Source organism: Salvelinus namaycush, chromosome 32, assembly GCF_016432855.1.
Source record: "Salvelinus namaycush isolate Seneca chromosome 32, SaNama_1.0, whole genome shotgun sequence".
In the NCBI taxonomy this organism is placed as follows: Eukaryota; Metazoa; Chordata; class Actinopteri; order Salmoniformes; family Salmonidae; genus Salvelinus; species Salvelinus namaycush.
In genome coordinates, this window is record NC_052338.1 from 19,303,886 (window position 1) to 19,592,243 (window position 288,358).

General features: G+C 43.9%; 2 protein-coding genes and 1 long non-coding RNA gene across 4 annotated transcripts; 2 read left to right on the plus strand and 1 right to left on the minus strand.

Moving 5' to 3' along the window:
* The first annotated feature begins 9,321 nt into the window (after nucleotides 1-9,321).
* LOC120027455 (adenylate cyclase type 2-like) lies at nucleotides 9,322-91,672 on the plus strand. Its single transcript, XM_038972394.1, has 25 exons — nucleotides 9,322-10,073; nucleotides 33,335-33,532; nucleotides 40,874-41,035; nucleotides 42,672-42,821; nucleotides 46,028-46,185; nucleotides 48,708-48,819; nucleotides 49,913-50,040; nucleotides 50,505-50,663; nucleotides 50,813-50,945; nucleotides 51,162-51,338; nucleotides 51,433-51,473; nucleotides 52,119-52,199; nucleotides 54,108-54,177; nucleotides 54,395-54,492; nucleotides 57,370-57,454; nucleotides 59,603-59,743; nucleotides 59,951-60,067; nucleotides 70,154-70,338; nucleotides 77,531-77,615; nucleotides 83,153-83,311; nucleotides 84,262-84,408; nucleotides 89,956-90,063; nucleotides 90,388-90,502; nucleotides 90,705-90,829; nucleotides 91,177-91,672. Exons 1-25 carry the CDS (start codon nucleotides 9,801-9,803, stop codon nucleotides 91,327-91,329), a joined length of 3,360 nt encoding a protein of 1,119 aa, XP_038828322.1. The 5' UTR covers nucleotides 9,322-9,800; the 3' UTR covers nucleotides 91,330-91,672.
* Nucleotides 91,673-121,842: 30,170 nt separating this feature from the next.
* LOC120026857 (triple functional domain protein-like) lies at nucleotides 121,843-238,297 on the plus strand. Its single transcript, XM_038971573.1, has 61 exons — nucleotides 121,843-122,189; nucleotides 132,405-132,455; nucleotides 158,205-158,279; nucleotides 161,821-161,935; nucleotides 175,323-175,515; nucleotides 178,669-178,773; nucleotides 178,929-179,125; nucleotides 179,251-179,464; nucleotides 183,223-183,345; nucleotides 183,874-184,065; nucleotides 188,368-188,499; nucleotides 188,832-189,062; nucleotides 190,469-190,591; nucleotides 191,540-191,731; nucleotides 191,870-192,039; nucleotides 195,043-195,217; nucleotides 196,133-196,328; nucleotides 196,442-196,608; nucleotides 196,799-196,918; nucleotides 197,225-197,416; nucleotides 197,702-197,851; nucleotides 198,007-198,121; nucleotides 198,210-198,325; nucleotides 198,701-198,823; nucleotides 199,343-199,540; nucleotides 200,379-200,494; nucleotides 200,876-200,942; nucleotides 201,367-201,476; nucleotides 201,684-201,753; nucleotides 201,941-202,030; nucleotides 202,124-202,216; nucleotides 202,549-202,660; nucleotides 204,362-204,552; nucleotides 204,762-204,863; nucleotides 207,313-207,458; nucleotides 208,389-208,488; nucleotides 208,882-209,125; nucleotides 209,467-209,577; nucleotides 216,403-216,596; nucleotides 216,767-216,937; nucleotides 220,984-221,079; nucleotides 221,186-221,334; nucleotides 221,726-221,792; nucleotides 221,908-222,011; nucleotides 222,144-222,213; nucleotides 223,647-223,829; nucleotides 223,967-224,017; nucleotides 224,128-224,205; nucleotides 225,026-225,214; nucleotides 225,381-225,561; nucleotides 225,699-226,025; nucleotides 226,146-226,729; nucleotides 228,855-229,102; nucleotides 229,273-229,408; nucleotides 229,689-229,716; nucleotides 230,007-230,169; nucleotides 234,272-234,393; nucleotides 234,542-234,620; nucleotides 234,704-234,904; nucleotides 234,994-235,132; nucleotides 235,327-238,297. The coding sequence occupies exons 1-61, from the start codon at nucleotides 122,120-122,122 to the stop codon at nucleotides 235,897-235,899; spliced, it is 9,420 nt and encodes a 3,139-aa protein (XP_038827501.1). The 5' UTR covers nucleotides 121,843-122,119; the 3' UTR covers nucleotides 235,900-238,297.
* Nucleotides 238,298-272,932: 34,635 nt separating this feature from the next.
* On the minus strand, nucleotides 272,933-280,790 carry LOC120027427. Of its 2 annotated transcripts, none has more exons than XR_005473301.1 (4): nucleotides 280,278-280,790; nucleotides 274,522-274,680; nucleotides 274,261-274,331; nucleotides 272,933-273,741 (listed from the first exon to the last, which is right to left on the minus strand). It is a non-coding gene; the product is annotated as an uncharacterized LOC120027427 (long non-coding RNA). The 2 variants fall into 2 exon arrangements; XR_005473302.1 differs by lacking the exon at nucleotides 280,278-280,790 and adding an exon at nucleotides 274,833-275,208.
* Nucleotides 280,791-288,358: the final 7,568 nt, after the last annotated feature.

The following is a 288,358-nucleotide window of genomic DNA, read 5'->3' on the forward strand; positions in this document are numbered from 1 at the left end:
ACACACACACACACACACACACACACACACACACACACACACACACACTGTACCTATCAGATAGTGAACACATTGAAGAAACTAAGTACAGAAGTGTATGAGTCAACAGGAGAGAACAGAAAAGAAGAACTTTCACACATTTACCAGGGTCACTGAGTTCACTGCTTTAAAACATTGCCAATTTCACGAAAATAGCCTTCATTTTAGATCCCAGTCACAATGTGTACAACAGTGTATTGGAATGTTCTTAGAATACATTAGAATACATTTCAAACACATTTAGAGTCACAGTAAATCTCCCAGTAAACTCAACTCATATAGCCATTGATTTAGAAGAATCGTACTTATTAAATCTAGCTTCAAATCATGGTTAATAAAGGAATTTTGCTCAAATGGAATGTCATTCATAGAGCACACTGCACAACATTTAAAAAATCAAGTGTATCTTTGAAAATGTCATGAAATGCATAATTCAGTTAGTTCACATTTTGTTGGTGGTAATAAGCACGTTGCAGTGTGGCTTTGATATAAAGTGGGACCATAATAACCAATGGTATTTAATTGACGGAGCTATGAAATGAAATCATACAGATTATGTCATAAAAAATGAATGACTAGTCTTGCTTGAGAAAAATAATAAGCAGTTCTAGGGACCAATTGGTGTGACAGCTTTCACACCTCAGATACTGACATGTAGTGGAGAAACGCGAGGAAAAGGAGAGAGGAAAAGGAAAGAGGAAATGAGAAAGAGAAACAGAAAAAATGGAGAGAGCGTAAAAGAAGCGGAGAGGGAGATAGATACGGAGAGAGAGGGAGGGAGAGAGGGAGGGAAAGAGAAAGATAAAAACCGGAAGAGAGGGATGGAGGTAGGGAGGTTGAGAGACAGAGAGTGAAAGCTGCAGACCGGGGGAGAGAGAGTGAGGGAAGGAGGGAGGGGTGGGAGAGAGAGAGAGAAAGATGCAGACTTGGAAGGAGAGAGGGAGGGAGGGAGAAAGATCCAGACAGAGAGAGAGAGTGTGGCACGGGACATTGTGTTAGATGAGTCACGACATCCTGGGGATCCCTCTCTCTTTCATTCTACACTCATTCTCTTATTCTTTACTCTCTCTCTCTCTTTATCAATTTACATGTTCTTATGTTTAAATCTCGCTCTTTTTCTCATCCCTCATCCTCTCTCTCAACTTTCTCTCCCTGATCCTGTACATCTCTCCCTTTCTACTCCTTTTCCTTCCTGTACATCTCTTTGTGTCTCGCTCTCTTCAATCCATTCTCCAGCTGTTATACAGCGTCTCATCCTCTCTGTTCAGTCTTCTTTTTCCAATCTCCCTCACTCCTTCGCTCCCTCACTCCTCTCACATTAGCGCAGCTGTTACCCCCTCCCTTCCCTTTTCTCTTTCTTTTGTCTCCCCCTCTCTATACCTCCCCTATATCTTTCTCTCTCTCTCTGCCTCCCTGTTTGACTCTCTGGTGATACGTTCTCCCCTGTCAGTCTCACTCTGTCTCTTTCACCCCTTGTTCTCTCTTGCCTCCCTTTTTCTGTATCCCTCTCTCTCCATTCGCTCCCACTCTCTCTCTCTCTCTCTCTCTCTCTCTCTCTCTCTCTCGCCTCGAGCCACTTTGACACTTTCCTTCCCTCTCTTCCTCTCCCTTACACTCTTCCGCCGTCACACACTGGCACACACACGCACTCTCTCTCTCTCTCTCTCTCTCTCTCTCTCTCTCTCTCTCTCTCTCTCTCTCTCTCTCTCTCTCTCTCTCTCTCTCTCTCTCTCACTCTCTCACTCTCTCACACACACATACTCTCTCTCATTCTGTCATCATGTTTAGTGTTGCTTCCATGGTTCAATCTGTTCATCATGTTTAGTGTTCTCCATGGTTAGTCTGTCATCATGTTTAGTGTTCTCATGGTTAGTCTGTCATCATGTTTAGTGTTCTCCATGGTTAGCCTGTCATCATGTTTAGTGTTCTCCTGGTTAGTCTGTCATCATGTTTAGTGTTCTCCATGGTTCAGTCTGTCATCAGTTTAGGTATCTCCCTGTTAGTCTGTTCCTCATGTTTAGTGTCTCCATGGTATTCTGTCCTATGTTTAGTGTCTCCATGGTTAATCTGTCATCATGTTTAGTGTTCTCCATGGTTAGTCTGTAACTGTTAGTGTTCTCCATGGTTAGCCTGTCATCATGTTTAGTGTTCTCCATGGTTAGCCTGTCATCATGTTTAGTGTTCTCCATGGTTAGCCTGTCATCATGTTAGTGTTCTCCTGGTTAGTCTGTCATCATGTTTAGTGTTCTCCCTGGTTAGTCTGTCCTCATGTTAGTGATCTCCATGGTTAGCCTGTCATCATGTTTAGTGTTCTCCATGGTTAGTCTGTCATCATGTTTAGTGTTCTCCATGGTTAGTCTGTCATCATGTTTAGTGTTCTCCATGGTTAGTCTGTCATCATGTTTAGTGTTCTCCATGGTTAGCCTGTCATCATGTTTAGTGTACATATAACTTACTTATTTAATATGTGATTTTATTTTATGTTATCCTGCTATTAAAGTGATTTTCTCTAAATGAAAACTGTTAATGGAGGAGGGACCTCCGGAAACTCTTATATCCACTCTCATACTCCACCCCATATATAAAATGTATAACTGATAGTCTCAATCTTCACACCAGATATATTAATAATTATAACTGATAGTCTCACTCTTCACACCATGATATATAAATATTTATCAGTGATAGTCTCACTCTTCACACCATGATATATACTATTTAAATGAATTAGTCTCACTCTTCACACCATGATATATAATATTATAAGTGATAGTCTCACTCTTCACACACCATGCATATATAATATTTATAACTGATAGTCTCACTCTTCACACCATGATATATAATATTTATAAGTGATAGTTCACTCTTCACAACATGATTATTAATATTTTATAAGGATCAGTTCCACTCTCACACCATTATGTTTAGTGTTCTCCATGGTTATCTGTCCTCATGTTAGTGTTCTCCATGGTTAGTCTGTCATCATGTTTAGTGTTCTCCATGGTTAGTCTGTCATTATGTTTAGTGTTCTCCATGGTTAATCTGTCCTTATGTTAGTGTTCTCCCTGGTTAGTCTGTCATCATGTTTAGTGTTCTCCATGGTTAATCTGCCATCATGTTTAGTGTTCTCCATGGTTAGTCTGTCATCATGTTTAGTGTTCTCCATGGTTAGTCTGTCATCATGTTTAGTGTTTCTCCATGGTTAGTCTGTCATCATGTTTAGTGTTCTCCCTGGTTAGTCTGTCATCATGTTCAGTGTTCTCCCTGGTTAGTCTGTCATCATGTTCAGTGTTCTCCCTGGTTAGTCTGTCATCATGTTTAGTGTTCTCCATGGTTAGTCTGTCATCATGTTTAGTGTTCTCCATGGTTAGTCTGTCCTCATGTTTAGTGTTTCTCCATGGTTAGTCTGTCATCATGTTTAGTGTTCTCCCTGGTTAATCTGTCCTCATGTTTAGTGTTCTCCCTGGTTAGTCTGTCATCATGTTCAGTGTTCTCCCTGGTTAGTCTGTCATCATGTTCAGTGTTCTCCCTGGTTAGTCTGTCATCATGTTTAGTGTTCTCCATGGTTAGTCTGTCATCATGTTTAGTGTTCTCCATGGTTAGTCTGTCCTCATGTTTAGTGTTCTCCATGGTTAGTCTGTCATCATGTTTAGTGTTCTCCCTGGTTAATCTGTCCTCATGTTTAGTGTTCTCCCTGGTTAGTCTGTCATCATGTTTAGTGTTCTCCATGGTTAGTCTGTCATTATGTTTAGTGTTCTCCATGGTTAGTCTGTCCTCATGTTTAGTGTTCTCCCTGGTTAGTCTGCCCTCATGTTTAGTGTTCTCCCTGGTTAGTCTGTCCTCATGTTTAGTGTTCTCCATGGTTAGTCTGTCATCATGTTTAGTGTTCTCCCTGGTTAATCTGTCCTCATGTTTAGTGTACTCCATGGTTAGTCTGTCATCATGTTTAGTGTTCTCCATGGTTAGTCTGTCCTCATGTTTAGTGTACTCCATGGTTAGTCTGTCATCATGTTTAGTGTTCTCCATGGTTAGTCTGTCATCATGTTTAGTGTTCTCCATGGTTAGTCTGTCATCATGTTTAGTGTTCTCCATGGTTAGTCTGTCATTATGTTTAGTGTTCTCCATGGTTAATCTGTCCTCATGTTTAGTGTTCTCCATGGTTAGGCTGTCATCATGTTTAGTGTTCTCCATGGTTAGTCTGTCATTATGTTTAGTGTTCTCCATGGTTAATCTGTCCTCATGTTTAGTGTTCTCCATGGTTAGTCTGTCATCATGTTTAGTGTTCTCCATGGTTAATCTGTCCTCGTGTTTAGTGTTCTCCCTGGTTAGTCTGTCATCATGTTCAGTGTTCTCCCTGGTTAGTCTGTCATCATGTTTAGTGTTCTCCATGGTTAATCTGTCCTCATGTTTAGTGTTCTCCCTGGTTAGTCTGTCATCATGTTTAGTGTTCTCCATGGTTAATCTGTCATCATGTTTAGTGTTCTCCATGGTTAGTCTGTCATCATGTTTAGTGTTCTCCATGGTTAGTCTGTCATCATGTTTAGTGTTCTCCATGGTTAGTCTGTCATCATGTTTAGTGTTCTCCCTGGTTCGTCTGTCATCATGTTCAGTGTTCTCCCTGGTTAGTCTGTCATCATGTTCAGTGTTCTCCCTGGTTAGTCTGTCATCATGTTTTGTGTTCTCCATGGTTAGTCTGTCATCATGTTTAGTGTTCTCCATGGTTAGTCTGTCATCATGTTTAGTGTTCTCCCTGGTTAATCTGTCCTCATGTTTAGTGTTCTCCCTGGTTAGTCTGTCATCATGTTTAGTGTTCTCCATGGTTAGTCTGTCCTCATGTTTAGTGTTCTCCATGGTTATTCTGTCCTCATGTTTAGTGTTCTCCATGGTTAGTCTGTCATCATGTTTAGTGTTCTCCCTGGTTAATCTGTCCTCATGTTTAGTGTTCTCCCTGGTTAATCTGTCCTCATGTTTAGTGTACTCCATGGTTAGTCTGTCATCATGTTTAGTGTTCTCCCTGGTTAATCTGTCCTCATGTTTAGTGTACTCCATGGTTAGTCTGTCATCATGTTTAGTGTTCTCCATGGTTATTCTGTCCTCATGTTTAGTGTTCTCCATGGTTAGTCTGTCATCATGTTTAGTGTTCTCCCTGGTTAGTCTGTCATCATGTTTAGTGTTCTCCATGGTTAGCCTGTCATCATGTTTAGTGTTCTCCCTGGTTAGTCTGTCATCATGTTTAGTGTTCTCCATGGTTAGTCTGTCATCATGTTTAGTGTTCTCCCTGATTAGTCTGTCATCATGTTTAGTGTTCTCCATGGTTAGTCTGTCATCATGTTTAGTGTTCTCCCTGGTTAGTCTGTCATCATGTTTAGTGTTCTCCCTGGTTAGTCTGTCGTCATGTTTAGTGTTCTCCATGGTTATTCTGTCATCATGTTTAGTGTTCTCCATGGTTAATCTGTCATCATGTTTAGTGTTCTCCATGGTTAGTCTGTCATCATGTTTAGTGTTCTCCATGGTTAGCCTGTCATCATGTTTAGTGTTCTCCCTGGTTAGTCTGTCGTCATGTTTAGTGTTCTCCATGGTTATTCTGTCATCATGTTTAGTGTTCTCCATGGTTAATCTGTCATCATGTTTAGTGTTCTCCATGGTTAGTCTGTCATCATGTTTAGTGTTCTCCATGGTTAGCCTGTCATCATGTTTAGTGTTCTCCATGGTTAGCCTGTCATCATGTTTAGTGTTCTCCCTGGTTAGTCTGTCATCATGTTTAGTGTTCTCCCTGGTTAGTCTGTCATCATGTTTAGTGTTCTCCCTGGTTAGTCTGTCCTCATGTTTAGTGTTCTCCATGGTTATTCTGTCCTCATGTTTAGTGTTCTCCATGGTTAATCTGTCATCATGTTTAGTGTTCTCCATGGTTAGTCTGTCATCATGTTTAGTGTTCTCCATGGTTAGCCTGTCATCATGTTTAGTGTTCTCCATGGTTAGCCTGTCATCATGTTTAGTGTTCTCCATGGTTAGCCTGTCATCATGTTTAGTGTTCTCCCTGGTTAGTCTGTCATCATGTTTAGTGTTCTCCCTGGTTAGTCTGTCCTCATGTTTAGTGATCTCCATGGTTAGTCTGTCATCATGTTTAGTGTTCTCCATGGTTAGTCTGTCATCATGTTTAGTGTTCTCCATGGTTAGTCTGTCATCATGTTTAGTGTTCTCCATGGTTAGTCTGTCATCATGTTTAGTGTTCTCCATGGTTAGCCTGTCATCATGTTTAGTGTACATTTATATACTTACTTATTTTAATATGTGATTTTATTTTATGTTATCCTGCTATTAAAGTGATTTTCTCTAAATGAAAACTGTTAATGGAGGAGGGACCCTCCGGAACGTCTTATATCCACTCTCATACTCCACCCCATATATAAAATGTATAACTGATAGTCTCACTCTTCACACCATGATATATAATATTTATAACTGATAGTCTCACTCTTCACACCATGATATATAATATTTATAAGTGATAGTCTCACTCTTCACACCATGATATATACTATTTATAACTGATAGTCTCACTCTTCACACCATGATATATAATATTTATAAGTGATAGTCTCACTCTTCACACCATGATATATACTATTTATAACTGATAGTCTCACTCTTCACACCATGATATATAATATTTATAAGTGATAGTCTCACTCTTCACACCATGATATATAATATTTATAAGTGATAGTCTCACTCTTCACACCATGATATATAATATTTTTAACTGATGGTTTCACTCTTCACACCATGATATATAATATTTATAACTGATAGTCTCACTCTTCACACCATGATATATAATATTTATAAGTGATAGTCTCACTCTTCACACCATGATATATAATATTTATAAGTGATAGTCTCACTCTTCACACCATGATATATAATATTTTTAACTGATGGTTTCACTCTTCACACCATGATATATAATATTTATAACTGATAGTCTCACTCTTCACACCATGATATATAATATTTATAACCGATGGGGATACATGCAGCCTGGGTTGGATACTACATTACATGATGATGATTATTTATAGGAATATATTATTCATGTAATACAGTCTCTAACATCTAGTGTGCGTACCAAATGGTATTCTATTCCCTACAAGCGTGTCAGTTAAAAATTGTCTCCAGTTCAAATCAATGGATAAGCTTGGAGGTGGAACTTCTCATATAATGTAAAGGATTATGGATTAAACCAATGGATTTACACCAATTAAATGTAATGGATGCAACACACATAACCTACAATTACAGCAGTTTCCTATGTTCCTGAGCTGACAAATAAAGTGTTGCCAATTAAACACACACACACACACACACACACACACACACACACACACACACACACACACACACACACACACACACACACACACACACACACACACACACACACACACACACACACACACTGTACCTATCAGATAGTGAACACATTGAAGAAACTAAGTACAGAAGTGTATGAGTCAACAGGAGAGAACAGAAAAGAAGAACTTTCACACATTTACCAGGGTCACTGAGTTCACTGCTTTAAAACATTGCCAATTTCACGAAAATAGCCTTCATTTTAGATCCCAGTCACAATGTGTACAACAGTGTATTGGAATGTTCTTAGAATACATTAGAATACATTTCAAACACATTTAGAGTCACAGTAAATCTCCCAGTAAACTCAACTCATATAGCCATTGATTTAGAAGAATCGTACTTATTAAATCTAGCTTCAAATCATGGTTAATAAAGGAATTTTGCTCAAATGGAATGTCATTCATAGAGCACACTGCACAACATTTAAAAAATCAAGTGTATCTTTGAAAATGTCATGAAATGCATAATTCAGTTAGTTCACATTTTGTTGGTGGTAATAAGCACGTTGCAGTGTGGCTTTGATATAAAGTGGGACCATAATAACCAATGGTATTTAATTGACGGAGCTATGAAATGAAATCATACAGATTATGTCATAAAAAATGAATGACTAGTCTTGCTTGAGAAAAATAATAAGCAGTTCTAGGGACCAATTGGTGTGACAGCTTTCACACCTCAGATACTGACATGTAGTGGAGAAACGCGAGGAAAAGGAGAGAGGAAAAGGAAAGAGGAAATGAGAAAGAGAAACAGAAAAAATGGAGAGAGCGTAAAAGAAGCGGAGAGGGAGATAGATACGGAGAGAGAGGGAGGGAGAGAGGGAGGGAAAGAGAAAGATAAAAACCGGAAGAGAGGGATGGAGGTAGGGAGGTTGAGAGACAGAGAGTGAAAGCTGCAGACCGGGGGAGAGAGAGTGAGGGAAGGAGGGAGGGTGGGAGAGAGAGAGAGAAAGATGCAGACTTGGAAGGAGAGAGGGAGGGAGGGAGAAAGATCCAGACAGAGAGAGAGAGTGTGGCACGGGACATTGTGTTAGATGAGTCACGACATCCTGGGGATCCCTCTCTCTTTCATTCTACACTCATTCTCTTATTCTTTACTCTCTCTCTCTCTTTATCAATTTACATGTTCTTATGTTTAAATCTCGCTCTTTTTCTCATCCCTCATCCTCTCTCTCAACTTTCTCTCCCTGATCCTGTACATCTCTCCCTTTCTACTCCTTTTCCTTCCTGTACATCTCTTTGTGTCTCGCTCTCTTCAATCCATTCTCCAGCTGTTATACAGCGTCTCATCCTCTCTGTTCAGTCTTCTTTTTCCAATCTCCCTCACTCCTTCGCTCCCTCACTCCTCTCACATTAGCGCAGCTGTTACCCCCTCCCTTCCCTTTTCTCTTTCTTTTGTCTCCCCCTCTCTATACCTCCCCTATATCTTTCTCTCTCTCTCTGCCTCCCTGTTTGACTCTCTGGTGATACGTTCTCCCCTGTCAGTCTCACTCTGTCTCTTTCACCCCTTGTTCTCTCTTGCCTCCCTTTTTCTGTATCCCTCTCTCTCCATTCGCTCCCACTCTCTCTCTCTCTCTCTCTCTCTCTCTCTCTCTCTCTCGCCTCGAGCCACTTTGACACTTTCCTTCCCTCTCTTCCTCTCCCTTACACTCTTCCGCCGTCACACACTGGCACACACACGCACTCTCTCTCTCTCTCTCTCTCTCTCTCTCTCTCTCTCTCTCTCTCTCTCTCTCTCTCTCTCTCTCTCTCTCTCTCTCTCTCTCTCTCACTCTCTCACACACACACATACTCTCTCTCGCTCTCTCTCTCTCACATACACACAGAGACAGACACACACACACACACAGTTTTTCTGCCTCACACTAACACCCACTCGATCTGTCTCTCTCTCCTTTCTGACGAGGGAACATGTTGCCTAGGAGCAGCAGCAGCAGCAGCAGTGTGCTACACATGGAGAAAACCTCCTCTCTCTGTGTCTGACTATAATAAACCAGGGACAGGAGGAAGAAAGAAGGACCTGTTTCTTTTTTTCTGTCTGGCCAGACTCATTGAGGAAGAGGAGGAGGAGAAGAAAGATAGGAAAAGGATCAGTACGCAGAGGGATTCAGGATTTGATTGTGACTGTGAGTCTGACCAAACTCACAGAGGTGGACTAGCGAGAGGAAGAAGAGGAGGAGGAAGAGGAGGAGGAGAAGAGCCAGGATTTGTTTGTTTATCTGACAAAACTCCCCAAAGAGGAAGAAGAGGAGGAAGAGGAGAGACTACTGTTTGTTGTCCATTTGGGACAAGTGGGGTAGTGGGTTTGGACCGGGACTTGGCACACCCCCCAAAGTCGCTACCATGTGGCAGGAGGCCTTACGGACTCGGGGGCGCTACCTTCTGGAACGTGGGGGAGAGGGGGGAGACGGGGGAGATGCCCTGGGGGATGTGTTTGTGGGTTTTGGGGAGACCCCGACACAGGGACAGGTGTGTGTGGGGGGACAGAAGACCCAGGACTGGCTGTATGAGTCCTACTACCGTATGAGCCAACAACACCCTCTCATTGTGTTCCTACTGCTCATAGTGATGGGAGCATGCCTCGCTCTACTGGCCGTGTTCTTTGCCTCCGGACTGGTGAGTATGTGTGTGTGGAGGGCAGTGTGTGTGTGTGTGTGTGTGTGTGGAGGGCAGTGTGTGTGTGTGTGTGTGTGTGTGTGTGTGTGTGTGTGTGTGTGTGTGTGTGTGTGTGTGTGTGTGTGTGTGTGTGTGTGTGTGTGTGTGTGTGTGTGTGTGTGTGTGTGTGTGTGTGTGTGTGTGGTGTTATACAATACAGAGCTCTATTGACTGATTGGAGTGGTGCAGAATGTGACAAGAGGGCTTCTTTCAAGTGCTGTTTCTGCTGTGTGAGTGTTGTTGATTTGATGACACACACACACACACGCACGTACGCACGCACGCACGCACACACACACTTGAAGAGCGCTGCCTATAACTGAAGTGTTTTTTCACTATTGTTTGGGGCGGCAGGTAGCCTAGTGGTTAGAGTGTTGGGCCAGTAGCCGAAAGGTTGCTGGATTGAATCCCCGAGCTGACAAGGTAAAACTCTGTCGTTCTGTTCCCCAGTAGGCCGTCGTTGTAAATAAGAATTTGTTCTTAACTGACTTGCCTAGTTAAATAAATGTATGACAGAGATAGATGAAAAGGGAGAGCGAGTGTAGATAAATAAAGAGAGTGTTGAAAAGAGAGAGCGGAGAGATAGAGACCTGGTCAGACTGTGATTTTCGTTCAGTCCATTGATGTGTTTTTCCTCCGCAGAATATTATAACACCTCTCGCCTCCCACAGTGTAAACACACACACACACCTCGCCTCCGCAGCAGAAAAGTTACAGTATTGCAGCATCAGCAACCAAGCCCGACCAGCCCAAAGCTGTTTCCAGTGTAATAACAGAATACCAATGTATAACTCATGATATCCCTGGATGGATGTGAGCAATAACATATAGTGGGATTCAATGCGGGATTCAACCCTAGGTCTCTCTGGTACTAGAGGGTTGTCAACAGGGTTGACTCCCATGGGAGATTCATCAAGGACCGATACAGTATGTGTGGAGCATGTTTGTTCTGTACTCCAACAATTCTTCTTTACTGCCCCTGAGGAGAATAAACAGCCAAGAGACCACTTTTTGAGTGTCTTGGTCTTGTCTCCGTGTTGGATACATTTGTACGGTCTTCGGACAGTAAGGACAAGTAGTGGGACCATTCGAAGACCAGGGGAAGAAAAAAAACATAATTATCAGCTTCCATTAAATAAGCGCATAAAATCGCATCGCCAGGCCAAATATATACACTATTTTCTTGAAACATTATTACCTGAACAGTCATTATATATATTATAGACATGTTTGCGCAGTGACCAACCTATTGGACCTAGGCCTTTAGGGTGTGACAGGTTCGTGAAAGGACAGCAACGGTAATACCAGCGCACTAGGAAAGTGCACTTTTTGTACAACACAAAGGGCCAGTGGTGTAGTGGTGTAGTGGAGGCTATATGCAGATATACGCCATATACCCACTTTGTTTTCAGTGGGCATTACATATACTCACTTCTTAATCTCCACTGATGCATATCAAAGTAGTGTAGTACACTAGTGAAATCATGCACAAAGTAGCCTACACAATCACAAAGCTCTGAAAAATATTGCTGGCCAACTCGTTTTTTGATGGAGCAGCTCACAAAATAATCTGTAGCCGGTAGGTAGGAAAGACTCAATTTATGATACCTACCAGTAAATACTAACCGAGGCAACAATGGGTATGCAAACCAGTTATTGAAAAAGTTTGGTCCAAAGTCTTGGTTAGTAGGCTATATTTGTGCTGCTTGCATCAGGGGCATAGGCATGAGAGGGCCTGGGTGGACACACCCACCGGGGTGGCAAAACCCAAAAAAGTATACATTATTATTACAAAAAACCACAGTTCCAATCACCAGATGATAATAATGAAAGAACCCTTTCCTGCGGTCAATGAACAAAAGCTCTTTGGCCTCATGGGGGGAATGTTATTCATATCTTTCATCATTTCATCATTAATAACGATGACAAAAATGACAAAAATGTCAAACAGTTTTATTTTATTTGTCTTCTGTGATATATATAAAGTGTAATATTGTGATGCAAAAAAAACATTGAATACATTTCAACTCTATATCTGACATGGTACAGATATTATTTTTTTATTAAGCTCGTAACCATGTGTGTGAGGTGTATACTTTTGTTTCAATGTATACTTTTGTTTCAAAGTAGATTTATTTAAGACTACCAAGAATCACTCTGTGTGACCCTGATTTAACCCACTGCAGTAAAAGGTTTTAACTTGTTATTGAAAGTTATTCTTGAAAGGGCAGAAGCTAAAAAATTAGCAGCAACATCCTTTTCGATAGCACCTGCTGCAGCCGCTGCAAACTAGCCTACAACAATAGATAGCTAGCTAGACCTTGGGAAAACTACTGCTCGCTATTGTGCAGTGTCCTGTTGGCCTTTGAGAAGGCCGAAGTTTTGTCCTAATTCAGATGAATTATGGTTGAATGGCAGATGCCTTCGATCTAGCTTCTGATGGCCTAGCCAATGGCTGATTTAGCTAGAGTAGCTAGATTTATATCCCCAGAAACGACCAAAGAAAAATCCTGATTGGATATTTTTTTTATCTTCAGTATTTTGTACATTATTACAAATTAATAATATCATTATTATTGTTATTATTATTATCTATAATAATAATCTGAAGGCATAGAAGTCCCTCATTGTTCCCCACTGTGTTTGGGTTAGTAAAAATTTGTAGAGTGCCTCTATTTGCCCTCAGCAAGCATTTTGTTCACCATTCTGAATGTCATTGGTTCTTCTGAAATATGAACACAGAAGTACTGGACATTTTGATCTCTTATTATGGTGGCGATTTGACAAAATTACAATCATTGTCTTGAATTGGACTCACATTTCCTGGTCTCAGTCTTGACTTGGTCTTGGACCTCTTGTCCCCTTCAGGTCTCGGTCATCCCCCGTCTTGGTCTTGACTTGGACTCGATTTGCTACTTGAATCGGTCTCGCTTTAGGTGGTCTCGAACACTCCACTGGGAATAAAGTTGTAATATAGGCCTAAAAATCATATAAACCTAGCAGAGGATTGTATCTAAAGTGGCTTACAGTATAATGAATTCATGCATCTTTGTGTATGATTCCAGTGGAACTGAAACCCAAAACCTTGGCATTGCTTGCGCCATTGCGCTTACTAAATGAGAAACACAGAACTTAATATATTCTACTGAATTGAACTCTGCTCTACACTCTCTAAAAGAAGAACTCCAGCCAAACTCATATTATCAGGCTGCCAGAATGCTATTATATCATCAAAGCTAGCTGCTAGTTTCTAGGTGTATCTTTATGCCATTTCTTCTGTCTTCTCTCTCTCCCTGATCCATTTCAGGAACGCTCCAGCAACATTGTGTCAAGGGGTGTACTAGAGGCGAAGTCAGATGCAGGAGAGCAGAGTAATGATAACAGGCGCACTTTTATTTTCGTTCCAAAACGAGAGCACTACATAAATCAAACACGGAACATAACAAAAGTAAGGCGCGTAACAAAACACCACAATAACATGAAACAATTACACACAAATACATGATGGGAAACAGAGGGTTAAATACAAGTAGATTGATTGGGGAAATGAAAACCAGGTGTGTATGAAACAAGACAAATGGAGCGGCGATGGCTAGAAAGCCGGTGACATCAATCGCCAAATGCTGCCCGAACAAGGAGAGGAGCCGACTTCGGCGGAAGTCGTGACAGTACCCCCCCTTAACGTGCGGTTCCAGCGGTGCGCCGACACCGGACTCGAGGACGACCCGGAGGACGAGGCGCAGGGCGATCCGGCCGGCGACGGTGGAACTCCCGCAGCAGTTCAGGATCCAGAACATCTGCAACCGGAACCCAGCACATCTCCTCCGGCCCGTACCCCTCCCACTCCACGAGGTACTGAAGGCCCCCCACCCGACGCCTCGAATCCAGGATGGAACGAACGATGTATGCCGGGGCCCCCTCGATGTCCAAAGGGGGCGGAGGGACCTCCCGCACCTCAGATTCCTGGAGCGGACCAGCCACCACCGGCCTGAGGAGAGACACATGGAACGAGGGGTTAATACGATAATCAGAGGGAAGCTGTAATCTATAACATACCTCGTTCACCCTTCTCAGGACTTTAACTTCATATGGCTGCAATCCCGGTAACGGGATCGATATGACAACAGCCAGTGAAAGGACAGGGCGCCAAATTCAAACAACAGAAATCTCATAATTAAAATTTGTCACGCCCTGGCCTTAGTATTCTTTGTTTTCTTTATGTTTTTTAGTTTGGTCAGGGTGTGACATGGGGAATGTATGTGTTTTGTAGTGTCTAGGGGTGTTGTATGTGTATGGGGCAGAGTAGAGTGTAGTTGTCTAGTTATGTCTATGGCTGCCTAGATTGGTTCTCAATCAGAGACAGCTGTCATTCATTGTCTCTGATTGGGAGCCATATTTAAGGCAGCCATAGGCAGTAGGCTTTTGTGGGTAGTTGTCTATGTTGCATGTGTGCACTTAGTTCAGGTTTAGCTTCACGATCGTTTGTTTTGTTCATTTTGTAAGTGTTTGTTTTTCCTTCATTAAAAGAAGATGTATTTTTCACGCGCTGCGCCTTGGTCCTCTCTCTCTCACGAAGACGATCGTGACAAAATTCCTCAAACAAATTATACCATTTTAAAGGTAATCTTGTTGTTAATCCCAAAGTGTCCGATTTCAAATAGGCTTTTCAGCAAAAGCACCACAAACGATTACGTTAGGTCACCACCAACTCAAAGATAAATTCAGCCATTTTTCCAGCCAAAGAGAGGAGCCACAAATAGCACAAATAGAGATAAAATTAATCACTAACCTTTGATGATCTTCATCAGATGACACTCATAGGACTTCATGTTACGCAATACATGCATGTTTTGTTTGATAAAGTTCATATTTATATAAAAACATCTGAGTTCACATTGGCGCGTTACATTCACTAGTTCCAAAAACATCCAGTGATAGTGCATAGCCACATCGTTTCAACAGAAATACTCAACATAAATGTAGATGATAATACAAGTTATACACATGGAATTATAGATATACCTCTCCTTAATGCAATCTGTGTCAGATTTCAAAAAAACTTTACGGAAAAAGCAAACCATGCAATAATCTGAGACGGAGCTCAGAACAATAGTAAAATTAGCCGCCATGTTGGAGTCAACAGAAACCAGAAAATACATGATAAATGTTTCCTTACCTTTGATGAACTTCATCAGAATGCAGTCCTAGGAATCCCAGGTCCACAATAAATGCTTGATTTGTTCGATAATGTCCGTTATTTATGTCCAATTAGCTACTTTGGTTAGCGCGTTTGGTAAACAATTCCAAAGTCACAAAGCGCGTCCACTATAACGTGAAGAAATGTCCAAAAGTTCCGTAACAGTCAGTAGAAACATGTCAAACGATGTATTGAATCAATCTTAAGAATGTTGTTAACATACATCTTGAATAACGTTCCAACCGGAGAATTACATTGACTTCAGTTGAGCGATGGAACGGAGCTGCCTCTCACCTGAACGCACGTGTTCAATGTGTGGTCACCTCATGGCAGTGGTGAATCATTCCTGTCTCCTTCGGCCCCCCTTCACATTAGAGTCATCAGACAAAGTTCTATTGACTGTTGACATCTAGTGGAAGCCGTAGGAAGTGAAAACTCATCCATATCTCCCTGTAATTTCAATGGGAGCTTGTTTGAAAATCTACCAGCCTCAGAAAAAATATGAGTTCTGTTATACTCACAGACATAATTCAAACAGTTTTAGAAACTTCAGAGTGTTTTCTATCCAATGCTAATAATAATATGCATATATTAGCAACTATGACTGAGGAGCAGGCCGTTTACTCTGGGCACCTCTGTGCACCTTTCATCCAAGCTACTCAATACTGCCCCTGCAGCCATAAGAAGTTAAATGGCCCCACAAACCGCGGACCCAGCTTCCGGTGCGAACACCGGGGTCTCACTGCGGTGATGGTCCACGCTGGTTTTCTGGCGACGCGCGGCTCGCTGGAGATGGACACGGGCGGCCTCCCATGTCTCCTCCGTGCGCCTAAACCAGTCGTCCACCGCAGGAGTCTCGGTCTGACCCTGATGCCACGGTGTCAGAACCGGCTGGTACCCCAATACGCACTGAAAGGGGGAGAGGTTAGTGGAGGAGTGGCGAAGCGAGTTCTGTGCCATCTCAGCCCAGGGCATGAACGCTGCCCACTCCTCCGGACGGTCCTGGGAATAGGACCGCAGAAACCTGCCCCCATCCTGGTTGACTCTCTCTACCTGCCCATTACTCTCGGGGTGAAAACCTGAGGTAAGGCTGATCGAGACCCCCAGACGTTCCATGAACGCCTTCCAAACTCTCGACGTGAACTGGGGACCCCGATCCGATACTATATCCTCAGGCACCCTGTAGTGCCGGAAGACATGAGTAAACAGGGCTTCCGCAGTCTGTAGGGCCGTAGGAAGACCGGGCAGAGGGAGGAAACGACAGGACTTAGAAAAACGATCCACAATGACCAGGATCGTAGTGTTTCCCTGTGAGAGAGGAAGATCTGTTAGGAAATCCACTGACAGATGTGACCAAGGTCGTTATGGAACGGGTAAGGGATGTAACTTACCCTTGGGCAAGGGATGTAACTTACCCTTGGGCAGGTGTCTCGGAGCCTTACACTGGGCACACACCGAGCAGGAGGAGACATAAACCCTCACGTGCTTAGCCAAAGTGGGCCACCAGTACTTCCCAGTCAGACATCGCACCGTCCGACCGATCCCCGGATGACCAGAGGAGGGAGACGTGTGGGCCCAATAGATCAACTGGTCACGGACAGCGGACGGAACGTACATACGCCCAACGGGACACTGGAGGGGGAGCGAGCTCTGTACGCAACGTCTGCATCCAGCTCCCACACGACCGGCGCTACCAGGCAGGAGGCCGGGAGTATGGGATTCTGATCCATGGGCCGCTCCTCTGTGTCATACAGCCGGGACAGTGCGTCTGCCTTCTGATTCTGGGAACCTGGTCTGTAGGATAGGGTAAACACAAAACGGGTAAAGAACATGGCCTACCTTGCCTGATGAGGATTCAGTCTCCTCGCTGCCCGGATGTACTCCAGGTTGCGGTGGTCAGTCCAGATGAGGAAAGGGTGTTTAGCCCCCTCAAGCCAATATCTCCACGCCTTCAACGCTTTAACCACAGCCAACAACTCCCGGTCCCCCACATCATAGTTACGCTCCGCTGGGCTGAGCTTCTTCGTGAAGAAAGCAGAGGGGTGGAGTTTCGGTGGTGTGCCCGAGCGCTGTGTGAGCACGGCTCCTATCCCAGCCTCGGACGTGTCCACCTCCACTATGAATGCCAAAGAGGGATCCGGATGGGCCAGCACGGGAGCCGAAGTAAACAGAGCTCTTAGCTGCCCAAAAGCCCTGTCCGCCTCAGCCGACCACTGCAACCCTACCAGACCCCCCTTCAGCAGTGAGGTAATGGGCGCAGCAACCTGGCCAAAACCCCGGATAAATCTCCGGTAGTAATTGGCAAACCCTAAAAATCGCTGCACCTCCTTTACCGTGGTGGGAGTCGGCTAATTACGCATGGCTGCAATGCGGTCACTCTCCATCTCCACCCCTGATGTGGAAATGCGATACCCTTGGAAGGAGATGACCTGCTGAAAGAACAGGCATTTCTCAGCCTTGACATACAGGTCATGCTCCAACAGTCGTCCAAGTACCTTGCGCACCAAGGACACATGCTCGGCGCGTGTAGCGGAGTATATCAGAATGTCATCGATATACACCACTACACCCTGCCCGTGCTGGTCCCTGAAAATCTCGTCTACAAAGGATTGGAAAACTGATGGAGCATTCATCAACACGTACGGCATGACGAGGTACTCATAATGCCCTGTGGTGGTACTGAACACTGTCTTCCACTCGTCTCCCTCCTGGATACGCACCAGGATACGCACTCCTGAGATCCAGTTTCGTGAAGAAGCGCGCCCCATGCATTGACTCAATCGCCGTGGCAATAAGAGGTAGCGGGTAACTGTACCTCACCATGATTTGATTGAGACCTCTATAGTTAATGCACGGGCGTAAACCTCCATCCTTCTTCTTCACAAAAAAAGAAACTCGAGGAGGCGGGTGAAGTAGAGGGCCTAATGTACCCCTGACGCAGGGATTCAGAGACATATGTATCCATAGCCACCGTCTCCGCTTGCGACAGGGGATACACGTGACTCCTGGAAAGCGCAGCGTCTGCCAGGAGATTTATCGCACAATCCCCCCGTCGATAAGGTGGTAATTGAGTCGCCTTCTTTTTACAGAAGGCGAGAGCCAAATCGGCATTTTCTGGGGGATGTGCACGGTGGAGACCTGTTCTGGACTTTCCACCGTGGTAGCACCAACGGAAACCCCTACACACCTCCCTGAGCACTCTCGCGACCACCCAGTGAGAGCCCTCTGTTGCCAGGAAATAGTGGGGTTATGCAGAGCCAAACAGGGAAGGCCTAGTACCACAGGAAACGCAGGAGAGTCAATGAGGAAGAGACTTCTCTCCTCATGACTCCCCTGCATAACCATGGCCAAGGAGATGGTGGCCTCCCTGATTAGCCTGGACCCTAATGGTCGACTATCTAGAGCGTGTATCGGGAAGGGTCTAACTATAGGAAAAATGGGGATCCCTATAACCTAATGGCTAATGCTCTGTCGATAAAATTCCCAGCTGCGCCTGAATCGACGAGCACCTTATGCTGGGAATGTGGGGAAAACTCAGGGAAACAAACAGGCACAAACAGTTGATCAACAGAGGACTCTGGATGAGTGTGGTGCAAAGTCACCTGGGGTGATGCCAGAGTGCCCTGCCTGTTGCCTCGACTCCCAGAGGAACCAACATGGCACCAACCGGCAGTGTGTCCTCTGCGGCCACAGATGGCGCACGTGATGGCTCCTCCTCCAGTCTCCCTATGAGCAGCCCCTCCTAACTCCATGGGCACCGGAGCGGGGGTGCTGGAAGATGGAACCGACAGAGCCCCCTCTGTGCGTCCGCGGGTGACCAGCAGGCTATCCAACCGGATGGACAAATCCACCAATTGGTCAAAGGAAATGGTGGCATCCCTGCAGGCCAGCTCACGTCGGACGTCCCCTCGTAGGCTGCATCGATAGTGGTCGATGAGGGCCCTGTTGTTCCAGCCTGCTCCGGCAGCTAAGGTCCGGAATTCCAGGGCGAAGTCCTGGGCGCTCCTCGTCCCCTGCCTAAAATGGAAGAGCCTTTCCCCCTGAACTCCTCGAAGTGGTCTGACGCCGTGTCTCCTTCTTTCCACACGGCGTTTGCACACTCCAGCGCTCTACCTGTGAGGCAAGAGATGAGGGCGGCCACTCTCTCCCTTCCCAAGGGAGCTGGGTGCACAGTGGCCAGGTAGAGGTCCAGTTGTAACGAGAATCCCTGGCACTGTGCTGCCGTCCCATCATACTCCCTGGGAAGGGAGAGACGCATCCCACTGGAATTCTCTCTGGATGGAACGGGTGGAGACAACCCCAGTTGTGCTGGTCGAGGAACTGGAGAGACTTCCTGTCTCTCCCAGCGGTCCATGGTCTGGACAACGCGATCCATCATGGCACCAAGATGATGTAACATGGCCGAATGTTCCTGGGCGCGCTTACTCGACACTTCTAACCGGGGTACCTGCTCCTGCTGACTCCATTTGAGGTGTGTAATTGTCACGATCGTCAAAGGGACTGAGAGAGGACCAAGGCGCAGCGCGTGGAAAGTACATCTTCTTTTTTATTTAAAGAAGGAAACAACAAAACAAACCAACAAAACAGACGACCGTGAAGCTATACAAACATAAGTGCTGACACAAAACACTTCGACATAGACAATTCCCCACAAACAGCTAAAGCCTATGGTTGCCTTAAATATGGCTCCCAATCAGAGACAACAATAACCAGCTGTCTCTAATTGAGACCCAATTCAGGCAACCATAGACTTTCCTAGATACCTACACTCAACCATAGACACAGCTAGACTACTATACTAAACATAAACCCAACTACTCTAATAAACCCCCTAAACCTTACAACCACCCTAGACACTACAAAAACACATACATTCCCCATGTCACACCCTGACCTAACTAAAATAATTAAGAAAACAAAGAATACTAAGGCCAGGGCGTGACATAACCCCCCCCTTAAGGTGCGAACTCCGGGCGCACCAGCACATAGTCTAGGGTAGGGTCTGGGTGGGCTTCCGTCCACGGCAGCGGCTCCGGCACTGGTCGTGGTCCCCACCCCAGTCACTACCCGCCTCCGTAGCCTCCTCCAAATGACCACCCGCCAACTTAACCCCACTGGATTAAGGGGCAGCACCGGACTAAGGGGCAGCACCGGACTAAGGGGCAGCACCGGACTAAGGGGCAGCACCGGACTAAGGGGCAGCACCGGACTAAGGGGCAGCACCAGGATAAGGGGCAGCACCAGGATAAGGGGCAGCACCAGGATAAGGGACAGCACCAGGATAAGGGGCAGCACCAGGATAAGGGGCAGCTCCGGACTGAGGGACGGCAGCTCCGGACTGAGGAACGGATCCTGGCTGGATGACGGCTCTGGCGGATCCTGGCTGGACGGCTCTGGCGGATCCTGGCTGGACGGCTCATGGCTGGCTGACGGATCTGGCTGCTCATGGCTGGCTGACGGATCTGGCTGCTCATGGCTGGCTGACGGATCTGGCTGCTCATGGCTGGCTGACGGATCTGGCTGCTCATGGCTGGCTGACGGATCTGGCTGCTCATGGCTGGCTGACGGATCTGGCTGCTCATGGCTGGCTGGCGGCTCTGGCAGATCCTGTCTGGTTGGCGGCTCTGGCAGATCCTGTCTGGTTGGCGGCTCTGGCAGATCCTGTCTGGTTGGCGGCTCTGGCAGATCCTGACTGACGAATGGCTCTAGCGGCTCCTGACTGACTAACGGCTCTGACGGCTCGGGACAGACGGGCGGCTCTGACGGCTCGGGGCAGACGGATGGCTCAGACGGCGCTGGGGAGACGGATGGCTCAGATGGCGCTGGGGAGACGGATGGCTCAGACGGCGCTGGGGAGACGGATGGCTCAGATGGCACTGGGCAGACGGATGGCTCTGGCCGGATGAGGCGCACTGTAGGCCTGGTGCGTGGTGCCGGAACTGGAGGCACCGGGCTAAGGACACGCACCTTCAGGCTAGTGCGGGGAGAAGGAACAGGGCATACTGGACCCTGGGGACGCACATTAGGCCTAGTGCGTGGTGCCGGAACTGGTGGTACCAGGCTGGGGACACGCATCTCAGGGCTAGTACGGGGAGCAGCAACAGGATGCACAGGACTCTGGAGACGCACAGGAGGCTTAGTGCGTGGTGCCGGAATTGGTGGTACCGGGCTGGAGACACGCACCATAGGACGAGTGCGTGGAGGAGGAACAGGGCTCTGGAGACACACTGGAAGCCTGTTACGTGGTGTAGGCACTGGTGGAACTGGACTGGGGCGGGGAGGTGGTGCCGGAAATACCGGACCGTGCAGGCGTACTGGTTCCCTTGAACACCGAGCCTGCCCAACCTTACCTGGTTGAATGCTCCCCGTCGCCCGACCAGTGCGGGGAGGTGGAATAACCCGCACCGGGCTATGTAGGCGAACCGGGGACACCATGCGTAAGGCTGGTGCCATGTATGCCGGCCCGAGGAGACGCACTGGAGACCAGATGCGTTGACATTTTTGCCGTTTTAAAGCTAATTTCCTGCAATTATAATTTTTTTCTCCATTAGATGTAGATACATTTTTACAATTTTAAAGCTAATTTCCAGCAATTCTACACATTTTGTAATGACTAATGCCATGTTAACTGGGGCCCCCTGGAGGTCAGAGACCCTGGGCACATGCCTTTTTTTCCTCGGTCAGTATTCGGCCATGATTACTGCAAGTTTAGATAGCTGGCTAGACTAAATACCAATAAAACAATTGTTAGCTGACATTGCTAATTGCGTGACGCTCAGTGACTGACATAACAAGAAAAAAACTGCTGAAGCACAACCAAATTCCAAAATTGCACCTGGTCTATTCTAATATTCTTACTCTATATAGTAAGTTGAGACCCTGACTGAATCCGTTTTTGGGGGGGACCACTTATGTTGCTTATTCTGGAACCGTCCCTGAGTCCCTCTCTCTGCTCTCGCTCTCCCTCGCCTCTCTCTTTTAATCTCTCTCTGCTTCTCTCTTCTTGATGTTTAAACAGAGCCAAATGGATTAAATGATAATAGTTACCTACATTGGGTGGCTGGAATTCTGTCACAATGCATTACCCCCTGAACTGCATACGGTACACCCACAGTCTGGTGATGTCATATTTTGTCATATGATGTCATACACCACATGACCAAAAGTATGTGGACACCTGCTCGTCGAACATCTCATTCCAAAATAATGGGTTGGTCCCCCCTTTTCTGCTATAACCTCCACTCTTCTGGGAAGGCTTTCCACTAAATGTTGGAACATTGCTGCGGGGACTTCCATTCTGTCACAAGAGCATTAGTGAGGTTGAGCACTGATGTTGGGCGATTAGACCTGGCTCGCAGTCGGCATTCCAATTCATCCCAAAGCTGTTCGATGGCGTTGAGGTCAGGGCTTTGTGAAGGCCAGTCAAGTTCTTTCACACTTTTCAAGTTCTTTCACCCAAACCATTTCTGTGTAGACCTCGCTTTGTGCACGGGGGCATTGTCATTCTGAAACAGGAAAGGGCCTTCCCCAAACTGTTGCCACAAAGTTGGAAGAACAGAATCATCCAGAATGTCATTGTATGCTGTAGCGTTAAGATTTCCCTTCACTGGAACTAAGGGGCCTAGCACGAACCATGAAAAACAGCCCCAGACTAATATTCCTCCTCCACCAAACTTTACAGTTGGCACTATGCATTGGGGCAGGTATCATTTTCCTGGCATCCGCCGAACCCAGATTCATCAGTCGGACTGCTAGACGGTGAAGCGTGATTCATCACTCCAGAGAACCCGTTTCCACCTCTCCGGAGTCCAATGGCAGCAAGCTTTACACGACTCCAACCGAACCTTGGCATTGCGCATAATGATCTTATGGTTGTGTGCGGCTGCTTGGCCATGCAAACCCATTTCATCAAGCTCCCGAGGAACAGTTCTTGTGCTGATATTGCTTCCAGAGGCAGTTTGGAAGCGAGGACAGAAGATGTTTATGCTCTACGCGCTTCAACACTCGACGGCCCCGTTCTGTGAGCTTGTGTGGCCTACCACTTTGCAGCTGAACTGTTGTTGCTCCTAGACATTTCCACTACAAAATAACAGCACCTACAGTTGACTGGGCAGAAATATGACAAACTAACTTGTCGTAAAGGTGGCATCCTATGACGGTGCCACTTTGAAAGTCACTGAGCTCTTCAGTAAGGCCATTCTACAGTCAATGTTTGTCTATGGAGATTGCATGGCTGTGTGCTCGATTTTATACACCTATCAGCAACGGGTGTGGCTGAAATAGCCGAATCCACTAATTTGAAGGGGTGTCCACATACTTTTGTATATATAATATATTTTCCCAGAACTTGGTTATTTATTTCCAGTATGTCATGTTATTAATTGTGATTTTTAAAAATGTATCTCAACTCACACATGCACACACACACATGCACACACACACACACCCGCACACCGTTTTAAATCAATGCAATCTCAGGACTACATGAAAGAACAATCCTCAGGGATATTTGCTCTGAAAATACAAGATAAGCTTCGGTAGGAAATTAGAGACTTCCTGAGATACAGCAGAGGCCGGGTTTCAGGGTAAAAACTTCACAACACACACACATAGGCACGCACAAACGTACACACACACATGTGAACATGTGAGCATGCAGACACACACGCACACACACACAGGGAGGGAGGGTCTGGTTATAGAAAAATCCCAGATCACTTGAATAAGATAAAAGAGCATGTTTTTGTGCCTGACATTTCAGCAGTACTAATGGTGTTTTGGTTAGGCTTCTGTGGTTGTGCTGACCACACATACAACAGAATCCTCTCCAAAACACACACAAACACACACACACACACACGCGCGCACTTGAAGAGCGCTTTAAACACGACTCTTACTGGAGTGCTCTCTCTCTGTTATTTGTGTGTTAGTATGTAGGCTATGTGACAGAGACAGAGAGGAACAGAGAGAGAGAGAGAAAGAAACATCCTGGCATTCGTCTCTGTTTGCTTGTGAAATGTCCAGTTTTTGGAACAGATAGTTAGATTGTTGAACTATGCCTTCTTTTATATTGGAACAGATTTGACTGTTGAACTACTTATTAATGTTGAACTACGGCCTACTGTAATTGTGAAATCCTTGTCTGGACAATTTGTTGTTGTTATTGTTGTTCTTGTTGATGTTGTTGCAACCTCTGTCTATTTCAAGAGCTCCCTGGAGGAGACATTGATCTGTGATAGTCTTCACACACTTGTCTTGACACCTCACACGCACGCACGCATGCATGCACGCACGCACACACACACACACACACACACACACACACACACACACACACACACACACACACACACACAGACTTAACACTCTGACACCTTCACACTTCACACTGTCATGTTGTAACACTTCTAGAATAGAAAGCTCTAGGCTCGACAATGGTGGCTGTTCATTAAACATGACAGAGAGAGAGAGGCGAGAAATGTCTAATAATCTACATCCCATGTTAGATAAATATTCAAGACTTCCAGAAAACATGGAAAGTGCACACAGTGCATTCGGAAAGTGTTCAGACCCCTTGACTTTTTCCACATTTTGTTATGTTACAGCCTTATTCTAAAATGGATTAAATAAATGAAAAGTACTCACCAATCTACACACAATACCCCATAATGACAGAGCAAAAACAGGTTAATAGAATTTTAGCAAATGTATTAAAATTTAATTTAATTTAAGTATTCAGACCCTTTGCCATGAGACTCGAAACTGAGCTCAGGTGCATCCTGTTTCCATTGATCATCCTTGAGATGATTCTACAACTTGATTGAAGTCCGCCTGTAAATTATATTTATTGGACATGATTTGGAAAGGCACAGACCTGTCTATATAAGGTCCCACAGTTGACAGTGCATGTCAGAGCAAAAACCAAGCCAAGAGGTCAAAGGAAATGTCCGTCGAGGCACAGATCTGGGGAGGGGTACCAAAAACTGTCTACAGCATTGAAGGTCCTGAAGAACCGAGTCCTCCATCATTCTTAAATGGAAGAAGTTTCGAACCACCAAGACTCTTCCTAGAGCTGGCCGCCCGGCCAAACTGAGCAATCGGGGGAGAAGGGCCTTGGTCAGGGAGGTGACCAAGAACCCGATGGTCACTCTGACAGAGCTCCAGAGTTTCTCTGTGGAGATGGGAAAACCTTGCAGAAGGCCAACCTTACGGTAGAGGCCTTTACGGTAGAGTGGCCAGAATCCACTCTTCAGTAAAAGGCACACACACACACACACACACACACACACACACACACACACACACACACACACACACACACACACACACACACACACACACACACACACACACACACACACACGTACACACACACACACGTACACACACACACACACGTACACGTACACACACACACGTACACACACACACACACACACACACACACACACACACACACACACACACACACACACACACACACACACACACACACACACACACACACACACACACACACACACACACACAATGCCTTCGGAAAGTATTTAGACCCCTTGACTTTTTCCACATTTTGTTACGTTACAGCATTATTCTAAAATGGATTAAATAAAAAAAATCCTCAACAATCTACACACAATACCCTATAATGTCAAAGTGAAAACGAGTTAAAATATTTAGATTTAGCTTATTTACTTAAGTATTCAGACCCTTTGCTATGAGACTTGAAATTGAGCTCAGGTGCATCCTGTTTCCATTGATTTTCCTTGAGATTTTTCTACAACTTGATTGGAATCCACCTGGAGTGAATTCAGTTGATTGGACATGATTTGGAAAGGCACACACCTCCGTATAAGGTCCCACAGTTGACAATACATTTCAGAGCAAAAACCAATGTAACTTATGTAAATGTGATATTTCAGTTTAAAATGTATTTATTTTTTGTTGCAAAAAACTGTTTTTGCTTTGTCATTATGGGGTATTGTGTGTAGATTGATGAGGGAAAAAAAACATTTAATACATTTTAGAATAAGGCTGTAACGTAACAAAATGTGGAAAAAGTAAAGGGGTCTGAAAACTTTCCGAAGGCACTGTACACACACATGCACACACACACTCACTCCCACCTCACTGACTGACAGTGTTATGTCCCCTCCCTCTTCCCCCTGTATAAAGGTGGAATCAGTCAGTCTGAGGTAAAAGGGAAGTAATTGTTCTTGTAGACAAAACAGTAGAGAACAGCAGCCCGTCACCTCCCCCTCTCCCTTTGTCCTGCCTGGGAAATGGGCTTGAATGGGTTTAAATGGAATTAAATAGCTTTAAATAGCTAACAATTTGAAATGTGCAAATGGCAGGAGTTTTCACCGCGGATAGGCTAAGGGAGAGCACTAAAGTGGGGAAAGAGCAGGACTATTCAGTTATTCAGTTACAGACGGGAAGAGATGAGAAGAGTGTGTGTTTGAGTTGTGTGTGCATGTGTGTTCCTGCGAGCATGTGTGTGTGCCAGTGGCGGTCAGTGCCGTTTATGATGAGGGAGGCCAATTTTCTTTTCATGAGCATGGCCTTATTTCTATTACAGCATGTTGGATGACTGTCATTCATATTCCAATGTAACATCGATAGGTTTAGGCTACTATATCATACTCAAATTTTCCCTAAACCCACCTGCTATAACCTAACCTATGAATGAAAGTTTACAACATAGGTGCACACAGGTCGAGAGAAAAATGACACATGGACAGACAATGACTGTCATTCAATACCACCTTGCACACTCTTTCCTGCATCTAGCCTATCTAGGGTGTAATCATTAGTTCAACAGATGCAAACGAGACTTAATTTTGGACAAATTCAGATTTATATTCCCGTTTTGTTTGCTTCCGTTTAAGAAGCATTTTTCAACAGAATCGGTGTAATGAATAGACCCCTGATCACGCATAAACACAATTCACTTTCATAGCAGCCACGTTGTATTCATTCTCACCTCTATGCAATCTCCTCCTCTGACCTTTTCCCTTAGTTTGTGGACTTCAATGAACAACACATCAGCTGTATGTAACCGAGCGAAAAAACCTTTCCTACCCAAACCACCACACACAGCCTACATCGTTGTCCTCATATTAACTAAAGTAACGTTCCAGTCAATATGGCTAATAGAACTAATACGTTAGTAAACCCGCTACAATCATGCAGTAACGTTACAGTGTAAATTCAGTAAGCAGTTACACCGGCGGGCCCCGGTGGTAATACTTTAATTAAACCAAAAGCTTACCTTGACTTGGAAGAGTTCCAGTGTTGTGTTGGATAGTCATAGCCAGCTAGCTAACATAGCATCCCTCTGTTTGAGCTGGGTGTTTGAGCAACTAAACTAGTCAGCTGCATTTGCTAGCTAAGTAAGTGAAACTGAAAGTGAAAATAAATCACAAAATCTCTCTCTTTCTCTTGCTTCTCCTTCATTTTTGAAGAAATATATTAGTTAAAAACTGTTCAACTATTGTCTCGCTCTCTTTTTGAGTCAGCTACTCACCACATTTTATGCGCTGCAGTGCTAGCTAGCTGTAGCTTATGCTTTCAGTACTAGATTCATTCTCTGATCCTTTGATTGGGTGGACAACATGTCAGTTCATGCTGCAAGAGCTCTGATAGGTTGGAGGACATCCTCCGGAAGTTGTCATAATTACTGTGTAAGTCTATGGAAAGGGGTGATAACTAAGAGCCTCCTAGGTTTTGTATTGAAGTCAATGTACCAAGAAGAGGACGAAAGCTAGCTCTCCTCCTGCTACCCCATGGTGCTACCCTACAGAGTGCTGTTGAGGCTATTCTAGACCTTCATTGCAAAACAGTGTGTTTTAATCAATTATTTGGTGAAGTGAATATATTTAGTATAGTTTTACCTTTTTCCACTGGTGTGTGCATGTGTGACAAAAGGTAAAGTATGACATTATGTTGCTAATCACGCAGTTAGTGAGTCATTGCCATAATTGGTATTTTATACACTTTATGAAATATTCATGAGTGTGGTTTAGTGAGGGAACAAGGATTGATAATAATGGCTGCGACCGGAGGGGTGTGTTTTGTTGTGTTTGTGTGTGTGTGTGTGTGTGTATGTATGTGCACGTGTGTGTGTATGTATGCTTTCTGTGTATGCGTTGTGTTTGTGTGTATGCGCACACACACGTTTGTGAGTGTATATATATATATATATATATATATATATATATATATATATATATAAAGCTCATTGTAATTCTGTCTGGGTGCTTGCTCTCTGTGCTTCTTGGGGTGTCAGTAGCTAGCTAGTAGTCTCCTGGGTTTTGCCTGGCCTAGTCAGACCCTAAATCATAGCACTGCTGCTGAGGCATTACTCTAGCCCCCCTAACAATATGTCCCCCTTGCCTCAGCCTGGCTCTACACACCCTGACTCATACTTATACTGCTACTCCTTAGAATCTTTAAACACCACTGTATTCTAGCAAATAACCATAGAACACCTCTCTATTCTACCATAGAACCATAGAACACCAATGTATTCAACCATAGAACCATAGAACACCACTGTATTCTACCATAGAACCATAAAACACCACTGTATTCTACCATAGAATCATAGAACACCACAAAACATACAAATACAAATCATAGAACTGCAGAAGGATAGAATTTATTCTACTGATGTGTTTTTATCACAGAATCATAATATGGAGGGTCTTCTGATGATATTCTAGGCTCTCATAATGTTCTTATGCAAAATCTACATTTAGAAAATGATGCCGATTTCTGTATCTCTACAATTTATAACCTCAGAGTCAGAAAGGCAGGGTATAAACACAACATGTAAAGAGTTGGTCCAATGTTTCAAGAGCTGAAATAAAAGATCCCAGAACTTTTGCATATGTACCAAAAGCTTATTTCTCTCAAATTTTGTGCAGAAATTTGTTTACATTCCAATTAGTGAGTAACGTTATTTCTCCTGTGCCAAGATAATCCATCCACCTGACAGGTGTGGCATATGAAGAAGCTGATCAATCAATCAAGTTTATTTTATTTATTTTCAAGTTTCAAGTTTATTTTTTTATTTTTTATTATTATTATTATTATATATCTTTTTTTTTTTATTGATTAATTAAACAGCATGATTATTACACAGGTGCACCTTGAATGTTAAATTCTCTACCATAAGGGAAAGGGGGATACCTAGTCAGTTGTACAACTGAATGCATTCAACTGAAATGTGTCTTCCGCATTTAACCCAACCCCTCTGAATCAGAGAGGTGCGGGGGGCTGCCTTAAAATCCGCCTCCGACGTCGTTTTAGAACATTTGGCAGTATGTCCAACTCAATTCCTATGCCCTCCCAGGCCCACCCATGGCTGAGCCCTTGACAAGTCATGTGAAATCCATAGATTAGGGCCTAATGAATTTATTTCAATTGACTGATATCCTTATATGAACTGTAACTCAGTAATATCGTTGAAATTGTTTCATGTTGCATTTATATTTTTGTTAAGTATATTTGATCTGGACCCTGCACTCTCGATGTCAGAGAAGTAGGCCTCGACCTCCACCCAGCCTCTAGCTGTAGCTCTTCCTGCAGTGATATGACCTAGTGGCATCATGGGTTGGAATGTTATTCATGTTAAAAAAATAAAAAAATAAACAGCCAAATATCTGGTGTTTCTATGTGAAACAGTTTTGTTATATTCAGTCTTCTGTGATGTATATACAGTGTAATATTGAGATGTAAACTCAAAATGTAATACATTTGAACTCTATATCTGACATGGTATAGGTGACTTCTGTTTTGTAAGCCCATAACCATGTGTGTGAGGTGTATACTTTTGTTTCAAAGTACATTTGTTTAAGACTACCAAGAAAGACTGTGTGACCCTGATTTAGCCCATTGCAGTAAAAGGCTAATGGACTTCTGCATAATGAATAGACTACCACACTATCAGGCTACCCAATGCCTGTCACTTTTACCTGGGTATTTGTGATGAGAGGGAGTGGACACACATACAAACACACGTACATGTTTGCTCACGTGTGTACACAGAGAGGCAGTCATACACACAGGCACGCACCCACGCAGGCAGGCACACACACACGCACCAGTGGAGGCTCCTCAGAGGAGGAAGGGAAGGACCATCCTCCTCAGCGAATTTTTTTACGTTTTTATATAGTTATCCTTTTTAGATACAACTATACTAAATATATTCACGTCACCAAATAATTGATTAAAACACATTGTTTTGCAATGAAGGTCTACAGTAGCCTCAACAGCACTCAGTAGGGTAGCACCATGGTGCAGCCGGAGGACAGTTAGTTTCCATCCTCCTCGTGGTACATTGACTTCAATACAAAACCTAGGAGGCTCATGGTTCTCACTCCCTTCCATAGACTTACACAGGAATTATGACAACTTCCAGAGGACGTCCTCCAACCTATCAGAGCTCTTGCAGCATGAACTGAGATGTGGTTAACCGAATGATCAAAGGATCAGAGAATGAATCTAGTACTGAAATCATAAGCTACAGCTAGCTACTACTGCAATGCATAAAATGTGGTGAGTAGTTGACTCAAAGAGAGAGAAAGACAATAGTTGAACAGTTTTCAACAAATGCATTTCTTCAAAAATGAAGGAGAGGCAAGAGAGGGAGAGAGAGCGCTAGCTTGTCACGTATAGTCCCTCTCCAGCGCTTGAGGTCGCCAGTCTGCTTATTATTATGCATACCTGTCACCATCGTTACGCGCACCAACGCCTCATCAGACTCAACTGGACTCCATCACCTTCCCGATTCCCTTCCCTGTAAGTGTCACTCATTTAGTTTTTTTCTTTGGCGTTATTGACTCTGTTGGTGTTTCATGTCTGTACGCTTTTCGTGTTTCTTGTTTTGTTCCATGTTTGTTTATTTATTAAATGATTCACTCCTTGTACTTGCTTCCCGACTCCCAGCATACACGTTACAGAATAACGCCTCCCCAAAGGGGAGCATCAGGGAGTGTTATTGTTTTTTGTTTTGTAGGTGACGTTGTCTCCAGGTTTCGCTGGTCTCCAGGTTTATTGCCACCTGGGCTCACAGGTGTAACTGCTAAACTGCTTGCTGTAAACTGTGCTGCATAATTGTAGCGGGTTTATTAACGCGTTAGTTCTAGTAGCTATGCTAACTATTATGGTGTGTTAACTAATATGGTGACAACAATGTAGGCTGTGTGTAGTGGTTAGCAGTTATGATATAAAGTTTGTATTGGAAGGTTTTTTTCACCTGGTCACAGAATAGCGTGTAGATGCGAGAAGGAATTATACAACGAGATCATACTGTTTGTATGTGGCTGCAATGGAAGTGAACTGTGTTTGGGGGTGATCAGGGGTGTGTTCATTCCACCGATTCTGTTAAAATATTTCTTTAACGGAACGAAACGGGGAAAAAAAATATCCCGCATTTGTCTGATAGAAACTCTCATTTTCAACTGTTTTGACTAATGATTACACCCTAGATCAGCTAGATGCAGGTAAGAGTGTGCAAAAGAGTGTCTATCACCTTTTTTCTATCAAATTTTTCTCTACGTTGTAAACTTTCATTCATAGGCTAGGTTGTAGCAACCTCATGATGGGAATAGGGAAAATGTTAGTATCATGTAGTAGCCTAAACCTATCGATGTTATGCTACATTGAGCTGAGTGAAGGGACTATGAATGACAGTCATCCAATATGCTGTAATAGAAATGAGGCCATGCTCATCAACAACAACAAAAACCTCCTCCCTAATCTTAAACGGCACCAACCGCCACTGACACACACACAGGTTATGGCTGGGTGAGGGGTGAGGGAGTCATGTGAACATTAATAGAGTCTGACAGCTAGTGATGATGAGTAGAGCAGTGATGGGTATGAGACATCAAATCAAATGTTATTTGTCACATGCGCCAAATACAACAGGTGTAGACCTTACAGTGAAATGCTTACTTACAAGCCCTTAACCAACAATGCAGTTTTAAGAAAAATAACTAAAAAAATAAAGAAATAAAAGTAACAACTAATTAAAGAGCAGCGGTAAAATAACAATAGCGAGGCTATTCAGGGGGTACTGGTACAGAGTCAATGTGCGGGGGCACCGGTTAGTCGAGGTAATTGAGGTAATATATACATGTAGGTAGAGTTATTAACGTGACTTATGCATAGATAAAAAGAGTAGCAGGAGCGTAAAAGAGGGGGGAGGGCAATGCAAATAGTCTGGGTACACATTTGATTAGACATGGATGCATTACGGAGTATGGAGGAGGGTATGAATGGTATGAACGGAGACCGCGTGTGTGTGTGTGTGTGTGTGTGTGTGTGTGTGTGTGTGTGTGTGTGTGTGTGCGTGTGCGTGTGTGTGTGTTTTTGGTTTTACTTTTTTACTATTTTAGGCTTAGGGGTTAGCTTTAGGGTTAGGATTAGGTTTAGGGGTAGAAGTTAGGTTTAGGGTTAGGATTAGGTTTAGGATTAGGGGTTAGAAAAAATAGGATTTTGAATGGGAATCAATTGTTTGTTCCCCACAAGGATAGTAAAAATGTGTGTGTGTGTGTGTGTGTGTGTGTGTGTGTGTGTGTGTGTGTGTGTGTGTGTGTGTGTGAGAGAGAGAGTGAGAGAGTGTGTGTATGTGTTGGCATGTGCGTTGACAGGTTTTAAATGCTGACAGTGACAGTGTGAGGATAGAAGTGACACAGTAGCACATTCTCTGGGCTCAGACTGCCTGTCTGTCTGTCTCTGTGTGTGTGTGGTGATGAGATGTGTATTCTGCTGGTCTACAATACACCACTTAGCAGATGCTTTTATCCCCAAATATTACAATACAAAGAGTGACTGCATTTTTAGTAGGCTAACCCAAAAGAGAGAGTGAAAGAAAGAGATGCGGTGTGAAGTTGTCTCCTTCATAAATTGAGGAGACAAAAAGCTTCTGTCTTGTTTTTCTCTCCTTTTTCTAAACTCCCTCCCTCCCTCACCTCCCCTCCTCCCTTTCTCCCTCACTTCCCCTCTCTCTCTCCAGAACATGGAGGACCACCTAGCATTCCTGATCACCGTGCCCACCACCCTCTTCCTCTTCCTCTCCATCTTCATCCTGGTCTGCATAGAGTCCGTCTTCAACCGCATGCTCCGCCTCTTCTCCCTCCTTATATGGGCCTGCCTGGTTGCCATGGGTTACCTCTTCATGTTCTCCGGGGGGATCCTCTGTCCTTGGGACCAGGTGAGGTGGGGGGGGGGTGCGCTCGTGCGCGAGCATGTCGGGTGTGCATATTAGGCAGCGTTGTGTGTGTGTGTTTGTGTAGAAGAAGAAAAATATTGTTCATTAATACTTTATTGTCAATTGGTCTTTAAAGGAGAAATCTAGATTTTTTGCTTTTCAACCCAATCCCTTGAGACACACATACAAGAGTTTGGGACCACAGGGTTAGCCACAGTTCATTGCTGCTGGAACTGTTTTTTTTAAGGATTGAGTGCCTTGCTCAAAACCACAGCAGCTGGAGATTCCATCTTTGATTACTGTTTACTACATCAGAACTGGGATTCAAACCGGCGATTGTCCTCTCTAACTTCTAGGCTACCTGCTTTTGTGTGTTTGTGTGTCTGTGTGTGAGTGTGTGTCCTTTACCGTGAGTGTTCCTCATGTGTGATTAAGTGTTAGGCTAAGCCACAGAAGGTGAGAGATCAGGAGACAGATACATTACCTTTCAGGCCCATTCACTTTACTCTCCCCCCTCCTTATCTCCCTCCTTCCTTCCCTCTCTCTTTTCCAATTTACTTTTCATTTGATCTTTTTCCCAGTCCCCCCGCGTCTCTCTGTCTCTCCTTATTTCTAAAATTCTATTTACTTTATATCCCTCTGCCACTTTACCTCATCCTCCCTGGTCTCCTCCCATTTATCCCTCTCTCACCGTCACTCCCCCTCTCCTTCTCCTACCTTCTCTCCATCCCTCCTTCCCCTTCTGTTCCTCTCCTCCCTCCTTCTCTCAACCTTGCACCCCCTTTCCTTTACCTAACTTCTCTCCATCCCTCTCTCACCCTCTGTTTCTCTTCTTCCCTCCCCCTCTCTGCATCCTTCTCTCCAGAGCCTCCTCTTCCTTTTAGCAGACTACTCATGGAGAGTAGTGCTCCGCGTCTGCTAAGGGCCCCCGACCAAAAAACAACTCAGTTGGGTAGTGCATCAGCAGTTTTCCACTTGTTATGTCAGTCCCTCAATTAGCAGAGTTCAGCTAGCATTTTTAGGTTGCTAGGCAAGGTATTCTAGCCAGCTATATAAACCTTATAGTAGGCCTTATCATCACCAAATTACCAACCGGCCACGCAGGGCATGCATTCAGTGGCCCTGACCTACAGGGTGCCTTTTGTTAGTCACTTTTACACATCTATCATATGAACGTGGCATAAATCATAGCAAAATGTGTAAATTGCAGAAAATGTGCTTTAAAACTGCAACACTTTCTCTATACCCCATGGCAAATGTGTAGAATTGCAGGAAATTAACTTTAAAATACAAAGAAAATACAAAAGTGCGTGCACTAAAAGGTTTTTCCCGCGACGTAGGGGGGCCCCCCCAACCAAATCTCGCTTAGGGCCCTCAAAAGGCTAGAGGCGGCACTGCCTCTCTCCCTCCCGCATACCCCTCTCCTTCTCCTAGCTTCTCTCCCTCACTCTTCCATCATCGTGGTGGAGATATTTTTATCCATCTCTCCATCTGTGAGAGCATAATCATACTGCATTATTAAACAACCTATTCTGCTCAATGACTATCTCTCCCTTTCTCTCCTACTACATTCGATTTTTCACATGAAATCATGTGTTTTTTCTGTAAGGGTCTTTCAGCTATTTCCTGTCCTCTTTCCTCTCCCCCCTCTCTCTCTCTCTCTCTCTCTCTTTCTACCCCTCTCTACCTCTCTCTCTTCCTGTCTCCTTCTTACACAGACACTAATCTCATATCATTACTCTTGTGGTTAATTCCACATTCTCAGTAGGCACCTTAAGGAGGAAACGTATTGAAAGGAGAACGAGTGTTCTTATATGACAGGTAGTTCAGGTATAGAATACCACCCAGGTGTCCTGTGAGGATGATGGTAAATGCCTCAGACTAGAATAATGAGAAAAATGGTTCTTTACTGTGAGCCAATCAGCCTAGAGCCAGGAGGAAGTACGCTCTCAACCATACTGATGGAACACACTGAGCTAAATAACACTGTCTGCAACTACTGCTGCGACTACAGTCTGTTCTCAAACAGAGAGAGAGAGAGAGAGTGTGTGGGGAGGGAGAGATGGAAAGAGAGGGGTGTGGGGAGGGAGAGACGGAAAGAGAGAGTGTGTGGAGAGAGAGACGGAAAGAGAGGGGTGTGGGGAGGGAGAGAGAGACGGAAAGAGAGGGGTGTGGAGAGAGAGAGACGGAAAGAGAGGGGTGTGGAGAGAGAGAGACGGAAAGAGAGGGGTGTGGAGAGAGAGAGACGGAAAGAGAGGGGTGTGGGGAGGGAGAGAGAGACGGAAAGAGAGGGGTGTGGAGAGAGAGAGACGGAAAGAGAGGGGTGTGACAGAGAATCTGAAAGTTTAGAACAGGTTATGTTCTGCTTAGTAACAGTCACACACACAATCTGTCACAAACATAAACACACACCCACAGCAGCCCTTTCAGCTGAGGAGTTGGTTGTGTCTGGACCTGATTGAATCTCCCAGGAGAGAGCAGGTATTAGTGGAAGTCAGATTGGACCAGAGCTCCAGACACCTGGTACCATCAAAACAATACAACCCTCCCTCATTCTGACCCAGCTGGTTGGCTTGCGGGAAGGAGAGAGAAGGGGTGGGAGAGAGGAGATGGAGAAAGGGAAAGAGAATGATGGAAGAGAAAACAATATATACACTTAGAAAAGTAGACCATCTAACGTTTGAAAACCAACTGTCAACAGTAAAACAACAACAATAAAACATCCATATCCCTTCTCATATTGCTGTTTGTCTCTAAATGGCCATTTAAGAACAGAAACAATGTCAATATCAGCAGAAATGATAAGCTAGCAGCACCAAAGCTATTTGTTCTTAATTAATGTTTGGGTTGAAGTCAAGGTCAGGGTTGGTGGTAAGAATTGCATCTCTTGTTGGTAAACGGCTGGACAGGATAGTGTCACTGTCACTTTAAACCTCCAAATTCCCTCTCTTTCAACATTTCTCTCTCTCTCTCTCTGTGGGAGAGGTGGAAAAATATTGTTATCAATCAATAATGACAAACTTCCTGGCATTGACAACTTAGATGGAAAGCTACTGAGGATGGTGGCTGACTCTATAGTCACTCCTATCTGTCATATCTTTAATCTGAGCCTAGATGAAAGTCTTTGTCCTCAGGCCTGGAGGGAAGCCAAAGTCATTCCGCTACCCTAGAATGGTAAAGTGGCCTTTACTGGTTCTAACAGCAGACCTATCAGCTTGCTGCCAGCTCTTAGCAAACCATTGGAAAAAAGTGTGTTTGACCAAATACAAAGCAACTTCTCTGTAAACAAATTAACAACAGACTTTTAGTATGCTTATAGAAAAAGGTACTCAACATGTACTGCACTGACACAAATGACTGATGATTGGTTGAAATAAATTGATAATAAGAAGATTGTGGGAGCTGTATTGTTAGATTTCAGTACAGCCTTTGATATTATTGACCATAACCTGTTGTTGAGAAAACGTATGTGTTATGACTTTTCAACCTCTGCCATATCGTGAGTTCAGAGATGTTTCTAATATAACTCAGAGGGTCTTCTTTAATGGAAGCTTCTCTAATTTCAAACATGTAAAGTGTGGTGTACCTCAGGGCAGCTCTCTAGGCCCTCTACTCTTTTCTATTTTTTTTATCATTGACCTGCCACTGGCATTATACAAAGCATGTGTGTCCATGTATGCTGATGATTCAACCATATACGCATCAGCAACCACAGCTAATGAAGTCACTGAAACCCTTAACAAAGATTTGCTGTTTTGGAATGGGTGGCCAGAAATAAACTGATCCTGGCCTCCCGGGTGGCGCAGTGGTCTAAGGCACTGCATCGCAGTGCTAGCTGTGAGTTTCTGGGCTCGAACTCAGAGACTCTGGGTTTGAGCCCAGGCTCTGTTGCAGCCGGCCGCGACCGGGAGGCCCATGGGGTGGAGCACAATTAGCGTCGTCCGGGTTAGGAAGGGTTTGGCCGGCAGGGATATCCTTGTCTCACCGCGCACTAGCGACTCCCGTGGCGGGCCGGGCGCAGTGCATGCTCACCAGGTCGCTAGGTGTACGGTGTTTCCTCCGACACATTGGTGCGGCTGGCTTCTGGGTTGGATGCGCGCTGTGTTAAGAAGCAGTGCAGCTTGGTTGGGTTGCCTCTCCCGAGTCCGTGCGGGAGTTGTAGCGATGAGACAAGACAGTAACGACTAACAATTGGAAACCAGGAAATTGGGGGGGAAAAGGGGGTAAAAATAAATAAATAAATAAAACATTTAAAAAATAAATAAACTGATCCTGAACATCTCTAAAACTAAGAGCATTTTATTTGGTACAAATTATTCCCTAAGTTCTAGACCTCAGGTAAATCTGGTAATGAATGATGTGCCTGTTGAACAAGTTGAGGAGACTTAGCTGGTCATGGTCAAAAAATATAGATTCAATGGTTGTAAAGATGGGGAGAGGTTTGTCCTCAATAAAGAGATGCTCTGCTTTTTTGACACCACACTCCACAAAGCAAGTCCTACAGGCTCTATTTTTATTTTTTCGTGATTATTGTCCAGTCATATGGTCAAGTGCTGCAAAGAAAGACCTAGTTAAGCTGCAGCTGGCCCAGAACAAAGCGATGCGTCTTGCTATTCATTGTAATCAGAAGGCTAATACAGCACCTTGCAGAAGTATTTATCCCCCTTGGCGGTTTTCCTAGTTTTTTGCATTACAACCTGTAATTTAAATGGATTTTTATTTGGATGTAATGGATATAATGGCATAATGGACATTCAGGTAATGGACATACACAAAATAGTTGAAAATGGTGAAGTGAAAGGAAAAAAGTGTAATAACAAAAGTGGTGCGTGCATATGTATTCACCCCTTTTGTTATGAAGCCCCTAAATAAGATCTGGTGCAACCAATTACCTTAAGAAGTCACATAATTAGTTAAATAAAGTCCACCTGTGTGCAATCTAAGTGTCACATGATCTGTCACGATCTCAGTATATATACACCTGTTCTGAAAGGTCCTAGAGTCTGCAACACCACTAAGCAAGGGGCACCACCATGCACCAACCACCAAGCAAGCGACAAAGCCCAGACCTCAATCCAATCTGTGGTATGACTTAAAGATTGCGGTACACCAGTGGAACCCATCCAACTTGAAGGAGCTGGAGCAGTTTTGACTTGAAGAATGGGCAAAAATCCCAGTGGCTAGATGTGCCAATCTTATGGAGACATACCCCAGAGACTTGCAGCTGTAATTGCTGCAAAAGGTGTCTCTACAAAGTATTGACTTTGGGGGGTGAATAGTTAAGCACGCTCAAGTTTTCAGTTTTTTTGTCTTATTTCTTGTTTGTTTCACAATAAAAAATATTTTGCATCTTCAAAGTGGTAGGCATGTTGTGTAAATCAAATGATTGTAAGGCAACAAAACAGGAAAAATGCCAAGGGGGTGAATACTTTCGCAAGCCACTGTATTAATACTATGCATTCCAGTCTGTCTGTCTGCTAAGAGTTGAGGAAAGACTGACTGCGTCACTTCTTGTTTTTATGGAAATTCTAAATTGTTTGCATAGTCAACTTACATACAGCACTGACACACACAGTTACACCCCCAGACATGCCATCGGGGATCTTTTCACAGTCCCCAGGTCCAGAAGAAATCCAAGGAAATGTACAGTATTATACAGAGCCATGAGTGCATGGAACACCCTTCCATCTTATATAGCTCAAGTGAACAGCAAACCTGGTTTCAAAAAACAAATTAAGCAACACCTCACGGCACAACAGTCTCCCCCATTTGACCTACTTGTTGTGTGTATGTACTGACATGTATGTGATAGATGCACACACACACTACATGTTAGTTTTTTTATGTATGTAAATTGTAAGTCTTTTGTCTGTAATGTCTTTTTCGTTATATGTCGGACACCAGTAAGATTAGCTATCGCCATTGGCGTCAGCTAATGGGAATCCTAGTAAATCAAATCAAATCTCTCTGCACAATATCCCTCTATCCCTCTAGTAGTCATAGTGTCTGTCATCTCTCTGTCTTTCCTGAACCCTTACCTTTGAACTACTGTGATATAGACACTCACTGTGACCCTCTGTTGACTTCCTATTCCATTTCCTACTTCCTGTCCCTGTCAGACACCACTTCCTGTTAGTGAGGTCTTGGTTGGTGTACATGGTGCTGCATGGAGTCAGGGCCATGGGTTGTGATGGGTTACGCTCTGAGCCATGACCTCCTTATCTGTTTGTTAAGTTCCTGTGTCCAGCTCCTCCTTTCCTGCTCTGATCCTGGTATGTCAGTAGTGCTATAACTATAACGTGATATGATTTAGGCTGTTATTAACAACTCTGTGCTGCGAAAGGTTCCCCAAACTAATGTTGTATGATGAGTAAACTTGGCTATGGATTTAGCTTGGTAGGCTAATGCACACACGTGATTCATGATTAGGGTTGCAAAATCCTGTTAACTTTCCCAAAATTCAGGGGTTTTACCAAAAATGATGTTTGGAAGATTCCAGGAATCAGCAGGAAATCCGGCATCATGCAACCAGAACTTCTGGAAAACTGGGTATTTTGGGAAAGTTTGCAGAATTGTGTAACCCTAGTCATGATTTATGTAGTAGACCAAACATTTAAGAGTCAGAGAAAAGTTTGTGCTGATGCCTGGTGGAACATAGTGCAGTGACAGAAGTGACTTCTTGGAATGTTCCGTTACTTCCTCTCTCCCAGGATGTCATCATGTAACATGTTAAAGTGTCTCCCTGTAATATTTAATGGGAGAATCTCAATTGGTTTTGCTCTCCTCCATCTTCTGGAAACAGATGCGCTTGTATGAAATTAGACTCTCCTTCTCCACCCACGCGTCTTCAGACAAAGGATGTTTACAGGGGTGGATCCCAAAATAAATGTGTAAAGTGATAAAACAAATGTAGCTAGTTGTGGCAGACATTTTATAGATAAACATTAAGTAGAGTATTGTTTTTAAATGTGTGCATGCGTTTCTCCTTCAAGAAAACAACAGCTGATTCAAAGGGGTGTGGCATATTGTAAAACACTGTGCTAGACGCCGTGAGGATGCTGTTGTGCATCCTCTGTCAAAGTAGGTAGTTGAGGAGTGGAGCAGACTCCTTCGTTTGCCTACTAACGAATTGACAATCCCCTCGACCACTCAACCACTTATTTGGTTTCCGGATCACAGAAGAAAGGAGGATGGAGTAGAGGAGAGGAGAGGACAAACTTTTGTCCAATTAAGAATCTCCCTATGACTTCCTACTTCTTTTCTCCCTTCTTCCTATTCACAGTGTTTGTGGTGTAACATGTTAAAGTTTCCCCCGGTAACATCCTGTGTCTTCCTCTCTCCCAGGTGTCCTTCTTCCTGTTCATAGTGTTTGTGGTCTACACCATGCTGCCGTTCTCCATGAGGGGAGCAGTCCTAGCCAGCATCATCACATGTTTATCACACACAATCACACTCAGTGTGTGTCTAGCGTTTACTGCAGAGGCCTTGGAACCACTGGTGTGGCAGGTAAGGGTACACACATACACACACACATTTAAACATAAACACATACACAGATTCAAAGCACACACTCACACACACCACATACACACACATACATTTTATTTTCATACATTTTTATGATATAACCAATTTTGACAGTTGGCCCATCTACTGGAAATCACTCAGTTCTGCCTCCAGGGCAAGACAATCAACATCAACCTGCTTCTATCCAGCGGCTCTCTCTGTTTGTCCCCCTCTCTCTCTCTTTCTCTCTCTCCTCCCGATCTCTCTCTCTCCCTCTACTCTGTGTGGGCCCTCAGTCCGCTCCTCATTACCAGAGTAGAGCTCTCAGTCTAAATGAATAGCTACTCTGAGAGCTGGGGCTAGAGGCTGAGCCTGTGTGCCAAATAACATCTTATTCTCTACAGGCCCTGGTCAAACGTAATGCACAACATAGGGAATAGAATGCCATCTGGGATGCTGCCGAGGAATAAATGAACTGGGCATAATGTCCTGCTCTATCGAAGCTAGCTAGGTCAGTGAAGCTACAACAGAACGTCAGTATGTCTGTGCTGTTGGTCAATGCTAACAATATTTTCACATAGCCAGAAATAAAAGGCATGGATGTTACCCACAAAGTCTGTGACATAGGTATGCATGCAGGTAGGCTGGCACGTGCACATGCACACACAGGTACACACAACCTCAGCCAATCTCTATCCCTCTCATGGTGCTTGCGTGTGTACACACACACACACACAGTCACACACACAAACACCATGGTTTACCGGAAAAACCCTTAACATGTCTCTGTAAATAAACATGTAATAAACACACTTATTGCCTGGTCTTCTGAAGACCTGTGTCTATTTATTTACAGGGCTTTGATGAGCCTGATGTTGACATAGTGGCACACTACATGAAACAAGATGTGTGTACTAGGGCAGGTTTATGGGGCAATAATGTGTTATTGAGTTGTATAGATGGACATTGGGTTATTAGATTATAGAAGACTTCATCTGCACTGGCGTCAGACACTGAGTTTATCTTTATGAGTCTCCTCTGTGTGTATGTTAGGGGGGGGATTTGTATTTCTCTTGATTGAGTCATTCACATGTGACTCTTTCAGTATTTTATTCAAGTCTCCAATAGCATCTGTGTTCTTCTATACCCCTTCTTTCCCACCAGCTGACCATTGTGAAGTTTCATCATGTCTGTATGAGGCCCATGCATCAGTCAGTTAGGGGGTGTCTGATGTGTGAGGCCACTGTGACTGCACACACAGCGGATGGGATGGATATTTGTATTTTTTTACTTTTTTATTTTACCTTTATTTAGCTAGGCAAGTCAGGAATGGCAATGGTAATGTCTGGGTGTGGGTTTGTTAGGTTGGTTGTCTGGTAAAATGTATTCCGTCTGTAAAATGTATTCAGTCTGTGAATAAGAATTTTCTCCTAGGAGGACTAAGGCTATTCTATCTCCTCTCCTCTCCTCTCCTCTCCTCTCCTCTCCTCTCCTCTCCTCTCCTCTCCTCTCCTCTCCTCTCCTCTCCTCTCCTCTCCTCTCCTCTCCTCTCCTCTCCTCTCCTCTCCTCTCCTCCCCTCTCCTCTCCTCTCCTCTCCTCTCCTCTCCTCTCCTCTCCTCTCCTCTCCTCTATCAGATCCTGGCTAACATCATTATCTTTACGTGTGGTAACCTGGCTGGAGCGTACCATAAGCACCTGATGAACCTGGCCCTCAGACAGACCTACCAGGACACCTGCAACTGCATCAAGTCCCCCATCAAACTGGAGTTTGAGAAACACCAGCAGGTAGGCCTACTTTGCACAGACATAAACGGTATAGACACACACGCATATACACACACGCACATAGAGCGTATAAAGTATTCATTGTGTGTGTGTGTAAAATAGAGCACCAATTGGGTGCCTGAGGCAATTAAAGGATTGAACTTGAATCTGTGTCCTGTTCGTCATTGTGCCTCTAACCGGGTATCCAAGCAATCGTCCCTTATCTAAACCGGCACCTTAGTTTTGGGGTACGCCGGAGCTCCCCGGTGCTGCAGCCAGTCCAGCAAATGCCAGAGCTCTAACCTGCTCAACCTGCAGACTGCCAGTCAGCCCTGCAGCCACTCAGCTGGCACCCCAACCGACACAGCCTGTGTCTCTCCTGGTCAATCTGCTGTTACCAGACCCGACCACCGTCCTGGTCCCAGTGTTCCTGAGGACCATTCCAGCACTGACCTGGGCCTATTTGCAGCACCAGCTCTGGGTCCGATGTCCGGCCCTGTCCTGGACTCACCGGCCGACTCATTTCCAGTCCTAGGTCCGTCATCAAGTCCAGTGCCATCTGCTTACCCAGCTCCAGCTCTGGGTCCACAACCTTCACCACCCCCTGAGGACACAGCACAGCCAGACCCACGACCAGCACTGGGTCTGAGGCTCAATCCTGCCTTCAGGACACAGCACAGCCAGACCCACGACCAGCACTGGATCCACAGCCTGGACCATTTGGGGCCTGCCTCTGGCTCCGGACCGGGATGCACATCTAGCCCCCGTATGAGAGCCTCCACCTAACCAGTGCGCTTGTCCTGTTCTGGCTGAGGATACCTGGCCTGACTTGGTGGGATGGTCTCCTCCACCAGCCTGGACACCTCCAGCAGCATGGCATGACTCAAGCTGGGCAGTCCAGCCTCACAGACACTGTGAGTACCTTGACCCTCACTGCCCGCTCCCTCCATGCCATGGAACGGGTGGCGGCATGGGGCTGCGGGACTCCTGCCTCCTCCAGTGTCTTAAAATCACTGGCCTTCACGAACCGGCAACTGGGGACACAGCCATGCCTGCACAAGAGGGTTTTTTTCTGAGTTAAAAATCTACTTCATACATTTTGGGGCAGCAGTAGAAAAACTTCTCTCAAACCCTCTCTCTGGCCCTGGGACATAGAGACAAACTTTGTAACTTCTTACAGCTGAGGTAGGCTACCAACCCGAAATTTCAGCCTGAGTCAATTGTCCTGCATCAGAAGGCCATTTCACACCTGTGTGTTATCAACCAGGTTGCCAGGGAACAGAGTCAGTCGACCTGGTCAGCCAACCAGTGGTCTAGCCCGGGAGCAGCAGAACCCAACTCTGCCTCTCAACTCTTCAGCTTTTTCCAGGATGGCAGGTTGAGACAACCTCTATATTTAAAATGTTTTATTTAACCTTTATTTAACTCGGCAAGTCAGTTTAGAACAAATTCTTATTTACAATGTCGGCCTACCAAAAGGCAAAAGGCCTCCTGCAGGGAGGCCTGGGATTACATTTTTTAATACAAAAATAAATAACATATAAATATAGGACAAAACACACATCACGACAAGAGAGACAACACAACACTACATAAAGAGAGACCTAAGACAATAACATAGCAAGGCAGCAACACATGACAACACAGCATGTTAGTAACACAACATGACAACAACATAGTAACAACACAACATGGTAGCAGCACAAAACATGGTACAAACATTATTGGGCACAGACAACAGCACAAAGGGCAAGAAGCTAGAGACAACAATACATCACGCAAAGCAGCCACAACTGTCAGTAAGAGTGTTCATGATTGAGTCTTTGAATGAAGAGAGAGAACTGTCCAGTTTGAGTGTTTGTTGCAGCTCGTTCCAGTTGTTAGCTGCAGCGAACTGAAAAGACGAGCGACCCAAGGATGACACACACACACTTGCACCCACACACACAACACACACACACACACACACACACACACACACACACACACACACACACACACACACACACACACACACACACACACACACACACACACACACACACACACACACACACATATATATACACACACTTTGAGCCCATTGCCTAAAACACAGCGGCAAATTAAATCCAGAAGAGGTTTGGGGATAGGATGGAGACTGCAGCGGTTGGTGGCTAAAAATAGACTTTGCTTGTTAACAACCTCTCTTCCTTCGTTCCCTGCCTCCCCCTCCCTCGCTCCCCTCCTCTCCATCTCTTGAAACAATGTCTGATCGATTTAAAAATAATAATTATGCCGCTGTTTTGATGTTTTTTCTGTTTATGACAAAAGCAAAAATCATAAATTCCTTCACTTTGAAATCCAGCCATTATCTCCCTACCGCACGCACGCACTTCCTCACACACACACACACACACACACACACACACACACACACACACACACACACACACACACACACACACACACACACACACACACACACACACACACACACACACACACACACACAGGGTATCTCTGTCCAGCAGACTCACTTTTCTTTCTGCCTCATTATGTCACTACATAGACGTTAAGGTCATCTTAATGTCACTTCATAAAGGCATTATAACAACTGGCTGACTCTTACCTACCACCACATCCTCTGTTGCTCTTAGAAGCTGGAAATAGAGTAACTAAGTGATTTTCTGTTTATAAATCACTTAAAATGACCCGTTGAACTGGTATCCCAGAGGGCAGGCCAGGGTTGAGAAAAGGTTGTTGTCGTACATAGATGAAGACGTATAATCAAGTTCATGACAGCAGAAACTGGAGGAAGCGAGAGGAAAACATCTTCATTAAATTAGATGATCTGCGTTCCTAGAGTTGAGCTGGTACCACATCTAAATGTTTGCTTCCCTTCCCAGCCTGCTGCTGGAGAAATAATTGACCACGTTGTGATGAGTGCTAGTCAGTCTGATTTACACTCACTGCAATCAATGAAAACACACACGCGCCTGCACGCACACACATGCACACACATGGTTAATTGCAGACTGTGAATCAAGTACATTTCCTGCCATTTAAGAGACTGAATACAGGAAATAGCTTTTAGTAACCTTCCATTAATATTACTGTTATTACCCATAGAGAGACCTGGCCCTGAGACAGAGTTATGCACTCAAAAATATCAGGGTACACTGCACACCTAAAGCAGTTCATTTGGACATCACAGTACATATCTCTCTCTCCCTCCCTCTCTCCAGGAGAGGTTATTGTTGTCCCTGCTCCCGGCCCATATCGCCCGTGTGATGAAGGCAGAGATCATTCAGAGGTTACAGGGACCAAGGGACAGGGACTTCGGCCGGGCAGAGGGCACCAACAACTTTCACAACCTCTATGTCCAACGACATACCAACGTCAGGTACACATCTATCTCTTCAATACTCTACTCTACTCTACTCTACTCTACTCTACTCTACTCTACTCTACTCTACTCTACTCTACTCTACCCTATTCTATTCTACTCTACTCCACCTTACTCTACTCTACCCTACTCTACTCTACTCTACTCCACCCTACCCTACTCTTCTCTACCCTACCCTACTCTACTCTACTCTACTCTGCTCTACTCTACCCTACTCTACTCTACTCAGCTCTACTCTACCCTACCCTACTCTACTCTACTCTACCCTGCTCTACTCTACCGTACTCTACTCTACTCTACTCTACTCTCTCTACCCTACTCTACTCTACTCTACTCTACTCTACTCTACTCTACTCTACTCTACTCTACTCTACTCTACTCTACTCTACCGTACTCTACTCTACTCTACTCTACTCTACTCTACTCTACTCTACTCTACTCTACTCTACTCTACTCTACTCTACTCTACTCTACTCTACCGTACTCTACTCTACCCTACTCTACTCTACTCTACTCCACCCTACCCTACTCTTCTCTACCCTACCCTACTCTACTCTACTCTACTCTGCTCTACTCTACCCTACTCTGCTCTACCCTACTCTACTTTACTCTACTCTACTCTACTCTACTCTACTCTGCTCTACTCTACCCTACTCTACTCTACTCTACTCTGCTCTACTCTACCCTACTCTGCTCTACCCTACTCTACTTTACTCTACTCTACTCTACTCTACTCTACACTGCCCTACTCTACCCTACCCGACCCTACTCTACCCTACTCTACTCTACCCTACTCTACTCTACCCTACCCTACCCTGCCCGACCCTACTCTACCCTACTCTACTCTACTCTACTCTACTCTATCCTACTCTACTCTACCCTACCCTACCCGACCATACTCTACTCTAATCGATCCTACTCTACTCTACTCTACCCGACCCTACTCTAATCTACCCTACTCCACCCTACTCTACTCTACCCTACTCTACTCTACTCTACTCTACTCTACTCTACTATACTCTACTCTACCCTACCCTATCCGACCCGACCCTACTCAACCCTACTCTACTTCACTCTACCCTACTCTACCCTACTCTACGCTACCCTACTCTACTCTACCCTACCCTACCTGACCGTACTCTACTCTACTCTACCCTACTCTACTCTACTCTACTCTACCCGACCCGACCCGACCCTACTCTACTCTACTCTACTCTACCCTACCCTACTCTACTCTACCCTACCCGACCCTACTCTACCCTACACTACTCTACTCTACTCTATCCTACTCTACCCGACCCTACCCGACCCTACTCTACCCAACTCTACCCTACTCTACTCTACTCTACTCTACTCTACTCTACTCTACCCTATTCTACTCAACCCTACTCTACACTACTCTACTCTGCCCTACTCTACTCTACCCAACTCTACTCTACTCAACTAACTCTACCCTATTTTTATGTTCTCTCCACTCTTCTCTTCATCCTAGATAGGTCATCTATGCTGTGTCCTGTTTGCGTTATCTGTGTACCTTAGTGTTCTGTAGTGATAGTGATATGCTCAGTTAATCCAGGTCCCAGTCTACTGGATTACATTGGAGATCACTGTTGAACTAGCGAGTCAAGTAGATCCTATATACTATACATACAGTCAATGATCTCCTTCTGTAAACTGAAGAGATCCACTCAACTCCATTCTGTAATCATAAGGCCAGTCAAATCATCGTCTATGTATTGAAGCTCTAATGGGTTGTAGTTAGTAATGCCTTTTCCATCATCGTGGTAGAACTGAGAGAGATGTAGCAATGTCCTCTCTTTGGAGTGGTTCTCACGCGTTTGTGTGTATGCAGAATCCTGTGTCTATGTGTGCGTGAATATTTGTGAAGGGTGTAGAGCTCAGAAGTAATTTACCATTAATAATGTATTTTCAAGGACTGCGAGTGTCTGATTGTATCTCCACTGAAGGAGAATACGTTAATCTACTCCAAACTAATACACTCGGATCAGAGGAATCGTAAGTTGATACTGTACTAAGGTCTCCCTGTATTTTTTTTATCCTGGAAGTCTTCTAAGTCTTAGTGAACCAAATTGGCTTGCTGATTGGTTCTACTGGTCGATGTCAGTGTCCACTGTCCTGTAGTGCTGAAGGTACCTCTGTATTCATTATTCTCCATGCAAGAGCGACTGGCCATCTGGCATTTGCCCAAATGCCAGATGGGCTGGTCAAATTGTCCGGTTTGTCAGAAATTCCAGAGACGACTTCTGCTCCCAGTCCGCCCCTGCCTCTGTGTCTTCTAAGTCTTCTCACCAACAGCTAAATAGTCTTCCTGGTTAGGCCCAGTTCTCTTCAGAGATTCTCCCAGACAGTGGGGAATGGCTGCAATTTAGATGGCTGCTGTCCATCGCTGTCCACGGTGCTGAAATCTCAGATGAGAGGAGGTAGAGGAGGAAAGGAAAAGAATGCTGTTCTTTTGATGTGTTTTAATGTGTATTCATCTCTCTCTCTCTCTGTTTCAGTATTCTGTATGCAGACATCGTAGGGTTCACTAAGCTGGCTGGTGACTGCTCACCCGGAGAACTGGTGCACATGCTCAATGAATTGTTCGGCAAGTTTGACCAGATAGCCAAGGTAACATCACACGCATGCATAAGAATGACACACACACACACACACACACACACACACACACACACACACACACACACACACACACACACACACACACACACACACACACACACACACACACACACACACACACACACACACACACACACACACCTACTAGCACACTCACAGACTAGTACGCTCACAAATGCCCTCAATCACTGTGTATGTGCACCATACTACATAACGGCAGTTGTTCTTGTGCGTAATATTGTACATCCGTGGGAAGTTTTCTCCCTTGCTGATCTCCTGTGTTTTCTCGGATGAAGTGTTGGCTGTTGATTCATGTCAGTACAACTACAGGCCTACACACACGCACACACGCGCACACACACACACACACACACACACAGACAGACAGACACACAGATACACACTGCCTAGCGCCCCAGAAATGTGGTTGTTATATAATATAGACGGAGGAGTTAGGATGCTTGAGCATTGCTGTAAGCAGCCTAACATCTAGTGGGAGTGTGTTTTGGGGCATCAGTGTGTGTGAGAGAGGTCATTAGCACGTGTCGGTGTATGGGTTCACTGGGGATGCACACCAATACAGTTCCTAAGGCTATGCAAAGTTCATGCAAGGTTGATAAAAAGCTTATGGTTATTTGCCTAATCTGTGAACTACAGGAGGAAATAATGCTGCTGAAACAAGAAATGTGAATGACTGTTTTTGTATGGGTTGATACATTTATTTTATGGCAAATTAAGTCTGAGATTTTAAAGTGGAAATGACAAACTTTAGAAGCCTTTTTAAAACCTCAAATACACTACAAGTTTTGAGCAACAAAATAATGATCAAAATAAGGTCCTACATCTGTACAGGTCATCTTTTGATTTAAACTTTTTTTTAAACTTTTTTTTTTTACACAAAGTATGTTTTTTATTCTGATTCTGAAATTCTCTCTCTCTCTTTCTCGCTCTCCCTAATTATCTCTGTCCATCTGTTGCCCCCTCTACCTAATCCTGTCCCTACAACCTCCCTTCTCTCCCCCTCCCTCTCCCTCTCTCTCTCTCTCTCTCTCTCTGCCACCCCCCTCTCTTCTCTCTCCAGGAGAATGAGTGTATGCGTATAAAGATCCTGGGTGATTGTTACTACTGTGTATCAGGCCTACCAGAGTCTCTCCCTCACCACGCACGCAACTGTGTCAAGATGGGACTGGACATGTGTGAGGCCATCAAGTAAAACACCAGCTCTCTGCTTTCACACACACACACACACACACACACACACACACACACACACACACACACACACACACACACACACACACACACACACACACACACACACACAACACAAACAACACAAACACAAATATACATATGCACTACCATACGCACCCATGAAAGTGAACTGTATTTGGGGGTGATCAGGGGTGTATTCATTCCGCTGATTCTGTTAAAACGTTTCTTAAATGGAAGCCAACGGAACAAAAAGGGGATAAATATATATGTGTGAGCTGTAGTGCAAGCACCATGTGAACTAGAGATGATAAGCTAATCCTCTCTACACACAAACACACACACATACACACTACACACTGTCTGCAAACACACACAAACACAAATACACACAAACACATTCTTTTTCACCCCATAGAACAAAACAGCGGTTCATATGAGGTTATACATGTTTACCTCAGGAAGGTGCGTGATGCTACTGGTGTGGATATCAATATGCGAGTCGGGGTGCATTCTGGGAACGTGCTGTGTGGCGTCATCGGCCTCCAGAAGTGGCAGTACGACGTCTGGTCACATGACGTCACTTTAGCCAATCACATGGAGGCAGGGGGCGTGCCAGGGTAAGATCAACCAATAGAGGGTCTGCTCTTTCTTAAAATAGTTCCCAATACATATTTGCATTCACAAACCATTTGGCTTATGATTATTATTCACCGCCCCTATCTTTTCCTCTCTCTTCCTCCCTCTCACTTCTCCTCTCCTCCCCCAGGCGTGTCCATATCTCCTCAGTAACATTGGAGCATCTGAAGGGCTCCTATAAGGTGGAACCAGGGGAGGGACAGAGTAGAGACTTTTACCTGAAGGAACACGGAGTCATCACTTACCTGGTCATCAACCCCAAGGTCAGACATAAGAATGTGGTCCATACGCGGTCGACACACAACCACAGATATAACATACTTTGAAAACTAAAGTTGAAACATTACCAATTTATTGGTTCTATACTACTGTTTATAATGCAGAAATACTACAACAGCTGTTTGCTTGAACTGAGCAATGCATCTTAAAGAATAAAAAGAAACAAGTTTGACTTCTTTCCAACCTGATTGGTTGTCCAGGCTGAGAGGCGGAGCCCTCACCTGTGCGCGCGTTCTCGTTCCTCTTTGGAAGGAGGGAAGATGAGGGCGTCGGTCAGAATGACTCGGTACCTGGAGTCCTGGGGGGCGGCAAAACCTTTTGCTAACCTGCACCATCGAGACAGCATGACCACTGACAACGGCAAAATAAACACTACGGTGAGCACACACATAAACACACGTACATAAACACACACACACAGAGAAACACAGACTTGTGTCCAGCCTCACCTTCTGTGATTGTATGTTTTAGGATGTTCCAATGGGCCAGTATCACTACCAGAGAAGAGAGAGGTGAGACTTAAAGATCAGTCATCTTTCCTTTGCATCAGATTACCAAACTTTACCCCTACAGATCAGTCATCTTTCCTTTACATCAGACCACCAGACTTTACCTCTACAGATCAGTCATCTTTCCTTTACATCAGACCACCAGACTTTACCTCTACAGATCAGTCATCTTTCCTTTACATCAGACCACCAGACTTTACCCCTACAGATCAGTCATCTTTCCTTTACATCAGACCACCAGACTTTACCTCTACAGATCAGTCATCTTTCCTTTACATCAGACCACCAGACTTTACCCCTACAGATCAGTCATCTTTCCTTTACATCAGACCACCAGACTTTACCTCTACAGATCAGTCATCTTTCCTTTACATCAGACCACCAGACTTTACCTCTACAGATCAGTCATCTTTCCTTTACATCAGACCACCAGACTTTACCTCTACAGATCAGTCATCTTTCCTTTACATCAGACCACCAGACTTTACCTCTACAGATCAGTCATCTTTCCTTTACATCAGACCACCAGACTTTACCTCTACAGATCAGTCATCTTTCCTTTACACCAGTCATGTCTTAAGACCACAACACCACAGGATAGATAATGTTCCACATACTCACCGTACTGTGTGCTCGGTGTCCCCTCAGGACCAAATCTCAGAAGAGACGGTTTGAAGAGGAACTGGAAGAGAGGATGATCAGAACCATCGACGGCATCAACTCCCAGAAGTTAGTACTACTACAAACCTGCTTTGTTCTATTTCTAGCACAGTGACAGACATTTTGTGGCACAAAGGATGCATCACCGAGTTGGGTAGGTGCTTCACGTTGGTGGTGGTCGAGGTGAGTTCACCACCGTATTAACTAAAGCTCTTTGAGAGCTTGTGAAAAGTGTGTTGTATAATCATTTGTATGAAGCACTTAGTTCAGTACCTCACCAACAATTATATGACAAGTGGATTTACGTTAAATTCAATTAAATTCAAAATACGTTCTTTATCCCACAAGGGGCAATTATGTAGGCAGGAGTGCAGATACTTAAAAAAAAAACATACAATAACACATGAAACAATCGTTATTAAAAACTTGAAGTGTAATAAGAAAAAAAACATCTCACAAATTGTCACGCCCTGGCCATAGAGAGGCTTTTATTCTCTATTTTGGTTAGGCCAGGGTGTGACTAGGGTGGGAGGAGATCCTGGCGGGAAAGGATCACCTGCCCTGGGAGCAGGTGGAAGCAGCGAGGAAAGCGGAGGCAGCGAGTAAAAGGGCCCAGGATTACACAGGGTCACGGCTGGCACCAAAGACCGGGAGGCCACTCCAAACATTCTTTTTTTTGGGGGGGGGGGGGGGGCTTACGAGCACATTAGCTGAGTCAGGATTCAGACCTGAGCCAACTCCTCGTGCTTACCGTAAGGAGCGTGGTACTGGTCAGGCACCGTGTTATGCGGTAGAGCGCACGGTGTCTCCAGTGCGCGTTCACAGCTCGGTGCGCTACATTCCAGCTCCCCGCATCGGCCGGGCTAGAGTGGGCATCCAGCCAGGACGTATGGTGCCGGCTCAGCGCATCTGGCCGCCATCTGGCCGCCGCATCTGGCCTCTACGGCCCAGGATATCCTGCGCCGGCTCTGCGCACTGTGTCTCCGGTGCGTCTGCACAGCCCAGTGCGTCCTGTGCCAGCGCCCCGCCTTTGCCGGGCGAAGGTAACCATCCAGCCAGGACGGGTTGTGCAGGCTCTATGCTCGAGACCTCCAGTGCGCCTCCACGGCCCAGTGTATCCGGTGCCTGCTCCAAGAACCAGGCCTCCAGTATGTCTCCCCAGCCTGGTAAGCCCTGTGGCAGCTCCACACCCCAGGCTGTCCATACGTCTCCTCACTCCAGTGATGATCCATGGCACGAAGCATCCAGTGATGATCCATGGCACGAAGCCTCCAGTGATGATCCATGGCACGAAGCCTGGCACGGGGCCTGCAGCGAGGGTCCCCAGTCCAGAGGCGCCACCAAAGTGGGAGGAGCCAGAGGTGGAGCGGGGTCTGCGTCCCGCACCGGAGCCGCCACCGAAGTAGATGCCCACCCGGACCCTCCCCTATAGAGTCAGGTTTTGCGGCCGGAGTCCGCACCTTTGGGGGGGGTACAGTCACGCCCTGGCCATAGAGAGGCTTTTATTCTCTATTTTGGTTAAGCTAGGGTGTGACTAGGGTGGGCATTCTAGTTTGTTTATTTCTATGTTTTCTGTTTCTATGTTTTGGCCGGGTATAGTTCCCAATCAGGGACAGCTGTCTATCGTTGTCTCTGATTGGGAATCATACTTAGGCAGCCTGTTTTTCCACCTTAGTTGTGGGTAGTTGTCTGTGTTAGTGGCCTGTATAGCCCTAGTCAGCTTTACGTTCGTTTTTGTTGTTTCTTGTTTTTGTTGGCGACATTCAAAATAAAAAGAAATGTACGCTCACCACGCTGCACCTTGGTCCGGTCATTTCCACACTGACGACGATCTTGACACAAATACTTTGAAATGTGCGAAATGATGGTTGGAAGGGAGGAAGTTCTGAGGTGAACGTGTCTTATTAATTTTCCTGATGGATTGCTAGTGTCTGTGTGAACCGCTGTCTGAGTGTCTCTGTGTTCTCTTCTCTGTAGGCAGTGGCTGAAGTCTGAGGACATCCAGAGGATCTCACTGTTCTTTCACAACAAGACTCTGGAGAAGGAGGTGCTGTAGGACAACAGCACTGCTGTTCAGTCAAACAAAAAATAAACTACAAATGAAAATAACATATGTGCCATTTTCCCACTGCTGCCCCAGACAAACATGCAGTGACTCCATAACAAAACATGATTGCCGTGAAAGTGTTCAGCGTTAGACTGTGAAGTTACAGTAAAAAAAAAAAATGTTTTGACCACCACCATGTGTGTGTTGATTTCCCCAGTATCGAGCCACCACTCTGCCGGCCTTTAAATACTACGTCACCTGTGCCTGTCTCATCTTCTGCTGCATCTTCATAGTGCAGATACTGGTCCTGCCCAAGTAAGTCTGGACCCTACATAGTACACTTCATAGTGCCCTTCACAGTATGGATACAGTACTTGTCCTGTGCATATGTACTCTTCACAGTACCTTTCATATTACCCTTCATGGTACCCACCAATGTTCAGATACTACTTAGCATACAACCTGCATAGTATGGTCTTATAGTAGCCCTCATAGTTGGAATACTAGTCGTGCCAAAAGCCACTGAAGTCAGTGTTCTTTTCTCTATAATAACCCAGAACATTGCAATTACAGTGTGACAAGATGAAATAAATCTTTGATCAATTGAGTCTCACATCAATAAGATCCCTAATAGCAGCTGCAAATGATACACCTTAAGAGACAGCAATTAAGAGGGAGAGAAAGAAAGAAAGAAAGAAAGAAAGAAAGAAAGAAAGAAAGAAAGAAAGAAAGAAAGAAAGAAAGAAAGAAAGAAAGAAAGAAAGAAAGAAAGAAAGAAAGAAAGAAAAAATGGAAGAAAGAAAGAAAGAAAAATGGAAGAAAGAAAGATGGATAGAAAGAAAGATGGATAGAAAGAAAGATGGATAGAAAGAAAGATGGATAGAAAGAAAGATGGATAGAAAGAAAGAAAACAGATGAAAAGATATGAATAACGTCTGATGACAGTTTTAATGTGAATCAAAGGTCTGGGTCGAAGATGTCGAAGATGATGATGATGATGATTATTATGATAAAGATGAGGAATATTACTTTGATGATGACAAGGATAATGATGACGATGAAGCCTCCTTATGAAAGGAAAAACGGTCCATGGGCTGTTTCATCATTTAGTTAATTGTCTGTGTTTACAGGAGCCAGGAGCGGTAGAACCGAAGAGACAGATACTAAAAGCATCATATATTTTCGCATTCAGACTAACGTCTCTTCCATTTAGACATGACATCATTGTTTTATGAACACGCTTAAATCAGCCGTCGACTTGGCTAACTTCTATTAGGAAATATAAGCTGTAGTCAGGAAATATAGGCCTGCCCTACTGTATAACAGGGAGAAGTATGTAGTAATTAGTGGAAGTGGGTCGCAGTTCCAATTCAAATACATTATAATTTTACTGCTCTGTACAGCACCCATCTGGTGGTCGTTAACACAGTGTGTAACATTACAACAAATATTGTGGTTGAACTCAAACATGCTGGTTGATATAATATTGTGGTTGAACTCAAACATGCTGGTTGATATAATATTGTGGTTGAACTCAAACATGCTGGTTGATAAAAGACCTGTATCAATGGAAAAGATGTTTGCGAAGGTTGTTTTGTTTTTAAATGATTGTGTAAATTGGAATGGGAGAGTTATGTCTTTCATGGAGCTATCGGAATTATATGGGAGGGTCTGCTCAATCCAAGATTACAACCAATTGATTACAGCATTACCCCAAAAGGAGGAGGCAGGTGGCAGCGGGAGGAGGTAGGGAACTGGTCTGTCTGCCCAATATGAAGGATCATAACTGGCGGAGGAACAAAAATAAATAGATAGGAAAATATGTCAGTTTCATTTGAGGACCAGGATGTTGACAGATGTGCCATACAGATGACAAAATATCTGGGAATACATTGATGTACTGATTCTATGGCACAGGGTGTATGAGTTGATATATAAAACGACGCAAGATTCAAGACTTCGTTCTTTTCTTCAAAGATTATTGTACAGAATTCTGGCCACCAACGATGTGTTGAATATTTGGGGCATACAACCATCACAGTTCTGCAGATTTTGTTGTGAGGATACAGAATCAATGGACCATTTGTTCTGATATTGGCCTCAGGTAGCCTGTTTCTAGTCTCTGGTTCAGGAATGGCTGAAAAAGCATGACATTAATCTAAAATTGACCTTAGAAATAGTACTGTTAGGAGATCTGGAGAGACCGGGTCAGTCAATTAGTAATATACTAATACTCTTAGTAAAAGTATTTATCTTCAACTCGCAATCTGTGGATTCTATTCGATTAGATATATTGAAATTGCATGTTAAACATCACAGCATAGTTGAAAGATATATGGTGCGTAGAAATCCGAAGAGGGTGGGTGGGATGGGCTGAGGGAAGCTGAGGGTTGGGATGTGGAATTGGAGACAAGTGGGACTGAAGTTGCTGTGTGGGGGGTAGAATGACAGTCAAAGTTAAACGTAAAAAAAAAAAAAAGTTAAACTGGCACTAAAAAGGACAATTTTTACATCCAATGCCTGTTTGCCTGAAGCTGATGCCATGCAAGCATGCATACACACACTTGCATTCAAACGCACACACGTGCATACACACACACACACACACACACACACACACACACACGTAAATAGTCCCACACATGCACACATGCACACATCCTGTTGGCCTTGCTGTTTAGATTTGTGTTGTCCTTGATGTCTTTTGTTTTTGCATTGTGGTTTTCTGTTGTTGTTTTCCTTTGTTTTTCTCTTATTTCTCTTTTGTTATTTTTGTTGGTTGTTGGCGCATCGGGTAGGTGGTGGTTTTGGTTGGGTTGGAGGGGGACGGTGGCTTGGGGGGGTGTTGAGGAGTGGAGGAGGAGTTATTTTGGGGGGGGTCTTTGGTGGCCTGGCGGTTAGGAGCTTGGACCGGTGGCCGAGAGGTCGATGGTTCGGGTCCCCGATTCAACTGGGTGGGGGGATCTGTCCTTGTGCCCTTGGGCAGGGAGCTTGACCCTGGTTGCGCCTGTGGGTCGCTCTGGATAGGAGTGTCTACTGTATGACTGAATGTAATGTAAATGTTGAGCGCCTTCACTGCAGGTATATTGTATGTTTGAAAATGCAATACAAAAATAAATAATAATAAAATTAACCGTGTGTGTGTGTGTGTGTGTGTGTGTGTGTGTGTGTGTGTGTGTGTGTGTGTTACAGAACAGCAGTGTTGGGGATCTCCTTTGGCATGTCTTTCCTCCTGCTAGGTCTGATCCTGGTCATATGTTTCTCTAGCCACATCTTGGTAAGTTACACATACACACACTTGCATTCAAACGCACACACGTGCATACACACACACACACACACACACACACACACACACACACACACACACACACACACACACACACACACACACACACACACACACACACACACACACACACACACACACACACACACACACACACAGACCCTAAAATCCTGTCTATTGTATGTGAGTGTAGAACACAATCACAGACTGAGAGGGAGAGAGAGGGGGGGGGGGGAATATACATGGATGAAGAGAAGGGAGAAGAAGAGAGAGGAAGAGCAAGCTAGAGAAAGAGCGAGGGGGAGACAGAGGGAGGAAGAGAGAGGGGGAGACAGAGAGAGGAAGAGAGAGGGGTAGACAGAGGGAGGAAGAGAGAGGGGGAGACAGAGAGAGGAAGAGAGAGGGGTAGACAGAGGGAGGAAGAGCGAGGGGGAGACAGAGGGAGGAAGAGAGAGGGGTAGACAGAGGGAGAAAGAGAGAGGGGGAGACAGAGGGAGGAAGAGAGGGGTAGACAGAGGGAGGAAGAGAGAGGGGGAGACAGAGGAAGGAAGAGAGGGGTAGACAGAGGGAGAAAGAGAGAGGGGTAGACAGAGAGAGGAAGAGAGGGGTAGACAGAGGGAGGAAGAGAGGGGTAGACAGAGGGAGGAAGAGAGGGGTAGACAGAGGGAGAGAGAGAGGGGTAGACAGAGGGAGGAAGAGAGGGGTAGACAGAGGGAGGAAGAGAGGGGTAGACAGAGGGAGGAAGAGAGAGGGGGAGACAGAGGGAGGAAGAGAGATGGGTAGACAGAGGGAGGAAGAGAGAGGGGTAGACAGAGGGAGGAAGAGAGGGGTAGACAGAGAGAGGCAGAGAGAGGGGGAGACAGAGAGAGGAAGAGAGGGGTAGACAGAGGGAGGAAGAGAGGGGGAGACAGAGAAAGGAAAAGAAAGGGGTCAGATGAAGATGAGAACGACTAACAAACCAGAATGAACCGATTAACACCTTTCTCATCCTCTGATGACTCTAACCAGAGACCAGACCTTGGAGGAGTGATTGAGCTTGAAGGACAGTCATATTTTGTGGAACACGGGATTATACACCAACAGTCTAAAACACAGCAGTCTGTCTGTCCCTGGGCCCTGCATTGTGTTCTACCTTGATACTTAAATGATTCCTGATGTCTTACAATGTCTCTGTATATCCGAGCCAACCCAAACCATGTGACCATGTGAAGAGAAAAGGAAGGACATGGTATAGTAAAGTAAATTACAGTATAGTATAGTATATATTGTTTAGTATAGTACAGTATAGTATCGTACAGTATAGTATATAGTATATAAACAAATTGGGAGGTTCGAGCCCTGAATGCTGATTGGCTGACAGCTGTGGTATATCAGACTGTTTACCACAGGTATGAAAAAATATGTATTTTTACTGCTCTAATTACATTGGTAACCAGTTTATAATAGCAATAATTCACCTCGGGGTTTGTAGTATATGGACAGTACACTAAAGGATGCGTCCAGGAACTTTGTGTTGCTCGTATGTAAAAACGGCATTTAACCATGTGATATTGGCCATAAAACACACCTCCTCGGGCCTAATTGCTTAAGTATAGTATAGTATAGTATAGTACTCTGAACTGCAAACAAACCAAACAGTTTCAATGGATGAATTGCAAATTATAAACAAAATAATGCACCTTTATTATCTGGTCCTTTCTCTTCCTGGCCAAGGGAAGTTGTGTTGAGAGTCAAGGTGTGTCAAAGAGGTGTTGTAGAGAGGAAATCGATGGAGGTAAATTGCTCTGGGGTGTTGAGAGTATTGATGCAGACAGAAGATCTGTTACTGCAGTCGTTGTTTGTTCTCTGTCCCCTACAGCCTTCCATTTCATGGCTTCTCCTCACGTTGCACTACGGCAAGAGTGAACTGTCCATATAGCGCGCTCGCTCTCTCTCTCTCGCTCTCGCTCTCGCTCTCGCTCTCTCTCTCTCTCTCTCTCTCTCTCTCTCTCTCTCTCTCTCTCTCTCTCTCTCTCTCTCTCTCTCTCTCTCTCTCTCAGGCTTTCCTCACTATTCGGATCTGAATCTCATTTTGTCTGTCCCCCTGCTTGTCTCTCTGTCTCTCTGTCCCTCCCTCCCTCCCTCTGTCTCTCTCAGCAGGGAGGTAAAGGATCGTGGTGCTCTCTCCCCTGGCTCCCTACTTCCTCACGCATCATCATCGCCAACAAACCCTGGCTCCGATTGGTCCTCACCATGACAACCACCGCTGTTATACTTGTCATGGCTGTTTTCAACATGGTGAGGAACCAATTTACTGATTTTACTGGTTGATGTTGTCCGTGTGTGTGTGTGTGTATGTGTGTATGTGTGTGTATGTGTGTGCCTGCGGAGGATGTGTCAGGCAAAACTGCCAATACAGCCATCAAAATGATCACACTGGAATACAGCCCAGTACAACTTCTCTTCTCCCCTTGTCTTTCTCATCTCCTCTTAACTTCTTTCCAGTTCTTCCTGGAAGATGAGGTTCTGACCACACCCCCTACCATGAACCTGACCAATGACAGCATGCTCAGCTCCCACAGCCCCACCCACCTCACGGATGGGAATAAGTTCTACCTGCCTGTGAGTACATCTACCAGAGTAGGCACAAAGAAAATGTAAAATGACAATAACGAATAAATATAACATGGATATATGCAGGGTGTACCAAGTCACTGTGCAGGGGTATGAGGTAATTAAGGTAGCTATGTACTGTAAATAAAGGCAGGGGTAAAGTGACTAGGCAACAGGATAGATAAGCCGTAGCAGCAGCGTGTGTGTGTGTGTGTGTGTGTGTGTGTGTGTGTGTGTGTGTGTGTGTGTGTGTGTGTGTGTGTGTGTGTGTGTGTGTGTGTGTGTGTGTGTGTGTGTGTGTGTGTGTGTGTGTGTGTGTGTGTGTGTGTGTGTGTGGCATCAGTATGCATGTGTGCGTGTGTGTGGCCGTCTGCAATGTGTGTGTGTTTGTTGAGGTGTAAGTATGTGTGTGTGCATAGATTCTGTGCAGGAGAATTAGTTAAACAAATGATCAATGCAGTTAGTCCGGGTAACCATTTACATTTACATTTAAGTCATTTAGCAGACGCTCTTATCCAGAGCGACTTACAAATTGGTGCATTCACCTTATGACATCCAGTGGAACAGCCACTTTACAATAGTGCATCTAAATCTTTTAAGGGGGGGGGGGGGGGGGGGTCAGAAGGATTACTTTAGTTTCAGGTGTCTCCGGAAGGTGGTGATTGACTCCGCTGTCCTGGCGTCGTGAGGGAGTTTGTTCCACCATTGGGGTGCCAGAGCGGCGAACAGTTTTGACTGGGCTGAGCGGGAACTGTACTTCCTCAGTGGTAGGGAGGCGAGCAGGCCAGAGGTGGATGAACGCAGTGCCCTTGTTTGGGTGTAGGGCCTGATCAGAGCCTGAAGGTACTGAGGTGCCGTTCCCCTCACAGCTCCGTAGGCAAGCACCATGGTCTTGTAGCGGATGCGAGCTTCAATTGGAAGCCAGTGGAGAGAGCGGAGGAGCGGGGTGACGTGAGAGAACTTGGGAAGGTTGAACACCAGATGGGCTGCGGCGTTCTGGATGAGTTGTAGGGGTTTAATGGCACAGGCAGGGAGCCCAGCCAACAGCGAGTTGCAGTAATCCAGACGGGAGATGACAAGTGCCTGGATTAGGACCTGCGCCGCTTCCTGTGTGAGGCAGGGTCGTACTCTGCGGATGTTGTAGAGCATGAACCTACAGGAACGGGCCACCGCCTTGATGTTATTTGAGAACGACAGGGTGTTGTCCAGGATCACGCCAAGGTTCTTAGCGCTCTGGGAGGAGGACACAATGGAGTTGTCAACCGTGATGGCGAGATCATGGAACGGGCAGTCCTTCCCCGGGAGGACGAGCAGCTCCGTCTTGCCGAGGTTCAGCTTGAGGTGGTGATCCGTCATCCACACTGATATGTCTGCCAGACATGCAGAGATGCGATTCGCCACCTGGTCATCAGAAGGGGGAAAGGAGAAGATTAATTGTGTGTCGTCTGCATAGCAATGATAGGAGAGACCATGTGAGGTTATGACAGAGCCAAGTGACTTGGTGTATAGCGAGAATAGGAGAGGGCCTAGAACAGAGCCCTGGGGGACACCAGTGGTGAGAGCACGTGGTGAGGAGACAGATTCTCGCCACGCCACCTGGTAGGAGCGACCTGTCAGGTAGGACGCAATCCAGGCGTGGGCCGCGCCGGAGATGCCCAACTCGGAGAGGGTGGAGAGGAGGATCTGATGGTTCACAGTATCGAAGGCAGCCGATAGGTCTAGAAGGATGAGAGCAGATGAGAGAGAGTTAGCTTTAGCAGTGCGGAGCGCCTCCGTGATACAGAGAAGAGCAGTCTCAGTTGAATGACTAGTCTTGAAACCTGACTGATTTGGATCAAGATTTTTAACCATTTGATTAGTTATTTAGCAGCCTTGTTTAGCAGTCTTTTGGCTTGGGGGTAGAAGCTGTTCAGGGTCCTGTTGTTTCCAGACACTGGTACAGCTTGTTGTGCAGTAGCAGACAGAACAGTCTATGGCTTGGATAGCTGGAGGCCTTCCTCCGACATCAACTGGTATAGAAGCCCTGGATGGCAGTGAGCTAGGACCCAGTACTGGATGCCTTGCGGTCGGGTGCCTTGCAGTGGCCGTACCAAGCGGTGATGCGGCCACTCAAGATGCTCTCAATGGTGCAGCTGCAGAACGTTTTGAGGATCTGAGGGGCCATGCCAAATCTTTTCAGCCTCCTGAGGGGAAAAAGGCGCTGTTGTACACTTTTCACAACTGTGTGGGTGTGTGTGGACCATGTTAATTCCTTAGTTATGTGGACACCGAGGAGCTTCGACCCGCTCCTCTACAGCTCCATGGGGGGCGTGCTCACCCCTCCGTTTCCTGTGGTCCACGATCAGCTCCTTTGTCTTGCTGACGTTAAGGGAGAGGTTTTTGTTCTGGCACCACACTGCTTCCTATTGGCTCCTCCCTATTGGCTGCTTCGTCATCAGTGATCAGTCCTACCACTGTTGTGTCGTCAATAAACTTAACAATGATGGTGTTGGATTCATGGGAGGCGAGGCAGTCGTGGGTGAACAGGGAGTACAGGAGGGGACTAAGCACACATCCCAGAGGGGCCCCTGTGTGTGTTGATGGTCAGTGTGGTGGATGGGTTGTTGCCTACCATCACCGCCTGGGGGAGGCCCATCAGGATGTCCAGGATCCAGTTGCAGAGAGAGGTGTTCAGTCCCAGGGTCTTTAGCTTGGGAATGAGCTTGGAAGGACTATGGTGTTGAATGTTCAGCTGTAGTCAATTCTTATATAGGTATTCCTTTTGTTCAAGTGGGTGAGGGCAGTGCAATAGAGATTGCATCATCTGTGGATCTGTTGGGGCAGTATGAGAAGTGTGGTTCCAGGGTGTCTGGGAGGATGGCGTTGATGTGAGCCATGACAAGCCTCTTAAAGCATTTCATGGCTATAGATGTGAGTACTACGGGTCGCTAGTCATTTAGACAGGCTACTTTGGCTTTCTTGGGCACTAGGACTATGGTGGTCTGCTCGAAACAAGTTGCTATTACAGACCGGGAATAGGTTGAAAATGTCAGTGAAGACACTTGCCAGCTGGTCAGTGCATACTATTAGTACGTGTCCTGGTTTTCCGTCTGGCTCCGCAGCCTTGCGAATGTTAACCTGTTTAAAGGTCTTACTCACATTGGCTACGGAGAGCAAGATCACACAGTCATCCAGAACAGCTGGTTCAGTGTTGCTTGCCTCGAAGCGAGTGTAGAAGGCATTAAGCCCGTCTATTAGGCTCGCATCACTGGGCAGCTCACGGCTGGGTTTCCCTTTGTAATCTGTGATAGTTTTCAAGCCCTGCCACATTCGTTGAGCATCAGAGCCGGCGTTATAGGATTCGATCTTAGTCCTGTATTGATGCGTTGCTATTTGATGGCTCGTCAGAGGTCAGACAGAGCGGGATTTCCTATATGCATCCGGATTAGTGTCCCGCTCCTTGAACGCAGTAGTTATAGCCTAAAGCTCAGTGTGGATGATCAGTGTGGCTTCTGGTTGGTGTATGTATGTGCGGTCCCTGTGGGGACGACTTCGTCGATGCACGGGACACTATTTGTCTTTTTACCTAAACATGCAAACACCATCAGATAGAATTCATAGCAAGCGGTGCACTGGAATGGCATTCAGAAGAACTGGAAAGGCATTCAGAAGAACTGGAACGGCATTCAGAAGAACTGGAAAGGCATTCAGAAGAACTAGAACGGCATTCAGAAGAACTGGAACGGCATTCAGAAGAACTGGAACGGCATTCAGAAGAACTGGAATGGTATTCAGAAGAACTGGAATGGTATTCAGAAGAACTGGAATGGTATTCAGAAGAACTGGAATGGCATTCACTCTCATAAGATGGATGGCCAAAATAACTGAAAGCCACACTCCCAATAAGCCATGAATAGAACCGCATTGAAGCATCCCACTGGGCACACACTGGTTGAATCAACATTGTTTCCATGTCAGTTCAATTAAATGATGTTGAACCAATGTGGAATAGACGTTAAGTTGACGTCTGTGCCCTGTGGGATGTGCTTCTATATGCACCATGACACTGCTTACTTCATTAGTTCATTTAGCAAACAAGACAGCTCATAATCCAGTGCATTTATCACAGTCAACACACCTATATTTTTGCTTTAATTTGCTATAAAACTGTACATTTCTCTCTCAGCCCCATGACAAAATGTGTGTATTTGCAGGAAATTAGCTTGAAAACAGCAACATTTTCTCTCAGCCTCATGGCAAAATGTGTAGAATTGCAGGAAATTAGCAGTTTTTTTGGGGCCCAGGTACATTTCTACAGCCCCACCCACCAACAAATGTCTGGCTACGCTACTGACATCTACTTTGGGTCAGACCTGGGTTTCAAATATTTTGAATACTTCAGGTGAAAAACTTGCTTTATTCCATGGTTCTGTAGTGTACTGTATTTCATGAAGTTATAGTGTTCGTCACTAGCTTTCTGTTGTTATTAGTTCATAACAGAACATTTATTTGACTTCTCTGCGCTACGGATCCATTTACATTTACATTTAAGTCATTTAGCAGACGCTCTTATCCAGAGCGACTTACATTTTTAACCTTTTTTTATTTTTTTTTATTTAACTAGGCAAGTCAGTTAAGAACAAACTCTTATTTTCAATGACGGCCTAGGAACAGTGGGTTAACTGCCTTGTTCAGGGGCAGAACGACAGATTTGTACCTTGTCAGCTCGGGGATTTGAACTTGCAACCTTTCGGTTACTAGCCCAACGCTCTAACCACTAGGCTACCCTGCCGCCCCCCTGCCGCCCATCCCTTTTACGGGATCATTTTCCTAAACAACCGCTGAATTGCAAGGCGCAAAATATTACTAAAAATATTTATAATCATGCAATCACAAGTGAAATATACCAAAACACAGCTTAGCTTGTTGTTAATCCACCTATCGTGTCAGATTTTGAAAATATGCTTTGCAGCGAAAGCAATCTAAGCTTTTGTGAGTGTATCAATCAATGCTAGAACAGCTAGCCCCAAATTAGCATGGTCACGAAAGTCAGAAAAGCAATAAAATTAATCGCTTACCTTTGATAATCTTTGGATGTTTGCACTCACGAGACTCCCAGTTACGCAATAAATGTTATTTTTGTTCGATAAATACTACTTTTATAACAAAAAAACGCCATTTGGGTTGCGCGTTATGTTCAGAAAACTACAGCCTCGTTCCGGTCCTGAAAGGCAGAAGAAAATTCCCAAACGTATCAGATTCAAAAATATTACAAAAAATATTTATAATCATGCAATCACAAGTGAAATATACCAAAACACAGCTTAGCTTGTTGTTAATCCACCTATCATGTCAGATTTTGAAAATATGCTTTGCAGCGAAAGCAATCTAAGCTTTTGTGAGTGTATCAATCACTGCTAGAACAGTTAGCCTTATATTAGCTTGGTTAGCTTGGTCACGAAAGTCAGAAAAGCAATAAAATTAATTGCTTACCTTTGATAATCTTCGGATGGTTGCACTCACGAGACTCCCAGTTACACAACAAATGTTATTTTTGTTCGATAAATATTACTTTTATAACAAAAAAACGCCATTTGGGTTGCTCAGAATGTTATGTTCAGAAAACCAAAGCCTCATTCCGTTCGACTAAAATTCCAAAAAGTATCCGTAATGGTCGTAGAAACATGTCAAATGTTTTTTATAATCAATCCTCAGGTTGTTTTTAACAAACATAATCGATAATAATTCAACCGGACCGTAACCTATTCAATAAGAGAGAAAAAGAAAATGGAGAGCTACCCTCTCGCGCGCAGGAACTAATCAGAGGACACCTGACTAGTTTTGAAATATCTCGCTCATTTTTCAAAATAAAAGCCTGAAACTATGTCTAAAGCCTGGTCACAGCCTGAGGAAGCCATTGGAAAAGGAATCTGGTTGATACCCCTTTAAATGGAAGAAAGACGGGCCAGGAAACAGATTTAAAAAAAATAATAATCACTTCGGGTTAGATTTTCTCAGGTTTTTGCCTGCAGAATCAGTTTTGTTATACTCACAGACAATATTTTGACAGTTTTGGAAACTTTGGAGTGTTTTCTATCCCAATTTGTAAATTATATGCATATTCTACGATCTGGACCTGAGAAAGAGTCCGTTTACCTTGGGAACGTTATTTAAAAAATATAAAAAATCTGACCCCTAGCGTCAAGAGGTTAACCAGGGCCACAAAAGTAATGTTTGTTAACATTGTCTATCAATAAACATTGCGTTACATCAATCACAATCAATCAGTGTGTGTGTGTGTGTGTGTGTGTGTGTGTGTGTGTGTGTGTGTGTGTGTGTGTGTGTGTGTGTGTGTGTGTGTGTGTGTGTGTGTGTGTGTGTGTGTGTGTGTGTGTGTGTGTGTGTGTGTGTGTGTGTGTGTGCGTGCGTGTGGCTGTAGACTTTTTTCACAGTGGACTACAAGAGATGACAGAGAACAGAGAGACACTATGCTACTATCAATGTGTCATTGTGACACAGAGGGATCTAGAAGTGGCCTGGCTGTTGACTTGGATAGTATCTCAATAGTCTGAAGTCTCCTCTCCTTGTCTCATCTCCTTCATCCCAGGAGTCCAAAGTAGTTGAAGTTCATGGGAGGTTGGCTTGCATCTGGTGTGCTGTAGCAACTGTGTTTCCCCTCAATTGCATTTGAATTACTCGCACGACAGCCCTAGGCTTCCTGCCTTGCTTTACACACTTCACACATATTCACTTGCTCCTAGCTACGTCTGAGGCAAGATGATCTCTGTCTGTTAGAAACAAAAACCTCTGTCGTCCTGAGATTGAGTATTGACATAGTGTTTGTTATCAGCACTAGAGAGCAGCCTTGGTGACTAGGGCTCAGGAAGCTTATTACTGATGTTTTACACCTCAAGGAACTCATAAACCAACTGAAACAAATGAATGAACCGATCCAGTCCATTGTACCATCTTTCAGACACAGTTTTCCTTCTTATTTTTCATGTTCTGTGTACAAGTTTATTCAATAGTTAACAGTAATATTTTACACATCATTACCCTCCTCCATAGTGTCCAACACCTCAATCTTATCCCCCTATTTTCTAAATAGACGTTCTTATAGACCCATTTCTTTTGAATAATTGTTGTTTTCTACTTTTCACATGTCTAATACATGTGACCCTGTAGCCATTCACAGCCCACAATCTGATTTAATGTGGCCCCCACTTCTAGTTCAGGCTAAGCCTTCATTTACACACACCTCTCTTTGTCATTAGTCTTGACTGGGAGCCAATTCCCTCTATTATCTGCATTAGTACTATTTCTTTCTTTTTTCTCTCTTTTCTTTTCACATACACCCCTCTCTTTGCTAATAGCCCGGACCCATGTCTCCTATCTTCTAAATGTAATGGTGTTTACCCTACTGCATAGCGGCCTCTATAAGTCAGCCAGTAATAGCTAGTCCTGATTCACTGCTCTCCACAGGCTCAGTTAGTCTTCCTTTCTTCCGTTCTTTCTTTCTTTCTTTCCCTCTTAATTGCTGTTTCTTCCTTCCTTCCTTCCTTCCTTCCTTCCTTCCTTCCTTCCTTCCTTCCTTCCTTCCTTCCTTCCTTCCTTCCTTCCTTCCTTCCTTCCTTCCTTCCTTCCTTCCTTCCTACCTATCTACCTACCTACCTACAGTGGGGCAAAAAAGTATTTAGTCAGCCACCAATTGTGCAAGTTCTCCCACTTAAAAAGATGAGAGAGGCCTGTAATTCTCATCAACTTCAACTATGACAGACAAAATGAGAAATAAATCCAGAAAATCACATTGTAGGATTTTTAACGAATTTATTTGCAAATTATGGTGGAAAATAAGTATTTGGTCAATAACAAAAGTTTATCTCAATACTTTGTTATATACCCTTTGTTGGCAATGACAGAGGTCAAACGTTTTCTGTAAGTCTTCACAAGGTTTTCACACACTGTTGCTGGTATTTTGGCCCATTCCTCCATGCAGATCTCCTCTAGAGCAGTGATGTTTTGGGGCTGTAGCTGGGCAACACGGACTTTCAACTCCCTCCAAAGATTTTCTATGGGGTTGAGATCTGGAGACTGGCTAGGCCACTCCAGGACCTTGAAATGCTTCTTACGAAGCCACTCTTTCGTTGCCCGGGCGGTGTGTTTGGGATCATTGTCATGCTGAAAGACCCAGCCACGTTTCATCTTCAATGCCCTTGCTGATGGAAGGAGGTTTTCACTCAAAATCTCACGATACATGGCCCCATTCATTCTTTCCTTTACACGGATCAATCGTCCTGGTCCCTTTGCAGAAAAACAGCCCCAAAGCATGATGTTTCCACCCCCATGCTTCACAGTAGGTATGGTGTTCTTTGGATGCAACTCAGCATTCTTTGTCCTCCAAACACGACGAGTTGAGTTTTTACCAAAAAGTTATATTCTGGTTTCATCTGACCATATGACATTCTCCCAATCTTCTTCTGGATCATCCAAATGCTCTCTAGCAAACTTCAGACGGGCCTGGACATGTACTGGCTTAAGCAGGGGGACACGTCTGGCACTGCAGGATTTGAGTCCCTGGCGGCGTAGTGTGTTACTGATGGTAGGCTTTGTTACTTTGGTCCCAGCTCTCTGCAGGTCATTCACTAGGTCCCCCCGTGTGGTTCTGGGATTTTTGCTCACCGTTCTTGTGATAATTTTGACCCCACGGGGTGAGATCTTGCGTGGAGCCCCAGATCGAGGGAGATTATCAGTGGTCTTGTATGTCTTCCATTTCCTAATAATTGCTCCCACAGTTGATTTCTTCAAACCAAGCTGCTTACCTATTGCAGATGCAGTCTTCCCAGCCTGGTGCAGGTCTACAATTTTGTTTCTGGTGTCCTTTGACAGCTCTTTGGTCTTGGCCATAGTGGAGTTTGGAGTGTGACTGTTTGAGGTTGTGGACAGGTGTCTTTTATACTGATAACAAGTTCAAACAGGTGCCATTAATACAGGTAACGAGTGGAGCCTCTTAAAGAAGAAGTTACAGGTCTGTAAGAGCCAGAAATCTTGCTTGTTTGTAGGTGACCAAATACTTATTTTCCACCATAATTTGCAAATAAATTCATAAAAAATCCTACAATGTGATTTTCTGGATTTTTTTTTCTAATTTTGTCTGTCATAGTTGAAGTGTACCTATGATGGAAATTACAGGCCTCTCTCATCTTTTGAAGTGGGAGAACTTGCACAATTGGTGGCTGACTAAATACTTTTTTGTCCCACTGTACGTACCTACCTACCTACCTACCTACCTACCTACCTACCTACCTACCTACCTACCTACCTACCTACCTACCTACCTACCTACCTACCTACCTACCTACCTACCTACCTACCTACCTACCTACCTACCTACCTACCTACCTACCTACCTACCTACCTACCTACCTACCTACCTACCTACCTACCTACCTACCTACCTACCTACCTACCTACCTACCTACCTACCTACCTACCTACCTACCTACCTACCTACCTACCTACCTACCTACCTACCTACCTACCTACCTACCTACCTACCTACCTACCTACCTACCTACCTACCTACCTACCTACCTACCTACCTACCTACCTACCTACCTACCTACCTACCTACCTACCTACCTACCTACCTACCTACCTACCTACCTACCTACCTACCTACCTACCTACCTACCTACCTACCTACCTACCTACTCTCCCATTGCCCTGTGTTGGCCCAGCTCTCCCCTAAAGGACCATAATACTCCCTAGCCAAAGACCATTCAGTGACGTGATACTGAGCACATAAAGAGCAATATTCCCTTTTTATAGGACACGATATACGATGTCCATTATAGTTTTGAGGGAAAGATGTTGACTGGACATTTTTGTGAGGAAATGTTGTTATGGCTTGCTATTCATTAAGTGGAGTATAGTCTGCAGTTTGACTCTCTCCATCTTTCTATATCATCTCAAAAGATGAAATATAACATCTCTCTGAGATTTTTTATCAACTTACCTTATCCTTCTTTCTCCCTCTCTTCTCTCTGTCCCTCTCTTCTCTCTTCTCTCTCCTCCCTCCCACATCCTCTCTCTCTCTCTGTCTGTCTCTCTCTGTAGTATTTTATCTACTGTTGTATCCTGGGTCTGGTGTCGTGTTCTGTGTTCCTGAGGATCAACTATGAGCTGAAGATGGTTGTAATGTTAGTTGCCATGGTGATCTACAACATCATCATCCTCCAGACACATGCCCCCCTGCTGGACGGATACAGTACTGCACTCTACAGCACACAGACACTGGACAGGTACACACACACACACACACACACACACACACACACACACACACACACACACACACACACACACACACACACACACACACACACACACACACACACACACACACACACACACACACACACACGGAGAGAGAACAGGTTAGAGAGACAGCGTTCCTTTTATGAAAACCCTGGTGTTAAACATAGGGCAGAAGCCAGAGATACACAGCCTTTAGGGAATGACTGTGGAAGTGTGTAGGGGAGAGAGATGGGCAAGCACACCAGTGTTAATTTTGACACTCTTTTTTTAGATTTAAATAGTCTAGTCTTAGTCATTTCGACAAAAATATAATTTGAATAATGATTTAGTCTAGTTATTGTCAAAATGACGAAAACAGTGGGCCAGTAGTCATATTTTAATCACATCACATTTGTATTGCCTCATTAACCTATACTAAACATAAATCACTGACTTCTATGTGTACAAACATACATAGCCTTGTACTGTCAACATATTTTTCTGCATAAAATCCTATCGCATTATTTTCTTCCCAACGGCCAAATTGACAGAAGAACATAATACTCTGCAGCAGATCAAAAACTTCTGTCTAACATGCTGTCTAGTGCCACCAACTGTTTCAGTGGCTCCAGCACTTGATTTGTTGTCACCTATTTTTATCTGCGGTGTTATAATTCACCTTATAAAGTCATTAACTGTGCTTCAGACTGTGTAATAGAACACTGAGATGGTAGGCTGTTCAATAAATACTGTTTTCATCTAACATGTCCAAGCAGGAATGCATGATTCAATATATGTTGATGTGCAACCTAATCCAGTGATTGTCATGAATTGTGAGTTGACAATAGGCTATTGGTTTTATATTTTACTGTTAAAATAGGCCTCTAGAATTTCCTGAAATGTTTTGTTAAAATAGGGCTCTAGGATTTCCTGAAATGTTTTGTTAAAATAGGGCTCTAGAATTCCCTGAAATGTTTTGTTCAATAGAGATGGTTTTGACTACATCTTTATGTGCTCTAATTTTGGGCTTATACACCACATGAGGAAGTGAAAACTCAAAACACATTAGCTGGATCGCTAACACTAACTATAATACCCACTGCTAGTAGTCATGTATTAATTAACATTAAAAGTAATGCCCTAAAAAGCTTTTCAGTTGTAGCCCTACTACCCTGTGCACTCGCAATGGCCGATGGGTAATTGCGCATTTCGCGTGCTTTGATATGCTTATAGCCATATCAAATATTTTGGTTGTAAAATAATTGCTGTTGACCTCAATATTAAGGGATGACAAATAAAAAGTATACCCACAGAAAGCTGAGAACAAAAGTAGCTTCTCCCAAAGCTATGTATTTCCCGTAATTGGATTTTGAAATGTTATGCATTTTTTCTCTCTCCCAAAGAGCACATCAAGTGGCTCGCTCAACAGCAGCAGGTCCCTGCGGAACAGGCCCAGGGGCTGGGCAGACACTTTCATTACAGGAATCATGAGGATAATGCACTTTACTGTTTGACCAAATCATGGTTTTAGCAACCCAAAAAATAGGATGTTTAGAAACTTTTGAGTGTGCAATTAGAAATTTTACCTGCACAGCCAAGTGAAAGGTTTGCAAAATACTACTAAATAATTGCAATCTGGAGCCCTTCCCCTTGAAATACTGTAGTTATATTTTTTATCAAAGTTGTGTCTTAAGTAGTGGTCTGATAGGTTGCAGCAAACTACTAGCTAGCATTATCAATCTGTTATTAGCCCAGCTGAGCATATATATTGCGATTGATTGCTTGATTGCTTGATTTATTAGACCATTTTTAAAATGCATAAATAAGGGCGCTCCAGCCGGTGACGCCTCCACATACTATTTAAGAAAATCATCAAGGATAACACAATAAAGCTTAAAAGCTTATTTCCATTGTGGTCCTTTTGAAGATGGAAGGGGGAGGGGGAAGGGAGGATGCAACAAGGTATTGTATTGGCAACAGACAATGACAGACAAAATTGTTGTTTGTTTCAATAAATTAGCTAATTAGTACAATTCCATTTCCTCGTAACAACATTGGACAGGTACATCTCCCTTGTCTCACATACCCCTAATATATAAATCAATCCTGAACATATAAAACAATCAATCCATAATATATATAAGACAATCACAATAGGCACCAAAAGGCAGACCATATGCTATCCCGGGCATTTTCTTCTCACCCTTCTACTAGAGTCTTACGACTCACTTTGGAGACATGCCACTATTTAGCCGTTTTTTCAGTGAGAACTTTAAACTACTTTTAGAGGTTGTACATTTCAAATTCTTCGGAAGAATAGTATAAAAAAGTTTCTTTCCCCATACCACTTCTAAATCTAAAAGGAACAGCGTCAGTTTCTCTTTTAGTGGAATAGTTGTGGTTATCCTGTACCAAGTTAAAGTAGTTATATACACTACCGTTCAAGTTTGGGGTCACTTAGAAATGTCCTGGTTTTTGAAAGAAAAGCACATTTTTTGTCCATTAAAATAACATCAAATTGATCAGAAATACAGTGTAGACATTGTTCATGTTGTAAATTACTATTCTAGCTGGAAACGGCAGATTTTTTATGGAATATCTACATAGCCGTACAGAGGCCCATTATCAGCAACCATCACTCCTGTGTTCCAATGGCACATTGTGTTAGCTAATCCAAGTTTATCATTTTAAAAAGGCTAATTGATCATTAGAAAACCCCTTTGCAAATATGTTATCACAGCTGAAAACTGTTGTTCTGATTAAAGAAGCAATACAACTGTCCTTCTTTAGACTAGTTGAGTATCTGGAGCATCAGCATTTCTGGGTTCGATTACAGGCTCAAAATGGCAAGAAACAGGACTTTCTTCGGAAACTCGTCAGTCTATTTTTGTTCTGAGAAATGAAGGCTATTCCACATGAGAAATTGGCAAGAAACTGAAGATCTCGTACAACGCTTTGTACTACTCCCTTCAGAGAAGAGCGCAAACTGCCTCTAACCAGAATAGAAAGAGGAGTGGGAGGCCCCGGTGCACAACTGAGCAAGAGGACAAATACATTAGAGTGTCTAGTTTGAGAAACAGACACCTCTTTGAGAAACAGACGCTTCACAAGTCCTCAACTGGCAGCTTCATTAAATAGTACCAGCAAACACCAGTCTCAATGTCAACAGTGAAGAGTCGACTCTGGGATGCTGGCCTTCTCGGCAGAGTTCCTCTGTCCAGTGTCTGTGTTCTTTTGCCCATCTTTCTTTTTATTGGCCAGCATCCTGGAGTCGCCTCTTCACTGTTGACGTGAAGACTCTCTCCTCGACTTTGAGCCATCTAAGGCTTTCAAAGGGGGAATGGTCAAGATGTGTAATTGCTGGAAGTTTAAGAATAATCCTGACTAATTTGTTCTGAGATGTCTATTGTACCAGGAAGAGCACACATTGTCAAAGTGGTGCTGAACAAGAGCCCCAGCCAATGTCCCCCATTGCATTCTTATCCAGATATTTGGAGGTTCTTGACAGAAACCAAATTTTATGCTTTACTTTGCTTTTTTTTACCATGCTCTCACCTGTCAGGTGGTTATCTAGCACACGTAACCAAGATAATTAACAGAGTCTTATGCTGTGACTACTATGTCACCTACTACCACCTTAAAATCAGGGGATTTCCTGTTTCACTTTGGACCTGAACAAGATGGTCATTTACTGACATTCAGAAGTTCTTCACTGAGGGCTTTCTCAACCACATTTAGTTTTTGTGGGAAACCAACAGAGCAGAATCATCTGCATAGAGGAAAAGGTCACAGGCAGATTTCTGATCATTTATATACAACAGAAAGATGATGTCTCTTGAGGTCAGAGGTATTTTTCCCCATCAACTTGTGGGTGTAACACTGTCTTCTTCTGTGGAAATGTTGCATTTGGTCTTTTTTGAATCTACACAATAAAATGGGTCAAAACATTGGCCCTTTTTTGTATTATATCCCAATTTTTCTCCCCAATTTCGATCTTGTCTCATCGCTGTAACTCCCCAACGGGCTCGGGAGGCGAAGGTCCAGTCAAGCGTCCACCGAAACAAGACCCGAAAAAAATGCGCTTCTTAACACCCGCACGCTTAACCCGGAAGCCAGCTGCAGCAATGTGTCAGAAGATATACCGTTCAACTGACGACCGAGGTCAGCCTGCAGGCGCCCGCCCGACACAAAGGAGTCGCTAGAGCGTGATGAGCCAAGTAAAGCCCCCCGGGCCAACCATCCCCTAACCCGGACGATAATGGGCCAATTGTGTGCCGCTCTATGGGACTCCCGATCACGGCCGGTTGTGATACAGCCTAGGATTGAACCCAGGTCTGTAGTGACGCCTCTAGCACTGTGATGCAGTGCCTTAGACCGCTGTGCCACTCAGGAGGCCCCATCTCCCCTTTTTCTTCCGGGAGAGTAGCCATGGAGAGTATGCCTTATTTCCATCAATGATTTGTTGCCGCTGTTGTGGCACCACACCGCCAAATTGCAAATAACACTGAAAATATCTCAATCTCTCCACAAACTGTCCAGTCCACTTACTACTCAGATTTTAGTCACAGAGATAATTTAGTCTCGTCTCGTTTTCGTCAACTCAAAAAAATAAAAAATAAAAATAATAATAATAATAATGTTGTTATAGTTTTTTTCTGGGTCTATTTATGTCACGTTCTGACCTTAGTTCCTTTTTTATGTCTTTATTTTGGTTTGGTCAGGGTGTGAGTTGGGGTGGGAATTCTATGTTGTTTTTCTATATTTTCCATTTCTATGTGTTTGGCCTGGTATGGTTCTCAATCAGGGGCAGCTGTCTATCGTTGTCTCTGATTGAGAGCCATACTTAGGTATCCTGTTTTCCCCATTTTGGTTGTGGGTGATTAATTTCTGTTTAGTGTGTGTTGCACCTGACGGAGCTGTTTTCGGTTGTCACTTTGTTGTTTTTGTTTTGTTCAGTGTTCAGTCATTTTATTAAAAAGATGAACACTTACCACGCTGCACCTTTCTCCCGACGACAATCGTGACAATTTAGTCAGTTATCGTCTCCTCAATTGCCACTGAAAATATCACTATTTTAGTTGACGAAATTAGCACACATGCGCACACCAATAACATTGCATCCATAGCTGAAATGGTTGTTCCAGTTTAACAACTTGAAGGGTTTAGGTGTCTTTTTAACAACTTTCCTAACCCTGACAGTCATTCCATCTGTTGGATATCCTAACTCTGGCTGGATTCCAATAGTAATTACACATCTGTAACGGTTTTCCTCCTCTTCTTCGTCCGAAGAGGAGGAGTAGGGATTTGACCAAAACGCAGCGCTGTGATACGACATAATGAATATTTATTTAAACAAGACGAAAACTAAACAAACTTGAGAATTTACAAAACAACAAAACGATGTAGACAGACCTGGACATGGAACTTACATAAATACACGAAGAACTCACGAACAGGAACAGACTACATCAAACGAACGAACAAACCGAAACAGTCCCGTATGGTGCACAGACACAGACACGGAAAACAATCACCCACAAACAAACAGTGTGAACAGCCAACCTATATATGGTTCTCAATCAGAGGAAACGTCAAACACCTGTCCCTGATTGAGAACCATATAAGGCTAATTACAAGTGACCTAAACATAGAAACACAAAACATAGAATGCCCACCCCAACTCACGCCCTGACCAACTAAACACATACAAAAATAACATAAAACAGGTCAGGAACGTGACAACATCACTTTGAAAGCGAGCATAATATGAGTTGCAGGCCTGATGTGGCCTGCAAACCAGGAGTTTCCTAACACCACTGTGTTAGGGTAAAACTAGGCCATCAAAGTAAGGCCTTATGATATATGTATTGTCATATAGTTACATTTTAATTATTGCATTCCTCTAGGTACCTACTTGGTGAAAGCCACAGGCCTTTAAAAGGAAAGTCTCCGTCACTAACAAATACAGTCATGGGTGGTAACTCAGCAATTCACTCTGAAAAAAAGGCACCCTGGGAAGTATGCATATTAGACTTTACACCATACAGTGTTAAAACAACACACAAAAATTCCTGTAACATTACAGGTGTTAATTTCCTTCACTGGGAAACAGCATCCGCACTAAGCAAAGTGAGTCCAGTTTACTCTAAATCAAGTGTTATGTTTTACACTCTAGGTGTTGTGTATCACTCTACAGAAGAGTTATGCAAACATCACAATCAAGTTCATTTAAAAGGGGAACACTGCAATAGAGTTAAATCTTTAACACTTTCAAATATGTTATTTTAACACCATCTCAGTGGGACTGTATATACTACTTCACTGAAAATAGTGTACATTTTACACTTTCTGAGTTAAATGTACACCATTGATTTTGCTGTGCGCACACATACATTTTTTAAACCTCCCGCTTTTGGCTGGATGTGTCAATGCGTAGTATATACATGCATCATTTATGAGCAGAATTACTGTCTTACCTCAATTAGCCATGAAATCCCTAGTTTGAAAGCAACTTTTTTTCTGGAAGCTGTGCTGCACAATTTTCCCCCAATACCAGTCAGCCCCCTAGCAATTTGAATTCAACCAATGAGCTTCAGCCCCTTGCCATATGAGTGACAGCTAGTAAGAGGCTATCATGCACACACAGCAGAGTGAGAAAGAGAGCAATGATGTGGTGCACATATCTGCACATATGTGACATAGTGTGCAATTGTGAGCGCTACTTTCAGAACTACTGTCTAAAAGTATACAAAAGTACTGGAGAATCTCTTTAACACTGTTCCTTCCCTCTCTGTGATCTATGTAATAATAGGCAAGAACTTATTAGGGAATGTCTGTCGAAGCAATATTCCTCTCAACTGTCAATCAAAAGTTGTCGCTATGGAATATAACTTTATTGCCGGGGTAATTGTTGCTGCGATCATGACTGACGTTCTATGATATTGGGTTTTTGTGTTGATAGAGTGGAATTGATTTTGCTGATATGAGTGACAGTTAAAGAAAGAGGGAGAGAAAGAGAGAGAGGGGGGGGGGAGAGAAAGAACAGAGGAGGAGATTCACTCCTGAGACCGATCAAGTTATTACATCTATAGAAAGTTGAGCTTTCAGCTGGTGACAGACTAATTATTTTGTTGTTGTTCTTTCTTTCTTCTCTTTTTCTCTCTCTCTTTCTCGCTCTACTCATCCCTCTCTTCTCAGGCCAGGCATTCTAAAGGATCTGAAGACGATGGGTTCTGTTTCTCTCTTCATCTTCTTCATCACTCTACTGGTGTTAGCACGACAGGTACCTGTTATAGCTATGGAATAACCATGTAGTAACTATGTAATAGCTATGGAATAACCATGTAGTAACTATGTAATAGCTATGGAATAACCATGTAGTAACTATGTAATAGCTATGTACCTACTATGTAACAACTGACTTCTTCTGCCTGCTTCAGTGGTGGCAGGTGAAAATAGAATTCAGTAGTTCACACAGACGGAAGACAGAGAGAGAGAGCGAGGGGCAGGGGGGGGGGGGGGGGGGGGGTTGTACGGTCTCTTCTTTGCGGCATGGGTAGGCCTGGGTGGGCCAATAGGAATAACATATAACTTTTCAAGCCAGCATAATGTAACTTGCAGGCCTGATGTGGCCTGATGTTATAATTTTAATGATAACATTAGCCTACAGTAGGACCTCACTTGGTGAAATCCACAGGACTGAAAATTTAAAAATAACAAATTCAACAACCATGTCTTTGTCACTAACAAATACATTCATCCGTTATAAATCTACAATTCACTCGAAAAGGCAAGGCATACTGGGAAATTATAATGGGGTGTGGTTTAGTTGGGGCGTGGATTTCAATTATTTATTTTTGGCCACCTGTCAGTGGAGGTGTTGTACCAGTTTAAGTGGTCTATTGTTATGTTAATTAAAGTGAAAAGATACAGCCATTTTCATATATTTTGCATTGTATTGAGCCATCTTCTGTTTCTGAAGCATGAGGCAGAAACAGGAGAGGGGTCCCGATTGGCGCAACGGTCTAAGGCACTACATCCTAGGGTTCGATCCCACAGCTGGCTGTGACCGGGAGCCCCAAAGGTCGGCACCGTCCGGGTTTGAGAAAGGTTTGGCAGGGGAGGCTTTCCTTAGCTCATCATGCTCTAGCGACTCCTTGTGGTGGGCCGAGCGCCTGCAAGCTGACTTCAGTCGTCAGTTCGAACAGTGTTTCCTCCGACACATTAGTGCGGCTGACTTCTGGGTTGAGCGAGCAGTGTGTTAAGAAGTAGGTGGCCAGTTGGGACATGTTTCAGAGGATGCATGTCTTGACCTTTGCCTCTCCTGAGCCCATTGAGGAGTTGCAGCATAAACAAGTGTTTAGAAATACCTCATTTACCATAAGTATTTAGACCCTTTTCTATGAGACTCGAAATTGAGCTCAGGTGCATCCTGTTTCCATTGATCTTCCTTGAGATGTTTCCACAACTTGATTCTACAATTGATTGGACGTCATTTGGAAAGGCACACACCTGTCTATATAAGGTCCCACGGGTGACAGTGCATGTCAGAGCAAATACCAAGCCATGAGGTCGAAGGAGTTGTCCATAGAACGCCGAAACAGGATTGTGTTGAGCCACAGATCTGGGGAAGGGTACACAAAAATGTCTGCAGCATTGAAGGTCTCCAAGAACACAGTGGCCTCCATCGTTCTTAAATGGAAGAAATTTCAAACCACCAAGACTCTTCCTAGAGCTGGCCGCTCGGCCAAACTGAGCAATCAGGGGAGAAGGGCCTTGGTCAGGGAGGTGACCAAGAACCAAATGGTCACTCTGACAGAGCTCTAAAGTTAACTGTGGAGACGGGAGAACCTTCCAGAAGGACAATCATCTCTGCAGCACTCCACCATTCCGGCCTTTATGGTAAAGTGGCCAGACGGAAGCCACTCCTCAGTAAAAGGCACATGACAGCTGCTTGGGGTTTGCCAAAAAGGCACATAAAGACTCTTCGACCATGAGAAACAAGATTCTCTGGTCTGATGAAACCAAGATTGAACTCTTTGGCCTGAATGCCAAGCGTCATGTCTGGAGGAAACCTGGCACCATCCCTACGGTGAAGCATGGTGGTGGCAGCATCCAGGGGTGTGAAGTACTTAAATAAAAATACTTTAAAGTACTACTTAAGTATTTTTTGGGGTGTCTGTACTTCACTACATTCCTAAAGAAAATAATGTACTTTTTACTCCATACGTTTCCCCTGACACCCAAAAGTACTTGTTACATTTTGAATGCTTAGCAAGACAGAAAATGGTTCAATTCACACACTTATCAAGACAACATCCCTGGTCATCCGTACTGCCTCTGATCTGGCGGACTCACTAAACACAAATGCTTTGTTTGTAAATTATGTCTGAGTGTTGGAGTGTGCCCCAAGCTATCTGTAAATTTAAAAAACAAGAAAAGTGTGCCGTTTGGTTTGCTTAATATAGGGATTTTCTTTACTATTTGTACTTTTACCTTTACTTTTGATACTTAAGTATATTTAACACCAAATACTTTTTGACTTTTACTCAAGTAGAATTTTACTGGGTGACTTTCAATTTTACTTGAGTCATTTTATATCAAGGTAGCTTTACTTTTACTCAAGTATGACAATTGGGTACTTTTTCCACCACTGGCAGCATCATGCTGTGGGAAAGTTTTTCAGCGCCAGGGACTGGGAGACTCGTCAGGATCGAGGCAAAGATGAACGGAGCAAAATACAGAGAGATCCTTGATGAAAACCTGCTTCAGAGCACACAGTCAAGACAAAACAGCAGTCTCTGAATGTCCTTGAGTGGCCCAGCCAGAGCGCGGACTTGAACTCGATCGAACATCTCTCAAGACACCTGAAAATAGCTGTGCAGCAACATTCCCCATCCAACCTGACAGAGCTTGAGAGGATCTGCAGAGAAGAATGGGAGAAACTCACCAAATACAGGTGTGGCAAGCTTGTAGCATCATACCCAAGAAGACTGTAATCGCTGCCAAAGGTGCTTCAACAAAGTTTTGAGTAAATAATACTTACGGAAATGTGATATTTCAATATCTTTATTTTTTTAATCAATTTGAAAACATTTCTAAAAAACTTTTTTTGCTTTGTCATTATGGGGTATTATTTGTAATGGTTAAAAATGGTTTTAAAAAATGGTTAAAAATACTGAATTAGGTTTAATTGTCACTTGTTAAATCCACTTCAATTCGTGTAGATGAAGGAGATGAGACAGGTTCATTCTTAAAACTACCTCCATACTTCCATTATTTTTTTCAACCGGTACCAGTTATCTTCAGATGAGTCCCGTGACACTGCTGGGAGTCATCGAGCAAAACGGAGAACATCATCGTGTTTGTGAGAATCACCCCTATCCACAGTGGGGTCACATTAGTTTGTGGCCAAAACAGTTCAGATGCTACAAACAAAAGTTGCCACATTGACGGTTCCGTGGGGCTTGTAGGGGCCGTAGACCACCATCTTGTTCATGAGCATCTCATCTTTCCATAGAGTGGTCATATTAGTTTGCAGGTCAGATGTTTTCGTGAGAAGACCGACTTTCGGGATGTCTCATGGTCTGACAAACACCGCTGTATCTTGGCCACTTTCCACCACAGATATCTAGCTGAGAGATTTTGATGGGGATTTTTTTGTGTTATCTTACTTAGATTGACGCACCGGTGCAGCAATAGACTCTAGAGAAGGATTTTTAAGCCTTGAGACAATTGAGACATGAATTGTGTATGTGTGCCATTCCGAGGTTGAATGGCCAAGACAAAATATTTAAGTGCCTTAAAACGGGGTATGGTAGTAGGTGCCAGGCTCACCGGTTTGAGTGTGTCAAAAACTGCAACGCTGCTGAGTTTTTCACACTCAACAGTTTCCCGTGTGTATCAAAAATGGTCCACCACCAAAAGGACATCCAGCCAACTTGACACAACTGTGGGAAGCATTGGAGTCAACATGGGCCAGCTTTCGACACCTTGTAGAGTCCATGCCCTGACGAATTGAGGCTGTTCTAAGGGCAAAAGAGGGAGGTACAACTCAATATTAGGAAGGTGTTCCTAATGTTTTGTACACTAGTGTTAAAACACTTCCAAGTGTTAAAAATACTTTATAAGGTGTTATTGCATAACACCATTGGTGTAAACTACATGTACTTCCTGGTGTTAAAATAATATATGAGGTACTATTGCATAACACTCAACGTGTTAATTCCCTAACACTGACAAAGTGTAACATCATCAGCACTAAGAACAGTATTAATTTAACACTCAAAAGTGTGGACCCGTATAGACACTGGGCCAGTGTAGGGTATAGGGTACGCTTTCATGATAATTTAATGATTTTTGCTGGCCCTGGCATCAACAGATTTCTGCCTATGCCACTGCTCTGGGGTACCATCCATCACAGCTGTTCAGATTCAGATGTCCTGGAGAGTCTTGTGTACCCAAATATAACGTCCCCAGTGGACAAGAGCTGGCCCATACAGTTCCCCCTGTTGTCAAACTGGGTTATAGTCACCAGAAGGGTAGGGGCTGTGTTTGGGGATGACGCACATGTTTCATTTAATTGCAGTATTTGGTTAGCTGTATTTTAAAGGATTTTAAACTTTTTGCCTGTTTCTTTATTTTAAATCCTTTCTTGGGTTGTTAAATTGTCCTCCCTTGCAGCATCTGGCTGTAAACATGAGGTAATGAAGAACAGATGAATGATGAATTAATTAACCATCATTAGCTAGTTACCTACTAAACAGCTAATACCACTGTTCCTGCCTGGCCTAGTTACTAGGCCTTCTCAACTCTTCACAAGGATGACCTAGCTAGCACCCACACACATGCATGCGTGCACGCACACACACTTACGTAGCCACTGGCCCACAGGTAGCCATAAACTCTAACACAGAACACACACACACACACACACACACACACACACACACACACACACACACACACACACACACACACACACACACACACACACACACACACACACACACACACACACACACACACACACACCGGGGCGTTTTGACCTTCATCTCGGCACCCGGCTGACCTATTTAGACGTGTTTAGAAGTCCCCCGGGTGTGGATAACCAATGAGAAACCAGCGCCTACTTTATGCTAATCAGGCTGGTGTTCAGCGCTCCCTGAAGCGAAGACAGCAACGCTGCTATCCTCTGCTTTAGTGTCTTATTACCAGAGCGTTCATTTCCCATGAATACAAAACATGCTCTGAAGGGTCAGTTGGTGAGATAGCATGCGTCCCAAATGGCACCCTAATCCCTGTAATAGTTCACTAGTTTTGACCAGGGCCCTTGTCAAAAGTGGTGCACTATAGGGAAAAGATTGCCATTTTGGACGGAATCTCTTATTCCGCCTTTAGATTCTCTCAATGGGAGAGGGAGAAAAATATGGGGGAGAAAAATGCCAAAAGTATTATTTTCTTTTTCCATGTCGTTAAAGTTATGAGAATGTGAAGCAGTGACTCTCCAAGTGGACTATTCAAATAAATTTCACTTTGAGAACAATGTGTTTGACCCATGTGTTCTGTTCTTCTCTTACATCGTTTCATAAGTATAGTGAGTAGTGAGTCAAGACCAGTCTCCTTTCAACTTGATAAGTTCAGCAAATTCCTGAAATTGTATCACCTACATTTACAGTAATAAAAGACCATCACATAGTTGGTGCTATTATTGGTAAACCTTTACTTAAGCGTAGTCATTTAAGAGAGTAAAATAAAATGATTTATTATTTACTTTATTACCACCGTATCTTTACTGTCTCTGTGTCCTCCTGTTAACAGAATGAATATTACTGTAGGTTGGACTTCCTGTGGAGGGACAAGTTCAAGAGAGAGTGTGAGGAGATCGAGACCATGGAGAACCTCAACAGGGTTCTACTGGAGAACGTTCTACCTGCCCACGTTGCAGAACACTTCCTGGGACGCAACTGGAAGAACGAGGTGGGGCAGCGACGATTCACAGAACATAACCTTGAGAACTCAGAACCACAGAACAAAACTAATTCTTATTCTAGAACTCTTTCTGCTCGTCCCTGCTGTTCTGCCGCAATAGGCGAGACCAAAAAATTTGCCCCGCAAAACTAGAATAGTCCCAGTAAGCAGACGTATTTTCCTGACATTGAAGTTAGGTTCAATTTAGGTTCTGAATGAAAGGTGAAAAATAATTTCCGTATATTAAAACATTTTAGGACGTTTAAAAGGCATATTCTCCGGACGTTGAAAAATACTTATTTTCCAGATGTTTAATTCAAGTTAATGTTCAGTTCTGAATGAAAGTTTTTTTTTCTTTTTTTTCTAGTCTTCTATGTTTCGGCCAAATCAAGGCTGGTCAAGACCGGACAAAATCTGAACCAAACATATCCGTGGATGTGGAAATCAAAGCCGGTCCGGAATTGCACCAAAAAAATACGAACAAAAGGCGTCGGCGTCGGTCCGTGCTTACTGAGGTGTAGTCTACAGTGTTGTCTGAAATTGACTTTTATGAATGCCCATCTATGTGGTAAGCCTACTGTTTGTAAAATACAAAAAAAAGACATCCGGACAGGACCAAAAACAGACGTCCAAAAGACATTCGCTCGTGCTCATCTAAAAAGCCCTTATGCCACTGGTTCAGAGAAATTCTCATTGTTTTTGGGCAGAAATAAGTGAGGTTAATGTGTTGTTGTTGTTGGAGGTGCGTCTTGGCCAGTTTAGCTCAGAAAATGCCGCCCTCGTCAATCTGCCACCATAGGTGACCACCTTATCCTGCATAATGAGCGGGCCGGCCGTGTTTCTAGAAGACACAAAATAAATGCATTCTAGAACTAACTTTAGAACCACACATTCTAACCCTATTTTGGAATTGCACTGATCCATTCCACTGACCTGTGTCTGTGTGTTTGTTTCTCTAGGATCTGTACCACCAGTCGTATGAGTCGGTGTGTGTGATGTTCGCCTCCATCCCAGACTTTAAGGAGTTCTACACAGAGTCAGACGTCAACAAGGAGGGCCTGGAATGTCTCAGACTCCTCAATGAGATCATCGCTGACTTTGACGAGGTGAGTTACTCTGTCCTCATTGGTTTCTTATCACTTCTGTCACACATCTGTGTAGGAACAATAAGGAGGCCTGCATCCATTGTGACCATATCATATGTGTAGGTATGTACGGCAGGACCAAATCGGAGAGATAGGTAGGAACAAGTCCATGTAAAGCTTTGTATGTTAGCAGTAAAACCTTGAAATCAGCCCTAGCCTTAACCTCTTTGGGCTGGGGGGCAGTATTGAGTAGCTTGGATGAATAAGGTGCCCAGAGTAAACTGCCTGCTACTCAGGCCCAGAAGCTAAGATATGCATATTATTAGGAGATTTGGATAGAAAACACTCTGAAGTTTCTAAAACTGTTTGAATGATGTCTATGAGTATAACAGAACTCATATGGCAGGCAAAAACCTGAGAAAAAATCCAACCAGGAAGTGGGAAATCTGAGGTTTGTAGATTTTCAAGTAAATGCCTATCCAAGATACAGTGTAAATTTGGTCCGATTTCACTTCATAAGGCTTCCACTAGATCTCAACAGTCTTTAGTACCTTGTTTCATGCTTCTACTGTGAAGGGGGAGGGAATAAGAGCTGTTTGACTAAGGGGTCTGGCAGAAGGCCATGAGCTAAGTCACACGCGTGGCCGTGTGAGCGAGCTGCGTTCCCTTTCATTTCTAAAGACAAAGGAATTGTCCGGTTGGAATATTATTGAAGATTTATGATAAAAACATCCTAAAGATTGATTCTATACATCGTTTGACATGTTTCTACGAACTATAATGGAACTGTTTTTACTTTTCGTCTGGATCTAGTGCTCGCTCCTTGTGAATTTGGATTTGTGAACTAAACGCGCGAACAAAAAGGAGGAATTTGGACATAAATTATGGACTTTATCGAACAAAACAAACATTTATTGTGGAACTGGGATTCCTGGGAGTGCATTCCGATGAAGATCATCAAAGGTAAGTGAATATTTATAATGCTATTTCTGACTTCTGTTGACTCCACAACATGGCGAGTATCTGTATGGCTTGTTTTTGTGGCTGAGCGCTGTACTCAGATTATTCCATGGTGTGCTTTCGCTATAAAGCTTTTTTGTAATCTGACACAGCGGTTGCATTAAGGAGAAGTATATCTTTAATAGGATGCCGGTGAAGAGGATAGCACTGTAATATGATCAATTATTTTGGTACTAGTCAAGATTCTATAAGCCGTATTTAGCACTAGCTGAAGTTTATTTAGTGCCTTATCCGCGTAGCCAGAGAGAGTAGAGCATTGCAGTAGTCTAATCTTGAAGTGACAAAAGCATGGATTAGCATTTCTGCATAATTTTGGGACAAAACGTTTCAGATTTTGGAATGTTAAAACCTCTTGACACTAGGGGGGCGCCATTTCGACTTTGTAAAAATTCGTTCCCAAATTAAACTGCCTCGTACTCAATTCTTGCTCGTACAATATGCATATTATTATTACTATTGGATAGAAAACACTCTCTAGTTTCTAAAACCGTTTGAATTATTTCTCTGAGTGAAACAGAACTCATTCTGCAGCACATTTCCTGTCAGGGAGTGAGATTTCAGAAATCGAGGTCCCTGTTCTGAGGTCAGTTTATAAGTCCCCATGTAAGCCATCGGGCTACATGCACTGCATACGCCTTCCTCTAGATGTCAGTAAGCGGGGAGAATTTGAATGGAGTGGATTGCGCAATCTGGGGCCCTATATAAGACCGTGGAACGGAAGTACCGTTCTTTTCAACGGGGCGCCTGGCGCAGCAGGGACATCACAATGGCCTCCTGCAAAGCTTTCGTTTTAGCAGTTCTATATCTCCGGTCATGTTTTTATTCGTTATAGTTGTTAAAGACATCATAAGGTAGTTAATTTAAACCGACTTATAGCAGTTTATATCAGTTTATTGCGATTTTCCTGGATTTCTTTGTGATGCGCTTTCACGAGTTGGACACCTCTCCAGTGGGTGGCTATTGTTAGCTGCTATTTCCACATGAGAAGAGGACATCTTTCAACCAAAAGACGATTGTTCTGGAGAAAGGACACCTTGCCCAAGATTCTGATGGAAGCTCGGCAAATAGTAAGCAATCTTTATGTTGTTAATTCGTATTTATGTTGACAAATGTCAAATAATAATTCCGCCATGAATTTCGGTGCGGTCTCGCTTTAGCGCACGCTGTATGCTGAAGTAACGTTAATTTTAAAAATGTAACACAGCGATTGCATTAAGAACTAATTTGTCTTTCATTTGCTGTCCAACTTGTATTTTTTAGTCAAGTTTATGAATAGTTTTCGATTAGAATAGGTGCCTCTCCAAGATGGCGCCGGACAGATTGCTTGAAGTTTTGGCCACTAATCACATTGTATAACCACGATTTGTGCCGCTAAATATGCACATTTTCGAACAAACTCTATATGCATTGTGTAATATGATGTTATAGGACTGTCATCTGAAGAATTCTGAGAAGGTTAGTGAAAAAATTAATATATTTTGGTGGTTTATACGTTATCGCTATTTTTGGCTTGAATCAATGCTGTTGTGATGTTTGCTATTGTGGTAAGCTAATATAACGCTATATTGTGTTTTCGCTGTAAAACACTTAGAAAATCTGAAATATTGGCTGGATTCACAAGATCTGTGTCTTTCATTTGCTGTACGCTGTGTATTTTTAAGAAATGTTTTATGATGAGTAATTAGGTAATACACGATGGTCTCTGTAGTTATTCTAGTCGCTTTGGTGAGAGTTGTGATGGTGGCTGCAATGGTAAACTATGATTTATACCTGAAATATGCACATTTTTCTAACAAAACATATGCTATACAATAAATATGTTATCAGACTGTCATCTGATGAAGTTGTTTCTTGGTTAGTGGCTATTTATATCTTTATTTGGTCGAATTTGTGATAGCTACTGATGCAGTAAAAAAATGGTGGAGTAAGAAAAGTGGTGTCTTTTGCTAACGTGGTTAGCTAATAGATTTACATATTGTGTCTTCCCTGTAAAACATTTTAAAAATCAGAAATGATGGCTGGATTCACAAGATGTGTATCTTTCATCTGGTGTCTTGGACTTGTGATTTAATGATATTTAGATGCTAGTATTTACTTGTGACGCTATGCTAGGCTATGCTAGTCAGCTTTGTTACTGATGGGGGTGCTCCCGGATCCGGGTTTGGGAGGAATTAGAGGTTAAGAAGATGGATATGTTTGTCAAAAGAGAGATCAGTGTCCAGAGTAACGGCGAGGTCCTTCACAGTTTTATTTCAGACGACTGTACAACCATCAAGATTAATTCTCAGATACGACAGCAGATCTCTTTGTTTCTCGGGACCTAGAACTAGCATATCTGTTTTGTCCGATTTTAAAAGAAAAACATTTGTTTCCATCAACTTCCTTACGTCTGAAACACAGGCTTCCAGGGTAGGGAATTTTGGGGCTTCACCAAGTTTAATTGAAAACATGTGTGTCGTCTGTATAGCAGTGAAAGTTGGCATTATGTTTCCGAATGACATCACCAAGAGGTAGCATATACACTTAGTATACCAAACATTAGGAACATCTTCTTAATATTGAGTTGCATCCCCCATTTTTCCCTCAGAACAGCCACAATTCTTAGGGGCATGGACTCTACAAGGTGTTGAAAGCATTCCACAGGGATGCTGGCCCAAGTTGACTCCGATGCTTCCCACAGTTGTGTCAAGTTAGCTGGATGTTCTTTTGGTGGTGGACCATTCTTGATATAGACAGGTAACTGTTGAGTGTGAAAACCCCAACAGCGTTGCAGTTCTTGGCACAAACCGGTACGGCTGGCACCAACTACCATACCCCGTTCAAAGGCATTTCAATATTTTGTCTTGCCCATTCACCCTCTGAATGGCACACATTCACAATCTATGTCTCAATTGTCTCAAGGCTTAAAAATCCTTCTTTAACCTGTATCGTCCCCTTCATCTCAACTGATTTTAGTGGATTTAACCTAAGGAATCATAGCTTTCACCTGGATTCAGCTGTTCATTCTATGTCATGGGAAGAGCAGGTGTTCTTAATGTTTTGTATACTCAGTGTATAGGGAAAACAATACTGGTCCTGAAACAGAACCTTGAGGAACACTGAAACTTACCATTGATTTGTCAGAGGACAAACCATCCACAGAGACGAACTGATATCTTTCCGACAGATCTAAACCAGGCAAGAACTTGTCCGTGTAGACCAATTAGGGTATCCAATCTCTCTGAAAGAATGTGGTGACTAAGTACAGACTCAGAGCCTTGGTCTGACGCCATTCAAAAGTAATTTACCACCTTCACGAGTGCGGTCTCAGTACTATGATGGGGTCTAAAACCAGACTGGAGTGTTATGTATACATTATTTGTCTTCAAGATGGAAGTGAGTATCTGAGCAACAGCTTTATTTTTTATTTATTTTTTTTAGGAATGGGAGATTCGATTATAGGCTGATTTAGCTTTTTCAGGAGAGGCTTTATTACTGGCTCTTTTAGTGAGTTTGGTACACATCCGGAGAATAGAGAGACGTTTATTAAATTCAACATAGGAGGGCCAAGCACAGGCAGTAGCTCCTTCATTAGTTTAGTTGGAATAGGGTCCAGTAGACAGCTGGAAGGTTTAGAAGCCATGAATATTTTCGTGAATGTGTCAGGATTCAAAAACTCAAGTGTCTCCATTTATCTGAAGTCTTGGCAGTTCTGTGCAGATTCAGGACAACTGAATTTTGGAAAAATACACATATTCAAAGAGCAGTCTGTAATTTGTTTTCTTGTGATCAGGATCTTTTCATTGAAGATAAGTTCATGAAATCATCACTGCTGAAGTTCACTTCCATCCTCACTTCGAGATTGCTGCTCTCTCTCTCTCTCTCTCTCTCTCTCTCTCTCTCGCTCTCTCTCTGTGTGTGACAGCTGCTGTCCAAGCCTAACTTCTAACCTCTCTCTGTGTGTGACAGCTGCTGTCCAAGCCTAAGTTCTAACCTCTCTCTCTCTCTGTGTGACAGCTGCTGTCCAAGCCTAAGTTCTAACCTCTCTCTCTCTGTGTGACAGCTGCTGTCCAAGCCTAAGTTCTAACCTCTCTCTCTCTGTGTGACAGCTGCTGTCCAAGCCTAAGTTCTAACCTCTCTCTCTCTGTGTGACAGCTGCTGTCCAAGCCTAAGTTATAACCTCTCTCTCTCTGTGTGACAGCTGCTGTTCAAGCCTAAGTTCTAACCTCTCTCTCTCTGTGTGACAGCTGCTGTCCAAGCCTAAGTTCTAACCTCTCTCTCTCTGTGTGACAGCTGCTGTCCAAGCCTAAGTTCTAACCTCTCTCTCTCTGTGTGACAGCTGCTGTCCAAGCCTAAGTTCTAACCTCTCTCTCTCTGTGTGACAGCTGCTGTCCAAGCCTAAGTTCTAACCTCTCTCTCTCTGTGTGACAGCTGCTGTCCAAGCCTAAGTTCTAACCTCTCTCTCTCTGTGTGACAGCTGCTGTCCAAGCCTAAGTTCTAACCTCTCTCTCTCTGTGTGACAGCTGCTGTCCAAGCCTAAGTTCTAACCTCTCACTCTCTGTGTGACAGCTGCTGTCCAAGCCTAAGTTCAGCGGGGTGGAGAAGATAAAGACTATTGGCAGCACCTACATGGCTGCTACTGGGCTCAACGCTACACCTGGACCTGAATACACACAGGTACATGACACACACACACACACATAACTGTAGGGATAAATTACCTTTCTTCTCTCAATGACAGTTCATGGTGTGAATCGGAGGAGATAGATTTTAAACCCACAGAAATGATCAAACTTAGCTACAGCATCAACCCACCTCCAATTACAGGTGTAGAGCTGTATGGTGGTGCTGAACAACACTCCCTGTCATCTCTTCCCTCTCCTTCCATCTCTCCTGCCCTTTTCTGTCTATTTCGTATCTCTCTACGTTACCATTTCTCTTTTTCCTCTCTCTCCTTCCCCCTCTCTCCTTACACTATCTTTCTCTCTCTCTCTCTCTCAGGAGCATGACCGTCAGTACATGCACATTGGCACCATGATGGAGTTTGCCTTCGCCTTGGTTGGGAAACTAGATGTCATCAACAAACACTCCTTCAATGACTTCAGGCTACGAGTTGGTATGTGTGAGTGAGTGAGTGAGTGAGTGAGTGAGTGAGTGAGTGAGTGAGTGAGTGAGTGAGTGAGTGAGTGAGTGAGTGAGTGAGTGAGTGAGTGAGTGAGGGAGTGAGTGAATGAGAGAGTGAGTGAGAGAGTGAGAGAGTGAAAGAGGTACAGTCTGTCTTACATGGGACCTCTAACCCCTCTTTCTGGTTGTGTCAGGGATAAACCATGGCCCGGTGATTGCGGGGGTGATCGGAGCGCAAAAGCCTCAGTATGATATCTGGGGGAACAGTGTTAATGTGGCCAGCCGGATGGAGAGTACTGGGGTACTGGGGAAAATACAGGTAATCAATTCATACATTTAGAATACAGCTACACTAATAGTAATGCTAAAATAATACTAGCTGCATGCAGTTTTATGTTGTACCACTAGTGGTCGCTGCAGAAATAGGTCAAGGTTAATGAATACGGTATACAGGTACAGAGACGACGTTATGCAAATGTCGATATATAATAATACAGAACTATACAGTATACTCAAAGCCACTCTTCGACTATTGTTCTTTCCTGATTAAGTCTTTAGTTATTAATATAAAATATTACATTTACCACAGAGATCCTATTAAGAGTTCAATATGGAATTCTATGGAATTTTCTACCTACATGTGATTTGTGTTTTCGCTGCTTCCAGGTAACCGAGGAGACGAGTCGTATCCTGTTGACGCTGGGCTACATGTGTTCATGTCGCGGCATCATCAATGTGAAGGGGAAGGGAGAGCTCAAGACCTTCTTTGTACACACAGAGATGACCAGATCGCTGTCGCAAGGGACTGTGATGCCTTGAACATCATACACTGAGCAATTTACACACACACACCCGCAAGCGCGCGCACACACACACACACACACACACACTCTCTTAAACTATACAAACACATGCATTTACATACACACAAATGGACTTGCACACACATCAGGGCTTCAAACCGGTTCAGGGAACCGAACCGAAAACCGGAAAATAACTTCCTCTGTCAAGGAACAGAAACGGAACCGGGAACGAAAGTGATCCAAACTGTTCGGGAACAAAACCATTATTTTAAAAGCATGGTAAGCGGTTAATAATGTTATTTTACGTTCCAAGCATTTTTTTCTAGTCCCACAAAAAAACACAACAAAAACTTTACAAGCGTGATTCAGAAGATAGGGAGAGAGCATTTTTATTAGCTAGAGAAGAATGGATTAACTTTTTCAATGCTAGTTAAGGATACTGTTACAACCCTGGGTTTATAAGCACGGATATCGACTCTGCCGCTTGAGCATGCTTTTGCGGCACAGTCGATAGTGCGCTGGACATCGGGCTAGAAGGCCGTTGGTTCGAGACCTGCTCCCTGCCTGTATTATTACAATACTATAGGCCTGGTTATCACCTTTTCGTTGAAATTATTAAACCTTACAAAAAGGTAAGACGTGTTTTTAATTCTGGTGGCGCTTGTCAGTTAGCTAGCTAGCTCAAGCTTGTTAGCTAGTTAGCGCAAAGGACATTCAATATTTCTCCATAGAAGCCGCTCCGCCTAGGTATAATTATGTGAACCTAATTCAGATAATGCATGTCATAACAAGATGCCCTGTGCTTCAAGCCTCCTCAACCCTATCTTGCTCTCTTCCTACCCACAAAATTTCAGTCGCATCTTGCGCCATGGGCTACACAAGTCTGTCCATCACGCATGGAAACAACTAGCTTGCCTGCTCTATCCACAATGATTGGTAAAGTAATTCATATTAAATAAAGTAGTTAAAAAAGGAACTGAAAGGAACGATATCAACCTGTACTTTTTGCTATGAACCGGTTCAGAACTTTATTTTGCTGGTCGGAACAGTGTAACGGAACGAAAAAAAATTGTGGTTCTGTTCAGAATGAAATAATTTGAAAATAACTTTGGTTCCAACCCGACACACATACGTGCATGCACAAATACAGCACATACAGGGACTTATACAATCACACACACAAACACATTCAAAACTGCCTGCTGTAATAGAACGTATCTATCAAGACTCCTTGTTTACAACAGTAACTCCAGACCACTTCATCTGAACCAGACAGAAGGCAGACAACATTTAGAACAAAAGACAGAACCACAGACAGACAGACGGCTGTACATACAGTATTACCTGCATCGTCCCTCCTTAGCTGGTTACAGTAGTGGCTGGACTTTATAGGTTACAGTCGTCCTTAGATGCTGATCTTAGGTCAGTTTTGCATCCCCTTCCCCCCTGTGTTTAGGATAAGCTGATCCTAGATCTGTGCGTAATGGCAATTTCTAGCTTTAGTGGATTTCATTGGCTGCCCGAGTGGTTGTGTGGTGAAGTGCAGAGACAGATATTGAGAGTCTGTGTCAGGATTCTTGTCAGAACCATCTTGGCACCAATAGTCCTTTCACCATTACAGTACTTTTAGTCAGAATGGAAGAAAAAAATTGGTGTCAACATGAACAATAGTTTGCCAAACCTTTTATAGCTAACCTATCTCTATGGCTCTGAAGCAGTGTTTCTGTCAAGGAAAGAGCAATGTATGTGGACCTCAAGAGCAGCCGGGAATCAAGAGCTACTGGACTTTTGTAAGAAAACCAAAAAACTATATCAACAACAGGAGAATGTTTCCATGTTTTGACGCCATCATTTTCTTACTCATTAAAACCATTTGTATATTAGTGAACCAATGTGCCTCCTGTCATTGAAAGTCGACTATTTATGATTGCATTGAAAGTTCACAAAGTAGTTTGATAAAGAGGTACAATCAAATATTGTACTTTATTATGTATGTCACAAACATGTGGGCCATAATGTATAGTTACAATCTTTGTATTTTAAAATATGTAATCTGATTTTATAATATATATAGCTATATATATATATATTACATTTTTTATTTTATCTATCTTAAAATATATAATCTCTCTTTGAATATATCTCTATTTCTATAATGATCTATATCTTTACTATTCAGCACCACACTGACTGTATCAGTTGGGTGTGTTGTTGTGTCCATACATATTCACATTGATAAAACCATCACTCCCCCTCCCTCACTGCTCTCACTCTATCTCTGGTGTTGGGAATACGGACTTCCTCACACAGGAACCACTGATCCGTATCCCTCCTCAAAATTGCGTGTGATCCCGTTTTTCCTGAAGAACTCGGTGTGGATGTGAGAGATGCGGGCAAACTGCCTGCCAGGTTTGTAGAGGACAGGAGGCAGGCGTCTTCCATACTCTGATGAGGACAAGACTGGTGCAGGTCTGGAAGACTCCTGAAAGAGAAGAGAAACAGGGAATGAGCTGAGAGGGAGGAAAGGGTAATAAAGATAGGAGAAAGCGACAGAGAAAGAGGATGATGGTGAATGAGAGAGAGCAGAAAAGGGGGAGAGCGGGTTAATCATTTAGATGTTCAATACCTTACCAGACACCATTACACAGCTTTACACCCATACAATTTTATATATAATCTCTGTGTTTTACACCTGTAATTGAAGGTGGGTTGATGCTGTAGCTGAGTTTGATAATATCTGTCGGTTTAAAATGGATCTCCTCCAGTTCACACCATGACCTGTCATTGAGCGCAGAATTACTCTCAGAAAGGTAAGACTTAACTTTACTGTAATTAAGCCTCTCTACAGTGAGTGCAGCCCATTCACTTTACAAGTGTGTGTGTGTGTGTGTGTGTGTGTGTGTCCACTCACTTAGCTAGTCAACTTCTCCACTTTCACTGACTCAGAAACTAGACCCACCACTGGTGCTGCTTCCTACCTGACAAGCATAATGACTCTGACATAGTTTCAGCACAGAAAGTGTTGGGAAACTTCCACCTCGCTAACAACCACCAGCGGCATACAGTGACAGCCAGCTGCTAGCTGTATTTACTCCCATAACAACCTGTTCACGTATGGCTTGTCGGCTAGTGCAGATGCTGCCACACCTGCTGCGGGTCAAACAGACTGTCAACTCGGAAAATGTACGACTAGTTTCATGAAACAACAAAAAATATAAAATCAAACTTTGTTTGTCACTTACGCCAAATACAACAGCTTACCGTGAAATGATACAGCTAGATTTGGTCTGGTTTAATAACAGGCTATTCAAATGTAGCTGATAGGAATTGTCATAGGCAGAGATCTAGGGACTTGAACTCTGGTTTCAGAGTGCGTGCACTAACACCTGTGCCATGAAGGTCCAAACCCCTTGGTATAGATAGGCTAGTTATAGCACTATGGTTTAAGTACACATCATAGTGGTGGTCATAATAACCGTATCAGGGCATACAGGGAGGCTGCTACACCACTTTACCCTCCCCAGGGGTTGGTACATTTTTAGTTTGGGCAAATCAAGTCTGAAATGTTAAAGTGGAAATTAGAAGCCTTTTTAGACATGGAATACATTTGCATTTCCTGCCGTGCTGGGAAATTCCTGCAAAAACAGGATGATCAAATTAAGATATGGCACTGTAGCTAGCTAGTTACCTCTGAGTACAAGTCTAGTCCCCTGCTGTTGGAGTGCTCTCTATCGTCGCGGTGTAGTTTGCTGTCATAGCCCTCCGCCTGCCGGTATATGCAGTCGTATAAGGATACCTCCCGTGCCTGTGGATTATTGGATCATTATAGGTTGGTGTGTGTGTGTGTGTGTGTGTGTGTGTGTGTGTGTGTGTGTGTGTGTGTGTGTGTGTGTGTGTGTGTGTGTGTGTTTGTGTGTGTGTGCGTGCGTGCGTGCGTGTGTGAGAGAGGAAGATGGAGAGAGAGAGACAGACAGACACAGAGGGGGGACGTGGAAGACAGTGGGATATAATGTTAGTGATGATATAGCTAGCCATCTAGCTATGTTTGTTACAGTAAAAGGTGTGATAGATAGAGAGTGGGGGTGAGGGAGTAGTCTTGAAAACCTGACCCTAGTGAAGTCTCTGTGTTGACTCAGGTCGGGTTTTCAAGACTAGTCAGGAAGAGAGAGGGAAATGTGAAGGGAGAGTTAGCCCAGCTAGAACATAACGTTCTGAGAACCATATGTCTCTTAAAGCTTGGTGAGAGCATGGTTGTCCTATGCTTATTTTGCATACAACCGTCCCACAACGTTCTGGGAATGGTGCAGGATAGTTGTTTGGCTTTGTAACATTCTCAGCACATTAAATGAACTTGACAAAATAATGTTATTTTCTTGATATTTCATTACTTTAACAGAACGTTTCCTAAAAGTTCAAACATGATTACATTTAATTTAATTTTTGCTAATGTTCTAGGAAAGTTCTACAACTGGTTTTACATTGGGAATGTTCTCAAATAGTTTAGAGAACGTTTGAAACAACGCTCTTCTGTGGGAATTTCAATACTTCAGCATAACGTTTCCTACAGGTTTCCTCATGTTTCTAGATAAATTAATGTTCTCATTCATGTTCTTAGAAACAACGTTCTTTTGTGGGAACTTTCAATAAAAACCACAAAAAAACATTAGTTACGTCAAAGAACTTTCTAAGAATGTTATTTAAAAACATATACATCACAGGAAGTTGGTGGCACCTTAATTAGGGAGGACGGGCTCATGGTAATGGCTGGAGCTGAATTAGTGGAATGGTATCAAATACATCAAGCAAATGTCTGTGTGTTTGATGCTATTCCATCTGCTCTGTTCCAGCCATTATTATGAGCCGTCCTCCCCTCAGCAGCCTCCACTTGTATACATTATGTTCTCAACGTCAACAAAACTCTCTCTACCCTCCATCTTGTTACGTGTGTTCAGGTGTGTTGGCCGTACCCACTAATTGGCCACACCTGATCTGATTGAGTTCTTGTTTCCTTTGAAATGGGGTCTGTTTGAGTAGACTAAAATGCTTTGGTTTCGTTTGTAATTTACTCTGACTATCTACGCCAATTTCAGAGCACTCATCTGAGTGTGCTAGAGCGCATTATAACTGATGAATTTATGAACGCGCAACACTCATTGAATATGACCGGTGTCAGTAAATGTTGGCAATTTTTTAAAATTAAATTGTTGCCAGCACCACAGTTAGAGTCACTAACACCCTTGATAACATGAAAACAGCCTAACTAGCTCTGCTAGGGCGAGTAAAATCATCAGAGTGAGGTGTTCTCTCATTTGTGCCAGTTAACTTGGGTGCTTGACTGCCGTTGTGAGGTCAGAACGCTCTTAGGCCAGAGTGTGCGCTCTGAACGTTCCCAAGAGCAAACCACTCTGAATTTACGAACAGACAATTTGACAACACTCTGAACTTAAGAATGCCTCAGAGCGCACTCTGACACACTGGAAACAATTTACGAACGCACCCTTTGTATGAGTAAAAAAAACATGGCATGCTAGCTCCATCCTGGTGGTGCAGTTGACAAATTCCATGGATAGAAAACAGAAGCTCCTATAGGTTTGAAAGCTCACTGACACCGAGTCACAATAAAAATGATTTAAAAAAATGTGTTTGCATGATTAATTTCCATGTGTCTTATCTGTGCTTGGAGTTCAAAACATGGAGTTCTTGGAGTTCAAAACTAACCTGGCGTAGGACCCCCTATTATCGGCATATTCAACAGCGTTTAACCTGTTTGGGCTGCAGGGGCAGTATTGAGTAGCCGGATTAAAGGTGCCCATTTCAAACGGCCTCGTACTCAATTCTTGCTCGTACAATATGCATATTATTATTACTATTGGATAGAAAACACTCTCTAGTTTCTAAAACCGTTTGAATTATATCTGTGAGTAAAACAGAACTCATTTTGCAGCAAACTTCCTGACAGGAAGTGGAAAATCTGAAATCGATGCTCTCTTCTAGGGGCTGCCTATAAAGGTCCTTGATATTTATTAGAATACATGCACTTCATACGTCTTCCACTAGATGTCGACAGGCAGTGAGAGAAGAAATTGAGTGTATAACTTGATCTGGACTCGAATAAATGCTCTTTGTATGACGTGTCACCAGTTTCCTGTTTTCTGGAGAGCGCGCGAAGGGACCTGGTTTTGCCTTCTGTACAGCTGTCGTTATAGATGACTAATATCTCCGGCTTTGATTTTATTTGATACATGTGACAATATCATCGTAAAGTATGTTTTTTCAATATAGTTTCATTAGATTATTGAAATTTTTTCGGGACGTTAGGCGTGTTGCGTTGTCTGCGTATGTTCAGGAAGGAGAGCTTAGCGCCACTTTGCTAGCTTTCCGTGCTAATTGACTGGAGAAGAGGACATTCTAAATCCAAACAACGATTGTTCCCGACAAAGGACCCCTTGTACAACATTCTGATGAAAGATCATCAAAAGTAGGACCCATTTTATGATGTTATTTCATATATCTGTCGAACATGTTGTACTAGTAGGTTGCGGCCAGGTTTTGGGCACGTTCTCGCCATAACGTAAACTGCATATCGTAATGAAGTTATTTTTAGAATTCTAACACGGCGATTGCATTAAGAACTAGTGTATCTATCATTTCCTATACAACATGTATTTTTTAGTTATGTTTATGAATAGTTATTTGGTCAGAATATGTGAGTGCCAGAAAAATATCCGGACGTTGTGGGAAAAAGATGCTACGTTAGCACAATGTATAACCACTGATTTCAGCTCTAAATATGCACATTTTCGAACAAAACATAAGTGTATGTATAACCTGATGTTATAGGACTGTCATCTGATGAAGCTTATCAAGGTTAGTCAAAAATGATATATCTTTTGCTGGTTTGTTACGATCGCTAACTTTTGCTGCTGGGGAATGGCTTGTGTTTCTGGCTATTGTGGTAAGCTAATATAATGCTATCTTGTGTTTTCGCTGTAAAACACTTAAGAAATCGGAAATATTGGCTGGAATCACAAGATGCCTGTCTTTCATTTGCTGTACACCATGTATTTTTCAGAAATGTTTTATGATGAGTATTTAGGTATTTGACGTTGGTGTCTGTAATTACTCTGGCTGCTTCGGTGCCATTTCTGACGGTAGCTGTGATGGTAGCTGCAATGTAAAACTGATTTATAGCTCAAATATGCACATTTTTCAAACAAAACATAGATTTATTGAATAACATGTTATAAGACTGTCATCTGATGAAGTTGTTTCTTGGTTAGTTTGGTTGGTTCTTGGTTAGTTAGGTTGGCTTTGTGCATGCTACCTGTGCTGTGAAAAATGTCTGTCCTTATTTGTATTTGGTGGTGAGCTAACATAAATATACGTGGTGTTTTCGCTGTAAAACATTTTAAAAATCGGACATGTTGGCTGGATTCACAAGATGTTTATTTTTCATTTGCTGTATTGGAATTGTTAATGTGTGAAAGTTAAATATTTCTAAAAAATATCTTTTGAATTTCGCGCCCTGCACTTGAAGTGGCTGTTGTCATATTGTGCCCGGCTTCGGGCTTGCAGCCATAAGAAGTTAAGAAATATATTACCTTCAACAGTGTTATCTTGTGATCAAGCCATCAATGTTTTGTGATTATTGGTGTCATAAAAATGTTAGCTAATGGGTTAGCAATTAGCATGTTTGACATTTCAGTGGAAATACTACTATTATCAGCTTTTTGATAAGCGGTTTAGCAAAAGAAATACATCCTGTATTATCAGCATACGGTCCCCGGTTATTGGCCACCTTACTATTTTGTTCAATTGCAAGATATATCTGTTTAATTTTGTTCAAAAAAGAGACAGCAACCTCGTATCCGAAGTGTTTACTAGATAGTTGACTAGTTGGCTAGACTTCCAGTCAACTTTTCATTGCGTAGCCCGGTGCTCCCTCCTGTAGACTCTTAAAAATGGTTCTTCACCAACATCTTCTTCAGTGTTGTAACCAAATGTCTCACTATTTATTTTACAGATTAATCTTATGTTTTGAGAAAGTAGATAACAGTTTAATACTAACATATAAATGAGTATGAATAATTTAGGTAAAAAGTTGTATGTTAAATGATGTGTCTATCGCACAGCCGAATTTTACAATATACAGCGTGTCCCACAAAATGTGTATATATATCACTTTTTTGAAAACTCTCAAAACCTAACTTAACTTACATAAATTGCAATGAAAATCGGTGGTCAGCTAGCTGGAAGGGTGTCTTTAGTCGCAAAACATACCGTTATTTTCCAGCCCATTTAAATGTTGAGTAGAGGTGATTTAATTCTCTAACCGCTAGAGAGTGTCCGAAGTTAGGGGGTGTCCGATGTTGTGGGAAAATTAGCTAACAGTCTTATTGAACATTTCAGTTAAAGTTTTAAGGAAGTTATTCAAAAACATCAAAATAACCTAACATTTATGTTCTCAGAACATTAAGAAAAGCTCCCAGCAAAACATACAGGGAACAATAATAAAACGTTCTCAGAACCTCCCTGCAACATAAAATGAACGTTCCCAGAACAGGCTAAATTTTCACACTTCTGTTCTCAGTCAGGAAACGTATGGCTTTGTTCCCAGAACCAATTGGAAACCAAAAAGTGACATTCCCACAACTTCTAAGGAACCAATTGTGCTAGCTGGGAGAAAAGAGAGAGGGGGAGAGAGACAACGGGGTTAGAGAGAGAAAGAGAAAAGAGTGAGAGGGACACACACAGAGAAAGAGAGAGACAGAGAGAGAAATATAGGTTTTCTAGCTAGCTAGCTTAGCTAAGTAAGTTAGCTAGCCGTTCGCTAACGTTAGCTAGCAAGTAGCAACCACCCATACCTTGGAGTCACTGTTGTAATAGGTTCTCTCTTTTGGTTCAGTTCGTCTTGGTGGAATGTAACTATACACAGATATAGTCGAAACTGGTTTTGTTTTCGATTCAAGTAACACATCCATCCTATAGCTATCTATGTAAAAAATAATAACGAACTTTCTAGCTTTCTAGTTTAGCTTGTTAAACAAAAAATAGCTACCAGTGGCGTCTACGGTTGCTAAGATACCAATCCAGTGCTATTGCGCACTAGGAACACACATCTCTGTACTTTCCTGGACTGCGCAGCCACACTTATTACCACAATAATATACATTTTGCTTTCTTTTTTCTTCTCCTTCATCTGCATTTAATAAATCTGAGAACTAGTTAGTTGAAAGCAACATGGTCCTATATGCACCTTTACAAAATGCCCATAAAAATGTATTACACACTAACTGATATTAGGCGTATACCAAATCTTAAAAAAAAATAGATAGTATAGGTCTCTGGTTCGAATCCCCGAGCTGGTAAGGTAGAAAAACCTGCCGTTCTGCCTTTGAGCAAGGCATTTAGTCCCCAGAAACAGCTACTCCCAAGGTGCCAATGATGTGAACGTCGATTAAGGCAGCTCCCCGCACCTCTCTGATTCAGAGGGGTTGGGTTAAATGCGTTTCGGTTGTTCGGTTGAATGCATTTCGTTGTTCAACTGTCCAACTGACTAAGTGTCTCCTTTTCCTCTAATGCCACCAAATAGTGCAGTGCTAAATGGGTTTGATGATGAGATACCATAATGACCAGTCCTCTCCTCTGCCTAGTCCACTGATTGATTTGTGCCAGTAGTCTGTCTGTCTAATGTGTGGTCAGCTCACCTCAGCTCTGATTACTAGTGGAACTGGTGTGTGTGTCACAGGTGGCTGGTGGCACCTTAATTTGGGAGGACATGCTCATAGTAATGGCTGGAATGGAATGAATGTGTTTGACACCACTCCATTCACTCCATTCCAGCTATTATTATGAGGTGTTCTCCCCTCACCAGCCTCCCGTGGTGTGTGTGTGTGCGTGCGTGTGTTCCAGTTTTTTCCAGCCCTGCGGGAGAGTACAGATCACATCAATACCATCACCCTCTGCTGGTACAGGTTTCTGTAGGATGGAGAGTGACACAGCTGCTGCTGCTGCTTCTGTTGCTCTGTGTGTGTGTGTGTGTGTGTGTGTGTGTGTGTGTGTGTGTGTGTGTGTGTGTGTGTGTGTGTGTGTGTGTGTGTGTGTGTGTGTGTGTGTGTGTGTGTGTGTGTGTGTGTGTGTAATAAAATGAATGGTCAGGTTGGCTGCCCTGTAAGGTGGGACCCATCAGAGAGTTGTGGGAGTTCTAACCACTTGACCCGGTGTGACAGGAGCACTATTGGAAATTCTAGTTAGCCCTAACAATTCACTGTGATGGCTCTGCACACACACACGCACACACACGGGCCCACATAAGCACATGTGATAATTCGTTTTAACCTTTTACTGCAGTGGGCTGAATCAGGGTCACACAGAGTGTTTCTTGGTAGTCTTAAACAAATCTTCTTTGAAACCAAAGCATACACCTCACACACATGGTTATGGGATCAACAAAAAGAAGACACCTGTACCATGTCAGATATAGAGTTGAAATGTATTCAATTTGGAGTTTGCATCCCAATATTCCACTTTGTACACATCACAGAAGACTGAAATATAACATAGAATTTGACATAGAAACACCATGTTTTTAGCTGTTTAAAAAACATTTTTTTTATTAATTATGAAAAATATTAAGAACATTCCACCCATGAGGCCACTAGTCATTTGACTGTAGGAAAGGCCAAGAATGTGTGAAATACATTGGCACACACACATACACAGACGCATCCCTCTCTCGCTCTCGCACTCTCTCTCTATCTCTCGCTCTCTCCACCTGCTGTTGTTATTCTCTCTGTCTACCATAATTACAGAGGAACAGCAGGAGATAGGCCAATAAAAGACTCACACTGTGCTAAGAGGCTGGGCTGGAGTATCACACACACACACAGACTCTGGATGAGAGAGACAAGGAGTGAGAAAGAGAGAGAGGAAAAAAAGTAAGATAAATCTTCTTTCTTATCATTAGGCGTTACCCTAAGAGGATAAACTCCCAGGCAATTTTATAGACATCTGGCTGTTTCATAGGCCCATGAAAGACAGCATACACCTGTATGAATGGAGTCTATCTTATGAGAGAGGGAAAGAAAGAGATAAAGGAGAGTGAAGATAGAGTGGAGGGGGGAGAGGAAGAAGCAAGAGGGACAAAGACTAGAGAGAAGAGGAGAGAAGGATGGGTAAAGGGGTGAGAAATAAATGGGGAAAGAGAGAGAGACCTGCTTCTTTCATTAGTTTCAGTCACTGTGTTCTCTGCCCAGTAGAAACCCAGGAGTAATCCAGTTATGAGTCTGACATTTGAGAGGGAGACGGTGATATTTGGTTAGTTTCTCTCTCTCTCTCTCTCTCTCTCTCTCTCTCTCTCTCTCTCTCTCTCTCTCTCTCTCTCTCTCTCTCTCTCTGTGAGAGGGGAGCACCTGGGGGTTCATTCAGGTCATTAAGTCGTGCGCGCACGCACACACACACACACACACACACACACACACACACACACACAATCACATGACATGACATTCATACACAAATGAATCCGTTATTTGCACTTCTGAGAAGATAATTGATTCAGTGTGATAAGAGTGCCCTCTGCTGGCTGCTTTCTGCAGTGCATGTATCAGGTCCATTCACTAGTCCAATGCATGGTTTCCCAAACTCGGTCCTGGCCCCCCAAAACGTGCACCCAGGGGGGGCCCCAGTACCGAGTTTGGGAAACCATGGTCTACTGCATTAATAATCAAGGCAGGTTTATTGGTTGATAATAAATCCAAATGGAGCTGATCGTGGACTACAAGAAACAGAGGGCAGAGCACACCCCCATCCACATTGACAGGGCTGTAGTGGAGCAGGTCGAGAGCTTCAAGTTCCTCGATGTCCACATCACTAAGGAATTATTATGGTCCAAACACACCAACACAGTCATGAAGAGGGCATGATAATGCCTCTTCCCCCTCAGGTGGCTAAAAATAACTGCACCATTGAGAGCATCTTGACTGACTGCATCACCGCTTGGCATGGCAACTGCTTGGCATCCGACCGCAAGGCACTTCAGAGGGTAGTGCATATGGCCCAGTACATAACTCTTTTAACTCATCACATACGCTGCTGTAACTGCTTATTATATATCCTGTAGCCTAGTCACTTCATCCCTATATGTACATATATACATACTGTATAGGGCTCCCGAGTGTGGTGCAGTGGTCTAAGGCACTGCATCTCAGTGTTATAGGCATCACTATAGACCCTGGTTCAATTCCAGGCTGATCACAACTAACTGTGATTGGGAGCCCCATAGGGCGGTGCACAATTGTCCCAGTGTTGTCCGGGTTAGGATTTGGCCGGGGTAGGCCGTCATTGTAAATAAGAATTTGTTCTTAACTGACTTGCCTAGTTAAATAAAAATCTATCTCATGACCTTGTACCCCTGCACATTGACTCGATACTGGTACCCTGTGTATGTATGTAGCCAAGTTATCTTTATTCTTGGTGTTATTATTTTTCTACTATTTAAATATTTTTCTCTCTGCATTGTTGGGAAGGGCCTGTAAATAAGCACCTGTTGTTTACAAAGCATGTGACAAAATTTGATTTTAATTTAATCACCCAGGATGCAATGCATAAAATGTTTAACTTGTAGTGTATTTGAGTTCTAAAAAGGCTTCTGAAGTTTGTAATTTCCACTTTGAAATGTCAGACTTGATCTTCCCTTATGAAAAATGTATCAAATCCTACAAAAATGCCAATTAATTATAATCCACATAATAATTCAAATGTTTTGATTGATGCAGGATTATCTCCTGCTATAGCAGGAGCTCAAATTACATTACATCAGTAGCATGTCATTTCAGCCATTAACCTTCCTCCATTCTAAACATTTTGCATCGGTATTCCTATAATTTATCACTGTGCAAAAATGATGGGCTCTCATTGCTAGTGTATTCCTTAAAACATTAATTAAGTCTTAAAGGAGAAGGGCCATTTGAATTAAACACTGGGGCATATGCTGTAGGGACTAATGCATGCTATTAGAGAAAATAACATACTGCGTCATGTTCATTAGCCACCAAATGGATGAAAATGGACTGAAACATGGAGGGACTAACAGGGACTTTTCCAATAAGAAACACAAATTTTCATTTTCTTCCAATTTTGTGCCATAATGAACACTAGCCGGATGGTTCACCCCTTGTAGAGAAGACGGTGGGCCTAATGTCATAAAGAAACTTAATGAAACCCTCTTCATGAATCTATTAAACTAAAGGTCAAATTAGCAATTTAACTTCGGTTTACGAGTGGCTGTTAAAGTAATGGATAAATCAAACAAATATATTTTTTCCCCTGTAGTTTTGGGTTAAATCTGTCCTCAGTTCTGTTCAACACACTCCCTGCACACTGGTCTGAGCACAGTTGTTTGATATAGCGTTTGTAGTGTGCATATGTGTACGTGTATCTTTAAACTTTATTTAACTTGGCAAGTCAGTTAAGAACAGATACTTATTTACAATGATGGCCTACCCCAGCCAAACCCTCCCCTAACCCGGACGACACTGGGCCAATTGTGCGACTCCCGATCACGGCAATTTGTGATACAGCCCAGGATCGAAACCGGGTCTGTAGTAATGCCTCTAGCACTGCTATGCAGTGCCATAGACCGCTGCGCCACTCAGTATCCTGTGTGTCTGTGTGCGTGTGTGTCTGTGTGCGTGCGTGTGTGTTTCCACTACCAAAATGACCATGAGTTTGCCTAATCTTGACGACATCCATTTCATGTGATAGGAAAGAAAACAATCATCACTTAAGTAAAATATTATATGAACTACATGTTATATTACAAAACAAAACACTCTGGAGTTGGATTTTATTTTTACAGGGACAGTGCACATTAATCAACATTTCAGTAAAAATGCCGGTTTAGCCAGACGGGTAATTTTTAACTGCAGTCCCTGGAGTCCCAGATACAAACGGACCTACATGTACCATAGGCTCTAATCTATAAACAGTATAATCCACAGAAAAGATTTAATGCACAAAGTATCAGGATAACCACTACACTGGCACAGCTAGACTAAGTGACTTGAAATCTTTGTTGACGGTGACTCAATTCAAGGACACCATTAAGAAATACATTAAAATTGAATTTATGTAAAAGATGCAGAAAACTGTGCCTATACATTTTAATGGATTATGAACTGTCACACTTTGCCTAAAAATACTTAATAACCTTTTACTGCTGTGGGCTAAATCAGGGTCACACAGTGTTTCTTGGTAGTCTTAAACAAATTGACTTTGAAACAAACGTACAAATCAAATCGTACACACCTCACACACATGGTTATGGGCTTTAAAAAAGAAGACACCTATACCTTGTCAGATATAGAGCTGACGTTTATTACATTTTGAGTTTACATCTCAATATTACACTTTATATACACTACCAGTCAAGAAAATTTAGAACACCTACTCACTCAAGGGTTTTTCTTTATTTTTCCTATTTTCTACATTGTAGAATAATAGTGAAGAGATCAAAACTATGAAATAACACATATGGAACCATGTTACTACAAAAAAGTGTTAAACAAATGTTGTTATACTTGAAACTCAAATAGCCACCCTTTGCCTTGATGACAGCTTTGCACACTTTAGGCATTCTCTCATCCATCTTCACCTGGAATGCTTTTCCAACAGTCTTGAAGGAGTTCCCACATATGCTGAGCACTTGTTGGCTGATTTTCCTTCACTCTGCAGTCCGACTCATCACAAACCATCTAAATTTGGTCGGGGGATTGTGGAGGCCAGGTCATCTGATGCAGCACTCCATCACTCTCCTTCTTAGTAAAATAGCCCTTACACAGCCTGGAGGTGTGCTGGGTATTTGTCCTGTTGAAAAACAAATGATAGTCCCACTAAGCCCAAACTAGATGGGATGGCATATCGCTGCAGAATCATGGGGTAGCCATGCTGGTTAAGTGTGTCTTGAATTCTAAATAAATGACAGACAGTGTTACTAACAAAGCACCCCAACACCTCCTCCTCCATGCTTTACGGTAGGAAATACATATGCGGAGATCATCCGTTCACCCACACCACGTCTCACAAAGACATGGCGGTTGTAACCAAAAATCTCCAATTTGGACTCCTGACCAAATAACACATTTCCTGTTATGCTGGTGAATGAGGACCCAAAAGCGACTTAACAGAAACAGAGTCTTTATTCCAGTCTTAAACAAAAACGATACTCCTGGATATTATCTTAGGTAAATACAAAACAGGAAAACTGAAATCCTCTCGTCAGTAGAGAGGAACGACTGGAGACGCGACCACAGACTGCAGGTCGCTTCGGGAAGGCACAGGCCGTAGCTGACATAGACACCTGCTCACACGCAGCATCTGAAGAAGGCAAAAACACGACAGGGCGGAACAAGGACACAGAACAGCAAACATCAAACAAGGATCCGACAAGGACAGAAGCGGAAAACAGAGGGAGAAATAGGGACTCTAATCAGAGGGCAAAATAGGGGACAGGTGTGAAAGAGTAAATGAGGTAGTTAGGAGAATGAGGAACAGCTGGGAGCAGGAACGGAACGATAGAGAGAGAGAGCGAGAGAGGGAGAGAGGGAGGGGGAGAGAGAGGGATAGAAAGAGGGAAAGAACCTAATAAGACCAGCAGAGGGAAACGAATAGAAGGGAAGCACAGGGACAAGACATGATAATCAATGACAAAACATGACAGTACCCCCCCACTCACCGAGCGCCTCCTGGCGCACTCGAGGAGGAACCCTGGCGGCAACGGAGGAAATCATCAATCAACGAACGGTCCAGCACGTCCCGAGATGGAACCCAACTCCTCTCCTCAGGACCGTAACCCTCCCAATCCACTAAGTACTGGTGACCACGTCCCCGAGAACGCATGTCCATGATCTTCCGTACCTTGTAAATAGGTGCGCCCTCGACAAGGACGGGGGGGGGGGGGAGGGAAGACGAACGGGGGCGCGAAGAAAAGGCTTGACACAGGAGACATGGAAGACAGGGTGGACGCGACGAAGATGTCGCGGAAGAAGCAGTCGCACAGCGACAGGATTGACGACCTGAGAGACACGGAACGGACCAATGAACCGCGGAGTCAACTTGCGAGAAGCTGTCGTAAGGGGAAGGTTACGAGTGGAAAGCCACACTCTGACCGCGACAATACCTAGGACTCTTAATCCTACGTTTATTGGCGGCTCTCACAGTCTGCGCCCTGTAACGGCAAAGTGCAGACCTGACCCTCCTCCAGGTGCGCTCACAACGTTGGACAAAAACCTGAGCGGAGGGAACGCTGGACTCGGCGAGCTGGGACGAGAACAGAGGAGGCTGGTACCCAAGACTACTCTGAAACGGAGATAGCCCGGTAGCAGACGAAGGAAGCGAGTTGTGAGCGTATTCTGCCCAGGGGAGCTGTTCTGCCCAAGACGCAGGGTTACGAAAAGAAAGGCTGCGTAATATGCGACCAATCGTCTGATTGGCCCTTTCTGCTTGACCGTTAGACTGGGGATGAAACCCGGAAGAGAGACTGACGGAAGCACCAATCAAACGACAGAACTCCCTCCAAAACTGTGACGTGAATTGCGGGCCTCTGTCTGAAACGGCGTCTAACGGGAGGCCATGAATTCTGAACACATTCTCAATGATGATTTGTGCCGTCTCCTTAGCGGAAGGAAGCTTAGCGAGGGGAATGAAATGTGCCGCCTTAGAGAACCTATCGACAACCGTAAGAATCACAGTCTTCCCCGCAGACGAAGGCAGACCGGTAATAAAGTCTAAGGCGATGTGAGACCATGGTCGAGAAGGAATGGGAAGCGGTCTGAGACGACCGGCAGGAGGAGAGTTACCTGACTTAGTCTGCGCGCAGTCCGAACAAGCAGCCACGAAACGGCGCGTGTCACGCTCCTGAGTAGGCCACCAAAACCGCTGGCGAATAGAAGCAAGCGTACCCCGAACGCCGGGGTGGCCAGCTAACTTGGCAGAGTGAGCCCACTGAAGAACAGCCAGACGAGTAGAGACAGGAACGAACAGAAGGTTACTAGGACAAGCGCGCGGCGACGCAGTGTGAGTGAGTGCTTGCTTTACCTGTCTCTCAATCCCCCAGACAGTCAACCCGACAACACGCCCCTCAGGGAGAATCCCCTCGGGGTCGGTAGAAGCCACAGAAGAACCAAAGAGACGGGATAAGGCATCAGGCTTGGTGTTCTTATTTCCCGGGCGATAAGAAATCACGAACTCGAAACGAGCGAAAAACAACGCCCAACGAGCTTGACGTGCATTAAGTCGTTTGGCAGAACGGATGTACTCAAGGTTCTTATGGTCAGTCCAAACGACAAAAGGGACGGTCGCCCCCTCCAACCACTGTCGCCATTCGCCTAGGGCTAAGCGGATGGCGAGCAGTTCGCGGTTACCCACATCATAGTTGCGTTCCGATGGCGACAGGCGATGAGAAAAATAAGCGCAAGGATGGACCTTATCGTCAGAATGGAAGCGCTGGGACAGAATGGCTCCCACGCCCACCTCTGAAGCGTCAACCTCGACAATAAATTGTTTAGTGACGTCAGGAGTAACAAGGATAGGAGCGGATGTAAAACGCTTCTTGAGGAGATCAAAAGCTCCCTGGGCGGAACCGGACCACTTAAAGCACGTCTTGACAGAAGTCAGAGCTGTGAGAGGAGCAGCCACTTGACCGAAATTACGAATGAAACGCCGATAGAAATTAGCGAAACCGAGAAAGCGCTGCAACTCGACACGTGACTTAGGAACGGGCCAATCGCTGACAGCCTGGACCTTAGCGGGATCCATCTGAATGCCTTCAGCGGAAATAACAGAACCGAGAAATGTGACAGAGGAGACATGAAAGGCGCACTTCTCAGCCTTCACGTAGAGACAATTCTCTAAAAGGCGCTGGAGTACACGTCGAACGTGCTGAACATGAATCTCGAGTGACGGTGAAAAAAATCAGGATATCGTCAAGGTAAACGAAAACAAAGATGTTCAGCATGTCTCTCAGTACATCATTAACTAATGCCTGAAAGACAGCTGGAGCATTAGCGAGACCGAACGGCAGAACCCGGTATTCAAAATGCCCTAACGGAGTGTTAAACGCCGTTTTCCACTCGTCCCCCTCTCTGATGCGCACGAGATGGTAAGCGTTACGAAGGTCCAACTTAGTAAAGAACCTGGCTCCCTGCAGAATCTCGAAGGCTGACGACATAAGGGGAAGCGGATAACGATTCTTAACCGTTATGTCATTCAGCCCTCGATAATCCACGCAGGGGCGCAGAGTACCGTCCTTCTTCTTAACAAAAAAAAACCCCGCTCCGGCGGGAGAGGAAGAAGGCACCACGGTACCGGCGTCGAGAGAAACAGACAGATAATCCTCGAGAGCCTTACGTTCGGGAGCCGACAGAGAGTATAGTCTACCCCGAGGGGGAGTGGTTCCCGGAAGGAGATCAATACAACAATCATACGACCGGTGAGGAGGAAGGGAGTTGGCTCTGGACCGACTGAAGACCGAGCGCAGATCATGATATTCCTCCGGCACTCCTGTCAAATCACCAGGTTCCTCCTGAGAAGAGGGGACAGAAGAAACAGGAGGGATAGCAGACATTAAACACTTCACATGACAAGAAACGTTCCAGGATAGGATAGAATTACTAGACCAATTAATAGAAGGATTATGACATACTAGCCAGGGATGACCCAAAACAACAGGTGTAAAAGGTGAACGAAAAATCAAAAAGGAAATGGTCTCACTGTGGTTACCAGATACTGTGAGGGTTAAAGGTAGTGTCTCACATCTGATACTGGGGAGAAGACTACCATCTAAGGCGAACATGGGCGTGGGCTTCCCTAACTGTCTGAGAGGAATGTCATGCTTCCGAGCCCATGCTTCGTCCATAAAACAACCCTCAGCCCCAGAGTCTATCAAGGCACTGCAGGAAGCAGCCGAACCAGACCAGCGTAGATGGACCAACAAGGTAGTACAGGATCTTGATGGAGAGACCTGAGTAGTAGCGCTCACCAGTAGCCCTCCGCTTACTGATGAGCTCTGGCTTTTACTGGACATGAAATAACAAAATGTCCAGCCGAACCGCAATAGAGGCAAAGGCGGTTGGTGATTCTCCGTTCCCTCTCCTTAGTCGAGATGCGAATACCTCCCAGCTGCATGGGCTCAGTCTCAGAGCCGGTGGGAGGAGATGGTTGAGATGCGGAGAGGGGGAACACCGTTAACGCGAGCTCTCCTCCACGAGCTCGGTGACGAAGATCTACCCGTCGTTCTATGCGGATGGCGAGTGCAATCAAAGAGTCCACGCTGGAAGGAACCTCCCGGGAGAGAATCTCATCTTTAACCTCAGCGTGGAGTCCCTCCAGAAAACGAGCGAGCAACGCCGGCTCGTTCCAGTCACTGGAGGCAGCAAGAGTGCGAAACTCTATAGAGTAATCCGTTATGGATCGATCACCTTGACATAGGGAAGCCAGGGCCCTGGAAGCCTCCTTCCCAAAAACTGAACGATCAAAAACCCGTATCATCTCCTCTTTAAAGTTCTGATAATCGTTAGTACACTCAGCCCTTGCCTCCCAGATAGCTGTGCCCCACTCCCGAGCCCGACCAGTAAGGAGTGATATGACGTAGGCGATCCGAGCTCTCTCTCTTGAGTATGTGTTGGGCTGGAGAGAGAACACAATATCACACTGGGTGAGAAAGGAGCGGCACTCAGTGGGTTGCCCAGAGTAACATGGTGGGTTATTAACCCTAGGTTCCGGAGACTCGGAAGACCAGGAAGTAGCAGGTGGCACGAGACGAAGACTCTGAAACTGTCCTGAGAGGTTGGAGACCTGAGCGGCCAGGGTCTCAACGGCATGGCGAGCAGCAGACAATTCCTGCTCGTGTCTGCCGAGCATTGCTCCCTGGATCTCGATGGCAGTGTTGCGAGAATCCGTAGTCGCTGGGTCCATTACAGGTCGGATCCTTCTGTTATGCTGGTGAATGAGGACCCAAAAGCGACTTAACAGAAACAGAGTCTTTATTCCAGTCTTAAACAAAAACGATACTCCTGGATATTATCTTAGGTAAATACAAAACAGGAAAACTGAAATCCTCTCGTCAGTAGAGAGGAACGACTGGAGACGCGACCACAGACTGCAGGTCGCTTCGGGAAGGCACAGGCCGTAGCTGACATAGACACCTGCTCACACGCAGCATCTGAAGAAGGCAAAAACACGACAGGGCGGAACAAGGACACAGAACAGCAAACATCAAACAAGGATCCGACAAGGACAGAAGCGGAAAACAGAGGGAGAAATAGGGACTCTAATCAGAGGGCAAAATAGGGGACAGGTGTGAAAGAGTAAATGAGGTAGTTAGGAGAATGAGGAACAGCTGGGAGCAGGAACGGAACGATAGAGAGAGAGAGCGAGAGAGGGAGAGAGGGAGGGGGAGAGAGAGGGATAGAAAGAGGGAAAGAACCTAATAAGACCAGCAGAGGGAAACGAATAGAAGGGAAGCACAGGGACAAGACATGATAATCAATGACAAAACATGACATTTCCACCTGTCTAATGTCCATTGCTCATGTTTCTTGGCCCAAGCAAGTCTCTTCTTCTTATTGGTGTCCTTTAGTAGTGGTTTCTTTGCAGCAATTCGACCATGAAGGCCTGATTCACGCAGTCTCCTCTGAACAGTTGATGTTGAGATGTTTCTGTTACTTGAACTCTGTGAAGCATTTATTTGGGCTGCAATCTTAGGTGCAGTTAACTCTAAGGAACTTATCCTCTGCAGCAGAGGTAACTCTGGATCTTCCTGACCTGTGGTGGTCCTCATGAGAGCCAGTTTCATCATAGCACTTGATGATTTTTGCGACTGCACTTGGAGAAACTTTCAAAGATCTTGACATTTTCCGTATTGACTGACCTTCATGTCTTAAAGTAATGATGGACTGTCGTTTCTCTTTGCTTATTGAGCTGTTCTTGCCATAATATGGACTTGGTCTTTTACCAAATAGGGCTATCTTCTGTATCAAATCGAAGTTTATTTGTCACATGCGCCAAATACAACAGGTGTAGACCTTACAGTGAAATGCTTACTTACAGGCCCTAACCAACAGTGCAATGTTGAAGTAAAAAATAGGTGTTAGTTGAACAATAGATAAGTAAAGGAATAAAAACAACAGTAAAAAGACAGTGAAATTAACAGTAGCGAGGCAATATACCGTAGCGAGGCTATAACTAGCGAGGCAATATACAGGCAACGGTTAGTCGGGCTAATTGAGGTACTATGTACATGTAGGTATGGTTAAAGTGACTATGCATACAGTTGAAGTCGGAAGTTTACATACAGTTAGGTTGGAGTCATTAAAACTCGTTTTTCAACCACTCCACAAATTTCTTGTTAACAAACTATAGTTTTGGCAAGTCGGTTAGGACATCTACTTTGTACATGACACAAGTAATTTTTCCAACAATTGTTTACAGACAGATTATTTCACTTATAATTCACTGTATCACAATTCCAGTGGGTCAGAAGTTTACATACACTAAGTTGACTGTGCCTTTAAACAACTTCAAAAATTCCAGAAGATTATGTCATGGCTTTAGAAGCTTTTGATAGGCTAATTGACATAATTTGAGTCAATCGGAGGTGTACCTGTGGATGTATTTTAAAGCCTACCTTCAAACTCAGTGCCTCTTTGTTTGACATCATGGGAAAATCTAAATAAATCAGCCAAGACCTCAGTAAAAAAATTGTAGACCTCAATGGGTCCGGTTCATCCTTGGGAGCAATTTCCAAACACCTGAAGGTACCACGTTCATCTGTACAAACAATAGGTATATACGTAAGTATAAACACCATGAGACCACGCAGCCGTCATTCCGCTCAGGAAGGAGACTCATTCTGTTTCCTAGAGATGAACGTACTTTGGTGCGAAAAGTGCAAATCAATCCCAGAGCAACAGCAAAGGACCTGGAGGAAGATGCTGGAGATACTGGAGGAAACAGGTACAAAAGTATCTGTATCCACAGTAAAACGAGTCCTATATTGACATAACCTGAAAGACCGCTCAGCAAGGAAGAAGCCACTGCTCCAAAACCGCCAAAAAAAAGCCAGACTACGGTTTGCAACTGCACATGGAGACAAAGATCATACTTTTTGGAGAAATGCCCTCTGGTCTGATAAAACAAAAATAGAACTGTTTGGCCATAATGACCATCGTTATGTTTGGAGGAAAAAGGGGGAGGCTTGCAAGCCAAAGAACACCATCCCAACCGTGAAGCACGGGGGTGACAGCATCATGTTGTGGGAGTGCTTTGCTGCAGGAGGGGCTGGTGCACTTCACAAAATAGATGGCATCATGAGGGAAGAAAATTATGTGGATATATTGAAGCAACATCTCAAGGTATCAGTCAGGAAGTTAAAGCTTGGTCGCAAATGGGTCTTCCAAATGGACAACGACCCCAAGCATACTTCCAAAGTTGTGGCAAAATGGCATAAGGACAACAAAGTCTAGGTATCACAAAGCTCTGACCTCAATCCTATCGAAAATTTGTGGGCAGAACTGAAAAATCGTGTGCGAGCTGTCAGGAGGAATGGGTCAAAATTCACTCAACTTATTGTAGGAAGCTTGTGGAAGGCTACCCGAAATGTTTGACCCAAGTTAAACAATTTAAAGGCAATGCTACCACATACTAATTGAGTGTATGTAAACTTCTGACCCACTGGGAATGTGATGAAAGAAATAAAAGCTGAAATAAATAATTCTCTCTACTATTATTCTGACATTTCACATTCTTAAAATAAAGTGGTGATCCTAACTGACCTAAAACAGAATTTTTTTCTTGGATTAAATGTCAGGAATTGTGAAAAACTGAGTTTAAATGTATTTGGCTAAGGCATACGTAAACTTCTGACTTCAACTGTATATGATAAACAGAGAGTAGCAGTAGCGTAAAAGAGGGGTTGGCGGGTGGCGGGACACAATGCAGATAGTCCGGGTAGCCAATGTGCAGGGGCACCGGTTAGTCGGGCTAATTGAGGTAGCATGTACATGAATGTATAGTTAAAGTGACTATGCATATATGATAAACAGAGAGTAGCCGCAGCGTAAAAGAGGGATTGGGGGAGGGGGACGGGACAATGCAAAATAGTCCGGGTAGCCATTTGATTACTTGTTCAGGAGTCTTATGGCTTGGGGGTAAAAGCTGTTGAGAAGCCTTTTGGTCCTAGACATGGCGCTCCGGTACCGCTTGCCATGCGGTAGTAGAGAGAACATTCTATGACTTGGGTGGCTGGGGTCTTTGACAATTTTTAGTGCCTTCCTCTGACACCGCCTGGTGTAGAGGTCCTGGATGCCAGGCAGCTTAGCCCCAGTGATGTATTGGGCCGTACACACTACCCTCTGTAGTGCCTTGCGGTCAGAGGCCCGAGGAGTTGCCATACTATGCAGTGATGCAACCAGTCAGGATGCTGTCGATGTTGCAGCTGTCAAACCTTTTGAGGATCTGAGGACCCATGCCAAATCTTCTTAGTTTCCTGAGAAGGAATAAGCTTTGTTGTACCCTCTTCGCGACTGTTTAGGTGTTTTTGGACCATTCTAGTCTGTTGGTGATGTGGACACCAAGGAACTTAAAGCTCTCAACCTGCTCCACTACAGCCCCGTCGATGAGAATGGGGGCGTGCTCGGTCCTCCTTTTCCTGTAGTCCACAATCATCTCCTTTGTTATGATTATTTTGAGGGATAGGTTGTTATTCTGGCACCATCCGGCCAGGTCTCTGACCTCCTCCCTATAGGCTGTCTCATCGTTGTTGGTGATCAGGCCTACCACTGTTGTGTTGTCTGCAAACTTAATGATGGTGTTGGTGTCGTGCCCAGCCACGCAATCGTGGGTGAACAGGGAGTACAGGACGGGACTGAGCACGCACCCCTGAGGGGCTCCAGTGTTGAAGATCAGTGTGGCGGATGTGTTGCTACCTCCCCTCACTACCTGGAGGCGGCCCGTCAGGAAGTGCTACGGGTCTGTAGTCATTTAGGTAGGTTGCCTTGGTGTTCTTGGGCACAGGGACTATGGTGGTCTGCTTGAAACATGTTGGTATTACAGACTAAATCAGGGACATGTTGAAAATGTCAGTGAAGACACCTGCCAGTTGGTCAGCACATGCCCGGTGCACACATCCTTGGAATCCGTCTGGCCCCGCGGCCTTGTGAATGTTGACCTGTTTAAAAGGTCTTACTCACGTCGGCTACGGAGAGCGTGATCACACAGTCATCCGGAACAGCTGATGCTCTCATGCATGCCTCAGTGTTGCTTGCCTCAAAGTGAGCATAGAAGTGATTTAGCTCGTCTGGTTGGCTCGTGTCATTGGGCAGCTCGCGGCTGTGCTTCTCTTTGTAGTCTGTAATAGTTTGCAAGCCCTGCCACATAAGACAAGCGTCGGAGCCGGTGTAGTACGATTCAATCTTAGCCCTGTATTGTCGCTTTGCCTGTTAATGGTTCGTCGGAGGGCATAGCCTAATTTCTTATCAACTTCCGGGTTAGAGTCCCGCACCTTGAAAGCGGCAGCTCAACCCTTTAGCTCAGTGCGAATGTTGCCTGTAATCCATGGCTTCTGGTTGGGGTATGTACGTACAGTCACTGTGGGGACGACGTCCTCGATGCACTTATTGTTAAAGCCAGAGACTGATGTGGTGTACTCCTCAATGCCATCGGAAGAATCCCGGAACATGTTCCAGTCTGTGCTAGCAAAACAGTCCTGTACTTTAGCATCTGCTTCATCTGACAACTTTTTTATAGACCAAGTGACTGGTGCTTCCTGCTTTCATTTTTGCTTGTAAGCAAGAATCAGGAGGACAGAATTGTGGTCAGATTTGGAGGGCGAGGGAGAGCTTTGTATGCGCCTCTGTGTGTGGAGTACAGGTGATCTAGAATTTTTTCCCCTCTGGTTACGCATGTAACATGTTGATAGAAATTAGGTAAGACTGATTTAAGTTTCCCTGCATTAAATTCCCCGGCCACTAGGAGCGCCGCCTCTGGGTGAGCGGTTTCCTGTTTGCTTATTTTCTTATACAGCTGACTGAGTGTGGTCTTAGTGCCAGCATCTGTCTGTGGTGGTAAATAAACAGCCACAAAAAGTATGAATGAAAACTCTCTTGGCAAATAGTGTGGTCTACAGCTTATCATAAGATACTCTACTTCAGGCGAGCAAAATCTAGAGACTTCCTTAGATTTCGTGCACCAGCTGTTGTTTACAAATATGCACAGACCGCCCCCCCCCTCGTCTTAGTGTGCTGTTCTATCTAGCCGGTGCAGCGTGTATCCCGCTAGCTGAATATCCATGTCATCATTAAGCCACGATTCTGTGAAACATAAGTTGTTACAGTTTCTGATGTCCCGTTGGTAGGATATTCGCGATCGTACCTCGTCTAATTTATTGTCCAATGTTTGCACGTTGGAAAGTAAAATTGACGGTAACGGCAGCTTTCCCCCTCGCCGTCTTCAGCTCCTTACGAGGCACCCTGCTCTGTGTCCTCTGTACCTGCGTCTCTTTCTCTTGCCAATGACGGGGATGTTGGCATTGTCAGGTGTTCGAAGTACATCCTGTGTGTCCTGCTTGTTGAAGAAAAAATCTTTGTCTGATCCGAGGTGAGTGATCGCTGTCCTGATATCCAGAAGCTCTTTTTTGCCGTAAGATATGGTGGCAGAAACATTATGTACAAAATAAATTACAAATAACGCAAAAAAACAAACACATAATAGCACAATTGGTTCGGCGCCCGTACAACTGCTGCCATTTCTTCCGGCGCCATTTTACAATGGCTATCTTCTGTTTACCACCCCTACTTTGTCACAACACAAGCGATTGGCTCAAACACATTAAGAAGGAAAGAAATTCCACAAATTAACTTTTAACAAGGCACACCTGTTAATTGAAATGCATTCCAGGTGACTACCTCATGAAGCTGGTTGAGAGAATGCCAAGAGTGTGCAAAGCTGTCATCAAGGCAAATGAAGAATCTCAAATCTCAAATATATTTTGATTTGTTTAACACTTTTTTGGTTACTACATGATTCCATATGTGTTATTTTATAGTTTTGATGTCTTAACTATTATTCTACAATGTAGAAAAGAGTAAAAATAAAGAAAAACCCTTGAAAACCCTTGAAAACCCGTGTTCTCAAACTTTTGACCTGTAGTGTGCATCATAGAAGACTGAAATTTAACAAAATCCTTTGACATAGACACCAGATCTTTTTTGTTAAAAAACATTTAATGTTAATTTATTATGAAATTCTGAAAAATATGTATAATATTCCATCCATGAGGCCACTAGAGGGTGCTTTGGTCATTTGACTGCAGGAAAGGTGTGCTACCTTATATAGTTAACTTGATGCAACACACAACAAACATTTATTTAGCATTAGCTATAAATGGGACACATGAATCAGTTCCCGAAATTGATCTTGCAGGGAGCATTGTTCAACGTAAACCTTCATTCATCCAGGCATTTGAACAATACATTGGGTTAGTGCTGAGCGGGGAACCAAAGCCTGTACACCCTGTATCTTTCCAGGACCAGAGCTGCTAGAGTGCCTTCAGAAAGGATTTATTTTCCCACATTTTGTAGTTTTACAATGTGGGATTAAAATGGATTTAATTGTACATTTTTGTCAACGATCTAAACAAAATACTCTATAATGTCAATGTGGAAAAACAATTCTACCTTTTTTTATTTTTATTAATGAAAATAAAATTCAAAAGGGACTCGCACATCTGAGCAATATTATTTGCAGGTGCATGTCAACAATTGAACAAGCTGTAGGAAAAAGGAAACTGCACACTGCTCTTGATAGTATCACCGATATTTAATAAGCTTACGTATCGGCCACACGGCCTTCGTCAGAGCATTTGTGATTTTTTGAAAGTTGCACCCTTATGTAGACCCGGCCCCACCCACATCCGTTCTACACATCGAAGGGGGTTGGAGGCAAAGGAAAAACAAATAAGTGCTACCAAATATAACAATATGTATTTCATAAATATTACAAAAGTGTATAAATAAGGCGCATTGAACACGTCTGTAAAATCTCAATGAGGACATAGCACGTTTTCATTAGTCATTGGGTACATCGTACGAAAAACGTCAGAATAATCTACAAGAGACACATATTTCATGTTCAAATTCACAACATAACATACATAGGCATTTCATCATTAAGTCCTTTAGGAAATAATGTCTGGAGGGTGAAAATCCAAAAACATTCTCTTTTACTCAGTATTATTAATATCTCCTCCCCTGTCTGATATCTTCACTTTCTCTATGCCACAAAATCTAAAGGTGGAAATGTCATGCTTCAAGTCATTGAAATGTACAGCGACTGGATAATCCCTGTCGTTTCTCCTGATTGAACTTTTATGTTTGAGAGAGCGGGTGGTTTTATCGACATAACAGAGCCCACGTGGACATTTAATAATGTAAATAACATGGGTGGTGGAACACGTAATAATGTCATTTATTTGGAGCCGTTTTCCTGTGTGTGGGTGGCAGAAATATTCACACTTCATCATATTGTTGCACTGTGCGCATCCTCTGCATTTATAGCTACCATTTGGAAGAGGGCGTAAAAGAGCTTGGCTAATTTTCTTTTGTGGCTGGCAGTTGGCATGAACCAATTTATCGCGTAAATTGCGACCTCTCCTATACACAATGCGTGGTGGATATTTATATTCAGCCGGCAAAGCTGGGTCCGATGATAAAATATGCCAGTGTTTCTTGACCACACCTCCCACTTTTCGCGAATTCAAAGTATATGTAGTTGTGAACATTATGGAGTGTTCTTTAGCGGGTCTTTTTTGTAGCAGTTCATCTCGTGTTTTTTCCAATGCCAAATTATGAGCTTCATCCACACATTGAATTATGAGCTTCATCCACACATTGTGACGAATAGCCTCTTCTTAGAAACCTCATGCGCATCTCCGCTGCTTTTAGCAGTCTAAAAAATTGGCTTCTTGGAAGTCCTCTTTTTAATGGCTCAGGATGGAAGCTGTCCCCCTGTAATAGAGTATTCCTGTCCGTTTGTTTTCTATGCAGAGTTGTAAACAGGGTTCCATTTGATTTCTCAATCCACATATCGAGATAATGAACACGTTGAGTGTCACGTTCAATAGTGAATTTGAGATTAGGGTCAATGTCATTGAGTAGTGCCATAAAATCTGACAGTTGTTCTTCAGTTCCTTCCCATATACAAAAAATGTCGTCAATATATCGATACCACTTCAGGACTTTATTCAAAAATGGATTCTCGTTTTCATTATTAACAAAACGTTCTTCAAAAAGACCCATATAGAGGTTAACATAGCTCGGAGCAAATGTAGAGCCCATCGATGTTCCATTCGTTTGGAGGTAGTATTCATCATCAAACCTGAAATAGTTATACTGAAAACATATTCAGCCAACTCTAGAATGAAGTTTGTTGGTGGATATTCATTAGTATCTCTGTCTCCCAAATAGTGTGCTAGTTAATGAAAATAAAACACTAATATATCTTGATTAATTAAGTATTCAGCCTCAAAGTCAATACATGTTAAAATCACCTTTGGCAGCGATTATGGCTCTTTCTGGGTACATCTAAGAGCTTTACACACACGGATTATACAATATTTGCACATTATTATTTTTTAAATTCTTCCTACTCTGTCAAGTTAGTTGTTGATCATTGCAAGACAGCCATTTTCATGTCTTGTCATAGATTTAAGTGAAAACTGTATCTAGGCCACTCAGGAACATTCAACGTTGTCTTGGTAAGCAACTCCAGTGTATATTTGGCCTTGTGTTTGAGGTTATTGCCCTGCTGAAATGTGAATTTGTCTCCCAGTGTCTGTTGGAAAGCAGACTGAACCAGGTTTTCCTCTAGGGTTTTGCCTTTGCTTAGCTCTATTCAGTTTCTCTATATCATTAAAAAAACTCCCCAGACCTTGCCGATGACAAGCATACCCATAACATGATGCAGCCAACACCATGCATGAAAACATGAAGAGTGGTAGTGATGTGTTGTGTTGGATTTGCCCCAAACATAACACTTTGTATTCAGGAAATAAAGTGAATTTCTTTGCCACATTTTTTGCAGTTTTACTTAATGCAAACAGGATACATGTTTTGAAATATTTGTATTCTGTACAGGCTTCCTTCTTTTCACTCTGTCACTTAGGTTAACTACAATGCTGTTGATCCATCCTCAGTTATCTCCTATCACAGCCATTCAACTCTGTAACTGTTTCAAAATTACCATTGGCGAAATGGTGATTTCACCATGGTGAAATCACTGAACTGTTTCTTTCCTCTCCGGCAACTGAGTTAGGAAGGACGCCTTTATCTTTGTAGTGACTGGGTGTATTGATACACCATCCAAAGTGTAATTAATAACTTCACCATGCTCAAAGGGATATTCAATGTCTGCTTCTTTTCCCCCCCATCTACAAGTAGGTGCCCTTCTTTAAGGGCCATTGGAAAACCTCCCTGGTCGGTGTTTTAAATTCACTGCTCGACTGAGGGACCTTACAGATAATTGTATGTGTGGGGTACAGAGAGGAGGTAGTCATTCAAAAATCATGTTAAACACTATTATTACACACAGAGTGAGTCCAGGCAACTTATTATGTATAAGCAAAATTATACACCTGAACTTAACAATTCGATTGAATACTTATTGATTCAAGACATTTCAGTGTTTCATTTATAATTAATTTGTAAAAATATATATATAAACATAATTCCACTTTGACATTATGGGGTATTGTGTGTAGGCCAGTGACAAAAAAACTACATTTAATACATTTTAAATTCATACTGTAACACAACAAAATGTGGAAAATGTCAAGGGGTGTGAATACTTTCTGAAGGCACTGTATATAGGATGAGCCATGACTATAATGCAGTATGAAGTGGGTAAAACAGTATGTAAACATTATTAAAGTAACTAGTGTTCAAAGACCATGTTCATAGGGAAGCAGTCTCTAAGGTGAAGGGTTACCGGTACGTAACAGTGACTAAGGTACTGGGCGGGGCCGGCTAGTGGTTACTGTTTAACAGTCTGATGGCCTGGAGATAGAATCTCACCCTAAACGAATCCTGCAGAGAGTAGGCTAGTTAAAGTAGACGTATGATATTCTTGTAGTTGTCTGTATAGGGTCTTCAGTAGGCCTATCAAATGACTATTGGTTAGGCTACACACTGACCAAATCCGAATTAGTTTATTCTGCAACCTAACATTTGTATTTGAGAGAATCAGATCAACAACCAACACATGCATTAATTCGTGTCCTAACATGATATCGAAAACACTGTGTATATGCAATATTCATGTTTACCTTGTAGGCCAATCTGCACAGTGCACACTGATTTAAAAAGGCACAAATCGCTGTCATACTCATTAATGATTCACAGACACTGCAGTTGTCGCGGGTCAACCCGATCGCCCGTCCTCTGTCTGCACGTTTCCGAAGGCTCTCGGAGATTCACCGAACATAGACCCATCCCTTCCCGAATCCCGTGCCCCTCTGCCCCCCTCCTCCACTCCACAACTACTCTCCTTTCGACTCCGAGGAGGAACTCGGCGGCCGCCCAGCTGTGCATTTGTAGCTATTACCCAAGATGGAGGTTTGCTGATGGCAGTAGCATCTAGGAGCGATCCTGCCCGTCCCTGTGTCTTGGCCGACGCTTTCCGAAAGCGAACAGATTTTTATCTTGATAACGTTGGCAGGAATTACTCCACCGCATTGGGAATTTAGTTGGGCCACCATCATGAGCTCTGGGGAAGGAGCGGAGGAGAAGTCAAAGGACGCGGCCGATATAGCGGCGTTCTTTAAATCTGGTAAGCCCGAAAACGAACACGCCTGGGAGAGCAAAAGAGCCGCCCTTTCAAGTCGATATGGAGGGACATTGTTCCCGATTGAGCACTGTATTTTCGGGATCGGTGGGGGGAGGATTTCAACTAAACATTCTCCCAGGTGTTGCTGCTCATTTGTAGAAGCAACAATGGATCACAGCAACAGTGGCTGTTATGCAGAATTAATGGTGTGAGAGATGTCGTGCATTTGTTACGCACTCATTATAATGTAACTAACCATGTCATCCAGGTAGGAGACCTCGCGACTCCGGTAGCAGCCCCACTCCCCACAGTCGACAGACACATGCCAACTCACGTTTGATTATCTTTATAACCGACTGCACGCCGACTTTAGCTAACTAACCATCGTGCTTACGTTTGACGTATGCAAAGAAAACACATTAAATACATAGCTAAGATATTTACTACAATTTACCTTTATAAAAATAGCTAAATCACAACGACAGGTGCGCGAGCGATCAAGCTAGCTAGCCAGCTAATTAGATAGCCAATGGACTGGGACATCAAACAGCTCACTATCGGATTGCTAGCTAATGTTAGATAGATTTCATGGAAACAACTCAACGCTAGAGTTGATTGTTAAGTAAAACATGTAACGTACTAATCGTTTCCGTGCTGTTAAAATAGGACACAATCCGAGCGTGCTAGCTATGTAAACAATACCGTGGCGTGGCATGCATTCTTGCTCTCTGGACTGTGGTAAGGGCAGCTAGCTAGATGGCTAGCTGTAAGGTTCCCCTATGGCTCTAAGGCATATGATGCATGCACTTGATTGTGATTTACTTTACGATGCATAAATCAGTTCAGATAAGACTATTTTCTAAATTAGTAACGTTAGTGACTGCACAATGTGTGAATGCAAAAGATGATCATAGCAATTGTCTCGGCTAACGTTAGTCATGCTAGCTAGCAAGCTGAGCGATGTGCAATCATAATTTCTGGGCCTATCCTGATTCAGTAGATGTATAACATTTACTATCTCGTTAACTCGTACGTGGATATGGAGGCTCCAGGTCTGACATTCTTCCATTTCTATTCCATTATCCCATTTCTTAATTCGAGACTTCAGTCGATGATTTCTGTGCCTTGAATAATGAGCTAATTTTGACTCAAGGTTATCATCAGATGTAGGTAGCAATGTTTTATTCCTAGTATGATTTTGATACAACCGTCATATGCTGAAAATGTAACTTAGTTATTCTTATCATTATAGCTGGATAGGGTTCAATCTTTTGGTGGGAGGTGCTAAACCCCCATTATCAAATCAATTAATTAGATCAATCAAATGGTGGCAATTGGGTTGATTGGAGGGTGACATTAACCCTGTGTGTGTGTGTGTGTGTGTGTGTGTGTGTTTGACGGCTTCACTGGTCAGTCTAAACCTCATTGAAGGAGAAGATGAGAGGAAGCAACTGTAGACTGTTGAGACGCAGCCTTTGACTCCACTCTGGCTGTATCTATAGATAATAACCCACATGAGAAGTGCTGTATGTACATTATGGCTGCAGTTAGTTCTTCTGTGATGATGGCTCCAGTCATCCTGCTCTGAGGGAAATCTCTTAATCTCTTAAACACTAAAATTCAAATCTGTACCTCGAAGCCAGTTCCATTGCTTTTATCATTCTTACCTTCTAATGGGGGACTTATTTATACATGAGAAAACCAGGAGTAGTCCGGACCTCATAGGGTAAGATTGGATTGCCCTCGTAATAGACAGTCCCAGTCTACAACCACACCCCATTTTAACCACTAGACTAACCCTTAACCAATATCCAAACATTTACCCAAACCCTTTCCCCTATTTTTATCTCAGTTGTAGTAACTTCCTTATTGGTTCAAATGTTCATTTTGGGATCATGTTCCTTTGGCTTTTCCTCTGTCCCATGTGTTTTGGCTCTCTCCAGTAGAAGTTACCTGTAGGCACAGATCTAAGATCAGCTTACCTTCCCTAAAGCTTTCCCCAACTTTTAGAGGATAAAACTCTAAACTGACCTTATATCAGTCTCTAGTTTCATCCTTTGTAGCTGGATTGTTCTGGGTTATTATTATGGGGTGTCATTGCAGGGTTTTGACACCCTTGCGAGAGTGCTTGGTAACCAGCAGAGCTGTGCCCTGTTATCACTGCAGGCAACAAAGCTCTGATTGACAGCTGAGCTCAGGTTGAGTCGTGCGTCTGTGTTTGTTTGTGTGTGTGCGTCTCTGTAGGTCTGTTGGTGTTTGTGTGTGAGTGTGCATGCATGCACATTGGAGCTGGAGTAGACTCAAGCCATCTCACTCTACAGTCCTCTCTGCCATCATCTCTGTAATCAAAAAGCTCTGTCTCACTGCAGAATTAGGCATTCTTCAAACATCACATTTCAATTTCAGAATGTTTTTGTTGCTTCTTCGGCTCTATCGTTCCCTTTCTCCAAACATCAAATTGAAGTTAAGGGTTAAGTTTAGATACGCATTCTGAATAAGGTTTTGGGATGATCATAAAATAAAAAATATGCTAATCTAGAGTCATGGGATTACGCCCATCTGGCACCCCAGTCCACCCCATCTGGCACCCCAGTCCACCTCAGTCCACACCATTGCAAAACCCAAGGCTACTTGATGGTAATGGAACTCACTATTGCCCCCCAGTGGCCAGTTTTGAAGGCTATTCCCAACGTCCTAAGGACATGGATAGATAGACCAGGTCCCCAGTGTCTGGTCTGGAGCGTGAAGTCACAAGCTCTGCTGGTCGGCTACTGCGTCGCAACCTAGCGGTGCCAAAAGCTCTGGTCTGCCCTAGAAAGCCTATGTAAATTGCGATCGCCAGAAACGGTCTCCCCCAAAAATGTTGACGTCCATTTTGGACTCTAAAATTAGTTTCTTAGGATCCTGTTCGATCCCCATGGTGAATTATTTTAAAGTTCGCTACAAATCGAGATATAGAATTAAATAGTGATCCATTCTTACAACTACATTTGTCGTCACACAGGACCACGTGCTGACACAGACCAATCATGGGCCGGCAGGCTACGAGGAGGCTCGCACCCTCATGCATGCTCTTTGTGCGTGTCTCTCAGGCAGGATTAAAACGACGACATCGAACATGATCCGTTGCGAGTTACGGCCACTTTCACCATGATCCACAGGTGCATTCAGCAGCATCCAGCCATATGAAGCGCTTCAAATACTTCCTGCTTCATGTACCATCTGAAGTTCTTCCATAAGAATACGTGGATGATATCCGCACTATCACTATCTACTGGTTTTAATGTCTATGGGATCGACGTCCAATTTTGAGGTCAATTTTGAACGATCTCTCTTCTGTAATACGCAGTGATACTAGCATCAACACTACGGGACCAATATCTCTAGCGACGTGGAACAAGGAATTGTGTACTATCTGAGTTAATAATAATAGGCATAGACTCAAGCTTTCTCCCTCCAAGATCAACGTTGCTGTATACTATAGGCTAGACTATAGTTGTTAGTTTGAGGGTTTATACTCCATCACTTTCCCCTGTATAACACCTAGCCATGTTAGAACACGTACAGGTTTAGCACCTACCTGCCTAGCCATATTTGTCTCCTTCTAGGTTTGTCTCGCTAATTTCTGTCTGAATCCCCCCTCCCTTACTTTTACTCTCTCATTCTGTCTCTCTTGTTGTCTTACTCTTGTTCTGTCGCTCATTTCTGTCTGAATCCCCCCTCCCTTACTTTTACTCTCTCATTCTGTCTCTCTTGTTGTCTTACTCTTGTTCTGTCGCTCATTTCTGTCTGAATCCCCCCTCCCTTACTTTTACTCTCTCTCATTCTGTCTCTTTTATCACCCCTCGCTTCCTTTTCCTTGTTACAGACATTGTGAGGATCCAGACTTCTGTGTAAAAAAACTCAACCGTTCCAGACTTTTGTTCGTGATCGTTGTACAAGAATGTGTGAAGGAAAATAGTTATTGTTGATCTGTGAATAAATGAGCTCAGCACACTCACTTACCTTTAAACACTGAGCTATATGAGCAAAGCTGCAACCAGGACTATGAGATGTCTCATAACTACATAACTAGGCCTATCTATGGCTATACCTATAACTTGATTTTAACATGGCAGGGCGACTATAATATGATTAACAACAGTTGTATAATTCACCAATTACCGTATTTAGCCCATAACACGTTATATGGTCATGACATGATTATAACTTAACTATCCTTTGTCTTACTCTCTCTCTCTGCCTTTCTCTCTCTTTCTCTCCCTCTTTTCTGTCTTTCTTTCCCTTTTCTCTCGCTTTCTGTCTCTCCCATCTCGCTCTTTCCAGCGTGAGAGACTGAGCTAGAGCTCACATTCTCCCCAAGCCCACACCAATTAACAATCACGCCAGAGAAGTTAGTGAACGAGAAAGAAAGAGTGAAAGTGGGACGACCTCCTTTTGAACACATGGAGGGGTGAGAGAAAGAAGGTCTGTGTGTGTGTGATACCAGTATGTGTGTGCGATGCTAGTTTAGCACAGTGGTTCCCGACAAGGGGTACTAGGACCCCTCGGGGTACTTGGCCTATCCACAGGGGGTACTTGAGACGACCAATGAGACCATAGGCCTACTGGTACAATGCACATGAGGGGGTACTTCAGGGGTACTCCAGGCAGAGCAACATTCAGTTGGTGGTACAATATGAATGATGCTACACAAAAATCTAATGGAATGTATTGGTTGCTTGATTGATAGATTGATGAACAGAGGACTTGAAATACAATGACTCCTGCCTGCATGTTAATATCCTGAGAGGATCCAGACCTGCTTCTGTAGATCATATTGTCTCTGCTTAATCAGGACTGTACACTCCCAGTATACATACAGGACTGTACACTCCCAGTATACATACAGGACTATACACTCCCAGTATACATACAGGACTGTACACTCCCAGTATACATACAGGACTGTACACTCCCAGTATACATACAGGACTGTACACTCCCAGTATACATACAGGACTGTACACTCCCAGTATACATACAGGACTGTACACTCCCAGTATACATACAGGACTGTACACTCCCAGTATACATACAGGACTGTACACTCCCAGTATACATACAGGACTGTACACTCCCAGTATACATACAGGACTGTACACTCCCAGTACACATACAGGACTGTACACTCCCAGTACACATACAGGACTGTACACTCCCAGTACACATACAGGACTGTACACTCCCAGTACACATACAGGACTGTACACTCCCAGTACACATACAGGACTGTACACTCTCACACCTTATGGTGACACAATTGTGGGTGTTAATGTCTGTAAGCGAGGTCCGTAACACAAAAATAGAATGAATAGAACGGGCTTGGAACCTCTAATCCTGGCAATTTGTATTGTGAATTTATGGGTACACTCACAATGGCTGCCTGGTATTGTGATGCTATCATTTCTTTTTTTTTTTTTCCTTTTCTCCCCAATTTTCGTGGTATCCAATCGCTAGTAATTACTATCTTGTCTCATCGCTACAACTCCCGTACGGGCTCGGGAGAGACGAAGGTCGAAAACCATGCGTCCTCCGAAGCACAACCCAACCAAGCCGCACTGCTTCTTTAACACAGCGCGCCTCCAACCCGGAAGCCAGCCGCACCAATGTGTCGGAGGAAACACCGTGCACCTGGCCCCCTTGGTTAGCGCGCACTGCGCCCGGCCCGCCACAGGAGTCGCTGGAGCGCGATGAGACAAGGATATCCCTACCGGCCAAACCCTCCCTAACCCGGACGACGCTAGCCCAATTGTGCGTCGCCCCACGGACCTCCCGGTCGCGGCCGGCTGCGACAGAGCCTGGGCGCGAACCCAGAGACTCTGGTGGCGCAGTTAGCACTGCGATGCAGTGCCCTAGACCACTGCGCCACCCGGGAGGCCTGATGCTATCATTTCCATGGTAAAGTAGCATCTTCATTCAAATGATGTTGGCTGATGCAATGGAATGTATTGTTTGTAATGTCAGTTGAGTTGATGGAAAAAACTCACAGCACCGATTGATGGGTACACTTCCTGCTTTGCTCCTATGGGTACACTCGCTATGGATAAACCTGCCAGTCCACCCGTTATGCCATCATTGACTTGAATTGGGACGCCGGTTCTATTCATTCTATTTCTATGGTCCGTATAGCTGCAGAGGGTCACGCGGTAACGTGCAGTGCAGGTATGGGACAGACATCAGCGATACCAGGGGAAAAGACTAGCGCCACACACACACACAGTCCTTGTTCTGTGGAAGTGCATGTGTGTCCTCTTTGATATCAGCGCTGTGATAAAAACAGGAAACATCTTTATTACTTTGATTTTCTCTCTCTCTGCCTCAGAGGGTAGAGCTGACAACCAATATCATACATCCCTCTTCTGTGTGTGTTTGTGCATGGAAGCCAGCATTCATTTGATTTACGTGTGTGTGTGTGTTAAATATAACCGTGGGGCAACTAAAGGCTGTAATCCCAGGGAATGGTTGGATTAGAGGACAGGTCAGTGTCTAATCTAATGAATTGACTCTCACTTAAATGCACTTAACACGGTTAGAGCACACACACACACACGTAAATCACTCTAATGCTGTTAGTCAGGACATGAAAGCACAACACAGGGGTACACACACTAGTGCCCTCTCTCCAGTCATGTCTCTTTACCCTCCCTCTCTTCTCCAGTCGTATCTCTTTACCATCCCTCTCTTACCCTCTCTATTTCTCTCTTCTGTCTGTGTAGGCTACCTGAAGACTAGGGGACTGAATATAGGTCACCACAACCTTACCAGGCAGAATAAGAGCATAACAGAAGTGTGTGTGTGAGTGAAGAGGAGCAGTGACTGTGGAGTGAACTCCCCTGAGCTAACACATGATGTCTCAGTGTCAGATCGTTTTACCCCTAACCTCTCCACACACACACACACACGGTGTGTGCTGGCCACTGCACTGTCTGAACTCAGGCGTCATCTCTTAATCCTGTGACCCTCTGTATTCTGATTTCTATTTATGCTGGATTAAATTAATTTCATCCCACTAATTAAAAAACAACTATCTGATAACAGCTAATGTACTGTTCCATAAACTAAGTTTTACCTTGAGTTTTCTCTTGCTTCACCAAACATTGTATTTGTCAGACTGCTAATAAAGGTTGGTTAAAATGTGAATAATTGAACAGGGAATGACTCCAGATTGATTGGTTGGTTGCATGGAGACAGCACTATCTCTGTTGCTGCTCCTGTTTGAAAGTGACACCAGAACAAGAGAGAGGTAAAGTAGGACAAGTCCTCATGGACCATTTCTCTCTCTCTGTCTCTGGGTCGCTGGTGGGCTGTAAAATGCTGTCTTGCGCACTCTCTTTCTCTCTGTTCTTTCTCCCTCTCTATTGCTTGGGTGATTGATAGCGGTGGTATGCTGAAATGAGAGGGCTTTAGGGTGTGACTGGTGTATGCAAGTGAGTCGCAGTGATGAGTAGCCTTGCAGAGAAGTCAAAGGGGAAACGGAGGCCTATAAAATGTGTGTGTGTTTGTCCATCCATAATGTGCTGTCTATAGCCACAGTAAAGCGAATGAGAGAGTGTGATTATCGGAGAGAAGCTGTGTGTATCAGATGGATGGTGACACCATCCTGAATCATACCCACTGTTTAGAAGGTCAGAGAGAGAGTTCTAGAAGGTTTTACAGGGGATTGGGCTACTCTTCTGACTTTGCTCTTAGTTCTACTTTGTCATTTCCTCTGCCTATTTCTGTGTTTGGCTGTCAGTAAATGGATGACGTAGCAGGTGGTTGGCCCTGCGCTGTTCACTTGGTGTGTGTGTGTGACAGAGGGGGGTGGATCTCATTAGATTAGCCCACTTCTGATCCTGACAAACCTCTTGGTTTCTCTCTTTGGGATCTGAGCCTAACCTCCATACTGGTGTGTGTGTGTGTGTGTGTGTGTGTGTGTGTGAGCGAGCATACATGTGCTCTATCTCAACATGTTTTGTAGATTTTGCTTGCCTCATACTATTAGAACTGTGATGCTATACAGTTAGATAACTGTGACCGTAGAACTACTGCTGCTGGTACTGCAAGTATGTGCTGTGTGTTCATGTTTGGTCTTTTCAATATAACGTCTGTCCCGTTTGGTTCCGAATGGATACACCACTGGTGTCCAAGGTCTGAACCTGTCTTCCTGTCGTAGGGAGAAATTCCATGAGTGGAGAACACTCTAACCTTTATCCCCCTCCTCCATCCATCCCTCTGTTTTCACACCTTCCTCTATTGCTGTTGACTGTGACGTGTGTGTGTGTGTGTAAAACACTGCGATTCACTACCACCCTCATGTATCCCATCACCCAATACCCAGCAGTAAGGACACAGCATCCACAGGAAGTGTGTCAGAGAGAGCATGTGTTAAGATTAGAGGTCGACCGATTAATCGGAATGTCCGATTTAATTAGGGCCGATTTTCAAGTTTTATAACAATCGGAAATCTGTATTTTTTTTATACCTTTATTTAACTAGGCAAGTCAGTTAAGAACACATTCTTATTTTCAATGACGGCCTAGGAACGGTGGGTTAACTGCCTTGTTCAGGGGCAGAATGACAGATTTTCACCTTGTCAGCTCGGGGGATCCAATCTTGCAACCTTACAGTTAAGTAGTCCAACGCAATAACGACCTGCCTCTCTCTCGTTGCACTCCACAAGGAGACTGCCTGTTACGCGAATGCAGTAAGCCAAGGTAAGTTGCTAGCTAGCATTAAACTTATCTTATAAAAAAACAATCAATCATAACCACTAGTTAACTACATGGTTGATGATATTACTAGATATTATCTAGCGTGTCCTGCGTTGTATATAATCTGAATGGGCATACAAGCATACAAATATCTAAGTATCTGACTGAGCGGTGGTAGGCAGAAGCAGGCGCGTAAACATTCATTCAAACAGCACTTTCGTGCGTTTTGCCAGCAACTCTTCGTTGTGCGTCAAGCATTGCGCTGTTTATCACTTCAAGCCTATCAACTCTCGAGATGAGGCTGGTGTAACCGAAATGAAATGGCTAGCTAGTTAGCGCGCGCTAATAGCGTTTCAAACGTCACTCGCTCTGAGCCTTCTAGTAGTTGTTCCCCTTGCTCTGCATGTGTAACGCTGCTTCGATGGTGGCTGTTGTCTTGTGTTGCTGGTTCGAGCCCATTGAGGAGCGAGGAGAGGGACGGAAGCTATACTGTTACACTGGCAATACTAAAGTGCCTATAAGAACATCCAATAGTCAAAGGTTAATGAAATACAAATGGTATAGAGAGAAATAGTCCTATAATTCCTATAATAACTACAACCTAAAACTTCTTACCTGGGAATATTGAAGACTCATGTTAAAAGGAACCACCAGCTTTCATATGTTCTCATGTTCTGAGCAAGGAACTGAAACGTTAGCTTTCTTACATAGCACATATTGCACTTTTACTTTCTTCTCCAACACTTTGTTTTTGCATTATTTAAACCAAATTGAACATGTTTCATTATTTACTTGGGGTTAAATTGATTTTATTGATGTGTTATATTCAGTTAAAATAAGTGTTAATTCAGTATTGTTGTAATTGTCATTATTACAAACAAAAAAAATCGTCTGATTAATCGGTATCGGCTGTTTTGGTCCTCCAATAATCGGTATCGGCGTTGAAAAATCATAATCGGTCGACCTCTAGTTCACACACACACACACACACACACACACACACACACACACACACACACACACACACACACACAGGGAATAATGTGCTAGTGACTCGTCAGAAAAGGTTTGTTGATGTTTACAGCATGTGTATAGTGGTGTATTGGTTAGCTAGTGCATTAGCATGTTAGCTGTCTTCCACAGGACAGGAGGGCTTCTTACTGGTAGTTAATGGATTGATTCATGCCAGGCCAGGTATGCACTCACTTGGGGTCTATTCATTAGTTCAAACTGTTGAAAAATGTTTTGCAGCAGAAAACTGTTTACAATTCAAATTAGTTTATATTGGACAAATACAGGTAGGTTCGTCCCATTTTCTTCCGTTTGGTTCCTAATGAATACACCGCTGGTGTCTCAGGTCTGAACCAGTCCCTGATAGATCTGTCCAGGCCTGGAGTTGATTAGCTTGGTAGAGACGCACAGAACTGACTACCTAATAATAATCTCTCTCTTTGTCTCTTCACTTTTTCTCTCCCTCTTCCAGATGGTTCCCTCCCAAAAGAGCCCAAAGGAGACTTGTCCAGTCAGCTACCAGGTAGGATGACACGCATACACCAGCATTCTGTGTGCTCCTGTGATCTTCTACCCTCCCTTCCCCTTTCTCTCGTTTTGTTTCACTGTTTTGTCTGGGATCTACCATTGATGTCTGTCTGTCATAGCAGCATGTGTTTAGTGTGTGTGTTTTGACTGGGAGTGTTTTGACTGGGAGTGTTTTGACTGGGAGTGTATCTGCTGAAGTGTCCCCCTCCCCCATCTCTCCAGTCTTGTCTAAAACGTATTTGTTTTACTTCCTTGTCTTTAGGCAGGGTTATAGGTCGAGGCTATTGTTCTCAGTCATTCAGCAGTGATGTCACTGGTCTGCCCTATAAAGGGGTTAAAATATGTGATGTCTTCTAAGATCTAAAGCTTGAAACCAGTCCATCTGGTGGCCTGCTCTATCTCTTGCTGGTCACACTGGGGGAGGGAGGGAGGGAGGGAGGGAGGAGAGGGGGATGGAGAGATAGTGTTACGTAACCCTGGTTGTGCCTTTGGTCCCTGACAGACATATGTTCAGTATGAGGGGCTAGGGTGGGCTGTTTCTCTCTCTCTCTCTCTCTCTCTTCTCATCCCTCCAGGTCATTGGGGTAACCCTGGCCTGTGTCTCAGTCTCTTACTCTACCCTGTTATTAGAAGTCTGGTCGAATGGAGAGAATGAGACGGGGAGAGATGGCGAGATTCAACTGGCAACTGACATTCTGGGGAAAACGGGATGGTCAGAGGGAGAGAGAAGGAATAGGGGAGAAAGAGAGGGAGTGAGAAGTAAGCAGGGAAAAGAGAGCCTAGGACGGACCGGTGGAAAGTTTTGAAATCTATTATCAATGCTGGTCACTAGCACAGATGGGCAATTATTATTTGTATTTTTTATATATTTTTGTGTGTGTGTGTGTGTGTGTCAGCTGTACCCACAGTGAGGGCATTGTTAAAGTGCTGCAGCTGTGGCTGATCAGACTGGCCATCAGCCAATAAGATCGCCCCCTCAGTCTCCCGAGCCAATAGGATCACCCCCTCTGTTTCACCGACCAATCAAATCTCCGTGGGGCTGGGAGTTGGGAGAATCGGATGTCAATCAAAGTTACCAAACTAGGCTAATGGGGGGTAGAGTAGCTGGCAACAAGACTGAGAGAGAGAAAGACAGAAAAAGAGAGCGAGAGTGTGAGAGTGCATTGTGTCTAGTAAATAATTACTAACAACAATCTGGTTGATGAACTAGTAGAGAAAACGGTGGAGGGAGGGAGAGATTGAGAATGCTTAAGCCCTGAAAAACTGAAAGCCATAATTGGGAGAGGGAGAGGGGGAGAGAGAGACTCTCTCTCGTGACAATCCTCTCCGTCAGGACGTAGTGACACCTGCATCTATCTCACACACAGAGATTCACATTCCAGACTCTCTCTCAATTCGAAAGACTTTATTGGCTTGGAAAGTGTTGGCACACATTGCCATAGCAAACATATAGACACATGTCAAATCAATGATAACGCAGATGGATAATAGTAAAAATGATAATACTCAATGAGTAATAACATTTAACAGGACAATACAGTAAGAAATAAATTAAGACAATAATGAAATAGTGAGAAAGACAGGTAGACATGTTTCTGCTCTGGCTGGTCGTTCTACTAGCTGTCCCTGCAGTTGTGGCAGGAAGCTACACTTTTTGCAGGGAATATGGCAAAAATGGGTTTTTCTCCCAATAGTTATTGGATTTTCTGTTTTTGTTAAATCATTTTTGTATTTGTTTTAAATTTGGGGGAACATGTTGCTCATAAGTCTATAATTCTGTCAGATAGTCTGCCTCGTGTACTGTCTTACAGTGCTTCCATTTTTTTGTGGTGTCTTCTAGCCACGCAAAGTACTTTGGGGGTGTTGTATTTATTTTTTCTCGCCAACATGGGTGGTGGAAATTATTATTTTTGCAAAAGTATAAAAAATCAAGAACATACCTTTTATTTACATAGAGTATTCAGACCCTTTCCTATGAAACTCGAAATTGAGCTCCGGTGTATCTTGTTTCCGTTGACCATCCTTTTAGATGTTTCTACAACTTGATTCGAGTCCACCTGTGGTAAATTCAATTGATTGGACAGGATTTGGAAAGGCACACACCTGTCTATGTAAGGTCCCACAGGTGACAATGCATGTTAGAGCAATGAGGTCGTAGGAATTGTCCATAGAGCTCTGAGACAGGATTGTGTCGAGGCACAGATCTGGGGAAGGGTACCAAAACATTTCTGCCGCATTCAAGGTCCCCAAGAACACCGTGACCTCCATCATTCTTAAAGGGAAGAAGTTTGGAACCACCAAGACTCTTCCTAGACCTGGCCGCTCGGCCAAACTGAGCAATCGGGGCAGAAGGGCCTTGGTCAGGGAGGTGACGAAGAAACCGATGGTCACAATGACAGAGCTCCAGAGTTCCTTTGTGGAGATGGGAGAACCTTCCAGAAGGACAACCGTCTCTGCCAGACAGAAGTCACTCCTCAGTAAAAGGCACATGACGGCCCACTTGGAGTTGGCCGAAAGGCACCTAAAGGACTCTCATACCATGAGAAACAAGATTCTCTGGTCTGATGAAACCAATATTGAACTCTTTGGCCTGAATTCTTAGCGTCATGTTTGGAGGAAAACTGGCGCCATCCCTACAGTGAAGCATGTTGGTGGCAGCATCATGCTGACTAGTCAGGATTGAGGGAGAGATGAACAGAGCAAAGTACAGAGAGATCCTTGATGAAAACCTTCTCAAGACTTCAGACTGGGGCAAAGGTTCACCTTCCAACAGGACAACAACCCTAAACACAGCCAAGACAACGCAGGAGTGGTTACGGGACAAGTCTCTGAATGTCTTTGAGTGGCCCAGCCAGAGTCCGGATTTGAAGCCGATCGAACATCTCTGAAGAGACCTGAAAATAGCTGTGCTGTGACGCTCCCCATCCAATCTGACAGAGCTTGAGAGGATCCTCGGAGAAGAATGGGAGGAACTCCCCAAATACAGGTGTGCCAAGCTTGTAGCGTCATACCCAAGAAGACTCGAGGCTGTAATCTCTGCCAAAGGTGCTTCAACAAAGTACTAAGTAAAGGGTCTGAATACTTATGTAAATGTCATATTTCAGTTTTGTATTTTTCATGAATTTGCATAAATATTTTACCTGTTTTTGCTTTGTCATTAAGGGGTATTGTGTGTAGATTTGGGGGGGGGATAAATACATTTTAGAAGAAGGCTGTAACGTAACAAAATGTGGAAAAAGTCAAGGGGTCTGAATAATTTCCCTGACATCTGGACCTCTTTTGGAATATAATATTTGTCTTTTTTTAGATTGACTGTCAGTGCCCAGGTGCAACAGAACTGTTGCTGTAGCTCGTCTTTTGTGGGGAACAGAAGCACCAGATCATCTGCAAACAGGAAGCATTTTATTTCTGTGATGTTGAGAGTGAGACCAGGGGCTGTTGATTGCTCAAGTGTTTTAGCCAATTCATTTATATAGGTATTAAATAGACTTTGAGCTCAAGTTGTTCCCATGTTTTACTCCGCACCCTTGGGAAAATAAATCTGTATGTTTATCTCCAATTTTGACTGCTCACTTGTTATTTCTGTACCTTGATTTGATGACGTCAAATATTTTTACACCCACACCATTTTGTAATTAGTTTTAATAAAATGCCTTCATGCAAAATTGAATCTAAAAGCTTTTTGGAAATCTACAAAGCAGGAGATAATATTTATTTTCTTTTACATATTTTTCAATTGGGGTGTGTGTAGGGTATTTATATGGTCTGATGTTTTATAATTAGGTAGTAATCTAATTTGATTTCACTGAGAGAGTGCAGTAATTTGCTGTTCATGATAGCGTAGAACATTTTCCCCAGGTTACTGTTGAAACAAATGCCATGAGTATTGTTTGAATAATTGTCTGTTATCCAAACAGTTCTCATCTATTCCCATATCCTCCCTGCTCTACTCTGGAGAATGGGAACCAGTTTATGGGAATACCAGGAATTCCAACACAGGCCTCAGTTGGAAAAGGCCAGTGATGCAATGTATTTAGGCACGCCCTCTATGCTATCTCAAACTTACCATTACCCAAACCGGCCTGACCAATTCTCTCTCTCTGGCCCCTCATGAGGCCCCTGTAACAGCTGACTTCAGATCAGTTGTCATGAGTTTAATCCGGACCATAACCATTATGAGATTAGCACTTTAACATGCTCTGGATCATCATATCAACATGTTTGAGTGAGAGATGGTATGAAGAGAACTTCTCTGCTCTCCATACCTCCCTCTCCATCTGTCCTAGCACCTGGCATATACTGACTGACTGACACCCACACACGCACACATTTCTCTTCTGTGCATGTTTGTACGTGTTTTATAATGTGTGTGTGTGTGTGTGTTTGTAAATTGCTTTGTGACTGCAAGGAACTAATGCTCACTTCACCTCCTGGAGCCCTCCCTAATCCGCAGCCTTTGATGTGTCTGAGTCCAGTCCTACATAAAGAGAAACCGATGACGTAGGCTTTCACACGCAGCAGAGATTGATTTGGTCTTGCCTTATTTGCCTTGAAATGATACATACTGGCCTTGTTCTGATTTTGACCGTGAACACGACGCCATGGTCATCATTCTCAGGAAGAACAACCTACAGAATTGTCAAGTTCATTAACAAGGACACACACACACTCCGTAACACAGGATTATTTGACCCTTTGTCACTTGCTCATGTATGATTCCGTAGATGCCAGACATAGATTGGCTGTAGCTATGGATCCCTTCAATCTATCGTATGACTTTCTGGCCTGAGTAACTCCTCACCCAAATATCCCACCCATACTCCCTCTATCCTCTCTCTCTCTCTCCTTCACTGCTGGGGGTGGTCATGTTACTGTTGGTCTGTCTGACTGTTTATTTTACTGCTGTGTTGTGGTCATGTTCCAGGATTGAGGAGTTTACCGACATCATCCCCACAGTGACCGTACGTACAGTGGGGCAAAAAAGTATTTAGTCAGCCACCAATTGTGCAAGTTCTCCCACTTAAAAAGATGAGAGAGGCCTGTAATTTTCATCATAGGTACACTTCAACTATGACAGACAAAATGAGAAAAAAAAATCCAGAAAATCACATTGTAGGATTTTTTATGAATTGATTTGCAAATTATGGTGGAAAATAAGTATTTGGTCAATAACAAAAGTTTATATCAATACTTTGTTATATACCCTTTGTTGCCAATGACAGAGGTTAAACGTTTTCTGTAAGTCTTCACAAGGTTTTCATACACTGTTTCTGGTATTTTGGCCCATTCCTCCATGCAGATCTCCTCTAGAGCAGTGATGTTTTGGGGCTGTTGCTGGGCAACACAGACTTTCAACTCCCTCCAAAGATTTTCTATGGGGTTGAGATCTGGAGACCTGCTAGGCCACTCCAGGACCTTGAAATGCTTCTTACGAAGCCACTCCTTCGTTGCCCGGGCGGTGTGTTTGGGATCATTGTCATGCTGAAAGACCCAGCCACGTTTCATCTTCAATGCCCTTGCTGATGGAAGGAGGTTTTCACTCAAAATCTCACGATACATGACCCCATTCATTCTTTCCTTTACACGGATCAGTCGTCCTGGTCCCTTTGCAGAAAAACAGCCCCAAAGCATGATGTTTCCACCCCCATGCTTCACAGTAGGTATGGTGTTCTTTGGATGCAACTCAGCATTCTTTGTCCTCCAAACATGATGAGTTGAAACCAAAATATAACTTTTTGGTAAAAACTCATCTGACCATATGACATTCTCCCAATCTTCTTCTGGATCATCCAAATGCTCTCTAGCAAACTTCAGACAGTCCTGGACATGTACTGGCTTAAGCAGGGGGACACGTCTGGCACTGCAGGATTTGAGTCCCTGGCGGCGTAGTGTGTTACTGATGGTAGGCTTTGTTACTTTGGTCCCTGCTCTCTGCAGGTCATTCACTAGGTCCCCCCGTGTGGTTCTGGGATTTTTGCTCACCGTTCTTGTGATCATTTTGAGCCCACGGGGTGAGATCTTGCGTGGAGCCCCAGATCGAGGGAGATTATCAGTGGTCTTGTATGTCTTCCATTTCCTAATAATTGCTCACACAGTTGATTTCTTCAAACCAAGCTGCTTACCTATTGCAGATTCAGTCTTCCCAGTCTGGTGCAGGTCTACAATTTTGTTTCTGTTGTCCTTTGACAGCTCTTTGGTCTTGGCCATAGTGGAGTTTGGAGTGTGACTGTTTGAGGTTGTGGACAGGCGTCTTTTATACTGATAACAAGTTCAAACAGGTGCCATTAATACAGGTAACGAGTGGAGGACAAAGGAGCCTCTTAAAGAAGAAGTTACAGGTCTGTGAGAGCCAGAAATCTTGCTTGTTTGTAGGTGACCAAATACTTATTTTCCACCAAATCCTACAATGGATTGAATGAAAATTACAGGCCTTTCTCATATTTTTAAGTGGGAGAACTTGCACAATTGGTGGCTGACTAAATACTTTTTTGCCCCACTGTACATACCCAACCAGAAGCCATGGATTACAGGAAACAACCACACTGAGCTAAAGACTAGAACTGCCGCTTTCAAGGAGCGTGACATTAATCCGGATGCTTATTAGAAATCCTGCTACGACCTCCGACTAACCATAAACAGGAAAAGCTTCAATACAGGACTAAGATTGAATTCTACTACGCCGGCTCTGACTCTCGTCGGATGTGGCAGGGCTTGCAAACTATCACGGTTTACAAAGGGCGGGCTGCCCAGTGACGCGAGCCTACCAGAGGAGCTACATGCCTTTTATATGCTTGCTTTGAGGCAAGCAACACTGAACCATGCATGAAACCACCAGCTGTTCCAGATGACTGTGTGATCACTCTCTTCGTAGCCGATGTGAGTAAGACCTTTTTAAACAGGTTAACATTCAAAAGTCAGATTACCAGGACGTATGCGCTGGCCAAGTGTCTTTACTGGCATTTTCAACCTCTCCCTGACCCAGTCTGTAAAACCTACATGTTTCAAGCAGACCACCGTAGTCCCTATGTCCAAGAACGGGAAAGTAGCCCGTCTAAATGACTATCGCTCAGTAGCACTCACGTCTGTAGCCATGAAGTGCTTTGAAAGGCTGGTCATGGCTCACATCAGCACCATCATCTCAGACACTCTGGACCCACCCACTCCAATTCACATAACGCCCAAACAAATCCACAGATGATGCAATCTCTATTGCAATCCACGCCGCCCTTTCCCACATGGACAAGAGGAACATCAATGTGAAAATGCTGTTCATTGACTACAGCTCAGCGTTCAACACCATAGTGCCCTCCAAGCTCATCACTAGGTAAAGAACCCTGGCATTGAACACTTCACTCTTCAACTGGATCCTGAACTTCCTGACATGCTGCCTCCAGGTGGTGAGGGTAGGCAACAACATATCTGCCATGCTGACCCTCAACATGGGGGGGCCCTCAGGAGCGCGTGCTTAGTCCCTTCGTGTACTCCCAGTTCGCCCACTACTGCGTTGCCGTGTACGTCTCCCTACACCATTACATTTGCTGACGACACGGCGGTGGTAGGCCTGATCACCAACAACGATTAGACAGCCAATAGGGAGGAGGTCTGCCAGGACTACAAACTGCCTCAATGTCAGCAAGACAAAGGTGCTGATCGTGGACTACGGGAAAAAGAGGGCCAAGCATGGGGGTATCGGGTCGAGAGCTTCAAGTTGCTCGGTGTCCACATCACTAAAGATCTATCACGGTCCACACTAGGGCTGTTACGGTGACCGTATTACCCCTACACCAGCGGTCACGAGTCATGACGGTAGTCAAATTCCACGTGACCATTTAGTCACGGTAATTAGGCTTCTCCCAGCTATGATTCTGCTGATGGTCATTAGCAGCCTACCAAACTTACTAACTGCCTGGTACTCAGCCCTCTATTGTCCCTCTAATCACCCTGACATCAATGCAAATGTATCGAAAATCTAACACTTCATGAGCTCATGTTGCGCAACATTTCTATTGGCTATGCAATTGTGTGAGGAAACAGAGTACTGGCTTTTATTAAAAAGAGGAGGATCCCATCAGCTTTCTATAGGCTAGGCCTACTATATTTATATAAAGCACATTGCTTGTCTTTACAACAGGAGTATAGCCTACCTGGCTGGCATGAAAATGAACCACGGGAAAACCGTCCTCCATTCGCTATTTAAGTGCATAGATAACATCTACTGGTCCATTCTAAATCAAAACGCATTTCACAAATATTATTTAGTATATGTAAATACAATATTCAATCAAGAATATTTTGATGGGTGACAATATTAGCCTGTCACTTGTGAATGGTAAATTATCACTAGTGAATGATGCCCAGTTTAAGGCAAGAAACATTGCTTGCTTTTTTTTTTGCGACTTTTTCAAATCCCAGTAGCAAGCCTCATGTAGCCTAGTCCATAGGCCTATATATTTTGATAAGGTTTGTATCACAACTAAAGTGGCCAAATAACTTCTTAAAATGAAGCAAATTTAATCCGCTTTACAAAGGGTGTAGAGCCTAACTGGCATACATGTAGTTTCACCATAAAAATTGTCATTTTATAATAAAAGCATTACATGCATAATCAGATTTGGGGTCCCTTTTGAGAGTGGTGTTTTCTGCTAATGGAACATTCACACTTGCTAAGCACCTACTGCCGTGTGCTTATTGCTGCACTTATAATGTGAAGAAATGGCCTAGTAGTTTATCAACATTTTAAGATGAATGTTCTCATCTTTTGCGTCAAGCTCATTGCTTAAAACAGTGGTTGTATTAATTTGGGATCTATCGCATCCCAATACTGTCCCAGACTATGTAATATTTATTTATTGCACAGAATAGAATAGGTCAACTTTTGTACTATGGGGGATAGTAGATTGACATAGGCTAGTGCTTTTGATGTTTGTTAGACCTACTCATCTTGTTGGCTGACGAAAAGTAAATGTGGACTGTTCTTTCAATATGCACCTCGGAATTGGATAAGGACGCACGCGGTGGCGTCCCCGATGTGTCTGTCTTCACTTGTAGCCTGTGAGAAATTATAATTATTATATTCAGCCCAAGGGCACAACAGCCACTGGCCGCAAAAGGCATTGATTTTTTTACGGGGCATTATGGCCACACAAAGGAGAAAAGACTGGTGCAACAACAGCCTCAAAGTCAACAGTGAAGAGGTGACTCCGGGATGCTGGCCTTCTAGGCAGAGTTCCTCTGTCCAGTGTCTGTGTTATTTTACCCATCTTAATCTTTTATTTCTATTGGCCAGTCTGAGATATGGCTTTTTCTTTGCAACTCTAGAAGGCCAGCATCCCGGAGTCGCCTCGACTGTTGACGTTGAGACTGGTGTTTTGCGGGTACTATTTAATAAAGCTGCCAGTTGAGGACTTGAGGCGTCTGTTTCTCAAACTAGACACTAATGTACTTGTCCTCTTGCTCAGTTGTGCACCGGGGCCTCCCACTTCTCTCTATTCTGGTTAGAACCAGTTTGCGCTTTTCTGTGAAGGGAGTAGTACAAAGCGTTGTACGAGATCTTCAGTTTCTTGGCAATTTCTCGCATGGAATAGCCTTAATTTCTCAGAACAAGAATAGACTGACGAGTTTCAGAAGAAAGTTATTTGTTTCTGGCCATTTGGAGCCTGTAATCGAACCCACAAACGCTGTGTAACGTCCTGACCAGAGTTCTTATGTGTTTTGCTTGTTTAGTGTTGGTCAGGACGTGAGCTGGGTGGGAATTCTATGTTGTGTGTCTAGTTCGTCTGTTTCTGTGTTCAGCCTAATATGGTTCTCAATCAGAGACAGCTGTCAATCGTTGTCCCTGATTGAGAATCATATATAGGTGGCTTGTTTTGTGTTGGGGATTGTGGGTGGTTGTTTCCTGTGTCAGTGTTTGTGCCACACAGGACTGTGACGGTTAGTTCGTTTGTTATTTTGTATCGTGTCTATGTCTAACGTTAGTAGCTTGTGTATTGCACTTTCGTTTGTAGCTTCACGGTCGTTTGGTGTTTTGTATTAGTTTGTCAGTATCTTGTCTTTGTGTTTATTAAATTCATGGAAAATTACCACGCTGCACATTGGTCCTCCGATCCTTCTCTCCTCTCCTCGTCCGAGGAGGAGGAAGAGCTAGACTGCCGTTACAGAACCACCCACCTCACTCGGACCAAGCAGCGTGAGTACGAGCAGCAGCGGCCCACTACACAGGAATCCTGGACATGGGAGGAAATTCTGGAGGGTAAAGGACACTGGGCTCACATTGGAGAATATCGCCGCTCTCGGGAAGAGATGGAGGCAGCTAAAGCCCAGGAGCGGTGGTATGAGGCGGCAGCACGTAAGCGAGGCTGGAAACCCGAGGGGAAATCCCAAAAATTTCTTGGGGGGGGGGGGGGGCTAAAGGGTAGTGTGGCGAAGTCAGGTAGGAGACCTGCGCCCACTTCCCATGCTTACCGTGGAGAGCGGGAGTACGGGCAGACACCGTGTTATGCGGAAGAGCGCACGGTGTCTCCTGTACGTGTGCATAGCCCGGTGCGGGTTATTCCACCTCCCCGCACTGGGCGGGCTAGATTGAGCATTGAGCCAAGTGCCATGAAGCCGGCTCAACATATCTGGCCTCCAGTACGTCTCCTCGGGCCGGTGTACATGGCACCAGCCTTACGTATGGTGTCCCCGGTTCGCCAACACAGCCCAGTGCGGGTTATTCCACCTCCCCGCACTGGACGGGCTACGGGGAGCATTCAACCAGGTAAGGTTGGGCAGGCTCGGTGCTCAAGGGAGCCAGTACGCCTGCACGGTCCGGTATATCCGGCGCCACTTTCCCGCCCCAGCCCAGTACCACCAGTGCCTACACCACGCACCAGGCTTCTAGTGCGTCTCCAGAGCCCTGTTCCTCCTCCACGCACTCTCCCTGTGGTGCGTGTCTCCAGCCCAGTGCCTCCAGCCCAGTGCCTCCAGTTTCGGCACCACGCATCAAGCCTCCTGTGCGTCTCCAGAGCCCTGTACGCACTGTTCCTTCTCCCCGCACTAGCCTTGAGGTGCGTGCCCTCAGTCCGGTACCACCAGTTCCGGCACCACGCACCAGGCCTATAGTGCACTTTGAGAAACCAGTGTGCCCTGTTCCTGCTCCCCGCACTAGCCTTGAGGTGCGTGTCTCCAGTCCGGTACCACCAGTTCCGGCACCACGCACCAGGCCTACTGTGCGCCTCAGCAGGTCAGAGTCGGCCGTCTGCCCAACGCCGCCTGCACTGCTCGTCTGCTCAGCGCCGTCTGAGCCATCTGTCTGCCCAGCGCCGTCTGAGCCATCTGTCTGCCCAGCGCCGTCTGAGCCATCTGTCTGCCCAGCGCCGTCTGAGCCATCTGTCTGCCCAGCGCCGTCTGAGCCATCTGTCTGCCCAGCGCCGTCTGAGCCATCTGTCTGCCCAGCGCCGTCTGAGCCATCTGTCTGCCCAGCGCCGTCTGAGCCATCTGTCTGCCCAGCGCCGTCTGAGCCATCTGTCTGCCCAGCGCCGTCTGAGCCATCTGTCTGCCCAGCGCCGTCTGAGCCATCTGTCTGCCCAGCGCCGTCTGAGCCATCTGTCTGCCCAGCGCCGTCTGAGCCATCTGTCTGCCCAGCGCCGTCTGAGCCATCCGTCTGCCCAGCGCCGTCTGAGCCATCCGTCTGCCCAGCGCCGTCTGAGCCATCCGTCTGCCCAGCGCCGTCTGAGCCATCCGTCTGCCCAGCGCCGTCTGAGCCATCCGTCTGCCCAGCGCCGTCTGAGCCATCCGTCTGCCCAGCGCCGTCTGAGCCATCCGTCTGCCCAGCGCCATTAGAGCCGCCCGTCTGTCCCGAGCCATTAGCCGTCCGTCAGTCAGGAGCTGCCAGAGCCGCCAGCCAGTCAGGAGCTGCCAGAGCCGCCAGCCAGTCAGGAGCTGCCAGAGCCGCCAGCCAGTCAGGAGCTGCCAGAGCCGCCAGCCAGTCAGGAGCTGCCAGAGCCGCCCTCCAGTCATGAGCCGCCCTCCAGTCATGAGCCGCCCTCCAGTCATGAGCCGCCCTCCAGTCATGAGCCGCCCTCCAGTCATGAGCCGCCTTCCAGTCATGAGCCGCCCTACAGTCATGAGCCGCCTTCCAGTCATGAGCGGCCTTCCAGTCATGAGCGGCCTTCCAGTCATGAGCCGCCCTACAGTCATGAGCCGCCCTCCAGTCATGAGCCGCCCTCCAGTCATGAGCCGCCCTCCAGTCATGAGCCGCCCTCCAGTCATGAGCCGCCCTCCAGTCATGAGCCGCCCTACAGTCATGAGCCGCCTTCCAGTCATGAGCCGCCCTACAGTCATGAGCGGCCTTCGAGTCATGAGCTGCCCTACAGTCATGAGCTGCCCTACAGTCATGAGCTGCCCTACAGTCATGAGCCGCCCTCCAGTCATGAGCCGCCCTCCAGTCATGAGCCGCCCTCCAGTCATGAGCCGCCCTCCAGTCATGAGCCGCCCTCCAGTCATGAGCCGCCCTCCAGTCATGAGCGGCCTTCCAGTCATGAGCGGCCTTCCAGTCATGAGCTGCCCTACAGTCATGAGCGGCCTTCCAGTCATGAGCCGCCCTACAGTCATGAGCCGCCCTCCAGTCATGAGCCGCCCTCCAGTCATGAGCCGCCCTCCAGTCATGAGCCGCCCTCCAGTCATGAGCCGCCCTCCAGTCATGAGCCGCCCTCCAGTCATGAGCCGCCCTCCAGTCATGAGCCGCCCTCCAGTCATGAGTTGCCCCTCTGTCCTGAGTTGCCCCCTAAATCATGTGTGGGCCTTGGGGAGGATTCTTAGGCCAAGGTCGTGGGCGAGGGTCGCCACTCAAAGGACGCTAAGGAGGGGGACAAAGACAGTGGTGGAGTGGTGTCCTCGTCCACCGCCGGAGCCGCCACCGCGGACAGATGCCCACCCAGACCCTCCCCTTGAGTTTTAGGGGTGCGTTCGGAGTCCGCACCTCAGGGGGGGGGGGGTACTGTAACGTCCTGACCAGAGTTCTTATGTGTTTTGCTTGTTTATAGTGTTGGTCAGGACGTGAGCTGGGTGGGAATTCTATGTTGTGTGTCTAGTTCGTCTGTTTCTGTGTTCAGCCTAATATGGTTCTCAATCAGAGACAGCTGTCAATCGTTGTCCCTGATTGAGAATCATATATAGGTGGCTTGTTTTGTGTTGGGGATTGTGGGTGGTTGTTTCCTGTGTCAGTGTTTGTGCCACACAGGACTGTGACGGTTAGTTCGTTTGTTATTTTGTATCGTGTCTATGTCTAACGTTAGTAGCTTGTGTATTGCACTTTCGTTTGTAGCTTCACGGTCGTTTGGTGTTTTGTATTAGTTTGTCAGTATCTTGTCTTTGTGTTTATTAAATTCATGGAAAATTACCACGCTGCACATTGGTCCTCCGATCCTTCTCTCCTCTCCTCGTCCGAGGAGGAGGAAGAGCTAGACTGCCGTTACACGCTGATGCTCCAGATACTCAACTAGTCTAAAGAAGGACAGTTTTATTGCTTCTTTAATCAGGACAACAGTTTTCAGCTGTGCTAACATAATTGCAAAAGGGTTTTCTAATGATCAATTAGCCTTTTAAAATGGTAAACTTGGATTAGCTAACACAACGTACCACAGGAACACAGGAGTGATAGTAGCTGATAATGGGCCTCTGTACGCTTATGTAGATATTCCATAAAAAATCTGCCGTTTTCAGCTACAATGTTCATCTACAACATTAACAATGTCTACACTGTATTTCTGATCAATTTGATGTTATTTTAATGGACCAAAAAATGGCTTTTCTTTCTAAAACCAGAACATTTCTAAGTGACCCCAAACTTTTGAACGCTAGTGTACATATCTACCTCAACTCGGTACTGGTACCTGTATATACACTGAATGTACAAAACATTCGGGGCACCTTCCGAACAGCCTCAATTCGTCGAGTCATGGACACTATAAAAGGTTTTGAAAGCGTTCCACAGGGATGCTGGCCCATGTACTCCAGTGCTTCCCACAGTTGTGTCAAGTTGGCTGGATGTACTTTGGGTAGTGGACCATTCTTGATACACACAGGAAACTGTTGAGTGTGAAAAGCCCAGTAGTGCTGCAGTTCTTGACACAAACCGGTACGCCTGGTACCTACTACTCTGTTCAAAGGCATTTACATGTTTTTGTCACCCTCCTGAATGGCACAAATATACAATCCGTGTCTCAAGGCTTCAAAGTATTTTTTTAAACATTTCTCCTCCACTTCATATACACTGATTTGAAATGGATTTAACAAGTGATATCTAAGGAATCATAGCTTCACCTGGTCAGTCTGTCATCGAAAGAGCAGATGTTCTTAATGTTTTGTATAAACAGTGTATAGCCAAGTTATCGTTACTAATTTTGTATTTATTACTTTTATTATTACGTGTTATTACTTTAAAATTATTTCTCTTTTTTTGTCTCTGCATTTAAGGGCCTATAAGTAAGCATTTCACTGTTAGTCTACACCTGTTAACGAAGCATGTGACAAGTAAGATTTGAATTCTCTCTAAGCCACACACACGCACTCAGGGAGTTAAAACATGAGATTAAGAGCAGTTTGAGTAGAAGCCTGTTCCTCTCCTAAACCGACACAGGACACCAGCTCACACAGGAGGAGCTGCTAGCTTCTTAGTTTAGCATACATTGGCCTAGCTTAGCACCACTCCTCAAAAGCAATTGTTTTGTTTTTTCCCCAAAAATATCTCTTAGCCTTGGTTAGCTTAATTTTGATAGCATAGGATTATGGGGCTAATTCTTGTCTTTCACAATGTAATTAGCATCTGTTTTGGCGTAGCTTAGCTGGGGGTGTGTTAGCAGAGGAGCTAGTTTCACATGCTGCCTGGCCGGTTGGAGTGACAGACTTTGTAAAACTGGGAATAAAACACGCAGACGTGTTGGAGGATAAAGTCCACACTGGTGACCCTTTTCACGTGTGGCTTTACACACCGACAGGCTCCGCCCTCATCCAGCTGACGGGTATGCCAAACATTTTGGGTGTATCATCTAAAATAGCAACAGGTTCCTTTTTTATGGTGTACCACGTGGTGCTCTGACCAAAGGAATTAAGGGCCATTTCAGATTCTGCCTTTTGATCAGGAGAGGAAGTATCTTTATAGAGTATCTAGATGCACTATTCCACTCTCCCCTCTTTGGTTTGAATGGTAAAGTAATTGTTAGACAGCCACTTTTTTTGAAGAGTGAGGGCGGGAAAGAGAGAAAAAACCCAGAAAGTGGCCCATCCCTCCACCCGTGTCCGTTTGCTGTGGTCGAGTCAGGGTGACATCATCGTCTGCAGCAGCATTGCAGGGTTTTTACTTTCCTTACGTCCTCTCTTTTTTTCTTGTTCACTCGTTTTTTTTTGTTTTTTTTTTGCTCGTCCATCCTGGCTGTCACTTCTCAGCTGCTTTCATAAATCCTCAACTCTCACTATTTCTCTCTGTCTCTCTCTCTGTCTCTCTCTCTCTCTCTCTGTCTCTTTGTGGCCTTGTGTGTATCAGATATTTGTGTGTGTATAGTTGCAGCTGTAATTCTATGGATTCTGGCCTGCCTAGCTACTCCCATAAGTGTAAAGATGTCTGTGACATAACACATCCTACTGTGTGTGTGAGCTGTATTTTAAAAGCAATTAGCTGTTTTATTTCCTAATCCTCAAAATGCACAGTGGGATTAATAATATACCCAATCTGTCACACACATACAGACACACACACGCACAGTCACTCTCACCCCTCTCCCTCCCCCTGACTGAGTATGGTTGTGGGAGTGTGGAAAGTGTTCCAGAAGCTCACCACAGGGGCAGCTGAATATAGAGGACCTCAGGTCATAACACACTAGAAGTAACACTGGAATTATTATGGAATACAGAGCAGGGCCAAGGAACACACACACTTCTGCTTCCTACAGGCAGACTACTAGGAGCCTGTCTGAGTCTGGTCACTACTCTCCCATCTGACGTGGATGTGTGTTATTATAATTGAATAAAGAGGGCTATTGCTATGAGGAGCTATACAGTATCAGTTTAGTGAATTCACAGAGCACTACAAGGCTTCCACTACCCACTTACACACACACACACACACTTTCATCTACTGTAAAGACGAACCTTAACGTCCATCACCATTCTACACCCGACACAGCCAGAAGAGGTCTGGCCACCCCTCAGAGCCTGGTTCCTCTCTAGGTTTCTCCCTAGATTCCTGCCTTTCTAGGGAGTTTGTCCTAGCTACCGTGCTTCTACATCTGCATTGCTTGCTGTTTGGGGTTTTAGGCTGGGTATCTGTACAGCACTTTGACATCTGCTGATGTAAAAAGGGCTTTATAAATACATTTGATTCAAGTTCATGGTAACCAACTGAGATAAAACCTAGGTATTTGGCTATTGCGCGAACCACCTCCGCTCTCTTAAGTGGGTGGGCTTTGCAATACAATTTGTATTTATGTATATAATCTCATTGTACCCCCTCGGGGAAGTTGAGAGAGAGAGATGAAAATGAGAGTAAACTGTAGATCATTATTTTCTTGTCACCTCAGATATTGGAGGATTACTATAGCAATACATACTCCCACAATGCCTTTGGGAAGCGAGGCATGCCATGCCCCCAGATGTGTGTGTGAATGTGTGTGCTACTTTCCCCCAAGCTCTAAATGTATTGCCCATGAATAACAGCATGATAGAAAGAAGTATGTGTATAGTGTGTGTGTGTGTGCTCACTTACTCCTCTGTGAGGCGCTGTAACATTGCAGAAAGAGAGTAATGCCACTCGCGAGCTCCAATTCAATTCAAAGGGCTTTATTGGGATGGGAAACATGTTTACATTGCCAAGGAAAGTGCAATAGATACAACAAAAATTAAATCAACAATCAGAAATTAGCAGTAATCATAACACTTCAAATGTTATTACTGGCTGTGTTAATTAACAATGTGCAAATAGTTGAAAATTAATAGACAGATAAATATAGTTTGCATTTACAATGGTATTTGTGCTTCAGTGGTTGCCCTTCTCTTGTGGCAACAGGTCACAAATCTTGCTGCTGTGATGGCACATTGTGGTATTTCACCCAATAGATATGAGTTTATCAAAATGTGCATTTGTTTTCAAATTCTTTGTGGGTCTGTTTAATCTGAGGAAAATATGTCTCTCTAATATGGCCATACATTTGGCAGGAGGTTAGGAAGTGCAGCTCAGTTTCCACCTCATTTTGTGGGCAGTGGGCACATAGCCTGTCTTCTCTTGAGAGCCAGGTCTGCCACTGAGTCTGTACATCGACAAAGCTTTCCTTGGTCAGGTATTCAGCCCCTGTGTACTCTCTGTTTATGGTCAAATAGCATTCCAGTTTGCTTTGTTTTTTAAAATTAGTTCTTTCCAATGTGTCAATTAATTAATAAACTTATTTTTTCTCATGATTTGGTTGGGTGTTGCTGTACTGGGGCGCTGTACTGGGGCTCTGTGGGGTCTGTTTGTGTTTTGTGAACTCTTCTCTAGGTTCATCTCTCTGTAGGTAGGGGCGTTGACAGAATTTTGGGGCCCCATGGAGAAAAATCAAAAAAACCTACCGGGCCCCTAACATAGAAATCAGAATGTTTCAGATTCAAATAACGTACTGAACAATATGTGTTATTAAATGTACTAACTATAAGCTTCTGCTGCTCTATACTATAATTGAGCAGATTCTAGTTTCCACCTTCATTCTTTGCCTAAATTAACAGTATTGCAAACAGTATTGGTTCCTAATGTTAACAAAAGCTGTCTGTGTCATGAGATTTTTAAGATGCTTTATTATAAATAACTACGCAATTGGTGACTTATTTTTTAATATATGGTATTGTAGTCAGTTTTAATGAAGAAATGACCAACGATCCATGTTTCAGATTAAATAATTTATTACCAATTCTTATTAACAAGGCTAACCCTCTTCTGCCCTATGCATAAGACTTTCTAGCAAAGTCTTTAAATTCATTTTTTTTTCTCAATTATTTCCCATCCACCTGTTCCCTGAACTTTATCTTTGTGTACATATCTCACCAATAATACATTTAGGTCAGTATGGGAAATGTCTGGAGTTACGTCACATATAACTGAGTAATAGATTGCATCTTCTCTTTCATCAAGTATTGTTTTCAAAACCCTTTGACCACATATTCCTATACACTCGTTTTGTCTCTCATGGCTGAGGTAAAGAGTCAGCCGTGCTCCTTTCTTTTTGTCCCTGCCTTTCTGTAATTGCTCACGTAATAGCGGGTCATAATTTGACAACAGTTCCAGTAAGCCTAGGTATGTCCATTATGCACATCATCAAGACTGAGTGATTTCCCCCAGAAAGGCAGATTCCTAGATGCTAAGTACAGTGTCACATCCAACATCCTTTCTAGAAGTGCTCTGTTTTTATACATTTCTGACTGGACTTGTTTCTGCAGCTGACTGTCTATCCCTGTAGCTGTTGTTACGGTATGCTGCAGATTTTTCCAGTAACAGTTCTTGTGAGACACCATCCTCATGCTCTGGTAGTTTGTCATACGTTCTCCGCCATTTCACTGATATCTTATAGCCATCCTTATAGACATCCTTATTTCCATCCTTATATCCAGCTTATAGCCATCTGTCACGCCCTGACCTTAGTTATCTATGTTTTCTTTATTATTTTGGTTAGGTCAGGGTGTGACTAGGGTGGGTATGCTAGTTTTGTAAGTCTAGGGGTGTTGTTACGTCTAGGCATATGTATGTCTATGGTGGCCTGAATTGGTTCCCAATCAGAGGCAGCTGTTTATCGTTGTCTCTGATTGGGGATCATATTTAGGTAGCCATTTTCCCTTTTGTGTTCGTGGGTTCTTATTCTATGTTTAGTTGCCTGTCTGCACTAGCCATATTAGCTTCACGGTTCGTTTTGTTATTTTGTTTGTTTTGTTCAGTGTTTATTCTTATAATAAAGAAGAATGTACGCATACCACGCTGCGCCTTGGTCACCTCCTTTTGATGGCCGTGACACCATCCTTATATCCAGCTTATAGCCATCCTTATATCCAGTTTATAGCCATCCTTATATCCAGCTTATAGCCATCCTTATAGCCATCCTTATATCCAGCTTATAGCCATCCTTATATCCAGCTTATAGCCATCCTTATATCCAGCTTATAGCCATCCTTATATCCAGCTTATAGCCATCCTTATATCCAGCTTATAGCCATCCTTATATCCAGCTTATAGTCATCCTTATATCCAGTTTATAGCCATCCTTATATCCAGCTTATAGCCATCCTTATAGCCATCCTTATAGCCATCCTTATATCCAGCTTATAGCCATTATTATAGCCATCCTTATATCCAGTTTATAGCCATTCTTATATCCAGCGTATAGCCATCCTTATATCCAGCGTATAGCCATCCATATAGCCATCTTATAGCCATCCTTATATCCAGTTTATAGCCATCCATATAGCCATCTTATAGCCATCCCAGAGAACTGGGTGATGGTTTATTTTGCCCATGAGGAAAAAAAACACATGGAATGCAATATAATGCCTTTACACTCTTACTATAAATAAGCCAGTCTCTCTGCAATCTCTTCCGTTTGCTGACTTACTGTACTGTAAATAGTTGGGGAATGGCTCGTCTTCTGAGTCTGGGGGCATGATTTTATACAGTTCTGTCTCCTCACACACCTGTTGGCTAGTCTGTGAACAATAGCTTCTCTTTCGTGGTCTTGTACTTTCTCTGGCCACAGTGCTGGATCATCTAAAACCTCATCTGTCCACTCTTCCTTTCCCTTATTGTTCAATCTCTTCTGTCAGTCCTTCACTGGCACTGCTGCTACTCTTTAACTCCTCTTCCTCCTCCCTGCTCTCCTCTGCATCCGTCTGACAGCTTTCTGCGGACATTCTGCCTACCTGGGGCTCTCTAAGCACTAGGAAGTGAGTAAACAAAGGGAATTTTAGGTTTAATGTTCACTCCTACAAAGGTTACCATACTAAAAATCTACCACTGAAAGAAAAAACGTTTTAACAGTATACATATCAAATAGAATACGTATTTAAGTGTGTCTAAGTCATCATGTGCCGAACTTTACAATTTAAAAAATGGTCTAGTTATGCTGCTGCTGCTACAAAACAATTGCCTCACCTCCAAGGTCCACTTCATGTGGTAAACACACGTTGGGATCTTTGTATACAGCAGTAGTAGTAGTAGCAGCATCTACAGTATGGATAGGTAGGCTACATGTTAGGTTTTAATTTTAGTCTAGCTAGCTAACAAATATCACGCAAATATTGGGGAATACAGTTATAATAATATCGAAATAATAGCTAATTAGCTAGCCATAGCTGGTAGTGAGTCCACGGTAAGCGGGTACCTGTAGCTAGCAGGCTATCAAGCTAGCTATATTGGCTAGCTAGGCTACTCAGTTCGGCAGGCCGACTGCACTGACTTACAACTCAAATCCATCTCCTCGTTTTTTTTTCTGGCAAAAAACGTAGTGAGTAATTTCTTTCCCCTGAATTTTGCTTTTTGTCTCTGTTTCCTTTCTTTCCTTTTCTGGAAACCCAATTTATTTTTGGAGGGGGGCATAGCGGTTATCTCTCGTGAACTGTCAGTTGTGATGCGGCCTCAGGGCATTCATGCTTTTTGCGCTTCACGGATCAGCGCAGAGCTGTTGTGAAGGAAGTTGTCAAGGCAGTGAGTTTGTGTTGGTACATGACCCCCCACCTACTGTCAACCAATGCGGAGCTATACGGAGCCCTCTGCAGTGTTACACAATTTGGGAGACACACGACGATGAAGTACGGAGCTCAATTTGGCCTCTGCAAGCCTCCAGAGGCTCCGCAATTGCATCACACCCTCCATACGGAGCTTCCAACCACATTTTCAGATTAAGCCTAAATTGGCTTTAATTCTGCTCTGCATGCATTATTTGGTGTTTTATGTTGCACACGGAGGATGTTTTTGCAGAAATTCTGCATGCAGTCTCAATTTGGTGTAGTCCAATTTTGTGAATTCTTGGTTAGTGAGTGGACCGTAGATCTTACAACCGTAGGATGCTGAAAACGCAGATCCTACGATAGTTATTGGGGTCAAATTTGTCTCCACTTTTGTAGATTTGGGGTGATCAGTCCTTGGCTCGAAATATTGGGGAAGATGCCAGAGCTGAGGATGATGTTAAAGAGTGTAGGTATAGCCAATTGGAATTTGTGGTCTGTATATTTTGTCATTTAATTTAGGATACCATCAACACCACAGGCCTTTTCGGGTTGTATGGTTTGTATTTTGTCCTGTAGTTCATTCAATGTAATTACCAGAACCCGCTGGATTCTCCAATTTTTAAAAGCTGATTCTGAGATTTGTCATTGATCATGATTATGTTTTTGCTGTTTGTTCTTTTTTATAGAGCCAAACGATTGGAGAAGTGGTTTATCCATATGTCTCTGTTTTGGATAAATGGCTCTTTGTGTTGTTGGTTTAGTGTGTTCCAATTTTCCCAGAAGTGGTTACATTCTCTGGATTCTACATTGAGCTGGTTTCTGTGCTGTTTGTTTCACTATAGTGAAGGCGCAGGCTCAGGTTTTCTTGGTCTCTGTGTTTGTGGATGGATAGCTCTCTCAATTTCTTTCTTAGGTTTTTGCATTCTTCATCAAACCATTTGTCATTGTTGTTCATTTTCTTATGTTGTCTGCTTAAAAAAAAAAAAAATGATAGGGAAGCTGAAAAGTCAAATATACTGTTTAGGTTTTCTACTGCCAAGTTTACACCTTCACTACTGTAGTCAAACGTTTTGTAGAGGAAGTTGTCTAGAAGAGATTGAGAGTTTTTTGGTAGATTTCTACACTACTTTTCTTCCATCTATAGTAGAATGCAGTTTGTTCGGCTTTGATGTCTCATGATTCAGTATTGCACTGTTCAGGTAAACTATGATTTTGCTGTGATCTGATTGGTGTGTCAGTGGACTGACTGTGAACACTCCCTCCCTGGGTTGAGGTCAGTGATAAAGTGATCTACAGTACTACTGCCAAGGGATGAGCTGTAGGTGTACCTACCATAGGAGTCTCCTCGAAGCCTACCAGTGACTACGTACAGACCCAGCGTGTGACAGAGCTGCAAGAGTTGTGACCCGCTTTTTTTGTTGTTTGTATTTGTGTCTAGGGGGGAAAATTGCGGAGGAAATGCTGTCACCTCCAGGTAGAGGTTTGCCCCCCTGTGTGCTAAAAGTGTCAGGTTCTTGTCCAGTTATGGCGTTTAGGTCGCCACAGACTAGTATATGGAGAAACTTTCATTGTTAAAGTATGGGGATTCTACTGGGGGAATGTACAGTGCCTCTGGAAAGTATTCAGACCTCTTGACTTTTTCCACATTCTGTTACGTTAGTCTCATTCTTAAATGGACTAAATAAAAATCTTCAGCAATCTACACAATACCTCATAATGACAAAGCAAAAAAAACAGGTTTTTATTCATTTTTGCAAATGTATAAAAAAAAAAAGTATTTACATAAGTACCCTTATGCTATGACCCTTTGCTATGATACTCGAAATTGAGCTCAGCTGCATCCTGTTTCCATTGATCATCCTTGAGATGTTTCTACAACTTGATTGGAGTCCAGCTGTGGTAAATTGAATTGATTGGACATGATTTGGAAAGACACACACCTGTCTATATAAAATCCCACAGTTGACAGTGCATGTCAGAGCAAAAACCAAGCCATGAGGTGGAAGGAATTGTCCGTCGTGCTTCGAGACAGGATTGTGTCAAGGCACAGATCTGGAGAAGGGTACTAAAAAATGTCTGCAGCATTGATAGTCCCCAAAAACACAGTGGCCTCCATCATTCTTAAATGGAAGAAGTTTGGAACCACCAAGACTCTTCCTAGAGCTGGCTGCCCGGCCACACAGCAATCAGGGGAGAAGGTCTAGGACAGAGCTCTAGAATTCCTCTGTGGAGATGGGAGAAACTTCCAGAAGGACAACCATCTCTGCAGCACTCCACCGATCAGGCCTATATGGTAGAGTGGCCAGACGAAAGCCACTCCTCAGTAAAAGGCACATGACAGCGCGCTTGGAGTTTGCCAAAAGGCACCTAAAGACTCTCAGACCATGAGAAACAAGAGTCTCTGGTCTGATGAAACCAAGATGGAACTCTTTGGCCTGGATGCCAAGCATCACGTCTGGAGGAAACCTTGCATCATCCCTACGGTGAAGCATGGTGGTGGCAGCATAATGATGTGGGGAAGTTTTTCAGTGGCAGGGACTGGGAGACTAGCGCTCAGGACCTCAGACTCAGGACTTCAGACTGGGGCGAGGGTTCCCCTTCCAATAGGACAACGACCCTAAGCACACAGCCAGACAACGGAGGAGTGGCTTCAGGACAAGTCTCTGAATGTCCTTGAGGGGCCCAGCCAGAGCCCAGACTTGAAGCCAATCTAACATCTCTGGAGAGACCTGAAAATAGCTGTGCAGCGACATTCCCCATGCAATTTCTAAAAACCTGATTTTGCTTTGTCATTATGGGGTATTGTGTGTAGATTGATGAGGAGGAAAAACAATTTCATCAATTTAAGAAGAAGGCTGTAACGTAACAAAATGTGGAAAAAGTCAAGCGGTCTGAATACTTTCGGAAGGTACTGTAGGTAGCACACGTGGACATTTTTCTCTGTTGAGATCATTTCCTTATTTATTTCTATCTAAAATGCTCCTGTTTTGATGAATTTTAATAGTGGGTTAGGTCTGCTCTATACCAAATTAGCATACCCCCTGAGCCTTTTCCCTGTTTTAGTCCTGGTAGTTTGGTGGATGGGATTACCAGCTCTCTGTAACCTAAAGGGCAACACGTGGGTACATCTCCTCTATACCATGTTTCTTGCAGGATGACAATGTCTGTATTTCCGATTTCTTTGGTGAAGTCTGGGTTCCTGCTCTTTAGGCCAAAGGCAGATGACCTCAGGCCTTGTATATTTCAGGAAGAGATGGTAAAGGATTTGTGTTCCATAGTGTCCGGTGTTATTCTTGTGGTTTTGCAGGCAGCATACCACCCTGCATCCCACTGCTGGCTTGCTTCTGAAGCTAAGCAGGGTTGGTCCTGGTCAGTCCCTGGATGGGAGACCAGATGCTGCTGGAAGTGGTGTTGGAGGGCCAGTAGGAGGTGCTCTTTCCTCTGGTCTAAAAAATATCCCAATGCCCCAGTGATTGGGGACACTGCTCTGTGTATGGTGCCGTCTTTCAGATGGGATGTTAAACGGGTGTCCTGACTCTCTGAGGTTATTAAAGATCCCATGGCACTTATCGTAAGAGTAGGGGCGTTAACCCCGGTGTCCTGGCTAAAATTCCCAATCTGGCCTTCATACCATCATGGTCACCTAATCATCCCCAGTTTACAATTGGCTCGTTCATCCTCGTCCTCTCCCCTGAAACTATTCCCCAGGTCATTGCTGTAAATGAGAACGTGTTCTCAGTCAACTTACCTGGTAAAATAAAAAAATAAAAAGGCTTGGACCATTAGGTGTGAGCAGTGCATGCTGAGCGTCTGGTGAATGCCTCTTAGGTCGATGGATGTGGCTTGGGCGGGTGCATTAGTGGGGGTTGGGCCTGTTACTCTGCTCACGGCCTGGGCATATGTCTGGCTGCCATGTTGAGGTCCTTTGTGCAGGGGTGGGGGGCAGAAGGGGCATAGGTCTGATCTGGGGGGGCCTATATAGGGTGTGGCTAGGGTTTGTTTGGTCTGTGGTCTGGTTGTAGGTCCTCTGGTTGTATCTCTCTGTCTCTGTCTCTCTCTCTCTGTAATGACTGTGTTGTCCTGGATAACTCTAAGCACACAAATGTATGAGTCTGCAGGGAGAGAGTAAGGGAAGAAGGGAGGGAAAGAGAGGGATAGAGAGAGGGAAAGAGAGGGATAGAGAGAGGGTAGAAGGGCTGTGGTGGCATAAATAATATAGTCCAACTCCTGCATGATATGGAGAGATTGAAGAGGGAAACAGGGGGTAGAGAGAACATAGTAGAGACACAGGGTTAGAGATGAATTGGCCAGCAGGGCCTCTTTATCTCAATATGAAATAATGAGCTATTTATGTCTTGCTGCTACTGTGGTGTAGGTGTTGTGCTGTTTGGGGGTGTAGGTAGGTAGGCTTTTCTCTGTTTAGTGAAGGACAGGTAGTGGTCTCATTTTTGTCAACACATAACCAGGAAATAAACTATACCTTTTTCTCCTCGTCTCTCTCTGGGTAAGACACTAATACAACCGCTCTTTGTTTGACCAACCTTCCCTTTTTAACTCTTGAAGCAGGTGTAAGTTCCTACTTCTGAAACCCTGACTTATTCCTCTGTGTGTGTATGTGTGTGTGTGTTCTTGCATCATTAAACTAGGGTTCAAAGCCAGTTTCTAGGAGTCAGTGGAAACATCTCTGTCAGTCAGATGGCTTCTTCAGTGGCAGGGATTTTCCTCCCATCAACTGAGCCCGAAATAAACCTATTCTCTCCACCACTCTTCAACAGTTACTCCAGCCAGACAAAATCAATATCGTGTTTCCCATTCTGAAAACTTTCTTTCTTTGACTGTGATGCTGAAAAAATCAACCTCCTATTCCCAATACTCAAGGAAGAAATACAAAGTCTGAAATTTGAATTGTAGAACAAGTTGGATAAAACTATTCATATTTTTCCTGAAACCGTTCAATGGAAGAGGAGAACATTTAAACATTGGGAGTTTCTGTAAAAAATCCTAACACTTCTGTCTTTCCCTCTCTCTCCAGGTTTTCGTAAAAATGAAGACATGAGAGCGATGGAGGTGTTGCCTATTCTAAAGGAAAAAGTTGCCTTCTTATCAGGTGTGTGTGTGTGTGTGTGTGAGAGAGAGAGATAATCCTGGGTTCTTCATAAACAAAGCTAATGGAACATGACACATTCGCTAATTGTTTCACACACTGACCTCCACCAGGCATGGAGCTACACACACGGACCTCTACACACACTGACCTCTACCAGGCATGGAGCTACACACACTGACCTCTACACACACTGACCTCTACCAAACATGGAGCTGCACACACTGACCTCTACCAGGCATGGAGCTACACACACTGACCTCTACCAGGCATGGAGCTACACACACTGACCTCTACCAGGCATGGAGCTACACACACTGACCTCTACCAGGCATGGAGCTACACACACTGACCTCTACCAGACATGGAGCTACACACACTGACCGCTACCAGACATGGAGCTACACACACTGACCGCTACCAGACATGGAGCTACATACACTGACCTCTACCAGGCATGGAGCTACACACACTGACCTCTACCAGGCATGGAGCTACACACACTGACCTCTACCAGGCATGGAGCTACACACACTGACCTCTACACACACTGACCTCTACCAGGCATGGAGCTACACGCACTGACCTCTACCAGGCATGGAGCTACACGCACTGACCTCTACCAGGCATGGAGCTACACGCACTGACCTCTACCAGGCATGGAGCTACACGCACTGACCTCCACCAGACATGGAGCTACACACACTGACCTCCACCAGACATGGAGCTACACACACTGACCGCTACCAGGCATGGAGCTACACACACTGACCTCTACCAGGCATGGAGCTACACACACTGACCTCTACACACACTGACCTCTACCAGGCATGGAGCTACACACACTGACCTCTACCAAACATGGAGCTACACACACTGACCTCTACCAAACATGGAGCTACACACACACTGACCTCTACCAAACATGGAGCTACACACACTGACCTCTACACACACTGACCTCTACACACACTGACCTCCACCAAACATGGAGCTACACACACTGACCTCTACCAAACATGGAGCTACACACACTGACCTCTACCAGGCATGGAGCTACACACACTGACCGCTACCAGGCATGGAGCTACACACACTGACCACTACCAGGCATGGAGCTACACACACTGACCGCTACCAGACATGGAGCTACATACACTGACCTCTACCAGGCATGGAGCTACACACACTGACCTCTACCAGACATGGAGCTACACACACCGACCGCTACCAGACATGGAGCTACACACACTGACCTCTACCAGACATGGAGCTACACACACTGACCACTACCAGGCATGGAGCTACACACACTGACCTCTACCAGGCATGGAGCTACACACACTGACCTCTACCAGGCATGGAGCTACACACACTGACCTCTACCAGGCATGGAGCTACACACACTGACCACTACCAGGCATGGAGCTACACACACTGACCGCTACCAGGCATGGAGCTACACACACTGACCTCTACCAGGCATGGAGCTACACACACTGACCTCTACCAGGCATGGAGCTACACACACTGACCGCTACCAGGCATGGAGCTAGACACACTGACCGCTACCAGACATGGAGCCACACACACACATGCATTCTGAGTGTGAGAGTTTATAGCTGTCACCCGTGGCTACTGAGAGGTCAGACCCCATACACTTGACCTTTGACCCCTCATCTGCAAGTTCTCAACTCTTTTAGTGTTGAAAATGATGTCTTGGTGTGTTTTTGATTGTGTGTGTCATTTCTCTATTGTCTGACTCCATTTTCCTCCTGTGTGTAGCCAAGGTCACTGACAGATGGACCATAATGAACAGAAGAGAGAAATAGAGAGTGGAAGAGAGTGGTTGCTATAGCGTTGAGTTACTGTCTGTCATAACCATTTCCCATAATGCAGTTTGGTAAAGTCATTTATTTTGGAGGGAGGGAGGGAAAAAAGAGCAAGAGGGTAGTGTAGGAAGGAAAGAGGAATGTATTACATTTTGAAGAAATGTTGAGTAATGTATAGATCCGTTTATCCAGCTACTTACTACTAGGTCTACCTAACATTAACATAGTCAAAGAAAGTACTGTTGGATTTCTATAGAAATACTTATATTTCTGTATAGGCCCATTGCTTTCTACATAGTCTTCCTTATACAATAATGTTTTCCCTGCCATTCTGAGTACCTGTTACTGAGATAATGCTATCATGTGGCCACGATCATACTCATTGGAACATATGAACTCTCATGTGTTTCTGTCTATGTCCACCAGGAGGCAGAGGTGTGTGTGTGTGCGTATACACTGCACTGTGCTCTAAGCTGACTGTTTTGTCCTGTCTCTTCGTGTGTGTGTTTACTCTCTAAGCTGACTGTTTTATCCTGTGTCTCTTCGTGTGTGTGTTTACTCTCTAAGCTGACTGTTTTATCCTGTGTCTCTTCGTGTGTGTGTTTACTCTCTAAGCTGACTGTTTTATCCTGTGTCTCTTCGTGTGTGTGTTCACTCTCTAAGCTGACTGTTTTATCATGTGTCTCTTCGTGTGTGTGTTTACTCTCTAAGCTGACTGTTTCATCCTGTGTCTCTTTGTGTGTGTGTTCACTCTCTAAGCTGACTGTTTCATCCTGTGTCTCTTCGTGTGTGTGTTCATTCTCTAAGCTGACTGTTTCATCCTGTGTCTCTTTGTGTGTGTGTGTGTCTGTGTGTGTGTTCACTCTCTAAGCTGACTGTTTCATCCTGTGTCTCTTCGTGTGTGTGTTTACTCTCTAAGCTGACTGTTTTATCCTGTGTCTCTTCGTGTGTGTGTTTACTCTCTAAGCTGACTGTTTTATCCTGTGTCTCTTCGTGTGTGTGTGTGTGTGTTTACTCTCTAAGCTGACTGTTTCATCCTGTGTCTCTTTGTGTGTGTGTTCACTCTCTAAGCTGACTGTTTCATCCTGTGTCTCTTCGTGTGTGTGTGTTTACTCTCTAAGCTGACTGTTTCATCCTGTGTCTCTTTGTGTGTGTGTTCACTCTCTAAGCTGACTGTTTTATCCTGTGTCTCTTCGTGTGTGTGTTCACTCTCTAAGCTGACTGTTTCATCCTGTGTCTCTTCGTGTGTGTGTGTTCACTCTCTAAGCTGACTGTTTTATCCTGTGTCTCTTCGTGTGTGTGTGTTCACTCTCTAAGCTGACTGTTTTATCCTGTGTCTCTTCGTGTGTGTGTTCACTCTCTAAGCTGACTGTTTTATCCTGTGTGTGTGTTCACTCTCTAAGCTGACTGTTTTATCCTGTGTGTGTGTTCACTCTCTAAGCTGACTGTTTTATCCTGTGTGTGTGTGTGTGTGTGTGTTCACTCTCTCTAAGCTGACTGTTTTATCCTGTGTGTGTTCACTCTCTCTAAGCTGACTGTTTTATCCTGTGTGTGTGTTCACTCTCTAAGCTGACTGTTTTATCCTGTGTGTGTGTTCACTCTCTCTAAGCTGACTGTTTTATCCTGTGTGTGTGTTCACTCTCTAAGCTGACTGTTTTATCCTGTGTGTGTGTTCACTCTCTAAGCTGACTGTTTTATCCTGTGTGTTCCAGGGGGCAGAGACAGACGCGGTGGTCCAGTGTTAACGTTTCCTTCACGCAGTAACCACGACAGAATACGAGCTGACGACCTCCGAAGTCTCATAGCGTACCTCGCTGGCATCCCCAAGTACGTGTTTGTGTGTACAGTATCTGCATGCGTACATATTGCTGTCACTAGAGAGAGACAAATGGATGGAGGGACAGAAAAATTGATAGAGGGACGGACAAATGGATGGACAAATGGATGGAGGGACAGAAAAATTGATAGAGGGACGGACAAATGGATGGACAAATGGATGGAGGGACAGAAAAATGGATAGAGGGACGGACAAATGGATGGACAAATGGATAGAGGGACGGACAAATGGATAGAGGGACGGACAAATGGATAGAGGGACGGACAAATGGATAGAGGGACGGACAAATGGATAGAGGGACGGACAAATGGATAGAGGGACGGACAAATGGATAGAGGGACGGACAAATGGATAGAGGGACGGACAAATGGATAGAGAGAGAGAGAGACACATGGATAGAGGGACGGACAAATGGAGAGAGAGAGAGAGACACATGGATAGAGAGAGAGAGAGACACATGGATAGAGAGAGAGAGAGAGACACATGGATAGAGAGAGAGAGAGAGAGACATGGATAGAGAGAGAGAGAGCGAGACATGGATAGAGAGAGAGAGAGAGAGACATGGATAGAGAGAGAGACACATGGATAGAGAGAGAGAGAGACACATGGATAGAGAGAGAGAGAGACATGGATAGAGAGAGAGAGAGAGAGAGACATGGATAGAGAGAGACAAATGGAGAGAGGGAGAGAGAGAGAGACAAATGGATAGAGAGAGACAAATGGATAGAGAGAGAGAGAGACAAATGGATAGAGAGAGAGAGAGACAAATGGATAGAGAGAGAGAGAGACAAATGGATAGAGAGAGAGAGAGACAAATTGAGAGAGGGAGACAAATGGAGAGAGAGAGACAAATGGAGAGAGGGAGAGAGAGACAAATGGAGACAAATGGAGAGAGGGAGAGAGAGACAAATGGAGACAAATGGAGAGAGGGAGACAAATGGAGAGAGGGAGACAAATGGAGAGATGGAGAGAGATAGAGACAAATGGATAGTGAGAGAGAGAGAGAGACAAATGGATAGAGGGAGACAAATGGAGGGAGAGAGGGAGACAAATGGAGGGAGAGAGGGAGACAAATGGATAGAGAGAGGGAGACAGACAAATGGATGGAGAGAGAGAGAGACAGACAAATGGATGGAGAGAGAGAGAGACAGACACATGGATGGAGAGAGACAAATGGATAGAGAGAGAGAGACAAATGGATAGAGAGAGAGAGAGACAAATGGATAGAGAGACAAATGGAGGGAGAGAGGGAGACAAATGGATAGAGAGAGGGAGACAAATGGATAGAGAGAGAGAGACAGACAAATGGATGGAGAGAGAGAGAGACAGACAAATGGATGGAGAGAGAGAGAGACAGACACATGGATGGAGAGAGACAAATGGATAGAGAGAGAGAGACAAATGGATAGAGAGAGAGACAAATGGATAGAGACAAATGGATAGAGAGAGAGACAAATGGATAGAGGGAGAGAGACAAATGGATAGAGAGACAAATGGAGAGAGGGAGAGACAGACAAATGGATCGAGAGAGAGACAGACAAATGGATCGAGAGAGAGACAGACAAATGGATCGAGAGAGAGACAGACAAATGGATCGAGAGAGACACAGACAAATGGATCGAGAGAGAGACAGACAAATGGATGGAGAGAGAGACACAAATGGAGAGAGACAGACAGACAAATGGATAGAGACAGACAGACAAATGGATAGAGAGACAAATGGATCGAGAGAGAGACAGACAAATGGATCGAGAGAGAGAAAAACAAATGGAGAGAGAGACAGACAGACAAATGGATCGAGAGAGAGACAGACAAATGGATCGAGAGAGAGACAGACAAATGGATCGAGAGAGAGACAGACAAATGGATCGAGAGAGAGACAGACAAATGGATAGAGAGAGACACAGACAAATGGATAGAGAGACAGACAAATGGATGGAGAGAGAGACACAAATGGAGAGAGACAGACAGACAAATGGAGAGAGAGACAGACAGACAAATGGAGAGAGAGACAGACAGACAAATGGAGAGAGAGACAGACAGACAAATGGATCGAGAGAGAGACAGACAAATGGATCGAGAGAGAGACAGAGAAATGGATGGAGAGAGACACAGACAAATGGATCGAGAGACAGACAAATGGATGGAGAGAGAGAGAGACGGACAAATGGAGAGAGCGAGAGAGACGGACAAATGGATGGATGGAGAGAGAGAGCGAGACAAGTGGATGGAGAGAGCGAGACAAATGGATGGAGAGAGAGACACAAATGGAGAGAGACAGACAGACAAATGGAGAGAGAGAGAGACAGACAAATGGATGGAGAGAGAGAGACAGACAAATGGATCGAGAGAGAGACAGACAAATGGATCGAGAGAGAGACAGACAAATGGATGGAGAGAGAGACAGACAAATGGATGGAGAGAGACACAGACAAATGGATCGAGAGACAGACAAATGGATGGAGAGAGAGACACAAATGGAGAGAGACAGACAGACAAATGGGGAGAGAGACACAGACAAATGGAGAGAGCGAGAGAGACGGACAAATGGATGGATGGAGAGAGAGAGCGAGACAAGTGGATGGAGAGAGCGAGACAAATGGATGGAGAGAGCGAGACAAATGGATGGAGAGAGAGGGAGACAAATGGATAGAGAGAGACAGACAAATGGATGGAGAGTGAGAGAGACAAATGGATTGAGAGAGAGACAGACAAATGGATGGAGAGAGAGGGAGACAAATGGATAGAGAGAGACAGACAAATGGATGGAGAGTGAGAGAGACAAATGGATAGAGAGAGACAGACAAATGGATAGAGAGAGACAGACAAATGGATAGAGAGAGACAGACAAATGGATAGAGAGAGACAGACAAATGGATGGAGAGAGAGACAGACAAATGGATGGAGAGAGAGACAGACAAATGGATGGAGAGAGAGACAGACAAATGGATGGAGAGAGAGACAGACAAATGGATGGAGAGAGAGACAGACAAATGGATGGAGAGAGAGACAGACAAATGGATGGAGAGAGAGACAGACAAATGGATTGAGAGCGAGAGACAAATGGATAGAGAGAGACAGACAAATGGATGGAGAGAGAGACAGACAAATGGATGGAGAGAGAGACAGACAAATGGATGGAGAGAGAGAGAGCGACAGATAAATGGATGGAGAGCGAGACAAATGGATGGAGAGAGAGAGCGAGACAAATGGATGGAGAGAGAGAGCGAGACAAGTGGATGGAGAGAGCGAGACAAATGGATGGAGAGCGAGAGAGACAAATGGATGGAGAGCGAGAGACAGACAAATGGATGGAGAGAGAGAAAGAGAGAGAGAGAGACATACAAATGGATGGAGAGACAGCCAAATGGATGGAGAGAGAGAGACAGACAAATGGATGGAGAGAGAGAGACAGACAAATGGATGGAAAGAGAGAGACAGACAAATGGATGGAGAGAGAGAGAGACAAATGAATAGAGAGAGACAAATGGATAGAGAGAGAGACAAATGGTTGGAGAGAGAGACAAATGGTTGGAGAGAGAGACAAATGAATAGAGAGAGAGAATTTAATGGGGAGAGAGAAATTAATGGAGAGAGAGAAATGAATAGAGACAAATGGATGGAGAGAGACAAATTAATAGAGAGAGAGAGAAATGGATGGAGAGAGAGAGAGCGACAAATGAATAGAGACAAATGGATGGAGAGAGAGAGAGAAATGAATAGAGACAAATGGATGGAGAGAGAGACACAAATGGATAGAGAGAGGCAAATGGATGGAGAGAGAGAGGCAAATGGATGGAGAGAGAGAGACAAATGGATGGAGCGAGAGAGACAAATGAATTGAGAGAGAGATCGCTGGAGAGAGAAAGAAATGACTAGAGGGAGAGAGAGAAATGACTAGAGGGAGAGAGAGAAATGACTAGAGGGAGAGAGAGAAATGAATAGAGGGAGAGAGAGAAATGAATAGAGGGAGAGAGAGAAATGAATAGAGGGAGAGAGAGAAATGAATAGAGGGAGAGAGAGAAATGAATAGAGGGAGAGAGAGAAATGAATAGAGGGAGAGAGAGAAATTAATAGAGAGAGAGAAATGAATAGAGGGAGAGAGAGAAATGAATAGAGAGAGAGAGGGAGAGACACATGGATAGAGAGAGAGAGACACATGGATAGAGAGAGAGAGAGAGACATGTGGATAGAGGGAGAGAGAGAGACACATGGATAGAGAGAGAGAGAGAGACACATGGATAGAGAGAGAGAGAGAGACACATGGATAGAGAGAGAGAGAGAGAGAGAGAGACATGGATAGAGAGAGAGAGACATGGATAGAGAGAGAGAGAGAGAGACATGGATAGAGAGAGAGACAAATGGATAGAGAGAGAGAGAGACAAATGGATAGAGGGAGACAAATGGAGAGAGGGAGAGAGAGAGAGACAAATGGATAGAGAGAGAGACAAATGGATAGAGGGAGACAAATGGAGAGAGAGAAACAAATGGAGAGAGGGAGACAAATGGAGAGAGGGAGAGAGAGACAAATGGATAGAGGGAGACAGAGGGAGAGAGGGAGAGAGAGACAAATGGAGACAAATGGAGAGAGGGAGACAAATGGACAGAGGGAGACAAATGGAGAGATGGAGAGAGATAGAGACAAATGGATAGAGTGAGAGAGAGAGAGACAAATGGATAGAGGGAGACAAATGGATAGAGAGACAAATGGATAGAGAGAGAGAGAGACAAATGGATAGAGAGAGAGAGAGACAAATGGATAGAGAGACAAATGGAGGGAGAGAGGGAGACAAATGGATAGAGAGAGAGAGACAGAAAAATGGATGGAGAGAGAGAGAGACAGACAAATGGATGGAGAGAGAGAGAGACAGACACATGGATGGAGAGAGACAAATTAATAGAGAGAGACAAATGGATAGAGAGAGAGACAAATGGATAGAGACAAATGGATAGAGAGAGAGACAAATGGAGAGAGGGAGAGAGACAAATGGAGAGAGGGAGAGACAGACAAATGGATCGAGAGAGAGACAGACAAATGGATCGAGAGAGAGAGAGACAAATGGATCGAGAGAGAGACAGACAAATGGATAGAGAGAGACACAGACAAATGGATAGAGAGAGACACAGACAAATGGATCGAGAGACAGACAAATGGATGGAGAGAGAGACACAAATGGAGAGAGACAGACAGACAAATGGATAGAGAGACAAATGGATCGAGAGAGAGACAGACAAATGGATCGAGAGAGAGACAGACACATGGAGAGAGACAGACAGACAAATGGATGGAGAGAGAGAAAGACGGACAAATGGAGAGAGCGAGAGAGACGGACAAATGGATGGATGGAGAGAGAGAGCGAGACAAGTGGATGGAGAGAGCGAGACAAATGGATGGAGAGAGAGACACAAATGGAGAGAGAGAGAGACAGACAAATGGAGAGAGAGAGAGACAGACAAATGGAGAGAGAGAGAGACAGACAAATGGAGAGAGAGAGAGACAGACAAATGGATCGAGAGAGAGACAGACAAATGGATGGAGAGAGAGACAGACAAATGGATGGAGAGAGACACAGACAAATGGATCGAGAGACAGACAAATGGATGGAGAGAGAGACACAAATGGAGAGAGACAGACAGACAAATGGAGAGAGAGACAGACAGACACATGGAGAGAGACAGACAGACAAATGGATGGAGAGACGGACAAATGGAGAGAGCGAGAGAGACGGACAAATGGATGGATGGAGAGAGAGAGCGAGACAAGTGGATGGAGAGAGCGAGACAAATGGATGGAGAGAGAGGGAGACAAATGGATAGAGGGAGACAAATGGATAGAGGGAGACAAATGGATAGAGAGAGACAGACAAATGGATGGAGAGTGAGAGAGACAAATGGATTGAGAACGAGAGAGACAAATGGATAGAGAGAGACAGACAAATGGATAGAGAGAGACAGACAAATGGATAGAGAGAGACAGACATGGATGGAGAGAGAGACAGACAAATGGATGGAGAGAGAGGGAGACAAATGGATAGAGAGAGACAGACAAATGGATGGAGAGTGAGAGAGACAAATGGATAGAGAGAGACAGACAAATGGATGGAGAGAGAGGGAGACAAATGGATAGAGAGAGACAGACAAATGGATGGAGAGTGAGAGAGACAAATGGATGGAGAGTGAGAGAGACAAATGGATAGAGAGAGACAGACAAATGGATAGAGAGAGACAGACAAATGGATGGAGAGAGAGACAGACAAATGGATGGAGAGAGAGACAGACAAATGGATGGAGAGAGAGACAGACAAATGGATGGAGAGAGAGACAGACAAATGGATTGAGAGCGAGAGACAAATGGATAGAGAGAGACAGACAAATGGATGGAGAGAGAGACAGACAAATGGATGGAGAGAGAGACAGACAAATGGATGGAGAGAGAGAGAGCGACAGACAAATGGATGGAGAGCGAGACAAATGGATGGAGAGAGAGAGCGAGACAAATGGATGGAGAGAGAGAGCGAGACAAGTGGATGGAGAGAGCGAGACAAATGGATGGAGAGCGAGAGAGACAAATGGATGGAGAGCGAGAGACAGACAAATGGATGGAGAGAGAGAAAGAGAGAGAGAGAGACATACAAATGGATGGAGAGACAGCCAAATGGATGGAGAGAGAGAGACAGACAAATGGATGGAGAGAGAGAGACAGACAAATGGATGGAAAGAGAGAGACAGACAAATGGATGGAGAGAGAGAGAGACAAATGAATAGAGAGAGACAAATGGATAGAGAGAGAGACAAATGGTTGGAGAGAGAGACAAATGGTTGGAGAGAGAGACAAATGAATAGAGAGAGAGAATTTAATGGGGAGAGAGAAATTAATGGAGAGAGAGAAATGAATAGAGACAAATGGATGGAGAGAGACAAATTAATAGAGAGAGAGAGAAATGGATGGAGAGAGAGAGAGCGAGAAATGAATAGAGACAAATGGATGGAGAGAGAGAGAGAAATGAATAGAGACAAATGGATGGAGAGAGAGACACAAATGGATAGAGAGAGGCAAATGGATGGAGAGAGAGAGGCAAATGGATGGAGAGAGAGAGACAAATGGATGGAGCGAGAGAGACAAATGAATTGAGAGAGAGATCGCTGGAGAGAGAAAGAAATGACTAGAGGGAGAGAGAGAAATGACTAGAGGGAGAGAGAGAAATGACTAGAGGGAGAGAGAGAAATGAATAGAGGGAGAGAGAGAAATGAATAGAGGGAGAGAGAGAAATGAATAGAGGGAGAGAGAGAAATGAATAGAGGGAGAGAGAGAAATGAATAGAGGGAGAGAGAGAAATTAATAGAGAGAGAGAAATGAATAGAGGGAGAGAGAGAAATGAATAGAGAGAGAGAGGGAGAGACACATGGATAGAGAGAGAGAGACACATGGATAGAGAGAGAGAGAGAGACATGTGGATAGAGGGAGAGAGAGAGACACATGGATAGAGAGAGAGAGAGAGACACATGGATAGAGAGAGAGAGAGAGACACATGGATAGAGAGAGAGAGAGAGAGAGAGACATGGATAGAGAGAGAGAGACATGGATAGAGAGAGAGAGAGAGAGACATGGATAGAGAGAGAGAGAGACAAATGGATAGAGAGAGAGAGAGACAAATGGATAGAGGGAGACAAATGGAGAGAGGGAGAGAGAGAGAGACAAATGGATAGAGAGAGAGACAAATGGATAGAGGGAGACAAATGGAGAGAGAGAAACAAATGGAGAGAGGGAGACAAATGGAGAGAGGGAGAGAGAGACAAATGGAGAGAGGGAGAGAGAGACAAATGGAGAGAGGGAGACAAATGGACAGAGGGAGACAAATGGAGAGATGGAGAGAGATAGAGACAAATGGATAGAGTGAGAGAGAGAGAGACAAATGGATAGAGGGAGACAAATGGATAGAGAGACAAATGGATAGAGAGAGAGAGAGACAAATGGATAGAGAGAGAGAGAGACAAATGGATAGAGAGACAAATGGAGGGAGAGAGGGAGACAAATGGATAGAGAGAGAGAGACAGAAAAATGGATGGAGAGAGAGAGAGACAGACAAATGGATGGAGAGAGAGAGAGACAGACACATGGATGGAGAGAGACAAATTAATAGAGAGAGACAAATGGATAGAGAGAGAGACAAATGGATAGAGACAAATGGATAGAGAGAGAGACAAATGGAGAGAGGGAGAGAGACAAATGGAGAGAGGGAGAGACAGACAAATGGATCGAGAGAGAGACAGACAAATGGATCGAGAGAGAGAGAGACAAATGGATCGAGAGAGAGACAGACAAATGGATAGAGAGAGACACAGACAAATGGATAGAGAGAGACACAGACAAATGGATCGAGAGACAGACAAATGGATGGAGAGAGAGACACAAATGGAGAGAGACAGACAGACAAATGGATAGAGAGACAAATGGATCGAGAGAGAGACAGACAAATGGATCGAGAGAGAGACAGACACATGGAGAGAGACAGACAGACAAATGGATGGAGAGAGAGAAAGACGGACAAATGGAGAGAGCGAGAGAGACGGACAAATGGATGGATGGAGAGAGAGAGCGAGACAAGTGGATGGAGAGAGCGAGACAAATGGATGGAGAGAGAGACACAAATGGAGAGAGAGAGAGACAGACAAATGGAGAGAGAGAGAGACAGACAAATGGAGAGAGAGAGAGACAGACAAATGGAGAGAGAGAGAGACAGACAAATGGATCGAGAGAGAGACAGACAAATGGATCGAGAGAGAGACAGACAAATGGATGGAGAGAGAGACAGACAAATGGATGGAGAGAGACACAGACAAATGGATCGAGAGACAGACAAATGGATGGAGAGAGAGACACAAATGGAGAGAGACAGACAGACAAATGGAGAGAGAGACAGACAGACACATGGAGAGAGACAGACAGACAAATGGATGGAGAGACGGACAAATGGAGAGAGCGAGAGAGACGGACAAATGGATGGATGGAGAGAGAGAGCGAGACAAGTGGATGGAGAGAGCGAGACAAATGGATGGAGAGAGAGGGAGACAAATGGATAGAGGGAGACAAATGGATAGAGGGAGACAAATGGATAGAGAGAGACAGACAAATGGATGGAGAGTGAGAGAGACAAATGGATTGAGAACGAGAGAGACAAATGGATAGAGAGAGACAGACAAATGGATAGAGAGAGACAGACAAATGGATAGAGAGAGACAGACATGGATGGAGAGAGAGACAGACAAATGGATGGAGAGAGAGGGAGACAAATGGATAGAGAGAGACAGACAAATGGATGGAGAGTGAGAGAGACAAATGGATAGAGAGAGACAGACAAATGGATAGAGAGAGACAGACAAATGGATAGAGAGAGACAGACAAATGGATAGAGAGAGACAGACAAATGGATGGAGAGAGAGACAGACAAATGGATGGAGAGAGAGACAGACAAATGGATGGAGAGAGAGACAGACAAATGGATGGAGAGAGAGACAGACAAATGGATGGAGAGAGAGACAGACAAATGGATTGAGAGCGAGAGACAAATGGATAGAGAGAGACAGACAAATGGATTGAGAGCGAGAGACAAATGGATAGAGAGAGACAGCCAAATGGATGGAGAGAGAGACAAATGGATGGAGAGAGAGAGAAAAATGAATAGAGACAAATGGATGGAGAGAGAGACACAAATGGATAGAGAGAGGCAAATGGATGGAGAGAGAGAGGCAAATGGATGGAGAGAGAGAGACAAATGAATTGAGAGAGAGATCGCTGGAGAGAGAAAGAAATGAATAGAGGGAGAGAGAGAAATGAATAGAGGGAGAGAGAGAAATGAATAGAGGGAGAGAGAGAAATGAATAGAGGGAGAGAGAGAAATGAATAGAGGGAGAGAGAGAAATGAATAGAGAGAGAGAGGCAAATGAATTGAGAGAGGAAAATTAATATAGAGCGCGAGAGAGACAAATGGGTAGAGAAACACATGAATGGATGGAGGGAGAGAGAAATGGATGGAGAGAGAGAGAGACAAATGAATAGAGAGAGAGACAAATGAATAGAGAGAGACAACTTAATAGAGACAAATTGATAGAGAGAGAGACAAATGAATAGAGACAAATGGATGGAAAGGGATGACAAATTATTTGAGAGAGACACAAATGGATGGAGAGAGAGAACTGAATAGATAGAGAGGAAAATGGTTGGAGAGAGAGACCATTGGATGGAGAGATACCAATGGGTAGAGAGAGAGAGAAATTAATTTAGAGAGTGACCAATAGATAGAGAGATCAATGGATGGAGAGAGAGATACATTAATAGAGAGAGAGATCAATGGATGAAGAGAGAGATACATTAACAGAGAGAGAGATCAATGGATGGAGAGAGAGATACATTAATAGAGAGAGAGATCAATGGATGGAGAGAGAGATACATTAATAGAGAGAGAGATCAATGGATGGAGAGAGAGATACATTAATAGAGAGAGAGATCAATGGATGGAGAGAGAGATACATTAATAGAGAGAGAGATCAATGGATGGAGAGAGAGGTCAGTGGATGGAGAGAGAGATACATTAATAGAGAGAGAGATCAATGGATGGAGAGAAAGACCTTTGGATAGAGAGAGACCAATGGCTAGAGAGAGAGACAAATGAATAGAGAGAGAGTTCAATGGATGGAGAGAGAGATACATTAATAGAGAGAGAGATACATTAATAGAGAGAGAGATCAATGGATGGAGAGAGAGATACATTAATAGAGAGAGATCAATGGATGGAGAGAGAGATCAATGGTTGGAGAGATGGAGGGTGGTGAGAGGAATGGAGAGTTGGAGTGAGGGAGTGTGGTGAGAGGGATGGAGAGTCGGTGTGAGGGAGGGTGGTGAGAGGGATGGAGAGTTGGAGTGAGGGAGGGTGGTGAGAGGGATGGAGAGTCGGAGTGAGGGAGGGTGGTGAGAGGGATGGAGAGTTGGAGTGAGGGAGGGTGGTGAGAGGGATTGGAGAGTTGGAGTGAGGGAGGGTGGTGAGAGGGATGGAGAGTCGGAGTGAGGGAGGGTGGTGAGAGGGATGGAGAGTTGGAGTGAGGGAGGGTGGTGAGAGGAATGGAGAGTCGGAGTGAGGGAGGGTGGTGAGAGGGATGGAGAGTTGGAGTGAGGGAGGGTGGTGAGAGGAATGGAGAGTTGGAGTGAGGGAGGGTGGTGAGAGGGTGGGAGAGTCGGAGTGAGGGAGGGTGGTGAGAGGGCTGGAGAGTTGGAGTGAGGGAGGGTGGTGAGAGGGATGGAGAGTTGGAGTGAGGGAGGGTGGTGAGAGGGATGGAGAGTTGGAGTGAGGGAGGGTGGTGAGAGGGATGGAGAGTTGGAGTGAGGGAGGGTGGTGAGAGGGATTGGAGTGAGGGAGGGTGGTGAGAGGGATGGAGAGTTGGAGTGAGGGAGGGTGGTGAGAGGGTTGGAGAGTTGGAGTGAGGGAGGGTGGTGAGAGGGATGGAGAGTTGGAGTGAGGGAGGGTGGTGAGAGGGATGGAGAGTTGGAGTGAGGGAGGGTGGTGAGAGGGATGGAGAGTTGGAGTGAGGGAGGGTGGTGAGAGGGATGGAGAGTTGGAGTGAGGGAGGGTGGTGAGAGGGATGGAGAGTTGGAGTGAGGGAGGGTGGTGAGAGGGATTGGAGTGAGGGAGGGTGGTGAGAGGGATGGAGAGTTGGAGTGAGGGAGGGTGGTGAGAGGGATGGAGAGTTGGAGTGAGGGAGGGTGGTGAGAGGGATTGGAGAGTTGGAGTGAGGGAGGGTGGTGAGAGGGATGGAGAGTTGGAGTGAGGGAGGGTGGTGAGAGGGATGGAGAGTTGGAGTGAGGGAGGGTGGTGAGAGGGATGGAGAGTTGGAGTGAGGGAGGGTGGTGAGAGGGTGGGAGAGTCGGAGTGAGGGAGGGTGGTGAGAGGGATGGAGAGTTGGAGTGAGGGAGGGTGGTGAGAGGGATGGAGAGTTGGAGTGAGGGAGGGTGGTGAGAGGGATGGAGAGTTGGAGTGAGGGAGGGTGGTGAGAGGGAGGGTGGTGAGAGGGATGGAGAGTTGGAGTGAGGGAGGGTGGTGAGAGGGATGGAGAGTTGGAGTGAGGGAGGGTGGTGAGAGGGATGGAGAGTTGGAGTGAGGGAGGGTAGATAGAGATGGAGAGTCCGAAGGAAAAGGAGGGAGTGAGGGAGGGTAGAGAGCGAGTGGAGCGGGAGAGAGCGAGGGATTAAAACAGAGAGAGGGAGGAGTGTGTGTGTTTGTGTGTGTGTTTGAGTACAACAGAGTGCCGCAGAGGCGGTACGGTTGCTAGATCAGCTCAGTAGTTGTGATGATAGCTGCGGATGAGTAGGTCTGTACACTGCTGCACTCTCCTAGGTACGTCTCTCTCTACATCGTATCTCACTCCTCATTACAAAACTCTTTTAACGGTTCTTCTACTCTCTCGCTCTCTATGTAGATACAATGTAGATCTCTCACTCCCCACTTTTTCTCTGTTACCGTATTTGTGTTTCCCTCTCCTCTCTCCTCTCTCTCTCTCTCTCTGCTCAGTGTAGTGGGAGTCAGAGTTGCTGACACAGGCATTAGAAAGAGAGGAGGGGAAGGCTGGATAGAAAGGGAAGGAATCTAGAAAGCTAGTGTTAGGAGGGAATAAGGAATTGAGAGAGGATTAAGGGAGATAAAGGATAGCTCTAGAAAGAGAGTGAGTGAAGTAGAGAGGAATTGTGTTTATTCTCCTGAGATATGAAACTCTGGGTCTGAGTGTTGAGGTTAGCCGTGAGGGAGGGAGAGGGGGAATAGAGAACGAGAGAAGAGAAAGAGGAGGAATAGAGACAGAGAGAGGGGGATAACTAGATGCACTGTTTATTACTAGCCATGCAGGAGATGTGTGATGCTGTGGGGAGAATCTTAGTTGAACTACAGTCTTGATGCTGATGATGGATTGAGTCTCTTTGCTTACTTTTGGTCATTATTCTGATTGATTTTTCTTCCAATCTGGATGGAAATCACTGTAGGTTTTGGGGATTTATCATTCTGTGTGTGGGTGTGTGTGTGTGAATTCGTGGTGCGTACTCTGTGCTTCTCACAGTACAGAAAATGCGTCATCACCATCTCATGGTTTGTTTTGATTCTCTCTCTCCTTCCTCCCTTCCCGCTTTCTCTACCTCCCACTCACCATCCTCCCTCTTTCTCTACCCCCTCCCCTTTCCCACCCTCTCACTCTTTCGCTACCACCTCTCCCCGTCCTACCTTCTCTCTCCCTCCCACGCTCTCCTCTCTCCTCCTTATCTTGCCATACTATCCACTCTCACTCTTTCGCTACCACCTTCCTTCTCCCTCCTCCTCCTCCTCCCTCCCCCCGGTCCAGTGAAGAGGTGATCCAGCATGGCTTCACAGTCATAGTAGACATGCGAGGCAGTAAATGGGACAGTATCAAATCTCTACTGAAGATTCTCCAGGAGTCGTTCCCCTGCTGTATACACATAGCGCTCATCATCAAACCAGACAACTTCTGGCAGAAACAACGCACCAACTTCGGCAGCTCCAAGTTCGAATTTGAGGTAACATTTTTGGTTTTTATTGTACTATACTATAGTGTTCTGTACTTAGGGTTACAAATGGAGGGTGTGTTACTGGAAACTTTCGAAGTTTACCAGTAAACTAGCAGAATATTTGTAACTTTCAAGGATTTTATGTATTTCATCAACACATCTAGTGGCCCTTTTGGGTACTTCAGATTATCCCAGGTGTCTGTAATGATCTCTGGCCCCTGTGTGGCCTTATCACATGTCAAATATATAATGAGGTGATTTTCAAATAAACAGTAGAATGACAAAGCTGTAAAACATTACATATAAACCATAAACTTAGTGAATACCATTGGTGTTTTATAATGAGGGTTTCAGCATTATTTATTTTACTTCGTCAATCTTTTTTAGTTGTAAATGTTTTGGCCCCAAATTGGTGCAGTTGTGAAACAAGTAAATAGTTGGAAGAGTTGTGCCGTTGTTGATTAGATGCTTTTTCATTCATTAGGATATTTCCTCTTGAACATATGGTCGTTCCACTAGAAACTCACAGATATAAAAAATGTATACTATGTATGAATACATGTTTTAAAAGTTATTCAAGTGTAAATTAACATAGATGACCAAAATTATAGAAGATTCCATGACTGGTAAATTACCAGTAGCTTTGCAACCCTAACTATACTGTTCTGTACTATACTGTACTATACTGTACTATACTATACTGTTCTATACTATGTTGTACTGTACTATACTGTATTAAACTATACTGTCCTTTACTGTACTATACTGTACCATGTCACTGCATTCATTGCAATTTAATGCCTGTGACTTTGCTGAAATGTAACAAACCCAACAACAATATGGTATGTTTTGACTGTGACTTTGCTGAAACGTAACAAACCCAACAACAATATGGTATGTTTTGACTGTGACTTTGCTGAAACGTAACAAACCCAACAACAATATGGTATATTTTGACTGTGACTTTGCTGAAACGTAACAAACCCAACAACAATATGGTATGTTTTGACTGTGACTGCTGAAACGTAACAAACCCAACAACAATATGGTATGTTTTGACTGTGACTTTGCTGAAATGTAACAAACCCAACAACAATATGGTATGTTTTGACTGTGACTTTGCTGAAATGTAACAAACCCAACAACAATATGGTATGTTTTGACTGTGACTTTGCTGAAACGTAACAAACCCAACAACAATATGGTATGTTTTGACTGTGACTTTGCTGAAATGTAACAAACCCAACAACAATATGGTATGTTTTGACTGTGACTTTGCTGAAACGTAACAAACCCAACAACAATATGGTATATTTTGACTGTGACTTTGCTGAAACGTAACAAACCCAACAACAATATGGTATATTTTGACTGTGACTTTGCTGAAACGTAACAAACCCAACAACAATATGGTATGTTTTGACCTTGACTTTGCTGAAACGTAACAAACCCAACAACAATATGGTATGTTTTGACTGTGACTTTGCTAAAATGTAACAAACCCAACAACAATATGGTATGTTTTGACTGTGACTTTGCTGAAACGTAACAAACCCAACAACAATATGGTATGTTTTGACTGTGACTTTGCTAAAAATGTAACAAACCCAACAACAATATGGTATGTTTTGACTGTGACTTTGAGGTGTACTGCTTATTATACTCTTTGCTGTTTTAAATTTGTGATTTAGAATCACAATGGGATGTTGTATGGAGCTCTGCTTGTTTTAATTCACACACACTGCTGTTTTGAATTGTTTTTGATAGGCTTGTAGGCTTGATGACTTGTAATAGTGTTGAAAATCCTGCAGAGCATTGCAATAATGTAGTGAAGCTCTAGGTTATTAGATTAGATTCATTTGCTGGTTTTATTTGCCATGTCTGTGCTGTGTGGAGGGCTGTGTGGAGGGCTGTGTCGAGGGCTACTTTTGATGTTGTATTAAGTTGACACACACACACACACACAGCCCTCCACACAGCCACCCTGTTAGAGCACTGCTGTGGTATTGGGTTGTCTCAGAGGGCTTTATTGATTGGTTGATGGTGTATAACGCCGTGTGTCACTCTGTCAGCCAGTCGCCATAGGGCAGAACACACGCCATTAAACACCACCCGTTCTCTTTACCCTGCTGTGTGCGTGAGGCCAATGTGTGTCAAATCAAATGTTATTTGTCACATGCCGAATACAACAAGTATTCCTTACCGTGAAATGTTTACTTACAAGTCCTTAACCAACAATGCCACATTTAAAAAAAAAAAAAAAAAGTAAGAAAAAAGTAACACAATAAATAAAAAAACAACGAGGCTATATACAGTACAGGAGTCAGAGGTACAGGCTAGTCGAGGTCAGTGAGGTAATATGTACATGTGTGTTTTTCAGCGCCACATTTTGCTCAGTGAAAATCATTTTTCCATCCAAATCTGGGTTATGCTTTTAAAACATTGGAACATTCCATTAACAGATGGAACAGTCTTCTATAGGAGATGGAGGGGATAGAGAGAAAGATGGAGAGATGGACTGATGCGTTCTTACCATTAACAGATGGAACAGTCTTCTATAGGAGATGGCGAGATGGACTGATGCATTCTTACCTGGACTTGTCAATAGAACAGAACTCTTAGAATTGTGCTTTACTCTTTCTGTCTGCCTTTCTTTGGATTTAGAGGGGTTCTCAGCTTGTTTGTCTGTCTCTTTCTCTGTCTGTCTGTCTTTTTTTCTTTTTGTTATTTCTTTCTTTCGCTAATCTTGCCCACGCAAGGCTTTGTCAGGTCTCTCTTCATCCCTCTGTCTATCCTTCAATCTGACACAGAGTGTGGGTGTTAACCTTGCTGTGTGGGTTGGTATTATCTTGGCAACATAAATCACTTGAGAACAGAAACAATCTCTCCCATATTTCTCAATCTGTACAGACATTTGACCTTTGAGGTAAAAGTCATTTTCTAAATGTCCCCAAAAACGCAATATGAAATCAGCAGACTTAATCAAGATGAAGAGTGAGGGAGAACGAGACAGAGAGAGATGACCCTCTGTCGTAACCCCTCCCAAAAGGCTGTGAGGATGTTGTTAGAATTGATTTAAAGCCTTCTCTATCCTTCCCTTTCTTCCCTTCCCTCTTTACCTTTCCTCATCTCCCCCTCTTCCCCCTCTCCATCTCTCTCTAGACCACCATGGTGTCATTGGAGGGTCTATCTAAGGTGGTTGACCCCTCACAGCTGACCTCTGACTTCGAGGGAAGTCTAGAATACAACCATGACGAGTGGATCGAGGTACGACCAGTCAATCAATTAATCAATCAATGGTTTGCAAAAACCAAAATACACTGACTTAAACACATACTTTAGCTCTCTATGTCAGTACTACAACCACAAGTCAATCAATCAATTTATCAATCAATCCATCCAGTGTCTTCGTTCTTTTCCAGGTGCGGGTTGCGTTTGAGGAGTTTACGGGGCACGCGGGTCACATGTTGTCGAGGCTGGAGGAGATGCAGGAGGTGGTGGCGAGGAAAGACTTCCCCACGGACCTGGACGGGGCGCGGCGCATGATAGAGGAACACGCCACGCTGAAGAAGAAGGTCATCAAAGCTCCTATAGAGGAACTGGATACAGAGGGACAGAGGTAGGCTACGCACCACACACACACACACACACACACACACACACACACTCAGACTGATGGTGAGGCTAATTTTACACTGCTGGTGGTGGTGTGTGTGTTATTTCACATTGCGTCCTCTCTCCCAGGTTGCTGCAGCGTATCCAGAGCAGTGAGTCGTACAGGAACTCTAACGCCAGTGGTGTGTGTAACGCTGACACCCAGGGGCTGGTGCCACGCATCGCCACCCTGCTGGACAAACTCCACAGCACACGACAACACCTACACCAGGCCTGGCACATCAGGAAACTGCAGCTGGACCAGTGCTTCCAGCTCCGCCTCTTCGAACAGGATGCTGAGAAGGTACCATGGATGGAGAGTAAAGGAAAAGACAACAGCCAGTGCTAGTGGGATTTGTATGTGTGTGTGTGTAGGGGGCTGAATAGATCCAGTGTAATAGACTGATAGAGTATAATTGATACCGTCAATAGTTACTGTAGAATAGACAGATAGCAGTGTTGGACTGCGGTAAGGGCTTGTTGCTAGGACACGATAGACAGTAGTTAGCTCTGAAGAGGCTCTTGGTATTCTCTTATGACACTCAGCTCATCTCTCTTCTTCCTGTGCCTAGTGAGTCACAGATGTATGTATGTACACACACACACACATACAGTACCAGTCAAAAATGTTGACACACCTACTCATTCAAAGGTTTTTCTTTATTTTTACTATTTTATACATTGTAGAATAATAGTGAAGATATCAACATTATGAAATAGCACATATGGAATCATGTAGTAACCAAAAAAGTGTTAAACAAATCAAAATATATTTTAGGTTCTTCAAAGTAGCCACACTTTGCCTCATCCTAAGATTTATATATTTCTTAATTCCATTATTTTACTTTTAGATTTGTGTATATTGTTGTGAATTGTTAGATATTACGGCACTGTTGGAGCTAGGAACACAAGCAATAACATCTGCTAAATATGTGTATATGACCAATAAAATGTGATTTGATTTTGATTTGATGACAGCTTTGTACACTCTTGGCATTCTCTCAACCAGCTTCACCTGGAATGCTTTTCCAACAGTCTTGAAGGAGTTCCCAAATACACTACCGTTCAAAGCTTGGTGTCACTTAGAAATGTCCTTGTTTTTCATGAAAACATACAGGAAATCAGTGGCAAAATTAATAGGAAATATAGTAATTATAAATAAGGATCTTTAATTGAAATAATAATTGTGTCCTTCAAACTTTGCTTTCGTCAAAGAGTCCTCCATTTGCAGCAATTACAGCCTTGAAGACCTTTGGCATTCTAGTTGTCAATTTGTTGAGGTAATCTGAAGAGATTTCACCCCATGCTTCCTGAAGCACCTCCCATAAATTGGATTGGCTTGATGGGCACTTCTTACGTAAAATACGGTCAAGCTGCTCCCACAAAAGCTCAATAGGGTTGAGATCCGGTGACTGTACTGGCCACTCCATTATAGACAGAACACCAGCTGACTGCTTCTTCCCTAAATAGTTCTTGCATAGTTTGGAGCTGTGCTTTGGGTCGTTGTCCTGTTGTCGGAGGAAATTGACTCCAATTAAGCGCCATCCACAGGGTATGGAATGGCGTTGTAAAATGGATTGATAGCTTTCCTTCCTCAAAATCCTTTTTACCCTGTCCAAATCTCCCACTTTACCACCACCAAATCACTCCAGACCATCACATTGCCTTCACCATGCTTGACAGATGGCGTCAAGCACTTCTCCTGCATCTTTTCATTTTTTCTGCATCTCACGAATGTTCTTCTTTGTGATCCGAACAACTCAAACTTAGACTCGTCTGTCAATAACACTTTTTTCAAATCTTCCTCTGTCCAGTGTCTGTGTTCTTTTGCCCATCTTAATCTTTTCTTTTTATTGGCCAGTCTGAGATATGGCTTTTTCTTTGCAACTCTGCCTAGAATGCCAGCATCCCGGAGTCGCCTCTTGACTGTTGACGTTGAGACTGGTGTTTTGCGAGTACTATTTAATGAAGCTGCCAGTTGAGGACTTGAGGCGTCTGTTTCTCAAACTAGACACTCTAATGTACTTGTCCTCTTGCTCAGTTGTGCACCGGGGCCTCCCACTCCTTTCTATTCTAGTTAGAGCCAGTTTGCGCTGTTCTGTGTCCTAGTCCTTTGTTTCTGGCCATTTTGAGCATGTAATCGAACCCACAAATTCTGATGCTCCAGATACTCAACTAGTCTAAAGAAGGTCAGTTTTATTGCTTCTTTAATCAGGACAACAATTTTCAGCTGTGCTAACATAATTACAAAAGGGTTTTCTAATGATCAATTAGCCTTTTAAAATGATAAACTTGGATTAGCTAACACAACATGCCATTGGAACACAGGAGTGATGGTTGCTGATAATGGGCCTCTGTATGCGTATGTAGATATTCCACAAAAAAATAAGCCAGCTATAAGTTTCCAGCTACAAGAGTCATTTACAACATGAACAATGTCTACACTGTATTTCTGATCAATTTGATGTTATTTTAATGGACAAAAAATTTGCTTTTCTTTCAAAAACAAGGACATGTCTAAGTGACCCCAAAAGTTTTAACGGTAGTGTATATACTGAGCACTTGTTGGCTGCTTTTCCTTCACTCTGCGGTCCAACTCACCCCAAACCATCTCAATTGGGTTGAGGTCAGGTGATTGTGGATGCCAGGTCATCTGATGCAGCACTCCATCACTCTCCTTCTTGGTCAAATACCCCTTACACAGCCTGGAGGTGTGTTGGGGTCATTGTCCTGTTGAAAAACAAATGATAGTCCCACTAAGTGCAAACCAGAAGGGATGGCATATCATGCAGAATGCTGTGGTAGCCATGCTGGTTATGTATGCCTTGAATTCTAAATAAATCATTGACATTGTCACCAGCAAAGCACCATCACACCTTCTCCATCCTTCACGGTGGGAACCACACATGCAGAGATCATCTGTTCACCTACTCTGAATCTCACAAAGACAAGGCGTCTGGATCCCAAAATCTCAAATTTGGACTCCTCAGACCAAAGTCACAGGTCTAATGTCCATTGTTCCTGTTTCTTGGCCCAAGCAAGTCTCTTCTTCTTATTGGTGTCCTTTAGTAGTGGTTTCTTTGCAGCAATTTGACCATGAAGGCCTGATTCACAGTCTCCTCTGAACAGTTGATGTTGAGATGTCTGTTACTTGAACTCTGTGAAGCATTTATTTGGGCTGAAATTTCTGAGGCTGGTAACTCGAATGAACTTATCCTCTGCAGGTAACTCTGGGTCTTCCTTTCCTGTAACGGTCCTCATGAGAGCCAGTTTCATCATAGCACTTGATGGTTTTTGCGACTGCACTTGAAGAAACTTTCAAAGTTCTTGACATTTTCCGGATTGACTAACCTTCATGTCTTAAAGTAATGATGGACTGTCGTTTCTCTTTGCTTATTTGAGCTGTTCTTGCCATAATATGGACTTGGTCTTTTACCAAATAAGGCTAGCTTCTGTATACCACCCCTACCTTGTCACAAGGTACACAACACAACTGATTGGCTCAAACGCATTAAGAAGTAAAAACATTCCTCAAATTAACTTTTAACAAGGCGCACCTGAGAATTTAAATGCATTCCAGGTGACTACCTCATGAAGCTGGTTGAGAGAAGGCCAAGAGTGTGCAAATCTGTCATCAAGGCAAAGTGTGGCTATTTTGAAGAATCTCAAATATAAACTATATTTTGATTTGTTTAACACTTTTTTGGTTATTACATGATTCCATATGTGTTATTTCCTAGTTTTGATGTCTTCACTATTATTCTACAATGTAGAAAATAGTAAAAATAAAGAAAAATATACACACACACACACACACACACACACACACACACACACACACACACGTGCAAGCAAGTGTTTTTGCACACTCACATTTCTACATTCACACGTGCAAGCATACACACACGTACAGTAGTCCCACTAAGCAGTATACAGTACACACAATGATACACCCACACACAAGCACAATGATACAGACCCAAGCACACTCTACCGTCTGTAGCTGTTGGCTGCCTGCACTGTCCCGTCTCTAATGTGTGTGTTTGGGTGTCTTTCCCTCAGATGTTTGATTGGATAATGGCCAACAAGGGTCTGTTCCTGGCCGGCTACACCGAGATCGGCAACAACCACCCTCACGCCATGGAGCTACAGACGCAGCACAACCACTTTGCTATGAACTGCATGGTAAGAACACACACACACACACACACACACACACACACACACACACACCGAGCAGCGGGCTATTACACAGCTAGAAGCTGTATCCATACAGGCTTACATAATGGTTCTGAAATGGATGTCTTTAAAGCAGGAGATGAATCTACTGTTTTGCCTCAGCTAGATGATGACTCTGCAGATGGAAACGCGCACAGCCATTTAGCGCTGCACTAAAATCAATGCAAGCTCTCTCTCGTGTGCACACACACCCTGTCTAGTTGAGGCTAGGTCCATAGGGAATCCATAGGTAGCTATTACAGAGCTGGCATCCTGCCATACTGACATCACTCCAATCCTTTCTACAACCAGAATCTGGAATGCAAGTACGCTGCATTGGGGTTTTCGGTATGGACTTAGTGTTTACTCCATTTTTTGTTGTTGTTGTGCTTATTGTGAAATATCTGTATGTTTGTTTGTCTGTTATCTGAATAGCTAAATAAACCAAATCAATGTTTCTCTCTCTCCCTCACCCCTCACCCCTCACCGCTCCAGAACGTGTATGTGAACATCAACAGGATAATGTCCGTGGGTAACAGGCTGTTGGAGTCTGGTCACTATGCCTCGGTGCAGATTAAACAGATCTCAGGTCAGCTGGAAGCGGAGTGGAAAGCCTTCGCTGCTGCCCTGGATGAACGCAGCACACTGCTGGAGATGTCTGCCGCCTTCCACCAGAAATGTGACCAGGTGGGTGGTGGTGGTACAGACACTCGTCACACGCAGGAACACATACATCCAGGCAGGCAGGTAGGCACACACATAGAATTGCTGAGTTTGTAGAATTCCAAATGGAGAATCAGGGCGGTCCTCTTTCCCAATAGGAATATTCAATGGTATTACTCTCATCATTGTATCCTTTCATGTTCCACAGTTAAAGAAAGAAAAACAGTACATTTTTCATGAAATTCAACCATTTTCCATAGATGCTACTTCACAAAGCTTCCTCTCTTTGTGTATTCTGATTATTCGAGGGTAGACACATGGAGAATACATGGAGACAATCATACACACATACATACATACTTACCTACCTACATACATACACACACATACATACATACTTACCTACCTACCTACCTACATACACACACATACATACTTACCTACCTACCTACCTACCTACCTACACATACACCAATACATACCTACATACCTACCTACCTACCTACCTACCTACCTACCTACCTACCTACCTACCTACCTACCTACCTACCTACCTACCTACCTACCTACCTACCTACCTACACATACACCAATACATACCTACATACATACCTACCTACACATACACCAATACATACCTACATACATACCTACCTACACACACACACCTACCTACACACCTACACACATACATACAGTTGAAGTCAGAAATTTACATACACCTTAGCCAAATACATTTAAACTCAGTTTTTCACAATTCTTGACATTTAATCCTAGTAAAAATTCCCCGTCTTAGGTCAGTTAGGATCACCACTTTATTTTAAGAATGTGAAATGTCAGAATAATAGTAGAGAGAATGATTTATTTCAGCTTTTATTTTTTCATCACATTCCCAGTGGGTCAGAAGTTTACATACACTCAATTAGTATTTGGTAGCATTGCCTTTAAATTGTTTAACTTGGGTCAAATGTTTCGGGTAGCTTTCCACAAGCTTCCCACAATAAGTTGGGTGAATTTTGGCCCATTCCTCCTGACAGAGCTGGAGTAACTGAATCAGGTTTGTAGGCCTCCTTGCTCGCACACGCTTTTTCAGTTCTGCCCACAAATTTTATATAGGATTGAGGTCAGGGCTTTGTGATGGCTGCTCTAATACCTTGACTTTGTTCTCCTTAAGGCATTTTGCCACAACTTTGGAAGTATGCTTGGGGTCATTGTCCATTTGGAAGACCCATTTGTGACCAAGCTATAACTTTCTGACTGATGTCTTGAGATGTTGCTTCAGTATATCCACGTAATTGTCTTCCCTCATGATGCCATCTATTTTGTGAAGTGCACCAGTCCCTCCTGCAGCAAAGCACCACCACAACATGATGCTGCCACCCCCGTGCTTCACGGTTGGGATGGTGTTCTTTGGCTTGCAAGCCTCCCCCTTTTTCTCCAAAAATAACAATGGTCATTATGGCCAAACAGTTCTATTTTTGTTTCATCAGACCAGAGGGCATTTCTCCAAAAAGTACGATCTTTGTCCCAATGTGTAGTTGCAAACCGTAGTCTGGCTTTTTATGGCGGTTTTGGAGCAGTGGTTTCTTCCTTGCTGAGCGGCCTTTCAGGTTATGTCGATATAGGACTCATTTTACTGTGGATACAGATACTTTTGTACCTGTGTCCTCCAGCATCTTCACAAGGACCTTTGCTATTGTTCTGGGATTGATTTGCACTTTTCTCATCAAAGTACGTTCATCTCTAGGAGACAGAACGCGTCTCCTTTCTGAGCGGTATGACGGCTGTGTGGTCCCATGGTGTTTATACTTGCGTACTATTGTTTGTACAAATGAACATGGTACCTTCAGGCATTTGGAAATTGCTCCTAAGGATGAACCAGACTTGTGGAGGTCTACACTTTGTTTTCTGAGGTCTTGGCTGATTTCTTTTGATTTTCCCATGATGTCAAGCAAAGAGGCACTGAGTTTGAAGGTAGGCCTTGAAATACATCCACAGGTACACCTCCAATTGACTCAAATTATGTCAATTAGCCTTTCAGAAGCTTCTAAAGCCATGACATAGTTTTCTGGAATTTTCCAAGCTGTTTAAAGGCACAGTCAACTTAGTGTATGTAAACTTCTGACCCACTGGAATTGTGATACAGTGAATTAGAAATGAAATAATCTGTCTGTAAACAATTGTTGGAAAAATGAGTAGATGTCCTAACCGACTTGCCAAAACTAGTTTGTTAACAAGAAATTTGTGGAGTGGTTGAAAAACGAGTTTTAATGACACCAACCTAAGTGTATGTAAACTTCCGACTTCAACTGTACATACATACACATTCTCTGGTGTGTGTGATCTCTGTATGATGAGAGTTTGCAGTGAGATTACAGTTAGATTAGAATCCTACTGTGTTGGTTTGTTTAATATTCCCATGTGACTTCTTCTTTTATTTTATTCTCTGCTATGTCTTTTTGTCCCCCACGTTGAAATCGGGGAGGGGACTGAATCGGTCTCCGTCCGTCCATCTGGCCGTCCGTTCGTATGTTTGTCACACGCGATATCTCAGACAGCGCTGGCCCGATTTTGACGAAACTTGGGTGAATGATGCGTCTTGCCAAAGGGATCCGGCATTTACAACTTACACTGATTGGCGGGAGCTATAGTAATTAACTGAAATGTGTGAGTTGCACCAGAGAGGAAGAGGCGAAGCGAAAGGGATAACTGGGCCCAAAATCAGTCTTCTCCAGCAGGTGCCATTTTTTTGGGGGCACAGTACATGGAATACAGGGAGTGGATTAGCTAAAGAGACTGCAGGGCTCGGCATTCAGGGCTGCCCACTGGCCCGGCAACATCTGCCGAGCTCATCTGGCCAGTTAATCACGCTTTCATATGGCCCCCTTGGGTCAGTACGTTTCCAATCATGCTTCAGCCATGTAGCCACAAGGCTGCATTAGACAGGTGATCATGCTTCAGCCATGTAGCCACGAGGCTGCATTAGACAGGTGATCATGCTTCAGCCATGTAGCCACGAGGCTGCATTAGACAGGTGATCATGCTTCAGCCATGTAGCCACGAGGCTGCATTAGACAGGTGATCATGCTTCAGCCATGTAGCCACGAGGCTGCATTAGACAGGTGATCATGCTTCAGCCATGTAGCCACGAGGCTGCATCAGACAGGTGATCATGCTTATTGCTAAAATAGCACACCTGCCTGATAATATGTACAGGCTCTAAAGATATTGCTTTTCATCAATATGTTATTGGGCTTATTTCTGGAGGGGAATATTACGTATTCAAGGTTTAATATGGGCTATATGTCATCATTCAGATTGGGGAATGGTTTTATTTTTTTATCAGATTGTATGGTTGGCTAACGAAATCTCCCACGGTTGAAATTCTGCGTGCATAACTTGCTTTCCTGTGATCTTGGCCCAGTTTTCACTTGCTACTGGCCCGGTGTGCCACTCTCAAATTGACTTGAATGTCAAGCCCTGGACTGGTACCCAGGTGAACTGCCTTCCATTTTGGGGGGATGTTTACTGTTGCTTTGTTTTTTCTTTAATGCTTTTATTTAGCTGTTTTCCTCTATTGTCCCATCAGGATTGGAATCATTTACAAAGAACTAACCTAGCCATGTGACATCCAGGTTATCATGGTGGAATCATTTACAAAGAACTAACCTAGCCATGTGACATCCAGGTTATCATGGTGGAATCATTTACAAAGAACTAACCTAGCCATGTGACATCCAGGTTATCATGGTGGAATCATTTACAAAGAACTAACCTAGCCATGTGACATCCAGGTTATCATGGTGGAATCATTTACAAAGAACTAACCTAGCCATGTGACATCCAGGTTATCATGGTGGAATCATTTACAAAGAACTAACCTAGCCATGTGACATCCAGGTTATCATGGTGGAATCATTTACAAAGAACTAACATAGCCATGTGACATCCAGGTTATCATGGTAGAATAATGCACTGACTCTCAAAATATTTCCAAAATGAGCAATACATATACATAGTTACTAGACACAGCGCTGTGTGTGTGTGTGTGTGTGTGTGTGTGTGTGTGTGTGTGTGTGTGTGTGTGTGTGTGTGTGTGTGTGTGTGTGTGTGTGTGTGTGTGTGTGTGTGTGTGTGTGTGTGTGTGTGTGTGTGTGTGTGTGTGTGTGTGTGCGCGTGTGTTCCTCTATAGTAAATGAGTAACATGGACTCGTGGTGTAAAGCGTGTGTGTAATGTGTTTGTGTTCCTGTCTCTACAGTACATGGGTAATGTGGACTCGTGGTGTAAAGCGTGTGTGTAATGTGTTTGTGTTCCTGTCTCTACAGTACATGGGTAATGTGGACTCGTGGTGTAAAGCGTGTGGAGAGGTGGATCTACCCTCGGAGCTCCAGGACCTAGAAGATGCTATCCACCACCACCAGGGCCTCTACGAACACATCACTGCTGCCTACTCAGAGGTAAACAGCACTGCTGCATACCCAGAGGTAACATACATGTGTGTGGGTGTGGGTCAGTGGAAGCTGCTCGGAGGAGCTATAGGAGGATGGGCTCATTGTAATGGCTGGAATTGAATTAATGGAACGTTAACAAACACATCAAACATATGGAAACCAGGTTTGACTCCATTCCATTAATAACATTCCAGCCATTACAATGAGCCCGTCCTCCTATATCTCTCCCCACCAGCCTCCACTGGTGTAGGTGTGTGTTTGGGGGGGGTGGTATCACTAGCATGGTGTGTTTGTATGTACTGTATGTGCTCAAGCCAGTTTCCTTCCCCCTCCTCCAGGTCAGTCAGGACGGTAAGGCCCTATTGGATAAGCTCCAGCGCCCTCTGACCCCGGGGGGGGCTGATTCGCTAACGGCTTCGGCCAACTACAGCAAGGCGGTGCACCACGTGCTGGATGTGATACACGAGGTGCTGCACCACCAGAGACAACTGGAGAATATCTGGCAACACCGCAAAGTCCGCCTGCACCAGAGGCTCCAGCTGTGTGTGTTCCAGCAAGACGTACAGCAGGTGTGGACTAGTTCTGACCCTGTGTGGCTCAGTTGGGAAGAGCCTGGCTCTAGCCACGCCAAGGTCGTGTGTTCAATACTCGCAGGGATCACATAAATGATACACATACTGGAAATGTATGGACACACTAGTAGGCATCACCCTTGTAGCCAAGGTAACTGTTGCCATGGCGATACTGCTGGCCAGTATCCAGGTGAGGGGTATTCTGCCAAGTGGTAGAGGGAGAGAGAGTGAGATGGAGAAAGATCTGAGAAGGGAGAGAGAGTGAGATGGAGAAAGATCTGAGAAGGGAGAGAGAGTGAGATGGAGAAAGATCTGAGAAGGGAGAGAGAGTGAGATGGAGAAAGATCTGAGAAGGGAGAGAGAGTGAGATGGAGAAAGATCTGAGAAGGGAGAGAGAGTGAGATGGAGAAAGATCTGAGAAGGGAGAGAGAGTGAGATGGAGAAAGATCTGAGAAGGGAGAGAGAGTGAGATGGAGAAAGATCTGAGAAGGGAGAGAGAGTGAGATGGAGAAAGATCTGAGAAGGGAGAGAGAGTGAGATGGAGAAAGATCTGAGAAGGGAGAGAGAGTGAGAGGGAGAAAGATCTGAGAAGGGAGAGAGAGTGAGATGGAGAAAGATCTGAGAAGGGAGAGAGAGTGAGACGGAGAAAGATCTGAGGAGGGAGAGAGAGTGAGATGGAGAAAGATCTGAGAAGGGAGAGAGAGTGAGATGGAGAAAGATCTGAGAAGGGAGAGAGAGTGAGAGGGAGAAAGATCTGAGGAGGGAGAGAGAGTGAGATGGAGAAAGATCTGAGAAGGGAGAGAGAGTGAGAGGGAGAAAGATCTGAGGAGGGAGAGAGAGTGAGATGGAGAAAGATCTGAGGAGGGAGAGAGAGTGAGATGGAGAAAGATCTGAGAAGGAGGGCGAGAGTGAGAGGGAGAAAGTTCTGAGGAGGGAGTGAGAGGGAGAAAGATCTGAGGAGGGAGAGAGAGTGAGAGGGAGAAAGATCTGAGAAGGAGGGCGAGAGCAGGACAAGGAAGCTGTGAAGAGGGAGAAAGAAAGGTGTAAGGAACATGAGGGCTTTGTCTAGAAGGGATACAGCTTTTGTCAAACTTGACTTTTCGTAGCAGGTTTAGGAGAACTTACGCAGCAAGTTAGGATACTTAATTGAGCAGGTAAGGGGAGTTAGGTTGAGGTTAGGAAAACCGTTAGGGTTAGCTAAAATGCATCAATTTGACAAAAGCTGTCCCCTATCTAGAAATGACCAGATGGGAGGGAACTCATCCTCTCTGTCATCTACCTTCCTCTGCCTACTGACTGGAGTGGTATGCTGTTTCCTCTCTCACGACAACCCCTTTTTCCTCTGCCCCACAGCCTGAACTTCTATGCCACTTAGCTAACTGTGCATGCTTGTGTGTGTCCAGGTTCTGGACTGGATAGAGAACCACGGGGAGGCGTTCCTCAGTAAACACACAGGCGTTGGGAAGTCCCTCCATCGAGCCAGAGCGCTACAGAAACGACACGAGGACTTCGAGGAGGTCGCCCAGGTAGGACACCTCTCTTCATGTCTCTGCTTTGACCTTTCCTCTCTTTCCCTTTCCTCTCTCCATCACATACTCTCTCTTTCTCCCATCTTTGCACTAAATACTGTCTCTCTCTCTCTCCTCCCCTTCTCCCTTTCTCTTGTTAACTGTCCTCCCTCTTTTCTTCTCCCACGTCACTCCCCCTCTCTGTCTCACTCCCCCTCTCTGTCTCACTCCCCCTTCCTGTCTCACTCCCCCTTCCTGTCTCACTCCCCCTTCCTGTCTCACTCCCCCTTCCTGTCTCACTCCCCCTTCCTGTCGCACTCCCCCTCCCTGTCTCACTCCCCCTCCCTGTCTCACTCCCCCTCTCTGTCTCTCGCCCCTCCCTGTCTCACTCCCCCTCTCTGTCTCTCGCCCCTCCCTGTCTCACTCCCCCTCTCTGTCTCACTCCCCTCCCTGTCTCTCTCCCCCCCTCTCTGTCTCTCTCCCCCCCTCTCTGTCTCTCTCCCCCCCTCTCTGTCTCCCTCCCTGTCTCTCTCCCCCTCTCTGTCTCTCTCCCCCTCCCTGTCTCTCTCCCTCTCTCTCCCCCTCTCTGTCTCACTCCCCCTCTCTGTCTCACTCCCCCTCTCTGTCTCACTCCCCCTCTCTGTCTCACTCCCCCTCTCTGTCTCACTCCCCTCTCTGTCTCACTCCCCCTCCCTGTCTCTCTCCCCCCCTCTCTCTCACTCCCCGTCCCTGTCTCTCTCCCCCTCTCTCTGTCTCTCTCCCCCTCTCTGTCTCACTCCCCTCTCTGTCTCTCTCCCCCTCTCTGTCTCTCTCCCCCTCCCTGTCTCTCTCCCCCTCTCTCTGTCTCTCTCCCCCTCTCTGTCTCACTCCCCTCTCTGTCTCACTCCCCCTCTCTGTCTCTCTCCCCCTCCCTGTCTCACTCCCCTCTCTGTCTTTCTCTGTGTGATGGCTCTGTCCCTCCTCCAGAACACCTATACTAACGCTGACAAGCTGCTGGAAGCGGCAGAGCAGCTGGCCCAGACAGGAGAGTGTGATCCAGAGGAGATCTACCAGGCAGCCCACCAGCTGGAGGACCGCATCCAGGACTTTGTCAGGAGGGTGGAGCAACGCAAAGTCCTGCTGGACATGTCTGTCGCCTTCCACACACACGTCAAAGAGGTACAGGGTGGGAGGGAGAGTGCGTGTGTGGGGGGGTGGGGCGGTGGGTGGAGATGGAGGTGTGCGTGTGTCGTCAAGTAGCGAGACATCTTACTGGAATGTGTGTGTGCGACATGTTAATCATCTCTCGGTCCCTAGCTGTGGACGTGGCTGGAGGAGCTGCAGAAGGAGTTGTTAGATGATGTGTATGCTGAGTCTGTGGAGGCGGTGCAGGACCTGATCAAACGTTTCAGCCAGCAGCAGCTGACCATCCTGCAGGTCACTGTCAACGTCATCAAGGAGGGAGAGGACCTCATCCAGCAGCTCAGGTAGAACACACACACACACACACACACACACACACACACACACACACACACACACACACACACACACACACACACAGGTGTGCACACAGACGTACATGCATACTCACACACTCAACACACACGTACACACACAAAATGAATTAGAAGAAACTGTGCAGAAGGTGAGTGGGATGGAAGAGAGAAGAGAAGGAGGAGAGGAAGATGAAAGAAAACAACAGCATCCTCACATAGCGGACTGCCAGATGAGAGAGAGGCAATAGGAAGGGAGAGATGGAGAGAAGCAGTAGGTTGAGAGTTAGAGATCCATGTATTTCACACCTCTGACCACGATTCTGCTTCTATTTATATCAAGTGTGTGAGTCTTGAGGGCTCAACACACACTGAAGCTCTCTCTCCCTCTCTCTCCCCCCCTCTCTCTCTCCCCCTCTCCCTCCCCCACTCTCTCTTTCTCTCCCTCCCCCACTCTCTCTTTCTCTCCCTCCCCCACTCTCTCTTTCTCTCTCTTCCCCCCTCTCTCTCTCCCCCTCTCCCTCCCCCCACTCTCTCTCCCCTCCCCTACCCCCCCATCTCTCTCCCCTCCTCTCTCTCACCCCCCCTGTCTCTCTCTCTCTCCCTCCCCCCACTCGCTCTCTCTCTCTCTGGTGTATTCTCTCCTCTGGGTATTGTTACATAATGCTGGTTACATAAGTGTGGTTAATTATGTAGAATCCCCAGTACTCTGCTACAATGCTGTGTCTGTGTGTATATGCGGCTTAGACAGGGCTTAGACTCTGATGTGTTAGCTAACTTTGGACCAGAGCTAGCCCTTGACTCTCAGTTCCATGACATTACACATAATGCCTCCTAGAGTTTTCGAGAGCCAGACCAGAGCTAGCCAAGTAACAAGCTTGTGTCTGCAGAACGGAACCAGAATAAAAATGTAAAAAATATCAAAAAAGAAACGTCCTCTCACTGTCAACTGCGTTTATTTTCAGCAAACTTAACATGTGTAAATATTTGAATGAACATAACAAGATTCAAGAACTGGGACATAAACTGAACAAGTTCCACAGACATGTGACTAACAGAAATGGAATAATGTGTCCCTGAACAGAGGGGGGGTTCAAAATCAAAAGTAACAGTGAGTATCTGGTGTGGCAACCAGCTGCATTAAGTACTGCAGTGCATCTCCTCCTCATGGACTGCACCCTCCGATCCAACAGGTCCCAGACGTGCTCAATGGGATTTAGATCCGGGCTCTTCGCTGGCAGAACACTGATATTCCTGTCTTGCAGGAAATCACTCACAGAACGAGCAGTATGGCTGGTGGCATTGTCATGCTGGAGGGTCATGTCAGGATGAGCCTGCAGGAAGGGTACCACATGAGGGAGGAGAATGTCTTCCCTGTAACACACAGCGTTGAGATTGCCTGCAATGACAACAAGCTCAGTCCGATGATGCTGTGACCCATTGCCCCAGACCATGACGGACCCTCCACCTCCAAATCGATCCCGCTCCAGAGTACAGGCCTCGGTGTAACGCTCATTCCTTTGGCGATAAATGCTAATCTGACCATCACCCCCGGTGAGACAAAACCGCGACTCGTCAGTGAGGAACACTTTTTGCCAGTCCTGTCTGGTCCAACGACGGTGGGTTTGTGCCCATAGGCGACGTTGTTGCCGGTGATGTCTGGTGAGGACCTGCCTTACAACAGGCCTACAAGCCCTCAGTCCAGCCTCTCTCAGCCTATTGAAGACAGTCTGAGCACTGATGGAGGGATCGTGCGTTCCTAGTGTAACTCGGGCAGTTGTTGTTGCCATCCTGTACCTGTCCCGCAGGTGTGATGTTTGGATGTACCGATCCTGTGCAGGTGTTGTTACACTTGGTCTGCCACTGCGAGGACGATCACCTGTCCGTCCTGTCTCCCTGTAGCACTGTCTTAGGCGTCTCACAGTATGGACATTGCAATTTATTGCCCTGGCCACATCTGCAGTCCTCATGCCTCCTTGCAGCATGCCTAAGGCACGTTTACCGAGCAGGGACCCTGGGCATCTTTCTTTTGGTGTTTTTCAGAGTCAGTAGAAAGGCCTCTTTAGTGTCCTAAGTTTTCATAACTGTTACCTTAAGCTGTTAGTGTCTTAACGACCGTTCCACAGGTGCATGTTCATTAATTGTTTATGGTTCATTGAATAAGCATGGGAAACATTGTTTAAACCCTTTAGAATGAAGATCTGTGAAGTTATTTGGATTTTTACGAATTATCTTTGAAAGACAGGGTCCTGAAAAAGGGACGTTTCTTTTTTAGCTGAGTTTGTCTTACCTTTTTGTAGTTAATAAATCCAATGTGAAACGTGATAACTATAGTATCCTTAACTAGCATTGAAAGTGTATTAATTGTTCTCTAATTAAAAATCTCTCTCCCTAATTTCAGTAGCTACAGTAGAATATGCATGCTTTGGAGGAAGGGGGAGGGGCTACAGTAGAACATGCAGGCTTTGAAGGGAGGGGGAGGGGCTACTGTAGAATATGCATGCATTGGAGGGAGGGGGAGGGGCTACAGTAGAATATGCATGATTTGGATGGAGGGGCTACAGTAGAATATGCATGCTTTAGAGGGAGGGGCTACAGTAGAATATGCATGCCTTGGAGGGAGGGGCTACAGGAGAATATGCATGCTTCAGAGGGAGGGGCAGGTAGCCTACACACACAAACTAGAAAAGATGTTCAGCTGGCAGGCAGGCAGACGCTGGAATACGTTTCTAAGTGACAGTGAGGGATTTGCATAGGCGCTTTGTGTTTTTTGTGGTACTGTGAAAAAAAAATCCTGGAATGTAAAATAACGTTATTAACCGGTTCCAATGCTTTTAAAATTATGGTTCTGTTCCGGAACAGTATAGATCACTTATGTTCTCGTTTTTCGGTTCTCTTCCCTGAACCGGTTCCAACCCCTGGTAAATACACATGTCCAATTGTTTGTGTGTGTACGTTTTCTTCAATGAGTGTGTGTGTTCTCTCCTATGGTAGGGACTCTGCTATCTCCAGTAACAAGACCCCCCACAACAGCTCCATCAACCACATAGAGAGTGTGTTACTGCAGCTGGACGAGGCCCAGGCTCAGATGGAGGAGCTGTTTCAGGAGAGGAAGATCAAACTGGAACTCTTCCTACAGCTACGCATCTTTGAAAGGGACGCCATCGATGTGAGTGTATGGTGGGGGTGGAAAGGGTGTGTGTGTGTGTGGCAGAGGAGGTCCGGTGAACTTGTCTAGACTTTAGCTCAGTGACATAACCTAGTCTTCCGTTTTTAGATTACCCGACTCAATGACACACGTGTGTGTGAATCCTCACCTTGTGTGTGTCCACACATGTCTGCAATCTACAGTGCCTTCAGAAAGTATTCACACCCCTTGACTTATTCCACATTTTGTTGTGTTACAGTCTGAATTTAAAATACCCCAATGTCAAAATGGAATATTTTGAAAATGATATATTTAGAAATGATTACAAATGTAAAAGCTGAAAGGTCTTGCGTCAATAAGTATTCAACCCCTTTGTTATGGCAAACCTACATGAGTTCAGGAGTAAACATTTACTAAACAGGTCACATAATAAGTTGCATGGACTGTGTTTAATAATAGGGTTTAACATGCTTTTTGAATGACTACCTACCTCATCTCTGTACCCCACACATAAAATGATCTGTAAGGTCCCTTAGTCGAGCAGTGAATTTCAAACACAGATTCAACCACAAAGACCAGGGAGGTTTTCCAAAGCCTCACAAAGAAGGGCACCTATTGGTAGATGGGTAAAAAAAAGCAGACATTGAATATCCCTTTGAGAATGGTGTAGTTATTAATTACACTTTGGATGGTGTATCAATACACCCAGTCACTACAAAGATACAGGTGTCTTTCCTAACTCAGTTGCCGGAGAGGACGGAAACCACTCAGGGATTTCTAAAAACATGTTTTCACTTTGTCATTATGGGGTATTGTGTGTAGATGAATTCCATTTAGAATTCAGGCTGTAACACAACAAAATGTGCAATAAGTCAAGGAGTATGAACACTTTCTGAAGGAACTGTAGATATCTCACCACTCTTCTCTCCCCCCCAGATCATCTCAGACCTGGAGTCGTGGAACGAGGAGTTGACTGTTCAGATGAGTGAGTTTGATACAGAGGACCTGACCCTGGCAGAACAGAGACTCCAGCACCACGCTGACAAGGCCCTGACCATGAACAACCTGACCTTTGACGTCATCCACCAGGGACAGGAACTGCTGCAGTACGTCAACGAAGTACAGGCCTCTGGTGAGTAGCAGTACACACATGTGCCCGACGGAGCTTACATTGAATGACATTCTTTCTCTCTTTCTCTCTCCATCCCCCCTCTCTTTCTGTCTCTCCCTGTCCTCTCCCTCCAGGTGTAGAGTTGCTGTGTGACAGAGATGTGGACATGGCTACTCGTGTTCAGGACCTGCTGGAGTTCCTCCATGAGAAGCAGCAGGAGTTGGACGTAGCAGGCGAACAACACAGGAGACACCTGGAGCAGTGTGTACAGCTGCGACACCTACAGGCCGAAGTCAAACAGGTACGCATGTGCACACACACACCTGGAGCAGTGTGTACAGCTACAACACCAGAACCATCAATTGATACCACATTATTTCCCATTATATACTAGTAGAAACACCACTATAGTAAATACCAGGTAAGTACCAGTGGGAACAGTACTAATATGCTATTCTGATAACTTATATCCTTGTTCCTGGTCTGTGCAGGTCCTAGGATGGATCCGTAATGGGGAGTCTATGTTGAATGCTGGTCTGATCACAGCCAGTTCTCTACAGGAAGCAGAACAGCTACAGAGAGAGCACGAACAGTTCCAGCATGCCATTGAGGTGAGCACAGCCATTCGTGACGCAACATAACACACTTTCATTCTTATACATTGATAAACAAATGTATCATTTATTCTGTCTCTCTCTCTCTCTCTATCTATCTATCTATCTATCTATCTATCTATCTATCTATCTATCTATCTATCTATCTATCTATCTATATCTCTCTCTCTCTCTCTCTCTCTCTGTCTCTTTCTTGCTCTTTCCATCTTTATTTCCCATTATTTTCTCTCTTTCTCCCAATCTGATATTGTATAATATAAACCCTTTTTCTCTCCTCATCCCTCTCTCCTCTCCTCCACATAGAAGACCCACCAGAGTGCCCTGCAGGTGCAGCAGAAGGCTGAGGTGTTACTCCAGGCCAACCACTATGACATGGACCTGATCAGAGACTGTGCTGAGAGTGTAGCGTCCCACTGGCAGCAGCTCATGTTGAAGATGGAGGACAGGCTGAAACTGGTCAACGCCTCTGTAGCCTTCTACAAGACCTCCGAACAGGTAGGGGGCGCCCTCACTGTGCAAGGGGCAGGGGAACGTTTTGAGTCTGGACTAAAGGGGTAGGCGTTTACCAGATGGACATGCTAGAAAGTGCCAATATTGTTACATAATAAACAAATATGTAGGTGTTTGGAAATGTGCATTATGGGAACTGAAGTTTTAAACCCATCGCTGATTCTAACAGGTGCGCAGTGTGTAGGTGAACCTGGAGCATAAGAGGGGAGAGGACTGGTGTGGCATTATGGGAGCTGTAGTTTATGTACGGTATATATCTGACTGAAACAGGTGTGCAGTGTGTTGGAGAGCCTGGAGCAGGAGTATAAGAGGGAAGAGGACTGGTGTGGGGGGGCTGATAAACTGGGTCCTAACTGTGAGTCAGACCACGTCACCCCCATGATCAGTAAACACCTGGAACAGAAAGAGGCCTTCCTCAAGGTAGGAGCATTCAAACACACACACACACACACACACACACACACACACACACACACACACACACACACACACACACACACACACACACACACTCACAGAGACCAACACACTCACAGCTGTTACCCATGTCCCTAACTGTGTGTGTTTTTCTCTAGGCATGTACCCTAGCCAGACGTAATGCTGATGTGTTCCTGAAGTACATGCACAGGAACAGTGTTAACATGCCTGGGATGCTCAGCCATGTCAAAGCACCGGAACAACAGGTCAAGAGTGAGTATCACACACACATTCATATTATTCCAGAAGAATGCTTTATCAAATACAGTATAATGGAATGTAATATCTGTGTTGCGGTCAGACATCCTGAATGAGTTGTTACAGAGAGAGAACCGTGTTCTCCACTTCTGGACCATGAGGAGACGACGGTTGGACCAGTGTCAGCAATATGTGGTGTTTGAACGCAGTGCCAAACAGGTACACACACAATTTATCTCTCTCTCTCTCTCTCTCTCTCTTTCTCTCTCTCTCTATCTCTATCTCTATCTCTATCTCTCAAGCTCTCTCTCTCTCTCTTTCTCTATCTCTCTCTATCTATCTCTCTCTCTTTCTCTCTCTCTCTATCTCTATCTCTCAAGCTCACTCTCTCTCTCTCTATCTATCTCTCTCTCTCTCCCTATCTCTCTCATTCTCTCACTCTAACTCTCTTTTTGTCTTTTGTTTTCTTTCCTAGTCAAAATGGCTGTTCTCTCTGTCCCCTTCATTCTCTGTTTCTGTCAGCTCATCTGTAACCTCTGTCTATCTCTCTACTCCAATGTCCACCTCAACGATCTCTGTGTGTGTAATCCTCAGGCTCTGGAGTGGATCCACGACACGGGAGAGTTCTACCTGTCAACACACACCTCCACCGGCTCCAGTATCCACCACACACAGGAGCTGCTGAAGGAGCACGAAGACTTCCACATCACAGCCAGGGTAGGAAGGACAGACACACACACACACACACACACACACACACACACACACACACACACACACACACACACACACACACACACACAGGAGCTGCTGAAGGAGCACGAAGACTTCCACATCACAGCCAGGATAGGAAGGACAGACACACACACACACAGACACACAGACAGACAGACAGGCACACAGACAGAACTATATAGACAGATCTTTACTTCATAATGTTTTTGAATCCTAGCATTACACATTTAAAATTGAACCCTCTCCTTCCCTGCTCTCTCTCTCTCTCTGTCACTTTCACTCTCTCTGTCACTTTCACTCTCTCTCACTCTCGCTCTCTCTCACTCTCTCTCACTCTCACGCTCTCACTTTCACTCACTCTCACGCTCTCACTTTCACTCTCTCTCACTCTCCCTCTCACTCTCGCTGTCTCACTCTCTCTCTCACTTTCACTCTCTCTCACTCTCTCTCTCACTTTCACTCACACTCTCACTCTCTCTCACTTTCACCCCCTCCCCCCAGCAAACAAAAGAGCGTGTCAAGCTGCTGATCCAGCTAGCAGATGGTTTCTGTGATAAGGGCCATAGTCACGCTGTGGACATAAAGAAGTGGGTGACGGTGGTGGACAAACACTACAGAGACTTCTCCCTGCGTATGGACAAGTACCGGACCAGTCTGGAGAAGGCACTAGGCATCTCATCTGACATTAACTCCAAGGCTGTAAGTCTGGAGGGTGTGTGGTGCTGGGGGGGGGGGGGGGGGGCACTAGGCATCTCATCTGACATTAACTCCAAGGCTGTAAGTCTGGAGGGTGTGTGGTGCGGGGGGGGGGGGGGGGGGGGCACTAGGCATCTCATCTGACATTAACTCCAAGGCTGTAAGTCTGGAGGGTGTGTGGTGCTGGGGGGGGGGGGCACTAGGCATCTCATCTGACATTAACTCCAAGGCTGTAAGTCTGGAGGGTGTGTGGTGCTGGGGGGGGGGGGCACTGGGCATCTCATCTGACATTAACTCCAAGGCTGTAAGTCTGGAGGGTGTGTGGTGCTGGGGCTGGGGGGGGTGGAAAAGGAGGCATCTCATCTGACATTAACTCCAAGGCTGTAAGTCTGGAGGGTGTGTGGTGCTGGGGGGGGGGGGGGCTGGGGGGGTGGAGAAGGAGGCACTGGGCATCTCATCTGACACTAACTCCAAGGCTGTAAGTCTCGTGGGTGTGGGGGGTGGGGGGGAGAAGGAGGCACGGGGTATCTCATCTGACACTACCTCAAAGGCTGTAAGTCTGGAGGGAGTGTGGTGGTGTCGACAGGGTGGGGGGTGTGGTGGTGTCGACAGGGTGGGGGGGGTGGGGGGGGGTTTCCATGTAATGGTTGCTGGAAATATTAATTGAAAAATCCTCTCTGCACACTGAAGGCTTTTAGTGTACACTTGTGTATGATGATCCATGCCCTGTGCAGATTAAAAAAAGTGAAGCTCTTTAAAAGTACTTTTCGGTACAGACCTACTGTATTTTTGGGGAAATCATGTCTCCCTCCCTCCATCTCTCCCCCCATCACTCTCTCAGAGTAAGGAGCTTCAGTTGGACATGATCCCGGCCACACCTCAAGGGTCAGAGGTCAAGCTGAGAGATGCGGCTCACGAACTCAACGAGGAGAAACGCAAGTCCGCTCGCAGGAAGGAGTGAGTCATCACTTCCTCTTAACTTCCTGAAACCGCATTAGATCGGTCATAATAAACAGTCATAATAAACCAATTCCAAAGGCAATCAACCAGTTGATCCTGCCTTGGCCTCTTGTCCCCACTCAACATCTCCTAGCTAAAACACACACACACGCACGCACACACACACACACACTGCTCTAAACAGCCACAACTACAGACACGACAATGCATTTTAAAATGCATCCCCATCATAATGCGTTCTGGCCAGGTTATAATGATGTTTTAATGAGACACTAACTCCTACAGGTCTAAATGGACAGGGCAGACAGACTAAGGGTTCTGTTGATAATGCTGTAGATCAGCAGAAGAGGCTAACCATGTGTGTGTTTGTGTGAGCAGGTTCATCATGGCTGAACTGATTCAGACAGAGAAGACCTATGTCAGAGACCTAAGGGAGTGTACGGACGTAAGTTTAGCCTACCCTCTCTTTCTCTACCCCCTAACCCAGGGGTGTCAGACTCATCCCGCCGAGTGTCTGAAGGTTTTCCTTTTTTCCTTTCAATTAAGATCGAGACAACTAGGTGTTCCTTGCTAATTAGTGACCTTAATTCATCAATCAAGTACAAGGGAGGAGCAAAAACCTGCAGACACTCGGCCCTCCATGGAATGAGTTTGACACGTGTGCCCTAACTTATAGTGTGATTATAGTGTGCCAATGTCTGGCGCCACCTTGTGAAATTTGAACACAACACACGATCTTCTGAAATGTAGGGTGCCGTGTTGAATTCCATTATATGCAGCGGCTGTGACTTTGTGAATGATTTGATGTAATATATCTGCCCCCTCTGTGTGTGTGATCTAACCCCCTCTCTCCATCCTCCTCCCTCCAGACGTACCTGTGGGAGATGACCAGTGGGGTAGAGGAGATCCCTCCTGGCATCGTCAACAAGGAACACATCATCTTTGGAAACATGGTGGACCTCTATGAGTTCCATCACAAGTATGTCGTTTACATCCGTACACACAGACAGACAGCAAATGATTGCAGCTGTCCTGACGGGCACTAACCATTGCTTTTGGTAGTCAAACAGTTGAAACTTGTAGTTAATTTCTAATGCAGAAACACTATACAGTTTTAGGGTGTCTGCTCACTCACTCTCTCTTCTTCCCTCTCTCTTCTTCCCTCTCTCCTCTCCTCCATCATCAGTATCTTCCTCAAAGAGCTGGAGAAGTATGAACAGCTACCAGAAGATGTGGGCCACTGCTTCGTCACCTGGGTGAGTGTGTGTGTGTGTCCCTAAAATAGCCAAATGTAGGTTTTTATGAAATAGAGAGAGGATACACTCCAAAGAATAATTAAAATACTTTAATATCTCTATTTCTAAATTGTGATAAGTCAAAAAGGAAACGTATGGCTTTGGAGTATATTTGTTTAAACTCTTAGTTGTATTTCTGTGTGTCCAGGCTGATAAGTTCCAGATGTATGTGAACTACTGTAAGAACAAACCAGACTCCACCCAGCTCATCCTAGAGCACGCCGGTCCCTACTTTGACGTGAGTACCCTGCTCTCCCATTGGCCCTCACTGTGACGGACAGCTCTTTGCATCCAATCACATCACTGTGTTTCTCTGTGTGGGCGTGTACAGGAGATCCAGCAGCGGCACCGATTAGCAAACTCCATCTCCTCCTACCTGATCAAGCCTGTTCAGCGAATCACCAAGTACCAGCTCCTGCTCAAGGTAACCATAGCAACCCTCTGCTATAAACCACATACACAACCACAACAAATGTTTGTACCCGTATGTTTACATTGTGATGAGCAAGAATGTAGGGACATGCCTTTTTATTTGGTGAGTAGCTTTTATGCACCCATCACACTAGTTATCATTAGTGAGTATGTTACTTGACGTCCATAATCTCGTCCTGCGTTCAGACCATATTTTTGGTTTCTCCTCTACATCCCAGGTTATGGGTAATTGAGGCACCCCCTAATTGGCTGAGTGTCATTCACAATAAAATGGCGGATTTGCTTTCAAAGGGTGTTTGTTGATGGAACCTGTCTGATGTGTAGGAGCTGCTGACGTGCTGTGAGGAGGGGAAAGGAGAGATCAAGGATGGACTGGAGGTCATGCTCAGTGTCCCCAAGAGAGCCAACGACGCCATGCACCTCTCAATGCTGGAGGGTAGGACTCACACACATCTAGCCAGTGATGCTCATGCACCTCTCAATGCTGGAGGGTAGGACTCACACACATCTAGCCAGTGATGCTCATACACCTCTCAATGCTGGAGGGTAGGACACACACACATCTAGCCAGTGATGCTCATACACCTCTCAATGCTGGAGGGTAGGAGATACACACATCTAGCCAGTGATGCTCATGCACCTCTCAATGCTGGAGGGTAGGACACACACACATCTAGCCAGTGATGCTCATACACCTCTCAATGCTGGAGGGTAGGACACACACACATCTAGCCAGTGATGCTCATACACCTCTCAATGCTGGAGGGTAGGACACACACACATCTAGCCAGTGATGCTCATACACCTCTCAATGCTGGAGGGTGAGACACACACACATCTAGCCAGTGATGCTCATGCACCTCTCAATGCTGGAGGGTAGGACACACACACATCTAGCCAGTGATGCTCATACACCTCTCAATGCTGGAGGGTAGGACACACACACATCTAGCCAGTGATGCGCATGCACCTCTCAATGATGGAGGGTGAGACACACACACATCTAGCCAGTGATGCTCATACACCTCTCAATGCTGGAGGGTGAGACACACACACATCTAGCCAGTGATGCTCATGCACCTCTCAATGATGGAGGGTAGGACTCACACACATCTAGCCAGTGATGATCATACACCTCTCAATGCTGGAGGGTAGGACACACACACATCTAGCCAGTGATGCTCATACACCTCTCAATGCTGGAGGGTAGGACCCACACACATCTAGCCAGTGATGCTCATGCACCTCTCAATGCTGGAGGGTAGGACACACACACACACACATCTAGCCAGTGATGCTCATGCACCTCTCAATGCTGGAGGGTAGGACACACACACATCTAGCCAGTGATGCTCATACACCTCTCAATGCTGGAGGGTAGGACACACACACATCTAGCCAGTGATGCTCATGCACCTCTCAATGATGGAGGGTGAGACACACACACATCTAGCCAGTGATGCTCATACACCTCTCAATGCTGGAGGGTGAGACACACACACATCTAGCCAGTGATGCTCATGCACCTCTCAATGATGGAGGGTAGGACACACACACATCTAGCCAGTGATGCTCATGCACCTCTCAATGCTGGAGGGTAGGACTCACACACATCTAGCCAGTGATGATCATACACCTCTCAATGCTGGAGGGTAGGACACACACACATCTAGCCAGTGATGCTCATACACCTCTCAATGCTGGAGGGTAGGACCCACACACATCTAGCCAGTGATGCTCATGCACCTCTCAATGCTGGAGGGTAGGACACACACACATCTAGCCAGTGATGCTCATGCACCTCTCAATGCTGGAGGGTAGGACACACACACATCTAGCCAGTGATGCTCATACACCTCTCAATGCTGGAGGGTAGGACACACACACATCTAGCCAGTGATGCTCATACACCTCTCAATGCTGGAGGGTAGGACACACACACATCTAGCCAGTGATGCTCATACACCTCTCAATGCTGGAGGGTAGGACACACACTTATCTAGCCAGTGATGCTCATACACCTCTCAATGCTGGAGGGTAGGACACACACACATCTAGCCAACGATGCTCATGCACATATGTACAGTGAAGTAACTCTCTATAGCTTCCTCCATCTCTCTTGCTCCCTCCCCTGTAGGTTTCGATGAGAACATTGAATCTCAGGGAGAGCTGATCCTGCAGGAGTCATGCCAGGTGTGGGATCCTAAGACTCTGATCCGTAAGGGTCGCGAACGGCACCTTTTCCTCTTCGAGATGTCCCTCATCTTCAGCAAGGAGGTCAAGGACTCCAACGGACGGAGCAAGTACATGTACAAGAGCAAACTCTACGTGAGTAAAACTCTGTCTCTCTGTGTCTCTCTCCCTTCTGTTTAAGTCGTTCTCTGTCTCTGTGTCACTTTTTTTGTCTCCATCTTTATTTGTCTGTATCTCTCTCTGTGTTTATGGTGTGTTATTGTTAAATACACATACAGTATACGTATTACATATTGCCAAAGGAATTCCAATAAAATGTCAGTGATTTCTCTTCCTCTCTCCAGACGTCAGAGTTGGGGGTAACAGAGCACGTTGAGGGAGACCCCTGTAAGTTTGCTCTGTGGGTGGGACGCACCCCAACCTCCGACAACAAGATTGTACTCAAGGTAAAAACAGAGGAGAATACCTTACATCCCTCTCTCCTCTCATCTTTCTCTCCCCATCCATCTATCCCTCTCCTCTCCTTTATCTCTCCTCCCCCCATTATCCCTTTCCCCATCCATTTATCCCTCTCTCCTCTCCTTTATCTCTCCTCTCTCCCATTATCCCTTTCCCCATCCATTTATCCCTCTCTCCTCTCCTTTATCTCTCCTCTCTCCCATTATCCCTTTCCCCTTCTATCTATCTATCTATCTATCTATCTATCTATCTATCTATCTATCTATCTATCTCCTTTATTTCCTTTCCTCTCCTCTCCTCTCTTCTTCTCTTCTCTTCTCTTCTCTTCTCTTCTCTTCTCTTCTCTTCTCTTCTCCTCTTCTCTTCTCTTCTCTTCTCTTCTCTTCTCTTCTTCTCTTCTCTTCTCTTCTCTTCTCTTCTCCTCTTCTCTTCTCTTCTCTTCTCCTCTTCTCTTCTCTTCTCTTCTCTTCTCTTCTCTTCTCTTCTCCTCTTCTCTTCTCTTCTCTTCTCTTCTCTTCTCTTCTTCTCTTCTCTTCTTCTCTCTTCTCCTCTCTTCTCCTCTCTTCTCTCTTTTCTCTTCTCTTTTCTCTTCTCTTTTCTCTTTTCTCTTCTCTTCTCTTTTCTCTTCTCTTCTCTCCTCTCCTCTCCTCTCCTCTCCTCTCCTCTCCTCTCCTCTCCTCTCCTCTCCTCTCCTCTCCTCTCCTCTCCTCTCCTCTGTTTGATTGCATGACTATGGTGCTGCCTGATGGATGTGAAGCTTCGTATGAACCTTCGTATGTGCTTCTGTTTCTTGTTCCTTTCTGTACCTCTCTCTCTCCCTCTTTATACATCTGTTACCTTGCTGTCTTTATCTCTCTGTGTTGTCTTTAATGACTGTTCTATCATACAGTCTAGTCTAGTACAGTACATCTGTTACCCTGGTCTCTTTATCTCTCTGTGTTGGGTCTAATGACTGTTCTATCATACAGTCTAGTCTAGTACAGTACATCTGTTACCCAGGTCTCTTTATCTCTCTGTGTTGGATCTAATGACTGTTCTATCATCTAGTCTAGTACAGTACATCTGTTACCCTGGTCTCTTTATCTCTCTGTGTTGGGTCTAATGACTGTTCTATCATACAGTCTAGTCTAGTACAGTACATATGTTACCCTGGTCTCTTTATCTCTCTGTGTTGGGTCTAATGACTGTTCTATCATACAGTCTAGTCTAGTACAGTACATCTGTTACCCTGGTCTCTTTATCTCTCTGTGTTGGGTCTAATGACTGTTCTATCATACAGTCTAGTCTAGTACAGTACATATGTTACCCTGGTCTCTTTATCTCTCTGTGTTGGGTCTAATGACTGTTCTATCATACAGTCTAGTCTAGTACAGTACATCTGTTACCCTGGTCTCTTTATCTCTCTGTGTTGGGTCTAATGACTGTTCTATAACACAGTCTAGTCTAGTACAGTACATCTGCGTCTGGGGCTGTTTTGTTTATGTTTGTATCTCTGAATATTTAACGTTTGTTTGCTAACCAACCGTGGGCTAACATGCTTACGCCAACACCACTGACATGAACTTTAACCCCTAAACTCCCACAATTCCTCCAACTCCCACACCCTCTAGCTACTTTTTGCATCCTCTGTATGGATGAGAGGCATATACAGCTTTCTCTTCTAGAAAAATGGATCTCTTCTTGTTTTAGGATTTGACACCTCACGTGTTGACTCTCTATCTCTCATCTTCCGTCTCTTCTCTCTGTCTCTCTCTCTGTCTCTCTCTCTGTCTCTCTCTCTGTCTTTCTCTCCTTAACGAATTGAACATCTTATGTTTTTAATACCCACCTCCAAAGCTAGTTTTAGTACTGAAGCTTCTTGTTTGTGTCAGTGGTTGGAAAATCATGTTGCCCTACTCCTAACCAGTTGTCTCTGACGTAATATAATGACTCTGTTCCTATTCTGTCCATCAATATAACTGTTAACCACCTAACTAATTAACTAACTAGCCACCACCAAAATGCTCTAACTGTTGTCCGTCAGTCATCTCGAGCCATTCTGTCATTGAAAATGTAATATAAATGAACTAAACACAAACCAGTGAAATTCTCTATTCTATATTTGAACCAAAGCCAAGTCAGGGATGCAAACATGGATCGATGGTGAGTAAAACTGTACTAACTGGCCTAACACCTAACACAGCCCTCGGCTGCATCTCAATACTCTACTGTGGCCTCCTCTCTTTGTCTCCTTTCCTCTCCTACTCTCCTTATTCTATGTTTCAATGTCCACACTAGCTTACTACTTAGAATGAAGTCGTGTGGGTATTGGAATATAACCGTTTCTTCTCCAGTGGGGGTCTATGAAACTGTTTAGAATAAAGTATCAGTTCTGAGAGCGAGGTGATTGGGTGAATTCATTTACGACCTTTGACCCCTTCCCTGGGCCAATGGCAGGCGTCAAGCATTGAGAACAAGCAGGATTGGATCAAACACGTCAGGGAGGTGATCCAGGAGCGAACCATCCACCTGAGAGGAGCTCTGAAGGAACCCATACACATCCCTAAGTCTGCCACCGCCAAGCACCACAAGGGACACCGCAGGTACACAAATGCATAAGTATACTATACACACCTACACACACAGAGATACACATACACTGAGTGTACAAAACATTATGAACACCTGCTCTTTCCATGACATAGACTTACCAGGTGAAAGCTATGATCCGTTATCGATGTCACCTGTTAATTCCACTTCAATCAGTGTAGAGGAAGGGGAGGAGACATGTTAAAGGATTTTTAACCCTTGAGACAATTGAGACATGGAGGCTGAATTGGCAAGACAAAATATTGAAGTGCCTTTAAATGGGGTGTGGTGGTAGGTGCCAGGCTGAGTGTGTCAAGAACTGCAACGCTGCTGGGTTTTTCACACTCAACAGTTTCCCATGTGTATCAAGAATGGTCCACCACCCAAAGGACATCCAGCCAACTTGACACAACTGTGGGAAGCTTTGGAGTGAACATGGGCCAGCATCCCTATGGAACGTGTTCGACACCTTGTAGTCCATGCCTTGTGGAGTCCACTGCCTTGTGGAGTCCATTGCCTTGTGGAGTCCATTGCCTTGTGGAGTCCATTGCCTTGTGGAGTCCATTGCCTTGTGGAGTCCATTGCCTTGTGGAGTCCATGCCTTGTGGAGTCCATGCCTTGTGGAGTCCATTGCCTTGTGGAGTCCATTGCCTTGTGGAGTCCATTGCCTTGTGGAGTCCATTGCCTTGTGGAGTCCATGCCTTGGGGAGTCCATGCCTTGTGGAGCCCATTGCCTTGTGGAGTCCATATCTTGTAGAGGCCATGCCCCTATGAATTGAGGCTGTTCTGAGGGCAGGAGGGGTGCAGGGGTGCAAGTCAATATTAGGGAGGTGTTCTTAATGTTTTGTCCTCTGTGTACACTCATATGCATGTAGACACACATAACCACCTCCCCAAACACACACTTCCACACTCACCTCTGCCTGTGTATTTGTCTCTATCAGGGATGGAGAGGACTTGGACAGCCAGGGTGACGGCAGCAGCCAACCGGACACCATATCTATCGCTTCACGCACCTCACAGAACACACTGGACAGCGACAAGGTGAGCACACACACACACACACTGGTCATCTCTCTGGCCATACCAATATCATCCAGACAGGTGAGCACACACACACACTGGTCATCTCTCTGGCCATACCAATATCACCCAGACAGGTGAGCACAGCATACACTGGTCATCTCTCTGGCCATACCAATATCACCCAGACAGGTGAGCACAGCATACACTGGTCATCTCTCTGGCCATACCAATATCACCCAGACAGGTGAGCACAGCATACAGTATTTCTGAAATGTGATCATGAAGAGAAGGCTTCAGTTGAAAAGGACCTGAGGACTTTGATGCTTTAGCTTCTCAGGGAAATGATGTCATAATGATCCACCTCCTGTGATTCACCTTTCCTCCTGACCATCTCTCTCTCCTCTCCTCCAGCTGTCTGGTGGCTGTGAGCTGACCGTGGTGATCCATGACTTCATGGCTGGTAACAGCAACGAGCTGACCGTCCGGAGGGGCCAGACTGTGGAGGTCCTGGAGAGGTGCCATGACAAGCCTGACTGGTGTCTGGTGCGGACCACGGACCGCTCCCCTGCCCACGAGGGACTGGTACCCTGCGCCATGCTCTGCATCGCCCACTCACGCTCCTCCATGGAGATGGAGGGGATATTCAACCATAAAGGTGGGTGAGGAGGTGTTGGTAGGAGGTAGTGTCATTGAGTTTCAGAAAAGCTCTATATTGTGGATTATTCTATGTATTATGGGTAGGGGGAGAAATGTGTGTTCAGAATCCTCTTCTGTCTTTGATAACCTCTTTCTCGCTCGCCCTCCTCCCTCTCCCACCCTCCTCCTTCTCTCTCCCCCCTCCCTCTCCCTCTCACCCTCCTCCTCCCTCTCCCACCCTCCTCCTTCTCTCTCCCCCCTCCTCCCTCCCCCCCCTCTCCCTCTCACCCTCCTCCTCCCTCTCTCCCTCTCCCCTCCTCCTCCCTCTCTCTCCCTCCTCCTCCCTCTCTCTCCCTCCAGACACTCTATCAGTCTGTAGTAATGACTCCATCATGCCAGGCTCCTCTGCCACTCTGCAGCCTGGGCATCATGGCATGGGCTCACACACCTCGCCAGGGCCCAAACGACCTGGTAAACACACACACACACACACACACACACACACACACACACACACACACACACACACACACACACACACACACACACACACACACACACACACACCTCCCATTTTTGCAAGGGAGTGGATCCCAATCCGTGACCGTATTTTGCATGAATTCAGTCATTTTTTGTGCCGAAACCGGATTAGATGCAAAACTATGTCCTGGACGGCAGGTTCTCGGCCCTGGTGATGTACTTGGCCGTACACACTACCCTCTGTAGTGCCTTGCGGTATGATGCCAAGCAGTTGCCGTACCAAACGGTGATGCAGCCAGTCAAGATGCTCTTAATGGTGCAGTTGTTGAACTTTTTGAGGATCTGAGGGCCGATGCCAAATCTTTTCAGCTTGCTGCACTGGTGTATCTGTCACTATTGATTATGATTTTTTGTTATGATTTGTATATTAATATTTCTGGGACATTTTGAGAACACTTATGGATCTGTTAGACACACATATCATTTCTCTAAACTGGTTTGACAACTGATTTGCATTTCTGGAGTCAGGTTCACATGGTCACATGGTTAGCAGATGTTAATGCAAGTGTAGCGAAATGCTTGTGCTTCTAGTTCCGACCGTGCAGTAATATCTAACAAGTAATCTAACAATTTCACAACTACCTTATACACACAAGTGTAAAGGAATGAATAAGAATATGTACATTAAAATATATATGGATGAGCGATGGCCGAACGGCATAGGCAAGATGCAGTAGATGGTATAGAGTACGGTATATACATATGAGATGAGTAATGTAGGGTATGTAAACATTATATAAAGTGGCATTGTTTAAAGTGAATAGTGATACATTTATTACATCCAATTTTTTATTATTAAAGTGGCTTGAGATTGAGTCAGTATGTTGGCAGCAGCCATTCAATGTTAGTGGGGGCTGTTTAACTGACTGATGGCCTTGAGATAGAAGCTGTTTTTCAGTCTCTCGGTCCCAGCTTTGATGCACCTGTACTAACCTGGCTCGGGTGGTTGTTGTCCTTGATGGTCTTTTTGGCCTTCCTGTGACATCGGGTGCTGTAGGTGTCCTGAAGGGAAGGTAGTTTTTCGCCGGTGATGCGTTGTGCAGACCTCACTACCCTCTGGAGAGCCTTACAGTTGTGGGTAGAGCAGTTGCCGTACCAGGCGGTGATACAGCCCGACAGGATGCTGTCGATTGTGCATCTGTAAAAGTTTGTGGGTGTTTTCGGTGACAAGCCAAATTTCTTCAGCCTCCTGGGGTTGAAGAGGCGCTGTTGCGCATTCTTCACCCACTGTCTGTGTCGGTGGACCATTTCAGTTTGTCCATGATGTGTACGCCGAGGAACTTAACTTTCCACCTTCTCCACTACTGTCCCTTCGATGTGGATAGGGGGCTGCTCCCTCTGCTGTTTCCTGAAGTCCATGATCATCTCCTTTGTTTTGTTGACGTTGAGTGAGAGGTTATTTTCCTGACACCACACTCCGAGGGCCCTCACCTCCTCCCTGTAGGCCGTCTCGTCGTTGTTGGTAATCAAGCCTACCACTGTAGTGTCATCCGCAAACTTGATGATTGAGTTGGAGGACTGCATGACCACTCAGTCATGGGTGAACAGGGAGTACAGGAGAGGGCTGAGAACGCACCCTTGTGGTGCCCCAGTGTTGAGGATCAGCGGGGTTGAGATGTCGTTTCCTACCCTCACCACCTGGGGGCGGCCCGTCAAAGTCCAGGATCCAGTTGCACAGGGCGGGGTCGAAACCCAGGGTCTCGAGCATAATAACGAGTTTGAAGGGTACTATGGTGTTAAATACTGAGCTGTAGTCGATGAACAGCATTCTTACATAGGTATTCCTCTTGTCCAGATGGGTTAGGGCAGTGTGCAGTGTGATTGCGATTGCGTCGTCTGTGGACCTATTGGGGCGGTAAGAAAATTGGAGTGGGTCTAGGGTGTCAGGTAGGGTGGAGGTGATATGATCCTTGACTAGTCTCTCAAAGCACTTCATGATGATGGTGAGTGCTACGGGGCGGTAGTCGTTTAGCTCAGTTACCTTAGCTTTCTTTGGAACAGGAACAATGGTGGCCCTCTTGAAGCATGTGGGAACAGCAGACTGGTATAAGTTTTGATTGAATATGTCCGTAAACACACCAGCCAGCTGCACGCGGCTAGGGATGCCGTCTGGGCTGGCAGACGGCATCGAGGGTTAACACAAGGGTTAACATGTTTAAATGTTTTACTCATGTTGGCTGCGGTGAAGATAATGTGGTCGGCATTTGATTGTAAGGAATTCTAGGTCTGGTGAACAAAAGGACTTGAGTTCCTGTATGTTGTTATGATCACACCACGACTCGTTAATCATAAGGCATACACCCCGCCCTTCTTCTTACCAGAGAGATGTTTGTTTCTGTCGGCGTGATGCGTGAAGAAACCGGGTGGCTGTACCGACTCTGAAAACATATCCCGCGTGAGCCTTGTTTCCGTGAAACAGAGAATGTTACAATCTCTGATGTCTCTCTGGAAGGCAACCCTTGCTCGGATTTTGTCTACCTCCTTGTCAAGAGACTGGACATTGGCGAGTAGTATACTCGGGAGCAGTGAGCGATGTGCCTGTCTACGATGCCTGACCAGAAGACCGCTCTGTCTACCCCTTCTGCGGCACCGTTGTTGTTTTGAGTTGCCTACTGGGATCCGATCCATTGTCCTGGGTGGTGGTCCAAACAGAGGATCCGCTTCGGGAAAGTCGTATTCCTGGTCGTAATGTTGGTAAATTGACTTTGCTCTTATATCCAATAGTTCTTCCCGGCTGTATGTAATAAGACTTAAGATTTCCCGGGGTTAACAATGTAAGTTGTAATACATAAAAAAACAAAATACTCCATAGTTTCCTAAGAACGCGAAGCGACCATCTCTGTCGGCACCATCATTCTCCACCCAGGGAGAGACAAATGCAACAATTTCTAAATTAGGTCCTATTCTACGGATTTCACATGACTGGGAATACAGATATTCATCTGTTGGTCACAGATACCTTAAAACTTCTCACGAGTCACAAACCCGGATCTGGGATCCCCCCATCAAAAAAGCTGACTAGCATAGCCTAGCCTAACGCGACAGGGATATCATATAATATAATTTTCATGAAATCACAAGTCCAAGACACCAAATGAAAGATACACATCTTGTGAATCCAGCCATCATTTCCGATTTTTAAAATGTTTTACAGCGAAAACACAATATGTATTTCTATTAGCTAACCACAATAGCAAAAGACTCAACCGCATATTTTCACCATTTTTTTACCGCATAGGTAGGTAGCTATCACAAAACCGACCAAATAGAGATAGAATTAGTCACTAACCAAGAAACAACTTCATCAGTAGACAGTCTTATAACATGTTATACAATAAATCTATGTTTTGTTCGAAAAATGTGCATATTTCAGGTATAAATCATAGTTTTACATTGCAGCTACAATCACAAATATCACCAAAGCAGCTAGAATAACTACAGAGAGCAACGTGAAATACCTAAATACTCATCATAAAACATTTATGAAAAATACATGGTGTACAGCAAATGAAAGACAAACATCTTGTGAATCCAGCCAATATTTCAGATTTTTTAAGTGTTTTACAGCGGAAACACAATATAGCATTGTATTAGCTTACCACAATAGCCAACCACACAACCGCATTCATTCACCGCAAAGGTAGCGATCGCAAAAAAACAGCAAAAGATATAAAATTATTCACTAACCTTGACAAACTTCATCAGATGACAGTCCTATAACATCATTTTACACAATACATATATGTTTTGTTCGAAAATGTGCATATTTAGCGGTACAAATCGTGATTTTACAATGTGAATACGTAGTCAAAATGCACAAAATTGTCCGGAGAAATCTTGGACAGTCACCTAATCTAATCAAATAACTCATCATAAACTTTACTAAAAAATACACGTTGTACAGCAAATGAAAGATACACTAGTTCTTAATGCAACCGCTGTGTTAGATTTTTAAAAATAACTTTAGTACGACATACAGCTTACGTTATAGCGAGACAGCACCCAAAATAAGGGCGGAAAATATGACTAAACATTTTGAACAGAAATACGAAATAACATCATAAATGGTTCCTACTTTTGATGAGCTTCCATCAGAATGTTGTACAAGGAGTCCTTTGTCCAGAATAATCGTTGTTTGGTTTTAGAATGTCCTCTTCTCCTGTCGAATTAGCAACCAAAGCTAGCCATGTGGCGCAAACGTGCCCAACTTCACATGACGCAAAGAAAAGAAAATACCGAAAATCGCAATAAACGTTCAATAAACTGATATAACTCGGTTTTAAAAAACTACTTTATGATGTTTTTATCACATATATCAAATAAAATCAGAGCCGGAGATATCTAACGTCTATACCGAAAGCTTTTCAGAACGCAATCTGGGGTCCCTTCTCGCGCCTTCCAAGACAATGAAAATTCCAGACACGTCATTCCAAAATCTCTTGTTTGGCCTCAGATCAAGCTAGACACCCCATTCCACCTCTCACTGCCTGTTGACATCTAGTGGAAGGCGTATGCAGTGCATGTAGATCCATAGATTTCAGGCAAATTAATAGGAAGGCCCTGGAACAGAGCCTCGATTTCAGATTTTTCACTTCCTAACAGGAAGTTTGCTGCAAAATGAGTTCTGTTTTACTCACAGATATAATTCAAACGGTTTTAGAAACTAGAGTGTTTTCTATCCAATAGTAATAATAATATGCATATTGTACGAGCAAGAATTGAGTACGAGGCAGTTTAATTTGGGCACGATTTTTTACAAAGTGAAAATAGCGCCCCCCTATTGACAAAACGTTAAAGAAAAGGTAGGGGCGTGGATCAGAAAACCAGTCAGTATCTGGTGTGATCACCATTTGCCTCATGCAGCGCGACACATCTCCTTCACATAGAGTTGATCAGGCTGTTGATTGTGGCCTGTGTAATCTTCAATGGCTGTGCAAAGTTTCTGGATATTGGCAGGACCTGGAACCCGCTGTCGTACACGTCGATCCAGTGCATCCCAAACATGCTCAATGGGTGACATGTCTGGAGACTATGCAGGTCATAGAAGAACACTTTTCAATTTCCAGGAATTGTGTTCAGATCCTTGCGACATGGGGCCGTGCATTATCATGCTGAAATATGAGGTGATGGCGGCGGATGAATGCCATCGATAAAATGCAATTGTGTTTGTTGTCCATAGCTTATGCCTGCCCATACCTTAACCCCACCGCCACCATGGGGCACTCTGTTCACAACATTGACATCAGCAAACTGCTCGTCCACATGACGCCACCTGTCCAGTACAGTTGAAACCGGGATTCATCCGTGAAGAGCACACTTCTCCAGCGTGCCAGTGGCCATCGAAGGTGAGCATTTGCCCACTGAAGTCGATTACGACGCCAAACTGCAATCAGATCAAGACCTTGGTGAGGATGACGAGCACGCAGATAAGCTTCCCTTGACAGTTTGTGCAGAAATTCTTCAGTTGTGGCTGGTGGCTGGTCTCAGACGATCCCGCAGATGAAGAAGCCGGATGTGGAGGTCCTTGGCTGGCATGGTAACACGTGGTATGAGGCCGGTTGGACGTACTGTCAAATTCTCTAAAACAACATTGGAGGAGGTTTATGGTATGAAATTAACATTACATTTTCTGGCAACAGCTCTGGTGGACATACCTGCAGTCAGCATGCCAATTGCACTCTCCCTCAAAACTTCAGACATTTGTGGCAATGTGGCCTTTTATTGTCCCCAGCACAAGTTGCACCTTTGTAATGATCATGCTGTTTAAATCAACTTCTTGATATGCCACACCCGTAAGGTGGATGGATTATCTTGGCAAATGAGAAATGGTCACTAACAGGGATGTAAACAAATTTGTGCACAACAATTTTGATAAATAAGCTTTTTGTGCATATGGAACATTTCTGGGATCTTTTATTTCAGCTCATGAAACATGGAACCAACACTTTACATGATGTGTTTATATTTTTGTTCAGTGTAAATGAGAAATGGTAATCCAGGAGAAATGGAAACGCAAATAAATATGCCTATTTGAGGTGATAAATACATGACATTACCGCTTCTTTTCCTCTGGTCAGGGGGGATCAGCACACACAGGCTTCTCTAGGCAGGCTACATGCAGCTGTGGTTGTGCACAAGTTAACATGATGCAAATCAGTCTAAACAACCATTCTTTGTCCCTCTTTTCAATGCTTTTGTGTCAGTATTGACATTAAAAATAACTGTGGTGGGAATGAGCTTCCATAATGGCACATCCTCTTTTAAAGCCTTGAATCTCATATGGACCTCTCTTTCACCACTGGTCATGTAGCTAGCTGTTAGCCAGCAGGGTTGCATCGGTTTCAATTGGACTATAGTTTGCTAGGCTGGCTAGCTAGGAGGCAGCCTACGCTGACTAGCATCGCTAGCATGCTAATGTTACTGAACTCATGACAAAATCATGTTTCGATATTGATGTTTTGGTTGTTGTTTGGTTGCTTAGTGACATTGTGAATATAATATTTTTGGCATTAAACTCCGATTTAACTACAGCTATGTATCTAATCGGGTGTCGGCATGAAAACAATTTACTGCGAGAATTTGCACGCTCACCGATATGGAGCCTCAGACATAAAAGATCTGGTCACGGATTAGAATCCACTACCTTTTTGCAAAGGGGTTGAGCTAACAGCTGTAAATGTAAAGTGGTTCAAAAGGAAGGGTGTGTTTGTGCGTGCCTACATGTACGTGTTAACAGTCTCCATCCCCCTGTCCCAGGTAACACCCTGCGTAAGTGGCTGACCAGCCCAGTGCGTCGTCTGAGCAGTGGCAAGGCAGACGGGCACATCAAAAAGCTGGCGCACAAACAGAAGAAGAACCGCGAGGTGAGGAAGAGTGGTGAGATGACGGGCAGCGCCCAGAAAGACTCTGATGACGGCGCCGCTACACCCCAGGATGAAACTGTGGAGGAGGTGAGGGGATGGTGGCGACAGACAGACAGACATGGACACATACACGCCTATTCACCAGCAAGATTCTCTCTGAGTCTCTCTTTGTCTCTCTCTACCTTTCTCTCCCACCCTCTCTCTCTCTAATCTCTCCTCTCTCTCTCTAATCTCTCCTCTCTTTCTCTCCTCTACAGAGGGTGCGTAACGAGGGGCTCTCCAGTGGGACCCTGTCCAAGTCCTCGTCCTCTGGGATGCAGAGCTGTGGAGAGGAAGAGGGCGAGGAGGGTCCTGACTCTGTACCCCTACCGCCCCCCATGGCCATCCAGCAGCACAGCCTTCTGCAGCCTGACACACAGGACGACAAGGTAAGGGTAAGGGAGGGGGGAGGTAGAGAATAGGGGTACAGTCAGCCTAAGGGTAAGGTGAAGGGGTGTACGGGTGGGGAGAAGGTACGGGAGAGGATAGATTGGGGTGGGGGTAAAGGATAGAAAGTCTAGGCTAACTGGTACACACGTATACAAAAACAGATAGGCCCGTAACCAGGAAGTGTAACACTAAACAAACAATCCTAAACTACCCCATGTAAGATCCCCCACACAGAAAACTCATCCTTTCTGTTACAGTTTCTCTCTCTTATGATTTAGCCATGAGTTTAATTATTTGGGGATTATATTCTACAGACAAACATTACATCCATTTTAGTCAGTTTTCTTCTCACTTCCTGCTGAGCAGGGCCTGTATTCACTTCCTGCTGAGCAGGGCCTGTATTCACTTCCTGCTGAGCAGGGCCTATATTCACTTCCTGCTGAGCAGGGCCTGTATTCACTTCCTGCTGAGCAGGGCCTGTATTCACTTCCTGCTGAGCAGGGCCTGTATTCACTTCCTGCTGAGCAGGGCCTGTATTCACTTCCTGCTGAGCAGGGCCTATATTCACTTCCTGCTGAGCAGGGCCTGTATTCACTTCCTGCTGAGCAGGGCCTGTATTCACAAAGCATCTTAGAGTAGTACGAGTGCTGATTTAGGATCATTCAATATGATGAAAGGCAAATCTGATCCTAGATCAGCACTCATACTCTGCGACGCTTTGGGAATGCAGGCCTAGATTTCAATTCATTATGAAACATTGAAGCTCCTATTCAAATAGAAATCCAATGAAATGCATCAGTTACTGTTCCCGTCCTGGGGTCACCTTTTCTTGGCGCAGCAGCGTTTTTCTCTGACACTAATTTGTTTCTCTTTTTGTTTGTTTTGTTTCCGACTGTATCGTTGGTTTGCTGTCTGTTTACTGTTTACCATGCTGTAGCATTACCTTGATTTATGTCCTGTCTTTGCTTTGTCTCAGTTTCCATACCTCTCCATCTCCTGAATCAATCCTTCCATCTCTCCCTCCTTTTCTCTTCCCTCAATACTTCAGTTCTCTCTCTCTCTTCCCTCTCAGTAACTGTACTATAGACTTAGTTGCTGTTTTTCTTTCGGTTCTTCTTATGAAAGTCAGTTGAATGACAACGGATATAGAATGTTGACGTCTGTTCCTGTCTTCTAGTATTTTTCTCTCTGAGGCAAAGGACACTCTTCCAAACGTCTCTCTCAAGAGCTCTTGTAGTCTGCCTACCTTACGCTCTCTCTGGCTCTCTTCTACACCTAAACTTGCTCTCTCTCTCTCTTAGTATCTGCAGTGCTTTATTCAACTATAGAATTACTCCCCCTCTTCATCTTTCTTTTTAGTTTTGATTATTTTCCATTTTTCATCACCAGCCCGGTTCCTTCAATATACGGCTTTCACCAAAAGAGTCTAAGTTTTGATTATGCATTGTAAGTCTTTTTTGCCTCGTTGCCTGGTTACTCGTTCGTTTGCCGTGTGATAGCACCCTCAGAATAACTCGGAGACACATGCAGAACAGAGCAGGTAGAAAGAAGTCTCTAGACGCTGATCTAAGGTCAACTTTGCGTTCTCTAACACTATTCGCTTCAGGATCGAATTTGGGGCAAGCTGATCCTAGATCTGTGCCTAAGAGCAACATCTTGCGTTCGGAACACTCGTCCAAATGAACAAAGTCATGTGCTAAAATGACAATGATTCAGAACTCCCTCCTCCTCCCTCACCCCCCTCACCTGTCCTCACCCCTCCCCTGTGTGCGTTAACCTCATTGCACCATGTTATTAATTGGCACCTACTGTAAGCCCTGGCGCGCCCAGAGGGTACACCCCAACACCCCACCACACACAGACCCTTAGTGGGGCACAGCACAGTCTGGAGACAGCACAGCAAGGGTGAGAGACTCATACACTTTACTGTACCTCCTTACTTCTTCAATGTCTTATACAGTCATTATACACCTTCTCTTTTCTAAATGCAGTCCTTTATTAAACAGTTCATATTTCATCATCCACTTTTAAAAATGTCTTTATTATATAGATATCTCATACACTCTCTATATATATTTTTTACACATCAGACATCAGAACATTCATCAGAAAATGTAACTATCCCATTCTCCTCATTTATTATTTCCTCTTGTTTTTTTCTTTTCTCTGACTTCCTTTTTCACTTTCACACCTGGAATCTCTTATCTTCTCTTATTTTTCAATACCATGGATTTACCTCTTAGGAAACTCATTGGAGACTATACTATATACAAAGTATGTGGACACCCCTTCAAATGAGTGGATTCGGCTATTTCAGCCATTCCCGTTGATGACAGGTGTATAAAATCGAGCATACAGCCTTGCAATCTCCATAGACAAACATTGGCAGTAGAATGGCCTTAATGAAGAGCTAAGTGACTTTCAACGTGGCATCGTCATAGGATGCCACCTTTCCAACAAGTCAGTTCGTCAAATTTCTACCCTGCTAGAGCTGCCCCGGTCAACTGTAAGTGCTGTTATTATGAAGTGGAAACGTCTAGGAGCTACAACGGCTCAGCCACGAAGTGGTAGGACATACAAGCTCACAGAACAGGACCGCCAAGTGCTGAAGCAATGACTGTTCGATGTTCATCGGGAGCTTCATGAAATGGGTTTCCATGGCCGGGCAGCCACACACAAGCCTAAGATCACCTTGCGCAATGCCAAGTGTCGGCTGGAGTGGTGTAAAGCTCGCCGCCATTGGACTCTGGAGCAGTGGAAACGCGTTCTCTGGAGTAATGAATCACGCTTCATCATCTGTCAGTCCGACGGAAGAATCTGGGTTTGGCAGATGCCAGGAGAACGCTACCTGCCCCAATGCATAGTGCCAACTGTAATGTTTGGTGGAGGAAAAATAATGGTCTTGGGCTGTTTTTCACAGTTCGGGCTAGGCCCCTTAGTTCCAGTGAAGGGAAATCTTAATGCTACATCATACAATTACATTCTAGATGGTTCTGTGCTTCCAACTTTGCGGCAACAGTTTGGGGAAGGCCCTTTTCTGTTTCAGCATGACAATGCCCCCGTGCACAAAGCAAGGTCCATACAGAAATGGTTTGTTGAGATCGGTGTGGAAGAACTTGACTGGCCTGCACAGAGCCCTGACCTCAACCTTTGGGATGAATTGGAACTCCGACTGCGAGCCAGGCCTAATCGCCCAACATCAGTGCCCGATCTCCCTAATGCTCTTGTGGCTGAATGGAAGCATGTCCCCTCAGCAATGTTCCAACATCTAGTGGAAAGCCTTCACAGAAGCCTGTTATAGCAGCAAAGGGGGGACCAACTCCATATTAATGCCCATGATTTTGGAATGAGATGTTCGATGAGCAGGTGTCCGTCCACATGCTTTTGGTCATGTAGTGTATTTTCCTTCTTTTTTTTAATCATAGATTCACTTTACACTTCTTCATTTTAACTTCATATTAGAACCGATTTCTTGTTCTGATCAACATTGGATCATTCATTAAGAGCAGAGGATCAAAATACAACACGAACAGTAACACTGTGTAAGGTAGACTAAGCGAGATGATGTCATCTTATACAAACCCATTATCCAACTTAGACGTCACCAACATATAGCTGTCTGGAAACATTTTACCAGCCATTCAATGTATGCCTCAGGAATATTTCGGGATCTGTCCAGAAAAAAACACTGTTTTCTTTCATGGTCTCTTTTTCAGTAGTCACTTGGATCAGTGTTTGCAGTGTCTCTCTACATGACATGTTTTGATGTTCTCCCTTAAAAGAGAGCGTTCTATAAGAGAGGGTTCAATTAGGAAGAACCAATAATGTTATTCTTGACAGATTTGGTTTCTTGTTTAATTGATAGGATCAGTTAATTTATGTATTAATTCATCAGTTAATTGTTTTAAAAAATTGCTTGATTGTTTTCTAGATTACAGGAATGGTAGTAAATAAAACCTTTAGCCAGATCAGGTAGTAAGACTCTGCTGAATGGCATGTTCTAACACTGTTATCTGCTAACCCCCCACCCTCCATCCCTGTCCAGAGCTCCTCTCGTCTGTCCGTCCGTCCGTCCAGTTCTGAGACACCCAGTGCAGCAGAGCTGGTGAGCGCCATCGAGGAACTGGTCAAGAGCAAAATGGTGAGGACACTCGCTCTCTCACACGCACACACACGCAGAGGCGTCATCTGGTTTACAATCAACCTCCTTCTTTCTCCGTCCCTCTCTCCCTCTTCTCTCTCTCCAGGCTTTAGAGGACCGGCCCAGCTCTCTCTCAGTAGAACAGGGGGATAGCAGCTCTCCCTCCTTCAACCCCTCCGACAACTCCCTCCTTTCATCCTCCTCTCCCATCGATGAGATGGAGGAGCGCAAAACGGGCTTCCTCAAGAGACGACAGTACGTACTGAATTGATAGTGCATATTTTTTACTTAAATGAATCTATATGAGTACAACCAAGGGGATAGCACGTTAAAGCCATTCCACTTGTTTCCAATGTGGCACACTAGCAATGTTTCTCTCTTTCTGTCACTCACTCTTTCTCGCTCACTGTTACAGTGTCCATATTAGGGCAATCTCCGTCTCAGCAGGATTTGACTGAAGCTGTCCTACTATGGACACCATACACTGGAACTCCCTTTTATACTTTGACACACTCTTGTTTCAGCTGTTTCTTACTTTCTCTCTTTCTCTGTCTCTCTCTGTCTGTCTCTCTCTCTCTCTCTGTCTCTCTCTGTCTCTCTCTGTCTCTCTCTCTGTCTCTCTCTCGCTGTCTCTGTCTCTGTGTAGTTATGTGTTGTTGGAGCTGGTGGAGACTGAGAGGGACTACGTCAGAGACCTGGGCGTGGTGGTGGGGGTAAGTCAAAACGCATCACTTCCTCCCTCCCTCTGACCTCACTTCCTCTCGTGTTAGTTGATGTTAGAGTGTGTGTGTGACGGCTTGATTATGCAACCATGACTGTGTGTTTCAGGGCTATATGACGCGGATGAAGGAGGAAGGGGTACCAGATGATATGAAGGGGAAAGACAAGACCGTCTTTGGAAACATCCACCAGATCTACGACTGGCACAGAGAGTACGACACACACGGGCATACACACACACAATTACGCACGCACGCACACACACACACACACACACACAATCACACATACAAACACACACACAACATATGGATACGCATTGCTAACCCTCTCTCTCTCTGCAGTTTCTTCATGGCAGAGTTAGAGAAGTGTCTGGAAGACCCTGACCGACTTGGGCCGCTGTTCGTCAAACATGTGAGTGACTGACTGTTGATGTGTGAGTGTGTGGATGCAGTGCCTTCGGAAAGTATTCAGACCCCTTGACTTTTTCCACATTGTTACGTTAAAAAATTATTCTAACATGTATTAAATTTAAAAGATTCTCATCAATCTACACACAATACCCCATAATGACAAAGCGAAAACAGGTTTTTAGAAATTTTTGCAAATGTATTAAAAATAAAAAAAAACAGAAATACATTATTTACATAAGTATTCAGACCCTTTGCTATGAGACTCGAAATTGAGCTCAGGTGCATCCTGTTTCCATTGAGCATCCTTGAGATGTTTCTACAACTTGATTGGAGTCCACTTGTGGTAAATTCAATTGATTGGACATGATTTGGAAAGGCACACACTTGTCTATATAAGATCCCACAGTTAACACTGCATGTCAGAGCAAAAACCAAGCCATGAGGTCAAAGGAATTGTCTGTAGAGCTCCGAGACAGGATTGTGTTGAGGCACAGATCTGGGGAAGGGTACCAAAAAATGTCTGCAGCATTGAAAGTCCCCAAGAACACAGTGGCCTCCATCATTCTTAAATGGAAGAATTTTGGAACCACCAAGACTCTTCCTAGAGCTGGCTGCCCGGCCAAACTGAGCATACGGGGGAGAAGAGCCTTGGTCAGGGAGGTGACCAAGAACCCAATGGTCACTCTGACAGAGCTCCAGAGTTCCTCTGTGGAGATGGGAGAACCTTCCAGAAGGACAACCATCTCAGCAGCACTCCACCAATCAGGCCTTTATAGTAGAGTGGCCAGACGGAAGCCACTCTTCAGTAAAGGCACATGACAGCCCGCTTGGAGTTTGCCAAAAGGCACCTAAAGACTCTCAGACCATGAGAAACAAGACTCTCTGGTCTGATGAAACCAATATGGAACTCTTTGGGCTGAATGCCAAGAGTCACATCTGGAAGAAACTTGTCACCATCTTTACTGTGAAGCATGGTGGTGGCAGCACAGAGCCAGGACTTGAACACGATCAAACATCTCTGGAGAGGCCTGAAAATAGCTGTGCAGCGACGCTCCCCATCCAACCTAACAAAGCTTGAGAGGATCTGCAGAGAAGAATGGGAGAAACTCCCTAAATACAGGTGTGCCAAGCTTGTAGCGTCATACCCAAGAAGACTGTAATCGCAAATCCCAAAGCTGCTTCAACAAAGTACTGAGTAAAGGGTCTGAATACTTATGGAAATGTCATATTTCTGGGCGGGGGGGTTGAATGAATTTGCAAAAAAATCTAAAAACCTGTTTTTGCTTTGTCATTATGGGGTATTGTGTGTAGATTGATGAGGGAAACTTGTAATCAATTTTAGAATAAGGCTGTAATGTAGCAATGTGGAAAAAGTCAAGGGGTCTGAATAGAGTATATCTACTGTACCCTAACCCTGGTGTGTTCTTTCTCCAGGAGCGGAGGCTCCACATGTACGTAGTGTACTGTCAGAACAAGCCTAAGTCAGAGCTCATCGTATCAGAGTACATCGACACCTACTTCGAGGACCTGAAACAACGTCTAGGTCACCGTCTCCAGATCACTGACCTCCTCATCAAACCCGTCCAGAGAATCATGAAGTACCAACTACTGCTCAAGGTACGGTGTGGGGGTGTGCGTTGGGGTGAGTCTCTGTGTGTTCTCATCATCATCTTGTGATCATTGGTTAATCATTATGTTTCGCACAAGTCACAGTTTTGTAATATCCAATTAACTTTGCCTCGTTTTGTTTGTAGGACTTCCTCAAATTCTCTAAAAAGGCAGGGTTGGATTCAGTTGAGTTGGAGGTGAGGAACTGACTTTTCTCTAGTGTTTTCATTAAAAAGATCTATATTTTTTGACAATATTGTATTTCCTTAACTTTTTTACCCATTCAATGTGTGTGTGTTCCCTTCAGAAAGGAGTGGAGATCATGTGCATCGTACCAAAGAGATGCAATGATATGATGAACGTGGGGCGGCTCCAAGGATTTGACGTAAGACAACCCTGACAGAAAATAGATATTTACATTTAAAAACGGATCAATTGATTGTCAGATCAATCGACCGAACCAATTGATCAACTCGTCTGATTTTCTTTCCTCCTTCCTGGATCTGCCCCCCTTACCTCTTCCCCCCTTACCTCTTCCCCCCTCACCCCCCTTACCTCTCCCCCCCTCACCCCCCTTACCTCGTCCCCCCTCACCCCCCTTACCTCGTCCCCCCTCACCCCCCTTACCTCTTCCCCCCTCTCCCCCCCTCACCCCCCTTACCTCGTCCCCCCTCACCCCCCTTACCTCTTCCCCCCTCACCCCCTTACCTCTTCCCCCCTCACCCCCCTTACCTCGTCCCCCCCTTACGTCTTCCCCCCTCACCCCCCTTACCTCTTCCCCCCTCACCCCCCTTACGTCTTCCCCCCTCACCCCCCTTACCTCTTCCCCCCTCACCCCCCTTACCTCGTCCCCCCTCACCCCCCTTACCTCGTCCCCCCTCACCCCCCTTACCTCGTCCCCCCTCACCCCCCTTACCTCTTCCCCCCTCACCCCCCTTACCTCGTCCCCCCTCACCCCCCTTACGTCTTCCCCCCTCACCCCCCTTACCTCTTCCCCCCTCACCCCCCTTACCTCGTCCCCCCTCACCTCTTCCCCCCTCACCCCCCTTACCTCTTCCCCCCTCACCCCCCTTACCTCTTCCCCCCTCACCCCCCTTACCTCTTCCCCCCTCACCCCCCTTACCTCTTCCTTTATTCATCTCTTTCAACGTTTTTCTCCTCCTTTTTTTCCATTATCTTCTTTCTTTTCTTTCCTCCCCCTTTAGGGTAAGATTGTGGCCCAAGGTCGTCTGCTGCTTCAGGATACCTTCATGGTATCAGACCCCGAGGAGGGAGTAGGAAGAATGAGGGAGAGAAGGGTCTTCCTCTTCGAACAGATCGTCATCTTCAGTGAACCACTGGACAAGAAGAGAGGTTTCTCCATGCCTGGCTTCCTATATAAGAACAGCATCAAGGTATCGTCTCTACATCGTATGATGGAAATGTGTATAAACTTCCAAAACACCAAGACAACTCAAAATTAATTTTGAATGCATCAAAAGACAATGTAAGTTTGGAAGCTCTGTATTCATTCACTCGTAATTTTTTAATAAAGGTGAAGCTCTCTCCTCCTCCCTCCAGGTCAGTTGTCTCGGGTTGGAGGACAGTGTGGACGGTGACCCCTGTACGTTTGTGTTGACGTCTCGGATGACCAATAGCAGCATAGAATCCTTTGTCCTCCACTCCTCCCACCTGGGTGTCCGGCAGGTCTGGACCCTTCAGATCAGCCAGATACTGGAGAGCCAACGCAACTTCCTCAATGGTACCCACACACCTTTAGCTAAGCTTTTTCAACAGTACACGATTTTGGAATGTTGTGGTGAGTGATGTTACCAAAATAAGGTTAATATTTTTTATAAATCTCTCTCCCTCGCTTTCTCACTCTCTCTCTCTCTCCAGCTCTGACCTCCCCTACAGAGTACCAGAGGAACCATGTAGGGGCTAGCGACGGACCATGTCTACCCAGCGGCGGAGCTCCATCAGTGGGGAGCATCATGCCCAGTTTGGCCCCTGTTGGAGCTCTACAGGGTGTGCATCTATCTGGGCCGCTCGGTGGAAATGGGCCCCTCGCTGTTGGTAGTCCCCTTGTTGGAAGTGGTCCCCAGGGTGGAGCTGGCTCATCCAGGAGGCCCTCCAGGATACCCCAGCCCTCCCGCCTGCCCCAGCCCTTACGACACCCACACAACCCTGGGGCCACAGACCCAGATGGCCCCAACAAAATGTCAGGTAGGCTGAGGCTCTCCCAGTATTACCGAGGGAGTGTGTGTGTCTGTGCGTGTGTGTGTTGAAATTCCTTGGTTAAGACATTTCCCTCCCTCTACTCAGTGTTGCTCACTTCTGATTCAGGTTCCTCCCCTCGTCTCCCCCCTCCTCCCTCGCTCCCTCCCTCTGTCCCAGTGGACCCGCGGGACCTGGCTCCAGCAGGGGGGGTGAGGGAGACCAGGGAGGCCCAGCATGGGGTGAGGGTCCAGGGGGGAAGCCCCCAGGGCAAGCGCCCCATCTTGGCCTCAAACGACCAGCCCCATTCTGTCTCCCCTATCCCCCGGGCCAGTGTGGCCCCCCTCCCTGTACCTGTTGCTCTCTCCACCCCCACCAAGCCTCGGCCAGGCACCATCTCCCCCATGGCCTCCCCCATGGCCACCCCAGCCTTCGGGAAGGATGCGCTCCCCCCTCCCAGCCCTGGCCTGAAGTCTGGCTCTGGTTCCTTCTGGAGCTCCATGCCTGGTTCTCCAGCCAGCCGGCCTGGCTCCTTCACCTTCCCAGGGGAGGTAGTGGATACCCTGGGGAGGCAGAATCAAAACACGGGCCAGATCTCATCTCAGTCAGGGACCGGGTCCCACAGACACTCCAGCCACAGCAAGGAGGCGGACCGCATGAGTACGTGCTCATCGACCAGTGAGCAGTCCATCCAGTCCACCCAGAGCAATGGGGTAAGAGATGTACCCGCTGCCCAGGCTTCAGGGCGGCCTAGTTCTGCTAATGATCCTGGTTGACTAACCCAGCACCCATGGGAGACGTGTCCTGTCCTGTCTTCCTGTGACCTGCTGCATCCCACTGGAGCTGGCTCTACTAAACTGCTACAACATGTTCTACTACTATTTTACAACTAGTAGTACTCTACTATTACAACAACTACTACTAATTGTTGTACTCCTGCACACTTCTTGTATGTCTCTAAAGAATCGACAAGACTATTATTCAACGCACAGCTCTAACCAAGCTTTAACTGCACTTCAAGTAGTACTCTACCACTACTGCTACTAGTAGTACTATACGACTACTACTACTACACTATTAGTAGTACTTTACTACTACTACTACTATACTATTAGTAGTACTCTACCACTAATAATACTCTACTTCTACTACTACTCTGCTACTAGTAGTACTATACTATACTACTACTACTACTCTGCTACTAGTTGTACTCTACTACTACTACTGTGCTACTAGTGGTACTCTACTACTGTGCTACTAGTGGTACTCTACTACTCTGCAACTAGTAGTACTCTACTACTACTCTGCTACTACTACTACTCTGCTACTAGTGGTACACTACTACTACTACTACTACTACTACTACTACTACTACTACTACTACTACTGTGCTACTAGTGGTACTCTACTACTGTGCTACTAGTGGTACTCTACTACTCTGCAACTAGTAGTACTCTACTACTACTCTGCAACGTGTAGTACTCTACTAATACTCTGCTACTACTACTACTCTGCTACTAGTGGTACACTACTACTACTACTACTACTACTACTACTACTACTACTACTACTACTAATCTGCTACTAGTAGTACTCTACTACTACTACTCTGCTACTAGTAGTACTATACTACTACTACTCTGCTACTAGTAGTACTATACTACTACTACTCTGCTACTAGTAGTACTCTACTACTACTACTACTACTACTCTGCTACTAGTGGTACACTACTACTACTACTACTACTCTGCTACTAGTAGTACTCTACTACTACTACTACTACTACTCTGCTACTAGTGGTACACTACTACTACTACTACTACTCTGCTACTAGTAGTACTCTACTACTACTACGAACCTCATGTATGTCTAACAACTCTACTAAATTCTCCTTAAGACTTTCTACTCTTTTTTGCTAAAAAGGCTTTTATAAAGCTTCAGCCTTTAACAACGACTCTCATTTCTACTATTTTTAACTCTTGACAAAGTTTCTTTCAGCTTGATTACTTGTCTCTAGCTCTTCTCGTCGGAGCAAAAGAGCAAAGACGACTGAAACTGAAAGTCGTCCTTTAACACCTGAGTGTGTACCTCTCTTCCTCTTCACTCTACCTGATTAACTTGTTCTCTGAAGAATTAGTGGTGCCAATCCCTTTTCCGACTCTTTCTTTGACTCCCATGGAGGTGTATGAACTTTTCTGGAAGCAGTGTGTGAAACTAGAAAATTGATGGTTAACAACAACACTCACATGACTGAACGATTGATTGTAGAAAGTGCTTTAATCAAATAGTACTTCTCTTTTTCCTCTTCCCTCTACCTAAACAGCGGAGTGTGTGAGGTGTATTTGTGTGTGGGCAATGCCGTGGTAAGAGTGATGCTGAGATTTTTCACTTTAAAATGTATGTCAAACAAAAAACAATGATTGCAAAGCTAAACAAACCATACAACTCTATGCAAGAGGACTACTTTTAACAATTTCCAAGGACATTTTTACAGAAACACATTAACTTGAAGAACAGTGCAGATGCAACGGTTTTTCTCTCGTTTTACAGCATCACTCTGTTACCATGGATTTGCCCGTGTGTTGTTTGGGATGCCATGATAGAATCAGTGTGTTTGTCCTGTTACTGATGAGGTACATGGAATCGTGGAGGACTGACTCGTGTGTGTGTGTGTGTGTGTGTGTGTGTGTGTGTGTGTGTGTGTGTGTGTGTGTGTGTGTGTGTGTGTGTGTGTGTGTGTGTGTGTGTGTGTGTGTGTGTGTGTGTGTGTGTGTGTGTGTGTGTGATTTAATTCCCTAATTTCATTCCCTAATTCCATAATTCCCCCCTCTCCACAGAGTGAAAGCAGCAGCAGCAGTAGTATGTCGACCATGTTGGTGACCCAGGACTACGTGGCCCTGAAGGAGGATGAGATCAGTGTGTCCCAGGGAGAGGTGGTTCAGATCCTGGCCTCTAACCAACAGAACATGTTCCTGGTGTTCCGGGCCGCTACCGAACAGGGCCCTGCTGCCGAGGGCTGGATCCCCGGTTTCGTTCTAGGACACACCTCCGCCATCATCCCCGACTGCCCAGACGGAACCATCAAGTAAGATACTGTGGCAAATGTACAGTATACGGGGAAAGATTTTAGTGTGACAACAAGATATTGTTAGCCTAAAACTACGAATTGTGTGATATAATGAGATATGTAATTGATTAGTGTTATATCATACTGTATATCATATACCTTTCAATTGACCCTATTTGTGTTAACAGGAAGTCCTCCTCCTGGCACACCACCCTGCGCATCCGCAAGAAGTCTGAGAGAAAAGAGGAGGGAAAGAAAGAGGGCAAGCTGGAAAACGGTTACAGGAAGTCTAGAGAAGGGCTATCCAATAAGGTTTCTGTAAAGGTAAGTTATCATCAATCCTTTTGTCCAATCATTATTGACCGCTAGCCCCTACCCGTAATGCCTAGGTACGTGTGTGGAAGTGAGAGGGTCGGATAGGCTTAGTGGAATTTCACCATATTGCTTACACCTATCAGAAAGCTAAGTCGTGCCAATGTTACTGCATTGCTAGTAAACAACCAATGGGAACCAGCAATGCCCCCTCCCCCTCCAATCATTTCAGATCTACGCAAAGCGTTCTTCTTTGACATCTGACATCCTGTTTTCTGTCTTGTTTTTTCAGCTTCTAAACCCCAACTACATCTATGATGGTAAGTCCTCTATTGTCTTTTAATGTCTAGTCTCAATAAAGATGATCTCAATACAGCAGAATGGATATACAGATATTCAGCAGTGTATTGACTGTGTCCAAGACACTTAGGAACAATAAAGTTAATTGTACTGTACCAAATAATAATCAAAGAATGAGGAAAGATTACCAGCAACAATCTACAGATGCTGAGCAGAAAATTATGTAAATACATGATATGCTCTCACTATGACACATTCCCTAGCCCTCTCAGCTGCTCAGTGATGATGTCATTTGACCTTTGACCCTTAGTCTCACCGGAGTTCCTGGTTCCCCTGAGTGAGGTGACGTGTGACAACGGGGAGTGTGTGACTCTGAGGTGTAAGGTGTGTGGCCGACCCAAAGCTACTGTCACCTGGAGGGGACCTGACCAGACCATCCTGAACAACAACGGACACCACAGCATCGCCTACAGGTGGAGAGAGAGGGGGAGAGAGACACATACACATACACAGAGGCACACACACAGGGGAACACATACTGTACATGAGCACAACCTCGGCTACAGGTACACACACACAGGGGAACACATACTGTACATGAGCACAACCTCGGCTACAGGTACACACACACAGGGGAACACATACTGTACATACACACAACCTCGGCTACAGGTACACACACACAGGGGAACAGATACTGTACATACACACAACCTCGGCTACAGGTACACACACACAGGGGAACACATACTGTACATGCACACAACCTCGGCTACAGGTACACACACACAGGGGAACAGATACTGTACATACACACAACCTCGGCTACAGGTACATACACACAGGGGAACACATACTGTACATACACACAACGTCGGCTACAGGTACACACACACAGGGGAACACATACTGTACATAAACTTGGCTATAGGTACACACACACAGGGGAACACATACTGTACATAAACTTGGCTACAGGTACACACACACACAGGGGAACACATACTGTACATAAACTTGGCTACAGGTACACACACACAGGGGAACACATACTGTACATAAACTTGGCTACAGGTACACACACACAGGGGAACACATACTGTACATAAACTTGGCTACAGGTACACACACACAGGGGAACACATACTGTACATAAACTTGGCTACAGGTACACACACACAGGGGAACACATACTGTACATAAACTTGGCTACAGGTACACACACACACAGGGGAACACATACTGTACATAAACTTGGCTACAGGTACACACACACAGGGGAACACATACTGTACATAAACTTGGCTACAGGTACACACACACAGGGGAACACATACATGCACACACATGGCATCGGCTATAGATGCAGAGAGGGAGAGAGAGACACATACACACAAAGGCACACATATACACACACACACACACACACAGACACACACACAAAGACACACACACACACACCTGTGTGATAGTGAAACCGTAAGCTCTATTAATTTGTCCCTTGTTGTGGGTTAAATACCAGGGATCACATTCACACACTCACTGTACTGGAAGTTTGGATAAAATGACCCTCTAAGTGGCATACAGTGCCTTCAGAAAGTTTTCATACCCCATGACTTATTCCACATGTTGTTACAACCTGAATTCAATATTGGTTAAATATATTTTGGTTCTCACCCATTTACACACAATACCCCATAATGACACAATACCCCATAAAGTGAAAACATGTTTTTAGAAATGTTTGCAAATTTACATAAGTATTCACATCCCCTAAACCAACACTTTGTAGAAGCACCTTTTGGCAGCGATTACAGCTGTCTTTCTGGGTAAGTCTTTGAGTGCTTTGCACACCAGGGGCCTCATTTATCAACCGTGCATAGGCACAAATCTGTGCACATACGATGCGTGGGATCATTTCCACGCAAAGTGTGATATTTATCAATATGACTGTTTGCTTGAGAGTGTGCGTACATTCGTAGGCACAGTGCCAAGTGGTGGAATAAGGAAAATATGTTGAAATTGTGAGTAATAATTAAATCATTTTTCAACGTAATTATATTTCTATTGTGCAATTCATGTAACAGATCTTGACATGTTATATATAATTTGACCACATCAGTGCATTTGTTATGATAATAATCCCTATAAAGTACAGTAATTAGTTAAATTGGAGGTGCGTGTTAAAGTGAAACCATTGTTGAAATACTATAAAAGACTGAGATAATGGGAAATCGAATGAGAAATGTCTGATCTTACTCTGTTAGAAGATTTGCAGAATCTTTTTTTGTTGTTACAGAAAGTACAGATTGGATCATCGGATATAATTTCATAAAACCAATCGTATAGGATTTTTGGAGTATTTAAGACCTACTTTAGAAAGGGAAACATGTCATTCCGGTGCACATTAAAGTGCTATCCATCCTCTGGTTTTTGGCAATGGGCACTTTTCAGCGGGAGCTTGCCGATCGGCAGCTCACATCCCTCGATGAGCCGTTTGGGAGTCAATCATCACTTAAATGAACTGTAACGTACAATTTCCATACACCATCGCACAACAGATTGAAATCAAGAGGAGTTTCTTTGCCATCAATGGGTTCCCAAATAAGAACGGAGCAATAGACGACACCCACATCGCCATAAAAGCACCATCCCAAAACGAGTTCAACTATGTGAACAGAAAAGGCTCCCACTCTTAATGTTCAGGTGAAAAAATGCTTCTGAATGTGGTGGCCAGGTGGAACGCACGACTCGTTCATTCTGTAGAACAGCAATGTTGACCTGTATTCCTACAGGAGGGAGCTGTTGAGGATGGATGGCTTACTGGTGAGTGGTGCCTACTCATTTGAAGTAAATTTGCCATTGCTAAAGCAACTTGAATTGTCCTAATGGTCCTCTCTTTGTAGCTATGTTTTTATTTTTACTGGTCAACCCACAACTGAGCGAGCCAAATATAACCTTTTGGTTGTACTCAAACTCTGACACTAGCACCTCTATTTCAGTCTCTGAAGTTGGTTGCGCGGTGGTATTTCATGGTATGGCGTAGTACTGTATATTCCCCATGGGCTTTAACTATATGATTTTGACCCTATATGGTTAATTAGGAGCATTTCGAAATGCAAATAGCCAAGGTCATACACCAGGGTGAGAACAACATCGTCATAGGATGCCACCTTTCCAACAAGTCACTTCAGCAAATGTCTGCCCTGCTAGAGCTGTCCCAGTCAACTGTAAGTGCTGTTATTGTGAAGTGGAAATGTCTAGGAGCTACAACAGCTCAGCCACGAAGTGGTAGGCCACACAAGCTCACAGAACGAGACTGCCGAGTGCAGAAGCGTGTAGTGCGTAAAAATCGTCTGTCCTCGGTTGCAACACTCACTACCGAGTTCCAAACTGCATCAGGAAGCAACGTCGGCACAAGAACTGTTCGTCGGGCGCTTCATGAAATGGGTTTCCATGGCCGAGCAGCCGCACACAAGCCTAAGATCACCATGCGCAATGCCAAGCATTGGCTGGAGTGTAAAGCTCAGCGCCATTGGACGCTTCACCATCATCTGGCAGTCCGACAGACTAATCTGGATTTGGCAGATGCCAGGAAAATGCTACCTGCCACAATGCATAGTGCCAACTGTAAAGTTTGGTGGAGGAAGAATAATGGTCTGAGGCTGTTTTTCATGGTTCCGGCTAGGCCCCTTAGTTCCAGTGAAAGGAAATCTTAACGCTTTAGCATACAATGACATTCTAGATGATTCTGTGCTTCCAACTTTGTGGCAACAGTTTGGCGAAGGCCCTTTCCTGTTTCAACATGGCAATGCCCCGTGCACAAAGCGAGGTCCATACAGAAATGATTTGTTGAGATTGGTGTGGAAGAATTTGACTGGCCTGCACATCTAGTGGAAAGCATTCCCAGAAGAATGGAGGCTGTTATAGCAGGGGAACCAACTCCATGTTCGACGAGCATGTATCCACATACTTTTGGCCATGAAGTGTATTTTAGAATAGTTTCTACGCAATATTGATAAATGAGGGACCTTACAGATAATTGTATGTGTGGGGTAAAGAGAAGAGGTAGTGATTCAAAAATCATGTTAAATACTATTATTGCACACAGAGTGAGTCCATGCAATGTTATATGTGACTTGTTTAGTAAATGTTTTAATCCTGAACTTATTTATGCTTGCCATAACAAAGGGGTTGAATACTTATTGACTCAAGACATTTCAGCTTTTCATTTTTTATTACTTTGTAAAAAGTTTTTAAAACATAGTTCTACTTTGACATTATGGGTTATTATGGGCCAGTGACACAACCTCAATTTAAATGTAGGCTGTGACACAACAAAATGTGGAAAAGTCGATGGGTGTGACTACTTTCTGAAGGCTCTGTATTATCATATTTAAGTAAATGTATAAATGTGACTGTGAAACAGTAAGGTTATTGGCTGTTAAAATGTGTAATGTAAATGTGACAGTGAAACAGTTCAAATGAATACGTGTGTGTGTGTGTGTGTGTGTGTGTGTGTGTGTGTGTGTGTGTGTGTGTGTGTGTGTGTGTGTGTGTGTGTGTGTGTGACAGTGAGACTGGTGAGGCAACCCTGAGGATAGTAGGCGTGTCTTCGGAGGACGACGGTGTTTACACCTGCGTTGCCGCTAACGACCTTGGCTCTGTGACATCATCAGCCAGCCTCAGAGTGCTAGGTGAGACATCACACAAACACACACACATTTGCACAAACATATTCCCACAGTACTGTAGTGTAATCCCGCACTCGCATGCTTCTGTTGAATTTTCACACAAACTCTCTCCCTCTTTCCCTGTATTTGACTATTCCCCCTGTCTGTGTAGTTGTGTCCAGTGATGGGGTCAGGGTGAGCTGGAAGGACAACTTTGAGTCCCACTACACTGAGGTGGCAGAGCTGGGCAGGTACATTACACATCTCTTCTCCTATCACTCCTAGCTGTGTGTGTGTTTGTCTGTTTACCCAACTGTACCTACTCTCTCCACAGAGGCCGGTTCTCTGTGGTCAAGCGTTGCGAACACAAGTCAACCAAACGCACGGTGGCGGTCAAGCTGGTTAATAAGAAGCTGATGAAAAGAGACCAGGTGACCCAGGAGCTCAGCCTGCTACAGCGACTACAACACACACACCTGGTCACACTGCTGGACACGTACGAGACCCCCAGCAGCTACGCATTGGTCATGGAGATGTGAGTTACACACACAGTAACATTTAACATTCTCACAAATCTGCTGTCATCTAAACCTGGACCGTGTACGTGCCTCGATCTCTCTGCAGGGTTGATCAGGGTCGTCTCCTGGACTACATTGTGAGCTGGGGGAATCTGACTGAGGAGAAAGTGGCCAGCTACCTACGGAACATCCTAGAAGCTTTACATTACCTCCACAACTGTAGGATAGCCCATCTGGACTTAAAGGTACTGTTGTAGTCCTCATCTTCTTCTCTTTCTCTCACTTCTATAGCTCCTATTTATACTCTCTCCCCTCTCTTTTCTATCTCTTTCCCCTTCTCTCTTTTCTATACCTCTTATTTATACTCTGTCTCCCTCCCCCATATCGCTCTCCACCTCCCTCCTTCTCCTTCCTCCTCTTTCTCCCTCTCTTCCTCCAGCCTGAGAACCTGTTGGTGTCCCACACCTCGTCCGGCCAGCCCGTGGTCAAACTGACTGACTTCGGGGACGCCATCCAGCTCAACAGTGCCCACTACGTCCACCCTCTCCTGGGCAGCCCCGAGTTCGCCTCCCCTGAGCTGGTCGTGGGGGAGCCCGCCGCCCTGACCTCTGACCTCTGGAGCCTTGGGGTTGTGACCTACGTCCTCCTGAGTGGGGCATCGCCCTTCCTGGATGAGAGCGTGGAGGAGACGTGTCTGAACATTTGCCGGCTAGACTTCAGCTTCCCCCACCACTACTTCCAGGGCGTCACCCAGGGGGCCCGGGAGTTCGTCTGCCTGCTGCTGAGGGCTGACCCTGCAAGGAGGCCTCCGGCTGGGCTGTGTCTGCAGGAGTCCTGGGTTCAGGGCCAGGCCAGGTTAGCAGACGACCAGGGACAGGGTAGGGTGGAGGGGGGGTGTCTAGACACATCTCGTCTGGTGCTGTTCATAGACAGAAGGAAGCACCAGACAGACACCAAGCCCATCGGAGGGGTACAGAGCTTCCTACAGAGCCGGTTACAGCCACGGGCCTGAGCGAGGGTTGGAGAGAGATTCCCACTCCCAACCACCCTAACCCTGGCTGGAAGGAGAGAACGTCCAGTCCAGAGGAGGCTGGTGGGAGGAGCTATAGGAAGACGGGATCATTGTAATGCCTGGAATGGAATCAATTCAATGGTAATAAACACATCAAACAAATGGAAATAACATGTTTGACCCTGTTTCATTGATTCCATTTCAGACATTACAATGAGCCTGTCATTCCATGGCTCTCCCCACCAGCCTCCTCTGGTCCAGTCCCAAATGGGGTCCTAGCTTCCCACCCACTAGTTGCTTGTGTAGATCTTAGAGGATTGGATAGGTGTGAGTAATATTATTTCCACCTATCATATCAGAGGACAAGGTGAAGACGGTATAGATAGAACCATATTGCTTAGACCTATCCAATCCTTTCAGATCTACATTAAGTGACTAGAGGGGTAGGGTCTAGAGATTGATTTGGGACTAGACATCTCAAAGAAAATTAAATGAAATTCGCTGATCTCATTCTCTTTCAGATATGTTGTGGTTTAAAAAACAAAACATCCTGTGGTCCTTCAACCAATCAAAACATGATGCCTGTAGGCGTAGAGGTCCTTAGCCAATCACTTTTCCCTGAGAGAACACACATTGAGTTCTCAGCCAATCAAAACAAGGGTGATGCAATGTCATCGCCAGTCTACTGCTGCTTGCTGCTTTACACTCAAAATGAACTTATTTTCCCTCTATCTTACTGAGAGGCAATTGATCAACAGAGAGCCTCTTGATCGATCTTTATCGTGTGGAGGATTTTATCCCTGAACAAACAAACAAACTGAGCTTTCAGAGGAGAGTTGCTAAGGAAGATGGTGTTAGCACACATAGCAACTATCCCTTCTCTCTTGCCAGAGACGGAGAAAGAGGGGTTTTGTTTTTGTGCTTTTACAATATATGACTCAAAGACTGTTGGGACACCCCCTTTCTTAAAGAACCAATGTATAGAGAGAACATTGTCCACAACTTTTCAAAAATGTATTTGAAAAAAAACAAGTTTGAAGAAAATGCTCAGCAGTGGAAAGTCGCTACGCTACTTTAGAGCCCGGAGAGGACTCATCCAATGACTGAGCTCCTCCACTTTATTGAGACAGTTTTATGTCCAATCAGAGCTTTTCGATTGCTGCGCTTACATACTTAATCTAAAAAACCATGACGACGACCATGTTGCAAGTAACTATAGAGATTCTGCTGACTGCTGCATTGTCTTCTCAACAGAAAATGATTTGTTTTTGCTTTTACTAAAACAAAAATTGTGTTGCGCAGATTTAAGATGTTTAAGCCTTACTTTGTAAATGGACTCTAACTGCCTTCTGTCCCTCCCGTTTCAAACTGGCCGCCTGCTTTTGAAGATGTTCTTGGAGGCGAGACGAAAGAATCCTGCAAATTAAATGTAGTAGATCGCCAATTGAGCGACCGAGCCTGAGTGGCAGCAGATATAGCCAATGAGATGGAAAGTGAATGAGGAAGAGGAAGACAGAATTATCTAAATGCACTCACTGGATGCTATGTTTGCCCCATTCTTATCATGTGCATTGTTGCGGTTTTAACATTTTATGCAACTATTTATGAAGACATCTGTTGTACATGTAATAAATGGAGATAAAAGCATGTACTTGGTACTGCAAGCTCCACTGGTGGTAGTCCTCTTTATTTGACCTATAACCCTATTGGGGTGTTAACTTATCACCATAGAATTAGAATGAGTAGAACAGCCCTCCCAATTCAGGTCAAAGCCATAATGGTTGGACTGGTGGCCAGTTTGAGTGTCTCCATAAGACATTATAGTTCTATGGTTATCACTTCCTAGGTAACCTAATCTTCTGGCGTCGCACTCTACATGACACTTATGGCTAGATCGATGTAGTTGCTTTTTGATTTGTTTCTTTTCTACCAGTCTCTCAGAAGAGGCCCAGTGTTCAGTCCCTGCTGTTAGGGAAGTATATTGATTTGTCTGTTAGGAACATGCAAAACTGGGTTATTTCTTTCTAGATGAGAGATAGGGGTGCTGTGGGAGAGGTGAAGGGAGAGAGCGAGAGGCCCATTGTCAGATCACCTGTACAGTCCCATACAATGAATGTCCTTTAATTTATTTATTAATCCATTTTTGTGAAGTTGTACAAAGGTTGAAACATGAGAATATGGATTGGATGTATTTTTTTCCTGTTTCTTTTTTTTGTCCCATCTCATCCTTTTTTATACATATGTATTATGATTTTAAATGGTTTTATTTCACATTATTTGTTTATTTACTTTTGCATGTATATTTCTTTGTACAGAGACCATGAGTGTTTGTGATATGTATGTCAATATTTTCATTATTTTTTGCCATCAATTATTTTGAAATTAAACATGGAACATACCCCCTTGTGCTGTCCTCACTAAAGTATTGCTACCATTGAGCGCTTTTTTAGTACAGTAGCATGTACTCTTAAACACTACATCTTCCAAGAACCAGGCCAGAGATATCTTTGGTAGATTTAATTAGAAGTGTAAAACTGTAACACAAAACAAGCACAGTATACAAATGGTAAGTACCATGCAGTGCATTCGGAAAGTATTCACACACACAGAAATACTTCATTTATGTAAGTATTCAGACCCATTGCTATACGACTCAAAATTGTGTTCAGATGCATCCTGTTTCTACAACTTGATTGGAGTCCACCTGTGGTAAATGCAATTGATTGGACATGATTTGGAAAGGCACACACCTGTGTGTGCATGTCAGAGCAAAAACCAAGCCAAGAGGTCGAAGGAATTGTCCGTAGAGCTCCGAGGCAGGATTGTGTCGAGGCACAGATCTGGGGAAGGGTACCAAAAAATGTCTGCAGCATTGAAGGTCTCAAAGAACACAGTGACCTCCATCATTCTTAAATGGAAGAAGTTTGGAACCACCAAGACTCTTGCTAGAACTTATTCAAGAAAGATCCAGTGTAATATATTATAAAAATAAAGCGAACTGGATGGAATATGGGGAAAAATGCACCAAATTCTTTTTCAATCTTCAATATAGAAATGCTACCAAAAAAAATGTATTAAAACTTGTTACAAATGATGGAGTCACGCATGATTCACCAAAAGATATTTTGAAAGAGGAAGTAAAGTACTTTAAGAATATGTTTTCGTTTCAGGCTCCTCCATCTCCACTAACTGAAACTAATTGTATGGATTTTTTTCCTATTAATAATGTAAAATTAACATCTGTACAGAAAGACTCAGAAAGGCCAAATTACAGAGGAGGAACTGCTTGATGCAATTGGGGCCTTTGAAGATGGGAAAACTCCAGGGCTGGATGGCATACCAGTGGAAGTATACAAAACTTTTTTTGATATACTCAAAGGACCATTATTAGCTTGTTTTAACCACTCCTATATAAATGGTAGATTATCAGACACGCAACAAGAAGGTCTGATATCGTTATTACTGAAACAGGACCCAAGTGGTATATATAAAGATCCAGTCCAATTAAAAAATTGGAGACCTCTTACACTTCAGTGTTGTGATGCAAAAATCCTAGCAAAATGCTTGGCGCATAGAATAAAAAAAGTTTTGTCAGATATTATTCATCCTAATCAGACAGGTTTTTTACATGGACGATACATTGGAGATAATATAAGGCAAGTACTGGAAACAATAGAACACTATGAAATATCGGGGACACCAGGCCTGGTTTTCATAGCTGATTTTGAAAAGGCTTTTGATAAAGTACGACTGGAGTTTATATATAAATGCCTAGAATATTTCAATTTTGGGGAATCTCTTATAAAATGGGTTAAAAGTATGTATAGTAACCCTAGGTGTAAAATAGTAAATAATGGCTACATCTCAGAAAGTTTTAAACTATCTAGAGGAGTAAAACAAGGTTGTCCACTATCGGCATATCTATTTATTATTGCCATCGAAATGTTAGCTGTTAAAATTAGATCAAACATTAATATTAAGGGATTAGAAATCCGTGGCTTAAAAACTAAGGTGTCATTGTACGCTGATGATTCATGTTTTCTTTTAAAACCACAACTAGAGTCCCTCCAGGGCCTCATAGAGGATCTAGATACCTTTGCTATCCTCTCTGGATTAAAACCAAATTATGATAAATGTACCATATTACGTATTGGATCACTAAAAAATACACATTTTATATTGCCATGTAGTTTACCAATTAAATGGTCTGACGGAGATGTGGACATACTCGGTATAAAAATCCCAAAAGAAAGAAATTATCTCACTCCAATAAATTTTTATAGAAAGTTAGCAAAAATAGATAAGATCTTGCTACCATGGAAAGGAAAATACCTGTCTATTTGTGGAAAAATCACCCTGATTAACTCTTTAGTCATATCACAGTTGACCTATTTGCTTATGGTTTTGCCTACACCTAGTGACCTGCTTTTTAAATTATATGAACAAAAAATATTCCATTTTATTTGGAACGGCAAGCCAGATAAAATTAAAAGGGCCTATTTATATAACGAATATGAATTCGGAGGGCAGAAATTATTAAATATTAAAGCATTAGACCTCTCACTAAAGGCATCAGTCATACAAAAGTTATACTTAAATCCAAACTGGTTCTCTAGTAAATTGGTACGAATGTCTCATCCTATATTCAAGAAGGGCCTTTTCCCCTTTATTCAGATTACACCTGCTCACTTTCGGTTGTTTGAAAAGGAAATAATCTCCAAAATATCCTTATTTTTTAAACAAGCCTTAGAAAGTTGGTTGCAATTTCAGTTTAATCCACCTGAAAGGACGGAACAAATAGTACAACAAATATTGTGGTTAAATTCAAATATAGTAATTGATAAAAAAAACTATTTATTGAAGAAATGTTTAAAAAAGGTATAATTTTTGTGAATGATGTCATAAATAGGACTGGTGGAGTTATGTCACACATGCAGCTAACACAGACATATGGAAATGTCTGCTCTACCCAAAATTACAACCAATTAATTGCAGCATTACCACAAAAATGGAAGAGGCAAGTAGAAGGGGAAAAAAGTAAGGAACTTGTATGTCGGCCCTGTATTAAAGAACATAAATGGTTAAAGAAAAGTGTGATAAATAAAAATATATACCAATTTCATTTAAGGACCAAAAAACTGACAGCTGTGCCATATAAATTGCAAAATAGTTGGGAAGAGATTTTCGATGTACCCATTCCATGGCACATGGTTTATGAATTGATACGCAAAACAACGCCGGATTCAAAACTTCGAATTTTTCAATTTAAATTACTGTACAAAATTCTTGCAACTAATAGAATGTTATATATATGGGGTATACAATCTTCCCAGCTCTGCAGATTCTGTTGTGAGGAGGCAGAGTCATTAGATCATTTATTTTGGTATTGTCCATATGTAGCTTGTTTTTGGTCACAGGTCCAGGAATGGCTGAAGAATTGCAACATTTGCCTAAAACTAACGCTACAGATAGCAATACTGGGGGATTTGAAAAGCCATAGTCAATCAATCAATAATATAATAATTATTTTAGCAAAAATGTTTATTTTTAATTTACAATCTATAGAAGCTATGAGAATAGGAAGGTTCAAGTCTTTTGTGAAGCATCACAGCACAGTTGAAAAATATATGGCAAATAAAAATCCGAAATGGATGATGTTGGAAGATAGATGGGAGGGGTTGAGTGGAACTGAAGGGTGGGACTAATAACAAGATAAACAATGTAGGGCATACGGGATCTGTGAAATGTGTATAGGTGCGGAGCTTTTGTGAAATAGCGGTAGGGTGCGGGGAATAATAATAAAGGTATATTCTTTAAAAAAGTATGTATGTCTATATAGGTATGTGTATGTATATATGTGTATATGTATGCATGCGTGTATGGATATATATATTTACCCCAAAAAATATGGGGGATTGGAAATGATGCAGACAATTACATTGGAAGCAACATTCTTTCCGCAAGATTAAGCTGATCCAACCCCCCCCAAAAAAAATAATAATAAATAAATAAATAAATAAAGACTCTTGCTAGAGCTGGCCGCCCGGCCAAACTGAACAATCGGGGGAGAAGGGCCTTGGCCAGGGAGGTGACCAAGAAACCCAATGATCACTCTGACAGAGCTCCAGAGTTCCTCTGTGGAGATGGAATAACCTTCCAGAAGGACGACCATCTCTTCAGCACTCCACCAATCAGGCCTTTATGGTAGAGTGGCCAGACGGAAGCCACCTAAAGGACTGTCAGACCATGAGAAACAAGATTCTCTGGTCTGATAAACCATTATTGACCTCTTTGGCCTGAATGCCAAGCGTCACATCTGGAGGAAACCTGGCAGCATTCCTAAGGTGAAACGTGTCAGCAGCATGCTGTTGGGATGTTTTTCAGAGGCAGGGACTGGGAGACTAGTCAGGATGGAGGGAAAGATGAACAGAGCAAAGTTCAGAGAGATCCTTGATGAAAACCTGCTCCAGAGCACTCAGGACCTCAGACTGGGGCGAAGGTTCATCTTCCAACAGGACAACGACCCTAAGCACACAGCCAAGACAAAGCAGAAGTGGCTTCGGGACAAGTCTCTGAATGTCCTCGAGTGGCCCAGACAGAGCCAGGACTTGAACCCGATGGAACATCCCTGGAGAGACCTGAAAATAGCTGTGCAGCGACACTCACCATCCAACCTGACAGAGCTTGAGAGGATCTGCAGAGAAGAATGGGAGAAATTCCCCAAATACAGGTGTGCCAAGCTTGATGCGTCATACTGAAGAAGACTCAAGGCTGTAATCGCTGCCAAAGGTGCTTCAACAAGTACTGAGTAAAGGGTCTGAATAATTATGTAAATGTTTTATTTCCATTTTTTGTTATTAATACATTTGCAAAAAATTCTAAAAGACTATTTGCTTTGTCATTATGGGGTTTTTGTATTTGTATTTATTATGGATATTTGTATTTATTCCTGGGGTCCAGCAAAATAAAGGCAGTTATACATTTTAAAAGCATGAATACATTCAAAACAGATTTTACAACATATCGTGTGCCCTCAGGCCTCTACTATACTACTCTACTCCATAAAAAGTATAAACACAAAAACTACAGGCTCTATGACATCAGCAGCCTGGTGGTCCAAAATAGCATAACTAGTGTATTTTAACACCCCACCTGTTTAAAATGAATTTAGTATATGTCAATCTAGAAAACCACGCAACTAAAAGCCACTTTCTAAACAATGTTTGGTTAGTTTCTAGCTTGTAGCTAGCTAGCTAATGTTTGGTTAGTTTCTAGCTTGTAGCTAGCTAGCTAATGTTTGGTTAGTTTCTAGCTTGTTAGCTAGCTAGCTAATGTTTGGTTAGTTTCTAGCTTGTAGCTAGCTAGCTAATGTTTGGTTAGTTTCTAGCTTGTTAGCTAGCTAGCTAATGTTTAAGTTAGCTGGCTAACCAGTTCAAATAATGATCATATCATATAGCTGACAACGTCTTCATTTTAGTTCATTTGTCTTCATTATAACAGGAAAATAAACTCACAACAAAATCATTATTTACAAGTTAATGGCGAGCCAATGACAGAAAATAGCTGATGGTTGTGAGTGTGACTAAATAAAAGCAGGGCATTCTACCGGAGAATTATAGAACTTGGACACTCTCGTTGGCCTAACATAAATATACTGTACCAATTTGACTTTGGTGCAGGTTATGTTCTTCACATTACCGTCTATGGTCAACACATAATATATCAAATATAATCTATGTTTATTTGTCACATGCACAGGATATAGAAGGTGTAGTGAAATGGTTACTTGCATAGTGGAGTCTTTTGTTTAGACATGTAGCTAGCTAGTTAAACAATGAACCATAATCCCAACTCATAACGTTACTACCCTGCATGAATCTGCAGGTAGCTAACCAACCAGGTAACAATGTTAGCCAGCTAGCTAACATTAGGCTATAACTAGCAATGCAAATGGCTATGAGCTACAAATAATATTACTACACAGATCACACACGTAACGTTGTAAGCTTTAACTTGAAATTAAAACGTATTGTCGTGGAAATTACCACCAGGGACACCTGAAGTCAATATTAAATGAATCATTATCTATTATCAGCAAGCTGGAGAAGTTCCAACAAACTTAATGCACCCTAGTACACGTCGGTCGAGAGCTACCCCGGGGCAGTCCCGTTAGTTATCTTATATACTGCTTTCAAAAACAAGCTATATTTGCATAATTTTGCTAATTCATAATTAATTAATTAACGTTTGGTTCATGCATATGACCGACCAATACCTCAAGAGGGTTCTTCTCTCCAAGTTGAGACCTTGAAACTGAGATACCCCTTTCGGTTCTCAAAACAATGTTCTGGTCGTACTGCCAAATTGCTTATACTGATGGTGAGGATTCCTCCCAGGCACGATCAATCAGTCACTTGCATGAACCCAGTCGAATTGGTTATTAGAAAATCACAAACATAAAATGTTCCTTCACAGTATAATATCTGAAAATGTAGCTAGCTAGACTATCTTATCGTATACATGGATGGATGCTTCTCCCTCTCTGTCAGGGATGCCATGGTTTCCCTTAGTTTGAAGATGTAATCCGGAGACAGGTGTTTTAAACAACAGCCTTCTGTGTGTTCTCTTTTCAACTCCCTCTGCATATTTGCAATCAACTGCCAGAATTTTCTTCATCTCGTTAGCTATCATACTCTAATTCCACTGGGCATTCCACTGATTTCAAAACTCTGTCCTTTATAAAGTGGAATGTAACACTTTGCATTTCTACTATGTGAAATCTTTCAAAAAAGCTGTGTTTGAAAGGGTTACCTACACATACTGACCAGCTCATGTTATAGACAGAAGCGTGCTACATGGCAGACCAATCCGAACTTTTCTCGGTATGTCCAGCCCATCCATTATCTCAGCCAATCATGGCTAGCGGGAAGGTTCCTGTCTGTGGCTAAACCAACTAGGCTCGAAATGTAACAATTGTATTTGTAATTACAGATGGCATACAAGTTTGTTATTAAGGCACATGAAAGTTCACATGTTCCAGAAGGTATTAATGCCAAAAAAACGCATTTAGATTTTTAATAAAAGTTACATTCAAATGGCTCTCCTGTGAAGTAGTGATGCGCGACATACGCCTAGTTTCCTGAAACAAGTCACATTTGTTTAAACAAGTAAGCCATTTGTTATGTTTTTTTAAGGCAGTAAATGAGGCTGAATGAACCGTTTCGCTGCCAGACAAGGCTCCGCTGATAGTCAGGTGTAGTGGTGGTAAGGATTCACTTCATGGTGCTGAAAAGAAAGCTCTGCTGTTGGGACATATTTATGTAGGCCCTAACAGTTTGTGGGCACCGTTTGTCACCGTTATAGTGCAATTAATGTATTGTTTAGTGTTGTGGCTTTGCTGGCATGCATAAAACATTATTATTTTTTTTGTCCCACCTAGATTTGCTTGCTAAAATCTGGGACTATTCTAGTTTGGGTCTCAGAATGGCAAGAACAGGTGTTGTGCCGAAAATCTTCCCCCAGAACCCCCCTTCTAATTTCCTTGATCTTGTGGCTAGAGTCAAATACTTTCTGTGGCACACATCAGTCAAATACATTCTATAGAACAAACTTCACGTCAGGATAGGACACCGAAATGAATAATTAATGTATGTGTGTTATATTAAACATAGAGGAGGGAGTAAAATGTTGGCAAGCAATAAACATTTCAGAACAACTATGGCTGAATTAATATCCTTACACTTTCAAAAATACTAGTCGAATAAGACATGGGAGAGATGACAAATTTTGGCAATGTAACGGTTTTCTTCCATTGGTGAAGGAGAGGACCAAAATGCAGCGCGGCTAGTGTTCAACATGTTTAATAAACAAAGAGACGTTAACGTGAACACTATACAAAAATACAAAATAACAAATGTGAAAACCGAGACAGTCCTATCTGGTGCAGAACACAAAGACAGAAGACAACCACCCACAAACCCCAACACAAAACAAGCCATCTAAATATGATTCCCAATCAGAGACAACACAAAACACCTGCCTCTGATTGAGAACCATATTAGGCCAAACATAGAAACAGACAAACTAGACACACAACATAGAATGCCCACCCAGCTCACGTCATGACCAACACTAAAACAAGTAAAACACACAAGAACTATGGTCAGAACGTGACAGGCAAAGAGATTTATTTATAGACTAATACAAATCAGTAGCGGATTTAGGTGCGGGTGACATGGACAGCCGCTGAAGGGGGGGTTCGTCCAGGGCGCCATTCAAGCTAGAACCACCACATACAAATAGCCAAATTGAAAACTGCAGACAAAAATGCTTTCTGCTACTAAGATCAGTGATATGTAGGCTAAACTGACAACGGAGTGAAGAGCAACATCTCAACTAGCAAGCAAGTCGCAGCAATGAAGAACGAGAAGGGGGGGGGAGAATTCTGGCAGGGGGGAGATTTTCGGCACAACACCGGCCCTGGCGAGGAAGTTTTTGCCAGTGTTGCCAACTCCTCAGTAAGGAAAGTAACTATTGGCTGTCCTAAAAGTTGCTAGATGTTGCTAAATGACATCATCACCTAATTTGCATAATTGGCCATGTGCATGTAATTGTGATGGACGCTGTAGGAGAGAGGAATAACGTCGTGGGAGAGACAAAAAGTGAGTAAAAAACACCCTAAATATGTTTAGAACTACAAATTAACTTTCTTCTGTCGATTCTTGTTTTTTTTATGTCACAATTTCCAACCCCCCTCCTTTATCCGGGCTTGGGACCGGCAAAAGAGACACTCTGGCGGAGTTACTTCGTTTTTTTTTTGTTTGTTTGTTTTTTTGTTTTCTTAATTTGGTTTGGTTTTTAACCTTATGGACCACTCAGGAGCCTACAACAAGTCACAGTAAAACGTTAACATTTTTAACCATAACATTTTTTTATTTTTTTTGTATACAATCTACATTAACAATCTAAATGGACCAAAAAGAGACAATAGAAAAACCTGGCAATGGCAATGTGAGAAAATTATGGTAACTAGTCGGGCCCTAATTCAGGTTAAAAAATAAATTCTCCCAGACCCCCCTCCACACACACACAGGCTGTGCTGGCTCACAGAAAGAGTGGGTCATCGTCATTTTGGTCAAGGCTCTCTATGGCAGGTTCAGCAACTGAGGGAGCTGACTTAAATGAGTAAGCAGCTGATGTGCCAAAAAGCTGCAAAACATTATCAGGCAGCTGGTGCTCATAGCAAGCCTCACCAGACAGCTTCAGCCCATATCGAATGTACAGGATGGAGTTAAGGGTCTGCAGGGACATCCGATTTCTAAGTTTGCTTTTTACCACACTCATCTGGCTGAATACTCTCTCGACTTCAGCATTCGAGTGTGGCAAGAACAACACAGACACAGCAGCCATGGCAAGTTCTTGAAACGGGTTGATATCAGCTGCATCCCTGAACTTCCAAATCTCACTCCAGAAGCCCAGTGTGTTTTTGTCTCATTCCATTTACTAAGATGGATGGCACGCCATTGCTGGACAATCTTGTCTATCTGCAGGGGAGTAGCCAAGGAACTTGGCTATTTTTTCTATTTCTCCGGGGCTCTTATTGTGCTTTAGAGTTTCCTCCACATTGAAAACTGACATGTACTGCAATGCTTCAATGTTGTCCGGCAGTCTCACCCTCAACTCATTAGTGAGGGAGATGGTGAAGACTACACACCGCTTTCAGACATTGTTTTCATCCTCAGGCGCAAAGTGGATTCAGCACCCTGCTGCTCACAGACTTGATCAGGCTAACCAAGCTGTCAAGTAGCGTAAGAGGATCTACTTGCTCTCCCTCAAAAGCCTTGATGGCCAACTGTACCTCACCCAGCACTGACGTCAAAAAAGTCAGATACAATATGTTTTGAGGATCACTGTACATGGAGTATAACACCTCAGCCATGTAGCAGTGTTCACTGGACTTGGTGACTGCGAAATGCAGCCTAAGCTCCTCCCACTGGTCCAAAATGCTTGAAACCGCGGGTTCAATGGAAAGCCAACGTGTGGCACACACCTTGGTTATCTGTAAAGGTTTCTCCCCACAGTTGATGGTCTCCTCATATATGGCTTGTAGGCCTCCCTGCACTTTGGAGACACTGAAAACCAGTTGTAAGTCTCTCGTACCAAGTACTCCACACTACGGGGGATGGTGTCATTGGAAGCATGACGTACAGCAAGCTGCAGAGAGTGGCACACACAGTGAATAAGAGCCAGATATTTGAGGCCATACTCCTCCTTCAGCACTTTATGGACCCCATTGTTAATCCCCGTCATAACAGAGGCATTGTCAGTCCCTATCCCCAGGAGTCTCTCTTATTTAAGACAACACTTCTCGAGGAAAGCCACAACAGCACGGGCTATAGATTTGGCATCTCCACCATCCAACTCAACAAGCCCCATAAATGTTGATACAATTGTCTGCTTGGTGTCACTAAAGTACCTTATCACAACCCCCAGGTACTTAGAAACACTTACATCCGTGGACTCATCGAGGAGGAGGCTGAAACGCTGGTCACCCACATCTGCGACCAACTTTTTCAGAAAGTATGGTGCTAGAACACCATTAATAATTTCTGTGCACTCTGTCCTGTGCATTTTGAAGTGGGTAGCAGCAGTGGAGTCTGAGAAAGCAGCTCTACATACTTCTCCAATGTGATCACATGCCAGCATGGAACAGTGTTCAGCGATAGCTAATGCCATAGTGGCCTCAGCCTTTTTTGCAGAGTAAATTTTTTAAACCATAAATGGCAGCTTGTTATGGATGGAACTGTTATAAGGCTTTGCCTTTTGAGTATGTTTTTGAGTTATGCGTTTTTTTACATCACTAAGTTTGGCGTAGAAATCAGCCTTATAATACAGGCAGTATGCCCGTGTATCATCTCCACTAAACGGCTTCAACCAGCCTTTGAATTCAGGGTTTGATTCCCATTCCTTTCTGTATTTTTGAGAGTACAGTTTAGACTGAGACATGATGAGATGTTTAGCTTATGTCACAGAGAGGCACACACACAATGGACAAGGTGAGTAAGTGACTGAGGCTGTGAGTCAAATGCAGTGATTTATTTTTGTGCAGTGATTTATTTTAGACAGAACATTTACATTTACATCCCGCCCTGAATGCAAACCAGGGCGGGATCAGATAGCGGCGGCTTCCCGCATGCGCGATTCATTTGCAGTCTGGACGTGGAGGGATGAACATCTCCTGCTCTGACTGCAGCTGGGAGGGACTGCTGCGCGAGGACTTGACCGCCTGGGAATGCTTTGGGGTGGGGCCCACGGCAGCACCCGCTGCTCATTGAGAAGAGTAAGAACGATACGTGCTTTCACGTCAGAGTCTCTAAAAGTCTCCAATAACACCAGAAAAAGTCGTTGAAAATGTGTTGCTAGAGGGGTCTGAATACTCGCTAAGTTGGCAACACTGTTTTTGCATGTCTCCACATTTGCAAATGAGGAGGAGCAGTAAACAAGGAAGGGAAACATTCAGCAGGCAGGAATTGCAGGATATAAAATAAAGGTCCTTTGGTTGAAGGACGCAGATCAATGGTTCTATTCAAGAGGAAGACTATTTTCTGTCAGAATGAACAGGTGAGTCACAAAACGATGTCTCATTTGACAACGTAGATAAAAATAGAGAACATTTATTGAAATGTCACTAGTCTTGACTATTTTATTTCACCTTTATTTAACCAGGTAGGCAAATTGAGAACACGTTCTCATTTACAATTGCGACCTGGCCAAGATAAAGCAAAGCAGTTCGACACATACAACAACACATAGTTACACATGGAGTAAAACAAGCATACAGTCAATAATACAGTGAAAAATAAGTCTATATACAATGTGAGCAAGTGAGGTGAGATAAGGGAGGTGAAGGCAAACAAAATATATATATATAAATAAATAAAAATATAAAAAGGCCATGGTGGCGACAGGGGCGAAAATCTGATATCAACCTTGGAGGGGACAATTACATGACATTTTCTCAGGAGCAATTCCTGAGGGGGACACCAAAAGTAGTGCTGTAACACATAGACTATGTTGTAATATGTTAAATGTATATTGAGGGACCATAATCACTACTACTGGATAATTGTTAGGTACAGTAGTTAACTGAAGGGTTGTCCCAACTTGTTTAAATCATTATAATACTACTAATAATAATAGTTATAGCAGTGTTCCTTATCAGTGCAGTGTTCCTCTCTCTTGAAACGTCAACACTCTGTTTGCAAGAGTTTGCGGTTCTATAAATTGTGGGTGTGGCTGATATGGTTCTGTGTCATCACTGAGGTAACTGAACGATGCTGTGCCACTGTCCCCTATACTGGTGCTGCTGGCAACAAGGGTGACACCTGGTCCTGCCGTGGCTGTGACACTGTCCTCTGAAGTCTCTCTCCTTGGCTCTTTCCCTTTCACCACCCTCACAGACTCAGTCTGTCTCCTAGAAAAGAAATAAGGTGTTTGCCGTACTCCTAACTACCGGTACCCAAAACTACACAATTAATCACAACAGCAATACCATTGCCATAAACAAATCTTAGTTTAGTCATCAGTTTAAGTTGAGAGCGTATCCATGGCATTTTCCAATTATGTCCCTATTTTACAAGTAAAAAAAATTGAGAACCTTTCATAATGTTGCCAAACAAAGACTCAACAAACTTACCTGAGACTCCCTGTCTCTGCCAGTCTGTCCCTGCCTATCTGTCCCCTGCTCTGCTGTCTGTGTGCCATCTGTTGCCTGCTCTGCCTAATGACATCATTGTGAAACATTCCATTAGCATTTCACTTCTTTCTTATGAACATTTTATCAACTAGTCTTGAGATATTAGGCTACTAGAGTTCTTACTTTGCGTTTTGGTGTACTGAAAAATACTCTGATGTCCGTCTTTTTACTTTTTTCTGAAATTTTTCTACCTGGCTGGCTGGCTGACCGGTCTAACTGCACACACACATTTACACAACACATGCTGCAACGTTTTGAAATTTTAACCTAGTTTGTTTCATATTGGCAGGCTTCCAACAATAGCTGAATTTGCAAAGCTAGCGAGCACCAATTCCGTTTCTGTGGTTTTTGCTATAATCTTTGCTACCTGGTTAAAGGTGAAAAAAAAAAATATTCACTAGCGACAATTTTGCTTTTGCAACGAGACCATTTAATATATTTAAGACAATGGTATAAGAGAGTGTAGTTCTGTTCAGTTTGGACTTCAGTTTATCGCTAACTTTATCACAGGGACTTTGAAGCACTACAGCTGCATGCTAATCTTGGAATAAACTCACGATAGCAAATATTCCATCTTTGACGACGCCACATAAATGGAATAGGTACTAGCTAGCTTGATAGTTAATGTTTGCTTTAGTTTGCGCGCTAGCTCTGCAAATTCAGCTAGTGTGTGAACCCTGCAACATTAAAAAAATATATACATTGCTATGGCGCGATTGACTGGATTACCTCACGTCAGTTACGTACACTGAGTGCCTTTCGGACAGTAGATACGAACCCTCTATTACCTTGCAAGCTAAAGAACTGGCAGTGGATCAAATCATTGTGGGGCAAAGGGCGGGGGGGTCGCAATCTTGTGAAACTTAAAAACGCGCTATTAAGTGTCTATAATCAGCACAAGTGCTTTCATTGCGTATTATTAATATTATTGAAATTACATAGTTATGTTTACAGTGATATATTGGGGGGGACAAATCATATTTTTCCCAGGATGGGGGGGTCGTGTCCCCCCCGTCCCCCCTGGGATTTCCGCCTATGGGTGGCGAAGTAAATACAATATAGCAAGTAAAAAAAATAAAAAATAAAAAAACTAGCCTACTAGTTAAAGATAACCTTGAAATGGGAATGATACAATTGAATCAACAACCAAAAACACATGAACCATAAAATCAGTAGTTATTTCTGGTTGTTTATCAAAGTTAGCTAGGTAACTAATTGATCCTGCTTTGTACTACACCCCTCTGTTCCTTCAAGTCAAATTGGTATGTTTGTTTAGCCTTTGTTTAATGCCAACTACAGTAGTCTAGGCTGGACACATTACATTTTTAACAACACTTTTTTCTGATAAAAACTAGTTAAATGCATCCGCCGTGGAGCCCAGTTTCATAATATTAGCTGCTTGCCGTCATTTTGAAGTGATCGCGGAAAAACAGGATTTAATTCAGCGCATTTTTCACACTGTCAGCTCCTATTAGCTCTATTGAGCACCGTGGCACCGTATACATCAAGCAATGCCGGCTTCGCTATTGTTGGCACTGAGACCTGCTCTCTGGAACCAGGAGGATTACCTCATGTAATTTATTCGTAACATGTTACGGCTACTTTATGCACAATATAACTGTTCGCATGGGTTGTTGTTAACCTGAATGTAAACGATCGCTATAGCCGTTAAACCTTTTATGGTCATGGTTAACCATATTTTTTTTCAGAAAAGGTGTAAACCTGAACAAAATGCATGTCCCTCTCCTCTTTGTCAAGATGTGGCCGATTTAAACAGCCATTTAAAAAAAAATAAAGAAATAACTTTTACGAATTGTTGTTTCTAAATGGCTGCTGGGTAATTTGATATGCGTCGAAATCGTTTTTTTCGCATCAAATTGTGCGAATGCTGCGTATGTTCACTGAGTTGCAAACCAAATGTAAAGGTCTAGCTCCTTGATCTGTAGATCTGACGCAGTTGCTACCTCAGATTATGAACCTAACAAGTGTCACGAATGAGTTATGTAGTACCCACAAAAGGCCACAAGAAGAAGCAAGAGCTATAAACCCATACTTTTTTTTGCCTTAACCCTAGGTATAACCTATTTTAGCCATAACCCTAAATCCTAACCTTGATTTGTAACACAATGCACCTATAGCTGTAATGGTCACCATTTTTCTAACCCTAAACCTAACCTTGATTGACATAAAATAGCATGCAACAAGTTTAAAAGTCACTTTTCCATTTTCTTAGTAGGCGACGTCAGAGGTCAGCATTTGGAAGAAGTATAATTTTTTTCTAAATTCAAACAAACCTCATGCAACTACACATGGAATTTTAGAAAACGTGTTGCCTTCCATGTTGTGAATTGAGGAAGTATCCCCTAGTAAAGGTTGGTCGAAAATTCTCTGTGCTGCGCTTAACATTACCTACCTAATAATGCCTATCAGCCAGCTGGAATGGTAATAATGTCCTGACTAGGCAATATTTTTTTTAAATAGATAATCAAACCCCATCCATCAGTTGCTTGTCTAATAAGTGTTTGGTCGTTGATCTTCTTTTTCTTTTTATTATTTTTATTTTATAGAATGCCAGACTGTAGCTTTAAGTTTCATTACAATGAAATGTTTTTATGGCTGGCCTGGTACTGTATGACAGAAGATGTATTCTAAACCAAAATGCTATTGTTCCATATTGTCTAATTGTTTGGTTATTCCTCTCAAACAGCACCACGGGGATTATTATGAATGCTTTCCTACAATGTCAGACTGAAGGTACTACTGCCTATTCATACCTGAAGCCATCTTAGTCTAATGATCTTTGTAATTGTGGAAGGTGATGAGTTACACATAAGATGTTTGTTGTTCATACTTCAGAGAAAGATTGTTCCAACATTATCCAATGATCGATAGTTTTCACACTTTGTAGTTTCTCCGGAAATTTCTTCTTGACCTAACCAGAACATCTTTACTGTCCCCGATGGGCAATTTGAGTGAAGCCTAAATTTGTTTTATAAAAACACACAACATAAAACCATATGATACAACATACAGCGCCTTCAGAAAGTATTCACACCCCTTGACTTTTTCCACAGTTTGTTGTGTTACAAAGTGGGATTCAAATGGATTTCATTGTCATTTTTTGTCAACGATCTACACAAAATACTCTGTAAGAGCTTTGTACACCTGGATTAGAGGTCGACCGATTATGATTTTTCAACGCCGATACCGATTATTGGAGGACCAAAACAGCAGATACCGATTAATCGGATGTTGTGTTTTTTGTTTGTTTTTTATGTATTTGTGATCATGACAATTACAACAATACTGAATGAACACTTATTTTAACTTAATATAATACATCAATAAAATCAATTTAGCCTCAAATAAATAATGAAACATGTTCAATTTGGTTTAAATAATGCAAAAACAAAGTGTTGGAGAAGAAAGTACAAGTGCAATATGTGCTATGTAAGAAAGCTAACGTTTAAGTTCCTTGCTCAGAACATGAGAAGATATGAAAGCTGGTGGTTCCTTTTAACATGAGTCTTCAATATTCCCAGGTAAGAAGTTTTAGGTTGTAGTTATTATAGGAATTATTATTATAGGACTATTTCTCTCTATACCATTTGTATTTCATTAACCTTTGACTATTGGATGTTCTTATAGGCACTTTAGTATTGCCAGTGTAACACTATAGCTTCCGTCCCTCTCCTCGCTCCTACCTGGGCTCGAAGGAAGGAACACAACGACAACAGCCACCCTCGAAGCAGCGTTACCCATCGCTCCACAAAAGCCGCGGCCCTTGCAGAGCAAGGGGAACAACCACTCCAAGTCTCAGAGCGAGTGACGTTTGAAACGCTACTAGTGCGCACCCCGCTAACTAGCTAGCCATTTCACATCGGTTACACCAGCCTAATCTCAGGAGTTGATAGGCTTGAAGTCATAAACAGCAGAGCTGCTGGCAAAACGCACAAAAGTGCTGTTTGAATGAATGCTTATGAGCCTGCTGGTGCCTACCATCGCACAGTCAGACTGCTCTATCAAATCATAGACTTAATTATAACATAACACACAGAAATACGAGCCTTAGGTCATTAATATGGTCGAATCCGGAAACTATCATCTCGAAAACAAAACGTTTATTCTTTCAGTGAAATGCGGAACCGTTCCGTATTTTATCTAACGGGAGGCATCCCTAAGTCTAAATATTCCTGTTACATTGCACATCCTTCAATGTTATGTCATAATTACGTAAAATTCTGGCAAATTAGGCGGCCCAAACTGTTACGTGCAATGAACGCAAGAGAAGTGACACAATTTCACCTGGTTAATATTGCCTGCTAACCTGGATTTCTTTTAGCTAAATATGCAGGTTTAAAAATATATACTTCTGTGTATTGAATGCCTCGCAAAGAAGGTCACCAATTGCTATATGTGTAAAAAAAAAAAAAAAAAAGCAGACACTGAATATCCCTTTGAGCAAGGTGAAGTTATTAATTAGGCTTCGGATGGTGTATCAATACACCCAGTCACTACAAAAATACAGGCGTCCTTCCTAACTAAGTTGCTGGAGAGGAAGGAACCCTCTCAGGGATTTCACGATGAGGCCAATGGTGATTTAAAAATCAGAGAGTTTAATGGCTTTGATAGGAGAAAACTGAGGATTGACCAACAACATTGAAGTTACTCCACAATATTAACTTAAATGACAGATTGAAAAGGAAGCCTATACAGAAAGTATTATGTTTGGCGCAAATCCAATACAACACATTACTGAGTACCACTCATGATGTTATAGGTATGATTGTCATCAGCAAGGTCTAGGGAGTTTTTTTTAAGAAAAAAAACCGGAATAGAGCTAAGCACAGGCAAAATAGTCATAGAGAAATACCTGGTTCTGTCTGCTTTCCAACAGACAATGGTAGACAAAGTCACCTTTCAGCAGGACAATAACCAAAAACACAAGGTCGAATCTATACTGGCGTTGCTTACCAATACGACATTGAATGTTCTTGAGTGGCCTAGTTACAGTTTTCACTTAAGTCTGCTTGAAAATCTAGGGCAAGACTTGAAAATTGCTGTCTAGCAATGATCAACAACCAACTTGACAGAGCTTGAAGACCTTTAAAAATAACAATGGGCAAATATCGTGCAATCCAGGTTAGAGGTTGACCGATTAATCAGAATGGCCAATTTCAAGATTTCAAGTTTTCATAACAATCGGAAATCAGTATTTTTGGACACCGATTTGGCCGATTTTTTTTTAGTTTTTTTTTACACCTTTTATTTAATCTTTATTTAACTAGGCAAGTCAGTTAAGAACACATTCTTATTTTCAATGACGGCCTAGGAACGGTGGGTTAACTGTCTCGTTCAGGGGCAGAACGACAGATTTTTACCTTGTCAGCTCGGGGGATTCAATCTTGCAACCTTACAGTTAACTAGTCCAACGCTCTAACCACCTGATTACATTCCACTCCACGAGGAGCCTGCCTGTTACGCGAATGCAGTAAGCCAAGGTAAGTTGCTAGCTAGCATTAAACTTATCTTTAAAAAAAACAATCAATCAATCATAATCCAGTGGTGGGCCGTCAGGGCCTGCAAGGCCTTCTCTGCTGGCCTAAACATCATCAGAATATAATTTTTTTTTAAATATATTTTCCCACAAATATGTATTAAATTATTCCCCAGAGTAAGAGTTATACTCTTCATTTCATAGCTTTCCTCTTGGTTGCACTGCTTCCAGCCCCAGGTTGAGATTTGGAGGGCTGGTCTTTGTGTTAGATCTTTTATCCAATCATATTCAGCCATCATGTGTTGCCAGGGGTCTAAAATCTGCCCTCAGGCCTTCAGAATCAACAGTGCGGGCGCTTGTAGCTTATAGTGAATGGAAATGAAAATTTAGTGTCAACCAATCAGCTTTAGAGTTGGCTATTGTACGCCTGCTGGCTGGCTCCAGTGTTACACAGGAGCCAGCTAGCAGGCGTAGTGCGTGCACGTCTTTTGATTGGATTACCAATATTGAGAGGCAGGTCCTATGGAGATCTAGGAAACTGAATTTGATAAACAAATTAATTTGCGTACTACTAAGCTGTTTTTTCAACCCACAATGGCGGAAGGAGGAGAAGATATCGATTTGGTCGAGGATATAATTATAACGCCATTCTCAAGACGAACTTTTCAAGAAAAGTTAGACATTGTAAGGAGAGGTCGCCCGACGCCACAAAGCCTGTCACAGGCGGGAAAGGGCTTCGTTCGCTCGCCACTTTCAAAGTTTCAACTACGAGTGTTGTCAATGGCTCACAGGCTCCTTGGCTCCGAGAAGCACTGCAAACTGTACTGCTGGGAATGCCTATTATTTGCAAGTGATCGATTTGGTGTTTGGAGCCACACTGGCTTTGCAAACTTGAGTTGTCTAACCAAGGCAGCAACGAGACACCAAAGTACGGCTGGGCACTAACAAGCAATGGTGCTTTTGAAAACTTTTGGGGACACCGGAGTGGATCTACAGCTCAAAGAACAAGCGTGCAGGGCAACGGAGCTGCACAATGAAGAGGTGAAGGGAAATATTGAAAAGACTCATTGATTGTGTCATGTTTTTGGGTAAACACTGTTTACCCAAAACTTCAATTTGTAAATTTCAAGGTGACGCAACGCCTGGTTATACTGCGTTTCTGTCTAAATGTATAGTGTCTAGAGCCATGGCATCATAATGATGGTAATAAGAGGTGGATTAATTCGGGTGGGACTGTGTAGTACCTCACTGAAGGCCCAGGCCCCAGGCCCACGGCACGCCACTGTCATAATCACTAGTTAACTACACATGGTTGATGATATTACTAGTTTATCTAGCGTGTCCTGCGTTGCATATAACCGATGCGGTGCGTATCGTTGCTCCAATGTGTACCTAACCATAAACATCAATGCCTTTCTTAAAATCGAAAACCTCCCTGTTCTTTGTGGTTGAATCTGTGCTTGAAATTCACTACTCGACTGAGGGACATTTTTACTCTTTGGAACTTATGATAAACATAAAAACAAAACAAAAATGAATAAGTCAATTGGTGTGAATACTTTCTAAGGCACAGTATATACAGTACATATAGCCTAGAATAAGTGCAATATGATAAGAAGTGCAAATATGCAAGTTGTTGTGCAAAATCCAAGATACAAAATCAAAGACTGATAAGGCAGCAAGGTTACATAATTCACCACAGCTACACTAAGTATGTGGACACCCCTTCAAATTAGTGGATTCAGCTATTTCAGCCATACCTTTTGCTGACAGGTGTATGAAACCGAGCATGCAGTCATGCAATCTCCATAGACAAACATTGGCAGTAGAATGGCCCGTACTGAAGAGCTCAGTGAATTTCAATGTGGCACCGTCATATGACAACAAGTCTGTTTGTCAAATTTCTGCTCTGCTAAAGCTGCCCCGGTCAACTGTAAGTGCTGTTATTGTGAAGTGGAAACATCTAGGAGCAACAACGGCTCAGCCACTGTGTGGTAGGCCACACAAGCTCACAGAACGTGACCTCCGAGTGCTGTAGCATTTTCCAATCGCTAGTCCTTGGTTGCAACACTCACTACCGAGTTCCAAACTGCCTCTGGAAGCAACGTCAGCATAAGACTGTTCTTTGAGAGCTTCATGAAATGGGTTTCCATGGCCGAGCAGCCGCACGCAAGCCTAAGAACACCATGCGCAATGCCAAACATCGGCTAGAGCTGTGTAAAGCTCGCCGCCATTGGACTTTGGAGCAGTGGAAACGCGTTCTCTGGACTGATGAATCACGCTTCACCATCTGGCAGTCTGACAGACAAATCAAGGTTTGGCGGATGCCAGGAGAATGCTACCTGCCCGAATCCATAATGCCAAATGTAAAGTTTGGTGAAGGAGGAATAATGGTCTGGGGCTGTTTTTCATGGTTTGGGCTAGGCCCCTTAGTTCCAGTGATGGAGAAGAACTTGACTGGCCTACACAGAGCCCTAACCTCAACCACATCGAACACCTTTGGGATGAATTGGAACTCCGACTGTGAGCAAGGCCTAATCACCCAGCATCAGTACCGAACCTCACTAATGCTCTTGTGGCTGAATGGAAGTCCCCTCAGCAATGTTCCACCTTCTAGTGGAAAGCCTTCCCAGAAGAGTGGAGGCTGAGCAGCAAAGCAGCAAAGGGGGGACCAACTCCATATTAATGCCCATGATTTTGGAATGAGATGTTCGACGAGCAGGTGTCCACATACCTTGTGTTAACATAATCTATGAGCTGCTTTTGGTTGGAATTTGTGGAGGGTGATGGCTATTAGGTATGTTGTTCAGGCTTCTGAGAAATTGTAATGATCTTGCTCTTGTTGAAGATAAGTGAAATAACACGCATATGACATATTACATTGTGTACTAATGTTGCATTTTTGTGTTTTCAATAGATTTGTTTAGATGTGTTTCAGACAAAGTGACAGCACATTGTAATAAAAGGATTTCACTTGACAAAAAGTACACGTTGAAGATCGGGCACCAAGACGACACTGTTTACAAAGGAAACAAGAAAGAAATAGAAGAGTTGAGCAAATTCTACCTTAAAGAGGAAGTGAAGATGGTAGTGATTGGTGTAATAGATGGTTTTGATGAGTGTGAGGCAGAGAGTGGGCAACTGTTGATTTTGGTAGGTGAGGACTGGAAGGTGTATGCTTACGAGACAGAGTGTCTTCATCTGGTTGCAAAGAGTATGGAAAATCTGTTTGAATCAGGGCTGAATTACCCAGGAATCAAAACCTTCTACCGTGGCCAGTGTTTTGCAGACATGGTAAGATCAAAACTGATTAGCGATGTATGTGTCTACCTTATAATTAAGTTTCAAGAGGGATGTTTTCAGACAATTATTTGAAAGTAGAGGTTTAGCGGCTAAACCCCAAAGGGCAGGCCACTAATGTTACAACTATTTAAACTCCACTTTTTCAGACACCAGAAGAATGGTCTGATGTTGAACGTGACAGTGATGAGATTCAGAAAAAAGAGGATGCACGTAAGTGTTTCCTGAAGTCAACAGAAGAAGAATTTCTGAAAAACCTTGAAATCATCCAATGCAGATCATGCAGAAAAAAAAGGTTAATTTTTGTTATACTTTGCTCCTTAATTGTAAATCATTTTATAAATGTGTTATTAGCTTCAATCAAGCATAAACAAAAATGAAAAGGTTTTATTCAGGGCGAATTCAATGTGACAAGCTCTACTTAGACATTATTTTGTCATTCTTATGGATTCATTCCTCATATTGGCAAATGTATTCTCAACAGATGCCAGAGAAGCAGTGTGAAAGAGCTACAGTAGAACACCCCAAAAAGAAGCTGCGTTCTAATTGTGATCAACTGTGTTTATCCTCTTTAATATAAGATAGGTGTTCCCTATGACACTGATGATGTTGAGTAACCAAAATGTTTATCTATTGCACTCTTCATGCACCTTTTGCATATATTTATATTGCAAATTATATATAATGCTCATCAGTATGCTGGTATCTATTTGCATTGACCCCTTTGTTTATGCTGCTGTTACTTAATGTTTATTATTAATGCATAGTCACTTTACCCCTACCTACAGGCACATATTACCTCAATTACCTAAACTAACTTATAATGTTACTTTATTTTTTTAGCAAATATTTTCAAACTTTTTTTTTTACTCTGCATTGTTGGTTAAGGGCTACACCTGTTGTATTTGGCACATGTGACAAATAAAATCTGATTTGACTGAAGCAGGTTTTCCTGTAGGATTTTGTCTGTTTCCCGTTTCTTTTTATACTGAAAAACTCCCCAGTATTTTCCCATGTCAAGCATACCCATACCATAATGCAGCCACCATGTTTGAAATTAAGGAGGCAGTTACTCAGTGATGTGTTGTGTTGGATTTGCCCCAAAAATACAGTGCATTATGAAAGTATTCAGGCCCCTTGACTTTTGTCACATTTTGTTACGTTAGAGCCTTATTCTAAAATGGATTAAATAAAACAATGTCCTCATCAATCTACACACAATACCCTTTAATGACAAAGCAAAAACAGGTTAAGAAATTTTAGCAAATGTAATACAAATAAAAACAGAAACACCTTATTTACATATGTTGTATTCAGACCCTTTGTTATGAGACTCAAAATTGAGCTCAAGTGCATCCTGTTTCCATTGATCATCCCTGAGATGTTTCGAAAGCTTGATTGGAGTCCACCTGTGGTAAATTCAATTGATTGGACATGATTTGGAAAGGCACACAGCTGTCTATATAAGGTCCCAAAGTTGACAGTGCATGTCAGAGCAAAAACCAAGTCATGAGGTCGAAAGAATTGTCCATAGAGCGAGGCACAGGTCTGGGAAGTGTACCAACAAATATCTGCAGCATTGAAGGTCCCCAAGAACACAGTGGCCACCATCAGAAGTTTGGAACCACCAAGACTCTACCTAGAGCTGGCCACCCGGCCAAACTGAGCAACCGAGGGAGAAGGGCCTTGGTCAGGGAGGTAACGAAGAACCCGATGGTCACTCTGATAGAGCTCCAGAGTTCCTCTGTGGAGATGGGAGAACCAGAAGGACAACCATCTCTGCAGCACTCTACCAATCAGGCCTTTATGGTAGAGTGGCCAGACAGAAGCTACTCCTCCGTAAAAGGCACATGACAGCCCGCTTAGAGTTTGCCAAAAGTCACCTAAAGGACTCTCAGACGATGAGAAACAAGACTCTCTGGTCTAAATGCCAGGCTTCATGTCTGGAGGAAACCTGGCACCATCCCTATGGTGAAGCATGATGGTGGCAGCATCATGCTGTGGGGATGTTTTTCAGGGGCAGCGGCTGGGAGACTAGTCCGGATTGAGGGAAAGATGAAGGGAACAAAGTACAGAGAGATCATTGATGAAAACCTGCTCTAGAGCGCTTAGGACTTCAGACTGGAGCAAAGGTTCACCTTCCAACAGGATAACGACCCTAAGCACACAGCCAAGACAACAAAGGAGTGACAGGTCTCTGAATAACCTTGAACCCGATCTCTGGAGAGACCCGAAAATAGCTGTACAGCAAAGCTCCCAATCCAACCTGACAGAACTTGAGAGGATCTGCAAAGATGAATTGGAGAAACGGCCAAACCTGTTTTCGCTTTATCATTATGGGGTATTGTGTGTAGGTTGATGAGGGGGTAAAAGCATTTTAATCCATTTTACAATAAGGCTGTAACATAACAATATGGAAAAGGTCAATGGGTCTGAATGCACTGTAAGGCTTTGCATTTAACCCAAAAAGTGTATTCCTTTGCTGTGCACAAAGAAAGGGGGTTGTGTTTGAGTGAAAGAGCGGGAAGACTTGAGGAACAAATGGAGAAGCTATGTCTCTATTGGGCCGTAGGCAGCTACTCTATCGTAAATACAGAATCTTATGCATTGTAAATTACCGCCCATTTGGAAAAGGAAAATGGAATAAATATTTACTCTGAGCTGCGCTTCAATAGGTTGGTGGTAGATGGAAGGCCATGTTGCCCAACAGAGTCCTTTGAAGAGTGTCTCTGGTGGTGAACGGGATACGTTGTAGTGTCGTCGTTTTGTGGTAGATGGGATACTCTGTCTGTCCTCTCCTATCACACGTTTACAGCGGCCGCTGCTATCTCAACGGCTAGGAGGTATCACTTCTGGAGTGAATAAGAGTTCAAAGTTCATACCAAGTTGCCATGCTATATGCTCATGCTATATTCTGGCTGGTATAGTCAAAATTCATCCATCCGGCATGGAGGTCGTCATCTTCACATTAAAATTCGATGCTAAGGTTGGTTTAGTTCTGTAGGTGCTCTTGTCCTTTTAACGTGGAGACCGCACGGCCTCGCGTACCCGGAACAGAAGGTTACATTTTCGTCAAGGGCTTATATAGTGGAGGGAGAGAAGGGTGTGTTTCATAGTGTATAACCCATGTCTCTTCACAGGGGCGGGCCACTGATTGAGCAGAGCTCTAACTTTATGAAAACCCAATTCTCTCATTTGGAAGCTAAAATTACATTTAATCTTTTCACAAATAGTTTCATATTTAAACATTTAAATTGCACAAGAATTCCATGTAATTCTGATAACTAGATAACTATACTTTCCCAGATACAGTTTATGTCGTCCTGTCATCAGTCATAATGTCTCAGATGACAACCGAACTGACATCATATTCATTAAGTACCAACACATATTTTCAACTGGTTGGATTATCGAAATATGGTTCCTTTCCCCCCACCATTTGATGTTCCCAGAATCTCTATGTTTAACAAAGGCTATTCAAGAGTCCATCAGTAGAGTCAAGAGAGAGAGGGGAGAAAGGTATTTATGGCGGGGTCATAAACCTTACCCACAGGCCAACGTCATGACAGCATGTAGAATATTAATGGCCAAGACCTCCGCAGTAGAGCCAGCAGCAGTCGCGCTTGCACCTGTCACCTTTCTGTGGGGTCAGACGTGTGCGTTCAAGGTGCCTGGGCTCTTCAATGCTGGGCTCGGGGTGCTCCGGATACGGGGGTGGTGTCAAAAAGGCGCTCTCACAAGCTCTCGGATGTGGTTGTCAATCCTGATGGCCAGCGTTATCAGGGACTCGAGGTCCTCTCCCAGTTCCCGAGCGGCCAGAACATCCTTGATGGAGCTAGATAGACCCTGTTGGAAGGCGATGACCAGTGCCTCAGTATTCCACCCACTCTCAGCTGTGAGGGTGCGCAACTCAATGACAAAGTCAGCCACTGGTCTGGCACCTTTGCGGAGGTTGAACAGTCAGCTTGCCGCTTCTCGTCCGCTGACTGGGTGGTTGAAGACTCGTCGCAGTGAAGGCTAATATTGAACTGTATGATGGTGGCTGCTGTTCCCAAACTTTTACTTTTACTTCACAACAGTCCTAATGAAAATAATGTACTTTTTTACTCCATACATTTTACCTGACACCTAAAAGTACTCGTTACATTTTGAATACTTAGCAGGACAGGAAAATGGTCCAATTCACAAGACAACACGGGGTCATCCCTACTGCCTCTGATCTGGCAGACTCACTAAACACACATGCATCTTTTGTAAATTATGTCTGAGTGTTGGAGTGTGCTCCTGGTTATCCATACATATTAAAACCAAACAAATGGTGCCGCCTGCTTTGGTAAAAAAAACAAATGGAATTTATTTGTTTGTATATGGTATGTATGTATGTGTATATATGCAATGTGTATGTATGTATGTGTATTATTTTACTGCTCTAGGGATGAAATTAATGTTCGGATGACCTTATTTACTATTCTGTATTGATTTAGTTTTTCTTTTTCCTTTTTCACTCTTTACATGATGTGCAATGCAGAGAACTCCGGAAGAAGAACTATCATTTAATTACCAGAGTGAATTATTGTAAGGTTTGTTTATGTGTCAATTATGGATGGGTTCCCAATTGGAAATTTGACACGAAAATAAAATGTAATTCTTTCATTAATTGTATTCATAATTCATTCATTAAAAAGAAAAGGTTTTAATTCATTCATTCATGACAGGTTATGACATGGTTATGACCTTATCATAACACGTTATGACGCTGGTGTCAAGTAAAGTAAAAATGTATTATTAATTTATTATTTATTTATTAAAGTAGTAAAAACTTAAGTATTTGGTCTCACATTCATAGTAGCATGCAGTGACTACATCAAGCTTGTAACTCAACACATTTGTTGGATGCATTTGCTGTTTGTTTTGGTTGTGTTTCAGATTATTTTCTGCCCAATAGAAATGAATGGTAAATAATGTATGGTGTCATTTTGGAGTCCCATTTATTGTAAATAAGAATAGAATATGTTTCTAAACACTATATAGAGTAAGACAGAGGGGATATGTTTCACTCACTCGGATGCTTTGTCCGGTGAGATAGTTTCAGCCACTTACCAATTTAAGGAAAGTTTGCGGGTGCACAGTGCACTGTTTAGTTGCTGGAACTTTTTGGGATGAACGTGCAAAGGTAACCGAAATTGTGAAGTGATTTGTTTGACAATCAGATATGGCACATTAAACGTATTTACTATAAAACCCATGAAAAAAATTAAGGGTGGGGGGTGGGTCCTCAGACTGGCTTCAGCCCCTGCGCACACACACACACTCAAGTACTGTTTAAGCTTCATGGATTCTAAATGAGTGTTCTCCCAATTTTTAATTGGAGGGTTGACTGTACGCTCTTAAAAAAGGTGATATCTAGAACCTTAAACGGTTATTTGGCTGTCCCCAAAGGATAACACTTTTTGGTTCCAGGTAAAACCTTTTTGTTTCCAGGTAGAATCCTATACACAGAGGGTTCCTCATGGAACCCAAAAGATTTCTACCTGGAACCAAAAAGGGTTCTCCTATAGGGACAGTCGAAGAACCCTTTTGAAACCCTTTTTTCTGAGAGTTTAGGAAAATAATAACTGTGTCTATTGATACAAAGAGCTTTTGAACCTGTCCAACAGTGTTATGAATTCCACAGAAGACAATAACAACCGATCAGCCAGGTCTGAGTTCATGTCAAATATAATACAGCTATCTAGCCTAGGATACTTATCCTTGTTCTTCAACATTAACTAGTCACGAGCTGTTGCTACAACTATGCCTGGAGAAGTGGGTATATTCTAATTTTGCAACATCAAAAAAATTCTAAACAGCCACTCGGCGAAGGAAAGGCGCCCTGTGTGAAGAATGTTATGACAAACGATGATGTGCTATGAATGAATAATACAGTTCACATTCAGGCCAACCCAAGCTGTACTGTGCAAGTCGTCTAATAGTAGGCCTACTATTGAAGTAGATGCAGTGTATTCTGAAAGTATTCAGAACCCTTTACTTTTTCCAAATGTTGTTAAAATACAGCCTTATTCTAAAATGGATTAAAAAATAAAAATCTCACAAATCTACACACAATACCCCATAATGACAAAGCAAAAACAGGTTTTCAGAAATGTTCAGAGCCTTTAGTCAGTACTTTGTTGAAGCACCTTTGGCAGCGTTTACAGCCTCATGTCTTCTTGGGTATGACGCTACAAGCTTGGCACACTTGTATTTGGGGAGTTTCTGCAATTCTTCTCTGCAGATGCTCTCAAGATCTGTCAGGTTGGATGGTGAGTGTCGCTGCACAGCTATTTTCAGGTCTCTCCAGAGATGTTCAATTGGGTTCAAGTCCTGGCTCTGTCTGGGCCACTCGAGGGCATTCAGAGACTTGTCCCGAAGCCACTCCTGCTTTGTCTTGGCTGTGTGCTCAGGGTCGTTGTCCTGTTGGAAGCGGAACAGCCCCAATGTCTGAGGTCCTGAGTGCTCTGGAGCAGGTTTTCATCAAGGATCTCTCTGTACTCTGCTCTGTTCATCTTTCGCTCCATCCTGACTAGTCTCCCAGTCCCTGCCTCTGAAAAACATCCCCATAGCATGTTGCTGCCACCACGTTTCACCGTAGGAATGCTGCCAGGTTTCTTTCAGACGTGACGTTTGGCATTCAGGCCAAAGAGTTCAATAATGGTTTGTCAGACCAGATGATCTTGTTTCTCATGGTCTGAGAGTAATTTAGGTGGCTTCCGTCTGGTCACTCTACCATGATTGCTTGGCCATGCCTCCAACTCAATCATCAAGCTTGCAGACGACACAACAGTGGTAGGCTTGATTACCAACAACGACGGGACGGCCTCTAGGAAGGAGGTGAGGGCCCTCGGAGTGTGGTGTCAGGAAAATAACCTCACACTCAACGTCAACAAAACAAAGGAGATGGTCGTGGACGTCAGGAAACAGCAGAGGGAGCAGCCCCCTATCCACATCGACGGTACAGTAGTGGAGAAGTTGGAACGTTTTAATTTCCTCGGCATACACATCACGGACAATCTGAAATGGTCCACCAACACAGACAGGGTGGTGAAGAAGGCGCAACAGTGCCTCTTCAACCTCAGGAGGCTGAAGAAATTTGGCTTGTCACCAAAAACACTCAAACTTTTACAGATGCACAATCGAGAGCATCCTGTCCGGCTGTATCACCATCTGGTACGGTAACTGCTCCGCCAACAACCGCAGGGCTCTCCAGAGGGTAGTGAGGTCTGCACAACGCATCACCGGGGGCAAACTACCTGCCCTCCAGGACACCTACAGCACCCGATGTCACAGGAAGGCCAAAAAGATCATCAAGGACAACAACCACCCAAGCCACTGCCTGTTCACCCCGCTATCATCCAGAAGGCGAGGTCAGTACAGGTGCATCAAAGCTGAGATCGAGAGTCTGAAATACAGCTTCTATCTCAAGGCCATCAGACTGTTAAACAGCCACCACTGACATTTAGCGGCCGCTGCCAACATACTGACTCAACTCCAGCCACTTTAATAATGGGAATTGATGGAAATTATGTAAAAATGTACCACTAGCCACTTTAAACAATGCCACTTAATATAATGTTTACATACCCTACTCATCTCATATGTATATGTATATACTGTACTCTATATCATCTACTGTATCTTGCCATCTTTATGTAATACATGTATCACTAGCCACTTTAAACTATGCCACTTTATGTTTACATACCCTACATTACTCATCTCATATGTATATACTGTACTCTATACCATCTGCTGCATCTTGCCTATGCCGTTCTGTACCATCACTCATTCATATATCTTTATGTACATATTCTTTATCCCTTTACACTTGTGTGTATAAGGTAGTAGTTGTGGAATTGTTAGGTTAGATTACTTGTTGGTTATTACTGCATTGTCGGAACTAGAAGCACAAGCATTTCGCTACACTCGCATTAACATCTGCTAACCATGTGTATGTGACAAATACAATTTGATTTGATTTGATTTGAGTTATGGACGTGTCACTGCAACCTTAAAGGTCCTCAATGATGTCACCATTGCCCTTGATTCTAAGCAATGTTGTGCTGCTATTTTTATTGACTTGGCCAAAGCTTTTGATACAGTACACCATTATATGAAAATCTTTATAACCACTTCCTCATATGCGCTCACCTGACTGTCTCCTAACTTTGTTTCATTGTCTAGCAACCAAAAGCATTATCTTAGTCATACTGGCAACCTATGAGAGTTGTTGCATCTTTAGATCTTCCCACTTTCAGAATTTCTAATAGATTTTACCATCTCTATCCATGATACCGCCTGAACATTGCATTTTGTAACATTCACACTTATAAGTCTACCACTGTGTGTTAAAATGTGAAGAAATAATATTTTTTCAACATTTTAAGCTAAACATTTCGATCTGTTCCATCAGCCTTATTAATTGATATGCTGTATACCTCCACTACACTACTTTGATATGCATGTGGGGATAAATATGTGAGTATACGCAATGCCCACTGAAAAATAAGGCAGTATATGGCGTATACCCTCCGCTACACTACTAGAATTGGGATCATATGCTTAACTCTTTTGACCTGAGAACTACAACAAAATCAGTAGCTAAATGGAATGGATATCCTGTTCTGATTAAAATCATTGAGAGGAAGATAGTTGAATCAAGAGGCCATTGCATTGTAAACATGATTTTGGTTAGCCAGCTAGCTAACGTTAGCATAACTAGCTAGCTACTTCTGTAGATTTTTTGTTTGTTGCTGTTTTCTAAATAAAAACCTGGTCATTTGTTTATGGTTGAAGTTTATGTAAGTTTTCCTTAAAAATTGCTGCTCAAACCTGAACCCACAGTGCACCACAATAGAGACAGACGGTGCTATCAAAACCGAGTGTACAGTGACTTCATATGGCACAAAGCGTGCCCACTGGGCACAAACGTCAATTCAACATCTATTCTACGTTGGAGCAATGTAATTTCATTAAAATTATGTGGAAACAATGTTGATTCAACCAGTGTGTGTTGAACTTAAAAGGGTCTGTGCAGAAACACGTGTACTTAAAAGGGTCCTTGCAGAGTGGAAATTAAGATGCAATTAACTTGTGAACAAAAAGTTATGCCATTAAAAAATGTAATGTGTTAACGCATTATTAAAACTTCTTATGGCTGAAATCCCGTTAACAGGATCGATATGACAACAGCCAGTGAAAGTGCAGGGCGACAAATTCAAAACAACAGAAATCCCATAATTAAAAGTCTCAAACATAGAAGTATGTCACACCATGTTAAAGATACACTTCTTGTTAATCCCACCACAGTGTCCGATTTCAAATAAACTTTACGGCAAAAGCACCACAAACGATTATGTTAGGTCAGAGCCAAGTCACAGAAAAACACCGCCATTTTCCAGCCAAAGAGAGGAGTCACAAAAATCAGAAATAGAGATAAAATTAATCACTAACCTTTGATGATCTTCATCAGATGACACTCATAGGACTTCATGTTACACAACACATATATGTTTTGTTCGATAAAGTTCATATTTATATAAAAAAATCTCAGTATACATTGGCGCGTTATGTTCAGTAGTTCCAAAAACATCCGGTGATTTTGCAGAGAGCCACATCAATTTACAGAAATACTCATTATAAATGTTGATGAAAATACAAGTGTTATGCATGGGATTTTAGATCCACTTCTCCTTAATGCAAGTGCTGTGTCAGATTTCGAAAAAGCAAACCATGCAATAATCTGAGTACGGCGCTCAGAGACCAATCAAGACAAAAAGATATCCGCCATATTGTGCAGTCAACATTAGTCAGAAATAGCATTATAAATATTCACTTACCTTTGATGATCTTCATCAGAATGCACTCCCAGGAATCCCAGTTCCACAATAAATGTTTGTTTTGATCGATAATGTCCATAATTTATGTCCAAATAGCTACTTTTGTTAGCGCGTTTTGGAAACAAATCCAAACTCACGAAGCGCGTTCACTAGGAGCAGACGAAATGTCAAAAAGTTCCGTTACAGTTCGTAGAAACATGTCAAACAATGTATTGAATCAATCTTTAGGATGTTTTTAACATAAATCTTCAAAAATATTCCAACCGGAGAATTCCTTTGTCTTCAGAAATGCGATTGAATAGAGCTCGCTCTCACATGAACGCGAATGGTAAGCTCGTGGCACTCTGGGAGAGACCTTACTCAATCCCCTCTCATTCGGCAGCACTTCACAGTAGAAGCATCAAACAAGTTTCTAAAGACTGTTGACATCTAGTGGAAGCCTTAGGAAGTGCAACATGACCCATTTCCCACTGTATCTTTAATAGGGAATGAGTTGAAAAACGACCAACCTCAGATTTCCCACTTCCGGGTTGGATTTCTTCTCAGGTTTTTGCCTGCCATATGAGTTCTGTTATACTCACAGACATCATTCAAACAAATGAATTGCAAAGAAAAACTATCATTTGAATTTGATAATTTTTGTAGACAGAGACCCAGAACAGACTAACAATGTTTTACATTCTTATATTATGCTTACAGAGACAACTAGAATGAAAAAAAATAGTGAAAATGAGGAAAAACACATTTTAATGTGACTTATAAAGAGGGATACAAAAGAAAACCTTTCAAAGCAATTCAATTTGAGGACTACACATATAGGGGTATGCTTAATTTAACTTGTAAGGCAAACTATTTAAATAGGATACATCAAATGATGTTATAATTGTGAAAAATAGCAAAATGCCTTATTATATCCTCCTGGTAGGTGGAGGCCGGAACACTCTGTTGGCATTATAGGACACAAGACCAAACTCTTGCAATCTGTTTAACAAGGTTCTTCTTGCCTTACTTTTTATTCTCGTTATCTGTATGTTTTCGGTACGATCTCTTACCCTTCTGAGCCGTTCGTCTTCCTTCCAGAGTAATTTGCTCAGGCTCTCCACCTCAGCACAATTACCATAGATGTTGTTGCCAGTCGGAGGATCTGCGTGCTTGAGCTTGAAGAGCTTACGGCAGGGTTGACAAGGTGGCTTTTCTGTATGGATGCTATCCACACTAAAAGCTCTGCATCTGACTGGCCTTGTAAATGTTACAGGTGTTTTTTCCATAACAGCAAGTGACACATAATGGTGCCATGTGTGTACACAAGATGAAGCAATCAGGATCCTTCGTTCCTTGGACCCAGTGCTAGACAAAGATGCCCCATAATGATAGCACTTCACTCGATCTTGGTCTTCAATGTAGTAGGAGATGCATATTGTTGCAGCAATCAATTTGTAATCACCAACCAAAGGCTTGATAAGCAAGTGATTGCTATCAGTTGCGAGCCTTGACACATTTTTGGTGTAAATATTTTGTTTGAGCATGCCTTTGTTTTCCTTTTTGTATAATTATTTTGGTTACCGCCACTTTGGACTGCTTGGACTGGCCAACTAAGAGAGTCAAGACCGAGCTGTCTCCTAGGCACACGCACCCAACACTTAGGGCCTCATTTATCAAAGGTGTATGTGCACAAAAAACACTGTAAACTTTGCATGTGCCAGGTGTCCTGCAAAGGTTGGTACGGGAAGGTGTGCGTATCTCCACGCAAAGCTCAGACCATGTGTAGGCACAACTTCTAGTAGTTGTTCAACTGTATTGCAAGCATTGTTATTTTGGGGGAAATTGAGGTGTTTGATGCACAGGAATTATAATAATGGTAGGCAAATAATATATATAACATAGGCCTAATGATAAAAAAATATGCATTTGCCATTGGTAAGGAGATCATATAGCAGCACATCACCTAATATCTATTTTTTAATTGCATTATTTAGGCCTAAATCATTATCATATTGCAGGGCATGTCTCTACTTTTCTGACATGACTGGTTTATCCCCGCTACACAACACATTTTAGGCTAACATTGATCCATTGTTCATTCAACCTTGAAAGGGTTGTTGGAAATATGGCTATTCTAAACACTGAGATTAAAAAAGTATATCAACATTCTTTCCAGAGAAAACAAGTGTTATATTCTTTGGTATCTGGAAGTGTGTCCTGTCAGATTCAATTAAACTCTTATTTGGATAGTCCATCTGTTGATCCTCTACAGACTATCAGTAACATTTCAACAAACTAAACTCAGCAAAAAAAGAAAAGTCCTCTCACTGTCAACTGCGTTTATTTTCAGTAAACTTAACATGTGTAAATATTTGTATGAACATAACAAGATTCAACAACTTAGACATAAACTGAACAAGTTCCACAGACATGCGACTAACAGAAATTTAATAATGTGTCCCTGAACAAAGGGGAGTCAAAATCAAAATTAACAGTCAGTGTCTGGTGTGGCCACCAGCTGCATTAAGTACTGCAGTGCATCTCCTCCTCATCTGACTGCACCAGATTTGCCAGTTCTTGCTGTGAGATGTTACCCCACTCTTCCACCAAGGCACTTGCAAGTTCCCAGCCATTTCTGGGTGGAATGGCCCTAGCCCTCACCCTCATATCCAACAGGTCCCAGATGTGCTCAATGGGATTGAGATCCAGCTATTTGCTAGCCATAGCAGAACACTGACATTCCTGTCTTGCAGGAAATCCCGCACAGAACGAGCAGTATGGCTGATGGCATAGTAATGCTGGAGGGTCATGTCAGGATGAGCCTGCAGGGAGGGTACCACATGAGGGAGGAGGATGTCTTCCCTGTAACGCACAGCATTCAGATTGCCTGCATTGACAACAAGCTCAGTCCGATGATGCCGTGACACACCTCCCCAGATCATGACAGACCCTCCACCTCCAAATCGATCCCAATCCAGAGTACAAGCCAAGGTGTAACGCTCATTCCTTTGACGATAAACGCGAATCTGACCTTCACCCCTGTAGAGACAAAACCACAACTCGTCAGTGAAGAGCACTTTTTGCCAGTCCTGTCTGGTCCAGCGATGAAGGTTTGTGCCCATAGGCGACGTTGTTGACTGTGATGTCTGGTGAGGACCTGCCTTACAACAGGCCTACAAGCCCTCAATCCAGCCTCTCTCAGCCTATTGTGAACAGTCTGAGCACTGATGGAGGAATTGTGCGTTCCTGGTGTAACTCGTGCAGTTGTTGTTGCCATCCTGTACCTGACCCGCAGGTGTGATGTTCAGATGTACCGATCCTGTGCAGGTGTTGTTACACGTGGTCTGCCACTGCGAGGACAGATCAGCTGTCCATCCTGTCTCCCTGTAGCGCTGTCTTAGGCGTCTCACAGTGCGGACATCGCAATTTATTGCCCTGGCCACATCTGCAGTCCTCATGCCTCCTTGCAGCATGCTTAAGGCACGTTCACGCAGATGAGCAGGGACCCTGGGCATCTTTCTTTTGGTGTTTTACAGAGTCAATAGAAAGGCCTCTTTAGTGTCCTAAGTTTTCAGAACTGTGACCTTAATTGCCTACCGTCTGTAAGCTGTTAGTGTCTTAACGACCGTTCCACAGGTGCATGTTCATTAATTGTTTATGGTTTATTGAACAAGCATGGGAAATAGTGTTTAAACCCTTTATTTGTATCAATTATCTTTGATAGACAGGGTCCTGAAAAATGGACGTTAATTTTTTTGCTGAGTTTATCTACTAACCCTATCCCTAAACTTAACCCTTATCCTAACCCTAAACTTCTTACCTTAACCATAACCCTTACCCTAAACCTAACTCTAGCCATAACCCTAGCATAGTATGACCATCTGTAGAGCATATACAGACGGACTATCTGGACTCCAAATAAACTCTCATGTTCTATGACTGAGTGAATTTCCTTTCAATTGCACTGAATTAAATTCTGCTTCAAACTCAAATTATTCATCATGTGGTGTGTGGCTAATTTAATTTGAATCCAAACTGAGAATTGAGAAAATCCTGATATGCTAACTTCTTACGTCAATGCACACATTCAAACAAACTAGATAGGTGGTTTCGTAACACAATTGGAAGCTGGGATTATTAGGTGGTCATGATGGTATAACTAGTTTGGGAATTTAACCAGAAACCAGGGTTAAAACATATATTCTTGTGATAGGTGTCAGGAGATTTTTTGTGACAAAAGAGTCAGGGACATTTGTATCTCCATTACACCAGCATAAAGAGTGCCCCCTACTGGCCTTCCAGCAAGGATCGACCAAGCCCAACCCCGCCTATCTTCAAAGACAAGCGAGAAGTGCGATGCAGGGTGGTAGGTCTGTCGGCAGTGTAAGTCCCTTTATTTCCTTTTTTGTCTGAAACACATCTATGGTCACCATCTGTTGAGAACACAAAATGGCAACATTAGTACAAAAGTTAATGTCATATGCGTGTTATTTCATTTATCTTCAACAAGAGCAAGATCGTGACAATTTCTCAGCAGCCTGAACAACATACATAAAAGCAATCAACCTCATTTGCTGGAGAGGAAGGAACCCGCTCAGGGATTTCACCATGAGGCCAATGGGGATTTTAAAACAGTTACAGAGTTTAATGGCTTTGATAGGAGAAAACTGAGGATAGATCAACAACATTTTAGTTACTCCACAATACTAACCTAAATGACAGAGTAAAAAAAAAAGGAAGCCTGTACAGAAAGTATTATGTTTGGGGCAAATCCAATAACACACATTACTGAGTACCACTCATATTTTAAATCATTATGATGGCTGCATCATGTTATAATTATGCTTGTCAGCAGCAAGGATTAGGGAAGTTTTTTTAAAGAAAAAAACCCAACAGAATAGAGCTAAGCACACATAGGGAACACCTATCGTGTATTAATATGTTAAACACACCATCAACAATTAGAACGCAGCTTCTTTTTGGGGTCTTCTACTGTAGCCTTTTCACACCGCTTCTCTGGCCTCTGTTGAAAATACATTTGATCATATGAGGAATGAATCACAAAATAATGTCTAAGCTTGTCACATTGAATTCGCCCTGAATAAAACCTTTTCATTTTTGTTTATGCTTGATTGAAGCTAATAACACATTTATAAAATGATTTACAATTAAGGAGCAAAGTATTACTAATAGAAAATTATACAAAAATGTACCTTTTTGTTCTGCATGATCTGCGTTGGTAATTTGCATTGGATGATTTCAAGGTTTTTCAGAAATTCTTCTTCTGTTGACTTCAGGAAACACTTACGTGCATCCTCTTTTTTCTGAATCTCATCACTGTCACGTTCAACATCAGACCATTCTTCTGGTGTCTGAAAAAGTGGAGTTTAAATAGTTGTAACATTAGTGGCCTGCCCTTTGGGGTTTAGCCGCTAAACCTCTACTTTCTATTAGTTGTCTCAAAACGTCACTCTTTAAACTTAATAAGGTAGTTATATACGTCGCTAATCAGTTTTGATCTTACCATGTCTGCAAAACACTGGCCACGGTAGAAGGTTTTGATTCCTGGGTAATTCAGCCCTGATTCAAACAGATTTTTCATACTCTTTGCAACCAGATGAAGACACTCTGTCTCGTAAGCATACACCTTCCAGTCCTCACCTACCAAAATCAACAGTTGCCCACTCTCTGCCTCACACTCATCAAAACCATCTATTACACCAATCACTACCATCTTCACTTCCTCTTTAAGGTAGAATTTGCTCAACTCTTCAATTTCTTTCTTGTTTCCTTTGTAAACAGTGTCATCTTGGTGCCCGATCTTCAACTTGTATCCCTTTGGTTTGTTAAGTGAAATCTTTGTATTACAATGTGCTGTCACTTTGTCTGAAACACATCTAAGGTCACTATCTGTTGAGAACACAAAAGGGCAACATTAGTACAAAAGTTAATATAGAATATATCTGTTTTCATTTATTTTCAACAAGAGCAAGATCGTGACAATTTCTTAGAAGCCTGAACAACATACATAATAGCCATCAACCTCCACAAATTCCAACCAAAAGCAGTTCAAAGACTATGTTGACCCAGACTGAAGACTGCTATAGCTCAAGTCTTATTCATCTCCAAGGACAGAGCTGTGGTGAATTATAGTGTATGTTAACCTTGCTGCCCTGTTGGTCTTTGATTTTTTAAATCTAGGATTATGCGCAACAACTTGTATATTTGCACTTATTCTAGGTTATATGTATATACAGTGCCTTAGAAAGTACTCACACCCATTGACTTGATTCTTTTTAATTGTTTCCAATAAGTTCTAAAGTTCAGGAGTAAAAATGTGCTTAACAAATCACACACTAAGTTGCATGGACTCTTTCTGTGTGCAATAACAGTGGTTAGATTATTTTTTTTAATGACTACCCCATCTCGGATACCACTCGTATTTTCAAGCATGATGATGGCTGTATCATGTTATAGGTATGCTTATCATCAGCACGGGTTAGGGAGTTTTTTTAAGGGGGGAAAAACTGATTGGAAATAAGCACAGGCAAAATAGTCATAGAGAAAAACCTGGTTCTGTCTACTTTCCAACATAAAATGATAGACAAAGTCACCTTTCAGCAGGACAATAACCTAAAACAAGGCCAAATCTATACTGGAGTTGCTTACCAATATGAAATGTAATATTCCTGAGCAGCCTAGTTAGTTTTGGCTTAAATCAGCTTGAAAATCTATGGCAAGACTTAATGGCTGTCTAGCAATGATCAACAACCAACTTGACAGAGTTCATAGAATTTTAAAAAGAATATTGGGCAAATATTGTGCGATCCAGGTGTGCAAAACTCTTTGCCATTACAGAGTATTTTGTGTAGATCGTTCACAAGAAATGACAATGAAATCCATTTGAATCCCACTTTTTAACACAAACTGTGGAAAAAGTCAAGGGGTGTGAATACTTTCTGAAGGCACTGTATGTTGTATCATATGGTTTTATGTTGTGTGTTTTTATAAAACAAATTTAGGCTTCACTCAAATTGCCCATCGGGGACAGTAAAGATGTTCTGGTTAGGTCAAGAAGAAATTTCAAAGTGTGAAAACTATCGATCATTGGATAATGTTGGAACAATCTTTCTCTGAAGTATGAACAACAAACATCTTATGTGTAACTCATCACCTTCCACAATTACAAAGATCATTAGACTAAGATGGCTTCAGGTATGAATAGGCAGTAGTACCTTCAATCTGGCATTGTAGGAAAGGATTCATAATAATCCCCGTGGTGCTGTTTGAGAGGAATAACCAAACAATTAGACAATATGGAACAATAGCATTTTGGTTTAGAATACATCTTCTGTCATACAGTACCAGGCCAGCCATAAAAACACTTAATTGTAATGAAATTTAAAGCTAGTCGGGCATAAAAAAGGATTGACCACCAAACACATATTAGACAACCATCTGATGGATGGGACTGATTATCTATAAAAAAAAATATTGCCTAGCCAGGACATTATTATTGTTCCAGCTGGCTGATAGGCATTAACAGGTAGGTAATGTTAAGCGCAGCACAGAGAATTTGACCAAACTTTATTTGGGGATACTTCCTCAATTCCCAAGAGGGAAGACAGCACGTCTTCTAAACTTCTATGTGTAGTTGCAGGGGTTTTGTTTGAATTTATACAAAGGGTGGATCTAATCCTGAATGCTGATTGGTTAAAATCTCATTCCAGCCGGTGTCTTTTCCACAAATTACCACCAGCTAAATCTATGACATTAAAATGCCTATTTACTCTGTTCCATCTGACTTCGCAATCCACTGTCTCATCAGCCCAGGCAGGGAAGTTATAAACTTGATCTCCACTATAAAAATCACAACAATATCTCACATTTCTTTTAGACTAACATTTCGTTTTCAACAGCAGAGATTTGTATAAACCTTACTGTCTGTCTCTCCGACATTTGCAACATTGTTTCAATATTCAATCCAACTGTCCCATAGTAATGAACGTGTAGGAGTCGGGATGAGAGAGAGGCAGCAGCGTTTCTCAGCCAGTCAAGATCATGAATCAGCTGGCATCATTTTTATGGATATTAAAACAAATACATTTAAATTTAAAAAAGGTCAAATGAAAAGACTGCTAGTTTGCAGTCTTTCCAGCTTCCGTTTGCAGTTATTGTGTTAGTTGTGTTGTTGGCTAGTGTCACGCCCTGGCCTTAGTATTCTTTGTTTTCTGTAATATTTTGGTTAGGTCAGGGTGTGACAGGGGGGATGTTTGTGTGTATTTGTCTCGTCTTGGGTGGTTGTATGGTATAGGGTGTTTTGGTAGAGTGTGTGGGTTTGTGTTGAGTTAGGTGTCTAGGTAAGTCTATGGTTGCCTGAATGGTTCTCAATCAGAGACAGCTGTCATTCATTGTCTCTGATTGGGAGCCATATTTAAGGCAGCCATAGGCAGTAGGCTATTGTGGGGAATTGTCTATGTTTAGTGTCAGCACTATTTGTTTGAATAGCTTCACGGTCGTCTGTTTGTTGTTTTGTTCGTCTTCATAATAAAAGATGTCTTTATCACGCTGCGCCTTGGTCCTCTCTTCAAAGTTACGACGATCGTGACAGCTAGCTCCTCTGAACAACAGTGTCCTGGTGAGAGAGCACATTTTCTATACCAGGCGAAATCGTGCCTCATTAGCTCACTGTTATGGATGTATCCAAATAAATGTCACTATAAAACAGAGGTAAAGTTGGTTTTATATTCACACATTTGGACATTCAACAGAAATTCGCCAAAAGCCATTTAAAATTGTAAAAATAAATAACTAATACATTGATTGTCACAGAAACACAAAAATAGATATGATTTATTTTATAAAATGTCTCACATACTTTTACAACCTTTGTTTTGAAAAAAAATCGTGTTTTGATTTGATGGAAATACATAAAATACTTAAATGCAATTTGAAGCTGTGTAAATCAATAATTAATTCACCCATTGTCACAGAATCATCAAACTAGATATAATTGATTCTATAAATGTCTAGCATACTTTTACAACCTTTGTTTTGATTACAAATTCCAGTTTCAACTTGATAGAAATACATAAAATCTATCAGATGTCATTTAACTGTATAAATCAATAACTAATTCACCATTTCACAGAAACATCAAACTATGTATAATTTATTCTATAAATGTCTAGCATACTTTGAAAAGTTCCATTTTGATTTTATAGAAATACATCAAATCTATATAATGCCATTTATGTCACGTCCCTGATCTGTTTCACCTGTCCTTGTGCTTGTCTCCACCTCCTCCAGGTGTCGCTCATCATCCACGGTGTATTTATCCCTGTGTTTTCTGTCTCTCTGTGCCAGTTCGTCTTGTTTGCTAAGTCAACCAGCGTTTATCTCCTAGCTCCTATTTTTCCCAGTCTGTTTTTCCTAGTCCTCCTGATTTTGACCCTTGCCTGTCCTGACACCAAACCCGCCTGCCTGACCATTCTTCCTGCCCTGACCTCATCCCTGCCTAACGCCTTGTACTGTTTGGAGTCTGACCTGGTTTATTAACTCTTGCCTGTACCCGACCTGCCTTTTGCCTACCTAACCCTTGTGTTATAATAAATATCGGAGCTCAACCATCTGCCTCCTGTGTCGGCATATGGGTCACGCATTATGCCCTTATAATTTACAGTGGTATAAATCAATAAGTAATTAATTGTTTGTCACACAAACATCAAACTATGTATGATGTATTCTATAAATATCTAGCATATTTTTACAACATTTGTTTTGAGGAAAGATTTCAGTTTGGATTTGATGGAAATACATAAAATGCCACACCCTGATCTGTTTCACCTGTCTTTGTGATTTTCTCCACCCCCCCTCCAGGTGTCGCCCATCTTCCCCTGTTTTTTTATACCTGTGTTCTCTGTTGGTCTGTTTCCAGTTCCTCTTTGTACTAGTCAACCAGCATTTTGTGCATCACCTCCTGCTTTTTCTAGTCAATCTTATCTTGCCCTCCCGGTTTTGACCCTTGCCTGTCCTGACTCTGAGCCCGCCTGCCTGACCACTCTGCCTGTCCCTGACCCTACCTGTTCTTAACAAAGGTTGTAAAAGTATGCTAGACATTTATAGAATAAACCATATCTATTTTTAGGTTTCTGTGACAATTAATTAGTTATTGATTTTTACATTTTGAAATGGCTTTTGGCGAATGTCTGATGCATGTCCGAATATAAAACCAACTTTACCTGGGTCTAGAAAACAGTTTAAATACATGCAGCTACTGTTGTTATTCTGTCTGTACTGTTTGACGTGACTGTTAGTTACCCAAAGGTGTCTAGCTAGCAAGCAAGGGATAAGAACATTGTCAGCCAGTATGGCAAATTAATATTTAGAACAAAAAGACTGAACGACGGGGTCGCGTCTCTGGCAACCGAACCGATATAATGAACGACCAGCCGGTTTGGGTAGCGTAACAAAACAATATTTATGAAAAGTAATCCATTGATGTTTTATAAACACTATAATTTCTTTACAAGCATGATAGCTGTACCTTTAGTTCATGGTTGACACCGCTTGTTGCTACTACATAGCAGGATCAATGAGTTAGCCAGCTAACTTAGATAAACAACCAGAAATAACTACTGATTTCATGGTTAATTTTGAAAACTAAACTTTGATATGTTTTTGGTTGTTGATCCAATTATATCATTCCCATTTCAAGGTCAACTTTCGAAAAGATTACATTATTTCATAATATTTTGGAGTTCGCTTGCTAACTCATTGATTCTTATTTGTAGCATATCCCTCTGGTATCAAGTCGAGTAGCCTAACTGGAATGGTGGGATCGTTGTTACCATCCCAGCATTCCGGTAAATTACTCGAGTTGGTAACTAACTAGTAGGCTATTTCCATTTCAATAAATGTTATAAAAAAATGTCTACATTGTCAAATGAGACATCGTTTTGTGACTCACCTGTCCTGACAGAAAACGGTCTTTCTCTTGAATACTGTAATGAAACAGCAGGGAGCAGGTCTCGAACCCTCGACCTTCTAGCCCGAGGTCCGGTGCGCTATTGACTGTGCAGCAAAAGTATGCTCGAAAGGCAGACCATCTGCACACATCAACAACTGCCTCCCGCGAAGCTTTGTTACCTATCGCACCACAATAGCCGCGGCCAACAACTATTTCAAGGTCTCAGAGCGAGTGATATCACCGATTGGAACGATAGGGTGGGTATAATTTGTGGAACGTTCCAACAGGAATCCGGTCCAAAAACGTCGTAAATATCAAGGTTGCCAACAAACAACGCATACAAAGTCGTATAGTGAGATACCGGGTAGGGAGTGGGCTGTGTAATTACGTTTTTCACTCACAACGTTTATTCGGAAAAATGTCTATCTTCGTTCTGGTAGCCTCCACTATTTCTCGTTTGTTCGTTTAGTTATTATTTCCGGTCTTCCGGAAATGTAACTAATGACCGCTAGCCCCAATTGTTACCGATGATACTGTATATACCAGCCTACTCGTACTACAGAAATATACTATAGCGACCCGCACAGACAGCTGTGTGTTATGTGTTAGGCTATAAGTTGGTTGTGTTGTACTTACCAGTACCCAGTGTTCGCGGTGTCCGACATGTCAATCAACCTGCTATCTGCCAATCACGGGAATGTTCTGATGCCGGGCTTCCTGGTTGTTGGCGGAGTGGCGTGGAGGGGGGTTGGGCCGGTGGATGGAGCATTGGAAGTTAAGACCAGGTTTAGCTATTATTCTCTCCTACGTCTGGCCTTCACAAGAGAAAGTCACGGTTGTTTTATAGGGTGTCCTTCATTTATTTGGCGTGGGCTACGGCCAAACAATAGCCTGTGTGAAGTTGGGTTAATAAACCGTAAATTCGTAAACTCAACCCTCTGTCTGGACAATTGTTCCTTTATGATCTAGTCAGGTCATTACAATACATTGTATTTTGCCAAGTTCTCTCTGTGTTAATCCTGTTTCCCAGATATAGCAGGTAACTTGTGTCGATGATGTTGAGTTCAACTTGCCTAGTTAAATACAAATTAGAAAATAAAAAATATGCTTTGATCTATTTCAGATAACTCAAGATGCTTGACTCACTACAACTGCTTTTAAATAACTTTCCAGTCGTTTGTGCTTTACATTCCGACTTTACATTCCGACTTTTGAATGTCTGTTTATTGGACATATATAATAGTGTCAAATAAAAAAAGAGCAATATATGTTTTACCTTTATTTACACAGGTTTTTCTCATTGAGATAACATCTCTTTTTCAAGAGAGACCTGAGTCCTGTAAAGCATCCCATCTGTTTTAAGGTTATAGTGTGTGCGTGCCTGTGTGTGCTGTAGTTCCTCTTGATGTCCACTGGGTGTGAGCACAGTTGACATTTTTTTTTCACCTTTATTTAACCTGGTAGGCTAGTTGAGAACAAGTTCTCATTTACAACTGCGACCTAGCCAAGATAAAGCAAATCAGCTCGACACATACAACAACACAGAGTTACGCATGGAATTAACAAACATACAGTCAATAATACAGTAGAAAAAGTCTATATACAGTGTGTGCAAATGAGGTAGGATAAGGTAAGGCAATAGGTAGGCCATGGTGGTGAAGTAATTACAATATAGCAATTAAACACTGGAATGGTAGATGTGCAGAAGATGAATGTGCAAGTAGAGATACTGGGGTGCAAAGGAGCAAGATAAATAAATACAGTATGGGGATGAGGTAGTTGGATGGGCTATTTACAGATGGGCTATGTAAAGGTGCAGTGATCTGTGAGCTGTTCTGACAGCTGGTGCTTAAAGCTAGTGAGGGAGATGTGATTTTTGTAGTTAGTTCCAGTCATTGGCAGCAGAGAACTGGAAGGAAAGGCGGCCAAAGGAAGAATTGGCTTTGGGGTGACCAGTGAAATATACCTGCTGGAGCACGTGCCACGGGTGGGTGCTGCTATGGTGACCAGTGAGCTGAGATAAGGCGGGGCTTTACCTAGCAGAGACTTGTAGATGACCTGGAGCCAGTGGGTTTGGCGGCGAGTATGAAGCGAGAGACAGCCAACGAGAGCGTACAGGTCGCAGTATATGGGACTTTGGTGACAAAACGGATGGCACTGTGATAGACTGCATCCAATTTGTTGAGTAGAGTGTTGGAGGCTATTTTGTAAATGACATCGCCAACGTCGAGGATCGGTAGGATGGTCAGTTTTACGAGGGTATGTTTGGCAGCATGAGTGAAGGATGCTTTGTTGTGACATAGGAAGCCGATTCTAGATTTAATTTTGGATTGGAGATGCTTAATGTGAGTCTGGAAGGAGAGTTTACAGTCTAACCAGACGCCTAGGTATTTGTAGTTGTCCACATATTCTAAGTCAGAACCGTTCAGAGTAGTGATGCTGGACGGGCGGGCAGGTGCGGGCAGCGATCGGTTGAATAGCATGCATTTAGTTTTACTTGCGTTTAAGAGCAGTTGAAGGCCACGGAAGGAGTGTTGTATGGCATTAAAGCGCGTCTGGGGGTTAGTTAACACAGTGTCCAAAGAAGGGCCAGAAGTATACAGAATGGTGTCGTCTGCATAGAGGTGGATCAGAGAATCACCAGCAGCAAGAGCGACATCATTGATGTATACAGAGAAGAGAGTCGGCCCGAGATTTGAACCCTGTGGCACCCCCATAGAGACTGCCAGAGGCCCGGACAACAGGCCCTCTGATTTGACACACTAAACTCTATCAGAGAAGTAGTTGGTGAACCAGGCGAGGCAATCATTTGAGAAACCAAGGCTGTTGAGTCTGCCGATAAGAATGTGGTGATTGACAGAGTCGAAAGCCTTGGCCAAGTCAATGAATACGGCTGCACAGTAATGTCTCTTATCGATGGCGGTTATGATATCGTTTAGGACCTTGGGCGTGGCTGAGGTGCACCCATGACCAGCTCTGAAACCAGATTGCATAGCGGAGAAGGTATGGTTGGATTCAAAATGGTTGGTAATCTGTATGTTAACTTGGCTTTCGAAGACCTTAGAAAGGCAGGGTAGGATAGATATAGCTCTATAGCAGTTTGGGTCTAGAGTGTCTCCCCCTTTGAAGAGGGAGATGACCGCGGCAGCTTTCCAATCTTTGGGAATCTCAGACGGTACGAAAGAGAGGTTGAACAGTCTAGTAATAGGGTTTGCAACAATTTTGGCTGATAATTTTAGAAAGAGAGCGTCCAGATTTTGCAGCTCTAACATAACATCAGCTATCTGGATTTGGGTGAAGGAGAAATGGGGGAGGCTTGGGCGAGTTGCTGTGGGGGGTGCAGGGCTGTTGATAGGGGTAGGGGTAGCCAGGTGGAAAGCATGGCCACCCGTAGAAAAATGGTTATTGAAATTCTCAATTATAGTAGATTTATCGGTGGTGACAGTGTTTCCTAGCCTCAGTGCAATGGGCAGCTGGGAGGAGTTGCTCTTATTCTCCATGGACTTTACAGTGTCCCAGAACTTTTTTGAGTTTGTGCTACAGGATGAACATTTCTGCTTGAAAAAGCTAGCCTTCCTAACTGCCTGTGTATATTGGTTCCTAACTTCCCTGAAAAGTTGCATATCACGGGGGCTATTCGATGCTAATGCAGAACGCCACAGGATGTTTTTGTGCTGGTCAAGGGCAGTCAGGTCTGGAGGGAACCAAGGGCTATATCTGTTCCTGGTTCAAATTTTTTTAATGGGGCATGCTTATTTTAGATGGTGAGGAGGGCACTTTTAAAGAATAACCAGGCATCCTCTACTGACGGGATGAGGTCAATATACTTCCAGGATACCCGGGCCAGGTCGATTAGAAGGGCCTGCTCGCTGAAGTGTTTTAGGGAGCGTTTGACAGTGATGAGTAATAAAGTAATCCTTCTGACCCCCCCCCCCCCCCCCTTAAAAGATTTAGATGCACTATTGTAAAGTGACTGTTCCACTGGATGTCATAAGGTGAATGCACCAATTTTGTAAGTCGCTCTGGATAAGAGCGTCTGCTAAATGACTTAAATGTAAATGTAAATGTAAATGAGGGGTGGTCGTTTGACCGCAGACCCATTACGGATGCAGGCAATGAGGCAGTGATCGCTGAGATCTTGGTTGAAAACAGCAGAGGTGTATTTGGAGGGCAAGTTGGTTAGGATGATATCTATGAGGATGCCCGTGTTTACGGATTTGGGGTTGTACCTGGTGGGTTCTTGAATAATTTGTGTGAGAGAGAGTTTTGTTGGGATTTGTTGTATTGCGTCACTTCCTGTTGAATCTGCAGACGTGTTGCTGTGCGTTTTGTTGCTGTGCGTTTTGCTGCCAACTTTACTTTGCTAGCTGACAACTTTACGTTTTTTTGTTTTGTTTTTGTTTTTAATTACCGTTTATATTTTTAGTTTTTTTCCATCGCAACTTTTTTCCCTCATTCAACTTTTTCACTCCGGACGCTTTATCTGGACATGGTTCGTCAACACCTTCAACAGCCGAAGCTAAGTAGTAACATTAACATGATGTCTTCTAATTGCAGTCGCTGTACTCATAATATACAGGAGAACGATCGCCTTACGGCGAGAATAGCTGTGCTACAAGCCCAGCTTCAGACGCAATCGTTAGGCAAGGGTAATTTCAGTGTAGGAAAGGAAGAAACAGCGTCTGTGCCACCAGTAAGTACAGATAGTAACGTTAGTATAAATCCCCCCACACAGTCCCCGCAGCCGGACAACTTTCTCATGGCTTCTGGAGGGAAATGCTGTTGGAATGCTCAACCGGTGTCGCTCATTCAGCCGACAGAAACTTTCAACCGGTTCTCCCCATTATGTAGCGAGTCGGAGTCTGAGTCTGAGTCTTCTCTTGTCTCTACTCCTCCCGTTACGGGGTCTGAGACGCCGAAGGCTCCCACCATTAGCTCTGACAAATTGAAAACCCTAGTCATTGGCGACTCCATTACCCGCAGTATTAGACTTAAAGCGAATCACCCAGCGATCATACACTGTTTACCAGGGGGCAGGGCTACCGACGTTAAGGCTAATCTAAAGATGGTGCTGGCTAAAGCTAAATCTGGCGAGTGTAGAGAGTATAGAGATATTGTTATCCACGTCGGCACCAACGATGTTAAGATGAAACAGTCAGAGGTCACCAAGTGCAACATAGCTTCAGCGTGTAAATCAGCTAGAAAGATGTGTCGGCATCGAGTAATTGTCTCTGGCCCCCTCCCAGTTAGGGGGAGTGACGAGCTCTACAGCAGAGTCTCAGCACTCAATCGCTGGTTGAAAACTGTTTTCTGCCCCTCCCAAAAGATAGAATTTGTAGATAATTGGCCCTCTTTCTGGGACTCACCCACAAACAGGACCAAGCCTGACCTGCTGAGGAGTGACGGACTCCATCCTAGCTGGAGGGGTGCTCTCATCTTATCTACCAACATAGACAGGGCTCTAACTCCTCTAGCCCCACAATGAAATAGGGTGCAGGCCAGGCAGCAGGCTGTTAGCCAACCTGCCAGCTTAGTGGAGTCTGCCAATAGCACAGTCAGTGTAGTCAGCTCAGCCATACCCATTGAGACTGTGTCTGTGCCTCGACCTAGGTTGGGCAAAACTAAACATGGCGGTGTTCGCCTTAGCAATCTTATTAGGATAAAGACCTCATCCATTCCTGCCATCATTGAAAGAGATCGTGATACCTCACATCTCAAAATAGGGTTACTTAATGTTAGATCCCTCACTTCAAAGGCAGTCATAGTCAATGAACTAATCACTGATCATAATCTTGATGTGATTGGCCTGACTGAAACATGGCTTAAGCCTGATGAATTTACTGTGTTAAATGAGGCCTCACCTCCTGGTTACACTAGTGACCATATCCCCCGTGCATCCCGCAAAGGCGGAGGTGTTGCTAACATTTACGATAGCAAATTTCAATTTACAAAAAAAAAAATGGCGTTTTCGTCTTTTGAGCTTCTAGTCATGAAATCTATGCAGCCTACTCAATCACTTTTTATAGCTACTGTTTACAGGCCTCCTGGGCCATATACAGCGTTCCTCTCTGAGTTTCCTGAATTCCTATCAGACCTTGTAGTCATAGCAGATCATATTCTAATTTTTGGTGATTTTAATATTCACATGGAGAAGTCCACAGACCCACTCCAAAAGTCTTTCGGAGCCATTATCGACTCAGTGGGTTTTGTCCAACATGTCTCTGGACCTACTCACTGCCACAGTCATACTCTGGACCTAGTTTTGTCCCATGGAATAAATGTTGTAGATCTTAATGTTTTTCCACATAATCCTGGACTATCGGACCACCATTTTATTACGTTTGCAATCGCAACAAATAATCTGCTCAGACCCCAACCAAGGAGCATCAAAAGTCGTGCTATAAATTCTCAGACAACACAAAAATTCCTTGATGCCCTTCCAGACTCCTTCTGCCTACCCAAGGACGTCAGAGGACAAAAATCAGTTAATCACCTAACTGAGGAACTCAATTTAACCTTGCGCAATACCCTAGATGCAGTTGCACCCCTAAAAACGAAAAACATTTGTCATAAGAAACTAGCTCCCTGGTATACAGAAAATACCCGAGCTTTGAAGCAAGCTTCCAGGAAATTGGAACGGAAATGGCGCCACACCAAACTGGAAGTCTTCCGACTAGCTTGGAAAGACAGTACCGTGCAGTACCGAAGAGCCCTCACTGCTGCTCGATCATCCTATTTTTCCAACTTAATCGAGGAAAATAAGAACAATCCAAAATTTCTTTTTGATACTGTTGCGAAACTAACTAAAAAGCAGCATTCCCCAAGAGAGGATGGCTTTCACTTCAGCAGTAATAAATTCATGAACTTCTTTGAGGAAAAGATCATGACCATTAGAAAGCAAATTACGGACTCCTCTTTGAATCTGCGTATTCCTCCAGGGCTTAGCTGTCCTGGATCTGCACAGCTCTGCGAGGGCCTGGGATCGGGAGAGACACTTAAGTGTTTTAGTACTATATCTCTTGACACAATGATGAAAATAATCATGGCCTCTAAACCTTCAAGCTGCATACTGGATCCTATTCCTACTAAACTGCTGAAGGAGCTGCTTCCTGTGCTTGGCCCTCCTATGTTGAACATAATAAACAGCTCTCTATCCACCGGATGTGTACCAAACTCACTAAAAGTGGCAGTGATAAAGCCTCTCTTGAAAAAGCCAAACCTTGACCCGGAAAATATAAAAAACTATCGGCCTATATCGAATCTTCCATTCCTCTCAAAGATTTTAGAAAAAGCTGTTGCGCAGCAACTCACTGCCTTTCTGAAGACAAATAATGTATACGAAATGCTTCAGTCTGGTTTTAGACCCCATCATAGCACTGAGACTGCACTTGTGAAGGTGGTAAATGACCTTTTAATGGCGTCAGACCGAGGCTCTGCATCTGTCCTCGTGCTACTAGACCTTAGTGCTGCCTTTGACACCATCGATCACCACATTCTTTTGGAGAGACTGGAAACCCAAATTGGTCTACACGGACAAGTTCTGGCCTGGTTTAGATCTTACCTGTCGGAAAGATATCAGTTTGTCTCTGTGAATGGTCTGTCCTCTGACAAATCAACTGTACATTTCGGTGTTCCTCAAGGTTCCGTTTTAGGACCACTATTGTTTTCACTATATATTTTACCTCTTGGGGATGTTATTCGAAAACATAATGTTAACTTTCACTGCTATGCGGATGACACACAGCTGTACATTTCAATGAAACATGGTGAAGCCCCAAAATTGCCCTCGCTAGAAGCCTGTGTTTCAGACATAAGGAAGTGGATGGCTGAAAACTTTCTACTTTTAAACTCGGACAAAACAGAGATGCTTGTTCTAGGTCCCAAGAAACAAAGAGATCTTCTGTTAAATCTGACAATTCATCTTGATGGTTGTAAAGTCGTCTCAAATAAAACTGTGAAGGACCTCGGCGTTACTCTTGACCCTGATCTCTCTTTTGACGAACATATCAAGACTGTTTCAAGGACAGCTTTTTTCCATCTACGTAACATTGCAAAAATCAGAAATTTTCTGTCCAAAAATG

Bases quoted from the DNA above. Each gene is read 5' to 3' on its own strand.
- LOC120027455 (XM_038972394.1), top strand. From the start codon at position 9,801: ATGTGGCAGGAGGCCTTACGGACTCGGGGGCGCTACCTTCTGGAACGT. The intron at 33,533-40,873 runs GTGAGGTGGGGG...CCTCTCTCCCAG, and splicing joins TCCTCTGTCCTTGGGACCAG to GTGTCCTTCTTCCTGTTCAT. The intron at 51,474-52,118 runs GTGAGACTTAAA...GTGTCCCCTCAG, and splicing joins CACTACCAGAGAAGAGAGAG to GACCAAATCTCAGAAGAGAC.
- LOC120026857 (XM_038971573.1), top strand. From the start codon at position 122,120: ATGAGCTCTGGGGAAGGAGCGGAGGAGAAGTCAAAGGACGCGGCCGAT. The intron at 198,824-199,342 runs GTAGGAAGGACA...CCCTCCCCCCAG, and splicing joins ACTTCCACATCACAGCCAGG to CAAACAAAAGAGCGTGTCAA. The intron at 200,495-200,875 runs GTGAGTCATCAC...TTGTGTGAGCAG, and splicing joins AAGTCCGCTCGCAGGAAGGA to GTTCATCATGGCTGAACTGA.